General features: G+C 43.4%; 7 protein-coding genes and 1 pseudogene across 9 annotated transcripts; 4 read left to right on the forward strand and 4 right to left on the reverse strand.

The window, feature by feature from the left end:
• Positions 1-20,721: 20,721 nt before the first annotated feature.
• Positions 20,722-20,839, forward strand: LOC136637213 (5S ribosomal RNA; annotated as a pseudogene).
• A 57,220-nt stretch (positions 20,840-78,059) lies between these two features.
• On the reverse strand, positions 78,060-124,805 carry CDC5L (cell division cycle 5 like). The gene is made up of 16 exons (XM_066636712.1): positions 124,660-124,805; positions 120,947-121,050; positions 119,736-119,897; positions 119,442-119,569; positions 117,822-117,921; positions 116,364-116,582; positions 111,004-111,148; positions 110,323-110,511; positions 109,045-109,193; positions 107,857-108,019; positions 104,930-105,094; positions 101,409-101,489; positions 98,061-98,306; positions 97,031-97,228; positions 84,979-85,191; positions 78,060-83,755 (listed from the first exon to the last, which is right to left on the reverse strand). The coding sequence occupies exons 1-16, from the start codon at positions 124,702-124,704 to the stop codon at positions 83,651-83,653; spliced, it is 2,412 nt and encodes an 803-aa protein (XP_066492809.1). The 5' UTR covers positions 124,705-124,805; the 3' UTR covers positions 78,060-83,650.
• A 3,473-nt stretch (positions 124,806-128,278) lies between these two features.
• On the reverse strand, positions 128,279-141,789 carry LOC136660662 (zinc finger protein 493-like). Its single transcript, XM_066637973.1, has 3 exons — positions 141,712-141,789; positions 137,889-138,488; positions 128,279-132,224 (listed from the first exon to the last, which is right to left on the reverse strand). The coding sequence occupies exons 1-3, from the start codon at positions 141,752-141,754 to the stop codon at positions 129,571-129,573; spliced, it is 3,297 nt and encodes a 1,098-aa protein (XP_066494070.1). The 5' UTR covers positions 141,755-141,789; the 3' UTR covers positions 128,279-129,570.
• Positions 141,790-154,081: 12,292 nt separating this feature from the next.
• Positions 154,082-158,737, forward strand: LOC136645848 (opsin-5-like). The gene is made up of 4 exons (XM_066622276.1): positions 154,082-154,154; positions 155,878-156,171; positions 157,285-157,616; positions 158,294-158,737. Exons 1-4 carry the CDS (start codon positions 154,082-154,084, stop codon positions 158,735-158,737), a joined length of 1,143 nt encoding a protein of 380 aa, XP_066478373.1.
• Positions 158,738-159,930: 1,193 nt separating this feature from the next.
• On the reverse strand, positions 159,931-178,540 carry MMUT (methylmalonyl-CoA mutase). 2 transcript variants are annotated; one of them, XM_066636734.1, is made up of 13 exons: positions 178,452-178,540; positions 176,293-176,701; positions 174,746-175,113; positions 174,479-174,636; positions 172,748-172,919; positions 171,958-172,206; positions 171,365-171,476; positions 169,517-169,632; positions 169,122-169,237; positions 166,107-166,238; positions 163,369-163,516; positions 161,709-161,876; positions 159,931-160,746 (listed from the first exon to the last, which is right to left on the reverse strand). In XM_066636734.1, exons 2-13 carry the CDS (start codon positions 176,669-176,671, stop codon positions 160,618-160,620), a joined length of 2,247 nt encoding a protein of 748 aa, XP_066492831.1. In that variant the 5' UTR covers positions 176,672-176,701; positions 178,452-178,540; the 3' UTR covers positions 159,931-160,617. The 2 variants fall into 2 exon arrangements, with proteins under 2 accessions (XP_066492831.1, XP_066492821.1); XM_066636724.1 differs by having other exon boundaries at positions 178,241-178,518.
• A 32-nt stretch (positions 178,541-178,572) lies between these two features.
• On the forward strand, positions 178,573-189,891 carry CENPQ (centromere protein Q). Of its 2 annotated transcripts, none has more exons than XM_066636949.1 (9): positions 178,573-178,654; positions 179,418-179,569; positions 182,165-182,216; positions 182,526-182,643; positions 184,191-184,259; positions 184,903-185,032; positions 187,050-187,169; positions 187,408-187,485; positions 189,355-189,891. In XM_066636949.1, exons 2-9 carry the CDS (start codon positions 179,468-179,470, stop codon positions 189,415-189,417), a joined length of 732 nt encoding a protein of 243 aa, XP_066493046.1. In that variant the 5' UTR covers positions 178,573-178,654; positions 179,418-179,467; the 3' UTR covers positions 189,418-189,891. The 2 variants fall into 2 exon arrangements, with proteins under 2 accessions (XP_066493046.1, XP_066492961.1); XM_066636864.1 differs by having other exon boundaries at positions 178,587-178,670.
• A 2,205-nt stretch (positions 189,892-192,096) lies between these two features.
• Positions 192,097-203,959, forward strand: GLYATL3 (glycine-N-acyltransferase like 3). The gene is made up of 6 exons (XM_066622288.1): positions 192,097-192,123; positions 192,907-193,001; positions 199,538-199,645; positions 201,524-201,650; positions 203,082-203,208; positions 203,533-203,959. The coding sequence occupies exons 2-6, from the start codon at positions 192,924-192,926 to the stop codon at positions 203,957-203,959; spliced, it is 867 nt and encodes a 288-aa protein (XP_066478385.1). The 5' UTR covers positions 192,097-192,123; positions 192,907-192,923.
• Positions 203,960-216,580: 12,621 nt separating this feature from the next.
• LOC136660673 (cytochrome P450 2K6-like) lies at positions 216,581-236,137 on the reverse strand. Its single transcript, XM_066637984.1, has 9 exons — positions 235,964-236,137; positions 231,163-231,325; positions 226,589-226,738; positions 225,022-225,182; positions 222,377-222,550; positions 219,333-219,477; positions 217,567-217,751; positions 217,146-217,287; positions 216,581-216,768 (listed from the first exon to the last, which is right to left on the reverse strand). Exons 1-9 carry the CDS (start codon positions 236,135-236,137, stop codon positions 216,581-216,583), a joined length of 1,482 nt encoding a protein of 493 aa, XP_066494081.1.
• Between the last annotated feature and the right edge of the window lie 4,669 nt (positions 236,138-240,806).

The raw sequence follows: 240,806 nt of genomic DNA on the forward strand, positions 1-240,806 counted from the left end.
AAAGAGTATACGATTCAAAAATAAATGCAAAAGAAACTTCAGCAATTAGCCCCTAGGGAAGACCCTATGCTGGGATTTAGAGGAATGGTTGCTCTTCCCCTACACAATACAAGAGGAGTTCCACATTAAAAAGGGGCCACTTTGCCCCTGCAAACACCCCTATAGACCTATCCTCCAGAAATTTGTCTAATTGTCGTCGTCCCGCATTCTTTCTACCAGTGTTTATGGTGCTTATAAAGAACAGAATTGTGGTGAAATGTATACATCTGTCTTAGGACTACTGTTGGAACCTGGTGGCTTTTGTCAACATCTATACTTTGGTTGTTGGTAAAACTAACTGGATAAAAGAGACATTTGCACTGGCATCCTTCAGTCTCAGAAGACTATGGTATCACGCTCTGCATGGTGGTTCTGGAACAGAATGTCCTCTCCAGAGCTTGAAGCCTGGGTAAAGTAGATATCGAGGATAGACTGTTTCCCATGCAGCAAATCCCCCCTCACCACATTACTGAAATGTTCCAATGGAAAGGCAGGAGCCAATACGGTTGGTTCCAGCGGTGTCACAGGAGTTGCCAAAACGTGACTGTGTTCAGCCATGAACTGCCTCAGGGACTCCGGCTCCGGATTTTGCCTCGAGGTTGACTCCTGAAGCCTTTTCCATAACTGGATGTAGCCACAAGGCAGTGGAGGTTTGGGATCAGAGTTTTCCTCCTCTCGGATGAGCTGCCTTCCGAGGCTATCGAGTTCCATCTACCTGGTGGTTGTTCAGTCGCCTCTTACGACAAGTACAGCCAAACTGAGGGCCTATTCTTATCCCCCAGCCCCCAGAGGTGACATCTGGGATGTCAAGACTTGCGCATGAATTGGATTAAAGTGAGGGTGAGGTGCGCATAGTCAGCCTCACTCTCTCTTCCCAGATTCCATCTTGCTCCAATGGCAGGACAAAAGTCGAGACGGTTGGAGATGGGCTGGGTGCAGTGGTTGACCAGGGCATCTTTTGTGTCTTGCCGTGCTCTTAGCGTACCATGTCGCTTGCAGAAACCGCCTTCATGACCGTTGGTCCTATTCTAGTAGGTCTCATCCGCTCAATCCTCCGGAGTCTGTCTTTATATGCTCGAGATAGACAAGTCCCAATCTCGCCAAAGGTCAATGACCCAACAGCTACCCTCAACCTGCTTTGGCTAGCCTGTCGAAGTTGTTGCCCGAGGTGTGGCCGCTGCACATGCTACAGCTACTGGGAGCCACAGGTGAGAGCTGAGTGACAGGTGGGGACCAAAGGTGGACAAGCTGTCCTAAAAGGACACGACATGCCCCTACACCAGAGGTACTACCCCTCCCTGAACACCCCTGGAAAAGAAAGGCAAAGGCCTTTCAAAATGACAAAATGACAAAAGTCTTTTGTCAAAATGACAAAATCAAGAAATACTCAGGGATCAAAAGAAGATAGAAAGCAAGGCATTGCATTTATGTGCAGCTGCAAAATTAGAAACAACCAAAAATACCTTGGATCAATCCTGCAGATGATATACTAACTGGGAAAACTGTATACACTGAGGTTCTGTAACAGAAACCTATTTCACCAGAATCGGTTTTTCAACAAACATGTGGACTGGTATTTGGATCATGCTGTGTTGAGGAGATTGAAGTTTGATTGTGGTTTCATATCTAGCATTCCTGAGTAAGCTGGGAACTACAGGCCTTATTCATAATCATTGGGTGCTTGGAATGGGGAGGAGGGATGCTTCCAGTCAAACACGATCTTTAACTGAACTCTAAGGAATATTTTTCCCTCTGGTTGTTAACCACCTTCAGTCTTGCCCAACTTTTGACTGTGACACCATTGAGCCAGACAGTATGAGTGGGGCTACACAGAGGAGTACTGTATAGGGCCATCCATGTAGTTTCAGGGTTCCCACCATTATATTATAAAACTACCCTCCATTTTTAATTATCATTTTGGCAGCCCTTTGAAATTTTTGCTAATTTTTAATCAAGGCATATATACAAAACATTGCTTTACAGGAATTGTTTGGTAGTGTGGGAAGCCCCCAAAAGACCACTTGTAAGCTGTATTGGAGCTGTGTGGATCCTGAGGAAAACACAGAGCCAGATTTGGAGAAAACTCAAGCCTTGGGTATAAAGGAGTAGAGCAAGTTGGACCAGGTCTCTCAAGTCGGACCAGGCTTGGAAATGTCTGAGCAGTTCAATCTGTTTCTGTTTAGAAAGCCTGTTTAATCAAAGTGAGAGGAAACAGGCAGATAGGATAAGTGAACATAGCCAGAGAACGGGAGGACAGAACCCATGAGAAGGGAATGCAGAGGGTCCATTGTACCCAAACCCAGGGCCAAAAAGGGGACCAGTGAGCTAAAGGAGCCAGTGGCGTCACTGGGGGGTACGGGGGGTGCGGGCCGCACCAGGTGATGCGCACGGGGGGTGGGGTGATGCGCACTGGGGGGTGACACACTAAAATCGCGGTGGTTAGGGGTAAGCCCATAATATTATATACTGTTGGATGTGGAATTTTGAGCGGACTGCAATGCAGAAAACCAGAGTGAAATATCTCCTTTCTATCAAAAGTTATGGCCAAAAAACCGGAGAACAAAAAAATGCATGGATCCCTATGGAAAGCGAAAGTGAGCTGTATCGCACGTTTACTTGTGAGTAGGCGAACATGCCTTAGTCTGTCGGAAAGGGCAGGCTGAGAGGAATCCAACAACACCAGAATGGTCCTGATCCAATGAAAGCAGCCCAAAAAAACACCCAAGAAGGAAGTCTCTCCCTCCAAGAAGATGAATGTATTGAGCCCTATGGAAAGTGAAACTAAGCCTCATGGTTACATTTACTTGTGAGTAAGCAAAAGTGCCTTGGGTGGTGTGGAAGATCAGGTGAAGGAGAGTGCAAGGCTACCAGAATGGTCCTGATCCTATGCACCTGCAGCTAAACAAGTGCTCCAGAAGGCAGATTTCCCTCCCCCCCCCCCACTAAAAAGGATCAAAACAGAGGCTGCAGCTGATAAGGTGAACCTTTCTGAGACTTGCAAAGCCAGGTGGATCCTGACAGTGATCTGGTTTAAACAGAAGTTCTTAAATGAACTGGGCACTGGGTAGGGCTGAAAACCTTACTGGTTTTGGAGGGTGGCGTGTTATTGCAGGCAGGCTACAAGGGAAATTCACTTGAAGGAACAGCGTTGGTTTCTGCTTATTTATTTGTTTTACTTTAATTATTTAAACTTATTTATTTTAATTTGCCTGATGATGTCACTTCCACCATTACATCACTTCTAATGGGTCTTGGACAGATTGTCATTCTAAAAAGTGGTTCCCAGTGCTAAAAAGTTTGAGAACTGCTGAGAACTGTTTGAGAACTGTAATAAGGTGTTAGTAAGTTGACACCCAGGAGGGGGGGGAGGTGTGACACCACTAGTGACCCAAATCACTAAAATCATAATTTGGAAGAATAATACCATCATGTTATATATCAATCAATGCATAATTTCATGCAGAATGTGTTCTATCTTTGTTCTATCAAAAGGTACAGCCAAAAAACCAGTGGGGGTGGAGTGATGGTTTTTAAACCATTTTTAAAAAGGGAAAGAGGGGGGACCCGGGAAACTATAGGCCGGTCAGCCTAACATCCATACCAGGTAAGATGGTGGAATGCCTCATCAAAGATAGGATCTCAAAACACATAGACGAACAGGCCTTGCTGAGGGAGAGTCAGCATGGCTTCTGTAAGGGTAAGTCTTGCCTCACGAACCTTATAGAATTCTTTGAAAAGGTCAACAGGCATGTGGATGAGGGAGAACCTGTGGACATTATATATCTGGACTTTCAGAAGGCGTTTGACACGGTCCCTCACCAAAGGCTACTGAAAAAACTCCACAGTCAGGGAATTAGAGGACAGGTCCTCTCCTGGATTGAGAACTGGTTGGAGGCCAGGAAGCAGAGAGTGGGTGTCAATGGGCAATTTTCACAATGGAGAGAGGTGAAAAGCGGTGTGCCCCAAGGATCTGTCCTGGGACCGGTGCTTTTCAACCTCTTCATAAATGACCTGGAGACAGGGGTGAGCAGTGAAGTGGCTAAGTTTGCAGACGACACCAAACTTTTCCGAGTGGTAAAGACCAGAAGTGATTGTGAGGAGCTCCAGAAGGATCTCTCCAGACTGGCAGAATGGGCAGCAAAATGGCAGATGCGCTTCAATGTCAGTAAGTGTAAAGTCATGCACATTGGGGCAAAAAATCAAAACTTTAGATATAGGCTGATGGGTTCTGAGCTGTCTGTGACAGATCAGGAGAGAGATCTTGGGGTGGTGGTGGACAGGTCGATGAAAGTGTCGACCCAATGTGCGGCGGCAGTGAAGAAGGCCAATTCTATGCTTGGGATCATTAGGAAGGGTATTGAGAACAAAACGGCTAGTATTATAATGCCGTTGTACAAATCGATGGTAAGGCCACACCTGGAGTATTGTGTCCAGTTCTGGTCGCCGCATCTCAAAAAAGACATAGTGGAAATGGAAAAGGTGCAAAAGAGAGCGACTAAGATGATTACGGGGCTGGGGCACCTTCCTTATGAGGAAAGGCTACGGCGTTTGGGCCTCTTCAGCCTAGAAAAGAGACGCTTGAGGGGGGACATGATTGAGACATACAAAATTATGCAGGGGATGGACAGAGTGGATAGGGAGATGCTCTTTACACTCTCACATAATACCAGAACCAGGGGACATCCACTAAAATTGAGTGTTGGGCGGGTTAGGACAGACAAAAGAAAATATTTCTTTACTCAGCGCTGTGGTCGGTCTGTGGAACTCCTTGCCACAGGATGTGGTGCTGGCGTCTAGCCTAGACGCCTTTAAAAGGGGATTGGACGAGTTTCTGGAGGAAAAATCCATTATGGGGTACAAGCCATGATGTGTATGCGCAACCTCCTGATTTTAGGAATGGGCTATGTCAGAATGCCAGATGCAAAGGAGGGCACCAGGATGAGGTCTCTTGTGATCTGGTGTGCTCCCTGGGGCATTTGGTGGGCCGCTGTGAGATACAGGAAGCTGGACTAGATGGGCCTATGGCCTGATCCAGTGGGGCTGTTCTTATGTTCTTATGTTCTTATGGTTACATCACCACGCCCACCATCTGGGGTGTTGCCCCGCCCACTGCATGGGGGGTGAGGCGCTGGCATCCCTCACTGGGTGACGCGAACCCTAGTGATGCCACTGAAAGGAGCCTCCCTGGAAATTTCCTGGGATTTCAGCTGACCTTGGGAAAAGCAAAAGATGGAGGTCAGGTCTACAAGGTGGGCTGTAGACCTGGGTTCCAGAGTCTTTTCCAGCTGTCACCACCCTCCACCGGCCCAATTTCACCCTTCCCTGCCCTGTTTCACATGTCCCACCACCGCTCTTCCCCTGCCCTGTTTCACCCCCTCCCCTTTTGGGAAGGGGCCCAAAAGAAACATTGTACCTCCTTATAAAATTCCTCTGGGGGGCCTGGGGGAGGGAGTATGTATTGGGGGGAAATGGGGTATTAAAAAGTGCAACATTAATTTCAGTTATTTTTCAGCTATTTTCTGCTATTAATGTCAGCTATTTTCCTGACAGACTTAAATCAGTTATTGGTTTGCATGAGCTGTATCTAAAACTGATCAAAACCAGTTCAAAGTGTCCATTTAGACACTTTGATTATGTGACACTTTGTGTTCGTTTAGACACTTTGATTAGAAAGATTATGAACCTTTCTTTGTTTTTGTTTTATGAGGATAGGACTGAATTGGAGACTTAAAAAATACCAATGAACCAGAGCCACAACCTAACCAAATTTTAATGATTCAATTTTCTACTTTCTTCCCCCTATATTCTCCTATGTTTAGTTATTCCATCTTGTACACCTTTTCACTTATAGAGAAGACAAATTCAAATCTCCCCTTTCTCCTATAATGGGGTTTAGCATCAAATGTAAGGAAATACACTCAGACCAAATGCTGAGATACCATGTTTCCATTCTTTTTCCTATATAAACCACTTTGTATATTCAACAAAAAGTTTGCATTCTTATCATCATCATCCTATGTAGTGATTCTATTCTTGGAAAAACTAATCAGTAACTGATCAGAAGGGATCATTTTTGGTCCAGCCGTTGCTATTGTGTTAAACAGCAATCTGATAAACAGCAATCTGATAAAAGGATAATAGTATCCTTTTAGATTGTGAGCCCTGTTGGGACAGGGAGCCATTAGTTGTTTGTTTGATTTTCTCTATAAACCGCTTTGTGAACTTTCCGTTGTAAAGCGGTATATAAATACTGTTGTTAATCATAATAATAAATAATTTTTTGTTAATCAAGTTAAAACTGCTAAACAACCCCCTCCCCCACACACTTTGAAGTCTGGCACAATTCTAACCAGGTCTACTCAGAAGTCCTATTTTGTTCAGTGGGGCTTACTCTCAGGAAAGTGTGGTTAGGATTGCAGCCTAAGTTTCCTTTCCTCTTCTACTCAATCTCACAGATTTCATTTTTAATATCCTTTCCTCTACTCTCATGGCTCTTCTTTTCCTTTCTGGAAGCTCCAATAATTGTACAGAAAAACAAAAGAACCTATCCTGTTTAGGATGAATGACAGAATGGCAGCAAAGGGGAAGTGAAGCCAATGAAACACAAGAAGCTTCCAGCAGACTTGGCTCAAGAATCCTGGACATGGAGGCTGACTGGCTGAACAGCAGCCTGTAGGTGGCCAGTCTCTTCTCTACTTGAGTGCAAGGAGCAGTGCCAGCCCTAAGCCATGCCAAACAATAATTCCTCCTCTTCCTCCTCCTCCCAATTGCTCACTGGAAAGTACAGTTTCTCCAAATACTACTGAAGAAGAGAGACACCTTCACCATTTCTCCAAAACTCTGAGTACCCATTTTTTTTTATTCAACTGGGTTTGAACTGGTTGTCACGTTCCGGGTATAGGGGTTCAAGCTCTGGTTCAGGTTCAAGATACTTTAGGTACCAAGATACCAAAATACTTTAGGTTCAGGTTCAGTTAAAGAACAACATTCTCACAAGAACATTCACCTAAACGGCTTTTGAGTTCAGCTCCATGGATGGACAGGTGGATGAATATTTTAGGTTCCAAGATTAGTGAAGGGCTGACTGGATCATCATCAACACAACTAGACAACACAAGCTCAGCAGGGGATCTCTAGTCTAACCTAACTTAGGGCCCAATGCTATTGGCCCATAACACTGGCACTGAGCTCCAGTGCTGGTGCTAGGTCTTGTAAATGGATGTACCATAAAGCATGTTTACGGCATTGCAAGAGGAGGGAGCATTGGTGCTGGGCCCAGCACCGGAAGGACACTGGCTGGTGGTAAGTGGCACTCCTGGCCGTTGCAGCTGTTCAGAGCCATTCTGAGGCGGGGAGAGGGTGAAACAGGGGAGGGGCCGGGTGGGAGGGGATGGCAGAGGCTGAAAAGGCTGAAAAGCTGGACACTGAGGTTCTCAAGTCTGCACCAGCAAAATAGAGCCAACAGAGACTCGAGTAGCCCCATTGCGGCCCTGCACCCTTACTTGGGGGAAGGGAAACAACATCCCCTTCCCCCAAAGAGACCTCCAGTGGCCTCCATGGGGCCACTGGATACAGCGATCGCCATTTTGGCCCTGCTGCACCTGGCAGTACAAGCAGCCATTGGATTGGGCTGTCAGTATTTTATCCACTCTGTTTCACTTCCCTAGCTGTGATATGGCGATATGAATGTATTATAGCCCACAGAGCTACAAGAAGGGTACCTGCACACTGTGCAGCCTAACCATAAAGTTAGGCTAAGACTGATGAAAATAAATTGGGGTGATGTAGAAGGTTTTTTTCCTCTTCCACTTCCTCAGAGTGTGAGTCAAATAATACAAGATACAGCAATGGGTCAAAACCCTACACTACAGTTCAAGATCTGTAGCGAAGGAGAAAGTGGATGGACTCATTAACAAAGTTGTTGGCGAAGTCATCACACTGGAAACCTCTCAAATTTCCTCTCACTCAAATATGTCCACTGTCTCTAATTAGTAGCCCACTTCTCCTCTGAAAAGCTCAGAGCAGCATTTCATGCTGCCTGTGAGGTAAATTAAGCTGAGAGACAACGCCTTGCTCTAAGCCATCCAGCTGAACAGGAATCTGAACCTGGTTTTTCCATTCTTTAAGTCCAACAGACACTTGACCACACTAGCCTCATCAAAAGGAGGTCCTAAAAAGAGATTAGAATTATATTTATTTCCACTGAGATTTAGGACACATCCACCCTACAGACTTAAACCAGAGTAAGAGTCATTCATTTTGCCCACAGTTGTTGGGTGGCCTGGAATCTCTGAGACAGAATTTTCAGCACTGCATCAAACTGCAATTCCTGGGCTGGGCTGGCGGGGGGGGGGGGGCAAAATCTTACCAGTGGTGTTTTCTACTTTTTTTGGGGGGGTGGGTATTATTTCTGAATCATTCCCTCATATCCATGAGCAAGTGATAGAATCTGAACTGCCTGTAATTCATGTCAAGGCAGCACAGCTCCAGTCAACTGTGCCTGCCCACATCGACTGTCACTAGCAATGTACTTTTGGCCAACTTTCCTGAAGTTCCTGTGTACATATATGGACCACAATATGAACTATGGTCTTTGGAATTAAGGTCAAGCCTGCAACTTGAGAATAAGCCCATTGAACTGAATGGGCCTTACAGTTGGCATCCATAGGATTGTGCTGTGGGCCAATTCTTTAAAATTGGGAGTATTTTCTGCTCAGCACTCGTTTTAATGTTCAAATGTTCCTTATCAGACAGCAGTTTTATTATGTCTTAATTATTCTTTCCTTGGAAGGAGCAGTTTCGCCCACCCTGTTATCCTCTCCAGGGAAACATTTATTAAATAATTCCCCATACAGCTCCCTTGGTAATTAGAACAGTGACTGCAATGTAAAACCAATGTACTGTAGATTTGTAGTGTAGACGGACAGGACCGTTGGCTGCAATTCCAAGCATACTTGCTAGAAAATGTTTGTCCTAAATAAAAGGAATTTAGGACCAGGCTGTTCAGATCCAGTGCAGCCTTTGATCACTTTGTCCTAATTCCTATTCTGTTCTGAAATGGACAATTCTTTGCATATGCTTTGGGTAAACAGAAGTGTACAGGTTAAGTCTACATATCTGCGAATTTTGTATCCACAGATCTGGCTCAACATGAGTTCCCTGGACCCTTGTTGAACCACAGCCTGAACCCTCTGGAGGCAACTGGAGCTCCACACCGTTTGCCTCTGGAGGGTTTTCCGAAGCTCACAGAGGCTGCACATGTCCTTCCGCGGCTACTGCAGGGTTGAGAATGCCTCCTAATGCCAACAAAAGGTAACTTCCAGTCATTTTAAACTTGTTGTATTGTTTGTAAGTGGATTCTTTGACTTCAGAAACCACATAAACAGCATCATACATATGCTCATACAGTATAAAGAAAGGGTTAAATACAAAAGGAACAGGAAAAGTTGACCTTTTTTTTTTACAGGTCCATATTGAAATCTGAGTATTTTTCAAGTTTACTTCAGACCTAAAATTGAATAAGGGCCCAATCCTATCCAATTTTCCAGGTTCGGTGCAGCTGTGCTAATGGGACATAAGCTGCATCCTGTGGTGGGGAGGCAGTCACAGAGGGCTCTTCAAGGAAAGGGAACATCTGTTCCCTTAACTCAGGGCTGCATTGTGGCTGAGGTACTGGAAAGTTGGATAGGACTGGGCCCTAAGGCTGCAATTCTATACCTGGGAGGATACACACTAAGCCCCACTGGATAAGTTAGAATTTATTTCTGAGTAAATATGCATAGGATTGGGCAAAAAAAGAGATAAATACAACACTGCAAATCAAACCTTCTTAGCACAATTTGCAGGGTATTTTGGTTTTTTTTTCCATCTAGCAGACTAACTAAAGGCTGTATAGACACGTTGGCCTTATTTTGAATTAGTGGGTACTGAACTTAGAAATATTCCACCTTGTGCTACATAATGTGACCTTTGCATGTATATGTCGCTTTTCCTACAGTTGCCAAAGTGCTTCACATTAAAACAGCCTTGTAAAATAGCTAGTTATTCTAGTGCTGAAGACTAGAAGAGGAAGTATCAGTTTTCAGCACAGATGGAGAGTTCCCAGACACCCCAGCCAAAAGATTCTAGATTCCAGTAGTAAATGTTATTTCTATAACTGAAAGGAGACAAAATAAGCATGCTCATATCATATATAATGCAACCTCATTATCTGCAGGGAATCAGTTTCAGGACTGATATGCAAATCTGTGCCACTTTTGGTTTGAACCATTTAATGAGCAAACCAGAAGTAGCTTCCCCAGGTATCCATGGCATCTTCGGTGAATCAAATCTGTGGTTGCCAGATCTGCAGATACTGGAGATGCACTGTAATTTGATCACAGATTTTCTGTTTCCCTGACATTTATGGTCCCCATATGAGGTGTTTAGGTGTGAGCTACAATTACACCTGTGGTACTCAAATTGGTGGGTTGCAACCCACCAGCTCGTGTAAAGCTTCCCCTGTTCTTTTAAGGGGCGGAGGAAGGGGAGAGGCAGTGAAGTGATCCTTAGGATCGTGTCGCTAAGGGAGGCATGGGGGAGGTGTTTGTACTTACTGAGGACTGGTGCAAGCTGCAGGAGTTGCGGGGAACCCTGTGCAGCCCTCCACAAGAATCCCCTAGTCTTCGAATATTGAAGAAAAAGGAGTGCAAACCACTTTCGATTTGTGATCACAACCAGGAAGTGGTTTGGGCTTGCTTTTTTCAACATTCTAAGACTCAGTGAGCCCTGCGGAGGGCTGCACAGGGTTCCCCGCAACTCCTGCAGCTTGCACCAGTCCTCAGTAAGTACAAACACCCCCCTTAGAGATGCGATTGTGGGGATTGCATGACTGCCCTCACCCTCTGCCCCGCAAAGACATATCTCAGGAGTTTTACTCCCGAGAAGTTTGAGAACCACTGACTTACACAATCAAGAGGCTTCATGGTTTTCCGAATTGCTACAAGCCCAGTAAAAAGTATTTCTGAAATTTTGCAAGGAACGTTGCTAGGAACCTTCCTGTTCTGCCCCCACCCCCATCCCGTTCTGCCCTCCCCCGACAACTCACCTCCACTGTCACTGTCTGTGTATTGTTCTGGAGGACACAGGAAGGCTCTTATCTTCCTGCTGGCACTCCAGGGACATGTGGCACTAGAGCTGACTGTGCACCAACTTTGCCTGGCCCAGATCGGATTTGGTTGTAAAATGAATTAAAGTTTTCAGAGCTATATGAGCTGCATCCTAGGGTGCTCAAAGGACTGATAGAAATCATGGCTGTCAATTAGGCTGCATGCATGAGGAGGGTGTGGGCTAGAGGAGCAGGTGGCAAGCTCGCTGCTGCAGCCAGCATCTCCACTGGGTGTGAAGCTGATGCTTGCAAGGTTGGTGCAGCAAGCGGAGCATCTCTGTTGGCAACAACCCCTTGTGCCCCTGCATCTGATTGGACTGAAATTGCCCCTTTGGAATCAGTTGGCAGTGATGTCATGTCACTGCCAACTACGTCCAGGAGCCGCACTTCATGGTGGATGCCATCAGCCCTGCTTCTTCTGCTGCCCTTCGTCCTGGTAAGTAGAAAAAGGTTTTTGCATTGGGTTCCACAGCTCCTAATGTTGATCCTATAGCTCAAACAAATGAGCCATGCCATATGCTTCTGTCCCTTCCCCTTTTCCTTACAAGGCCAATCTCTTTTGGGGGAAAGTTCCCTTCTGAATACAATAATTAAGCAGCAGAGTCCGTCACTGAGCATTTACAAGAGAGGATGTGTTTGAACCTTTACCACCTACCAGCAGGATGTGGTTTCCCAGTGCTGAGGTGAAACAGTCTCCACTTGCTTGGAGTATGTGTGTGTATGTGTGGTATTCAGACAGGTCTGAGCACTTCTCTTTTTATCAACAGTGTCAACCACCTAATGTAATAGCTTAAACGATCCATACCGCTGTTTACCACAGCAAGAACAAGAACACTTACTGTGGGATCTCTTCCTATGAGCTTTATAGATTAGATTGGAAAAGGAGCTGTCAGTGATGTTTTGAATTCGGAGTTGGGGAACTAGCTGGGTTCCTTCTTTGACTGGTAACAAGTATCTGGGACCTTGTAAGTTAATTCAGAAGCAGTTATAGATCTGCATAACATTTTTATGTTGAAATTGTACTGGCTAAGAATAGCAATTTTTCTTAAGATGCTTGTCTACTGACTCAGATCAGAGACTAACAGGTCTTTACCTATTGTGGCACTCATCCTTCTCATACAAAAATAACTCCACAACAATAATCAGCAAATATCAGGGTGCTCTTACCCACCATATAGAGTAACAGCACCATCTGTTGATGAATACAAACTGTTACCTTAAAGTGCAGCATCCATGATAAACATTTTTCAGCTCCTTGCCAACACCATGGACTTCAAGCACATCAGACATTCCTCTGCATAAATGAGAATGGACAATTACCATATTCTGCAGGTCTTCAGTGAACATCAGAACAACAGCACAGCTTGTAACCTTAGCCCAGATCCTTGGGAGTGTTTCACATAATATTCTTCAGTCATAAAAATTACTTTTACAAATAATGTAACAATGAAAGGGAAACAAATGCAAAAAGGGCCATGGGATTGTGAGCTGGCAACATCAGGTAGTGTCTTAAGAATCTGGTTAAAATTTTTATGGAATATCAAAGTCTGTTTTGTATTAAAGGCAAACAGAATTAAAGAAGGTAGATCTTAGTTACACAAAGCACTAAAACTTTACTGACTTATAATACAAAAAACACATATCAAACATATAAATAGATGAGAAAAAGAAATTGAGCAAAAATTATGCTCTGTTGGCCAAATTGTGGAAATTCTAACAAAGGATGTTACATTTATTAACATAAGTGTATATCAAAGGGTTTGAAAAGCTAGCTGTTGTATGAATAAACTGTCATTCAGGTTACCTATAAAGAGAATTGCAGGAGTTGTGGAATATTGCAATGCCAGGCAGTAAATCTAATTTTTATTTGGAAAGTCATGTTTGCAGATTTTATTTATACACATACATTGCATGCTGATTCCCTAATGCTAATCACGTACCCTCCCAAAGTTAACAGCAGCTGATGGGTGATTTGCATCCAGAATTGGCATGTGCAAAAGGATTTGCTAAGCACCAGGGCCCTGATTCAAGTCATGCCTCCCAGCTGCTTTAGGGCTCAATCCTAACTGTGCCCAGCGCTGGCACTGTGCTCCAGTGCCGGCACTGGATGTCATAAACATGCTGTAAAACATGTTTATGGCATCCTGTGACAAGTCAGTTATGGTGCCAGCTTAACACCAGTTGGCGCTGAGCTCAGCACTGGCTGGAAGCCACCTGGAGCATGGTAAGAGTTCTGTTCAGTGGTGAGGGTATTGGGGGCATGGGGGAGGCTTTCTGGGGTATTCTGGGATGGGGGAGGGCAGGTGGGTGGGAGGAACTGGGGTGGGTGGTGGAGTCCTACTCTGCCATAGCCTATCCTCTGTCGGGCTAGTCATCCCAACACAGAGCTCCTCCAGTTTGCGGCAGCAAAAGAGCCAGCACAGAATGGAAAAGACCCATTGTGGCCCCTGTACCCTTACTTGGGGGAAGGGAACAAAAGTCCCCTTCCCTTGTGGAGGCCTCCAGCAGCTCTGGCATTGCCACTGGTTGCAGCAGTAGCCATTTCGGCACCATACACCCGGCAGAGCCGCTGGGGATAGGATTGGTCTGCCTGAAACCCAGTCATGGCTCTCCCGTTTGTGGGATGTCACTTGAGCTTGAAGCCCTTTATAGGTGATCTTCTGATACAGTACTTTTCACACCTGCTCAAACTGCAACATGGGTTAAACTTATTCTGCCACTGAATGCTCTGGAAAATGGGTTATATGCAGCTCTGTGAACTCATTGCTGCAATGAGCCAGAAGGAAGCTAGTCTAACAGCAACAAACCCCTAGTAGGACAAGGCAGTGAAGAAGGTGGATGTTTTTGCTTTGACGGTGACATAAGAATTTCCAGGATGAATGAGTTCTCTCACCACCTCCCAGCTACCAGGGCTCTGGAATAACATTCACACCATGCTTCCTAGGGTGCCAATCTGGAAGGTCTGAAGGGGGATGCTGATAGATGGAGCTGCTAGTAGTCTGATGCCCTGTGAATCACCAGACTGGTGAGGAAATGAGAAAGGGAACAGCCAGAGCAAAACATCCTGATTCTGTTGCACAACCCGCTTCTCCTCCACAGCGTGTCTCAGAGGCAGAATGATGGAAATGCTATTATTACCCAGACTCTGGCAGGAAAAGACTCCACTACTGTGGATGCTGCCAGCACCTCATGCTGAGGGAGCCAGCTTCAATGACAATAAAATAGAATACCTGGCAGCCTCTGTGTGTGTTCTCCTTTTCATTGCTGACAACACAAAGCACAGCCTGTGCTCTCTGGGATATTTTGTTGTTAATAAGAGAGGGTTTGTCTGAAAGACAGTGTTATCCAGGTTATGACATCCTCTGCAGATTGTAGATGAAGAGGCATGTCTACCATACTCTTTAAATAGTTGCCACAGCACTGAAGAAGCAACAGAAGAAGACTATAGAACTAAAGTACTGTAGTCCGGAGAAGGGCAGTCTATATCCTTTTTGGGAAACCAAGCTGGATGGGGTAAAATATCTGTGTGGAGAATACTGAGAAGAGACTGTGAAGTGACAAAATTTCACTTCCCAGAAAAGAGGTGAGCCAGCCCAGGACCAAATTGGACATGTGGCCACTCCCAACTTTTTTCTGAGGTACTGAAAAGGGCCATTAGCTGAAGATGACAATCTAGGCATGCTAAAGGGGACAAGCATAGGAGACAGGAACCCCTCACATTTATATGTTCAGTAGACTGGTGGAAGAGACCCCCCCAAGCGGATAAGCTCTATGCATATGGACTCTGCCTACACAGAAGGGGGCGTTTGAAAAGCAGGACACTTGAGTGTGCCAACAAGACCTCAGGCATACAAACAGAAGGTGCAGAGCATCTGTTCCAACAGACTGCTGAATGTGCTTCAGTGACAATTGGGGACTGCCATTCCAACCCTCAACCTTTCTCTCCCCACAGTGTTTATTCAGTATCCTTAGATTTGTCCTCTGAAAAGAACTTCTGTTTCACTTCCAGCCAGATTTAGCACTACTGTCAAAAGTATCCTTGTCCTGTGCGTGTTTTCTTAAAAGTACATTTTCCTGATTTAAAATAGACTTACTCTGAAGTAAATGTGCAGAGGACTGCAGACTTAGGGCCCAATCCTATCTAATTTTCCAGTGCTGGTGCACCTGTGCCAATGGGGTGTGCACTGCTTCCTGTGGTGGGGAGGCAGTCACAGAGGCCTCCTCAAAGTATGGGAACATTTGTTCCCTTACCTCAGGGCTGCATTGCGGCTGCACTGATGCTGAAAAGTTGGATAGGATTGGGCCCTTAAGCAGCAATTCTCTGCTCACCTACTTAGGAGGAAGTCCCACTGAAGTCAGCAGGGGTAAACATGCAGGGTTTGAATAAACATGCAGGCCAAGCGTCCCATAAACCCTTGTTTCATGGCATTAACGTCGCAGAGGCCAGCTTTGTTCTAAGTGTCATTGATCCCATCTCTGGAAAAGTAGATATCTTCAAACCAAAGAGAAGTGCAAACAATACTGAAGGACAATGATTTCTATTTTGCTATTGAAGAACTGCTGCCTTGAAAAGAACAAATGACCCCATTTGAAGGGAGTCTTCTTAAAACCCTTCCTTTTCTTCCTGAAAACCTATGAACGCTTTCTCTAGCCAGGCAGTTTTGTATTTTTAGCCTTTCCAGTATAGGCAATTTTAGGGACTGCTGAAGGCTTTTGAAAGAGAGAGAGAGAGAGAGTCACACTGCTGCAAAAGAAAACAAACGCACAATAAAGTGATACCCCCATTGCTTGGATCAGCTCCTAGTCCAAACCACCTATCACATCTCATTAGAACAACGTGGAGCCCTTTGGAATGGAGGTGCTGGGCTGGTGTCTGTTTTCAAAGAAAACTGCTGGGAGTTTTCTTCTGTATGAAGAAAAAAATTACAGTGTTTTATAAAAGCCAGAGAGACACGAATTCTTTGCTGCCGAGCAATTGTTTTATTTTAAATATGATATTAAAGAATCTATTTCCCTCTCTTTCTTTGCGTCACTGGGGATACATTTCAGTGTACATCTTGAACTGGGTTTTATAGCTTTCTGATTTCCAGTGGCATTTGGTTTTGATAAAGTCAAGACTTTTTTTCTTTCTTTTTTTTGCCTTGAAGCAGTTCATTCCTTTGGCAGGCATACAGAGTCTGGCAATTGTGAATTCCCCCTTCATTGTTGCCAGCAGTAAAGGAAGGCTTGAACTCTCTTTCAGCTGTAGCAGTTTTGGAAGTTTGGAATCATAGCAGTGAAGAGAGGTGGGGAAAAGATGAAGAAAAAAAATAATAAAAGCCCCTAAATCTGTTCTCCTCTCTACTGTAAATTACAACCCTGCTTTTTTAATTTCCGTTCCCAGCACAATGTTATTCATTCAGTTCCAAAATAAACAGGGGGCTTAGAGACCGAACAGCTTGGGAGAACAAACTGTCCTCTTTTCACAGTCTTTACCTGTCAAGAGCCTGATTAAACACATATATCTTGATGATGGCAAGTATCAAAACGTATGGTGGCCTACCAGGAGCTTTACTGTCCCAAGGGACGAGTGACACAGTGTCAATCCTTTAGCCAGGTCTTTGGAGAACTGAGAAATTCTTGTTTGACTCAGACTCTAACCGGGTCTAAAAGATATTATTCCTCCTCCCCCTTCAGGGAGCATAGACTATACATATTGGCTAAATGCCCTGATTAGAAGAAGATTGGTATTGACTTCCTAGTGCAATAAAAATTTTGAAGTCTGTGATTTGAGATTACAGTATAGGTATTTCTTTCCCAGAAGGCAGTTCAGACCGTGTATTGTCAACCAGCAATTTGATAGGAACATAAAACTGTTTTTTCCATTCTTTCCTTTAAGTTCATCTGTGACAAAATTTTCCGGATCTGGTATGCTTAGATTAGGAAAGTTTTTTGAAAATGCTGTGTTTTTATTAAAATGTCAGAAGTCCTATTCTGATGACAATTTCATTTATAGTCAACATGGGGGAGGGGATTTGCCTTACTGCACTGCCCAAGTCTTATGAACAGAGGTTATATGCTACAAGGGCATTTTTTCAGGGCACAATTATGTGTACAATATAAAGGGTATGTATATACAGCTTGTACACATGCCAACTTTGTTCAGAAGGCCTGTTATGTGGAGATCAGGTGCAGATTCAGCAAAAACACTACTGCTCTTTCTCCAACACACACCACTTGACTGACACATACATTATATACAATGCTAAGTAGTCTCTTCTCTTTCTTGCTTTTTCTTAATTATCATGGGTCAAACCTATCATAATAATATGGTTGAAGAGCAACGTTGAATTCAGGTTCCATGTGTTACCTTACTTCTGATATTTCTAAACTTTGAGATAATTTCTCTATTTCAGAAGAACTAACTGTCATTTTGAACCATGCATGATAAAAGAATCACTATATCTGAACATATGGACTATTAGAATTCACTAGCCCCTGATCAACGAACTATATGAAAAGAACACTTCTGTTTATGAGTGCAGTACATTGAATTATCTGAGTTGGCAATCTGGAAAGGTGAGAGTTTGCCATTATTTCTTGCCTTTTGTATTTCCATGCCATTAGACCAAGGTTTACCCCGGGGTTCAGCTCATTTCCTTCTTAGAGAAACACTCTAGTTTCCTTAGGTTTCTTCCAATAGTACCACTTGCAAGTTTCATCCTTTGGAATGAGCAAAATATGACACCAGCAAGATGATATCCTACATACAGCTTTTACCCCCATGCAATTGGCTTGAATAGCTCAGGAAATGGTGAAATCAGACCCAGTGAACTGATGTACTGTCTTCTTGTCCCCAAAAAGCCAATACACAAACCAGGAAACAGGACTGACCAACCCAAATCATTCCTTATCTACTTGCTTTGACTCTGAATTACCACATCCTCCTAACTCCCAGCTGACTTCCTTGCTCATGGGGATGTCATTCCAGGATATAAAGATTTCCATTCTTCTGAGGGCATTCTCTGGGCTTGTGTCTTGCTTTATCAGATTTAAAAATCTATGGGTGTAATGTAGATATAATAACAACTTGCATAGCATTTTGCACATGTGTAAAATCACATGGGTGGGAGGGGGGCATACTGTTGATAAACCTCAAAATTAGCCTCAGATGTACTTTCCAGAAAGCCCTGGCATCAATTTCAGTAAATGCAGAATAGGATCATGGGCAAGAGTGTTTCTTTCTCCAACTGAGAAAGGTTCATAATATAGGCTTCTTGGCAAACTCACTTTGATTCTATGAAGAGCAAAAATGTTCTCCATTTGTTGATTACACAGAAAAATGTTGACTTTGTAGGATCTCTACTGATATTTCCTTTGTTTTATATAAGAAATCAGGATCCTGGTTGTCCTTTTAGACAGTCTGTTTATGTAGACATTTTTCTCACATAAGGCTGAGATACACAATAATGACTGGTTTGTAGTTAAACCAGCCAGATGCTCCTTTTTATCCAGTCCCATCAGCCACAAACTAAAGGGGCAAAGCTCAAGTCAATTTGACAGGCAGCAAATTTTAAATGGATGTGAGGAAATACTTCTGTCTGAAGCATATAATCAACCTGAGGAATTCCCTCCCACAGGAAATAATTGAGGCAAAAAATGTAGGAAGTTCAGTGAGATATTTTTAAAGGCTTATATGATTATAGAGACAACTATTATTATGTATCATATGCAACTACAAACCAGTTAAAAAGGACAAAAGTTACATAAAAAAATAATACATAGAAAAAACATAACATAAAAACAATGATGAAGTTACATAGAAAAACATAACAGAGCCATGAAGCTCTAGTGAACAAATGGAGCTCTGTGTATCCTGGGAGCATTCCATGCCAGGCCCTACAATTTGTGACCCACAAATCCAAACACACAATTCTTCTTTCTTTGTTCTATATTTGTAATTAATCTCATTCTTTTCCTTCCTCTTTTAATCAATTTTTGCCCAGCCCACAGGCATACCCATTTGGTACAAGTTGTGTATATGCAACGTTGGGCAGAAATGGCTTCAATTTGTTCTTATTAGACGGCCAGCTCAACCCTAACCCATGCTAGAACAGGGAGGCTGGCTGGCCTGCCCCATATCCAGTGCAGGGTTGGGGCTGCCTGAGGCTCAGCCCGGGGCAAGAGGAATTCATTCCCCTTATCCTGGGTAATGCCACAGCAACCCCAATGGGACTACTCAGATCTGCGCAACCTCAGGAGGTTGCGCAGATCTGAGCAGCCCAGGGCTGCTCCAGGTCTCCCAGGACCAGGGTTAGGATCCAGCACAAGTGGCCCCACCCCTCACTTGGCCACTGCCCAACCACTGGCCCGCCTGCTGCCCACCCACTCCCTATCCTCCCCAAGCCCCCACACTGGCCTGCCTTGGCTGGTGCCACCTTACCCTTTTGCTGGCCAAGCGGGACTTGTGTCAGCCTACAGAGGCCAGCGCACGTTCGTCCCCTTCCTCTGAGGAGGTGCCCCAGGTTGCCCGGCACACATTGGATGCTGTGGTAGGCATTTTGGTGCGTGCTGGGCAGCTCAGGATTGGGCTGTAATCAATGTTAAATTTCTCCATTAGAGCATTTTCTTTTTGTGCCGTATACTGTATTGCTACTTTGAAAGATGAAATTATACTTCAGCTTGCTGATGGAGAGAGTTTCAGCAGTTTAAAATAAACGAATAAAAATATAAAAAGAGAATTAAACAAGTCCAAATATAAAAGTAATATTAGTGTCTAGCCCAGAGGTGTCAAACTCATTTTATACTGAGGGCTGAACAGCATTCATGATGCCTGTGGAGGGCTAGAAGTGATGTCATTAGGCAGAAAGTGATGTCATTATTATGACATATTATAATACACAATAATAGCATTATATCATTATATTGGAGAGCCAATTTTCATGTGGGCTGCCCTTATAGCAGTAACACCTCAGCACTGCTCAGCCACTGAGAGTCTGAGGGCCGGATAAAAAGCTTCCACGGGCCGCATCTGGCCCCCAGGGTTTCACAGACATGAACACACATGTCCCACAGCTCTTGAGAGAAGTTGAACAGTCGCCCTCACACTGAGATCAGTTGTGTCAGGCCAGTATGGGCTCCAGCAAATCTCTGGAGAGCCAGATGCATATTGGAGATCGGGGGTTCCCCGTGGGCTGGATTGGGAGTCCCCAAAGGCCACAAGTGGCCCCTGGGCCTGGGTTTGGGCACCCCTGGTGTAGAGTGACTATTGTTCCACATGGCTTTGCTCAGCATCAGCTTTCCACAAGTGTGGCCAAGTGCAATTGGATGAGCCTTGCAACAAAGCCTGGGTGCTTCTGCAAAACTCTCTCTTATTGCACAGCATCTTTTCGGATCAATGAGTTGTTATAGCTTAATTAATTGATAATTAACTGGGTGGAGGCCCAGTTTTTGGTAGTGACGTCACGAAAACTGACAGGGTAGCTTTTCAAATATATTGACTCAACTGACCAGCTGCAAAACTGGATGTGAACCCTGGGAAAGCTACTGGTGTTCACCCTGCAGCAACTGTTACCCTGCACATGCCCGATCTCATCTGATCTTGGAAGCTAAGCAGGGTCAGGCCTGGTTAGTACTTGGATGGAAGACTGCCTGGGAATACAGGGTGCTGTAGGCTTATACACTTTCCCAACAGTCTGAGGCAAAGAGGCAAAGAAGGAAGGCCCATAGCCAGGGAGACAGACCAGGGACAGACTGCACTTGCTCCCAGTGTGGAAGGGATTGTCACTCCCGGATTGGCCTTTTCAGCCACACTAGACGCTGTGCCAGAACCACCTTTCAGAGCGCGATACCAGAGTCTTTCGAGACTGAAGGTTGCCAACCAGTTGGTGTTCACCCTGGTTCATTGCACATTTTCCTGTCAGCTCATTTTGCTCTTACTTTGCCTTTCTAATATCTGGGATTTTCTAATGACATGTCAGTTTGTTTGTGAATTTTGAGGGGGCAGCAGCAGTAGGTCAAGGATGGGAGATGAACTAATTAGGTAAGGGGAAGAAAACAGAGAGCTACCCCCAATAGATCACAGGCAGGAGAGAGAATGAAATCACTGTAGTCAGAGTCTACCTCTGAAGAGCAGCCCTTTGATATGTGACCCTTCTTCTCCCTCTTCATTAGCATGTAATGTCACAGATAGCCTTTTTCCCCCTCACAGGAGGATTAATCTCCACATCAGAAAAAGCCCTAAATCTGCTCCTTCAACTTGACTCAGTACCAGAACTGAAATCCTCTGATGCTTGGATATGTTCAAAACACACATGACATTTTAAAGTTCACAGGTAAGCACTTCTAAGTTAACTCCTTTCCATGCAATGAAAATATGCACATGATTTATCTTCCTTTTGATCAGGGCTTTTCAAACTGGGGCATTGTGACACCCCAGCCTGTGGGCCCTGGCCTCTGCCCCCTTAAGGGGGCAGCCTGGAGGTAGGGAGGAGGCAGCTGGGAGGGTGCGGCAGGGGCTTGGGTGCACTTACCCAAGCCTCCTGCAGCCTCCTTGGGGTGCAGGGAGCCCTGCGCGACCTTCTGCAGGGCTCCCCACAGCAGTGAAAGTAAAAGCAGAGTGATCACACCCCGTCTCCACTAAAGCAGAAGTGGAGCAGGATCGCTCTGCTTTCACTTTCACTGCTGTGGGGAGCCCTGTAGAAGTTCGCGCAGGGCTCCCCACACCCCCGGGAGGCTGCAGGAGACTTGGGTAAGTGCACCCAAGCACCTGCAGCCCCCTGAACGACGCAATCCTGGGGATCATGCCGCTGCCTCCCCCCCACCCCCCGCAAGCACTTAGTGGCTCTCAAACTCTCCCAGAGAGTTTGAGAACCACTGCCTTTGACAATCTTCAGTGCTATATACAAGTGCTTCACTTTGGCTGGATCTTGTCCATGGGCTACTTGAAAATGAAATTTTTTTCTTCTGTAGACTCTCTGCCAGAGCCAGCCTTCTGGCTTGCTTCATTTCTAACAAAAGCACAGATTATATTATTACCTATTTGGTGTTCAAAGTAATTATGCTTAAATATACTTGCACTCAACTTTAATTTTCTCTCTGAATCTTTGGCTATCATCTGCAATTAACAAACCCATTCCAGAATGCTGCTGATAGCAACTGTAGCTATGTGAGGAGGAGTTGTTTTTTTAACCAAAACTAAAACTAGGAGGGTTATGATGGGTTTTCTATTCTAACCTTACAAATGAGGTTACACTGAGTTCCTGACTAAGTTCCACAAACCACATAAGGAAACATGGGAATTGTACTTTTTGAAGTCTGGCAAACTGAAACCTCAGTGTTTCGTAGGCCAAAGTCCTAGGCAAAGTTACTGCTGAGTAAATCCCTTTTCGTTCAGTTAGACTTACAACTGAGTACATAGCCTAAGCATAGCCCTAAGCTTAGGCCCTAAGCTATACTTTCAAAGCTTTTAAAGGATACATCTTACCCTAGCTTTGTGCTCTAATTTTCCATGATCCTGATAAGTTTTACTACTCTCAAATGTCCACAGCTCTCTTGCTTCCTTAAAATGCATCTTTATATCCCTTTACATGCCTACACCCCTTCCCCCCAAAACTCAAAAGGCTTTCGTCTTCCAAATCCAAAATCTTCCTGTTCTTTGAAGCTGACTGAGGGCCCAATCCTATCCAATTTTCCAGTGCCGGTACAGCCGTGCCAATGGGGCATGCACTGCATCCTGTGATGGGGGAGGCAGTCACAGAGGCCTCCTCAGGGTATGGGAATATTTGTTCCCTTACCTTGGGGATGCATTACGGCTACACCGGTGCTGGAAAATTGTATAGGATTGGGCCATGAAGCTACAATCCTATCCACACTTACCTGAGAGTAAGCTCCATAATGGGACTTACTCTTGAGTAGACACATAAAGGATTGGATTTTTAACCCCTTACTACTCACCCATAACTAAAATGAAGTCTATACTGCTTTCTTAGGTCAGACATCCTATTACCCTTGATTTCCTCCTTCCCTTCCCTATTCTGTGGTCTCTCCCCCCATATTTAAATTGTAAGCTTCGCAGGGCAGGGAGCTTAAAAAATTACACTGAAAAAATTATCATGTACATAATGTTAGGGCGCAATCCTGCCCTTCATTTGGGCCAACGCAAGTCCCTTGTGCCGGCCCAGGAGCGTCACAAACGTGCTGTAAACGTTTGTGCCTCCTTGGGAGTAAGCCGTACTAGAGCATAGAGGTGTACCAGCACACCGAGGCTGAATCCAGCCTCCATGGCGGCTTCTGCAGCGAGTTTTGTGTCAGCCCGGCTGGGCCCATGTAAGGCTCTGGGGTGGGTGGGAAAGAAGCGGGAGGGAGGCATTTTGGGGCAGGGTGGTGGGTGGCCCTGAGGAAGGGTGGGTGGGGAGTGGGAGGCGGGGCTGGGATCCTGCAGTTATGCTGGATCCCAACCCCCGTTCCTGGGGAATTTGGAGCGGCTTCAAGCTGCTCCACTCTCTTCGGACTTGTGCCACCTCAGGATGTGGCACAAGTCCAAGGAGATCCATGGGCCAAGGGCGCCTTACCTGGTGTTAAGGGGAAAAGTTTCCCCTTGCCTCTGGCTGGGCTGCTTTGAGCCCCCGTCCTGGATAAATCCTGGAGGCCTCTTGGCTTGCCTGTTCCAGTACAGGGTAGGATTGCGCCCTTAGTTATTTTATTTAGAAAAAGTTACACACGTATGTGGCACAATCAAAGAATACCCACTGATTCTGCTCTCATTTACATCTCTTCGAACCCAAAGGGGTCCCATTATGTTTCATGAGCAAAATGAAACCAGGACTGAATTTCCTTGTAACTTGTATATTCTCTGAGCAAGAGGTTTATGACATGAAGCTGTAGTCCCCAAATGTCTGTCCCGTGGTGCGCATTATGCATACCATGCTGGATTAACATTGTGGTCTCGTCTTTGAAACAAATCCAAAGGGGATCAACTTTTTTTTTCTTTTACTTGCTACTTCTTTCTTCTGACCAAAAATGCAGTTTTATCAAAATGAAGATGTATACAGAGAAAATGCAATTCCCCTTCTCTGCCCTTTGACAATATTCTCATGTGATTACTGTTGAAATAAAAGATAAATGAGGACCTGAGAGTTCCAGGTTGCCTGCTGCGTAGAGACGAACCAAACTGCAGAACTGACTAGAAGTCTTTTTATTGGCTTAAGGAGGCCACAGAGCAGCGTCTCTGTTACTGAAGCAATAGCCACTTCAGGCCCATGTCCCCCAACACTTCACAAACAAAAACAGGGACATGTTTCTAGTATCCCTACTTTCAGGGCAAAAATACTGCTGAACCCCTACCTCATAACCCATTGCTGAAGGTCCCAGGTTTCTCATGGGTGTAAAAATGGGGTATGAATGCCTTAAATAAATAAATAAATAAATAAATGGCAGCCCAATCCTCTCCACACTTTCCTGGGAGTAAGCCCCATTGACTCTAATGGGGCTTACTTCTGAGTAGATACACATAGGATTGGGCTGTAAATCTCTTTGCTATTTTCTGTATAATTCCCATCTGCCTTAGATTCTATATAGATGAATGAAAATGGTTTTATTTTTTCATGGATTTTGGCATTTCTAAAGTTAGAAGTGCAGAAAGTGGTGTTATGTGTTTTTATTCCAAGAGTGCTTTTTTTTTATAAATTACAATAGCTTTAAAAGTCTACTAGGTAGGTGATATAGTGTCAGCAGATGTGACCCCATGCATGTAAAGGTGTTAGAGAATATGTAGAACTGTTAGGGAATAGTTTTATTTCTTTCTCTGATTTTGCAGATTTTGGTTTTGTGTGTGTGTGTGTGTGTGTGTGTACAAAAATGAGAAGTGCAGAAAGTAGTGTTATGTATTTTTATTTTATTATCATCAAAAAAAAAACCACCTTTATTTGTAGATTAAATCCATCACTTTGAATTGCACCCAGAAATATCTAGGGAGCTAACTGAAGCTGTTTCAGATCTGGAGGGATGTAACTGACTGCATAAACCCCACCAGGCAGCAATTTAACTCCTATGTTTTGAGGCAACCAACATTTCCAAGATATTTCCCATTATAATAGTCAGCACTCAGTGTTCCTCAGGCAGGACTTTTTAACCACTACCCTTTTTTCTTTGACAAGTTTCACTTTTACAAGTACTACTTTTGCACTGAGCTTAACTGCTCTCCAGTTGCTCCAGGGAGCAGTGGCATAGCTAAGGGGGTGCAGGGGGTAGCAGTTTCACCAGGCATCAAGCTTTAGGGGGGCAACAAGCTGAACTTGTCCATAGTGACCAAAATTGTGAAAATCTTGGTATGTATGAATAATACCATCATGTTATATATCACTGGAAAGGTATTTTAATGCAGAGTTCAATGAAATGAACTGCACTGGAATATCCATTTTCTATCAAAAGTTATGGCCAATTAAACAGAAAATGAAAACACAACTACCTTGTAGAACAAAAAGTGGATTTACTTAACTCCAAACCAACCTATGAGACTGATTATTCTGAGTGCCAATGAGATGTTATTATGATACAGCATGGAACCAATAACTTTTTATTTATTTACTTAATTAGATTTGATTTTGTCATGCAGGGAGGGCTACAAAATCTTCTTTGACCCCAGGTAGTAGATAGATGCCTTAGCTACGCCACTGACTGGGGAGAAGCAGCAGAGCAAGTGGGTGGTGAGCTGCTGGGGGGAGGAGGTGGGTTCCCCCCACTTTTCACTTTTTAAAAAGCCTGGGTATGATGTCACTTCCAGTTGTGACGTCACTTCCGGGGCAACATTTTGAACTTGGCACTGGGCTACATGATCATTAGCTACGCCACTGCCAGGGAGAGACTTCTCCAGTTGCTTCTCCTGGTTTATCCTCCACTCTGCCCTCACTTGAAGGGCAGGATGCAGTCAATTATATAGCCACACACCCCTGCTGGTACACCACTGCCCCAGCCACCTTTATTTCCTTTACTTGAGTCAGGCAGAACAGTGCCGCTTGTTTCCCTGTGCCAGCTGTGGCATTTACACACATGTAAGCCTGACCAAGTACCACTTGCTGTACTATGAAGTACAGTACAGGTTGAGGCTAATTATTTGCGTGGGTTCCAAGCACTGTGGATAACAAAAAAAGCACTATAGCAAATCAATTAAAAAAAAAAAAGTTTCTTTGCTCAGGTGATTTAAAAACAGCCTTGCTAACCTTCCTGATGTAAGATAAGAGTCATTAAGCAGACAATCCATCAGCCCTTCACTCAGCCCCTCCCTTCACCAATGCAAAATGATCACCTTTCTTTCACTTGATGGGGGAAGGGAGGGGTCCGAAGGAGAGAGAGGGATTGATGGATTGTTAGCCTGTTGTCCTCTCCCTCCCTCCCTCTCTCTCTAAGGAAGCTATTGTTAAAGGACTGTTCACTTTTTAAAACTGGTTTTAAAGGGATGCATTTTTCCCCTTCTCCAGGGATCAGCACATTCCTTCTCATTTGCAGGGGCCATTCGTGTTGAGTCAAAGCCGTATATAAAAAATCCATGTATAAATAGGCTGAACCTGTACCTCCTCTGGTATTCATACCATTGGTTGGAAAGGACTGGCCTACGGCATGGATAACTGTGGATAACTCTGTCCTGGTCTGCCAAATCCCTTGCACGTCTCGGTGGAAAGCCCTGCCAAAGAGCTGCATATATCTCAGTTAAATGAGCACATTATGTCACCAGCACCAGTGTGGAACAATGACTGATAGTCAACAGATAACACATTTGAAACCCCTTCTTTTGTTAAAATTATGATTCAATATATGCCATCATTTGCCCTCATAAACACTACAGATTACTGCAGATACTCCCCTATAAGTTGAAAAATATATGCCTAAAAATTGAGCCTGAAACCCTGGGTCAACTTCTGCATGGGTCAATGCAGTGAATAAAGCAGAACCCTCTGGGTGCTTCTGAGAAGTTTAGCAGCTATCTGGTGAAGTGGGGGAACTGGACTGAGAAGCAGGACAGGGGTGAAGGGAAAAGGAGAATTTTTACTAGTAATTACGGTATTAGAGGTAGCCATTTTAACTTCTTCTCCAAAGAGAAGTGAAGGCACTTAAGGGAACAGTGGTCTGTATGAGGGTTGCGGCTATGGAAGTGTAGCACTTACTCCTCACAAAGCCTCCTCACAACTCCCACAAGCACCTTCAAGTCCCTTCCAGTTTGGAGAAGAAGGAAAATGCCTCCTTTTTTTTATCTTTTTGCTGCTGGCTTGGAACAGTTCCTAGCAAGTCATTTACAAAGCATTTCACACCTCCCTCAGTTTAGGGGTCTGGTTTTTAAAACACCAGGATGGAATCCTCATTTCCATGTGAAACTAAGTCCCAGGTTACAATTCAGTGCACCATTACTTACGAATAACACCCATAGCCACCTTGAGGGCCCTTAAAGGGGGGGGGGAGACAAGATGTAAATCTCTTAAATAAAATAAAATGGAAAGCAATGGGTCTACTTCTGAGTAAATCAGTTTGCAACTATGTGCCGCTGCACTTGCCCACAGTCACTCCTTGTTGCTTGTCTCTCCACTGTGAATTGAACTGCACACTCCCAGTTATGTGCTATAAGTTGTATGTTATATGTAGAGCTCAACACACCAGGCACCTTAAAGAAGGATTTGATTAATGGTTCTACTGCTATGTTGTTTTCAGTGCACTTATTCTGATAGGGTTTACAGAAAGGTTGTGAAGACCAGAATTTAAAAAGTTAATGAATAAAAATGTATCTTAGGATCTTTTACTCAATTTTCAATAAATCAGAGACTGTACAGTTCTTAGGTAACAATTACTGGTAGGTTATTTTTCAGGATCTGGCCTCGGGTAAAATCAGACAAAATTATAGTCGCACCCTTCTAAGTTTAGCACCCCTCTTAGTTTAAACCCCCCTCCCCTCGACATCTGAGGTTCGTAGAAAATTCCACGATTTTTTTTTTACTCAAAGCCTGCTCTTGACTTCTCTGTGACGTTGACTTATAGGCGAGTGTCTGAGTGGGTTTTTAGTTAGCTAGAGTTATATGAAGAAGTAGAGTTTGCTGCCTTAGAACTGTAATGTACAGAATGTGATTTGATGTGAAAAGTGGCACTGGACCTACAATGTACTATTCTACATTCCACCTCCCCCAAAACTGTGAGCACTCAAGTGTAAACATTCCACAGTCATAAGTAGCTGCTGACATTATTTCATGAGTAAAGACAAATAAGCAACTGACTTGAAAAAATATAAACGGAAGAAAAAGTGTGCTTCTCTCTGGCTTCTGTCAGCTCCACCCCAGCTGAAAAAGCAGCTGCCATCCAGCATATGGGAGCAGAAAAATCTAGTAAACAAGACAAAACATACCTAATTGGAAACAGGTTCCAGACAGTGCTATGAGATGGAAGGTAACTAAAAGAATGGGACAGTCTGAGAGATTTTGAAAACACTAAAAATGTGGGTGGAAAGGAAACCCAAGGGGATTGAATAAAAACATAAGTTTGCTTGCAAAAGTAAATAACAAAAGAAGGGAGAAGGAGGTAAAGGAAAAACAGATGCAAAAACAGACAGTACATAGGTGGGGTGAAGGGAAGGAAGTTCATTATAGCAAGAGGAAAAAAAATGCAATAATGAAGTGTATGCAAAATAAATAGAAAAATGGACATTTGGGCTCAAATGGGGCATCAAACAGTACCGGGGCAATATTGGAATTCCATTTGGAATTCTTATAGGAGCAGGGTGTTGGTCTTCATTTTGGAGGACTATTTACACACACGAAAGATGCAACACCCGCTGACATGCAGTGCACTACAGAACAACTTTTAATCTCTTTTTGCTCTTGCTTTTCCAGTCACCTTCCACTATAATCCTGCTCTGAAAATATGACCTGGGTTTCTTCAATCCAGATCTCTGCAGGATGCCTCATAGTACTCCCCATTTCACTATAGTACACAGTACACACAACACAGTAATGGACAATTGACACAAAATACAAGCCGATGACCCAGGCTGCCCTTTTTAAAAAGAAGTGCTCTCTTGAAGGATGATCAGGGTGGTGCTTACCTCAGTTCCTGCTCACTATTTCTCTGCTCAAATCCCTCCCAAAGTGGGTATTTAACGAATGGAATTCTATTTCCAGATGTCTTCTGTCCTTGGCAAATGTATTACACTATTTGAAGCTCCGCAGGGGAGGAGAAAGGGCTCGGTTTGGATAGGTGTACACACACTTTGCCACATCTCCATTCCCAACTGAATATCTGGAAGTATTTTTTAAAAGGCCATCAGGCTAGCGTTAACTGCATCTGTGCACAGTGCCTAGTCTGGCACAAAGTAGAGGCCTTCAGAGAGATTATCACAGAGAAGGCTATCGATGGCCTACAGCTAATTACTGTGGAAGCTGGAAAAGGGAGCCAGAACTTGGAGAGAAAGCACAGAGTATGGGTTGGCTATCAGACAGCCTGATCCTATGCATGTTTAGTCAAGTAATTCCCACCAGGTTCACAGGAGCATTTTCTCAACAAGTGTTGATAGGACCACAGGCTTCTCTCCAAGCTGGTTTCTCTCTCGCCTCTCTGCAGTTGATGCTACCCAGCCAAGCTACACACCACTGTGCCAGAAGTCAAGCCCAACAAGCACCCCAGAGCTGTTTCAAGTACCCACTAAAGTTGCTTGCTCAACACCATTTCCTACTTGGAATCTCCCTCCCTTTTCTTCCTGTGTGTGCTTTCACACGTTTCGCTGAGAGTGTTGGGCATTCTAGTTTTGCTTCTTGAGGTATCAGCATTTTGACAACTTGGATAACCTTCCTCAGTAGTTAGATCAGTGATCAGAGATCAGTTGGGCTATGTCAGAATGCCAGATGCAAGGGAGGGCACCAGGATGAGGTCTCTTGTTATCTGGTGTGCTCCCTGGGGCATTTGGTGGGCTGCTATGAGATACAGGAAGCTGGACTAGATGGGCCTATGGCCTGATCCAGTGGGGCTGTTCTTATGTTCTTATGTTCGTGATCATGGCCTGCTGTCCTACCTTACATGCAGCCAAATTGGTGGTGTGCTAATGATTCTTTTCCTCTCTCTATGGCAGGGGTATCAAACATAAAGTCAGTGGGTTGGAGATGACCTGCAGAAGCTCTTCCTCCATCCCATGTAATAATTGGGTCTCCCAGCACCACCCTTTCAGCAGTGCTGCTTCTGCTAAGGTTCTGGGAAGGAGACAGGGAAAGAGTCCTCAGAAAGCACAAAATGATATGGTGGGAGGCACAGACTAAGAGGAATGAGATGCTGCCAAGGCCCTGGGAGAGCCCAATGATCACACAGTCCACCCTTTCAGGAGTGCTACTTCTGCTGTTGCATCACTTCACAGAGTGCCTCACAGCTGCTGAGCTACAAAGTGATGTCTCGGTGAAAGTGGTGCTGCTGAAAGCATCCTGCAGGATGACTGAGTTCGCTCAGCATGATACTGGGCTTTTCCATATCTTGAAAATATTGTGAAGACTGGCATATTTTGTCTTCTGTCAATTGTATCTAATGAGTTCTATGAGATAACCAAGTGCTTATTTCTGGCAATCTGTTTAACAATGTCACTTCTTGCTTTTTGCTTCAGCCTGTTGTATGAAACGTGTTTGACACCCTTGCTCTGTAGTGCATGTGTGCATGTGCAAGAGAGAGAGAGAGAGAGAGAGAGCACGCACCTAGAAATTGCTGTTCTCTTTCCCCTTTCTTTCTGAGGCTGCAATCCTATGCACACTTTCCTAGGAGTAAGCCCCATTGAACACAATTGGACTTACTTCTAAGTAGACAAGCAGACAGGCATAGGCTTGTGCTGTATCTTTTCCCCCTCTGACTCAGATCAGAAAACTGCTTCTCCCTTCCTAAACGCCACCCCACCCCCCGGGGTCTGGATAGGCAGACTCTTCTGCATAAGACATTAGCGTCTCTCCTCTCACCTCCCTTAGTCTTTCCCAGTCTCCCTTCTTTAATATATTTCTGTGCCTCCTCAATAGCAGTAGTAATTTTAACCATTTAGAGCATTTTCCTTTTTGCAATTTAATCCTCCCATTATTATACTTTCATTCCCTTAATAATACTGTTTTATAGGGATTGATATTTGATATCTCTATTCTTTCACATTTGATATTTGATATATAAAATAATTGCTATTTGAATCTCTAATCAATACCTATTGGGTGTGCTGTGAGCCAATGACACAAACACCTGAGTGGCAGGCAGTACCTTAGCACGTATGGTGACAGCAAACAGTAAGAGTGGAATTTTCAAAAGTTTGATCCTAGAGTATGTCTGAAGAAAACATGTACATGTTCTTTCGTAGAAGACTCACCGCTCAGATTATGTACACCTGGACACATAATATCTTCTTTTTAAAAAGTTTGTAAGTATTATGTTACCCAGTATGGAGTACTAAATAAATAGGCACACAAGGTAGGTAATTTAGCAGAAAAATATTTTCATATTTTATGTTCATGTTTAGTTCAAGCTGCCTCTCATATATTTAGAAATAGCTGTGCAATGTTAACATTGGGGTGCTGAAATTTCAGCTAAAGAGAGTCCAAGCTGGTTATGAGACAAGGTAGCTGTCCATGAAACAAAATGATGCTGACTTTCTGCTTATAAAACACCCTCAACAGATGTTTGGTGTTTCTAACATGGCCAGACAAAGTTTGCACATATTAAACTCCATCAGAGTTCACACACTGCATTGATCTTTATGGCAGCTACAGCATACAACGAATAGCCACAGCTGCTTCCTCCGCCATCCTGTGTTGGAGGATGTCCACGTGGGCTGCTAAGATGTTGAAAAGGGATTCAGAGTGAAATGGTTCCCACATGGGTGGCTACATGAGAGTTTTCTGTTAGGCAAGATTCAAGAAATATCTCAGTTCTAAGGGCCAAATTAGACAAGATGCAGGAGATCCATTATCAGATCGTTCAATGTTTCCTTCTTTAAAAATAATAATATAAATTAAAAAAAAAAAAAACCACTGGGGAGGGGGGGTTGGCCACTGTGCTGTTTTCCTGAGCTAAATCTCCCCACTCCAGAAGCTGCTATTTGCCCCACTGAGGAAACTTTACAAGTCTCAAAAGGAGAGAGTAGATTTAACACATAAGAGTTCTTGTACTTTTTTTCATATCAGAAGGAACAAAAATATCAGTACATAAGTTCATTAGACTGTCAATAAGGGCTCATTCACACATCCTTTCTTGGATACTTTACACATGAAGGTTCATAGGTGAATTTATGAATGGACTTTAGCCACAATTTAATGGAGATTAAAGAGCATCTTGGCCCAATTGATTTTAGTTTTCTTAAGCATGCTTAATCCTTGACTTCAGTGAGACTGAGCATGTGTAACTAAAAGCCATGTCACGATTATGTTTCTGGTGTTTTTATGTGTACCCCTAAAAATATGAAATGGGAACACAAGTATATGTTTAGAGCACACATTTATCATACAGTGATTCACATCCACCATGTGTTTAGCTGCAGTTTAGCTGCAGTTCCCTCCAAACAGCCCAGTGGCTGTTTCCCATAACTAGATGCAATTCAGCAATAGGTTGCAAGAATTCAATTTGCAATTCTATCACTCATTATACAGGCACGTTCATTTATTCTAACATGCAGAAATTGTACGTAGCTTCATACTAACCATATATCTACTCACTCACCTGGATGGGCAAGTCTGTGCTAGTAGCTAAACACATAACATTAAATGAATGGGAAGTATCCATCCATTATGCGAAACAAAATGAATCAACAAGGAATCAACATGGTGATGAAGTAGATGCCAACTGAACCAATATTGACTTACATTTCTAGAGTGTTTTGTTTACTAAAGAGAGTACCTGCTAACTGGGCATAGAGACAGTTTCTAAGATGATGCTCCTCTTATACTGAATAGCAACTGCCTCTCTTCAGATTGACACACCTTAATCTCCTCCTTTGAACATGGCCTTTCCCAGTTTGAAGAGACACTTGGCCAACAGTCTGAGGCTAAGAGGCAAAGAAGGAAGGCCCATAGCCAGGGAGACAGGCCAGGGACAGACTGCACTTGCTCCCAGTGTGGAAGGGATTGTCACTCCCGAATCGGCCTTTTCAGCCACACTAGACGCTGTTCCAGAACCACCTTTCAGAGCGCGATACCATAGTCTTTCGAGACTGAAGGTTGCCAACTACTAATCTCCTCCTTGCTGGTGTTTCTTCTGCACCATTTTTAGCTTGTGAGCCCTTTTGGGAAAGGGAACCATTTATTCATTTGCTCTCTAAGAGCACAATCCAAGGCATCTCTACTCAGAAGTATTTCTCACTGTGTCCAATGGGGCTTGGTTTAAGGAAAGCGCGTATAGGATTGCAGCCTACTTTATAAACGGTTTGTTAAAGAGCTCAGTATATCAGTATTCTTATTAACACCAACAATATAGAGTACCCAGAGAATTGAAAATGTATTTTTAACTGTATTGATCTCTTTCTCATTCCTTGATCTCGCTCAAGCACGTATATACAATTGTATGGTAAGCATGTTTGCAAACCCACCTCATTCACATGTTAATTTTTAGGTGCGCACTTGCAACATCTTAGTGTTCCATCTGAAAAGTTTTAAGGTGTGAAGTGGCCTTGGTGGGGTTTTGGTTTCTGCAATGTATTTCAGGGTCCACCAAAGTAATGCATATGTGCTTTGATATGCACATCATATGCCTGTATTAACTAGTTGCTTGGAAAGCATCTTTGCAAGCCAGTTGTTTCTCATGGCCTTTTCCGAAGGAAAGGACAGGATGCATATGGCAGAGCTGAAAGAAAAAGACAAGAAAAGTTGCTGGAGCAATTTCCCAACACGAACAACATATGAAGCTCCTCTGGTTTTGTGGTCGGCACTCTGGGACTTGTCTGTGGGAAGCCTGCAGGGGTGTTGCAACCTGCCAGGGCCAATAAACGTCACTTTCAGGAGCAGAGAAGCTCTGAGCCAGCAATATGAAAAGCGGAGGGGAGAAAATGAGCAGCAAAATGTGAAGTTAATAAAAATACTTTATCCAATCAGGCTTCCAAAGCACAGCGAGCCCAGCCCCGGCTTGGAAGCAGCAGCCAGGCACTCTGATTTTTCACTTCGCTTAATGATCTAATGGCTTGCAGAACCTCTTCATTCAGTTTTATGACTTGCACGTTTACTCTTTCCATTTGCAAGTTCAACCTTAGTGCCTGAGCTCTAACACTCCCAGGATAATCTCTGCTGAAGCCTTATGGCTACTGCTGTAATTATAGGGCTAGGTTCTGAACTGAAATTTCTGAATTCTCATTGTCCAGACCTCTGTGTAAATACCATAAAACAAAGATTACTACCATCAACAATCACCAATGGTAAAGTGGTTTCCCTTTCTACATGTTTCAGCCATTATCCCTGGCATCATATCTCCAGTTTTTAGGTTGTGGGTAGTAACCAGGAGCATTTCTTGGTAATTCCATTTGGTGAAAGTCAAGTCCAGATTCCGATCAAGCCTCAATAGCTTCAGCTTCAAGATAAATCCCCTGTCTTTTATCTTGTGTTTCTTTCCTACTTGCAGGTTAGTTGCTTTGTAATGTTGTCCTTTTTACACACTATCATCATCATTTTGCGGCACAACATTATTACCATTATTTATTAGGAATATTTGTACAGTGGGCCCACTCTATCCATGGGAGATTAGTTCCAGGATTCCCTGTGGATACCAAAATCTGCAGATGCTTAAGTCCCATGGCTGAATCGCAGGATTTGTTGCTCTTGACATTTATCTACCTCTGTACTGAAGCCCCATGGTTGAACCACAGTATTTGTCACTCTAGACCAGTGTTTTTCAATCTGTGGGTTGGGACCCACTAGGTGGGTCAGATGCCAATTTCAGGTGAGTCCCCATTCATTTCAGTATTTCATTTTTAATATAGTAGACTTGATACTACCATGGTATGTGACTGCATTTGGGGAGATGTTATAGATCTATATTTTTAATAGGCTGTTGAGTATATGCTTTTAACAATGATAGTAAATGGGATGTACTGGGTAAGTGTGGGTAGGATTTCAACCTAGGATTGTTAAAAAATTTTCTCCTTGATGATGTCACTTCTGGCCATGACATCACTTCTGGTGGATCCAGACAGACTCTAATTCTAAAAGTGGGTCCCAGTGCTAAAAGTTTTGGAACCACTACTGTAGAACTTAAGGGATCCTGAACCTTTAACAACTGTATGGACGTGTAAAGTGTATAGACGTGTAAGTGTAAAGTCATGCACATTGCGGTAAAAAGTCAAAACTTCACATATAGGCTAATGGGTTCTGAGCTGTCTGTGACAGATCAGGAGAGAGATCTTGGGGTGGTGGTGGACAAGTCGATGAAAGTGTCGACCCAATGTGCGGCGGCAGTAAAGAAGGCCAATTCTATGCTTGGGATCATTAGGAAGTGTATTGAGAACAAAACGGCTAATATTATAATGCCGTTGTACAAATCTATGGTAAGGCCACACCTGGAGTATTGTGTCCAGTTCTGGTTGCCACATCTCAAAAAGGATATAGTGGAAATGGAAAAGATGCAAAAGAGGGCAACTAAGATGATTGCTGGGCTGGGGCACCTTCCTTATGAGGAAAGGCTACGGCGTTTGGGCCTCTTCAGCCTAGAAAAGAGACGCCTGATGGGGACATGATTGAGACATACAAAATTATGTATGGGAAGGATAAAGTGTATAGAGAGATGCTCTTTGCACTCTCACATAACACCAGAACCAGGGGACATCCACTAAAATTGAGTGTCGGGAGAGTTAGGACAGACAAAAGAATATATTTCTTTACTCAGCGTGTGGTTGGTCTGTGGAACTCCTTGCCACAGGATGTGCTGACGGCATCTGGCCTGGATGCCTTTAAAGGGGGATTGGACAAGTTTCTGGAGGAAAATTCCATTATGGGTTACAAGCCATGGTGTGTATGTGCAACCTCCTGATTTTAGAAATGGGCTATGTCAGATGCAAGGGAGGGCACCAGGATGCAGGTCTCTTGTTATCAGGTGTGCTCTCTGGGGCATTTGGTGGGGCGCTGTGAGATACAGGAAGCTGGACTAGATGGGCCTATGGCCTGATCCAGTGGGGTTGTTCTTATGTTCTTAAGAGGGAATTTCAGCAGGTGCAGCTTCTATACAATTCTATACCTCTTCTATACAATTGTTAAAGGTCCAGGATCCCTAAAGTTGAAAGTTTGCCCACCCCTGCTCTAAACATTTGTCTCCTCTATGCATATGGCCATAGCTGATGATGTCACAGGCAGGCTGTCTTGGCAGCCTCCAAGGCTTGAGAGAAAGGGGGAGCATGGCTCTGCAATCTGGTTAAGAATAATGAAGCAAGTTTCTTTAAAAGGCCCCCTTGGAAGGCTGGCGCCTCTCCTCTGGCTCTAAAGAAACACAGGCATGTGGCTCGGCTAAAAGACAGCAGTCACAATCAGATGGTGGGATGTTATGGCTACAGTTTTTAAAAAAATATTTTCAATCCACAGTTAGTTGAATCTTCAGGTGCAGGACCTACGGATATGGGGACCTACTGTATACTGTTTTTTTAAAAGAATAATTCACTAAGTGGTTTACACAGCAAAATAAATCAGTAAATTGCTCCCTGTCCCCAAAAGACTCACAGTCATCCCCCTAAAAAAAGATACAGATGAGACACTGGCGGTAACCACTGGAAAAGACACCAACATAGAATCAAGTATCCGTAATGTCTGGAGATCCACTCCATGTATTCTAGCCCAAATATGCCAGAATCTGAAGCATTTCAGCCCTGGTTTTATGCAGGTTTCAAGCTCACTCTACACAAGCTGGGCTTGGCAGCAATAACAAACTCTGGTCCACTGGTGTACTTGGGAGAGTTGGGGGGGGGGGAATGCCAGAGAAGCGGTTGGCCCTCTGGATGGTGAGGGAGGGAAAGGGGAGATAAAAGGAGACTTAGAGATGGCAGAGAAATTAAATGAGTTCTTTGCATCTGTCTTCACGGCAGAAGACCTCGGGCAGATACCGCTGCCCGAACGGCCCCTCCTAACCGAGGAGTTAAGTCAGATAGAGGTTAAAAGAGAAGATGTTTCAGACCTCATTGATAAATTAAAGATCAATAAGTCACCGGGCCCTGATGGCATACACCCAAGGGTTATTAAGGAATTGAAGAATGAAGTTGCAGATCTCTTGACTAAGGTATGCAACTTGTCCCTCAAAACGGCCACGGTACCAGAAGATTGGAGGATAGCAAATGTCACGCCTATTTTTAAAAAGGGAAAGAGGGGGGACCCGGGAAACTATAGGCCGGTCAGCCTAACATCCATACCGGGTAAGATGGTGGAATGCCTCATCAAAGATAGGATCTCAAAACACATAGACGAACAGGCCTTGCTGAGGGAGAGTCAGCATGGCTTCTGTAAGGGTAAGTCTTGCCTCACAAACCTTATAGAATTCTTTGAAAAGGTCAACAGGCATGTGGATTTGGGAGAACCCGTGGACATTATATATCTGGACTTTCAGAAGGCGTTTGACACGGTCCCTCACCAAAGGCTACTGAAAAAACTCCACAGTCAGGGAATTAGAGGACAGGTCCTCTCGTGGATTGAGAACTGGTTGGAGGCCAGGAAGCAGAGAGTGGGTGTCAATGGGCAATTTTCACAATGGAGAGAGGTGAAAAGCGGTGTGCCCCAAGGATCTGTCCTGGGACCGGTGCTTTTCAACCTCTTCATAAATGACCTGGAGACAGGGTTGAGCAGTGAAGTGGCTAAGTTTGCAGATGACACCAAACTTTTCCGAGTGGTAAAGACCAGAAGTGATTGTGAGGAGCTCCAGAAGGATCTCTCCAGACTGGCAGAATGGGCAGCAAAATGGCAGATGCGCTTCAATGTCGGTAAGTGTAAAGTCATGCACATTGGGGCAAAAAAATCAAAACTTTAGATATAGGCTGATGGGTTCTGAGCTGTCTGTGACAGATCAGGAGAGAGATCTTGGGGTGGTGGTGGACAGGTCGATGAAAGTGTCGACCCAATGTGCGGCAGCAGTGAAGAAGGCCAATTCTATGCTTGGGATCATTAGGAAGGGTATTGAGAACAAAACGGTTAGTATTATAATGCCGTTGTACAAATCTATGGTAAGGCCACACCTGGAGTATTGTGTCCAGTTCTGGTCGCCGCATCTCAAAAAAGACATAGTGGAAATGGAAAAGGTGCAAAAGAGAGCGACTAAGATGATTACGGGGCTGGGGCACCTTCCTTATGAGGAAAGGCTACGGCGTTTGGGCCTCTTCAGCCTAGAAAAGAGACGCTTGAGGGGGGACATGATTGAGACATACAAAATTATGCAGGGGATGGACAGAGTGGATAGGGAGATGCTCTTTACACTCTCACATAATACCAGAACCAGGGGACATCCACTAAAATTGAGTGTTGGGCAGGTTAGGACAGACAAAAGAAAATATTTCTTTACTCAGCGCGTGGTCGGTCTGTGGAACTCCTTGCCACAGGATGTGGTGCTGGCGTCTAGCCTAGACGCCTTTAAAAGGGGATTGGACGAGTTTCTGGAGGAAAAATCCATTATGGGGTACAAGCCATGATGTGTATGCGCAACCTCCTGATTTTAGGAATGGGTTAAGTCAGAATGCCAGATGTAGGGGAGAGCACCAGGATGAGGTCTCTTGTTATCTGGTGTGCTCCCTGGGGCATTTGGTGGGCCGCTGTGAGATACAGGAAGCTGGACTAGATGGGCCTATGGCCTGATCCAGTGGGGCTGTTCTTATGTTCTTATGTTCTTATGCCCTAGGGCACCATACAGCAGGAGTATGTGCTCCTCCCGCACATACCCCTCCCGCTGCTCTGAGCTCAACCCCTCCCGCTGCTCTGGAAGTAACCTTTTTAAGCTTTCTGGAGGCCTCAGAAAGGCCTACTGGGGGTCAGGGAGACCACACCTGGCTGTCTCTGGTCCTTAGAGGCCATCAGTCCTCTCTGAAAACCAGAAGTGGTGTTTTCCAGCCTGGGGGGCAGCATTTTGCAGTCCTGGCCCCGAGAAGCACAGGGGCCAGGATCGCAATTGCTCTGGTCATCCTCACTCTAAATACTTGTTGGTTTCCTTAAAATCTGAATATTTATCTGGGTTTTCCTGGATCTTTAACAACCCTACAATACCATTTTTATCATTTTCTGTGAATACAAATCTAGGTGAATCCCAGCAGCACCAGCATGTTCTAGGATTCTATCTGTTTTTGAAACTGCCCCACTCCTTTTCTCTCCCAGGGCATAGGCATTGGTCTGAAGAGTCCCAGAGGCCTATACAGAGGTAAGTAGAAAATATTTTTACTTACCTCAGGCAGGTATCAGATCTCAGACCACCACCACTGAATGCAATGGCCACTCCATCAACACATTGTCATTTATGTTGTGGGGCCAGCTGGAATTTGTTTAATAATAATAATAATAATAATAATAATAATAATAATAATAATAATAATAATAATACAGGTATTATTTATATACCGCCTTTCTTGGTCTTTATTCAAGACTTATTCAAGGCGGTTTACATAGGCAGGCTACGAGTATTTAAATCCCCATAGGGATTTTTACAATTGAAAGAAGGTTCTTTCTTCTTTCAGATGTTTCTTTCTGATCTGGTTTCACATCCTGGCCTCCATCCTCCCACGCTCAGAGCAGATGGAAATAGCTCGGCTCAGCTTGTCAGCTGCTTCAAAGTCTCAGGGTGCTGGTGGCCTCGAACCGGCGACCTGTGGATGTTATCTTCAGGCAAATGGAGGCTCTACCCTCTAGACCAGACCTCCTGTTAAGTGGAATGGAACTTTCACTCACACAACGGCACGTGGGTGGAATTTCTGCTGAGTTGCTGCCTCCATTAGCAGTGCTCTGAACCATATCCCACACTATCGCTGGTCATCTCCAATTCTTACGATCAGTTTTTCAGGGGGTACTGAGAGCTGCAGAATGAAGGGAGGGTGGAAGGGCCCCATTCCTCAAGCACTGTGCCACCTGCAGTTCTCTGGATCCAAGCCAATCTTATTTTTAAAGGATGTATAATGAAGACCACCTTAGATTTCCTATCCTGTTGTTGGTTGTAACTGGTATGGAAAGCAATCTAAGTTCTGTACCTTCCTGCAGAGACCATGCATGTTCATCTTGGTCACAAGATGTCCCATCAAATTCCCCTTTCAATCTGGAGAAACCATATGCCCACTGCAGGCTAATTAGCATCCCACATCCAAAAGATAGCCAACCCTAGTTATGGGTAAAGCACCACTGAACCACACAACCTGTGCAAAGGCAATCAGCAGGTAGTGCCTCTGTTTAGGCTACAAAGTTCTTCCTTTCAATAATCCTCAGTCAGCAGTCTCTCCCACCACAGCTGTGACTCCATAGTTCTCAGCAGCTTCTGTGTCTCCAGCCACACACCAGCCTCCAGCAATCTCCACTAGTCTCTAGCAGTCTCCAGCAATCTCCAACAGTCTCAGTTCCTGAGTTGTGGCAACCAACCATGCATGCCCCCTCCCTCTATCCCCCACCCCTCTCTGGCAATGATTCTATCACTATTCCCAAGGTCCTCATTATCTCTACTTGGTTGCAGCCCTGAACTATAACCATTGCAAGTCAAAGTTCTGGTTTTAACTCTATACCTCCCAGACGTGTCAAAAACAAGGAACCACTGCTGACACCGCACTATCTCCTCAGGGAATCTTCCGCCTTTCCACTACATAAGACAGGTGGGGGCATGTTATTAAAATTGTAACGTGGGAGTGAATTTTTATCATAACTTGTGGAGGTGTCTTTTTATCCTTGCTTTTAAATATGTGTGGTATAGCCCATACATTTCATGATTCAAATTTTGGGGTTCATGCTCTGGGACAAGCATGAAGGTGCAGTGATCTCTACTGAACTTTGAGAACAGAAGACTGTGACTTTTACTCAAGTAAACAAGAAATAAAATGAACGTCTATGTCATGAAACCCCTCCGTATATTTACTACATCAACTGTCTTTCCCTTCTTTTTCCTATTTGTGGTGTGTGAATAATCATGGCATTGGCAGAGTGTATTTTCTGGGGATTAATGAGCAGTTGGAGTTAATGACTCTCAGCTGCACTGTGAGCCATTAACCATCCTCCCAGATGGCATTTAATCCCCAAAGTTTTCCCCTCCATCGTTACAGTTTCAGTGAAAAAGTGAGAAATGCCTTTCAGACTTCCATATATAGATCGGTAGGGAGCAGGCTCTGTTTCCAGTCAAAGCTCTGTTCAGAGAATTTGTAACTGAAAGCCATAGATGCCCCCATGTTCTTGCAGTCCTGTCCTCTCTGTTAGAAAGCAGTTGTCTGAAGAGGCATTGTTCTCTCAGGGAGACCATATCCAGATGGAGTTGTCTTCCTGTGGAGAGCATTTGCCTCTTCAAACAACTCCTCTCTACTGGAAGAGTGGGGCTGGGGCAGGGTTATATGTGTATCAATAGTAGGGGCAGTGCTCTCATTCATGCTGTAGTCATGGATGGTGCCCACGGTTACATGTTTCTGTCTGAACTGGTTACTTATAATGGCAATCCCACCAACAGAACTGGATGACTTTCTTGTCTTCTGAAAAGAAATATCTGGACTGGTATTGACTGAAGATTGACTAAAGACTGAGCATCACTGTCATCTAGAGTGACCCAACTTCTCTGTCTCACTGTACCAGTAGCAATTTGCAGGATCAAATGTTAAGTCCCTCAGACAGCTGAGAGCTGACTCCAGTCCTGTTGATCATAGGAGAGAGGCAGCAGTAACATTATATTCTACAGACTATACTACAACTTCTAACCTGGCCATGGACCAGTTAGGCGGTCCAAGGCATTGGGCGGGCACATCCACAATGCAAATGATTCAAGACAAGTCATGAAGGTTCCCTTCATCCCGAGTCTGCCATTGCCTCGTTTCAGCCTGATGCAGATGCCGCTACATTGATCTGCTTCCCTATCCTACTCACCTCACTCCTTCCTTGCATGGACCCTTTCAGTTCAAGTTTAATTGCGCCACATGAGTAAGAAGTAAGTGAGTGAACTAGATTGCGACTACCAGCACAGTTTTTTGGGCTTGGGCAGTGGACATTCACTTTTCTTTTCACTCACCTCTCTCCTTCCTTGCAGTCCCTTTAAATAAAACAGAATGTGCAGAACACTGGAAGTTTCAAGCACACTTTTTTTTCCAAAGGAGTTAGTCAGGAAGAAGGTGCAAGGTAAGTGGCTGAATTTTTCATTTTTTTCTGAGTTTTTCATTTTTTTGAGTTGTGGAGCATATGGTGACAGCTCAGGGACAGCATCAGATGGTAGAGTAGTTAAGCTGTCCCAGGATTGGCCCATCTTCAGGATAGGAAATGTAGCAACTGGTGATTTATCCTATAAAACACTTACAGCACAATCCTAACCCCCGAGTTAGGCCGGCACAAGTCACTTGTGCCAACCTGTGGGTGTTACAAACATGCCATGAGGCATGTTTGGGCTGACTTTAGAGCTGGGGAGGCCAGCGCAAGTAGTTGCGCTGGCCTCCCCGCACTAGATCCAGGCCCAGTGGGATAAGTTTGCACCGGCTGAACTCGGCTGATGCAGGGGTCAGGATGCATGGGAAGGGGGGGGAAGGCAAGCAGTGGATGTTCTCAGAGGTGGGCAGAGAGCAGGAAATGAGGCCATGACCTAGTGGTTATGCCGGATCCTGACCCTATTCCCAGGTAAGAATAGAGGCTGCTCCGCTGTACTTGGATTTGCACCACCTCCAAGTAGACCCGTTGGTACCAGTGCAACATGACACGGGGTAAGGGGAAAACTTTCCCCTTGCCTCGGATTGCGCCGATTCTGACCCAAAACATGCGTTGGATGCAGTGCACGTTTCCTGGCCTGCCTGCTCCAGGGCAAGTTAGGATTGCGTCCTTGGTGTCTTGGAGCCAGTGTTCCAAAATTGAAAGCAAGAGTTCAGGGGAAGTCAAACAATCTACAGTTATGCCCCAGGAACTGTGGGTGTTCCCTGTGGATACCTGAATCCATGGATACCAGGGACACTCCCTCCCATCCTCAAAGGGTTCCCCTCGCCTCTGGAGGGTCTTCTGAGCCGCACAGATGCCATGCATGTCTGCCCATGACTTCTGTTTAGGCCAACAGAATGGCTGTTTAGGCCAAAAATGTCACTTCTGGCATGGCATGTTTGTAACACCCACAGGTTGGCACAAGTGACTTGTGCCGGCCTAACTCGGGGGTTAGGATTGTGCTGTAAGTGTTTTATAGGATAAATCACCAGTTGCTACATTTCCTATCCTGAAGATGGGCCAATCCTGGGACAGCTTAACTTCTTCATCAAACCGGAAGTGACGTTTTTGTGCCATTAGAAGGCATTATGAGGGCCAGGGAAGCTCTGAAGGAAGCCCTGAAGCCCCATTATTTTAAACAAAAAAAAACCAGAAGTGACTTTTTTTTTTTGCCTAAACGCCCATACTGAGGCCTGCAGAGGCCATGGGAGGATGCTCAGAAGACCCTCCAGAGGTGAGGGGAGCACAGCTTCAGCACAGCACAGCTTATACACTGCCTTTCCCTGTTTTTTAAACAGTATTCAGGGCAGGCTAGTCTAAACCACCATTTTTCGGTGGGGTTTTTACAATATGTTCTGTGAAGATTTACAGACCTCTAGTGACCAGACGTTGCCTTCACACTGTGGTTATCCTTTCTGACTGAGTGCCATCAAGCCTCAGCAGAATTTGTAAATCACCAGCCTGGACAGGTTCTCAAGGTTGTTTCCGTTCTTTGCTGGCTGGTCTTCGCACACTCCCCCCTACCACTCTCACTGTGTAATCAGCTCATTAGCAACTCTGTCCTACTACAACGGGTACAGCAGCTTCTCACAGCCTGGAATTCCTTCTCCCATCCAGAAACATGACCTGCTTAGCTCTTCAGGCAGTACTGGCAACTCAACCGCCAGACCACATCTGCCACAAGTTACATTGTGGCAGGTCGTAGACATTCATAAGATTTAGCCGTACATCTTCCTTCCCTCCATTTAAAACACATTGCCTTGCTTCAAAATTAACCTGAATTCAGAGATTGGATGAAGAAGTTTATTTGGAAGTAAGCTCCACTGAGTTAAATGAAATTTACTTATCTTCTAATGCTTAGGATTGTGGCCTGAGTCTCCCATGAATAAATTTCCTTAGACCTGTGGAAAAAAAATTCATATTATTTATTTTTGCAATGTAGAGATGGATTTCAGGGTTCAGGTCAATAGAAAAGAATGAAGAAAAAAGTCCAGCTTCAGTCACAGACATCTTTGCACAGTTGTCACTCGTTAGCCATGAGTCATTCTGAAACATCAAGATAGATGATCTCAGCATGTGAAAAGCAGCATTACTTTGACTTCAGGTGTTGAGGATAGTGGCTGGAGAACTGGTTCACCTCCACAATGGACTGTGGTATGGCAGATAAATGGATCAAGTAAGGAGCTTGAATATCCTTTACCTCAGAAATCATCCTATGTGAAGTTTTCTCCAGTCATGAAAGATTTGTGAGCTCCAAATGTATTCATGTCAGTAAACAAGGATTGCCCATCTGCCGCTTGGTGTGGACTTATGTATTCTCTCCAGTGCTGGCTGCCAACTCTTAACATACTGATCAAAATGGCATAAAACAAGATTAGTATCCAAAGATCAGATGAAATTCCCTGGGGTCACCCTTTAAGAGTTTCAGGTGGGGGATAAAGAAAAGCTTGTAACCCTATACCTTATGATGTCCAAATTGTTATGTTGCATAGGAAATCTCCTTTCTCTCTTACAGCCCCCAGTGGACTTTCACTGATGAGTGAACGGGCCATCTGTTTAATTTCATGGTTAACGTATGGGGTGTATGGCCACAAACACTTTCCCTTCAGTGGTGTCTGGCTGCTCATATCTAAGTGGAGCTGATTTCCATCCAAGCACAACAGCCAGGCACAATTAATAAGGGGGTAATGTTGTGGTAATGATAAGTTCCACGGTTTCAGTATGTGCAGCTCTCACAAGCCTATTGTGGCTTTGAAGAATGGTTTGTTTCAGACACACATCTTAAAAACATGGATACACAATGTAAGCTATATTAAACTTAGCTGATGATTCTTACAAGTGCCTGACACCCCATTTCTTGATTGGTGGCAGAATTGTATGACAGGATGACCCAACTTTGTGACTGACAATGTGATATGACTTCCTCAAATAGCAATTTTTTTGTGTCATTAAAGGCTCTTTCACTGTGCAATCCTAACCCTAGTTAAAGCCAGCACAAGTCACTTGTGCCAACCTGGGGGTGTTGCAAACATACCATAAGGCATGTTTGCGCCAACTTTAGTCACCTGTGCCGACCCGGGGGTGTTGCAAACGTACTCTAAGGTATGTTTGCACCAACTTTCGAGTCAGGGGACCGGTGCAAGGAGTTATGCTGGGCTCCCCATGCCAGATTCAGGCCTGGCGAGGTAAGTTTGCATGGACCAAGCTCAGCTGATGCAAGGGTCTGGGGGGGCATGGGGGGAGGAGGCGTTTCAGGGTAGGGGGAGAGCAGGTGGTGGGGCAGATGGGCAGGGAGTGGGAGGCAGGACCAGGATCCAGCAGTTATGTGCCACCTCCTGAGGTGGCTCAGATCCGAGTAGACTCATTGGAGCCAGTGTAGCATGACACAGGGTAAGGGGAATGTTTTCCCCTTGCCTTGGGTTGCACCAATTCTGGCCCCAAACCCCAAGCCCGTTGGCCTGCCTGCCTAGTGCAAGTCAGGATTGCTCACTGTCCCGTCCAAATATTCCGTCTCCCTTCTAATGCCTGCTTTTTTGGCTAATTAACACGTCCGTATCTCTAGAAACAACAGCTGTGGAGTACAAAGGAATGAACACAGAACTCCTTATCTATAGTAATTAACCAACTTTATTGCTACAAACACTTATTCCCTGCAAGTCCTCTTGTCCAGAGGCTTTCCTTCCCCAAAACTCCACTTAGTGGGTAAAGGTCCAAAGCCTCCAGTCCAAGTCCACTCCAATCTTCCCAGTAGCAGAGTCCCTCCTCTGTGTCCTCTTCAGCAGAGTCCTGGCAGTCCCCTTCTCCCATAGGTCCTGGTCCATCCATGTCCCATAGATCTGGTGTCCTGTAGGTCTGAGTCAGGGGGTAGCTCTTGGCTCCTTCTGAAGCTGCCTTTTATCCTGCAGCCCCCTTAGGGGTCCAAATTAGGCTTCAGTCCATGTCCATTCAAAGTCTCATCAAGGTCAAATGAAGCTCAGGTGTCCATCAGAGTCTCCATTGATTGATTACAGCTGTGGAGCCAGCCCTGCCCTTCCCAGAGCTGTCAACCAGCTGTCAAAACATGGGAATCGCTGTCAACACCACATCATTCACCTGATGATCTTATAGTCTTCCATTACGCGCCCTCAGATACCCTTAAAGGGTAGCAAGTTATCAGTTATTTACAGACCAATCATAATGGGCTACCCCGCTGAAGGGATGCACATTCCACCAATGCCAGCTGCTGCAAAGCAGCCATAAAGCACACACTTACAGTGCACACCAGGGGGAAGACTGGAGTGATCCCATGTGTGCCATCATATTGACAGAGATCCACTAGTAAGCCCGTGCAGGGGGTGGAACAGGGTGGGGAAGGGCAGGGTTCTGCATGATAGGGGACGGTAGGCAGAACAGGGTAGTGATGGGGAAGACAGAGGATCAGGCCTGGGAGGTGCAAGATTAGAGGCAGTGGTGCACTGCCAATCCCCTTCTTGGGCCTGATCTGCTTCCCAAGTCAACGCAGACTTGCGCCAGTAATTGAGCTGACCGAGTTGACTGAGTTGGTTGCTGGGGCTTTTTTTTTTTTTAAGTCTGATAAACCTTAGTGGGTCCTAATAGAGTGTGATTTTAAAAAGTGGGTCTTAGTGCTAAAAGGTTTGGGAACCACTGCTCTAGGGGACTATAAGAGTCCACAAGTAAGGAAAAATGGGTAAGTGGCAAGGAGGAGGGAATGCTCATTTTCACAGCTGGCAAAGATAAAGCATCCCACACAGGGAAAATGTGATAAAGCACCCCACACAGGGAACTTCTCAAAATATTCTTGTTCTTCTATGAGTGCAAAAGATCCTAACTGCATTTTGCCAGTGTTTTCCTACTGCTGGCACAGTGGGGCCATAGGTTTGCTCTGCCTATACAAACCTGATCACAAGTTATGCCCTGCCCAGACTTTGGTATGTGTGGGGTACCTGTTCCTGACCCAACCCCACCTTGGATGGTGATATGCTAATAACTAACCCCCCCCCCGCGCCCTCCCTGTGTGACTGCAATTTAAATTATAAACAGCAAGCATTTCAGTCCCATCACAGTTGTAACATTCTGTGATTTACCTCCATTAAACCAAACAGCCTCTAGAAAATGGTGAACAGTGGGCTGCAGAATCAAGCCTTTCTGACTTACCAGTAGACTTTTCCATGGAAATGGAAGTGGCAATGAAATTCTTTCAGAGTGTTTCACCAGTCCCTAAGTGCCTCAGCAACAGCACACAATGCATTCAGAATGCTTTCCTTGAGATGGTATTGGTGTTCAATTCATTCTTGCTATGTATTCTGAAGTGCAAAATCCTCAAGGACCTAGGAGGAAGAGTTTAGGCCACAATGAGGAAATGCCCCTCTCGTAAGCACAAAGTAGCAATATCTGTGAGCAGTGGCTGCACAACATTAAGTGCTTGCGAACTGACAGCAACTAATCACTTACAGCAACCTCAAGTTCATCTGAAAAGAGTGTGCCAAGAAAGCTTGCATTTGGGGTTTCACAAACACTTCCACAGTGCCAGAGGATGATCTTTGAACATCTGTTTCAGCTCTGCACATGAAAGAATCATAAATGCATTAGATTGCATATTCGGTCATCCTATCTCTGAAGGGAATGTGCTCCTCAACATCAACTGACAAACATATCAGCAGGATGTAATAATCATCCATGCAGCAGCAGGTACTCGGCCCACAAAGCTGTGATGATGAACTTGGCATCCTAACTGCCTTGCAGAATCTACTGAGGATGAGAAGGAAAGGATAGTGCATGCGACAGTCCTGGGATTGCAGGGGCAGATAATTGTAATTATTTGCTAGTTGTTCTCTCTGTCTGTTAGGGGAGCACACTACATATTTGCAAACCAGTGATGAACAGCCAAGGCATTGCTGGATGAAACATTGCCCTTCAGGCATTAAGGGCACAGAATCCTGCAATATTTTGTTTTCCTCAAGGTCAGAAAATAAGGCATCATTTGTCAAATGAGATGGTCTGAGACCCACACCTGCCTGGAAATAATTTCCATTGACCGTTGTGTGCCACAGTTCTGATTATTCTGTGGTGAGAAAAGATACCCTGCATATTCTCAGAAGTCTTTTCAAATCTGAGGATTGCCTTCCCTTTCCCCCAAAGCATAGTAATAGCATTGCATACAGGGTCTCAGATGAAAGCCCTTGGCTCAAATTAGGCCTTATTTGGAAATCTGAAAGGCTTAGAACTTCCAGGACTGAGACTTGAGTCCTGGCTTTGAGAAGTAACTCACTAAAGTGTGGAGAGCCCTAGTTCAAAACAGGGCTGACAAGAGAAGCTTCAATAGTGACACAAAGATATATTACTGAACGCCATTTGAAACTCTAATTACAGCCCCATTTTCTGTGCTGAGAAGCCAAGGCACAGTACAGTTTTGTCTCAAATTAAATCACAAACATCATCAAAACTGATGATGGTCAGTTCAAATCCATGGTCTGGGGGAACGTCTATTCCTTCCTAACAGCCCCCTTTAGATCTGTAACATATTAATAAACTATCTTTCCTCTGTCCAGGCTTCCTGTAGCCTTCCAGGCTTATCTATGGTTATCTAGGTTAAGGTTATCTATGGTTTGGAGACAATGGTAGATCTATATGTTTGTTTCCTCCTTTTATTTTGTCAGTTTTCCCCATTCCCACATTTATGGCCACTTCTTAAAAAGCATGCATGAACTATGCTATTCTTCCCTCTCATAAACTGCAAGGTGAAACCAAGAGGAAGGGAACCATAGAATTCTCTACTCATACCTGCTGTCAGACACGGCACTCAAATTATGATATTTATTTAAATGACTGAGTATTATAGTTTGAGTGTGGTGTCTGACGCCATGTGGTTTCTCAAATCTGCAGCAACCACACTGAAACATGTCATGCTGTCTAACATGTAAATGCAATGCAGAGCAGTAAGAACATTAAGGGCATGACAGACTCATAGCCCCTGAAGTTCCATTCATAGTAGAAAAGCAACAGCCCAATCCTACCCAGGCAGCTTCCACTGCATCTCGTGGTGAGAATTTTGGCTGCTAGAGGTCTTCGTTGGGTAAAGGGATATTTGTCACCCCAGAGTAAGCCCCAGCAGCAGGAATGGGCCAACACAGACCTACGCCAGCACTGATCCATATCAGCAGATCAGGTCCAGGAAGGGGGAAGAGGACATGGGGTACACTGATGCCACCGATCCCACCCCACTCCACCTGATCCATCCACCTCACCCCATTGCTGCCCTCCCCCACCTGGTCCCCTCCCTTCCCCACCCTGATATGCCCTGTTACATGCCCTCCCTATCCTTTTCCATGTTGATCCACCCCCTATGCTGCACTCACCTGCTCTGGCAGGGGTAACTCTGTGCACTGGTGTTTGCAGGACTGTCCACCAGCAGTGCCTTTAACGCAAAGTGCTTTACAGCACTTTTGTGACACCTTGAGTTGACAGAGCATATATTCCACTGACACTAGTGAAGAATAGATTGGGTCATAAGTTGGTCAGTCATGACAATGGCTGAAGGTCCTGCTGGAGGGCAATGCATTTGGGTTACAATTTAGAGGCAGCAGATTTTGGACAAATATGTTTCAAATTTGGTCACTCAGACTTGATTCACTTTTGTCTCTTATGGGGGAAGGGGGAGTTATCTCATGACTGGGCTTTTGTCAAAGGTGATGCTGTTGCCCCAGAGCACCAACACTAGGATGTCGGCTTGCTACATACATGCCCAATGCTATCATGGTGGCACCTCCCCACTGTGGGACCAAATGCATAAGGAAGGAGATTGAATTCAGGGAGGAGGAGGGGGGAACACAGACAACAATGGCAAGACTATGTGATATCAGTAATAAATAACTGATTAGTTCTCTTTGACTTGCATGACCACTGAACTGACTCCGTTGAAAAGCATTATGGTTGAGGTGATATGACAGTTTTATTCTGTTCTTTGATCTCTGAAGGCTCATTCACATATGCAAGTCATCAAAATGCTGAAGCAATTAAGTGATGACATGCATGTGTGAACAATCCTTAGTAGTCTTGGATCGGCCACACAATTTGCACAGGTCTTTGTACAAAAACGGCACAAATTTGATTAAAAATGTTGATAGAATTCATAAAGTTCAGACAGGTCTTCTTAATTTTCCTCTGCTGTAGAAAAATTGGCCATAAACTGACATTTTCCTCTTTCAAAGATAAAATGTGCTCACACATTTTAAGGACATTTGTATGCCTTCTTGCACCATCTGGTGGCTTGTATGTGTGTCATATCTACTGTATAAGCCGAATCCTCATTCATAAATATCATTTCCTTCCTTTCCCTCAGTCATAATTTCTCCAGTGTGACCTGTACTGTCTCTAAGCCCCCCTCCCCAAATCACTCTTTAGATCAGTGCATCGGAAGAATGGAAGAGCAGACCCATCAGATATATGCCCATAAATAAGCCCAGACATTCTTCCAAGCTCCTTTAGTCTGCAGAACTATGCTGAACATTCCCTTGGAAGAGGTGATGTTTTGAGAGTTTTAGTACGTCCTGATTTCTGCTGAGCCAGAAATGTTGCAATAACAGCTTTCACACAACGTGTTGGCATGTATAGTCCAGAGTTTAGCCAAAAACCCATGGAGTGTACAGACAGCATGAAAATGATATCTCAAGGCTTCCCTTCCCCTTTTAGCTAGCTCATGTCTGAAATAACACAAAGTACACAAGGTGGGGGGTGGGCCATGCAAATTCTTTTAGACAGGCTAGCATTTTAGTCTAGTGCAACACTTCGCTACTTATTACAACAGTAATGCAAATTAATGTGACATTCACAGGCTCCCATATTAGTAGTCCCTGCCAGTGTGCTTTCTTTGCTATTGCTTCCTCCAGATTATGCATTGGAATTTAACAGATCAGTCCAAATCACATCCTTTCTCCTCAATCTTATCCTAATGAGCCTGTCCTACTAAACGTCCATGAATGGATGTAACATTTGGATAGACTATAAAATGCAAACCAATTTGCAATGTGCTTAGTACAGGGGTCGGCAACCCGCGACTCTGGAGCCGCATGCGGCTCTTTCAGCCGTCTGCTGCGGCTCCTCCGGGTGAAAGTGGCAAAGGGGGTGACAGGACACACCCGTGTTGGGAGGGCAGGCTGCTTCCCTGAGCTCACTGCCCTCCTCTCCCTTCACCCCACCTGCCCCACATTGGTTTCCCGTTCAATTTTGCTGCTCTGCAGGCTTAAGCTCCCTGTTTTTCCCTTCCCCAACTCTCCAGCAGGACGCCCTCCTCCTCAGCCATTGCCAGCCCTTGTAGGTCCCCACTCAGTGCAAGGAGAGGCTTTTCCTCCACAGCAGAGGAGACATCAGTAGATGTAAGCAGATGAAGCTTACTCCCAGGAAAGGGTGCCTGGGATTGCAGCCTTGGAGCCTGCTCAAGGCCAAGCGCAAGAACGGGTGAGTGGGAGCCCGAGCCCGGCAGGTCTGTTGGAGAGCAAGCCCCGCTGTAGTTAAGGTTGCCGACCCCTGGCTTAGTAGATAAAATCACTTGCATTGCATTCATCATGACTTGGACTTCACATTGACAGTGCCAGTTGATGTTGCCATGGTTCCTGTTGGTTTGGGATTCTTTGCAGCCTTCATGACCTGATGATGTGGACAGAAGCATGAGGCCATCCACTTGCCGACTGGACCCTTGCCCAGCTTGGCTTGTTAGATCTGCCCAGCAGGAACTGTTTGAGTGGACAAGGAGAATGGTTAATTCTTCTTTGAGAGAGGGCTCTCTCTTATACCAGGCCTGCTTGAGGCATACTTAAAGGTTCTCAAAATACACACTTGCAACAACAAATTGAATCCCAACATCGGGTCTGAGTGAGGAATCATACTTTCCAGTTTTGTCAAATGGAACGATAAACATTTATCTTCATTAGCAGGTAATTGTGCATTTCCTGCATGTTAATTATTGAACAATTTGGTCAAAGCTTGGATTCCAAAGACTCCCATTCACTAACGGTGCACAACTCTCTTTGTACTTATAATAGTTTACATATAATGGCAAGAGGACAGACCAATGGTCATAATGATCCCATCTGGCATTAATAACTGTAAATTAATTCTAAACTATTTTAATTAATAATGTGTGTTTGAGGAAGGGAGCTGACCTTTCAAAAGTTACCCAACTAATGTACAGTAGACATTTTCATTATGCAGTTACATGGAAAGGGTAGATATAACATTTCTATACAGGATGGAGTTGTCTACAAAAGAGAATATAGAATAGTACAGGGGTGAGATTTGAAGCATGCCTTCCCTGGAGCATGCAACATAGATCACTTGCATGCATTCTGATTCACACAAAACTTCTGAGGTAAAAACAACAAAGGCAGCATCCTTCCAGAGCCCTTCCTCTGCCTGTCTACTCAGGCTGCAAGGCTATGACACTTTCCCGGGAGTAAGCCCCATTGAACACAATAGAACTTACTTCTGAGTAGACATGCATAGACTTGGGCTCTCAGGCTGCAAGGCTATGCACCCTTTCCCAGGAGCAAGCCCCACTGAGCACAGTGAGACTTACTTCTGAGTAGACATGCCTAGGCTCGTGCTGCAGATTGGCACGGGGGCTGCACCAGCCAGCTTCCTTCCTCTCCTCCTCCACCAAGCCAGTACCTGGGCGTTCCGTGGGTGCCGCAGCTCGTCTCCCTGGCTGGCTGGCTGGCTGTCCGTCCTCCTCCCCGGCACGTGTCCCCTGCGCCCTCCACCAGCTTGGAAGCTGTGCGGGGAAGCAGAACATGGGGGGTGGGGAGGCAGGCTGGGCTCAGGCGAGAGCTTGGAAATGGGGGCAGGAGGGGTTCGTTGTGTGGTCAGGCAGGGGCCAGGCGCCCGCCCGCCCTGCACCCCCCAGCACCCACCCAGTGAATGCCTCTGTTTTGGTCCCCCCCTCCTGGAATGCCCCCAAAGGGGAGGGGCCCCTGCAGAAAGGTGCCGGAACTCCGTCTCCCTGCGTTCTGGTTTTCTACAGCAGCCATTCTCAACCTTTTTTGGGGTTACAGCCCCTTAGGAGTTCTCCTCTGGTTTCAACACCACCCCCCCAACATCAAACAAAAATATAAGGCAAACAGAAAAACAAAATCATTTATTATTGAATATCAAGAAAACTTGAACATTCTGACAAATATGGCCATATGGCTTCCATTGAGAATGACTTCTTTAGAGGATCCTCTGGGGCAGTGTAAGATGCTGAGTGAAGGGCTGTGCCTTCATTTTGGATGCCCAGAACAGAACCACATTAGAGAACTGCAGAATTAGGGGGAAATTCACAAAAATGTCCCCTCTTGCATGAATGGAAGCAGCTTCTGTTAATGGAAGTGAAACTTAGGATTTCACAAATGAATGAACTAAGTTCTCCTTGGATGAGGGTGGTTGCTGCAGCTGCTTCATCAGAACCTCCCATTTCTTTGCCTGTTCCAAGGGGAGCCTCCACAAGACAAGGAATGGGCAGTGCAAAGAAGCTGCAGTGAGCACCCCTTTTCTGGGGATGTTCAAAGCAGTCAATTCTGGGTTCTCCCCAGAGGAGGAGGTGCTGGCAGCTTTATGCTACCCATTCCTTCTCCTGTGGAGGCTCCCCTTTAAGGAGAAGGAACTGGGGGCAGGAAGCCACTAATGACTCCTCCTTAATTAAGGTGGAGCTTGAGGGACCATCATGCACCCCCTCTTGGTGTACTACCTGGAGCAGGTGCCCCTCAGGCACCTGGCTTAGTTACAGCTCTGAAGACAAGGAAACTGGGAGAAGCAGAAGGGGGGCAGTGCTTCTCTCACCTTCCTTGTTCCACCCCATTAAGTGGCTCTATTTCAAATGTATAGAGTGGTAGAGCAAGGGGGAAGAAGTAAGGGGCCAAATGAAGCCTAGGTGAGGTGGTTGTGGAGGTGGCTGATGGGTAGAAGGTACCACTTGCACCCATCTGCCACAGGGCCAGATTAACACAGTAGCACAAGTAGCATTTGTTACAAGTCCATTTTCGAGGGCCTGGCTCTAAATGCTTGCGAGCTGTCTCTGCTGAAATTCGCATCTCATAGTCTGACAACCCTGTTGTTTATGTGTCGAGTAAGCGGCATGCTGCATGATACATACATCATTAATAATATGATGCGAATAAATAATTTTGTTCAAATTTAACTTCAATCCACTTGTGCCTCAGCATGTGTTCTGTTGTTGCTATCACAAATGTGCTGGAAAGCACATTGCAGCAGATTTCAAGGCACCAGCAGGAAGGCTACTTGTGCCTTTGGAAGACCAGTGCACACTGGAGCAGGTAACCTCTGCTTGAACCCACAGAGGAGCAGAAAGAATATGGAATGGGGTGGTGAAGGGTGGAACGGAGTAGGGGAGGGCAGTGACGCCCCTTTATAGCATATGCTACAGGCCCCGCACTAGATTAAGCCAGCCTGGATCTGCCATCTGAGGCAGCCCACCTCACCTTATCTCATGGCTGGGCCAACCCTGCAAGTGCACACCCCTGTTAATATACCTGATACTCTCTACACAGCAAGATAATCAGTGCATGGTCACCTACTCACCCCTTTCTACCTCCCAATCACCTTCTACCCCTCAACCCTAAGTCTCAACTCTCAATTGTCATTTTCAAAATAATGGGTCATTTTATTTCATTACACTTCATGCAATTGTTATTACACTTCATGCAATTGTTATTACTCTTATATCCCATTTTCCTTCAACTGCAAGACTCAAAATGTTATGCACAAGGTTCCTGGATCATCTTCCATCTAGATCAGGGTGGTCCAACATGAGGCCCACAGGCTGCATGCAACCCACAAGGCCCCTTTTGGGTCCCTCAAAAAGCCCTGCCACACCCACCAGCTCCTCCTGTTTCTGAGGCTTTTCGATCTCCCTGCTACGCAGTTCCAGCTTCTCCTTTGGAGAACGAGAAGCTGCACCCACACCATCTCAGTGACTTCAGCAGCTCAGAACTCAGAAATAATTGGGAGGGGCTAAGTAGGGAACGAAACAGGAGGGTCTCCAGGATCAGCTCTTGGAGATTACCTGTTTTTCACCTGGAAATGCAGGTCTAGAGACCTGGTAATGAGTGCTAGTAGAGGCACTGTTATCCTGCCGGCTTTAAAGTATCTGGAAAGTTTAGAGCTCTGCTGGAGAGCTTTCTTTTCAGGACTTTGCCAGTAAGGCAGCAAGGGAGGCTTTCCAAGTTTTCCTCAACAAGCTGTTGAACCCCTGTGGAGATACCATCTGATTGAAAGAAGATATTTGGAAGAACTAGGTAAGTGCTGTTTATGTTATACAAATTCCGGCTATAAAGGACTGATGTAGCTCAAGGCTTTGGAAGATAAAGAAGAAAGAGGGGGAGGACTCCTCCACTTTACTGCAGAGAAGATCATTGAGCACTTGGTATTATATGGAGCATGATTTCATCGATATACATTTATAAATGTGTAACCCTGTACTGGATATATTTTCCTTTTACTAGACTTTGAATTTTGGACTATTTTGGATCCTTCACGAAATTTTGGATTTCGTGAAATATGAACTGGTGAACAGTCTTTGTTGTGTCTACTAACAGAGACAAAGAAATTCTTCAAATTCCATAGGGAAAAAAACTTTATAGATGTCAAGAGAGTTGACATCTAGTGGATTAAAAGAAAATTGCAAGGAGAAATGATGGAACTCCCAGAAGAGGAATGGCAGATCCTGATCCACAGACAGCTGGAGAATTTGCTTGTGATGAGTAGAAATCAGGTGATTCAAAACTCTACAAATACAAATTAGTGTGGAAACTTTAAACCAACCAGTATCTAAGCTGTGTGAATTGAAAGTAACACTGGAGAAAACTAATGATCAACAATTTGAGCCACTAACTGATGGGGTAAATTGGAAGATAAGAATTCAAAAATTATTGGATTGGAATGAAGTGAGACTACGAAAAATAGATCTTGAAGGGACTGATCAAGAAATTGGTCAAAAGATGGAGGAACTGGAGATCAGGAACTGGAAATGTTGGGAGGAGTAAGAAGAGGATGGCATTTTCAAGAAGTAATTGTTGAGAGATGTTGATACGAAGAAGAAAGAAAAAGAAAAGAGAGAAAAAGGTTTAGAGATGATATGCAAGATTTGAATTGCTATTCAAGATAATGACATCATTTGGTAGTTGTGTAATATTAGATTTGAGAGAAAAGAAAATATATGTAGGTATTTTATAGGTTAATTTTGATGAATTCGATATAAATTTGTCTGATATTGTTTTGGAATTTATAGACGGGGAAATGATATGAAGGTAGAAAGTTAAGTTTAGAAAGTAATGGATATGTAATATATGAGTGGTTTGGTAGATTTGTTTATAATTAGATTTATGATATTTAGAAGTAATTTGTATTAGAATAAGTTGTATTAATAAAAGAGTTTAAGATTTTATTGAAAGAAGGAACATAAAGAATGAAAGGAAAAGAAGGGGAGAGATAACTGATGATGGAAATGATAAAAGTACAGTGATGCCTCGCAAGACGAAATTAATTCGTTCTGTGAGTCGTTCCGTATTGCGAAAATTTCGTCTTGCGAAGCGTGGTTTCCCATAGGAATGCATTGAAATTTAATTAATGTGTTCCTATGGGCAAAAAAAGTCAGAACAAAGTCAAATTTGGTTTACAAAGTGTTTATTAAGTGCTATTTAAAGGCATACATACTGTACAGAGGATTTCAAAAATTTCAAGCACAAAACTTCAACTTTTTAAACATGCACAATGCATCCTGGGTATTAACGGTTGTGCGATTTAAAACAAACAAAACAACAACAAAAAATATGCAAAAAATTCGTCTTGCGAAGCACGGCCATAGAAAAATTTGTCTTGCGAGTCACCAAAAAAATCGCAAAACGCTTTCGTCTTGCGAGTTTTTTGTTGCGCGAGGCATTCGTCTTGCGAGGCATCACTGTATAGAGAATATGAAACAGGGTTTTTAGAGATGTATATGTGTATTTTTTTCCTTTTTATAATTGTTCTTTTTTGATTATATAAAGAGATATAAGAGGTAGAATGAATTATTAATTAATTGGCATATGGTATCCTGCAACCTCAATGCTTGTATGTGTGTGTTTTTGTGTGTGTTTGTTTATGTGTCTATGGAAAAGCAAAAAAAATAAAATATTTTTTTTTAAAAACCCAGAAGTAATTGGTAGTGCTGTCATCACATCACTGCCAATTACTTCCACATCTGCACATTTGGGGGGAGGTGACGCCATGGCTGTGCAACCCCTTGGCTGTTAAAAGTTGGACCACCCTGATCTAGATATTGAGGAGACAGAGAGCGGCTTAGCTTCAGCATGATTGCTGCATGATGAATCTTCAAGTCATGTCCTAGGACCATCTATATATCTCAAACAAATGGCTGTGTGAAATATGTCATCAGTTTTAGTGCCTTGTTTAAAAGTTTGGGTCTTGATTCACTGTCTTGATTCACCATTCATGAAGAATAGCTCTGTAAAACTCTAAAGCTTGCTGAGTCCAGCAACAGCTACTGCCTGGCCTATGTTGGCAATGCTGGGTAATTTCAGGATTGAAAGCTTCAGCCATCAGCCTGTTCATAAAGCCTGTTCATAAAGCCACATCCCTCAATGTCCAACTAAATCCAATAACTCAGCAAAAAAGGTGTGGTAGCTTTTGTTATTGTTTGTTTGTTTTGACTGCATTGTGCAGTTATTGACGGGGTGTCTGCAAAAGTTTTACATCTTTTTTATGGCAGAAAACATCTTTGGAGTAAGGCCATCTGATGTTACAATAACCCATTCTGCTGGCTCCCACGAGGCACAAAGGTGTTGTAAAAACTTTCAAGTCAACTCAAGGCAGCTGGTTGAATCATTTCCCAGTTTTTCATATGACTCATAAAATTTGTAACATGGTGAGGAAATTCCCTGAAAGCTTTTTGGCAGACACTACCAGCCTGACCAGTAGCTAAGAATCACATAACCTTCAAGTTAGTTGGAAAAGAAGTAACATGTACATAGAATTTTAATGTGGGGTCAATTTAACATGTATTCTCATTGTAGAAGTCAGAACAGTTCTGCCAGGGGGTCAAAAGATTCAAGGAACACCTCTGAAGTTCTTGTGAGCAAAACATTTTCTTCTCTGTATTCATACATGAACAAAACTGGCACACACAATAGGCATTCTGTTTACTTAATGCCAGTTTTGGTATCTATGGAAAATGCTTCCTTTTCTATGTCACCCTGACCTACCGCAGATACTCGCCTATAAGTCGATCTCACAGAAAAGTCAAGGGCAGGTTTTGAGCAAAAAAAATCACAGAATTTTCTATGACCCTCAGATAAGTCAGGGGTTAAACTTAGGGGGTGTCTGACTATAGTTTTGTCTGATTTTACCCGAGGCCAGATCCTGAAAAATAACTTACCACTAATTTTTACCTAAGAACTGTACAATCTCTAATTTATTAAAAACATAGTACATTTTTATTCTTTTTAAATAAAGGGGAGGGCTGAGTATGGAGCGGAGGAGGGGGAGGTGATTGAGAACAGCTGCCTTAGTTTCCTTCCATCCCCAAGTGTCAGGCTGCAGTGTATTTGCGTAACTCTATGCAATTTAGCACAACGTGGTTTTTCTTAATCGCGACAGGTCACGGAACGGAACTCACACACATAAATAGGCTCCACTTGTACATACATACATACATAGTCTCCATTCACTAGGGAATATATCTCTATATCTTGAAAATATATGGACTACTTTTATTTTTTTATGCAAATACAAGTCTCCAGGTTGCATGACTGAACAGAATCTTCATTACAACAGATCTCCTAAAAAAGTACACAACAAAGACTGTTCCTCATGCACCACTCTCAATTAGCCTAGTCAAAGATTGACTCCATGCCTTGCCACAGAGTCTAGAGGGCAAGACTAGATGCAGATCAAGTGTAGAACTTTCTCAAAACATTCTGTGCTCCCCCCCCCCCATGGCTGCCTAAGCAGACTGTGGCCCCTGCATATGGAAAAGCTGACTCCTTAAATTACAAAACCCATACTAGAATCTCTATTCAGCCATGAAGCTTGCTGGGTGACCTTGGACAAACTGCTGCCTCTCAGCCTAACTCTTAAAGAATTGTCACAAGGGTGAAGGAAATAAGACTTGTAGAGTACTTTATAGTCTGGAAATGGGCCCTTGTGTACTGGCCCTGCTCCAGCAACCTGACAGGCAGAAAGTGAGCAGGTGAAACTTTTTTCAAAACTTAGCTCCACTGACTAAAAGTCACCTGTTCAATTTCTGTGCATCTTGCCTTTCACTGAATGCACAAGAATGGAGTGAGTAAAAAGGTAATAAGCCTAACTGCGTTGTAGAAATCACAATTTTTTCAAACGGAAGTGTCCCGTCTCCACGGTACAAAGGTTGAACATGAAGTGTTTGGTTTGCTGCACTCTAATCCCCAATGACATTTTCTCAACTACTGCACATGCATTCCAAGCCACATCCATTGTGCAGCTTGAGCTAACCTGATGATGAGGGAATTCCAACCACCAGTGACAACAACAGGACCAGCCACACAGCCAAACAGTGGTGCTGTGAGGGAGTAGGGTCTGCCAATGGAATGGACTTGCAATTCCGGCAACAGGATGTTGAGTCAAGAATGGCCTGTATTTGTGAGGCAGCTTTCTCCCTGCTACTGTTTTAGCTGACTCAGAGTACGATCCAAAGCGCTCTATCAGACGGCGCAAGTCCCTTGCGCCAGCCCAGGAGTTTCACACACATGCTGTAAGGAACATCTTCAATGACTCGGGGAATCAGGGAAGAGTCCATCCCTGTGATGGAGCAAGCCCTGTGACAGGTGAGTTTGCGCCAGCAACAGGTCGGTGGTGCAGGGGTCTGAGAAAAGAGGGGGAAGGAAGAACTGGGGTGTTCCAGGGTGGGTGGACCAGGCCCAGGAGGAGGTGGAACCAGGATTCGGCAGCTCCAGATCCCCTCCTCCCAGGCAGCCTGGTCTAGTGCTGGGCTGCTCAGATCTGCGCCACCTCTTTAGGTAGTGCATATTTGAGCAGTCCCATTCAGACCACTGCCACATTACCTGTGGTAAGGGGAATTGATTCTCTTACCTGGGTTGCACCGCAGCCAGCCCCAACCCCGAACTGGATATGGGGCAGACCAGCATGTGTGGATATGGTATAGGCAGCAATGTTCCAACGCAAGTTAAGATTGGGCTGTTACAGTACAAGTCTATACATGAATTCTCAAAAGCAAGATCTGTTGAGTTTAGTGGGACTCACTGTCAGGTAGAATTGTATAGAATTGCAGCCTTACTGAACCTGCATAAATCTGCACACATATAAACCAATAGTTTTGCAGAAAATAGAAATGTTGCATGTGGCAGTCTGCTTGGAAGTAAGCTGCGCTGCTTTGAAATACCTGGTGTGAATCCTTGCCTTGGTGGTGGTGATTCTCCTCTGAGAAGTGAGAACCTGGTTTGCATGAGAGTTTGAAGCCTCCAAAATTCCTGTGTATAACTCCTTTTGGGGAAAGATTGTAGCTCCATGACAGTGCACATGTTTTTCATGTAGTAAGTTCTAGGTTAAGACTCTGGCATTTCCCAATAGGGCAGGGCAGACTGAAATCCTGGAGAGTCACAATCCACGAGGGTTGGGCAGTTGAACCTAATGCATTACTTGGTATAGGCAACTTCTGTTGATCTGTTGTCAGAGGCGAGAGGGAAGTGCAGGTGGCAATTAAGAAGAAAGGGGGAGTTTATCCCCTAGAACTGCATCTTATGAATTGGGCTTCCTTTTTAAATTATTTATACGACTCATTGCAGTCCACATTTTAAGGATAGCGAAGGTGGCTTGAAAGCACCTTTCCAAACCTGAAACACACATAAATTGTCCTGGTGCAAACTCGGGGCGGGGGAGGGGAAGCAATTCTGCATGAGGAAATTCTGTTTTGTCATGAGGAAAAAATGGCTGTAATTGTGGCTGTTGGCCTATGTCCCTGACAGCACCGAAACACCTAATCCTCAATCTTTAGAGCAGTTTTGAAAAGTTCATGTTAGTATGGTGACTATGGTATAAATAGACAGATGCTACTTTCAAAATATACATTTAAAAGTTGAATGACCAGCCTGAAGCACAAGGGGGACAAGACTAAGAGCTAATCCACCATTCAGGTTGCATGCATGTAGGGAAAGTTTCAAAGTTTCAAAAAAATTTGACATCTGTTAAAAATGTTATGTCTCTCTTCATCCCTAGACTTCTGCTTTCTGCTTTCAAGGCTTATATGGCAACAATCACGTACTAGTCAAACACAAAAAGGGTAGCGTTAAGGTAGCCCAACTGTATCTCAGCTTTTTCTTCCTTTGATGGAATTTATCTTCTTGGCAAAGCACCTTTCTGTGGTGAAAATGTAAACACAGTCCTGCTGGACCTCTCAGCAGCTTTGACCATGGTATCCTTCTGGGCCGATTGGCCGAGTTGGAGGCACTGTTTTGCAGTGGTTCCGCTCCTACTTGGAGGATCGGTCCCAGATGGTGATGCTGGGGGATGCCTGTTCGACACCCTGGCCCTTGAGGTGCGGGGTGCCACAGGGCTCAATTCTGTCCCCCATGCTATTTAACATCTATATGAAACCGCTGGGAGAGGTCATTGGGGGTTTGGAGTGGGGTGCCATCAATATGCTGATGACACCCAGCTCTATCTCTCCTTTCCTCCAGACTCCAGGGTGGCGGTTGAGGGCCTGGAGCGCTTTCTGGAAGGAGTGAGGATCTGGATGGGGGCTAATAAGCTGAAATGAAATCCGGATAAGACAGAGGCTCTCCTGGTTCGGAAATCCTCGATGCAGGTGCTGGACTATCGGCTTGCACTGAATGGAGTTGCACTCCCCCTGAAGGAGCAGGTCCGCAGCTTGGAGGTTCACCTGGACTCACAGCTGCTCCTGGATTCCCAGGTGGCAGTTGTGGCTAGTGGGCCTTCGCTCAGCCTCGGCTGGTGCACCAGCTGCAGCCGTACTTGGATTGTGCAGACCTGGCCACTGTGATCCTTGCCACGGTGACATTGAGGTTAGATTATTGTAACGCGCTCTATGTGGGGCTGCCCTTGAAGATGGTTCGGAAACTGCAACTAGTGCAGAATACGGCGGCCCATGTAGTTACTGGAGGTAGGTGGTTTGACTCTGTTGGACCGCTTCTCCAGCGGCTGCATTGGCTGCCCATTCATTTCCGGGCCCAATTCAAGGTGCTGGTTTTGACCTTTAAAGCCCTATACTGCTCTGGGCCAGGGTATCTTAGAGATCACCTACTCCCGTACAATCTGGCTCGTCCACTTAGGTCATCAGAGAAGGCCTTTTTACAAGTGCCGCTGCCTAGGGAGGTACGTGGGGCGGCAGCAAGAAATAGGGCCTTCTCTGTAGTGGCCCTGAGTGAACACTATGGAATTCCCTTCCCCTTGACTTAAGAATGGCTCCCTCTCTTGAGACTTTTCAGCAAGGCCTGAAGACACTTCTGTTTAAACAAGCCTTCTGAGTTCTTGGCCTTTTTAACATCTTTTCAACACCTTTCAATATTTTTTAATACTTGGTTACAGGCCTGATTCTTTTATGATTTGCTGCTCTATGCTCTTTTTACCAGATTACTTTTTATCTGACTACTGTTTTTACATCCTGAACCTTGACCTGTGTTTTCTTAAGGCTGATTGTCAGTCCAAAATCTTGGCAGGCCTTGCTAAAACGATCCATGAGCTGCTGGAGATCTTTGGCAGAGTGGGTAGTGACAGCTGCATCGTCGGCAAAGAGGAAGTCACGCAGACATTTCAGCTGGACTTTGGACTTTGCTCTCAGTCTGGAGAGGTTGAAGAGCTTTCCATCTGATCTGGTCTGGAGATAGATGCCTTCTGTTGCAGTTCCAAAGGCATGCTTCAGCAGGACAGCGAAGAAAATCCCAAACAAGGTTGGAGCAAGAACACAGCCCTGCTTCACTCCGCTTCGGATGTCAAAGGGGTCTGATGTGGAGCCATCAAAGACAACAGTCCCTTCATGTCCTTGTGGAAAGATCTGATGATGCTGAGGAGCCTGGGTGGACATCCGATCTTGGGGTGAATCTTGAAGAGGCCGTCCCTGCTGACCAGGTCAAAAGCCTTCATGAGATCTATGAAGGCTATAAAGAGTGGCTGTCGTTGTTCCCTGCATTTCTCCTGCAGTTGTCTAAGGGAGAATACCATATCAGTGGTGGATCTGTTGACTCGGAATCCGCACTGCGATTCTGGATAGACGCTCTCTGCAAGTGCCTGGAGCCTCTTTAGTGCAACTCGGGCAAACAGCTTTCTTACAACGCTAAGGAGAGAGATGCCGCAGTAGTTGTTGCAGTCACCCGTCGCCTTTGTTCTTGTACAGCATGATGATGTTTGCATCCCTCATGTCTTGAGGTACTCCACCTTCTTTCCAGCAGAGACAGAGGATTTCATGCAGCTCAGTGATGATGATCTCTTTGCAGCACTTTAGGACTTCAGCAGGGATGCTGTCTTTTCCAGGTGCCTTGCCAAAGGCAAGGGTGTCCAGGGCCACGTGAAGTTCTTCTAGAGTTGGTTCACTGTCAAGCTCCTCCAGCACAGGCAGGCACTCAATGTTGTTCAGTGCTTCTTCAGTGACTACATTTTCTCTGGAATATAGCTCAGAGTAGTGCTGCACCCAGCTTTCCATCTGCTGCACCTGATCCTGGATGACCTCGCCTGTGGCAGACTTCAGAGGGGCAATTTTCTTCTGTTGGACCTAGGGCCTGCTTGATACCATCATACATCCCCTTGATGTTGCCTGTGTCAGCTGCTATCTGTATCTGGGAACAGAGCTGGAGCCAGTAGTCATTAGCACATCTCCTGGCAGTCCGCTGGACTTTGCTGCGAGCAGCTCGGAGGACCTGCAGGTTGCGCTCACTGGGACAGGCCTTGTATGCTGCTTGAGCTCTCCTCTTTTCCTCAATGACTGGTGTCAACTCCTCAGAGTGGGCTTCAAACCAGTCTGCCGCCTTGTTGGTCTTGCCAAATATGGACGAATGTGGTTCAGGATGTGGACTCACCTCCCTACATTACAATCTCTGCGCATGAACTGGAGGTTGTCCATGACTTTGTGTACCTTGGCCCAACAATCTCCAACACTCTTTCTCTCGATACCGAGCTAAACAAACGCATCGGTAAAGCAGCTACCACATTTTCCAGACTCACAAAGAGAGTCTGGTCCAACAAGAAGCTGACGGAACATACCAAGATCCAGGTCTACAGAGCTTGCGTCCTGAGTACACTTCTGTACTGCAGTGAGTCATGGACTCTTCGCTCAAAACAGGAGAGGAAACTGAACGCTTTCCACATGCACTGCCTCCGACGCATTCTCGGCATCACCTGGCAGGACAAAGTTCCTAACAACACAGTCCTGGAACGTGCTGGAATCCCTAGCATGTTTGCACTACTGAAACAGAGACACCTGCGTTGGCTCGGTCATGTCGTGAGAATGGATGATGGCTGGATCCCAAAGGATCTCCTCTATGGAGAACTTGTGCAAGGAAAGCGCCCTACAGGTAGACCACAGCTGTGATACAAGGACATCTGCAAGAGGGATCTGAAGGCCTTAGGAATGGACCTCAACAGGTGGGAAACCCTGGCCTCTGAGCGGCCTGCTTGGAGACAGGCTGTGCAGTATGGCCTTTCCCAGTTTGAAGAGACACTTGGCCAACAGACTGAGGCAAAGAGGCAAAGAAGGAAGGCCCATAGCCAGGGAGACAGACCAGGGAGAGACTGCACTTGCTCCTGGTGTGGAAGGGATTGTCACTCCCGAATCGGCCTTTTCAGCCACACTAGACGCTGTTCCAGAACCACCATTCAGAGCGCGATACCATAGTCTTTCGAGACTGAAGGTTGCCAACTATGTACTGTTTTTATGATATGTGTTATATGCTTTTATCTGTTTTTTAAATTATGTTTTTAATCTGTTTTAACATGTTGTAAGCCGCCTTGAGTCCCTTCGGGGAGAAAGGCGGGGTAAAAATAAAGTTATTACTTTTTATTTTTTATTTTTCTGATGTAAATGACAAGACTTTCATTGACTATACTCATACAGGGGGCATACTGATAATTATGTCAGTACATATGTTATCACTGGGTAATCAGTATGCCTCAGGAACACACAAGAGTGCCCACTTGCAGCATTTAAACCGCCCCCCCCCCATTAGTTACTAGGAGTGAGAGAAACTTGCTCCAAAAGAGGCGTGAATAACATATTGTTTTGTCTTTTTGTGAAAAGTCATGAAAACATTTCAACAGAGAGGACGGATTGTATTTCAATAACTTGCCTTCATTTGGGCCTGCAAAGTTGAAAAGGATTATGACGATTGGAGAACATATGAAAAGAGGCTGCCTGTGTTTTTGCCTGTGCAATGCAGTTCACTTGAAGAGACAGACATCTGACGCCTCCTATAAGCTCATCAATGAGAAGGGAAAGATTTAATGCCTCTGCTGGTATGTATGCAATTAAAGTGGATCCGGCTTTTGAACTGGATAAGAACTAAGTTTTACTAACTGCACACAAGCCCATGGAAAGCTTCCTTCTCACTATCTTACCCCCATCACAGGTTTGGCATCGCATAGTAGTACAAAATTCTGCCCATTCAAAAGGCTGAATGGAAACACCTCTTCATTCCTCACCCCTGCCATCTTGACCATTTGAGAATTTATCAGTCAACATGACTGCATGGCCTTTCCCAATTTGAAGAGACACTTGGCCAACAGTCTGAGGCTAAGAGGCAAAGAAGGAAGGCCCATAGCCAGGGAGACAGACCAGGGACAGAGTGCACTTGCTCCCAGTGTGGAAGGGATTGTCACTCCTGAATCGGCCTTTTCAGCCACACTAGATGCTGTTCCAGAACCACCATTCAGAGCGCGATACCATAGTCTTTTGAGACTGAAGGTTGCCAACATGTATGACTGCATTCTAGGATTGGGGGGTGAGGGAGGCAAGGTAGTAATCTAGTTGAAGAAGGAAAGCCGAATAAGTATCCCATACAGGAACCCTCCCCCATGCTACTTAGAATAACTTCCTCATCTATAGTTAACAGGAGTGGCTTTCACAGCAGTCATATTTTAACTACTTCTTTATTTATTATAATTTTGTAGATTGCCTTTCAAATTAAAACCTCCTAGGGTGGCTTACAAAATTAAAAGCATCCATAGACCACATGAAACATTAACAGTAATAAAAGGACATGTTGCACAGGAATCAAACTAGTCATCTGAAATGCACAAAGAAGAGCATTGCTGCTGCACATTTCCCTAATCTATTGTGCCATTACATAACTGCATGGGGGCCAACCCCCAGCAATGCACAAATTAAATGCTACTTTAAATAGTATTTAAAATACTTTATACTACCATAGTATTAAAATACAAAATAATCCTTTAGTAGCAATATTTAATTTGCATCGTGATTGAATGCATAAAATTCTAAGGTATTGCCATCAGAAATTGAATTCTGATTTGGGGATATTTGAATATAAGCCTCATAAGGCACATAGAACCACATGAGAACGAAGAACTGCTTGCCACACACCTCTTGCGCACTGAAAACATACAGACTAAGCCAAACCAAGCCAGAAACACATGGAGACATAAGTTGTTCAGAGGCAATTGGAGGGGTTTAAAATAATGCCCAGGGAAAAGCAGAAAACGCATGGAGATTATAAAAGGCCTTGCTCTAACTAGGTCTGCAGATCTTGTCTGATGGTCGTGATTGGCAGTCGCAAGCCAGCGCTGGCTCCAACAATCTCTGACAGACCAGAGGCTCATTGGAGACTGGGGACTCGCTGTGGGCCAGATTGGGGGACCTTGAGGGCTGCAAAGGGCCTGCAGGCCAGGGTTTGCCCACCCCTGCTTTATATGGTAAATGGGAAGCCCAATTCTAACCCATGGTGGAACAGACCGGCCGGCCGGCCGGCCCCATATCCAGCATGGGGCTGGGGGTAGCTGCAGTGCAAGTTGGAGTATGGGAGTGAAACCCCATGTCATGCTACAGCCAGTCCTATGAGCCTACTCAGATTTGCACCAGTGAAATCAGATGCAAATACGAGCAGTCTGGATTGGGCCAACCCAACCAGGGACGGAGATTGAGATCCAGCATAGGTGCCATCCGGTCCCATCCCCCTCCCCAAGCTGGCCCCCCCTCTGGCCCGCCCACTGCCCTCTTTCCTCCTGCCCTGGAACACCTTCGTTCCACCCTCCCCCACCCTCCCCTTACCTTCCTGGAGCAGTGCAGATGATAGATGCAGCCTCTGCAGGCCAGCACATGTCCTTGCTGACTCTGGAGGAGGCGCAAGCATGCCTTAGGGCATGTTTGTGGCAGTACTAGACTGGAGCAAAGGACTTGCACTGACCCAGAGAGTGCTTAGGATTGTGCTCTCATGACTGTGAAATTCTATATCACAGTTTACCACCTTCCCTCTTAATTTGCAGATAAGCCAGTAATTTTCAACCATTTTCATCTCATAGCACATTGACGTGGCATGCCATCAGTTTTTTGAAGATTGACAAGACACACCATGCTATTGGTAGGGGGCTCACATCTCCCAATAGCCCTACTAATAAATGACCCTCCCCAAAACACCACAGCACACCTGCAGACCAACTGCAGTGCACCAATGTGCCAAAGCACTGTGGTTGAAAATTGCTGAAATAAACATTAATGCCTTTAAGAAGGGAAATTATTTGTTTTTCCCAATAAATGCTAAGCTCAGGTTAGCACATATAACAGCTAGAAATAAAAGAGCTACTTTGTAATAAGTCCAATAAGAATTAGATTAGCACAACATTTTCAAGTGCTCAAAGCACTTCACATGTCTTACACTGGGTCCCCAAGTTATGAATGTTTGATTTATGGACATCCCATGTTAGCGCTTTTGCACAGGTGCAACCTATCTGTTTTTGTGCTTATAGCATTGTTCCAACTTACAGCTGTTCTGACTTCCGAACAAACCTCCAGCCTGGAACCAGGATACATAGTGTATCATGTTGTAATTCTTACAAGAATTCTCAAGGTGAGTAAGGTAGCAGCAGCAGCAGCAGCTCCAGGTTGAAGATGGTAAGCTGAGGCCGAGAGAAAGAATGACTTACTTATTAAGGCAAATTCCAAATGCGTTCATTGTTAGCAGTAAGCTTTTGATATCCTATCCTCCTTTCCGGCCTGAATCCATCTCCCCAAGTCTTGTTCCAGCAAAATAGCTGGCACATATCCAGGAAGACCCAATGGGGCAGTGGAGGCTTGCCCTGGTGTAAGAGAACACTTGTTCCCTAACCATGAAGGGCCTCTGGGACTACGCCCCTGCCAAATGCAGTGCATGTGTTGGTGCAGCTGCATCAGTGGGGGGAGGGGAAACTTAGGTTGGGTTGGGCCATACCAACTCTCTGGACTTTAGGTGCATCCAGGGACTTGGACATGCCTGGGAAGATTTTGAACTTTTATGTTCAAATGGGCAGCTGTTTGAGAAGAAACCAGTCAAAATTTTCACACTTGGGCATACAGCACTAGTGGCACAGTTCTTTGAATGGAGTTCATAAAACTTAAGAACGCCTAGAAGTTCTTTAAAAGTATTTTGACAGGGTTCTTCTTGGCTAGGAGAAAAATGCTCTTTATAGGGAAAAAAAGACAACAGGATTTTTTTTCTCTATACAATCTATTGCGATTTCAGTTAGAAATTGCCCTGTACTGAGAACATGTCTGTTCTTGTCAGTTTTGTGATACTGTTTAGCAATGCTTATTTTTAGATGGCAATAACTTGCTTATATTGTCCATCTCTCAGATGGGACAAAATAACCCCCACGCCAATGTGCCAAATATAAATGGAGTGCATTATTCCCTTTGATTTAGCCACATCCATCTTCTGCCAATTGTAACATAAAACTTCAGAACTGGGCACTGAAAATTGCTGTCAGAGCACAGATGCTTATCTTGTAAAATAATATTGCTACAAAGTCAGAATATCTAATTTGAAATTCAGTCCAACCTCATTGATTGAAATCATCTCCAGGAGATTGGAATCATTTGGAAAGTCAGTAAAACAAATAAATAGAAATCTTACTTATAGTAGCACAGAAGCCAAGAAACTATACTGGGGAAAACAGTGATTTTATATCATAGATGTTTAGATACTGTGGTGTACCAATGTTCACATAAAAGAAGGCGACAGCATACCTGTGGGTCATTTTAATGTTTTGGTGTACCTCTTGGTGTATACATGAAACCTAGGGTGGGATGTGTATATTTGTATGGATAGAAGAGAAATGGAGAGACGGGTGGAGTGTATGCGTGATAATCTGTGGCTAAATTGGCTGGCTTTTTTTGATGTCTGTCTTACCAGAGTTTTGTGTTTTCAGCAATGGGTTAACTTGCTCTACAATCTGTGTGTTGGCACACTTCCATATTCAAAGTTATTTGTTCTGCATTGAATTGATTGCTCTGTCATGGATTTATAATTACGCAAGAGATTCTCAGCCTTTTTGTTTCCCATCTGTAAAATGGGTCTAGAATGTCGTCCAAATATTTAATTTGCATATATGTGTTTAGCTTTATGTGTAATATGTGACTGGGGTTACCTACTTGAATTATGCACTCTTATTTCTTGTTTTGTGACATTGTTGGAATTTGGATTGTGGGAAGTTGATCCATGTTGGATGGATGGAATGCTGGATTCAGTGGAAGCGGACTTGTTCGTTCATGCAATTGTATATTGAGATGAATGCAACATTTATCGCTTGGCTCAGACCCCTTACTACTGCTCTTTGGGTGCACAAAATTGGCTCCTTTACTAAGGGGTTGTGGTCTTTGCCACCTGGGTCTTACATTTGACAGTCTTGGATACTACCTCAACCCACACTGGGTTCTACCTGTGAACCAGCTGCCCCTTCCCCCAGGCTCTATCAACTCTCAAGAGTTGGCAACCCTAGAGTGAGTGTCCACCATCCAAAATCAGTGGTTTTAGGATAGCCCCTTCCCCTTGGGTTAGTTAATACATCTTCATTGGAGTACTTTTTCTCCTTGAAACCATCACTCAAAGAAGAGGTCTATCATCAGGAACTCTTTCATTCAATTGCTGGTTCTGATGCTGTCATCTTGAATGTTCTTAGAAGGGTGTGTCTATTCCACACTACAAGCAGGTTTATTTCCTCCCAGAACTGGGGCAGGCTAGTGATCACTCAGCACCCTCAGTGCCAAACTACAATTTTGATGGGGGAAGTCTTGACAGTTCGTGTAACACTAATATACATTTGAGCTGAATTACTCTTTCTAGGCTGTACTAATGACTTCTGCTGCTGAAGCTGATAATCTCATGATAATCTGCTGATAATCCCATGATAATCTCATCTCGTACAGTAGTTTCCCTGCAGAGGTAGACCAGGGTAAGCAGAAGAGGGTGCTGAAACCTCTGCCCCTACCCATGTTTTCCTTGAAACAACTTCAGCACAATCTTTTTTTCTGCTGACTGGGCTCCAAGACTGGAAAACAGGAGCTGAGGACAAGAATTTTAGGAGGAGAATGTCCTGCCTGCTTATGCGTCGCCTTATGTTGGCTCCCTGCTTTGTATACTGTAAATGGAGCACAATCTGAGCTGAGTTGTGTTGCCATCGAGTCTAGTTTCCACATAACTGTAAGACTTTGCAACAATAATTAGGATAGCATCATCCAGAGATGTTTACAGCAAGCCTATGATTTTTCCAACTCAGTGTACACACCATGATGAAGGCCAAACTACAAAGAGGTAACGTACCACAGAACATCTCCATGGTTTGTATACAGAAATCCTAAATCAAAACATCTCCCAGTGTTCAGGATTTCAAAGGCTTTTCTTCTGCAGACTCCAGGAAGTCACTCCAATACCACATTGCACATTCTATAGTGCTCCATTTTATTTTCCACAAGAGTGTGTTGAAGGTTCAGCTGTTGTTTTTTGAAAGCACCAACAGGTCGGTTCTGGATTTGATTCAGCATATTCAGTAGATGTGGCAATGGGCTTTCTTGGGGATAGAAGTACAGTAATAGGCCTTAGATGGCATATGAGATAGAAGCCACTCATCAACACATATGTAACTTCCTAGAAAATTTTTTTTAAAACCCTGTAGGTCCTACTTTTCATACCAGATTTGATGCATGTTGAAATGACCAGTATGTTTCTCACTTGGCCTCCCACGAACACTCCACAAATACTGCATTAACCCCACCCTGCCCCCAATAAAACACCAATATTGTGTGAACAAGAGAACTACTCCCCACAATCCCGGTAGAGATTTTTGCTTAACCATATCTAAATCTTGGACCCTTTTCTGAATGTGGTTTTTTGGGGGAAAGTCATCAATCAAAGTCTTAGGCAGAGTGAACGCTGAGCAAATATGTAGATAGACCATTGGCAAGGAAATGGATATTTTAAAATGCAAACTCAAAATGTTTGAAACCGATTCAATCCATGTTATAAAAATAAATCACTGTAGTGCTGTGGTTCAGTCACTTGAAGCATCGAACTGCAGTAAAAGGCCATCTTTTATGAGAGGAGATGAGTTGATCATGAATTAATCATGACCTCCTACATCACAGCTCCACTGTGGACATACCACCTTCCGCTGGGCTCTCTGGGGGATCTTACAGAGCTTGATCTGGCCCAACCAATGCTTTGATGGGAGAACTGAAAGGAAAACCAGATTAGGACCTCATATACAAACTAATTCAGCAGGGGGCACTCTTCTTTCTACACTGAGCTACTGGAGCCCTTTGTGGAGGAGGTGGTCTCAGATATGAGTACAGAAGTGAGTTTCACAGCTACATGGCCTCTAACTTTAGTGTGAGCATTATCCTAAATGCTACTCCCAGACCATTATGTCTTCGTTCTGTTTAGCGATAATTACATACTTTTCTCAGTGAGAAAATCTGGGACCCATCTGGGAAGATTTCAATGAGTGGAATCTGGGACAAATAGCACAGATCGTGAACAAGACTTGTGATTGAGTCTAGAGCTGCAAGATTTCTGCTGCCTGGGATTCTGTTCTGGATGCTGCAGGTCCTGTGTCTGACTGTTCTGGTTCCGTGGTTCTTCGATCTCATACTGGGTGCTGCACAGCCTGTAGAGTGGACCGCTCTTCCCTGCAGCTTCCTTAGAGCTTGTTGGGTGAATTCAGCCTGACATGCCCCTGCAAGTTTGAACATGCTAGTTGGACAGCCAAAGAGAAGATGGTTGCAGAATGGCTACCCACCACTGCCAACTAACTCAACCCTATGATCTGTTCATGGGCAGGAAATCAGCTGCATTGAGTAGACTCACCACAGCCCCAAACAGAACACCAGAAATACACAAGTGCTGGTGATTGGTATCTTAGGCTTGGGGAAAGGGCAGGTACAGTTTACTCCTGCTTCCCCCAGCCTAAACAAGGCCCTGGAGGACCTGTGCCTCTCTGAGGTTTAGAATAAGAAGTCAGAAACTGGCCACTACTGCCCCTAAATTGCCTAACCAGGACCTTGCCAACAGGGCTTCTGGCAGCATCTGGTGCTTCTTTAACTTCTACAAACTAGTACACTGCTACGTATTTCAGGCTTTTTAGTGTTAACTTCATTTTATCTTTATTGAAACAAGATCTGGATGATCTGCGGAAAAGCCTATTTAGAGTTAATTGTGTGGGAGGCAATCACCATGACTCAGGATGCATACCGGGAAGTGGTGGATTGCAACTTCCTTCCTTTTCCTGGGTAGCATCTCTCATGCAAGATCTATTTTTTATGTGCATTCCACATGTGCATTTGTATCTGATTATATTGCTTTGCTTTGTACTCCCTTCTACATCCTCCTCAGTCACTTCTGCTGGGGATGCCAAGATGTGCTTGAAATACATGTGCAAACTGCTTCCAGCTGTGAACAATGACAGGCCTTAAATGGTTGGTAGATTCTGGGCCCAGCATCGTGGAGATTTCAACAGAGACAAAAAGCTGCAGCCAATCATGCTGGGGTTGTTGTTGTTGTTTTTTTAGTTATTGGAGCATCAGTAGATGCCCTGCATAGAATAATGCAGATTGGGTATGTGGCACTTTTAATGTCAGGCTAAATGGGAAGCCACTTTCTTGGCTTTTTTCCTAGCACTCTTCTACACCATGGCCACAGACAATATTATAACTTTGGGACATGGCACTACAACCTCGGCCGCTGGAACCTCAGACAGCTCAGGAACATTTTCTTCTTTTCAGCTGTTCCAGCAGCTGAATCTTTAGTTTTCTCTCTTCTATATCCAGTTTGCTTTCCTTGCCCATGAAGATTTTCAGCTGACAAGTTTCCATTGGCAGTTACTATTAAGCTTAGTTGGCATTTAATCTTTGGTTTGTGCGTGTGTTTTAAGGACATCTGAATTGCTTAACAGATCATTTACATTTTTGCCCAGTACATGTCACCTCTTTCTTGATTCATCCAATCGTCACACAACGACTTAATGGATTTAATATTCTGAACTACAGGTTATGTTGTTATTCGCTAGGGTTCTGTTCCCAGAACGTTCCACGGAACGTGGATGGCAAAAGTCACATTAAAGCAAATCCATTTAAAATACATTGTCCCTTTGCTAGGTGATTTAAAAACAGCCTTGCTGACCTTTGCAATGTAAGACAGTCATTAGGCAGACAATCCATCAATCAGTCTCTCTCCAGGTGCTTAGAAAGGCTTCACTCTAAGCCAGCAACTGCTCCCTACACCTAGAACAGGGGTCTCCAAACTTTTTGGCCAGAGGGCCACATCAAATATCCAGCATGGTGTAGAGGGCCAGAAAAAAATTTAAATATAAAATTTATATAAATAAATTAGAGATGGAACTTAGATGAGTGAATAAATGGGCTCATTCATTCAACCTCTCGGGCCCTTAGAACACCCTCCAGCTACAACCAGAGCACAGCTCCAATCATGTTCGGCCAAGTGGACCAGAGGCTTTCAGGGGACAAGAGGCTGGCCACAGGCCAGATGGAGGCTCCCCACGGGCCACATCTGGCCCCCAGGCCAGGGTTTGGAGACCCCTGACCTAGAATGCAGTGCTGGGAAAGAATGCAAAGTCCTTTCCTTTTATCGCTTAGGGGGTAGGGCGGGGGCGCTTGCCTTGGAGTGAAGCAGTTCTAAGTGCCTGGAGACGGAATGATTGATGGATTGTCAGCTGACTGTCCTCTCTCGCATTAACAAGGCTATTGTTAAATGACTTTTTTCCTTTAAAGTGCTCTTGTCATCATGTTGAGTTAAAACTATGGGTGAAAAATCCATGGATAATTAGGTTATACTTGTATTAGGCCCCCTCTAACAGCACGTAAAGGCATTTTATCTACTAGTAGTGTCCTAAAGACCTCACGTCTGGTATCACATTATACCGTAATCTGTTTTGCATTGTTTCTTCTGCCGTGAAGGTGCTTAAGAATGCTGAGCAGATCATAGAGATATTATGTGATAACGATACAAACAAAATTTCACCCTAATAACCATTCATGGAAAATGTCAGCTTCCAGTGTGTTTTATATCCCCTTTGAAAATACATGCAACAGCTGAGATGGGGCGTGTCCTGGAAATGTAGTACAGCATCCTGAGTGTGTATACCAACTTTCATTTCAACATGTTTTAAAGCCAGATACTGCACTGCAATATACTTTGAATTTTTCTTCCCACTTTGGGCATGTGGGTCAAGCTGGTAATTGGGCATAATATGTAGTTGAACCTATACACTGCATTTCATTCTTATCTGTTATTGCATAACAACCAACTAACTAACTGTTTTACTAAAATCAATGGGAGTTTTGACATTAACATTAAAAGCATATGGATGGAACCACTGCTCCCCCTAAACTGCATGGCTGCCACCCGCACCACCCTTGAGCTGCTTGCAGCAGATGTCAACACTCCTTAAAGCAATGAAGCTGTGGTTTTCAAACTCTCTGGGAGTTTGAAAGCTGAAGTAAGTGCTTGCAGGGGAGGAGAGGGAGGCAGTGGGGGCAGAGGGAAGGCAGCGACATGAGCCCCAGAATTGCGTCACTCAGGGGGCTGCAGGGACTGGGATGTACTCACTAGTCCCCGCAGCAGCATCCTGGTGGTGCGGGGAGCCCTGTGCAAGTGTCTGCAGGGCTCCCCAGCCTGCAGAAAGTGAAAGTGCAGCGATTGTGCTCCACTTCCACAAAACCAGAAGAACCGTAAGATCGCTCCACTTTCACTTTCTGCAGGCTGGGGAGCCCTGCAGATGCTCGCACAGGGCTCCCTGCACCCTGGGAAGACTGCTGCAGGGACTGGTGAGTACATCCCAGTCCCTGCAGCCCTGTTAGCAACACGATCCTGGGGGTTGCGTCGCTGCCTTCCCACCTGCCCCCACCCCTTAAGGGGGCAGAGGCCAGGGCCCTCAGGCTGGGGTGTCGCGACACCCCAGTTTGAATACCACTGCAATGAAGTATTTGAAAAAGACATTTGCACATTTCTGGCAATGTATACATTTGTAGCTCCTGTGCACATTAAGCAACTAAAGTTAGAGTTTGTTGTTGATCAGAAAGCAATTTCAATAAAATGAAATGTTGTATCTTCCCAGTACATTATGCAATCTGGCATGATGAAATCCTGCCGTGGAAAAATCCTAATTCCACAAGGACCTTTTGTGGACAACGAGCAGCAGCATAATAAATGTGATTAAGGGTGCAATCCTAACCAACTTTCCAGCAATTAGGTAAGGACAATGCAGCTTCAAGGTAAAACAACAAACATTCCCTTACTTTGAGAAGGCCTCCAAGAGTACCAACCACAGGATGCAGCACATGCCCCATCGGCACAGCTGCGTCACTGCCGCCAAGTTGGTTAGGATTTCGGCCTCAATGTGTCAAGTGTTGTATATTTTTATTTTTGCTGTAACGGGAAGGGTTGGACAGTAGACAACCTCCCAGGTCCTGTTCAACTTTAACATTCTATGACTCTAAAAGAAAGGCAACTAAGGGTAGATGTGATGGGAGCATAATATAACATAATAATGTTATGCAAGATCTGCAGAAAGTTGATAGATGTGTTCCCCCCACATTAGAATGCAGTGTTACCTAATCAGATTTTTTAGCTCTATGTTCAGAACAAAATAAAGTACTTCCACACAATGCACAATTAACTTACCGCATTCAGTGCTGCAAGTTGAAATGATAGCAATTGATAGACTTATCATCCAGGAATTTGGCTTTTAAAACCAGATTTTAAAGCCTTGTAAAGGCTTACACCTGACTAGTAACGAGAGTTACATGGCATTTCCAGAACCAGTATGTCAATTAATATCAGTTGCTTGATGGCAACAGTCAGGGATATTGTCTTATGCCTGTTTGTAGGCTTACCTGAAGCATCTAGCGGACTACTGTAGGAAACAGGATACCTATCAGTGTAATTCAGCCAGGTTCCTCTTAGTAAGTAGGACTAAGCAGCATTTACTTTAGAATCTGTCAGATACAGTGTTTTGTGTGGTTGAGAACATGCAACACAAGTTTCAGATGGTTTGAATGGCTTCAGAACCTTTTCCCCACCCATGATTTATTATCCCTCACCACCATGTTTTGAAATTGAGTGGGGATGGACACTTGGAGAAGAGAATTTCTTATTGTAATCCTAAACTTGCCTACTTACAAATGAACACAGTGAAATGGATGGGTGACTAAGCATGCTAGTTTTGTACACAGTATACAGATACAAGTGTACAGTAGATAATTTTCAGTGGTGAGACCACACTCATGAAATTCACTTTCTAAGGTTATAGCTTATCCCTTCTTATTTTAAGGAAGGAGGTGAAGACAGACAGAAATTCAGCTGATGAACTGAATTTTAGGTCATAGGATGGAAGGATTACATTAATTGTTGCTAATTTTATTCCATGCATGTGGGTTTCAAATCACAAGTTGCTTGTGCTTCCTATGTGAACGGAAAACTGGAATACTAGATAAAAAGTTGGTTGCAGAGTTATGCGCATTAATTACCACACAGCAGGAGTTATAGTTGGTTACAAGAATCCAAGTCCCTATCTAAAAGAAACTAAGGAACTCCAGGTAGTGTTAGAAAAATGAGAATTATGTGCTTCCTTTCGCAACTACATATGGCAGTGGTTCCCAAATTTTTTCTACCCATGACCTCCTTGACTTACTGGCCATTGGCTATGGTTCCCCATTGTCTTTTTTTTTTTCCCTTGGTGGTGGGATAAGCCCAACTTCGGTAGTATAGGTGGGGCACAGTATCCATGGGGGATCCATTATGGACCCCCCCCCCCCCCGAATACCATGGATAATAGAATTCATGGGTTCTGACCCACAGGGGCTCCAAGTGCAACTGGAATCTTGTTCCAGTCATGGAACGAGTCTGGAGCCGTTCCAAGGCTCACAGAGGCCGTGGCTTCTGTGAGCCTCAGAATGTCACCCAGAGCAGTTTAAAGGCAACTTCTGGATTTTGGCGAGAACCTGAAGTTACCTTTAAACTGCTCTGGGCTTCAGAAAGCCTCCCAAATATGACCTGGAAGGTCTTTGGAAGATCCAGCCATGGATTCAGAACACACGGATATGGACGATCCACTGCACTTCCATTTTTCTCCCTATTGTTTCTCTCTGGCGATGGCAACAGACTTTTGGCAACCACTGATGTCAGCAGTGGTTGGTGTAAAAGCAAAGTTTTGTTTGAAGGTTCCTGCCTTTGCAAATCAGAAAAACCTGTTGCCCACGGTCAGAGGAAGAAGCTGCTTTTGGTGGCTCCCCAGGGAACCGCAGCTCACAGTTTGGGAACCACTGACAGAGAATACAGTAATTGACTTTGTCTATACCATGTTTTGAGATTTTGCTATACTCAAGGAGAGTTTGCATTTCTCATTTTAGTTGAAACCTTATTATAAAAAAACCTTAGTGATATAAATAAATTTATATCAACATTACCAACATTACCTTTTCCAGTGAACATACGGTCTCTGAAAGAGCACATACACAATTGCATAAGTATACAGTATTTTGCAGTGAATGAAGCAGGTGCTGTGCATGTCAGCTATCTGATCTGTGTGCTTGATCACAAAAGACTTGCGTACACATACTTTTCCAACACAGAGATTATACCCGTACAGAAAAAATACATCCCACATGAAGCTGCTTTGAGTGCTATAATTCGTTTGCTTATCTCCCATGACTGTAACAAATCATACCATGAGTTCTGTTTGACAGTGGAACTTTCTTAAACAGGTTACAGTCTCTCATATAATTACTAGGCAGACTCAGCAGATACAGCCATGTATGAAATGATTAAGTGTTACTAGAACAATGAGAATGCAAAATGCACCCCACATGTGCACTGGCTGCAAGGAGAGAAGAGTTCGAATGGAAGGAGATGCAGAGCAAAAAGCAAAAATATACTCTGGGAGATCCCAGGAGGCATTTACCTGAGGCACATATTTGGCAGAGATTCCAAACAACATATGAACTGAATAAATAAGAAATATAGCATCCATTTCCAGGCATCATAATTCATAAATGCTAGTGATGGGCAAAATGATTTTAAAGAAGCATTGCTGCTTCCTTTGAGGAACCTTTAAGTAATTTGAATACATCAGAATCTGAGTTCTAACTTGCAGACATTAAAATGATCTAATGAGGCAGGCACTGTCTAAGCTGATGTACTGAAAACCTTTGACTTTAGCCTGAGATTTCTCCAAGAGCCCAAGCCTGGCAAAGTTATAGGTTTTAAAAAGCAAAGTTTTGGGGCAGGGGAAAGCAGGAAGAAAAAGAGAGAAAAGAGCACCCTTATGCTGCAAAGCAGGGCCTCTGAGACAAATTTTATCAGGGGGTACAAAGTTACTTTTGGGCCCCTTCTCAAAGAGGGAGGGGGTGAAAGAGTGGGGGGTGGTGATGGGGGGGCAGAACAGGCAGGGGGAAAGTGGCAACAGCCAGAATAGTCTTTGGAGCCCAGGTCTATCAGTCTTCCCAATGCAGAGCTCAGGTCTACCTGCCTGTCCGGTGTTGACAGCTAGATACAGTAATACAGAAAACCAAACACACACCTCTCAAAAATCTTTCAAATATAGAAAATCAATGCAGGAGATTAGTATCACTGTACTTAGGCTCACACTAGAATGGAAAGTGTCCTGTGAACACCAAAAATGACTTCTGCAGTAGCTGCAGTCCCACAGCTGTCACTGAGCTCCTATACATTCCTTCATGGTTAGCAGATCCACAAGCCAAAGAGCTTGCAGCAGGTCAGTTTTCTCCCAGATGTGACTTTGTTAAGGAATATATGCATTCCTGGTCCTGACCTATAGCAGTAATGGCGTCCATGTGCCCACAGTAATGCCCCCAGCATCCCATGTGGGCAGTGAGTCTGGGTGAGATTGTAAAATGTAAGATCCCAGGAAATTTCTGGGCTTTCTTTGGCTCCTGGACCCCCTTTCTGACCCTGGGCCCGGGTACAAATTACCCCCTTTCCCCCCTCTCCTAGGCCCTGCTAAAAAGTTTTGTTAAACCAAATACAGGTGATTCTTTTCCATCAACTATTTTTCTTTGTTCAGTTAAGATATGGCTGGTATCTATTATGAACCACCTAAATTTCAGTCATCTGCACATTCAACCCAGGGGAGGGGGGAACAGTACCTTAAAATATGTCCACTCTATAAATTGCTAAAAGCAAAACACAACTTAGGGCCCGATCCTATCCAACTTTTCAGCACGAATGCAGCCGCAATGCAGCCCTGAGGAAAGGGAACATCCACATACCTTGAGGAGGCTTCCGCGGCTGCCCCTCCCCCCACATGATGCAGGGCACTGGAGAGTTGAATACGATTGGGCCTTTAGGTTCACTCAATATTCATCAACAAGGTAGCTTGCAAATAAATATTAACATTAATTTGATATTTATATTGAAGTTAAAATGTTTCATCTGTGCAACCAGTAGCACAAAATAATTCATTTCCCCTTAAATGGAGATGAGAAGCAGATATTGCTGTTAAATTCTCTGCGGCACACAAGTGATGAAATTAAAACACAAAGGCATGCTGTTAGCCATCCCCTGGACACATCCCCTTTTTTGTTTTTGAATGTACTAAAGGAAACATCTGGTAAGCATAATGGGATTGGCTCATTTCTGAGCATGTCGTAAGAAAAAAAAACTGATGCAGGAGCAGACTATTTCTTCAGCACTGAAAGCTTCATCAACAACTTTTATCATCAAATATTCAAAATACTTTGCAACCAAGGTGTTGCAGCAAGTTGAAGGCAGCAAGGACTTTCAATAGTTTAACAAGAATCCATCCATATACTGCAATAAAGGGGATGAGAGAAACTGCCATTTTGCCAACTTAACATTCTTATTGCCTACCTGTCTGCTTTCTTCATTGGTATTTGGTAACAATGAATTTCCTGTTCACCATCTCATTTTCTAATTAGAAGGTTGTTTTCACCACTTCTCAACACTGGTTGTATTTTATGGGCAAGGATCCATGCAAATCAGAACAGTTTACTAGAAAAGCCCTCATCTGCTCTGCAACCCCCCTTCCCATATGCTTTCAGAGACCAATATCTACTTCTCAGGTACAGATTTTCAAACTAGAGGACTGAAGCTTTCTGCCCACATCGTTTAGAAAAACTATATGTTGGTTATTTTCCCTGGTTCATGTTCATGATATATGCAAACTAGCTTTTGAGGAAGCTGGTGTAGCATAATGGCTACGGAGACTGAGCAATGAATCTCACTCAGTGTCCTGAGTTCATTTCTACCCCCTCCCCCTATTGATCTAATAAGATTAATGACTCTCTATTTGCAGATTTTGTATCCACTGAGGTTTCTAGGAACCTAAGCCCAGTGGATAACTAAAATGGATTGTATGAAAGAGGAGTTAGTTGTTTGATTTTCTCTGTAAACTGCTTTGTGAACTTTTCGTTGAAAAGCATTATATACTGTTCAATAATAATAATTTTTTAAAAAAGAGGATCTCTCTCTTCCCAGTGCCAGTATGCTATAAGAAAGTCAATTTCCCCCTCCATCCCAATATCAGTACCCAAATTCATAGAGCGTCCCATGCACAGTCAGCATAAAGTCACACTGTTATGTCCAGCAACCATTTGCCCTTGTGCACAGAATCAATCCTTGCTCCTCATCCCAGGCCTAAGACAAACGGATGCCTTGACTCTTTCAGAAAATCAGCAGTATGGGAGAAATTGCAGGTGGGCATGTCAGAAGTGCTGTTGTATGAGGACAGAAGCACAGAATGAAGGTGGCAGAAAGGGGCTGGGATCAGCACAGCCAACCCATTCTGTTGCTCCAATCTCTTTACAATCTCTGCTAGTCACTGGATCAGATTGAAAAGCCTGCAAGAGAAAGGTTGAACAATTCATTGTAGCAGTGGCTGCTGCTATAGCCATCACTACCAGAAGGTTCAATAAAACTTAAAACTGCATGCAAGACTCTTTCCTCTCCTCGATCCCTCTTTTTTCAATGGCTCTATGTGCGCACTTGCATTCACATAGGCAGAACTAAAAATCACCACCACCACCCTGAGTTCTCCTCACTGACATTTTTAGGGGTTTTTCTAAGCCTCCTTTGCTCTTCATTGAAAAAGAACATTTACCAGAGCTGAAAGAAACAGTTGTCATGGGAACTGCTTTTACGAACTCTTGTTAGTGGTTAGTGGTTAGCAATACTCATCAACTGCTGCAATTTAATTTATCCCTAGTACTCAACATACAGTCAAGTCAAGGTGATCTCATTGATGACCTGCAACAATGCTAATCACAGCACTGCTACTGACATGCACAGGAAAAACATAATGAACATGCTAACCTATTAAAGAAACAACAGTTCTAGACAGCTTCAAGGAACTTTCCCTTCCCACCAACATTTACTCCAACATACCAACCAATGCGAAACACCAGGCAGCTTGTATCAGAAGACAGGTGTTATTAAAGTGACAGAGTTTTGCGAAATGCTGTACACTGATTGAAGTGATTTCTTGGACTTTGCAGAGTTCTCTCTAAGAGTCAAAGCCAACACTTAACTTTCATTTCAGAAAAACCACTATCTGTTTAAAAAAATAATCTGACATTTAAAGCCTATGATATCACCGGCATTTGAATGTTAACTAGGACCCTAATGTTTAATTCTGGCACAACAGGAAACTGAAAACTACCATACTTTTGTGCTGCTCCCTATAATCTTACACGTAGAGGGGCTTTGCAAGGAGAACTTCCCAGTGGAATCTATCCTCCTTTTGCCTTTGAAACTGGCTTTTATAACATCTCATATATATAAAGCTTTGTTACAAGACAAGTTTCTCCAAAGAAGCAGTTTAGATTCCATCCAAGGTATGGGGTACAAAGACACTTTAATACATGTTTTTAACATCCCAAATTCACAGTACTGACACACACAATGTATGTGTATACGTCTTGTAGCTTTTAACAATGGTAAAAGGAGGAGCAAATGGTAAAACAACTAGGAGCACAAGGAAATGATGATGTGACTAAAACAAGGTCCAGGCAGATTCTTCCTTTTAATACCATAACTCTAGGGTCATGTATTGCTGTGTCCATGTGGCTGCACACAAGTTTTGTTCCCTTTGTTCCCACCAATCAAGTCACTAGCTCTGTCAGGTCTCAAAAAGATAGGGTCTGGATTTGGTTCCCCCAACAGACGTTTTTGAGCTGTCAAACCTGACTGCATACAGCACAACTGTGACCCAGAACTAGTCTGTCAAGCTTAAGTTCCTTTGAAACTTAAATAGTTGCAACTGACTTGCTCCATTGGTTCAAATTAGACTAACTTGATTCTTTCTGCACCTGAACCCATTTGGTTAAGAGTGCAGGCACAGACTTGATCCAGCAAGAATCACTACACACACACTCAGATGCTGGAAACTGGTTCACCCTGCACAGCAATTGTATCCTTGCTGGATCATGGCATGTGTAAGCACACATCAATCCTCTGATGCCAAAGAAAAAGGCTGACAACCTGAGCACATGGTACAATGGCAGTTCATTTAAAAATACAAGATGCTTTCAGTAGCAATTTAACCTGTGCTTGATTTTTGAGACAGAGCTAGGGGGGAAAAAAGTTAACTACTGCATTTCAGAAATGTTATGAACAATGGCTTAAGCAAAATATGTGACTCAATATTTGGACTGAAAAGTTTCCTTGTCCAGCATGAATTCTGCAAATCTCTGCTGAAGCTCCTTTTCTCTCTCCTGTTGTCGCTGAACATCTTCCTTTAGACACTAGAATAATGGGGGGAAAATACAGTTAACTCATTAATTCACTAGAGCAGTGGTTCTCACACGTTCAGCACCAGGATCCACTTTTTAGAATGAGAATCTATCAGGACCCACGAGAAGTGATGTCATAACCAGAAGTAACATCATCAGGGCAGGAGGGCAGGAGGTCTGGTCTAGAGGGTAGAGCCTCTATTTGCCTGAAGATTAACATCCACAAGGTCGCCAGTTCGAGGCCACCGGCACCGCACCGTGCGACCTTGAAGCAGCTGACAAGCTGCAGCTGAGCTGTTCCATCTGCTCCGAGCGTGGGAGGATGGAGGCCAGAATGTGTGACCAGATCGGAGTGTAACATCTTGAATGTGGTGGTTCTTGAAAGAGAGAACCTTCTTTCAATTTGTAAAAATCCCTGCGTGGATTTAATAAGCCTGCCTGTGTAAACCGCCTTGAATAAAGTCTTGAATAAAGACCAAGAAAGGCGGTATATAAATACTGTATATTATTATATTATTATTATCAAGCAGGAAAATTTTTTACAATCCAAGGCTGCAATCCTGCCAACACTTATCCAGGAGTAAGTCCCATTGACTATGATTGTTAAAAGCATATACATAATAGCTTGTTAAAAGTACAGGTCTGTTACATTTCCTCAAATGCCGTCACATACCAGTCTAATCTATTAAAAATAAAATATTGAAATGAATGGGGACCCACCTAAAATTGGCTCACTACTCACCTAGTGGGTTTTGACCCACAGTTTGAGAAACAGGGCACTAGAGATATTTGTCTGAAGAACCAGCAGCATGCTAGCCCATTTCTAGTACAACTATAATCACACATTCCAAAATTTAGGGATACTTCAAGAAAAAAAAAAGATCAAAATAAGGAAGAAAACTCCTGGTGGTATGGTAAGGACAGAAAATAATCTAAATAAAATTGACAGGAGATAAAATATCTAGAGTGGCACCTTAACTAGCACTTCCGCTGTCATAGCTTCCTCTGCAAATGAGCGTTTCTTCCATGAATGAAAGGAACTCATGAAAAAAAATCCTTTCTGTTAATTGACAAGGGCCAAGAGTTCTTCATTTGCAGAGGGCACTCCTCTGTGGGTAGAAGTGGCCCACAGTCTTTAAACTATTTGTTTTTAATTACATGGAGGCAGCATCCTGTAATAAGATGACAAACATTTTTACCACTGCCCAATAGACCAAAGAATTCCATAATCTTACCTCCAATCTCCTTGGGATAGCAGCATCTTCATGCTTTTTTAATTCCTCAAATGTACGCAATTCAAGGTGAGCTTGTTCAATTTGGTCCCACAAGTCATTTAATTGCTTTATGAGTCCCATTGCTCTGGACTGATAACCACCAAGCAAGATCTTCAGCTTTTTTTCCATCTTGGCAGCCCTCTTAGCTTCTGTAGTCATGTGACCTCTATTGATCTGTTGGTGAAATCAAAACATGTACATTCTGCACATAGTAACAGCTATGGTTATGCTAACTATTACATTTCTGCAATGCATTTCCAGTCAAGCTGTAATGCAGGCACAGAGGAGATGTTATATGGCAAAACATACTTTATTCTCCAGTGCAGGCAAGTATAAACAAACACTGTTATACAGACAAATTTTACTGTAAAATGCCTCAGAAACTGCTGTATGTAACTCTCAAGTCTTCCTATTTCTGCTATTTAGCATTAAAAGGAGGAGGTCAGTGGGAGTCTGAAGTATTCAAGTATTCAACAGCCGCCTCACCTTTCACTTTGGTTTCAAATGTTCTCACTGAAGATTTTCCCAATTTAACACCCACTGGTATGTTAACACCCACTCACACAGGAGGAATTTTCTGTTCAACAGGAAGAACTGAAGCAAGCCAATTAAGTATTAAACCAGTATTAACCAGCCTTCAGCTTAGGTCAGGCTCTTTTATGGACCAAAGTCAAACAATGTCCTCAATACATTTTTGCCCCCAAATATTTGGAACAGAATCAGGATCAGCTAAATCTCCTATGGCAGGAATAATTTATGACTGATTTCCATTTCAAAGGTCAATCAGGTGATATTTATTTATGGAAAAGGTACACCAGAGAGATATTGATTTCTCAGGTCATAAGCCAATGATGAAATATGAAGATGCCAGAGCAATTATGGACACTCAAAACCCACATTGGTCTGAATACTTGCAGTTGCATAATTATGTTAGGAACGTAACACAGGCCTGGAAAAAACCCCCCAAAAAACATCCTTTTCAGTTGCCAAGGATGTTTGAACAAATTTATGATATTTTTGGAGTGCTGAATCCAAAAATGGCATGGGTTTTGCCCAACTGGCTCTTGTTTGGAGAGTACAGCATAGCCACCATATATGCTAATTCAAGAAGCTTCCTCCTGAGGAAGCAGACACCATCATGAGGAAACTGCTTGAATCAGCATATGAGGTGGCCATGACATACCCCCAAACCTAGAGCCAACTGAGCAAAACCTATGCCATTTTTGGATTCAGCACCCCAATTATATGCAAGAATAACTTTTAAGACAGCAAACTGGGTGTACGCCTGTGTAATCAATCAAAAATTGAGACTGCAATAAATGGCATTATCAAGCATCTAACAGCCAAGATATACAGAACTTCTTTGATTTAGTGCTGCAAAATGGAACAAGTAGAGAAAACAAATGTGATTCTGGGAGTTCAAGGATAAAAATATGCACGTTAAAGTATGGCAATATACATCAGTGGTGTTGCTAGGTGGGTCCGGACCACACCAGGAGGTCAGGAGGACGACACTAGTGGCCAATATTGTGAAAATCTTGGTATTTTCAAATACTACTATCATGTTATATGTCATTCAATGCAAAATTTCATGCATAATGCAATGAAACAGTGTTGAAATATCTGTATTCTATCAAAAGCTATGGTTAAATAAAATAAATAATGTTAATTGGGGTGACATTAACCCTAGTGATGCCATCACATTTAGGATATGCGCATGATAAATGTAATTTATGGTCTGATACAAAAGGAGGCCCACCATGGGGATGATGCAGTGAGCTCCTGCACTGGATAACACAAACCCTAGTGACATCCGATATACATGAAACTATGCACGTTTTTATCTCATAAAAAAATGAAACAGTGGTACATAATTCCCTATAGATTACATAAAATTTCAAACTGTTATGACACCCTCCCTTAATGAAAATGGAAAAAAATACATGTGTATATTATATCTACTACAGATGTGCCCCCGTCTCCGCAGGGGTTCCATTCCGGAACCCCCCACAGTTCAGTGAAACCGCGGATATAGGCGAACGCCTCATCTCTGGAGGGTCCTCTGAGCCCAGTAGAGGTCGCAGACATCCATCCACAGCCTCTGCTGAGCTCAGACTGAGCTCTAGAGCTAAAAAAAAGTCACTTCTGGTTTCTTGGTGAAACCAGAAGTAACGTTTTTAATGCCTTATATGGCACTAGGAGGCCCAGGGAAGCCTCTGTCACAGAGATACCGGAGGTGTATGTTTTTTTGTTAAGCTGAGCCCAGCAGAGGTAACTCCCCTCACCTCTGGAGTGGGTGTGTGAAGGGGGTCCTGTGGATCCGATCCGTGGAAACGGGGGCCCCTTGTACCACAAAAACGTTGGACTGGCATTATGAATACAATTTATAAGAGGTAATCTGCCAATAGGCCTCGTGGTGTCTCTATTAACTTATATTTGACTGAATTTGACCTGAATTATTTGAATCAGACCTGACTTTAGGATTATACTGGAAACCTGTGATACAGGTTTTTTTTAAAACCCATTTTTTTAAAAAACACATGCATCAAAAAAAGACATGAGAGGTCTTGATCTGGACTCTGGCACTAGAGAAAGAAGGTTAACTTTTTGCCCTTTTCTCACTAAAAATATCCCCCTCAACACAAATGATATTGGAGCAAACTAGTTAAGAGCAGGGAATGATTTTCAACAGGCAAATGGAACACCTGAAAAAGTAACCCCCTTGTGACCCTGACTATGGCCCCTCCATGGTTGAGTCTTAAAACAGTCAAACATATGACAGCCGCCCCCCCCTCCCCAATCATGGGATTCCAATGTACTTTTAAACTAAAATCTAGTTTGGACCTTATACAAAAAGCTTATAAAAAAATCTCTTTAATAATACTGAATACATTGTACAGCACAAATTCTAAATGCTAGATATTAGAAGTTAGAAATATTCCAAACCTGAAACAATGGAGAAAGATATTTTATGACTGTCCAGTGCTCATCTTTTGTAAGATTATAATTATGATTATAAATCATATCAAAGAAGGCAAATAATCTTCTGTATCAGTGCTTCGTAAACATTTTAGCACCGGGACCCATTTTTTTAAAATGATAATTTATCATGACCCATGATACCAAAAAAAAAAAAAAAAATCTAGACAAATAATAATTATTAATTAATAATTGGGGTCCTATGCTCCTAAGGCTGCTAGAGATCTTACATATACCATGTGTTTGCAGACATTTACTAGATTATCCCTAGAAACAAAGTACAAAGACTGGTTCCCAAATCTTTAGTCATTCCAGGGTACCCTGAAGGCTGAACTGGAGAGCAAGACATGCAGCTAGGGACTTTCAGGCCAGAAAAACATGGTTCACATATTATCTATGGCACACCAAATACTAGAGGAAAATGTGACATTTTAATTTGGGGGTATGAAGATTACCTCATATTCACAGTTTAGCATTCCAGCTAACTATTTTCTTCTGCAAACCAGGCAATGGTGCTTACAAAGTTTTGTTTTGCTTTTAATCTTTTAAAAACTTCTCACGACCCACCAAAAACTGGCTCAAGACCCACTGGTGGGTCCCAACCCACACTTTAGGAAACACCGTTCCATATCCTTTTTGGTAAACTAGCAAGCTTTTATTTATACAATATTTCCACACTATCCACACTTTCCTGGGAGTAATCCCCATTGACTACAATGGGACTTACTTCTGAGCAGACATGTTTAGGACTGGGCTCTAAAACAAAACAAATCAGATTTTTAAAGGATTTTTTTAAAAAGAAAAACCTGGTTTAAAGTAAAATTTGGATAATACAAATAACCATATTAAAGGGTACACTTAAACCCATGAGTTGTATGGGCCAATTACCTTATGGGCTAGTGTATAGGACTGTAGCCCTAATGGGGACCAGCAGCCAAATTGCCCAGTAGGTCAAGGGAGCTGCCAGTTGAAAAAGTTTGGGAAACACTGATTTAAGGTATTTTTCTCCTGCTTTTGATCCAAAAGACCCACAAAGTTCCTTACAAAAAGCTAAGATGATAAGCCATAAACAATAAAACAGTTATAAAATTTGAAAAAGACAGAAACCCCTTATAATTTTTTATCCCAGAGTGATAGACTAAAAACTTGTTAAAGTAGTATTTTAAAATATTCTTACAGCCAATTATCCTGCTGCAACAGATTTAAATCAATTAAAACTCATAAGATTAATAAACTACCTTTTATTTAATTAGGAGATAATTTTACAAAGAACCCAACCAGAAAGGCTCTATTCAATGGCTGCATACAGGAGCAGACCATATACCGTATTTTTCGCTCCATAAGACGCACCTGACTACAAGACGCACCTAGTTTTTAGAGGAGGAAAACAGGAAAAAAAAATATTCTGAACCAAATAGTGTAATAAAATATTTAATAAACTATAACAGAATAACATTTGAACCATGTAAAGTGAACAGCAGTCAACAGTGGCATTAAGAACCATTATCACTTCCATTAACAAATGGAGAGACTTAACGGTTTGAGTACTCTAGTTTTCTGGAAACCCCAAGAACTCATCATTGCTAGAGTCAGAATTTATGAAGCTCACAAAAGCAGGTGCACACAAATAGGGGATCACATTATCTTTCTGCTACAATGATGTTCTGCCAAATCCCAATCCACTGGGCCTTGTGCCCGCTTAAGGCTGATCAGTCCCCCTTGCGCAATTTACCAGTGCAGCAAGCAAAAGTGAGTCCAGTTCCAGTCCACAGATGCCAAGTAAATCAGTCCCATCAATCAGAGTTGCCAAATCAGAGTCCAGAACCAATAAGCCAAATTACAGTCCAAGGTCAGTCAAATACATCAGGGTAGCCAAGTCCAGCCACAATCCACAGTCAGATTCCAAATTCAATAAACCCAGTCAGTCTCCTCTCCTACCTCCAACCTGCACTCCTTCAAAACCCACAAACCCTTTCTGCCTCAGGTACTCCTTATATCCCTGAGGGCCCTATTGCCTTCCAGCGGCTGCAGCTGTGCAGCACACTCTGCTGGATGCCCAGGCCTTACCCTTAAAGGGGCCACTGCTGACACCACATCTACCTCCTCGCCAGTTCTTCCGTGATTCCAATACAAATGAACAAGTGGAAAGTCCAACCACAACTTGAATTCTCAAGACACAACAAACCTCTGGATTTATGGTGAGAACCGAGCCTTACCTGGGGCTTGTGCAATAAGCAAACACTGGCATTCTGATCAAGGAGACAGTTTTTTCTTTGTGATGGGGGGGGCTTACATTCAGATGCTGGATGAGGTGAGTGAAAGCGCCCCTCCCCTGCTGTGTGAGTGAGTGTGTGTGTGGGGGGGCAGAACATCTGTGTGTGTAAGAGAAGGGGGCAGCCTGTGTGTGTGAGAGAGGGGGGAAAGTGTTTGTGTTGCAGAGAAGTTGTGATGCTCCAGGCTTGGGGTGGGGGGGAAAGAGAGGCTGTGATGCTCCAGGCTTGGGGGGGGAGAGGCTTTCCTGGGAGTAAGTCCCCCTGACTCTAATGCGACTTACTTCAGAGTAGGCATGCACAGGATTGGGCAGTGAGACTGCCACCCCACCCACGCTTTCCTGGGAGTGAGCCCCAGTGACTCTGTGACTTACTTCTGAGTAGACAAGTGGGCTTGGGCAGACTGCCACCCCACCCACGCTTTCCTGGGAGTGAGCCCCAGTGACTCTGAGACTTACTTCTGAGTAGCCTCTGACTGGGAAGCAGAGCAGAGCGAGCGGGCAGGGGGCGGGGCCAGGGCTGGGCGGAGTTTTTTGTTGTTGTTGTTGTTTTCAGTATTCGCTCCATAAGACGCACACACTTTTCCCCCCACTTTTTGGGGGCAAAAAGTGCGTCTTATGGATCGAAAAATACGGTACATGTCACCTGGGGTGTTGAAGAACCACATGTACAGTGCTCTACAATCACAGTCCAACCAGTGACCTGTAATGTGCCCATTAATAGGCTTATGGGAGGATGCTTGAAGCTCCCTGAATAGTTGCAGCCCACAACAATATTGCACTGTTCCACACACTGAGCAGCACCCTGGTTTAAAAAGGAACTCTTTTAGTGCTGGCCAGTGGATTCTTTTTCTTTTAAATCAACAAGATCAAAAACAGCCCAGGAGAGGTGCAGCATTCAACATCTCTATAAAAAGGCACATGAATTTACTTGCTTTTAAAACTATTATTATAGAAAAAGAAGAGAAAAAGGTGGTTGTTTTTTATTGGTTCTTCTGCAAAGAGCACTATGCAAAAGATGCCAAATTAAATAAAGGGTAAATGTTCCCATTTTAAAAATTGGCTTCTTCGTACCACAAGGATATTGCACTTTTCTGGAGATGGGAACACATTTTTTAAAAGCTGAAAGAAATTCTGAAGTGTTAAAACCTTAATTGTTAAGAACTTTAAAGGGTGTTAGGTTAATCCTTCCCATATATTTAGCCTGAACACTCTCTGGAATTAACTTTTTAAAAGGTCAGAATAGTTTGTATTAGGAATTAATGTATGAAGAATGAGGAGTTGCATTCCTTACCTTAAAAGTGGAACTTTTAATCAGCTGCCTCACCTGCTCCTGATGTGGCATTTGTTTTTTAAATTGACCGTACTAAGTTCAACATACAGTTCATTTAGAACCCCCCAAAACCCCAAAGACCGAAAAACAAAGCAGGGTTTATCCATGATGCAAAACACAATTAATACACCTGTAAGTGAACGCATTTCAGCAAAGACAGATGTGCTCACATCCCACAAATGTATGCACACATGACTCTGCTAGACTGTGAGCACAATCCTATCCATGTGTACTTAGAAGTAAGTCCCACTGTGTTCCATGGGGCTTACTTCCAGGAAAGTGTGTACTGGATTGCAGTCTAAGACTAATCTCTCAAAAAGCATTTTTCCAAAAATGTCAAAGGATATTCTGCTTATTCTGATAATGGTGAATACCTGGCTGGAGAAGTGGGAGAACAGTGATGGTAATGAAAGAAAACGTTCTCTTTTGCCTTGCAACCATACAAGGCAGATTAGAGATTAAATTTAAACATTTACTTCTTATTTATAAGGAAACTTTTAGAGAGATGGTAATGACTTAACACATTATTCTTTCCTTTCCGGTCTGCCAAGTGGCAGACTGTCCTTGTTTCCTTTTCTACGTTAACTGGAAAGTCTTTAGAACCCCACAAAAAGGTCAAGGAGCGGTCTCAACACTTTTAACAATCACTATTTGTTAAAAATTGCTGAGTGTGCATTAATTCCAACAACTACATATAACTTTAGCTCAAGCATCATAAAATTTTAAAGCACAGATACCAGGCCAAAATTCCAAGCACTTAAGCAGACGTGTGTTTAAACAGGAGTCTGCATCCTCTACTTAAAATCTAAGAAATGTGTTACAGGCGAGGAAAGTGAGTGCTGTACCTTGGTGAAAATGAGGGGAAAACACAACACAACATTTCCTACAGTTCCTGAGCCTTTGGGGTTATTTAATGCAGAATCCTGACAATCATGGAAAGCACAGGAGAGAGAGGGGGGTAGTAACTACATAGGCATTACTTATAGCAAGCCACTGCCATAGCAGATTTGAATCTTACAAGTCTAAAAAAAAAGGCCAATCATAATAAATTGCTTTCCTCTTGAAAACAAATTCACAAACATCTGGCTAATTTACTCCCTTCAAAGTGAAAGAGACAGGGCATTGTCGGGATGGCTAAATAATATGAATGTTGCAGCCTAGTACACAGGATTAAAATTCACCTAACCAGAAAAGCATCCCAAAATACACATACGAAAGTGTCCCCAAACCATATACAGAATTTAAGGACAAACTTTTCAGAATATTCCACTCCTGGAATATCTTATCTCCTGTATTCAGAGAATGGAATTCCCTGAACATTTGCCCAGACTTATTTCTGATTGTGGTGTCAGAACTTGTATGAGTAAACATAAAAAGTCTTAAATAAAGTATGTAGTACACACACTACAACAGGGGCTCAAGAGTTAAAACACTCTGGGGCAACTCATATTTTTAGGCTGCAGTCCAGGACTGATTTCTAGGGGTGTGGTTTTTTTGGTGATATTTTTTTCCAGCAGTTCTTGATTAAAATAGTAAATTGTGGTGTTGTGTATTTTTATTCCAAGAGCACATTTTAATAAATTATAATTATAAATTACATTCGCTTTGAAAATGTACTAGGTAGGTGATATAGTGTCAGCAGAAAGAGCCACAACACTATCCCTAACTGGAAAAGTAATCTATTTTAATTTCTGGAAAATACCAAACACAAAAATGTGGTGTTTTGGGTTTTTATTTTGATACTTTAACCAAAAAGGCGGTGTTTTGTGTTTCTATGCTTTTTAAACTAAAGAACACACCCTACTCATTTCAGAGTAAACAGGCAAAGGATTGTGCTGTTATGAATTCAAGGTTACTTTACTACGCGAAAAGCAGAAAAGCAATTTCAATGTGCCATAAAGCACGTTTACACCTTCTTTAGAGTCGCCCAGGCTGGTGCAAGGAAGTGCACTGGCACACGGAGGCTGCCTCAAGCCTATGCACCACACTGGAGTGGTGAGTTTGTGCCTGCCTGGGGAGGCCAGTGCAGGGGTTTGGGGAGGGAGGGGAGAAGGCCAGTGAGTGAGTAAATTGGAAAGATTCATATTCCCTTACAGAATCTGAGGGAATTCCCTCTCAGTTTTGAAGGGGTTTAAAAAAAGAAAGAAAAAGTGAAATCCACAGACAGAGGAAGACATTGGTTTCAGACACAGATTGGGATCTGATGACAACTGAAGCTTGTGATATAGCTTGTGGTTCTTTATTGCTATAAGAGACATGATGCCTTAAAGCGTGGACATAAAGCATGGAACATCAGCTAACTTTGGATGCAAACCTGGATGAACTGTCTAAGTTGGTGCTTCGCAAATTATGGTCCATGGACTAGTGCCACTCCAAGAGCCATCAGCTGCTGACCCAGTGTGAATTTCATGCTGTGCTAAATGGTACCTGTCCCCCCACACAAGGCAAGAAACCCTCCACTTCCTCTCTTGCACCCAACACACATGCCAAACTTCACTGAAGCTTTCAACTCCCCATAACATTCCCTTCCAGCCGATAGAGAATTGGCTTGCAACCCACCTAGTGGGTCCTGATGCACAGTTTGAGAAATACCTGGTACCCCTAGTGGCACAGAATGTAACGCCGGGTTGGCAGAGCCAACTTATTTTAAGGCTGTGAGAGTGCAGTGAAACTATTAGGTGATTTATAGAAGTGGGAAGCAGACTTCAGCACCCAATAAATGTACACCTTGCTCCCATACTCTCACAATAGGATCCACCAGTGAATGTCAAAAGACATCTGCTTCCCAAGTAGCTTACTCACAGCCCAATTCTATCCAATTTTCTAGTGCCAGTGCAGCCGTACCAGTGGGGTGTGCACTGCATCCTGTGGTGGGGAGGCAGGCACAGAGGCCTCCTCTAGGCATGAGAACATTTGTTCCCTTACCTCGGGGCTGCATTGCGGCTGCACTGGTGCTGAAAAATTGGATAGGATTGGACCCTAAGTTCAGGCTGATCACATGCAGCAAAAGCTTTATACTACTGAAGCAGTTCTGGATTCCATGCACAGGCAAAGCTCTAGGATTTTAGGGTTGTATAATGATGTGGACTAGCACTTGTGGCTCTGCTGACTTGCCCTGCTTAGATGGCACAGTAGTTCATTCAAATTGGTCTCCCAAGGAGAAATGATAGTCAGCATTGTAATAAATTACTCAGTTTTTCACACAAGCATCACTCCCGGATTGGCCTTTTCAGCCACACTAGACGCTGTGCCAGAACCACCTTTCAGAGCGCGATACCATAGTCTTTCGAGACTGAAGGTTGCCAATATATATCACACAAGCAAAAAACACTGATTTCAAAGAAAGAAAGAAAGAAAGAAAGAAAGAAAGAAAGAAAGAAAGAAAGAAAGAAAGAAAGAAAGAAATACTGGGATAATATCTTTTGAAATTAACTGCACAATTTAGAGGCGCGGGATATGAAGAATAATAACGACTTCGGTGAATTGAATTCTTTTGAACTCAGAACAGAATTACGGATGGAAAGAAATAATGATAATGATGCCCCCCCCATTATGTGCTCTGTTCCATTCTTTTTGTTTTGAATTTTGTAATTGATTAAATCTAATATTAATAAAATGACATAATAAAAATATTACAATTGTAATCAGCCTTTTAATCTATGGGTTTCATGACACAGTGAATATCTTCTAAGATACCATTAAGAATGTTTTGAAGAGCTTATTAATAGCTCATATTTCATATCACATGGGCATATTTTATCATATTCTGCAGAGTAACAGCACACTCTGCTGGCCAACACCGAATACAAACCCATTCTCACTGAATACAGAGCTCCGAAGTAGAGAAATAAGGGCCATATCTCCTTCTGTGTGTGGCTATTGTTTGTTTCAGTTATGGCCATGGCACATAATGAATTCTTCAATAAAACATTTGTAAACAAGCTGTGGTCACAAACTGGATAGTCATGGACAATCAGATCTCCCTTTAGATTTGCGCTCCACTTTTCACATTATTGATGGAATACATTCATACAATATCAGCATAGACAATTTGCCTTATAAAATGTGTAACAAATTTGAGATGCATCTACTATAGATGACGAACTTGTATGCTACAGCAGTAATACTTGTATGCTTCTAGGAATCCCCTTCTTATTCTGAAGGGTTTTGATACGATAAAAAATCAATTCTGCAAAGCTTAGACCAATATAGCGTAATGGCTGTGGCTGCAACCTAGAAGATCCAGATTCAAATCCCTGCTGAGATATGAAACTTCCTGGGTAACCTTACACTAGTCACTATCTCAGCCTCACCTAAATCACAGGGTTGTTGTGAGGACAAAAGGAGGGGAGGAACCATGTACACCACAATAGAAGGAGGGGGGGTTATAAAAATCTGAACTATAAATAACTAAACAAACCTGAAATTGATAGAAGTATATTTGGATGATCTTTTAAGGGTCTCAAAATCTATATTCAATACCTAATGCCCCAATACATGTACACAGGTGAAATTAACTTCATCTGCCCAGCTATCAACAGATGAAATACACCAGCAAACACCAAGAAGAGAGTGAAAAATGTGAAAGAATACTGCAATTCCCAAAAATTGCAACTTCCCAATTTTACGGTGGTACTATTTTTCCAATTTAATCGAACAGACAACAATAATTCAGAGGAAAATGCATTACTAGTTCTTTGAAAATCAAATCAGTGAGTAACTATACTATCATAGTAACACTTCTTCAACAATGGAGATAAAGTGCAAGAGAAATGGTAGATTAAGGACACAATCCTATCCTATGCTGGAACAGGCAAGCCAGGAAGCTTGTGCTGTATCCAGCGCAGGATAGGGACCAAAAGCGGCTCAGCCAGAGGCTAGTTTAAAACTTCCCCTTACCTCTGGAAAAGGCGCCCTTTCCCCTATGGGTCTCCGCAGACTTGCGCCACCTCTTGAGGTGGCACAAGTCAGAAGAGAGTGGAGCAGCTTCAAGCCACTTCGATCTCCCCGCAAACGCGGGTTGGGATCCGGCATAACTGCGGGATCCCAGCCCCACCTCCAGCTCCCCACCCGCCCGCCCCTGGGGCCGCCCACCACCCACCCTCCACCCACCCAGGAATGCCTCACCCTGCCTCTTCCCTGCCCACCTCAGAGCCTTGTGTCGGCCCTAGCCAACTCTCGAGGAGGCGCAAACATGCTTTACGGCACGTTTGTGACCCTCCTAGGTCGGCGCAAGGGACTTGCACCGGCCCAAGCCCAGGTCGGAATTGCGTCCTAAGTCTGTTTTCTTCTAATACTTCTGAAGCAAAATGTTAGTTTGTAGACAAAGACATCTTTCATTTCAACTCTCCCATTAATTATTCCTGTAATTTTACACAAGGATAACTAATAGCTGCAACAGAATCAGGAGTGAAAAACACAGTTATACTAACCTCTAGTCTCTTCTCCAGTGACTCAATTCGGTCTTTTTTACTGGCCAAGTTAGCTCGTGTGTAGCGATTCTGCCCAGGGAGGAATAATACCTGGCTGTAACATTCTTCCCATACTTGGCTGTAAGCTTCACTGGACAGTTCTCCATGCCCCATTCCTTGCTTCACCACTTCCATTTCTTGGGCCAAGAGTTCTTCAGACTGTTTGAAACAAGGGTTTAATTGCAACTTAATTTTTTTTTGCACTTGAACTATCAAACTATGGACATATAATTAGTATGGAAAAGTAAAAAAAATCCCATACTCCTTGTGGTGATTCTTTCCCAGAATTCACGCATACTTTTGTTGTGCCTAATACACATAAGAACATAAGAACAGCCCCACTGGATCAGGCCCCAGGCCCATCTAGTCCAGCTTCCTGTATCTCACAGCGGCCCACCAAATGCCCCAGGGAGCACACCAGATAACAAGAGACAACAAGAGATAACAAGATACCTCATCCTGGTGCCCTCCCCTGCGACACAAAGCGACTTCATTAGCTTCCTGTCTCCCCAACTGCCGCTTTTTAAAAGCAGTCTTTAGTATCTATTCATATAGACATTTCCCTTGGGGAGACAATTTTTCAATTGTCTCCATTTTACATGTGTATTCTGGTCTAATTCAACACGTTATGGAATTGTAGACAAATATGAGGGGATAAGCAAACTTCAACATATTTGTTCAGTAGAACGTTGGTTCGCCCATAATTGGGAACCATGTAGATCAACATCACAAGACAATTATATTTGTTCCTCTCAAGTTATAGTTTATTGGACTCTATGCAGCCTTTGGCATTCATATTTACCCCATCTCCAGTATGCTCCCCCTCTCCCTGCCTGAGAGTCCATATCAAGGGATTAGCTCCTCAACCTTGGATCAGAAGTTTCTAGTATTAGCAGTAAATATGTTCCATCCCTTGGGAGCTGAAGAGGTCACCTTGCAAATGCTATATAGTAGTAAAAGACAGATGCCAGTATGCAAATATAACATATACCTTTCTGAGATCTTCTTTATTGAACTTCTCATAAGGACTGTGTTCAAGATAAGCAATGTGCTCCGCGTTACTGGTTCCAAAACCTGGGACTTTCCCCTTTTTGCCTCCTGGGAGCTCGCCATAAGGGTGATGCACAAGGTCAAAGTGTAGCATGGTAATCATTTCTTTCTTAATCAGCTCTTCACTCTTCTGTAAATCTGTTAGAGGAGGCTCTACATTTAAAGGTCTCAGAATTGTTTCGTTTACCTAAGCCAAAAAGTTTAAAGAAAAAAAAAAAGCAACACATCAATTTAAGACAGGGGTGTCCAATCTTTTTGGCAAGAGGGCCACAGCATCTGTCTAACACTTGGTCAGGGGCCAGGAAAAAAAAATTGATTTACATTTCAAATTTGAATAAATTTACATAATTTAACATAAATGAATATATTAGAGATGGAACATATAAATGAATGACGGTCTTGCAATAGTTTAAGTCCTATAAAGGCCTTGTACAAAGCAAGGCTGGACTTTCCTTCACTGCCGCTGCTGCATCACAGACATGAAACAGCAAGCAATATAAAAAACACCTGAATTAGAAAGAAACAATCTATTATATTATGCTTCAAATAAATGAAAAATAATAAGTATGGACATCTGTCATCTTGGAACATGAACCTATTTCTAAATCAGTTTAGAAATCCTTTCAAATAAATAATGAGACTCAAAATGGATCTGGGAAATTTATATCCTGCAATTAGTTCAATAATAAAGACTTTCAGAATTTTACAGCTTTCACAGGACCAAAAAATGTATAAATAGCCAGCACATAGCCCTCCAAAACATGAGTAGCCCAATCCTAACATGCCCTGGAGCAAGCAGGCCACCTGGCCTGCGCTGCATCTAAAGCAGGGCTGGGTCAGGTTGCAGCGCAACTTGGAGTGAAGGGAATGTATTACCCTTACTTTGAGTCTCGCAGTAGTAGCCCTATGGGGCTACTCAGTTCTGTGCCACCTAAAGAGGAGAGATGGTGCAGATCCAAGTGGCCCAGTATAAGGATGGGCCACCCAGGAGGGAGGATTCAGCATAATTGCCGATCCTGGCTCCACCCATGACCTGGGTCCGGTCCTCCCACTGACCCACCCTCCCTCCCCCTGCACTGGAATGCCCTCAGAACACTCTCCTCCTACTCTCCCCAGACCCCAGTGCCAGCCTGTCTTGGCACTTTTACGACATTTCCAGGCCAGTGCAAGGGACTTGCACCGGCCCAAAAGTGCATCTGGATTGTGCTCTAAGAGTTCATGACAGGTCAATCTATTGATCAAATTTATAAAGCATTAAATACCAAAGATGCAGAATTTTTAAAAACTTCTCTAGGCTAACTGCTATTAAACTCTTTCTAATACCATCCACAAGCTGTAATCAAGTACCATCAGGAATTATCATCCTCAAATTTTCTTTCAATTTCCCCTACAGGCAACTGATATTTCAGACTGTCTGAAAGATAAATACAGGCGTGCCCCCTTATTCATGGGGGTTCAATTTCAGAACCCCCTACAGATAGCTGAAACCGTGGATACAGGCAAACTCCTGCCCCAAGGTCCGGGAGGCCGACCCCCCAGAGATGAGGGAAGCTCTGCTCCCCTTGTCTCCAGAGTCTGAGCTCAGCAAATGCTGGGATGTCCGTCGCCAGTCTCTGCAGTGCTCAGACCGAATTCTACAACTGGAAAAACACAACTTACGGTTTCTCTGTGAAACCAGAAGTGACGTTTTTAATGCTGTTAGGAGGCTTGGGGAAGTCCTGGATGGGGGAGCTTGGGCGCGCACCCACGCGGGAGAGCCAAGACCCAATCTGTGGATAACTGAGAGCCCGATCCTGTGGTCTGTGCCGCGCCTCCGTGGAACGGGCTACAGTTGCAAATGTGCCATAAGGTACGTTTGCAGGAATTACCACTGGGCTCCTGCCGTAGCTGGGTTAGCTCTGGCCGGCGCTGAGCCAGTGCGCGGCGGGTGCCTGGGTTCCGCAGCCTGGTGGTCTCTGTGACTGCCGGGCTGCGGAATGGGAGATGGGGGCGTGGCCGGGGGCGTGGGGGAGGTGTGTTGGGGCGGGGGAGAGGCGGATCCGCAGAGCTGAGCTCTGCAGGATCCAGGGCACTCAGGCAGGGTTGCTCGCTCTACACGAGCGCCTTCACTTTAGCAGCGACCAGTTGTCACTAAAGTGAGTAATCCCATTGTGGGACTGCTTCCTTTACTCGGGGGAAGGGCACGAATGTCCCCTTCTCCAGAAAAGCCTCCTGCTGTAGCGCGGGAGGCACTGGATCCGGCGGGAGCCCTCCGTGAAGCCGCCGGGTCCCGCAGCTCCAGGCAGCTCAGGACTGGGCTGCCCATCCACAGATACAGGATCTACATATTTGGATCCCCCCGTATAAAGCTTATTCACTAGCCCTTTATTAACTGGGAAAACCAATTTCTCTACTTTTGACAGAGATCTGCTTTCCATTTTTTTTTTAAAATCAAGACCATGCCTAATCTAGAAAAAATGAAAAAGCTAAGAGTGCAGTATATGGACTCCTCTAAAATGGAGAATTACAGAATGTTAAGAGTCAAAAGGAACCTTGAAAGTCCTCTAGTCCAACCCTCTGCTCAGTGAAGGAAAGTGTTACAGCACCCTGACAGGTAGACATCCAGCTTCTGCTAGAAAACCTCTAGTGAGGGAGAACTTGTTACTGACTACAAAACTTGTTCAAACATAATTGTTACTCACTCATCACCATTTATATTTGTATTTTGTGTTTTGAGTGTTGCATTCTATCAATGTGCACTCAAGAGTTCAAATACTCACTTTTCGGACACAATCCTAACCAACTTTCCAGCACTGACATAAGGGCAATGCAACTCTGAGCTAAGGGAATGAACATTGCCTTGCCTTGAGGAGGCTTCCATGACTGCCCCCCAACTGCAGGATGCAGCACATGCCTCACTGTCACAGCTATGCTAGTGCTGGTTGGTTAGCATTGTGCCCTTAGTAGTTCTCATAATTTGACAGAATATAAGAAATAAATGAGTTTATTTTAACTTACTGTTTTTACTAAGGTGAACAAGATCAGGTGACCAACTAGATTTCCAGGAGGTGGAAAGCTTCTGAGTGGGGAGCAAGGAATAGGGAGCCAGGGTCTCAACCTACCTGCTAACAAATTCTAGTAGCACACATGCCAGTTTCTTCACACCTCAGATGGCTATATTAGACCTTCAGTTGCTGAATCCTGTCCTACAGCTTATGATAATATATGATTTTAAATATTTACTAACGGACAACAAGCATTCTTTCATTTTAAACATATTTTATCTTTTCGTAATTAGAAAAAGCCTTACTTCAGAGGGTCTTGGCAGATCTTTCTGAACCGCTTTGTGCATCCGCTTTAGTGCCTTGACACGCTCCATTTCTCGAATGGCCTAGAAAGACATTGAAAATGTTGGTTCAAATGCTACAAAATAGTTTTATGTCCCTCATCAACAACTAAGACAATTCTAAGGTCACAGGGCTTCTGCAGCAGAAAAGATTGTATTGACAGAAAGCAAATGACTAAAAAGAGATTAATTTGAGGGACCAAACAGATAATTAACACAGCATTTCTCAAAGTGTGTTCCTAGGAGTCCTGGGGCTCCCTGAGACCCCTTTAGAGGCTCCATGAGCCCACCACAAGTGGCAGCCATTTGCTTGACACTGCGCCACTCTGTGCATGCACAGATAATCTGGGGCTCATGGAGAGTCTGCATACACACCGGTGAAGCTCCCTGAGATACTGTTTACAACTGTAAAAGGACTCCTGTTCCATATACTATCCAATGCCAAATTGTGAACTGTGGCTCCCTGAGGAGCTGCAGAAACCAGCCAGAGCAGCCACAGAATTCTCATGAAAAACCTGCCATCCTCTACAACGTATAGGATTGTAGTCCTAATGGGGAACTGGGGCCAATTGCCCAGCAGGTCAAGGGAGCCACCAGTTGAAAGAGTTTGGGAACCACTGTCCAATGCCAGGCAGAACACTTTGCCTAAAACAGTGGTTTCCAACAATTAGGAGGTGGTGGACCCCTGAGATAAAAATGGAAATGGTGCAGACCACATGCAATCAGGGCCTCCAAGAGGAAATTTATCAAGGGGTTCAATGTTTCTTTTGGGCCCCTTCTTAAAGGGGGAGGGGGTGAAACAGGGTGTGGGAGGGTGCTAAGTACATCAGCAGCTAGGTACAGTAATACAGAAAACCAAACCCCTAAGTCTCTAAAAAAATTTTAAATACAGAAAATAATTACAGAAAATTAGATCATATTTAGTCTCACCCTAGAATGGAAAGTGTCCTGTGTGCACCAAAACATACTTCTGCAGCAGCTGCAGTTCCACAGCTGTGTCACTGATATGCTCCTTCAGGGTAACCAGATCACAAGCCAAAGAGCTACTGTAGCAGCTCAGTTTCTTCTCAGATTTGACAGTGTTCAGGAGTGTCATGTATGCATTCGTTGGTACAGCACATATGGCTTGCGGCAGCTGCCATATACCCAGTATCCCAAGTGGGCAGCAAATCCAGGTAAGATTAGAAAATATAAGAACCAAGGAAATTTCTGGTCCTCCTTTAGTTCCTTGGCCCCCTTTTTGATCCTAGGCCAAGGTACAAATTAATCCCGTGCCCCCTCTCATGTGTCCTGCATGCAACCCTCACCCCGTCACACAATAAATACAATTAAATTTGTAATAATTACAGATTTATCAGATGTATTTTTTATAGTGTAAATCTGTGGGTTGCTGCTTTAGCTGCTGGCAGCAGGCAGTTCATTTTCTGCCCTCACTGGGGTCCACTGGGGAGCACACTGAAAGTGATCAAAAGCAGTATTTCCCCCCCCCCCCAAGACTTTGCAGACCACTTCTCAGGGTCTCGAGGACCACCTGTGGTCCCAGGACCAGATTGGGAACCAATGGCCTAAAAAAGGGGTGCCCAAACCCCAGCCCTGGGGCCACATGTGGCCCTCAAGGCCTCTCAATGTGGCCCTCGGGGAGCCCACAGTCTCCAATGAGCCTCTGGCCCTCCGGAGATTTGTTAGAGCCCACACTGGCCCAATGCAACTGCTATCAGCGTGAGAACAACTGTTTGACCTCTAGCGTGAGCTGTGGGATGAGGGCTCCCTCCACTGCTTGCTGTTTCATGTCTGTGATGCCGTAGCAGCAGCAAAGGAAAGGCCAGCCTTGCTTTGTGCAAGGCCTTTTATATGTCTTGAGCTATTGCAAGACCTTCATTCATTCATATAAGTTAATCTTTAATATATTCATTTATGTATATTTATGTAAATGTATTCAAATTTTAAATGTAAATTCGTTTTTTTTTTCCGCAGCTCCTGACACAGTGTCAGAGAGATGATGTGGCCCTCCTGCCAAAAACTTTGGACACCCCTGGCCTAAAAGAAGAGATCAGTTACATTGCAGGGATGTACATGCAGAGCAAGTCAAGCCATCCACTACAAGAAAGAGACAAAAAATATTCTCAGTTCTCTTATAAGGTACCTGCCAGACTATGAGCAGGAACACACACACTCTCCCCCAAGTTGTTACAACTTGTTACATCAAGGATACAGACCTTAATAAGCAAGCAACTTCTCCATCTCAAGAACCACAGTTTAATGATACGCATTTTATCCTGTTTATCCCTCCTAACTGGATAAGGAGACATCTTTGAAATGCTGGCTCTCTTAAAAATTAACAGGGGGACAGCAATTGTTCCTGTTTCTCCCAAGATAGTCTTTTTCAGGGGCTGCCTGCTGGTTTATCTCTTATACCTTTTAAAAAAAATTTTTTAACAGATTGAGCTCTTCTAGCAAAAAATTCAATTTTTTTCTGATATGGGCAGCCAATCTATGAATTACGTTTTGTTGAAAAAGGGCATAAGTATAATATTTTCCTTTACTCTTCTCCTTGTCTCATGTTCTACCTATTCCTGAAAGCTTCACAATTTTAAACTTTTCAGTCAGTCTCACTTCTCTTAATGCTGTTGGCTTAACCACTCTGACGCTCCAGAGGACATGGGTAGCCTCAGACCCAATACATATATGTAGAAGAGGAACTTGGGAAGACCTTAGAATTACAATTTGTGTTCAACTAAAACTGTAAGAGGAGTCTTTAGATGTTAGATGGTATAGGATAGGGGTCTCCAAACTTTTCAGCCAGAGGGCCACATCAAATATCTGGCACTGTGTCGAGAGCTAGAAAAAATATAGAATTTAAATATAAAATTTAAATAAATACATTGGAGATGGAACTTAGTTGAATGAATAAATGAATGAAAGGGCTCAAATTTCCAGGATTTCTCCAAGAACCAACTCACAAGTCAGAAATAAAGCAAACATTTAAATGGATCCCCCCATCTCTTCCCAAGCAGCTTAGGTAAATATATAGGAATAAGTATCTCAGAACCAGCACATCACAAGAAACACCCAGAGCGTGTTCTGAGGGCTGGGGAGGTCTTTAAAAGGCATTTTGAGAGCTGAAGAAGCTGTGTGCAGTCTCCCTGACTCTCAGAACACACTACAGGTGTGCCCAGAGCACTTCTCTGGTCATTTTTAGTTGAATGGGCCAGCAATCAGGGGACCAGAGATGGGCTGCAGGCCGCATCTGGCTCCTAGGCCGAGGTTTGGAGACCCCTGGTATAGGACAGTAGGTTGTTGGTGCATATCAGTGGAGCAATTTCAGACCCTTTAAATGGAGAAACTGGCTACTTGTGGTTTGTGATGTATCCTTTTCATTTCTGTTACTCCATGAGCATTTCTCACTTTAGTTATATTTACCCATCACGACAGCATGAAATTCAAATGCAATAGAGCATCATATTCTTTCACAAACACACGTTTACCTGCTTGCGAGCATCCACTTCAGCTGCGTCTTCTATGTATGCATCATCAGCGCTGTGATCTTCTAGCTCCTTCTCTGCATTTTCTGGTAGGACAATTTCAAAGTCATTCTTTGGAGCAGGAAGGCCCATTAGCCCAAGTCGCAAATTTTCACGAGATTCTCTTTCCTGTGAAATGTTAAAATAGTTTAATAAATGAAATACCAAGTAGATATTCATTTTCCAAATCATCAGTACAAAAAAATAATTTTAGCTTCCAGTCAGCCTCATGATTTCAACTGTCTGTGGACCAATTTTCACAATCGCAACCATAAACCATTGCATCTGTCATTTTCCTTTTTAGTGTCAGGCCTTCACCCACCTCTGAATCAGATCACAAGAAGAGGGGGCCCAACTGTAGAGCAAGCAGATGAGGGTCCAAAAGACCAGAAACAGTAAAGGTGGACACAACAGCTAGAGCTAAGTGCCAAACTGGTTAGAGAACAAGCAGAAGGGTCACAGGCAGAAGGCAGGTGAAAAAAGATGGGTAGTCAACAAGTTTATGTAGTCAACAAGTTATTCCACTGATTGATATTCCTCATACCAAGGAAACAAGCCAAGAGCAACTGCTATATGTGGGGTGGCTAAATCGCAGCTCATAAGTGTCATGTGGCTCTTTAACATATAATATGTGGCTTGTGGAAATAGGTTGGATGAGCTCTTCTTCTCATCACAATTAATATAAAAAGGTAAATACAAATTTTTCAAGCTTTATAATTATTTACTGCATATAAACTTAAAACCCATTGAATTAAAACACAAGGTTAACGTTCATGATGAGTAAATATATTTAATAATTAGAATGTGATTTTTTTGGTAATAATAAAATAAAAACATACAACACCACTATCTATACTTCTCGTTTCTGTAAAAAAAACTCAAAATAAAATAAAATAAAACCATTTTCTAACATCTAACTGACTGCATAATAGCAGAGAATGCATCTGCTGACACTATACCACCTATACACCTATCTGGCAGACTTTTAAAGCTATTATAATTTATAACTGTAATTTATAAAAATGCAACCTTAAAACACACCACCACTTTTGACACTTTTTCCTAGGGGAAAAAACAAAATCTGTGAAAAAAATAAAAAGGTTTAAGAACACCTCTATTAATAACTTAAGTGCTTCTTACATATTGAGGCTCTCAAACACCACTCTTTTGGCTCTCAAATATTGGAAGTTTATCATATGTGGCTCTTACATTGAACAAGTTTGGTCATGCCCGTTAAATGTGGTCACACAATCTCCACTGGTTTCTAAAGTTATCTGTGCTAAAGAACTGCACTACTAGTTCCAGGCCGTACGCAGGTGGGGCTACAGCATAGAACAGGTCCCTTACTCCATCTGCCTGGGAACCGCTGTGATAGTTCAGGAGTAAAATATCTGGGCCCTGCTTTCAGAAACACCTGGAGCCTTTTATACACAGACTGAGAATCAATCATGAGACGACTCAACCAACAAACTAACCCCAATCTACGTACACACACACAAAACAGAGAGCTCTTGAGGAGCATTTTTCAATGCTCATGCTGGAATTTGGGCAAGGTGCCACAGACGTTGCTGCTGACTGCTTCTTTGCTTACTAAGGTCACACATGATGGTGACTACCTAACTGTGTACAAGGAAAAGACCAGGACTGCTTGAATGAAAAAGTAATAATCTCCAGACATGTATATTGGGGAAGGGGCACCACTTTGTGATCCTGACCCCAGGCGGCACAGGGGCCGGGATTGCCATTGCTCCAAGGCCTGTTAAATTCTTCTTTGTAAAGAGAAAATGTTCTTAGAAGATACTGAATGTACAAAATGAGAATACTGAGAAAGACTGCAGGGGAGACTCTCTCCCCTTGGACTGAAAGTTTCCTATTCAGTGGGGACTAGTTACATTCAGAAATACTTCAGGTGGTTTTAAAATCAGCTTTCTTACAAAATTAAACATACTTTGAAGGAAAGATTGCTTTCCTTCTCTTGCAGTTTGTGTATGATGGACTTGATTTAAAACTGGATATATTATAAACACAGATATACTACCTGTAGTACCATGCTGTACTACTGGATCATGAACATGTTCCTATGACCTGTATCTCAGACAGTGAATTTGACCTCTGTAAACAGTGTGGAAAATGGCCAGAAGAGGTACAAATCATTTCTCATTCCAAGTTCTTGCCTGCATTTCTACCGAACCAGAAGTAAAAACATTAACCTACTCTTTCATAATATCAACATATTTTATACTCCCTATCTCTTATGACAGCTGATAACTGTAACAGCAGAAGAGAACAGGATAGTTACATAGCCTGCTAGCTGTCTTATGTTCCAGCCTATGCGGACTTTAAGCTATATCCCAAATCCTCCTTTTCCCACAGACCTCCTTGTCACTACCTCAACCCCCTTTTCTTTTCCCAACCACAGACAGAAGTAGAATCATCTTTCTCATGAAAAAATAGATATGACTTGAGAGGTCTATGACTGGATCTCCCAAAATGGTTTTTTTCAAAGCAAAATTTTATAGCAGTGGCAGAGGCTTCTAACATTGATCAGAGTAGTAGTGCTGTTTTGCCTCTTTTCCAAATCTAAATCACTCCTGAAGGGATCCATATTTTTACACAGCAGGGCTAACAGCCCATCCCCAGCACCACCACTCTGATGAAAATCAGTGCCCCTGCCAACCCACAGCTGCTTTAATGCTTAACAAAAGTGGTGGGGGGGGAGGGGAATACAATTACTAACTGTCTGCTTCACATCTATTTAGGGCTACAGTTATACTTTCACAAAGGTTCAAACTATTTTCTGCTTAACTTGTTAAGAAACTTCATCCTTTTTTGAAAATCCAGGTTTACACTATAAACCAAAGTTAGAGAAGTTAAGATCATTTGTCACTGACCATGTGTTTTGTATACGATGGGTCACTATAATCTGCCATGCCCTCTTCAGGATTAATGTTCAGTTTATCACGCAGTGGAGTTCTACCTGGTGTCACTCCTACTACTGGCTTTGGGGTCATTCCCCCATGAGGAGTCAGTCCTTCAGCTCCATGAGAGGGAGTCCTAGAAAAAAATTGCATTTGCTGAACCATACAACCATACAATTGCATACAACCAAATAAGGCAGCACAAATCTTATGTACATCTTTAAAGATAATTTATGTAGCTGGCAGAATCTCTACCCAAATCTACCTGTATTCAGTTTTGAGTCAGCATCTCATCCAATTTTGAATTTCAGCAACTACAAAATATATGGGAATGCAGAAGAGAAAACTCAGCTACAGAGAATTACGATCAAGTGTCTACTAAATAAGCAAGCATTGTATTTGGGGAAAAAACCACCTGATAAAAATAAGAGTTGGCAATGATAAATGCCAAGGGCATTTACGGCAATGGTACAGATCTCAACCACTACCACAGAACAGCAGCAGAAAAAGCAGAGGGAAGCTTTGCGCTATCTTCCATCTTACCTGCCAACACAGAAGGCAGCATACTGGGAAATGTGGGATAACAGTAAGGACTGAACAAAGAACCCAATTCATCACAGGAAAATAAATGAAAACCCAAAGTGAGCAGTGTTGCATAGTAAGCTGTAGACTAATTCACTCTGTGAATAAGAAATAACTGCTACAAATGGGAACAGGGCAGTAATTTCACCAGACATTTTACTCATCACTTAACTACATGGTTCGAAGAAGTGCCCCAGTTCAGACATTTCACTTTATGTTTCATCTTTCCACAAAACGCGACAACTTTCAGTAACCTCATTGTAACTATTAATTGTTACAATCAGAAGGACAGTGGGAGCTGTGGAGATGACAATCTGCAGGGCCTCAAGTTTCCAAACAGAACATCCAAGCACCTTCATATGAATGGAGGCAGTCTTTAAGATATCCTTTAAAAATAGCCTGTTTAAAGAAGAATCTATTTCACATTCTACTACCAACTTGGTGGTGGTGTAAGAATTATACTGACAGTCTTGTTATTGTTGGAGAACCAAAGTAACTCTTAGGAAATCTTTTTAAGTAAAGAAAAGCTGAAGTGCATTTTTGCCCTTACTGACTGTACACCCAACTAGTTTGACTTACCTGAACGGGGTGGAAAGCACAGTATTTGGAGTCTGAACAACTTGTCTCTGAGGTGTCACACCAGAGAAGTCACTTTCATGGAGGGGAGTATTCAGACCACCTTTCAAGGGAGTGTCAACGTTTGTAAGAGCCATCAAATTCTGAGCTTCCTGTATAACAAACAAGACACACACAGCATAACCATTATTTTCAAAGTAACTCTAGCAGAGTTTTAAGAAATCTGATGTCATGATTAAAAACATTCAGCATTTTCTGACATTTCACATTTATTTCTTTCACAAAGTAAGGCAATCCCTGGGGCAACCTGGGATGTGGGCTGCCCTAACCATAAGACAAACAACATGAACATGGCTCATCTTGGTCAAAAAGAAAACATATGAAGCTGTCATATATAGACCACTAGTCAATCTAGCTCAGCATTATTTACACTGACTGACAGATTTCTCGGGTTTCTGGCAAGGGTCTTCCCTATCCTTCTGGGAAATGCCAGGGAGTGAACCTGGGACATCCTGTATGCAAAACAGGGCACTACCATTGAAGAATAACTGTCTCCCTCTCTCCTCCCATCCCAGAGTTACACTAGCCATCTACCCTTTCTCTCCCATCCTCTCTGTGCTTCAATCAGAGCAGAGTAACTGCTGCTATTACGGTCCATGCAATGCTCCAAGCAGTGTGTGGGTGGCCATTCCTACTAGAGTTACAATCCTATAGTGCTTTCCTGGGAGTAAGTCCCATTCAATCCAATGAAACTTACTTCTGAGTAGACATGCCTCGAATTGCACTGTAAGTCACAACAACCTGTCCAGGCAAATGTTTATTCAGCCTTCACTTAATACCAGGCTGAACACATCAAAAACAATGTGTGGATGGAGGCATAAAGATCCATAGCAGGGGTCTCTAAACTTTATGGCTGAAGGGTCGCATCAAATATTTGGAACAGTGACGAGGGCCAGGAAAAAAAAATTAAATATAAAATTTAAGTAAATACAGAGATGGAACTTAGAAATGAATGGGCTCAAATGTCAAGGATTTCTCCAAGCACCAACACAGCCCAATAAATAAAGCACACGCTTAAATGGACCCCATTCCCCCACCCCACAAGCACAACTCTGGTTGTGTTTGGTCAACTGGGCCAGAGGTTCTAAGGAGATCAGAGGCTGGCCGCGGGCCGGACAGAGGCTTACCTCGGGCCGCATCTGGCCCCCGGGCCTGGCTTTGGAGACCCCTGATCTATAGGATAAGGATAAAATACAACTTTATTTTATAGTTAAACTTTACCTGTAGGATCCTGTCCTGTGCTGCTGGGGTTTTGGGCGTTCGAAGGGCAATGCTGTTGTTGGTTACATTATATTCTGACAAGAGCGTGCTGGAAGCTGAGTTTGTGATGCCAGATTCTTCCGCTGTCTGACGTGCAATCTCACTTGCTTGGCCAACTTTCACTACCTCTTCAAGCTCTGTATCTGAAATCTTAAAACAGGAGAGAATTTCATTAACTGCATTGTGCATTACAGGTTCCTAAGGAATGAAGGACCACCCAATAATGAAAAGTCCAACTCTGACATCATAAACACTGAAAGGTTCAGAACCTAAGTAGGCCTAGCTTCATGGCACAAAATACAACGATCAAGCCAAACTAGCTTAGCCAAATGGTAAGTCTGCCGCTGCTTTGCAGTACAATGTCTGTTTCCAGCAGTCCCCTGGACTGGCAGAGCAATAAACTTCTAAGAAATGCTACAATGAAGGACTCTGAAACTGCAGTGAAAAAGAGGTGGCAAGGCATTATGCATCAGGAAAAACGTAAGGAGAAAGATGCTTGAATAAACATCTGAAGCTTCATTCCAAAGCTGCCTTATGAAAGCACATCACATGTACTCTCTGCAGTGATATAAACACAGGAGAAGCCAGATTTGCACCAACCAACCCTCAACTATCAAGTTGTGTCTTCAACAAGCAACTCACCTGAGGAGCAGGAAGCACCAGCTTACTTCTTTTTTTAGTGAACTCTGACACACCACTAGTCTGGAGAATGGCTGAAGGCAAATCAGATTCCTTTTTCCGTTTCAGTTGTTGTTTGTCTTTCTTTCGCTCTCTTCCTTCCTTTTCTCTGTTAAAACACAAAATCTCAATTACACAACAATTAACAGAGCTCAATAATTAGTTTGGAAAGAGATGGAAGATCTTGCTTACTGCAATCTAGAAAGCATTTTTGGACCCAAACAGATACAGAAACCCTGTGCAAGTCTCCGCAATTCAGATGGGTGTTACAGCAATGGCCAGTGACACTATCAGCAGTAACCTGCTCTCAGCTGTCAGCCAAAAAGCCACAAGTGGAGAAGCAGGGTCAGGGCTGGTTTCAGCTCTTCAAAAGCCCCCTACGAAGGGAAAGGGGGTAGAGTGAACTGGAGTTGAAAAATTGAGTAAATGAGGCAGAAAGAAGACACAGATATAAGAAATTAGAGGAGGAAAACAGAAGGAATGAGACAAGAGAAGAGTGAGCCCAAGAAAGAAGGGTAAGGAAGACTAGCTAGAGTCCAGGGGAAGTGAATGGAAATGGGAAGAGAAACCCACTATGGCAAACTAAGGTTTGGAACACTGGCATTCCTGGGGGGAGGGATGTCAGGAAGGGAAATGCCCTGGCACTGCAACTCATGCCACCTCCCACTGCCACATTATTGCCCACCCCCCAGAGCCCTTCTGAGGGCCAGGGAAGCCTCGCAGGGCGTCCTCTAGCCCTCCGAAAGCCTTGAGGCTTCCAGAGGGTTGTTAAATATCACTTCCGACAGAAACTAGAAGTAATGTTTAAAGACCCTCCGGAGGCTTCAGAAGGTTTTCAGAGGGCTAGAGGACGCCACATAAGGCTGTAGATATGACTAATAAGTGAGGGACAGCAGTTCGGGGGGGGGTGGCATTCTGTGATCCTGGTCCAGATGGCACATGGGCCAGGACTGCAACTGGCTTGGAAAGAGGCAGACAGTTCTGGCCCAGCTTTACTCTGGCTTCCCCTTGCACAGAGGGACCTACAACCCATTCCTGGGCAGGATTTATCGACCATAACAAGAAAGTTACATTAATCAAGGAATTCATCAAGGCATTAATCACCTCTACTGCTCATATATTTAGTTTTGACCTTGGTGTTCTAGCTAGCCAAGAAGGACAAGGATCAAGTGCACAAGTAGCTAGCCAAATACTAGTGTTCCAAGAACCCTGCCCATGTCAAGTTTAACAAGCTGAAACATATCCAACAAAATCTGGCAAGCAGATGCTCCAAGAATGATAAAGGTGTGCATTAAGGAGTCCAAGTTGGAATGGACATAAGAAAGTTTGTCACATGCATTTCTTGGACTATTAGACACAAATTCCTGCTACAGGAAGTGTATTTTATCAGGACTGTTTTTTTCTTTTCCTCCATTTACAAAATCCAAGTGCTCCTTCAGCCATTGCTCTATTTTGATTACATCATTTACTTTCCAGTGTTCTGTAATTATGTGCAAGTACATAATTACAGGTGTTGTCCACTCCATGCAGAGTTTATTCTTATCAGTTTATTTATTTTTCATTATTTTTACACCATGCTTCCTCCAAGGAGCTCAGGGTGGAGTACAGTCCCACTGGATCAGGCCATAGGCCCATCTAGTCCAGCTTCCTGTATCTCACAGCGGCCCCACCAAATGCCCCAGGGAGCACACCAGATTACAAGAGACCTGCATCCTGGTGCCCTCCCTTGCATCTGGCATTCTGACATAGCCCATTTCTAAAATCAGGAGGTTGCACATACACATCATGACTTGTAACCCACAATGGATTTTTCCTCCAGAAACTTGTCCAAACCCCTTTTAAAGGCATCCAGGCCAGATGCCATCACCACATCCTGTGGCAAGGAGTTCCACAGACCAACCACACGCTGAGTAAAAAAATATTTTCTTTTGTCTGTCCTAACTCTCCCAACACTCAGTTTTAGTGGATGTTCCCTGGTTCTGGTGTTATGTGAGATTGTGTTATGTGAGAGTGTAAAGAGCATCTCTCTATCCACTTTATCCTTCCCATACATAATTTTGTATGTCTCAATCATGTCCCCCCTCAAGTGTCTCTTTTGTAGGCTGAACAGGCCCAAACGCCGTAGACCTTCCTCATAAGGAAGGTGCCCCAGCCCAGTAATCATCTTAGTCACTCTCTTTTGCACCTTTTCCATTTCCAGTATGTCCTTTTTGAGATGTGGCGACCAGAACTGGACACAATACTCCAGGTGTGGCCTTACCATCGATTTGTACAACAGCATTATAATATTAGCCGTTTTGTTCTCAATACCTTTTCTAACGATCCCAAGCATAGAATTAGATTTCTTCACTGCCAATGCACATTGGGTCGACACTTTCATTGACCTGTCCACCACCACCCCAAGATCTCTCTCCTGATCTGCCACAGACAGCTCAGAACCCATCAGCCTATACGTGAAGTTTTGATTTTTTGCCCCAATGTGCATGACTTTACACTTACTGACATTGAAACGCATCTGCCAGTTCGTTGCCCATTCTGCCAGTTTGGAGAGCTCCTTCTGGAGCTCCTCAAAATCACTTCTGGTCTTCACCACTCAGAAAGGTTTGGTGTCGTCTGCAAATGTAGCCACCTCACTGCTCACCCCTGTCTCCAAGTCATTTATGAAGAGGTTGAAAAGCACCGGTCCCAGGACAGATCCTTGGGGCACACCGCTTTTCACTTCTCTCCATTGTGAAAATTGCCCATTGACACTCTCTGTTTTCTGGTCTTCAACCAGTTCTCAATCCACAAGAGGACCTGCCCTCTAAATCCCTGACTATGGAGTTTTTTCAGCAGCCTTTAGTTACGGACCGTGTCAAACGCCTTCTGAAAGTCCAGATATATAATGTCCATGCCTGCTGACCTTTTCAAAGAATTCTGTAAGGTTTCTGAGGCAAGACTTACCCTTACAGAAGCCATGCTGATCCTCCCTCAGCAAGTCTTGTTCGTCTATGTGTTTTGAGATTCTATCTTTGATGAGGCATTCCACCATCTTACTCGGTATAACTTCATTCTTCAATTCCTTAATAACTCTTGGGTGGATGCCATCAGGGCCCGGTGACTTATTGATCTTTAATTTATCAATGAGGTCTGAAACATCTCTTTTAACCTCTATCTGACTTAATTCCTTGGTCAGGAGGGGCTGTTCGGGCAGTGGTATCTGCCCGAGGTCTTCTGCCGTGAAGACAGATGCAAAGAACTCATTTAATTTATCTGCCATCTCTAAGTCTCCTTTTATTTACCCTTTCCCTCCCTCATCATCCAGAGGGCCAACTGCTTCTCTGGCGGGTTTCCTGCTTCTAACATATTTGATGAACCTTTTATTATTCCCCTTAATGCTACTGGCCATGTGTTCCTCATAGTCTCTCTTGGTCTCCCGTAGCACCGTCTTACATTTCTTTTGCCACTTTTTATTCTCCTCATTAGGGCAAGACTTCCATTTACGAAAGGAAGCTTTCTTGCCCTTTACGGCCTCTTTAACTTGGCTCGTTAGCCATGCGGGCACCCTCCTAGACTTAGTGGAGCCCTACTTCCTCTGTGGCATACACTTCCGCTGGGCCTCTATTACTGTTGTTTTAAGCAGCCTCCAAGCACTCTGGAGAGATTGGACTCTTTTTACCTTCCCTTTCAACCTAACCAGCCTCCTCATTTGAGGGAAGTCCACTCGTCGGAAGTCAAGGGTTTTTGTGAGAGATTTGCCTGGTATTCTTTCCCCGACCTGCATGTCAAAACGGATCGCAGCATGATCACTGTTCCCCAACGGCTCCGTAACACTGACATTTCTAACCAGGTCCTGAGTACTATTAAATCCAGAGTCACCTGTCCTCTGGTGGGCTCCATGACTAGCTGCTCTAAGGCACAGTCATTTAGCATGTCAAGGAATCCGGTCTCCTTTTTGTGACCAGAACACAAATTGACCCAGTCAATATGAGGATAATTGAAAACATGAAGATTCCCCTCCTTTTTTCTTCACAATAACCCTGTGAGCTAGGTGAAGCTGACAGATGGTGACTGCCCTAAGGTAACCCAGGAAGCTTCATGACTGAGCAGGGATTTGAACCTGGATCTTCCAGGTCTAAGTCCAACTCCCAAACCACTACTATCTGAATGTCTTGGTTATTTTCTTTAGAAAGTCCACGCACGATAGTGATACCTGCCAGTATGAAACAACTGAGACAGTATGTATTACGTTTGCCGTGGGCAAAAACCACACTGATAAAAAATTTCCACATCTCTTAAGAAGTACACAGAATAGCTCTGAAACATACATGCAAGTTAGGTCATTACATTTACATCAACTATCTTCAAACATTATAAAAACTATTTTATTTGGGAACTAAGGGGTTCTTTTACGTTTTATCAGACTTATAGGCATTCTGTAAAGCAACATGGTTTTTTGCATGTCTAAGAAGTAAGAAATTAGACTGCATACATTTTATTTGAAAATCCATGCTCAGGACAAGAAAGTCAAATAAATTAATAAAATAGATTCATTGCAAGATTTTAATTTTTTTTTCTCCCTATAAGAACTGGGAAAGTGGAGGTGGTGGTGGTGGAAGGGAGTTATGAAAAGAGTAAAGAGGAGAAAAACTAGCAAACAGATGCAGAGGTGCCCAGGACACCAAGGCTACCACCTTGACCAGTCCATCCTTTGACTTCTGCATATTCATTAGATACTGTCTATATATTTTAATGATTTTTCCTCCAATAAATGACAAATAGAAACAGGTTGTATACTTAGGGAAAATTCATAGAACATATTTACAGGTCCAGCCTATTTATACACGGATTTTTTATACCTGGATTTGACTCAACAGGAATGGCCACTGCAAATGAGAAGGAATGAGCTGATCCCTGGAGAAGGGGAAAAATGCACTCCTTTAAAATCAGTTTAAAAAACTGAACAGTCCTTTAACAACAGCCTCCTTAACGAGAAGGCGAGAAGGCAGCTGGCTGACCATCAATCCTTCTCTCTCCAGCAGCCCCTCCCTTCTCCCTGAGCACGTGAAAGAAAACTTTGCATTGGTGAAGAGAGGGGTCGGAGGGAGCGGGGGGTCGAACCCATGCGAATAATGAGGCTCAACCTGTATTTATTTGGGGCATTTCGGTGCACTTCTTCCGCCCACATAGAGTCATCAAAGCAGTTTACAAAAAAATAATTCATTGAGCTTAACATACCACAACAAAAACACAGCTGGCAATATTACACAAACTTTTGCTTTGCACTTCTTTTGCAAAAAATACTAAGCATTCGAACAGAATCTTTAAATCAAGATCCAACTTACGATCTCAGTTCCCCATCTAAGTCTTGTTGCCTTAGCTTCCTAAAAGCTGCATCCAGTGCCTGGTAATTTTCTTCTGATGTGTCATAAAAACCAGGAGCCGGCTTCTTCTCAAATGGGATTTCAGCATTGTAGTCTACTCCTCTTTTCTTTTTCCGCTTCTTCTGAATCTCAATTCCTGCAGCTCGGAGTTCCCTCCTCTTTTGAAGAGCAGCAAGACGTCTAAGAAAGTGCAATAAATTATAAATTCAAATCTGAAAAATCCAATTATAAATCCAAATCTAAAATGAATGTTACTGCCCACAAAATAGACACAACTTTTGAAGGAGATGGCAATTGTGGTTTTCTGTATAAAACATTAGCACTATTCACTGTAAAAATGTCACTTCTACACAAGCATTCCAGGACCAGAACAAGACATCGATTTTGAGACAGACCCATATGAATTCAAAAGGTTCTAATACAATATTTCAAGTTTGTGCTTAGTTTTACTACCAAATGCCACTACAAGTACAAAGGTTGGGTGGGATAGGCTTCCAGCCAATAAAACTGTTTTGTGAAACTCATTAAATGAATTTGTCTTCTTATCCAGAGTGTGACTGATTTCAGAGGAATTACTCCTACTCTCCAAACATGTCAATTTGACTAGTCAAACTGGAAATTTCTTCTTGTGATAAAACAAACATAGAAGAATCCCTGAAAACTTCAGAAATTATTATGACTGGCCTATGTTTTGGAAATAAGATGAACTCTTCCTTATTTATTATACTTGACTTTCAACCTTCCAGTGCACTGAAGCATTTTATCCTCAAAAAACTGTGAGAGAACCTGGTTGGGCTGATACTCTCTCACCCCAGGCCATCCCATAAGCTTGACTGCGAATACAGATTTAAACTTGGGTTTCCAATACCTAAACTCAACATCAGCTTCAGTGACTTGGATCTGGCACTTTTTTTAACAAATGAAGAAAACAAAGGGAATGGAAAATAAAGAAGGAAACACTGCATTGTTCTGTTAAGATTCCCTTCGGGGAGAAAGGCGGGGTAAAAATAAAGTTATTATTATTATTATTATTATTATTATTATTATTAAGATTCATGAGCTTTTCCCCCAAATGTTACTACAGTTTTTAAATTTTTGCCCCAATTGGTTATGCTTTGAATATGAACAACTACCAACAAGCAAATCAACTGTAAACATTATTATTATTGTTACTACTATTAAGAATATTTATATACCGCTTTTCAAACAAAAGTATTTTCCAAAACAATGTCATAGCTGTATCGGGTGAGGGAGCAGTGCGTGGCTATATTCAAATCAATTTGGGATTGCAAGGAATGAAACTCACCACTATCTTATCACACCGTTGTAACATTTTTCTACAATAAAATTGGATCTGGGAAACCTTGGCAATGAATGACAAGAATGATAAAAAAATACCAAGAGATAAGCTATGCCTACCTAGCTTCTTCTAACTGCTTCTCTCTTGCTTTCCTTTTGGCTTTCTTCCCCTGAGTGTTAGCCAAACGAGCACGAGCTTCAGAAAGCATCTCAAGTTCATCTGTAGAGAGAATGTAAATGCACAACATTTAAAGCTGGTAGCATGAAACAGGTAAGACCAAAAATTTTATTTCACCAACATGTAAAAAAAACCACACTACTGCAGTAGCAGAACTTTTTAAGACAAAGTCTTAACACAAACGTCTTACTAGAGACAAAGAGACAAAGTCTTAACACAAAATCACAAACGTCACTCACTAGAGACAAGAAAGCAGCGGAAGGCAACGCAGACACTCGTCTATAAGCCAATCTCACAGATAAGTCGAGGGCAGGTCTTGAGCCCCAAATCATGGAATTTTCTATGACCCCGGATAAGTCGGGGGTTAAACTTGAGGGGGGGGGGGTGGTCTGACTATAATTTTGTCTGATTTTACCTGAAGCCAGATCCTGAAAAATAACCTTCCAGTAATTGTTACCTAAAAACTGTACAGTTTCTAATTAATTGAAAATACAATAAAAGATCATAAGATGCATCTTTGTTCATTAATTTTTAAAATTCTGATCTTCACAACAGTTGTTGTGTCAGAGTAAGCGCCTGTAAACAACATACCAGTAGAACCATTAGTCAAATCCTTCTTTAAGGTGCCCGGTGTGTTAAGCCACAGGCTCTACATAGAACATGCAACATAAAACATGTAATTGGGAGTGTGCAATTCAGTTCACAGCAGGGAGACAAGCAACAAGGACTGAGCATGAGCAAGCACAGCTGCACACAGTTGCAACCCTATTGAGTCAGAAGCAGACCCACTGCTTTCCATGGGTGTTTCTTAAGTAACGGTGCATTGCAGCCTGGGACTTCGTTTTAGAGGGAAATGAGGATCACATCCTGGAGTGTTAAAAACCAGACCCCTAAACTTGGGGGGCGGGGTGGAATTCTTTGCAAATGACTTCCCAGGAATGTTCTGAGGCAGCAGCAAAAGAAAAGGAGGCATTTCCCTTCTTCTCCAAACTGGACGGGAGACAAAGGGGCTTCTGAGAATTGTGGGGAGGCTTTGCGGGAGTATGTGCTGCACTTCAATAGCAGCAGCCCTTACAGACTACAATTCCCAGAAGCGCTTTCACTTCTCTTCCTGTCTGGAGAAGAGGCTAAAATGGCTGCCTCTGAATACCGTAATTACTGGTAAAAATTCTCCTTTTTTCCACCTGCTTCTCAGCCCATTTCCATGCCTTCCTTCACCAGACAGCTGCTGAGCCTCCATAAGCTTCCCAGAAGATTCTACTTGATTTACTGCATTGACTTGGGTATAAGTCGACCCAGGATCTCAGGCTCTATTTTTAGGCATAAATTTTTCAACCTATAGGCAAGTATATACGGTGAGTTATGACCTGGGAAAAAAGAAGCATTCAGCACCACTGAGGGGGATAAGACTAACATTCATTTATGAAAAAAATGAACTGCATACCAACTGGTTAGGAATTAAAAGCAAGGCACAACAGAATAGGTAACCTGATTATAATCAATCAATTAATCAATTGATTAAGGAAAAGAGTGTCACATCATAACAAGTGTTTTGAGCATACCCTCATCCATATCAATAGGATCTGGCCTGGCTGGCTTGGTTTCTGGATTTGGGTCAATTTCTCCAGGTTTAAGCTTTCGAGGATCATCAGCAGTTTCTTCCTCATTGTCTCTCTGAGCAGCCTTATCACTGAAATGAATTATAGCAAAAGATAACAGTGACGCCTATGCAAAATATTGAAACAAAAGTAACAGATACACATCTCCTAATGCTGACCAGAAGCGCCAGTTGTTTTCAGTATGTCAGAGCTTTGTAAAAAGAAGTTGTGCTTTCATTACAGAACACAATTACTTACAGCAGAAATTCATAATGCTCCAAGCACTGTGCAGCTGTTCTTCCAATGATTGGTGCAATAGTCCTCCACTGTGTTGGCATAAGCTTGGCCAAATGCAATAATTTCTCTTCCTCTTCCCGTGACCATTCTGTTTTCTTGATGCTCGGATCTAGCCACTCGTACCTTATATAAAGTGAGGAAGACAAGGTAAGTTTTTTTCACCCCAAAATATTCTTAACATTAAACCACCAATAACTCTACAGCATTATACAGATTTCACAGCAGCATTTGTAGATCCTCCTGTCTATATTCCCACTAATACAGGGTCACAACACCATCTCTGGACGCTAGGTGATGACATCACTACCAAACCACTAGGTTGCCAAGCTTCACAGCTGGGCACCATACCACTGACACCTGAAATAAAATATCTGAAAGGGAACCTGTGCACAAACAAGTGACAACACCTGAGGCAAAAAAGGCAAAAGTTCTGATGTGGGACATCAGAAACTGTGCAACTGCATATATGAAACAGGGCACTAAGAGGCTACTTGCCAAACTCAAACTGTAACCAAATTCAAACTACAATGTGATTTGCTCTAAGCTTCCCTTCTCAACTTGAAACAAATGACTTAGGTACTCTTGAGGGCCAATTCATGGTGCCTCCAGCCATTTGTTTCCTTTCCTGCAAATTACTACAAGAAATAAAGATCCACTTTGAAGCTTGTCTGATGACTGAAGTTGCTACAGCTGAACTTTATGAATTCCTAACCCACAAAATACACAGCCTGTATGACAAACCATGCTTGTGAAAGGAAGAAAATATAAGTGAGAATCAGCACAGAGGCTCATCTGCAAGAGGTTCATCTTTCACTTGGATTTGTTACTACATTCGTGTAATTTTTTCTGCAAAGAGATACAATATTATACACAAATTTACTTATTTTACTCTGAGTTCAGAATGTAAAGTGGTATGTAGGGATTTCTGCACAGAGAATACACAATAATAGACACAATCATCCTGCCAGCTTCTGTCAGAGAAACCATTACGACATGACCCAGTAATAATAGGCCCAATTTCCATCAAAGATAATGTCCCTATTCAACTATTATTCTAGGATTTTATTTTGCACAGATATTTTACCTTTGTCATGGCTTACTACTTAATTTACTAATAAACACTTACTATCAGTATTACAATATCCCCCAGATATTTATATTCTATTACATACCATCTGGCTTTGCATTGCTTTGCAGATTTTCTGTGCAACAAAGAGGCAATACGAGACCACTGGTTTTTACCATATTTCATCACAGCAGCTTTAAGAATTTCATCCTTTAAAAAAAAGAAGTTTTATTGTTTACCATTACAACAGTTCCCCCAAACTGCCTGACAGCTTTCTTCATCCCAACAAAACAGTAAGTAAAGACAATATACACCAGCAAAAAAAAAAAATCAATTTAACTTATAATTTCACTATGATATCATTTCTTGGCAAAGTTAAGAATGAGGGCCTCTTGCCCTAAATTGCAGCACTTTGGGTCAAACCTAGTGGCATTGCAGAACCACCTGCTAGAACAGCAAACCTTTCAATGGTAATGGAACACAAACAGCCATTAGTGACACAGATAACGGCATGCCATCATCTTGCCTGCTACCAAAACAAAGAAATTCACTTTCCATGTGATCTGATTTTCTGATCTGTAAAGTTCTTTGAGGGACTGAACCTGGAGCTAGGAACTTAAAAACATTTCATTATTTCACAACAACAAATAACTAATTTCTTTTTGTAATTAGCATAACTTTCAAAACTTGTTGATGACTAAAGCTTTATCCAAGTCTGAATGGCACACAAGAGCTGCACTGCTGAGTTAAAATAAAAGTCAACCCAGAATTTCTGGTAATTGACAACAGTCAACTTTAGATGCTTCAAAGCTCAGAGGCATAGCAAAATATGGTGAATCAAATTATTTGTTAATTAACACCCCTTTGCCTAATGTTGCCTATACAGTGTTTCTCCAATTCTGTCAATTCTTCCAACTCAGGCATGCAACATAGGCTAATATCCTAAGTGGCTGCCTTAATTTTATATTCAGTCTGGTTTCCAAAACAATTTTATTAGCAAGCAAGATGAACTATCCATGGGCTTGTTTGTGGGAGCAAAGGAAAATGCAGTGCAGCTTATCTACTGCAAATCTTACAATTCAACCAAACATTAAGATGCCTTTGAAAAATTTGAGCTGCTAGATGGCTCAACAGCAATTATGCTGACTTTCGATTCCATCTAAAGGGCAGGAGGTCTGGTCTAGAGGATAGAGCCTCCGTTAGCCTGAAGATAACATCAGAAGGTCGCCAGTTTGAGGACACAGGCAGCTCCCTGAACGGCTGAGAATGGTGAGATCTTGAAGCAGCTGACAAGCCTAGCTGAGTGATTCCACTTGCTCTTGGTGTGAGCAAGAAGCGCCTTGGCTGCCCTCCATGTGAGAGATGGAGCTGCTTGCCAGCCTGCGTGGGAGAACTAGAGGCCAGAAGTGAGACCAAACCAGGAAGATCCATTCTGAAATGTTGTTGGTTCTTGAAAGAGAGAACCTCTATGTTTGTAAAAATCCCCTTGAGGAATTTAAAAATGCCTGCCTATGTAAACTGTCAGAGGAGTAATTCGATGACCAGAAAGGTGGTATATAAATACCAAGTTATTAATTATTAATTATTATTATCTATCCAGTTAGTCAAACTGTTTTTAAATGCAATCCTAAGCACATCTGTTCAGTTCATTCAAGCTCTTGTTCCCAACTTTAGAATAGGTTTAGAATTGAAACATTAACTATCTCTAATTACTTCTTTGTCTTGAAATTAAACACTAGGTTAAGGAGCAGAGCTAAGAAGTTTTAAAAGAGAAAAAGCCTTCCATCAGGAAACAGAAGCCATGTCCAAGTGAGACAAGCAGGTGAAGCTCTGATAAAACAGGCTCTTCTTACAATGAAGGGAAATAAGAAGTGGGGTCACCTAAGGATTTGTACTGGGACTAGTTAACTTGTTCCTCAACATTCTGGAGTGAAGACTGAGAAGCAAGGTAGCCAAATTTGCACACATTAACAAATTATTTGGGATGCTGAAAAACCACATTAACCGCAAAGAGTTCTAAACTGATCTCTCTCTTAATGGGGCAAGTGAGCAACTAACTGACAAATCAAACCAAATAAGTTGGTTTAAAGTGATGCACATGAGGGCAAAATATGCTCGCTTCAAACATACCGTATGCTGATGTGGTCTGCAATGGCAATTGCCAATGGCAAACCAGGAAACAGATCTTTGGATTGTAGTGGAACAGTCCAATAGAAACATCAAGCCAGTGTGTGGTGGCTACGTGGAAGGCACCCTGAGAGCCAGGGTGGTGTAGTGGTTTGGGAGGTGGACTCAGACCTGGAAGATCCTGGTTCAAATTCCCCCTCAGCCATGAAGCTTCCTGGGTGACCTTGGACCAGTCACTTTTTCTCAACCTCACTGACCTCACAGGGTTGTTGTGAGGGGAAAAAAGGAGGGGAGCAGCTGTGTACACTACCCTGAGCTCTTGGGAGGAAGGGCGGTATAAAAATGTAGTAAAATAAAATAAATAGGAAGGGGACAAAAAATAGTATGTCTCACATCCGTGCACCCTTACAATAAGACTACATTTGGAAGGCTATACAATGCTAGTCGTTCTGTCTCAAGGAGGACACCTGAGCACTGGAAAAGGTCCAAAAGAAACAGCCTGAAGGAATGCTTCCCAAACTTTTTCAACTGGCAGCTCCCTGGACCTCCAGGGGCCCTCATTAGGGCTATATCCTATATACCAGGGGTGTCAAACTCATTTCATATGCAGGGCCACATAGCAATCATGATGCCTGCTGAGGACTGGAAGTGAGGTCATTAGGCAAAAAGTGATGTCATTAAACAGGTCATAACCAAAAATAAACACTTTTTTCCTCATTTAGGTACTCATTAGCTGCAAATAACAAAAGAGAAAATATATGAATCTTGATCATATTTCAAGATATGGGGAGAGCCCAATTTTCATGTGGGCTGCTGTTTCAGCGGTAACACCTCAGCACTGCTCAGCAGCTGAAAGCCTGAGGGCCATATAAAAAGCTTCCATGGGCCGCATTCGGCCCCCGGACCTTATGTTTGACACCCCTGCTATACACTGTATAGGGTGGCAGGTTATTTGCAAAGATTCCGCGGCTCCCCTGGCCAGTTTCTGTTGCTTCCTGGGGGTGCCACTGCTCAGTTTGGGAACAACTGACCTAAGAGACCAAGAGGCTGGAGGCTCTTCCTACACGGAACAGATAAGGCATTTGAAGCTTCTGGTTTAGAAAAAAAGACGGGGAGGGGGGAAACGGGAGTGTGATGGAGGTTTATTAGGCACAGGGATGTGCAGCGGGTAGGGAGACAGGTGAGGCAGAACCTCCTCACCGGAGTCCTTCGAGAAGCAAGCAACCCAAGCAGAGCGCGTGGGTTGTGTGTGCTTGGGCACCTCACACGCCGGCGGCAGTGCTTCTTGGAGGACTCCGGTGGGGAGGCTCTGCCTCACCTGCCTCCCCACCCACCGCATGTTCCTGCTTAGGCATGATGTGGAGCGCGTGGGATTTACTGTGACAGATCAATAACAGGCTTCCTCCACAGTCAGGTCTACTCGCGAGTAAAGTGCACAAGCCTGGGTTGCAGGCAGCAACAGCACGTGCTCCCCTGTGTCCCACAACCACGTGCAGCTCCATCAGTGCCCTGCGCGCGCTCAGCCCAGCCCTGGCTGCAGAACAGGGAGATTCCTGTGCGCGCGGGCCCCTTAAGAGCCCCCAGTGTTCTGCGCATGCGCACTCCCGCCGGTACGGCAGCGGAGGGAGAGGCCTCCGGGGAAGCCAACCGACGGGGAGGGGGGCTACCGATGGGCCGGGAGGCGCCACCTACCTCGGTGTTCCGCCACACACCCCCTTTGATCATGATTCGCGGCATCCTGGCGACGGGGAAGGGCAGGCCTCACACACGGCTACGAGGGGAAACAGCAACGACCAACGCTCCGCGCCACAGACGGTGTCGAAGCGCTGCGCATGCGCTCTGTGGAAAGGGGCGAGGCGTACTACTCCGCGCACGCGCATTCGAGACTAGAGGTGGAAGTTTTTCCTGTTACCGGAAGAGTCGCAGTAGACCTTCTATCTCCGTTTGCTCTATGGTCCGCTCCACGGAAACCAAGCTCGTGGTGTAGAGGCGGAGGGAAAGGGGCTGTTTAGTCACAGCGCCATCTGCAGGTGGGCGTCTGTGCAAGCACCAAGAATCTGTCCAGGGAAAAACTGGGATAGGCTCCCTCTGTGCTTGTTAGAACAGCAGGAAGAGGCTCCAGAAGGGCTTCTAAGATGGGAGAGGAAATCAAGGCAGCAGGGTTCCAGGATGTTGGGGTTCTTCCAGCTCTGGCTCAGTGGACCAAGGCTGCCCTCCTAGCCACACTTTCCTGGGAGGAAGCCTCATTTACTAGAATGGGACTTACTTCTGAGTAGACATGAATAGGCTTGGGCTCCAAGGCTGCAATCCTCTCCACACTTTCCTGATAGTAAGCCCCATTGACTAGAATAGGACTTACTTCTGAGTAGACATGCATAGGATTGGGCTCCAAGGCTGCAATCCTCTCCACACTTTCCTGAGTAAGCCCCACTGACTAGAAAGGGACTTACTTCTGAGTAGGCATGCATAGGCTTGGGCTCCAAGGCTGCAATCCTCTCCAAACTTTCCTGATAGTAAGCCCCATTGACTAGAATAGGACTTACTTCTGAGTAGACATGCATAGGCGGGCTCCAAGGCTGCAATCCTCTCCACACTTTCCTGAGAGTAAGCCCCACTGACTAGAATGGAACTTACTTCTGAGTAAACATGGATATGTCGGGTTCCAAGATAGTAGCAAACTTGTTTTTATTTTTTTGAGAATGAAATGCCCTCCAACCACTAGGCAATACTACCAATTTCACTTCTGTTGACTTTTTGCCTGGTGAAATGACTAAATTAATCTTCAGCTTAAATAAACACATTGCTATGTTTCTCCCCCTTACAAGGGTCTGTGTGTTTCAACGAATGCTGGAGACAGAATGGACATCATAATTTTGCTAAAAACAGAGTACATGTATTGCTGACTTCTTGTCAGCTCATAAGTCCTGCATACAGCCTGAAAGCATGTCTAGTACCTGAGAATGGTTTTCAGCCCTGTTTCTCAACTAGTGGTACTCCTACTTGAGATGGTGCCACAGGACTCCCAGACCCCCACTGCCTGGCAGCAAGACCAGCAATGCAATGTGACAAGCAGCATTAGGAGGTCCCTGTCTGCCCTAAGCTTCATACCAGTGTTGTCACATTGCCAGGGTGACCAGATGTCATAACTGCAAAAGAGGAGCAGACACCCCAAAATGTAAGACAGCCAAGAAAAATGTAGGACACGACAAAAGAAAAGCTAAAAACACTGTGATTTCCTGTGGTTAATTTAAACATTAATTACTTATTATTAAATTTAAAATTATCTTACATATACTCGTAATTTTCTTACATATAATTTAACTCCAAGAAGGCACTGTGCTGCCTGCAGGGGCTGATCACAGGGAAAAGGACATTTAAGTTCTTTTCCAGGACATGAGGCTAAGAGAGAACCTGTCCTGGAAAAAGAAGACACCTGGTCACCCTGCATGTTGCATCTGGTCTCCCAATTTGGAAGTAACTGGCTATGGGCCCAATCCTATCCAATTTTCCAGCACCCGTGCAGCCACAATGTAGCCCCAGTGTAAAGGAATAAATGCTCCCATACCTTAAGGAGGCCTCTGTGACTGCCTCCCTACCACAGGATGCAGTGCATGCCCCTTTGGCACAGCTACACTGGCATTGGAAAATTGGATAGGATTGGGCCTTATGACATCATCACCAGTTACATCCAGTGGTACTTCCAAAAGGTAGACAATGTGAAATGGTACAGTGGGGGGCAAAAGTTGAGAAATGCTGGTTTACAGTACACAATTCCCCCTGCATAAAGGCTGCTTCCTCCCTTTTAAGGCTGCAATCCAGTACACACTTCCCTGCAAGTAAGGCCCACTGAAATCCATGGAGCTTGCTATTGAGTAGATATGTCTAGGACTGCCAGTTCTTATGATGTATCTACCATTAGCACCTAGTCCTCTCACTATGCTTTACCAAGATGGATAATTCCAGCACCAGCTTGCTAGCCCTCTAAGCACCACTCTGATCAAATTTTTAAAGCCTAGAAATGGCTATACTGAGTCAACTGCTACTGAGCAGGTACCCTGCTAACTGGGCAAAGAGGCACTTAGTGCTCCTCTTATATTTTGCAGGGGGAGAGTAACTCTTTTCTAGAGGCTGTTTGCTTGTAGTGCTCTGCATTTATTTTTTTTAAATTAGAATGTGAGCCCTTTTGGGACAGGGAACCATTTAGGGTTAGTGATTTTTCTCCTGTAAACCACTTCGTGAACTTTTTTTGTTGAAAAGCAGTATATAAACATTCTTAATAATAATATACTTCCAAGAGTGCACTATACAGTTCTGTGCCATGCTAGAAATTCCAAACTCTAAATATTGAATTACTAGGTGAAACTCTAAAATTGAGTTTGAAACCTGTGTATCAGGGAAAGTTAATTCAGGAAAGTCTTGGGAGAGGGTAGGAAGGTGCTCACAGTGGGAGGGGCTGTAGCTCAAGGGTAGAGCAAATTTTGCAGGTAGACAATATTGGACTTTGCAAGTAGGGCAGTAAAAAATTGCTACCTGAAGCCCTGAAATGTCACTGCTAGTCAGTGCCGACAATAGTAAGCTAGGTCAACTGATGGTTTGACTTGGTATGGCAGCTTCCAGGTTTTGAAAATTTGATCAGGGTGGTGTGCATGGGCTAGCAAGCAAGTGCTGGAATTATCCACCTTGGGAGGGCAGATTAATGGGTCTAGATACAAATAGTAGGTACCATAAGAACTGGGTTAGCAGGAGGTAAGTAAAGATTTTTTTTACTTTACCCCCCCCCCCAGGCAATTGAGCAGCCAATGGGTCACCTTTACTTTGCACAGCCATTTCGTTGGCTGTGCAACAAAAGGGGCAGGATGGCTTGGGAAAGAGGATATAGGATCCTGGTGCACACTAGAGCTGGTGTGATGCATCCCTCCCTCGCCCCACCACCAACTTACTGGTAGAAGCTGCTGGTGCAAATGTTGCATCCGCTGTGCTGCTGCCAATTTGCAGCAGCAGCCCAGTAGCATGCAACAGCAGCCTGGCTTTTGCCCTGGTGGAAAGGGCCTTGCACTGCTGGAACTCCTGTTTAGGCCACTTTGGGGGCCTAAACCATGGACACTGCACTTGAAATCTCACTTGTGCTATGAGTTTGCCATCATATTTCCTCAACCCTTATGGGGATAATATCATCCTTCTAGATGTGTGTAAAACAGCAGAGAGGAAGAGACTTTGAAGATAAACACACTATGAAAATAACTGATACTCTTTCAGAATGTTGATTCAATAGACAGCGATGCAAGTATAGCTGATGTACACTGACTTACACGATACTCCATGCTTTGGCAATTAATTTTAAAAGATCAAGAACATAACAATCATTTTATTTTTAAACATGCTTTTCTTCACCATCTGAAAAGTTAATAACTTGGTCAATTTCTATCAAATATCTTCAGAAACAGAATACAACTACTTCAGCATGTGATGGAACAATATTAAGCTTGTTTACCTAAGGGAACACACAACAGTCTCAGGAAGAGCAGAATATGGACATACCAAATTTACAGTTCAAACTGTCATTAGTATTCACTATCATGTAACTTGATGGTATCTTGCTACTAGAGCAATCATAAATGTATGCAAGACACAGGTAGGGGTTCTTAGCCTGGGGTACATGGATGGTCTTGAGGGGACTGTGAACAGGGCACAAAAAATTGTGTGCATATGTGCATTTGTCTGGGTAGCAGCTTATTATTTTTGATGCATAAAGCAACCACTGTCTGTAGTAATATTTTAAAAAATTACATTTGTAATGTTTGCAATCATGATCACTGAAAACCACGCACTCACCTCCTAGGAATGGGCTAGCATAACCAGCTTTCCTGCTCCTCCAGTACATACACATCAGTAGGTTCTTTACATTATCAGACACAATGATCAAACTTTAAAAGATCCAAATGCCTGGTCTGAAGTATATATTGTATAAAACATATTTTGCTGAGAATTTTCTCCATCACTTTTTTTCTGAATTTTTTCTTTCTTCAAAGTAAGTTTCTGGCACCTTTAGTAGCCAAGCTATTGCCTAAGATGAATCTTGGATTTAGTCATGCTGATTTTGGTTTAGCAGAAGACTTTTTTCAGTTAAGACTAAGTCACAAAAGAACTGAAAACCAAAACAGATCAAAACCTTCCAGTTCCAAGGCTAGCTTGCTGTAGAATTCAAATAGCGCCGTAGGGATTGTACTGTAATAAGTCAAACTTCAACCTCAACTACAAAACTGTGTATGCTGCACACTTTCTCCTCACTTGTGTAGGAAACTGCCATAGTCATAAAAATATTGACATAATACAGTGGTGAGTTTAGCTGTAAGCAAAAAGCTTGTTCCACCTAGTAACAGTAGAAGCAATAATTCATGCATCACCCTTGATTGAATTACTACTCATTCTGACATTTTCCAAGATTTGGCTTACTAAAGAAATCTTGGAAACAAGATTTTTAATGCTAGTTAAGGCACATGCCATTAGATTAGTTTTGGAGCAAAGCAACAGAATGCATGTCTTGGGGGAGGAGGAACTTCAGCTTTGGGACAAATTTCAGGATCCACCTGATAAACCTCCATTTTATTTTTTTGTTGCTTTCTTATGCTTTTTCTGGTGTACCTTCAAAAAATGTGGAGTTGAGAATGTGAGCTTACACTTAGTGCATTTATAAACTGTCTTAGCCTTCCGTCTCTTCTTCTCCTTGTGAGTTTTTGCATGCTTCTGCAGAGCACGCTTGCTGGTGGCAGAAAATCGACATTTGTTGCACTTTACTTTTAAATGTGTGGCTAAGTGTCGGTTTAAGTGGCTAGATGTCCGGAAGGCAAGGCTACATTGAGAGCATTTATATGGCTTCTCGCCTGTGTGTATCCGCAAGTGCGTCTTCAAGTTTCCATTTCGGATAGTTGTGTAGCCACACTCATCACACACAAATAGTTTGACAGATGAGGAGGCCTGCTTCTGAAGCTGGCCATGAAGTGAAGGTTTTCCATCTGTATGCGAAGCTACATGTCGTTTAAAGGACTGCCAGTTGGTGGCTGCGTAGTCACAGCTGTCACACTTGAGGAACTCCAGGTTTTGATGCACAAATTTGTGCCGCTTTAGGTGACTTGCCGTTCGAAATTTCTTTTGACAAGTATCACAACTGTATGGTCTGTCACCTGTGTGTATTCTTGTGTGACTCCTTAGGTTTCCCAGTATGTAGGTGGCATAATCACAGTGTTCACATCTATAAATTTGCCCATAGCTTCCTGGCAATACAAGAGTGTTTTTGTTTTCTTTTCTCTCAGCCACACCAATTTGTTTCTCTGAATTCTTGCATCTTACTGGACCCTCACCTTTGCAGGTTTTCTGGTGCAACTTAAGCTCTTTTACTGTCCCACCTATGAAAAAGCACAAGTTGCATTTATTTAGGTTCCTCAAGTGCAACAAACTATGCCGCTTTAAGTGGCTGGAGGTTCGAAAGGACTTCTCACACTCTTGACACTTGAAGGGTTTTTCACCAGTATGGATGCTGAAATGTATCCGCAAGTTGCTAAATGAGTTCGTGGTATAAGCACACTGCTGGCATTTGAACAGTTTAAGGGCCAATGCCTGAGAGGACTGTACCACAGGCAACCTGTCATCTTCCCCTGATGCCTGGTTGTTGCAGGTTGTATTCTCACGTGGTTGAACTGGTGTATGGGTGGCTTTGTGGTATAGCAAATGTTCTTCTTTGCGAAAAACTAAGCCACACTGATCACAAATGTGAGTGCCTGGAAAAATCTCTGATTTTTTCCAACCAAGACTGCTTAGCCAATGGTTCTTCTGAGCATGTGCATCCAACTCCTCCTGTGAGCCATCTTCCTGGTCCTGGTTTGCTACCGGAGTCAACTGTTTTCTGAACTGAGAGAAGTTTGCTGCTTTCTCACTGCTGGAAGAATGCAGAGCCTGAGTTTTTTGACAAACCCTGCCCTTTTCACTCTGTTTGAATTCTTTAACCCAATCGCTTGGAAATGCTTTATCACAGTCCTGCACTTGTGAGTGGTATTTCTTATGAAATTCGAGATGTTTACGAGTGTAAAAAACTATACTGCACTTATCACACACATATTTCTTCAGAATGCTCAGACCTTCTTCTTTCCGAGCAACAGGCAAATTACTGCCTTTCTGTACTTCGCAGTGTGTAGTTGTGTGTCTTGACAAGCCACTTGAACTTGTGAACCCCAACTGACAGACAGCACACAGATAAGGCTTTGCACCTGTATGGAGGTAGCTGTGTTTGACCATGCTATTAAAATACAGAGAAAAAAATGCACAGAACGTACATTTGTATAGCTCATAGCCAGCATGCCAGTATAAGTGGTTGAGCATATATGACTCATTACCAGTGAAATATTCACACTGAGGACACTGATACAGTCGTCTGTCATTATGCTCCTTCATATGGTGTACAAAATGTTTTGGATTTTGGGACTCAAATGGACACGTTCTGCAAAAGAAGTTCTTTGAAGAATGCTGTTCCCCTTTAACTTTGCTGAAGAATTTCCCATATTTGCTTTCTTTTCTCTTACAATCCTTCTTTTTCACACTATTTTTATCCTTTTTCCCCCTTTTTCCTCTTGTTTTACTTATACCTGCCCTTCTTTTTTTTGCTCTAATTCTTACATGAAATTTACAGTGGTGCTTAAGGTTAGCAGAAAATAAGAGTGCTCTCTGGCACAAGTTACACTTGCAGATTTTTTTATCTTTATGCCTGGTATAAAGGTGTTTTCTTAGACAAACAGAGGATGTTGTTTTCATATTACAAAATAAACATTTCCAAGTTCCTATAAATTTTAAGTGCTTTTTCACGGATATTATTGGTGGAGTGTTGTTCTTGGGCTCATTATTTTGTAGTGATGCTACCTTTGGATGCTCCACCTGCAGAGAATGGCTATGTTCCTTAGTCTCACTTGAACAATTAAGGTTCTCTTGCATATCCCGCCTTTCAGGATGATCAGCTATTGGAGTTTGAAACAAGTGTCCAGCAACATCTAGATTAGTACTGGCATCCTTCACCAAGCCCCAAGCACATCCTACAGAATCTCCCAGAACACAAGCTCCACTAACAACAGGTGAGGCACGTTGCTTGTTCTCCTCTATGGTACCTCCATCCTCTTCTGATTTGATATCTGGGAATGTGTCACCCTGAAGCCCACCACTCTTTTTTGTTCCACTGTCAGCTTCATTAAATCCAGAGACCAAAGGGATAGTACCTAGTAACAACAAAAGAAGCAATGCTTAAAACTCAGACAATAATTGTTTATCAGGTTCCCCTCACGTCATCCCCAATCCCTCCCTCAAGCAGAATACTTGCAAAGTTCTTTTTCTGCATAGTCCCTCAGTTTGTTTTAATTTGGATTTGCCTAGTGGCCTAAAGTGAATACATGGTAATTGGTGGAGATGGGGAACTTGAATATAAAGTGGGGGGGTGGGGAATGCACAGTCAGAATTGCTCTGGTGTGCTCAAGGAGGGTAAACTTTATCTTAGTTAATTTCTAACCCACCTCTCCAAATGCACAAAGGAGATTATGTTTCATAGAAACAAAACAAAAAAGTAACACTTTAAGCAACAAAATACAATCCCCCAAAACTAGTCATAATCTAATACAATGCCTAAAATTTAGCATCCACAATAAAACTACTGCCACAGCTTAACCTCACCTCAGATGCCCTCAGCTTCAGAAAGTGAACAAAACCAGTCAATACCTGTTAATCTTCAAATGCAACATTTGTACACTCCAGCCTCCTATGTGGAGTAGCACAAGACAAGGGCACAAGAGAAGATGGACTTGCAGTTCCTGGTTCTCTAGCATGCTCAGCCACTTGGGCCCCTCTTCCCACTTAGGGCTGATTTGGTTTGCTCTCTGTGCAGAAATTGAGGGGGGGGGGCAGGTGGAAAGTCATTTCTAAGTTCATGAAAGTGACTTCCAGTTGCTTCCCGAGGCCTGTGGAGGCCCAGCGCCGGAGAAGGCGGTAGGTTGTGGTGCCCTCTGCTGCAGAACAGTTGGGTTATAGTGGGAGGAAGTTTGAGAACCTCTGCTCTAAAGAAAGCTCTTCAAGATGTCATCTTAAGGACAGAAGGAGCAAGTGTTTGTTCACCTTTGACATTGGTTTCAAATGAATCAAACCAACAGAGGTCCAAATATGTGCATTTTTCAAAGTTTATGTTGCTCAGAGTAAAAAATCAAACACACAGCAATTGCTCCTCTCCCACCCATTTTGGTAGAGTTTGGATATGTTGATCATATGACTTTGATCATATGTTGATCATATGACTTTGGATATGTTGATCAAGACTTTGGATCTGTCTTGCTGGGTATTTTTTTAAAAGATACTTTTTTGTGATTAAAGTTTAAGTGTTTTTAAAATGATTGGCTTCCAGTGTAGGCCCTGTAGATCCAATGTAATTACCTCAAAATGTATAAGTAAAACAGAAAAAAATTACAAAGCAGAAGCAAGATTACCAGCATATGTCTTGATTTAAAGGAGCAGGGTTTTGAAACAGATTTATGTAAATAAGCCCAAATTTCCATCATAAGGCAGAAAACCAGTAACAAAGCCACAATCTTTCTGAATATTGGTGAAATCTAAATACAGCCATAGCAACAGGGATGTGGACGGACACCTCCATTTGCTTGACATTATGCGAAGCACACCCCCTTGCCTCTGGAGGCTTTTCTGAGCCTTTCAAAGGCAGCCCACAGAGGCAGCGCACTAAGTTGCCTCTGCAAGGCTCAGAATGCCCATTTTGGGCAAAAACATGCGACTTCTGGTTTCCCAGGAAAACCAGAAGTCACCTGTTTTCGCTCGAAATGGTTGGTCTGAGCCTCACAGAGGCAGCATATGGATGCACACTGCCTCTGCAAGGTTCAGAAAAGCCTCCAGAGGCAAGGGGAGCATGGATCCCCTTGGCTTCATAGGCTGGGGGGGGGGTGAACAGGGACCAGTGGTGGCCGTCGCCTATATGGGCTGTCTCTGGTTGGAAGATCGCTAAACGACACTCACCTGTATAGATGAATGCAATTTGCTAATGCTAAGTGACTTTGCAAAAACTGCTTATTAAAGACTCAAATTACTGACCCAAAACGTTAGTGTTTTGATATATACAGGACGCCCCTCATTATCTGCAGGTTTGGTAGCCGTGGATTCGAATACCTGCTGGTTCTGAATCCACTGGGTGGATGACCTGTAGCCCTCTGAACCTGACCAGAGCTAGTCTTCAAAGCTGTGCTCCAGTTGGGTCCAGAGGCTCCCCCCCCCCCCAAAAAGTACACAGATTCCAACATCCACAGATTTTGGTATCTGCAGGGATTACAGTAACAGAACCTGTGGATAAATGAAGGCGGTTCTGTAATCTATACAGGTATAACCTAATTATCCGCAGATTTTTTCACCCGAGATTTTATCTCAACGTGATGAGAAGGGTCCTTTAAATTAAAGGGAAAAAGTCGTTTAACAATATGATCCTTATTGCGAGAGAGGGCAGCTGGCTGACAATCCATCAATCATTCTCTCTCAAGGCACTAAGAACAGCTTCACTTCAAGGCAAGCGCCCCTCTTGAGCATATGAAAGAATGCTAAATGGCAGTGACTATAACCTCCTGCATTCTTTCCCCTTTGCCATGGCTCCTGGTGAAGGGAGGGATTGCTGCATTGGAGTGAAGCCTTTCTAAGCGCCTGAAGAGACTGATTGTCTGCTTGATGCATTACAAAGGTCAGAAAGGCTGTTTTTAAATCACTGAGCAAAGGGGCATTGTTTTTAATTGGATTTGCTTTAATGCAATTTTTGCCATCCAAAAATTGTTCTGGGAATGTTCTGGGAATTGTTCTGAGTTCTGGGAATGGAACCCTCGAGAATACCGAGACTCAACCTGTATATATAAAAATGTATGTCCTGACTGACTCATCAAGGCCCAGCCCAAACCCCTGGATCTAGAAACATGAAATTAGGGGAGCATATTCTTCCATAAGGACCCACTAAGAAGGGATTTTTAGAAATTCAACCCCTAAGGGAGTGAAAAGGGGTACTGAGGAATTAGAAACCAACTTGGTTTTTGCTTACAAAGGTTACCCACACAAAAGCTTAAAAACATAATTCAGGATTTTGCCCTAATCAATCCCTAAAGGGGCAAATCTAAATTCAGGAGTGAATTATAGAATGTTTCCTATTACTTAGCCCTGGCTGGTTTTTTCCCATGTACTACTCCCTGAGAGAGGCCTGTGGCCTTCATGGCAATTGAGGCCAGGCTGGCCCTTTTAACTTAACCCTTTTTAAGTTGGTATGGCAAGGTGTAGTTAACAGTAAAGTAACAGAAAGATAACAGTCATTTTAGTATTTACTCTGAACAGTAAATTGAAGTATATTTATGGCTCAATGCAAGTTCTGCCACCCCAAGATTTTGACAAGCCTTTCTCCTGAGAACTTGTGCTATTGCCAGCCCTTGCCCTGCTTATCCCCATGTTGAAGTGATAGGTGAGTTAGGGAGGGGCACAGTCTAGTTTCCCCTCACAGGAGGCATTTTCTCTTTACTGTAGTTGCTGAAAATAACAGCTGAGGGTCCCTCAATTTAAGTTGACATGGCAATTGTTTAAATATGAATGGGGAGATGGTGCCTCACGCTATTATCCCCATCACAGGAGATGGAGCCTCTCTGTTCCAGTCCCTCTCCTATCTTATGTATGACTCTCAGCTAATGGCTAGGGAGGTATGTGAGTTCATCATGAGGCATGTGATACACAACTGAGAGGAGATCTCCATCATGTCCCACAACAGTGAGGGGACAACTACACCAGCTCCAATGAGTACCTCACTCACATATCCTGACCCTTATGGTGATTTATGTGAGCTGGTGGTGGCTCCCTGTTCTGCTGGCTGGAGACTCTGCCAGTAGTGCCAAGGGGAACGCAAGCTGATGAGGTTAAGGTGTGGGTCAAGGCACTGTATCTATGGCCCGTCATCTGTAAGTTCTTTTTCAGGAAGAACATGAGGGTCCACTTGAGAGGCAATGTCTCTGCTGGGCAGTTCTCCAAACTCCTACTCAAAATAGGGGGCAGAGAGTATACCGAGTTCGAGGGAAAAGGCCATCCCTGCAGGCCTGGGCTCAGTAGTGATGACCCTACCAGGCCTCACAACCAGGATATACCCCAATATCGACAATATCAAAGAGAAGTCCATGGAATGGCTGTGCGACCATGCCATTCCTTTTCAGTGATCACACTCTACTTAAGTCATTCAAAGGGGAAGAAATGGAGTACAGATATGTGGACTCAGTGGTGCAAACTAATGATCGAGTCCACTAGCCTGTGAAGTTCCTCAACACCTTCAACCCTTCTGGTTTCTCAAGCCCACAAGGATCTCCTCAAAGTGGGGGCTCCAGTAATGTTGCTTTGGAACCTAAACCCACCCAAACTATGCAATGACACCAGGCTGTGAGTGAAGGCTCTCCACAGGAACATCATCAAGGCCACAGTGTTTAATGGCTGTGTTTGGGGGGGGGGGAGTGTTCGTACCATGCATACCACTCATACTATCAGAGTACCCCTTCAGGTTCAAGAAGCTGCAGTTCTCCTTCAAAGTCTGCTTTGGTATAACCATCAACAAGGCCCAGAGGCAGTCACTGAAGGTGGCAGGAATTGACTTGAGGAAGGACTGCTTCTCACTTGGGCAGTTCTACATGGCCTGCTGCTGAGTAAGCTCACCCAGCAGCCTGGTGATTCTAGCACCTGAGGGAAGACTCACCAATGTGGTCTACAAAGAGATCCTTAGGTATTTTTTGCAATTTTTTTTTACTACAATCTTCTCTTTGTTATTTCTTCATCAAATGTTCTATTTCAAATTTCACTTCATTTTTTGGTATGAACGCGCTTAATTTTATTCAAACTACATATACTTTTTAAAAATTCGTTTTCCTTTACTTATGTAAATACCTTTGCGAAGCACATATACTATGCTATTATAGCACAAAGCCAATTCAAAATACAAAAATAACAATCTCTTAAACAAAAAAATTTGATGGAACCATGACTTTCAGTAAGTACAGGGTATTGCCTGACATGGGATAGTTGTGCTAAATTTCAATTGTTCCTTGCAATCAAAGGAAAGTTTATTGGAATCAAAATGGGTTTAAAGTAGTTAAATACCATAGCAAAGCATGGGAATCACATAGTTTATGGATAAAATTTGGGGGCAGAAAGGAAAATTGCATCTGTTTCTGCCTTTTAAGTATACACTTTCTTTCTCAGAAGGCTTTCCAAAAGTTGTTATACCGAAACACCAAGAGTTGTGTCTGGCTCACAAGGAGCCAATTAGAGCATTCCTAACTGTACAGTCATTTCCAGATGTGATTCTGAAATTCCCCGTGTGCTCTGATTAATTTTAACATGCATCCACCTTTGCTCTTCTTAAGTACAATAAGATTCGAGCAGCTGAATCGAGTGGGGAAGGTATGGGGAAGTTCCACAAGCCCCCTAACCAGCCTGGAGCTGCTCAAGTTTCTGTCACTTGAAGAACTGGGGTCACTTGTGTTCTTTTTTTAGACCAGGGGTGGCCAACCATTCAACTTTAGGGGTCCCAGACCTTTAACAATTGTGTAGGGGTGCAATTTCAGCTCCCCTGTGAGACGACAGGCTGCAACTGCTGAAATTCCTTCTTACTCAATTGTTAAAGGCTTGGGAGACCTAAAGTTGAAAGATGGCCACCCCTAGTTCAGACAATGGATAACATACATTGGGAGATAAAAGTTAAACAATGATTATGTCTATGTTTACAGGTCAGATGCTTAGTATTTCTAGGCAGCATTATTGTGCATGAGGGCAAGTCTCAACCATGAACAAAGTCCAATTAGCATCACATCTCCGTTTACTTCCGAAGGAGTTACCTTCAAGATCAACACTTCCCTCCAGCTTTACACATGGATGCTTCAGCAGGCTGTCTTGAATAGGTTCGTTTACAGTAGGCTCTGTTGCCTGTGCAACTGTCGAAACTATCTGTATGGCTCCATCTGTCAGATGATTCCCTCCCTTATCTTGAGTTCTTTCAAGAGGTGCCACTGTCCTTTGGTAATCACTATGATCGTTTTTCAACTGACTTGTCACTTGTTCATTTTCTATTCCATTATGCTTCTTATTTAAATGGCCCATCACACAGTTTTCAGTAGGCTCAGAATTACATTGTATATTCTGAAACAAAGTCGTTTGGATGGAATTTAGGTTCTCATACAAATCAGGTATTTCTTCATCACTTTCATTTACTTTCACAACTTCAATTGGTGGAGCAAGTTGTTCTCCAGAGTTCCTTCCCAGGACATCACTCAAATGATTTTCATCGTCACTTTCTCCCCTTTCATCTTCTTTTGCCTGACTTTTTAGATAGCCATCATTACCCAGAGGTCCCCAATCTTCATCTTCACTTTTCCAAAAGTCATCATCACTCACTTCAATGACAGTGATGGGGAGAGCAATTTCAAAGACTGCAGGGCCTGCAGATAAGATATAAAAGTCAGTGGCATTTTCTCTTGTAAACCTTGAGTATAAATTGAATTAATTTGTAGGATCCATGTTTTTCTTCCATCATAGCAGCAACTTCAAGATCTCAACAGCCTGGGCTGTTGCAATCAGCAGAAGCCCAAGGCCAATACTGACATCCATTTATGGACCCAGCCTGAAGTACTCCTTGGTTTGTTCACTGCTTCAACAGTGAACCAGTGTTAACATACCAGTGTTAGGAGTGTTTAAAAGGCAAAAAAGGCAATACTATGCTTTTCCAAAGGAACCAGTGCCAAAGCAAAATATGGTACTCATGTACCTTGCTGAAGGTGCTGCTTAAACGGACTCAGACCTGGCCTCAGGGTTTCACCTCCCTTCCGCTTTTGCCTGATTAGTTCAAATTAACTAGTGAAACTCCTAATCACTTTGGATTTTCTCCCTAAATTTCATATTTTTTGCTTTTCTCTCTGGCTTTATGACAGATAAAGAAAGCGTGGTTCAGCAAGGATGCAAAGCAACAGTGACAGTTCACAAAAACCATCTTTGCTGACCAATGCTTTGTCCTATTACCCTATCTCATAAACACCTTTACTTCCGAGTAGGTTTTCAGATTCTGAATATCCATCATATAATAACCAATGGAAGAATAGAAACTTTACACCCCCATCTAAAGACTTCAAGATGCTTCCTGTACTATCCCATCACCTCTTAAAAGCCTCATGGTTGTTAAAAGAGAATTACAAATTATCAGCAATATAAACCTTGAACTTCATATATGCATTTGATAAAACAAAGTAAGACACAAAGGATGCTTATGACATCAGGTGGAGGAAAAAATGGCAATGCAGTATTAATTTGGACAATAGGACATCAATTTCAGTGTTTGTACCTCAGTGACTTACAACGGTCATCAATGACAAAAAACATAACAGAAGATATCGCAGTATACTGTACCGGAATGCATTTCTAGATACAAACCCTCAGGTTGTTGATCTGTCATTTGAATGAGTCACTTAGGGCACAATCCTAACCAACTTTTCATCACTGACCTAGCTGCAATGCAGACCTAAGGTAAGGCAACAAACATGCCCTTACCTTGAGGAGGTCTCCTTGACTGCCTCCCCACTGCAGGATGCAGTGCACACCGCATTGGCACAGCTATGTCAGTTCTGGAAAATTGATTAGGATTGTGCCCTTAAACTGCAACCTTATGCACACTTATGGAGTTCAGTGGGATTCAGTTCCAAGTATATATGGATAGGATTGTGCTGTAACTAAATTTTGGAATCTTTTGAACACTATGCCTGAGATTATCACTCAACTCTTCTTCAGTGTCACTTTCAAGTTCTTGTGACAATATTCTTAAGCCAGAAAATTGTCCAGTATTTACAAATATTTAATAAGGCCTGTAAACAGGAAGCATTGGAACAGAAATCTTCTTTCTTGGGTGTTCCCTCCCCTTGCCTTGAAGGAAGCACTATTCTAGTGCTATATTGTTTTCAGCTTGGCAACTGCAAGATAGGCATCTCTGGATTGTCCTGGATAAAAATTGCAAGGAACATTTCTAGGATAGCACAACTGCATGAATACATAGGGACTTCCAGAGAGGCAGCCATCTTAATCCGTAGCAGCAGAAACAATAAGGAGTCTACAGGCAATTTAAAGACTAACACATTTATTATAGCATAAATTTTTGAGGACTGCAATCCATTTCATCAGATGCCTGCAATGAAATCCTTAGCAGAGGCAGGTGCTGAGAATTCTTCAGCTTCATAAAGGGAGATCCGACAGACACAGGCCAACACACATTTTGCTTCTGTTACACCAACTCCTGGGTATATTTGGGGTGCCAATTCAAAAAAATGGCATCCGTTTTGCCCTATCACGTCTAATTTTGGAGACAAGGCATAGCCTCTTTAATGAATGGTTCAAGCAGCTTCCTCATGAGGAAGCCTACACTATGGCTTCCTCATGAGGAAGCTGCTTGAACCATTCACTAATGAGGCTATACTATATCTCCAAAACTAGATGTGATAGGGCAAAATGGATGCCATTTTTGGAATCAGCACCCCAAATTCATATCAAACCACCATAAAGTTTGGGAAAAACTTTTCTCACCCTCAATTTTGTGGGCCTGTGAAATCATACAAATTAGTGTGTTTAACTGGACCAGTACCATTTCCACAGGCCTCAACTGAGTCAGTGGATTTTCATGCCTTCACACACCTAACGTAATCAGGTTATCATCTGATCTGTCAGTATAGTTATCTTTTATACAATTAAGGCTGCCAGCCTAACCACACTTTTCTGAGTGCAAATCCCACTGAACAAAATAGGACTTGCATCTGAGTAGACCTGTTTAGGATTGTGCTGTAAGCTTATTAAGAGAGCAGGCTGGTTGCAATTACTGCACTGCAGTATATTAAGAACCCAGAGTGGGAGCAGCCTCATTCAAACAACTGCTCTTCCACATGTTCACTTGGTGGCCTTGGGCAAGCTTCCCTATGCTTCCAGAATGCAAGCTGTAACTCTGTGTGTGTGTGTACATACATATATGTGTGTGTGTTTGTGTACATACATATATATGTGTGTGTGTGTGTACATACCCACACACACTATATAAAACACTACAATTATTTATATACATGTGCAATTATTGTTACATACACTGCAATTATTATGTATTACACACGGAATGTTAACGCCTTCCTGGGAGCACAACCTTCCACCAGGGACCCATAAAAGCAAGGACCCAAACCTGGTGGTAGAGCTGCGTAGAATGCACCCCTTGCTCTCCCCCCAAAAGGAATGCACAGGTTAAGAGATTACCATTTCGGCGGGGGGGGGGGGATTCCTGATCCTTTGGGATCAACCTGTGCAGTGGAACTGAGCATGGGCCAGGTGAGGCAGCTGCAGTCAGGGCCTCACCTCTCCTGCTGAGGGTGGCGGTGGCAGAGGACAGGCTTCTTGCAGCGCCCAGCAAAGGCGTACGTGCAGGGGGAGCTTGAGGGGGGAGCTCCAGGAAGGCCTCTGACACAGCAGCCCCCCTGCAGCGAGAGCACCCCCAAGGCGCTGCCTCCTGCACGGGCTCCCTGCTCTGCCGGCACGCGGCTCTCCCCCTCTGCGCCTGAATGTTCTAAGCCGGGCGGGGGCCAGGCACCCCTTCGTGCCTCCCCCGCCAGCGCCCAGCAGCCCCTCCCACCGCTCTGCGCTCACCTTCGAGGCTCGGCGACCAGCGCTCCTCGTCCGCCACCGCCATGACTCGCTCGCCCCCGTCCCCCAAGGCCCGTTGAAACTAGCATGACCCAACCGCGCATGCGCCGCTTCGCCCAGTTGCAGGGCCGCGATGAATTCGAAGCGGGAGGGAGCAACAGGGGCGAATGCGGAGAGAATCGCACATGCGCAGTAGCGTAGCTGTGCTCCTCTGCCCCCTTGCGGTGCAGGTCGGAAGAGCCGCGTTCCATAGAACGTTGCAACAAGGTGCCGTTCCGTAGAACAGCAGCTCGTTGCAAGCCACGAGGCTGGCGTGTGGGCGAGGTAGTCGGTTCTCTTCTGTGGCCCTTTAATTAACTGGCTCCACATAGGGACTTATCAACCCATTTCTGCCCAGTTCACAAAAATGTGTACACATTTGATCCCTGTTGCGTATATGCAATGTTGGGAGAAATGCAACTAGCTTTTCACAGCGGAATCCTGAAGTAGCTACTGGATAAGGCTGCAATCCTATACACACTTACCAGAGAGTAAGCCCCATTGAAGCTAATGAGGCTTACTTCTGAGTAGACATGCCTCAGATTGCACTCTGAGGCTGCAATTCTATACGCACTAACCAGGAAGTCCCATTGAACTCCATGGGGCTTACTTCTGAGTAGACAAGTATAGGATTGCACTGTCATAAAGGCTACAATGCCATGCTCACACTTGCTTGGGAGTAAGTCCCGTTGAAAGCAATGGGGCTTACCCCTGAGTAGACATGCATAGGGTTGCGCTGAAAATTTGCCAGGTTCTAAACCGGAGCAGAGCCAAATGAGACCTCGATTTGTACCATCCGGTGCTGGAAAGTTGGATAGATTTGGACCCTGAGGGCACAATCCTAACCCCTTATGTCCGTGCTTTCCAGCACGGACATAAGGGCAATGCAGCTCTGAGGGAAGGGAACAAACATTCCCTTAGTTTGAGGAGGCCTCCGTGAGCGACACCCAACTGCAGGATGCAGCACATGTCCCATTGGCGCTGCTATACCAGTGCTGGAAAACACTGACATAAGAGGTTAGGATTGCGTCTTTAGTGTCCAACTGTATTTTTACTTCTATGCTATGTGTTCTCTTCCAGTTTAACCAGTTACTAATCAGTAAGATGGTCCTCTTATCCTATGACTGCTAACTTTACTGAGGAGTGGGCAATTCTTTTATTTCACCTTGGTTTATCCAATCCTTGAATAAACTAAACTCCTTTTTGTTCTTCTTGATTAGTTGCCTGGTGTCCATTCATAGTGAGAGATTTGGCCTTCATAGTGAGAGATTTGGCCATGAATCCCCAGATCAGATCAGTCACTTCTCACTACTGTTTATTTTGGCTTTATGTAAGTAGCATTCTTCAGATTTGAGAAACACATTTTCAGATCAGGGAGATAGGTTTTTCAAAGTGGACTCTGTCTGGCTTCCCAGCCTTGGTGGTAGCAGTGGAGACCTACCAAATCCCCAAATATCCCCCAGGGGGAAAGGGAAGGGGGAGAGAAAGAGGTAGGATGGCTGTTGCTAACCATTAGGTCACATGCCCATTTCACCTTCTGCCTGCACTTCCCACAAATGCCTTCTTCCACCACAGGTCATCACATACCTTAACTGAGTACTGGTCAACACAGTGGGGCACAGTGCATATGGCCATAAATGAAGACACTGAAGTGAGCGGGCGGTGCTAAATCTATATGGAGCAAGATTGCCTGTGAAGCAGTCCTTATGAAAAACTGTTGGCATGCAAATGTCTAGATTTTTCTAGATAGGTTGAAAATACTACACAATGTGCCTGCCTCCTTTGTGTAGAAAAATTTTGTGCATTGAGTTTGTGGTCTAATATCATGCATCCCAACCTGGGGTATCGGCACCCCAGGGATACTTGCCAGAACCTTTAGGTGTACTTGAAAACGAATAATGGTGGGAAAAGGCAGGTCTGTATTAGAATGCCTTGCAAGACTAATACAGTTTATGGAAATGGGATGCCAAAGGGTATGCAAGTCAAAAAATGTTGGGAACTGCTGGTCTAAAACATTGTTTCTCATCTGTAATCCACAATGAGTATTTCTTCACTGAGAAGAAAAACAATGGAATTTTACTTGAGACAGGAATTCGAGAAACCTAAACCAAGTTCTGTCAGTTACTTGATAGAAATAAAATTTTGTTCACATTTGTTTTGAGTAGAATTATGACATGCCCCAAAGAATGGAAAGGATCAACATTTATTCCCAACTTTGTGCTGAGATACACAACTTTGTGCTGAGAACTCCTAATATTCCATAACAAATCTCCTGATACTTTCAGCTTTGGATGTTACAGTAAGTGACTTTGCACCATATGCCTCTGTTTTGACACTGGTGGTGTTTCATTTGCTTTGCAGCATGACCCTTCTCCTTCTTTCATCTCCCCAGATACAACGCAAGAGCAGCCATGAGAAGTTAGTGGTCTCAAAGGATGTGAACAACACCTTCTGCTTAGGTGAGATACTTCTTGCCTTTTCAAGGAGGATTCTTAGTGCTACAGAAAGCATTAGCAACTAGAGTAAATTATCTTGTTCCATTTTGAACTACTCACAGTGCATTACCAGTGAGAAAACGTAGGTTGGTGATGGAAGCTGTCTGATCTTGGAGTCAGGACATTTGGTTTCTCTCCCGATTATGCAGGCCTGGCTTCCAAACTAGCAGTAGCCTTAGGGTCCAATTCTGTCCACCTTTCTAGGTCCTATGCAGCCCAGAGGTAAGGGAATAAATCTTCCCTTACCTTTAGGAGGCCTCTGTGACTGCTCCCCCCCCCCCCCGCAGGATGGAGCACACACCCCATTGGCATAGCTGCATCAGTGCTGAAAAGTTGGATAGGATTGAACCCTTAATAAGGTCTTGATTGAATGGAACATTGTTCTAACAATCACAGGAGGCACACAGCCACACACCTGGCCTTCTTTTGTACCTTTGGGTGTCTTCTGACAGCAAAGCTATCTGCAAAAAGGGTAAATACTGCTATGGGTAAAGGAAAAGGCAGAAAAGGGGATGTTTTCCTCATCTTTCCATCTGGGGTGAAAGCAATTGTAGGAATTTTATTTATTCATTTATTTATTTATTGAGCTTATACCCTACCTTGACTTGATTTTAATATGTACTATGTTCAGGGCTTATGACAGACAGATGCTCAGAAAACACTGCAACTTTCAAATGCCTTTATTGTGCCCCCCACCTTTATCCAATAGCCCCAGTCCTGCCCGCAAGCTAGGGTTGCTTACCCTCCAAGATTGGCCTGGAGTCTTTAGGAATCAGCAACAGTCTCCAAATGATTCCTGAAAGTAACCCTAGAGACCCCCCTGGACCTTAGCAGGACCTAAATGACATTATATCATGTTGTGAAAGAAAAATATCTCTAGGAATAGTTAGAGATGTTTTGAGGGGGTCTCTCAAAATCATGAGCAGCTATAGTAGTGAATATGCACTCATATGGTAGGAGTCTTGATTTTAATTGTACTGTAGTTTGAACTTGTATGTGTGATTTGAGATTTGAGATAACAACAAATATGCCCTCCCAATACTTGGAACTTCTTACAGGTTGGCAACCTTCAGTCTCAAAAGACTATGGTATCGCGCTCTGAATGGTTGTTCTGGCACAGCATCTAGAGTGGCTGAAAAGGCCGATTCAGGAGTGACAATCCCTTCCACACTGGGAGCAAGTGCAGTCTGTCCCTGGTCTGTCTCCCTGGCTACGGGCCTTCCTTCTTTGCCTCTTTGCCTCAGTCTGTTGGCAAAGTGTCTCTTCAAACTGGGAAAGCCCATGCTGCCTCCAAGCAGAACATTCAGAGGCCAAGGTTTCCCATCTGTTGAGGTTCATTCCTAAGGCTTTCAGATCCCTCTTGCAGATATCCTTGTAGCGCAGCAGTGTTCTACCCGTAGGGCGCTTTCCCTGCACAAGTTCTCCATAGAGGAGCTCCTTTGGGATCCAACCATCACCCATTCTCACGACACGACCAAGCCAATGCAGGTGTCTCTGCTTCAGCAGTGTAGTTGCTCACTAACTGAACAGTTTCAAAGCCATGTACTGCTGAAGCAACAGAGCCAGAGACGGGAGGACACAGCAGCTGGCTGCTTCGCTCCCCCAAATGCCTTCTGTTCTCTGAGAATAATGCACAAGCAAATCCTGTCAAGAGCAAATGGTCAAGTCAAAACGTGCCTTCTTGAATCCTTCTTCACCATTTGGAGGTAGTTGCAAGAGGACAAAGGACACAAAGCAACTAGATAATGCAACCTTTAAGTTGCTTGATTTTCATAATTCACCCCAGCACTATAATATGCAATTTAGGTCATCCAAACTAAGGAACTGGAATATTGCAATCCTAATTGAGAAACACTTCTACATGCTTAACATGCTGCCTGGGCCGTCCACCATCAGAGCACCTCTTCTGCAGTCAAAAAACGTGATCTAGCAGTGCACATGTCACATGCTGCTGGATGGTCAGTGGGAAAACTGTAGCCTTCCTGTGCACTCCAAAGCAGTGCAAAGATGCCGCTGGCAGAGGTAAGCTGGTGGGGGAGGTGGGAGTGGGTGGGGATGTGGAATGGGGGGTGGGGGAAGCAGAGATGGTGGGGCAGGGAGGGTGGAATGGTATGGTGATGGTGGCAGGGGTTGGGCGGATTGGAAGGGATAGTTTGGTGCAATGGAGGCCACCGTATCCTAACCCCCTTCCTGGACTCACCCGTGCCAGCTATTTAGCTAGCACAGATCCAGATAGACTCTTTTACACCGTGAAGGCTTACCCAGGTAAGGAAATGATTATTCCCTTAACCTATAAGAGACCTCTGCAACTCACTGCATCAGGGGTGGGGTGGGGAGAGTAGGGCTCTGAGTGGTAAGTTGCTTTTGCATGTAGATGTCCTGCTACATTTATGTCTCTGGTCAACTTTTGACATCTGCTGAATGTCTCAATCCTCTTAATCTCTCATCCAGGAGACATGATAGCACATGTGTTTCCTTTGACTGGTTTGACATGCTCCCCAAAGAAAACATGATTTTCTACTGAAAAAAGTACAGAATAATGGGTTACCTTGGGTCAACTTTGATTGGGTCAACTTTGATTTTGTTCTTCCAAAGCAAAAAATATACTAAATACATTTTTAAAGTTCACAGGGCTACTTTGATTTGAAAATGAATGTAGTAGAACTAATCTTTGCAATGTACTTTATGAAGCACAACCAGTTTTTGCATTTTACAAAATGCAAATAATAATAATAATAATAATAAAACTTTATTTTTATCCCGCCCTTCTCCCTAACGGGACCCAGGGCGGCTAACAACATATTTAAAAAAAACAGATTTTAAAACATTAATACAAGCAGATAAAAACATTTAAAAACACACTACAGAGGCCATAAAAACAGTAGTCAGATTAAAAGAGTAAAAGAGCAGATCACCGAGGAATCAAGCCTGTAAAACTAAAAGATGTATAAAAAAGTTAAGAAGGCCAGAAATCAGAAGGCTTGTTTAAACAACAGTGTTTTTAGGCCTCGCCGAAAACTCTCAAGAGAGGGAGCCATTCTCAAGTCAAGGGGAAGGGAGTTCCATAATGTTGGTGCCACTACCGAGAAGGCCCTATTTCTTGCAGCCGCCCCCCGGACCTCCTTGGATGGCGGCACTTGCAAAAAGGCCTTCTCTGATGACCTGAGAGGACGAGCCGGATTGTACGGGAGTAGGCGGTCTCTAAGATATCCTGGCCCAGAGCAGTATAGGGCTTTAAAGGTCAAAACCAACACCTTGAATTGGGCCTGGAAATGAATGGGCAAAACTGTATAAGGTTTCTTTTTATACATTTTTCCAAAATGTATCAGGTTTCTTTTTTCTTATACTGTGCTGCGTGTTATGTTTTGGAGAATGCACAGGAGAGGGATACACAAGACTGAAGCCTTCCCACCTGCACCAATGGCTGTCGGGATGTCCATTGCACCAGGTAAGTCCAGCACAGGGGTGGAATGGGGAGGAGATGGACAGATGGGTGGGCGGTGAGATTGGCAGCACCAGCACATGCCTTATCCTAATTCCCTTCCTGGGCCTGATCTGCCTACTCAGATTGGTGCAGGTCCAAGTTGACCTACAGCCCAAGGAGATATCTGCCTGAGGAGACCTCCAGCAGCCAAAAATTCTCTGTGGGATGCAGAATGGCCTGTATCAGTGCACTGCATCACCATGTGGCAATTTAGTTAGGATTGGGCTGTAAGACAATTTATTCCGGTGTTTGGTAACTGAGGTGCAAGGCTGTGCAACCTGAATCAACTATATATTGCCTGCCTGCCTGATGGATTACTTCAAACATTAATTACCACTCTGTTGTGTTGAAAACAGCAGCACCATTGAAGCATTTCCACAACATTATTGTTGGGTAATCAGTGGGACCTTAATGGAGCAAATTCAAAATGAGATAATGTTGGAAGATGTGTGGGTTTTTAAGTTAGTTTATAATTGAACCCAATTCACAACTCTAATTTAAGAGGGCACACAAATCTCTAATGTCTGCTCCCTCTGGGTTTTGTAACGAATCTTCAATGGATTTGGATATCTGAAGGAACTATAGGGCATTAATTTTCCCTTTTATTATTATTTTGTAAAAATAAAACTTTGGTACTCATTTTCTCACTTTGTTCTCCCTGGAGCGGTATAAAAGGAAAGTTGGCACCACTGCTTCAGAGCAGCCTTCCATTAGAGCAAACACTGACAAAAAATTCCTTAGGGAAGCACCCCACTTTTCCCACTACATTGTGTGATGTGGACGCTGAGGAAACACTCCCTGCGAGACATCTCTTAGCAAGACGCAGCCCTGTCTGCAATCATTAGGATAATCTGAAGCCCATGCAATCTCTCTCTAGTAGTTAAGTCCATAGTTCTTCATTCAACACAGAAGAGGTGAATCTAGGGCAGTGATTGGAACTGCTGTGCATTGGCCGTGGAATTTGTGCACGTTACTGACGTTGAAGTATCGGAATGTGCAGTATCATTTATGCAGGGCTCTAACCTAGCCTGTTGGGCCTGGCTGGTTCTCCTCAGGACCTGAGAGCACATTCTATGGTGCACCCAACTCTTTGTTGTGGCGAAGAATTGCTATAATGGTGGACAAGCTGGTTTTGTTGTCAGCTTGTGAAATTTCCTGTACCTAATATTCTGGCAGGCCTTGTCACTGTCAGTTTCTTGGAAGTGGGTGAGACAACCCACATTTTCTGGTGCACTGTTGGTGACCAATTTTCATGCTATGCTTTGGTTTGCGTTTCTTGCTGCTGTCTCTCCCTCTCTCATTGTGTAATTCATCTTTGAGATGTGGCACTTTCTTTTTTTGATGATCTCAGGTTTTGTTTTTAGTTTTGTGATATTTTAATCATTTTTGCTAAATAGTGTGTTTAACTTGTATGCTGCCCTGCATAATAATGATGGGGTAGAATTTTATTTTAAAATAAATGATCTTCTGCCTGAGGAATCCCAAATACTCTTCCAAATTGCCCTAGGAAGAAAGCTTGAAAACCATTGGCTGAGCACAGTTGTTCCTTCTCTTAGACAGTGTCTTCACTATGTGGAACCAGAGCTTGCAATGCAAACAGTAGGATGACTAGTAGAGAAACAAATTAAACCTTTGAAGTCAAGGACATTGCAATGCTAACACCACCCCAAGAAACTTGCAGTTATTGGAGCACAAAGCATACTAGAAAGTGCAACCATTTGTTGTGTGACTATGAGCCCAAGCCAATGTGTGTCTACTCAGAAGTAACTCCCATTATATAGTCAGTGGGGCTTAGTCCCAGGTAAGTGTGGATAAAATTGCAGCCTAATAATAATAATAATAATAATAATAATAATAATAATAATGAATAACTCGGTATGTATATACTGGCTTTCTGGTCATTGGATTACTCCTCCGACTTTATTCAAGGTGGTTTACATAGGCAGGCATTTCTAAATCCCTCAAGGGGATTTTTACAAACATAGAGGTTCTCTCTTTCAAGAACCAACCACATTTCAGAATGGATCTTCCTGGCTTGGTCTCACTTCTGGCCTCCAGTTCTCCCATGCAGGCTGACAAGCAGCCCCATCTCTCACATGGAGGGCAGCCAAGACGCTTCTTGCTCACACCCAGAGCAGGTGGAATCACTCTGCTGGGCTTGTCAGCTGCTTCAAGGTCTTGCCATTCTCAGCTGTTCAGGGAGCTGCCGGTGTCCTCGAACTGGCAACCTTCTGATGTTATCTTCGGGCTAACGGAGGCTGTACCCTCTAGACCAGACCTCCTGCCCTCCTGCCTATGCCTTATTTTCAGAACAACCTCAGTTTATTCCCATGTTAACTGTGACAGCATATTATATAACTGTGTCAGTGTTTCTCAATCAGTGATACAGGTACCACCAGTAGTACTTGGGGTGGTGTCTGGTGGTATTTGGGGGACCCATGGACACCTGCTGCCTGGCAGCGAGACCATGAATGCAACACAACAAACAGCAGTAGGAGGCTCAGCTCCACAGGCAGAGCTCCAAAGCATGCTTTTCTGCACTTGGAAAACCCCTCCCATCCACCCTGAGCCTCTTACTGGTGTTGTGTCACATCTGGTTTCCTAACCCAGAAGTAACAGGCGATGATGGCAATACTTTGAATAGGTGGACCATGTGAAGTGGTACAGCGGAGGACAAACGCTGAGAAACACTGAACTTGGTTATGTTTTGTACTATCACATTTTTAAGTCGTTGGCTGCTATTCCGATCATTTCTGAGCCAGGCATTGAAATGGAATGTATGGTACAGCATTCTGCTAATTCAGTTCGCCATCCTTCTAAAATTCATTTTGCTTGAATATTGGTCTGAATGAGACTGTTTGTTTGATAAACAACAATGGTTCTCATACATAAAAATCTTGTGAACATTCATGTGAATGTGTTTGTGCAACTTTGGCAGCAAACCTACTTTCATTATATACCCATATTTCCCCTCTCCCACTTATTAAAAGTATTTTGTTTTGCAATTTGCTAGTGATTATAGCTGATTGTGTAGGTAAGCTAATACATAAACAAAAAAGCAGAGCTTGCCTCTATACCATAAGAACTGCTGCATCATTAGTACAGCAGAGTTTGGCTGCCATGAATGAATTTTGCTTGAATTGTGTGCTGAACGGAATACGTGTGAAATTCAACCATGAGTATTCAGGTCCATCTGTCACAAACAAAGATTGCAAAGGTACCTGGGCTTTATTTATTTGATTTATACTCTGCCTTTTTCCCTGAAGGGCACCGAAGGTGGCTAAAAATCAGAACATTACAATACTAGATAAAATAGAGATAAAAACATTATAAAAACAATAAAAAAACAAACAATATAATATTGGGTTTTTTTCTTTTTTTGTATGAAAAGTCAGTTAGAATTCAAAATTCAGGTTTCCCTCCAAAACCATTTAAATTTTAAAAAAGCAGGAAGGGCACTTTTGTTTACAATGCTTTTCAAAAGGAGCAACAGAAAGGGCGAGGAGTTGAGTATCCCTATGGTTATATAAGAGCCAGGCCCTTATGTATATAAGACCCCCAGTCTATATAAGAGGCTCCTGGGGAAAAACAACTGAAGCCAATTTGAGCAGGGGTGGAGCTCCCATGAATCACCTTGACCTCTCAAATGAGGGAAAAACACAGTATCAAAGACATGGCCAGCACTGTCAGCTTTAACAAATTGATCACCAATCTGAAACTGGCTCATAGGGTTGACTGTAGCTGACACGGAGTTTCATTTCCCGCACTCCAACTTGTGTGCTGCAGCCACCCCCAGCCCCATGCTGGATATGGGGGAGGTCAGCCTGCCTGTTCCAGTATGGGTTAGGATTTACTATATAAAGCAGGGGTGGGCAAACCCCGGCCTGCAGGCCATTTGCAGCCCTTGAGGTCCCCCAATCTGGTCTTCAGGGACCCCCAGTCTCCAATGAGCCTCTGGCCCTCCAGAGACTTACTGGAGCCTGGCCTGACGCAACCGCTCTCAGCATAAGAGTGACTGTTCGACCTCTTGCATGAACTGTGGGATGAAGGCTCCCTCCACTGCTTGCTGTTTTATGTCTATGATGCAGCAGCGGCAGTGAAGGAAAGGCTGGCCTTGCTTTGTGCAAGGCCTTTTATAGGCCTTGACCTATTGCAAGATCTTCATTCATTCATATAAGTTCCTTCTCTAATATATTCATTTACATAAATTTATTCAAATTTGAAATGTTAATTAATTCTTTTTTTTTTTTCCTGGCCCCCAACACAGAATCAGAGAGATGATGTGGCCCTCCTGCCAGCAAGTTTGAACACCCCTGCCCTAGAACTACAGATAATGCCCACTCTTCTGTATTTCTGGACTGGGTCCGGGAATACTTTATCTATAAAAGAGAGATGCATTCTACAACTAGGTGTTCTATGATTAAAGTCACAGATGGCTGACTGTCTAAATGAAATGATGCAGGTAAGGAAAGACAAATGGAAGGAATATATGTTCTGAATAAGACTACCTGGAGTCACATCATCTTAACATTCATGCTGTAAATATGATGCTTAAAGTTCAATTGAACTCAGAACTGCACTCTGTCTCTCAGTATTCTGTCTCTCACTACTAAGATATTGTGGGGACTGCAGCAGAGACTTAGAGAGTCCTGGAATCTACACAGAGGAAGAACTCAGTATATTTATTTTGCAGGAGGTGGTCTGCACTCCCTGTGTTTCAAGTAACAATGCCTGCTTTCAATCACCAAGCTTAAAACAAACTTAGGGTCCAATCCTATCCAACTTTCTAGTGCCAAGGCAGCCACAAAGCAGCCCCAAGGTAAGGGAAGATTTGTTCCCTTACCTTGAGGAGGCCTCCATGATTGCCCCATTGGCACGGCTGCACCGGTGCTGGAAAGTACTGGGCCCTAAATAATTTTATTCAAGGTCAGCGTATACCCAGGAGCTTTCATTCAGGCTTCTGGCTCTGCAGTAACTGACAAAATGATGAAGGTGTGTCCTGAACTAGTCTCCACAGAATCTCAGATAAACCAGCTCTTAAAACCATCAGATGCATTTGCTTTTTTGGTAATCAAGTAAGGGATTTTCCCATAAATGTTCCTTGGTTGGGAAAGCGATCTAAGGGCCCAATCCTATCTAATTTTCCAGTGCTGGTGCACTACATCCTATAGTGGGGAGGCAGTCACAGAGGCCTCCTCAAGGTATGGGAACATTTGTTCCCTTAACTCGGGGCTGCATTGCAGTTGCACCAGTGCTGCAAAGTTGGATAGGATGGGGCCCTAAGGCATTTCTCTCCCTCTCTGTGCTGCAACTGAGAGCCCAATCCTGAACTGCCCGGGGCACATGGCTGCTGCCGCATCCTGCACACCCAAGGCAGACTTTCATTCTCTTCCCCCAGGTAAGGTGAGTAGCCCTACAATGGGGCTACTAGATTCATGGAGGTAAAAGCCACCATGTCAGGTGGCGAGCCCAACATGGAGGCTTTGGATCAGGTGGAGCAAAACTCCACCAGTCCTGCCTCCCTTCCTCCCCACTCCCTCCCTCCCGGCATGCCTCCCCCTGCCCTCTCCCTGCCTCCCACCCCGTCACACCTCCTCCCTGCCTCCCTCCATGCCCCCGCTTACCTCTCTGCTGCTTGGCAGTTCGTGTGACTGCTGAGCAGTGGAGTCTGGGCACCTGCCCAGTGCTAGCCCAGCGCCAGCCAGCGCTGGGCTAGCACTGGCACTTGCCCGGCATTAGGCTCACAAAGGTGCCTTACGGCATGTTTGCGACAGTGCGCACTGGCAGTAAGCCGCAGCGCAGAGCTCAAGATTGGGCTCTGAGGCTCCTGAAGGCCAATATGACTCTTTAACATTTGTAAGCTGTATTATTTTTTGAATCTACAATATATAAACAAAATGAAAAAAAAAACACCAGAAAATGTTTAAAGGCTGCTCCTCACGTGCCTCATGCAATGGGGATGGCAGAGTGGCTGCTTAACAGCATTGTTCAAACACTGAGCAAAACCTTCAATTCCAAAATAGCCTCCTGTACAGCAAAGCCATGGAAAGGGAGGAGAGGAAGGGGTGGAGGAAGCAAATCAGGCTGCAACTCCGAAGCAGTGTCCGTATCTGATTGTAGTTGCTTGCCTCCCAGAAGAAAGAAGAGTACACTGCCCAGACGTCATATCTTTCACTCTCACAGAGCATGTGGGAGATAAGAAGGAAGTTTTCAGGCTTAGAATTTAGATGCAGTCTGTCCTTAGACTCCCTGCGTGACCCTAAGGAAGACTTGCAGCCAAGCTACAGAGTAGCCTTTCCTCTTCTACACAGTTTTTGTCTTTGTTTCAGAACCTTTGCCTCTTCAAGAAGAGGACATGGAGGAACACTACCTCTCCAAACTTCATCCAATAGTGGACTATGGAGCAGGTGTGTTTCTGCTGATAATAGGTAAGTTCTGCTTCTAACCTGCATGGTGACAAAACTTACAGTTTAGCTGCTGTAAGGCAAGGTCTGCAACTCTTAAGCTGTTTTGTGTTTGAGATGAACTTTCCAGATTCCTGTATTGTGGTCTTTAGTTGTAATGCCACTTTATCTTTGGGGAAGTGGGTTAAGTATTTTGGATGTTTTGTATTCCTTAGTTGATTTTTCATTATCAAAAGCATCTAGAAACTGGGGAATTGCATAGTTGACAGTTTCATGCTTTACAGAAAATAACAGCCACAGTCATTGCTAAGTGACTTAGCAGATGGACTCAATGTACTGTACTTTTATATCAAAACTAAGCGTTGATAGGTATCATTAGATGTGTCTGGATCATGTTTCCAAACTGCAAGAAAGCATGCTTCAGTAGCCGCTGACAAAGACCCCCCCCCCCATCCTTTTTAAGCTCAGTCTCTCTCAGTAACTTTCTTGAAACACACACATACCCCTCCCTTCCCAATAAATTAGAAAAAACTTCCCACTTCTCCCCTCCCCCCCCATTCAGAGCTAGGGAAGCTCAATGACGTGCCCCCTGAGGCAACCCAAGAGCTGTGTCTCCTGATGCTGTAGTCAGCTGGTCCATTGCACAGGGTCCCTGCTTTTTTTATGGCTATTTTTAACAGAATGGAGGCAGCTCTTCCTGCTGCCTTCCCAGAGCTTGCTGATGCAGGTGTCCTGCTTTTTTAAAAATTGAATGTCAGTCACCCTGCTTTTTCCCCCTATGAATTGTAATGGGTGTGTGGTTTCTGCTTAACTCAGTGGCTGTGCTGGCAAAGAAAGGAGCAGCACAGAAAGGCAAGGAACTTTTTGAGGTTTCTATCAGGCTCTTGACAACAAGACTAACTGACATAGAAAGGCAAGAGATTTTGGCTGCAGCACAAAAAAAATGTTCGCCCCTAAATTTCCATCTTAACAATACTTTTGGTAAACAACCAAAGTACCTGACCTTCTTAGAGTGCCCCTTTGCAAGGAGGGCTTTTACATTAGCCGGATGCAACGTGTTGCCTTCTAATGACCTACTTGGTAGGTTTAGAAATGCCCCGAAAGAAGAACCAGTTTGCAGTTGTGGCCTCAGAGAGGTAGACTCTCTTCCACACATTGTTATGCGCTGTGCTTTTAATCAAGTGCTCAGAGACCAGCATCTCCCCTCCTTGTCAGGAAACAAAAAAGGTCTCTCTGAGATCACCTCTTTACAACTTTTGCTAGCAGGTGAATTCGAATTCGTGACCCTTCCAGTTGCTAAATTTTTACATTTGAGCAACATGAAACGGGCTAAGCTGCTGGTTCTAAGCAACTAGGAGTAACTGTGTAAGCAAATTATTGTGTTTTAACCCTTATTTCTTATCTCTCTTTTAACATATACCTTCATACATGACTGTTTGGAGATATTAGTTGTAAAACTATATGCCTAATAAAGGTTTGTTGTATGTTGGCAAGGAACTTTTTCTTTTTACTTGTTGGGTCCTTGTGCTTTGTTTTCGTACTTGTTGGGTCTGGTGAGGCTCTGTCTCTCCTGACTGCATGTCACTGTTGGATTGTGACCATTGCCTGGGTTTATGAGACTCCTTATGGTCTTCTCCATCAGACTGTACCTTCGTCGTGTAGACTGTGTCTCATAGGATGGTACACAACACTGATTTATTGGCAGATTATTTACTTCTAAACCAAACTGTTATACTTGCTCTTTCAGCAATTTTGACTATTCTGGGGAATTCAGCTGTCCTGGCTGTAGCTGTGAAGCGCTCTTCCCATCTCAGGTCACCAGAACTCCTTACAGTAAACTTAGCAGCAACAGATCTTGGAATGGCTGTCAGCATGTACCCCCTGGCCATTGCTTCAGCCTGGAACCATGCTTGGCTGGGTGGAGATGCAACTTGTGTGTATTATGGTCTGATGGGTTTCCTCTTTGGTGTCGCCAGTATGATGACCTTGTGTGTGATGGCGGTAATCCGTTTTCTTGTAAACCATTCATCAAAGCCTTCTGGTAAGTAACTAAAAATAAAGCAGTGAGTGCAGCAATTGCCCAGCTCTAGACTTTGCATAAAGGATCTAATTTGTTAGATGGAAATTTTCAGACAGAAAACATCAATGTGGAAATAATCAAGATGTTAAGTGTTATTATAGTAAGAAAAGCTATACTGTCCAGCAGTAAATGATGTTAGCAGTACTGTGAAAAACACAACTCATTCATAGCAGAATTGAGTTACACAAAGAGCTTTATATGTATTGCATAATAAAACAAGAGAAGCAGCCGATCATAGCTTCTTTGGCAGGGAGACATAACAAAACACAGTATATAAATACTGTTAATAATAATAATAATAATAATAATAATAACTCACAAGCCATTAAACTGGGAATAGTTAACAGCTCCCCCTAATGGTGGCATTATACCCACACCCACTGCTCCTCTTCTTGCTCACGTGCTGTTGCTGTTCCAAGAAACCCAAACTCTATCTGTTTGGATCAGGTGAACTCTAAACTGAAATTCAACCAAAGTTATATTTGGTAGAATACAGTGTTTGAAATATAGCATACACTTTAGAGGAGTTAGCACTATGATGTTGCTGTGAAATGAGAATGACAGCCTAGATTGCGTTTGCTATCTGCCATCAGTGGCTATTCACCTCTGCATACAGATGGAAATACTTGGACGTTTTTGCAATAAGTAATCAATAAGTGATCTACAAGTTGCACGGAGTGCCGTTTCTGTATAGGTATCTCTACAACAAGTCCCCTGATGGTTTCTTTTTTTTTTTTTTTTGGTGGAAAATGAGATTAGGAAATTAGGTGATTAGAAGAATATGAGGAAAATCCTTCCAATTTTGCATAGACATACAATAGATCAAGTTATCTAATGATGTTGCACAACTTTCTTGCTAAGAATACAGTTTAGGCAGAACAAAACCCAACACCAAGCTTAATATATCTTATAAAATGCACTCAATGCTGTAACATTTCTTTACACTGAATCATGAAATGGTTTTTGAAAAACGTGTTAAAATATCTGCTTTTGACAAAAGATTGTCTCTGGAAAAGTTATAGATTTAATGTGATTGAAATAAGGTTGTTATACATCTTTAGGTATATTTTTCAGGCATTAAAGTCAACAGGAACATTGTAGGTGTTTCTATTGCACTGATCTGGCTATATGCAGCATTTTGGGCCATTCTGCCTTTGCTGGGATGGGAACATTACGGCCCAGAACCATTTGGCACCTCCTGCACCATAGCATGGAACCAGTTCCACAACTCGCTCAACGGGTTTTCCTTCATCTTGAGTATGTTCATTCTGTGCACTCTTCTACCAGCAATGACCATCATCACCTGCTACTTGGCTATAGCTTGGAAGGTTCATAAAACCTATAGACAGATGCAGAACATCAAGCAGATTTCAAATGCTGCAAAACTGGAGAAAAAGTTGACACTGGTGGGTAACTTGCTGTGTATAGATGATATATTTTTACAAGGGATTGGAGTATTTCTTTCCTTAGTGTTTCTGTAGTTCTGACACTGATCTTGTATGCAGAAAATGCCCATTGTTCATTCAAAAGGGTGATAGAGTTTGAATGTAGATAGGAGTGATTGTATGCAATTGCCTTCATATATGGTTTGGGTAACAACTGATCTATGTCACATCTTTCAAATACGGAAGAACAACTGAAATATTATTTGGTACTTGTTTGCATAAACAAGTTGTTCATTCTGCTAGCTTAGATTCATGATGAAGCCATGTATTGCAAGAAAAATATGGGTTCCTAGATGAAGCACACTGATTGTATGTTTCCGTTTTATAAAACACTAAAGACCTGATGTGGAAGAGTCATTACGTAATAAAAGAAGCAGCATTGGCACCTGATAAGATATGCTGTTCTTAATTTCTGTTCTTAAATTATCTTGCACTGCTTATGGCATGTCTTACTTCAGAGGAGTCTGCTTGCTGCTTTTTAGGGTGCAGAAATGATACAACTACAGATTACTTATACTAAGGGAATAATTTGTTCTTGTTGCTTATTGCTCAGGAAGGACATTCTGCCTTCCTGAGCAAGAAGAGCTAAAGACAGTCAAGAAGAACTAAAGACTGACTATGATGGTTCATTTTTTCAGATGGCTGTACTTGTCAGTATGGGATTTCTTGGCGCATGGGCACCATATGCTGTGGTCAGTTTCTGGTCAATATTTCACTCCAGTGACTCAATACCACTCTTTGTTACATTACTACCATGTCTCTTTGCGAAATCATCAACAGCCTACAACCCTTTCATTTACTACACCTTCAGTAAAACTTTCCAGCGTGAAGTTAAGCAGCTCCTGTGTTGTCACGGCCGGCAGCTTCATTTCTTTAACACAAGGGACTCCACTGAAAAACGGGTATCTGTAATGTGGTCGGGCAGGAGCAATGTACATATGGGTGTTTTTTCTATCAAAAGGACAAATAATGAAGTTCCAGATCAACAAGCAGCAGCAACTACCTTTGAAAATGTGGCACTGAAGGCAACTGCACAGGAAAACTCTATGGAGGAGAGCCAGTCCATTGGTATTGCACAATAAACTGCTTTGAGGATTTTAATGAAGGATTTCAAAGATTATTTTTTCAAACCTTACCAGCAAGAAGCAGAGGACATTTAAGGACTTTCAGCCTATGGACCAATCAGTGCATGCAACAGTCATTACTCTGGCATGGGAAGCAAAAATGCAGTAAGGAAAACTTTGGTCTACTTTGCATATTTTTATGTTACTGCTGACTATACCAGATCTCAGCTGTGCCTGAAAAGAAACTGCCCAATTCTATGCTTCCTGGAGCCCCAAATGGCCACTGCTGTATCCTGCAACTGCCAGGAAGCTGCCAAAGGAAAGTCCCAGGCCCTGCAGTGGGGTATATTAAATCTGCACCAGCTCCTTTGCCAGCACAGACTTGAGAAGCTCCGTGTTGGGCTTTGAAGCCTGACATGGAGGATAGGATCTGGCAGAGGAGGCCAAATTGTTCCTACTGTCGAGGAGGAAGGCTTGTCGATCCAGGCACCTTGAAAGCGTGGGCAGTCCCTTGACGGGCTCCCCTCCTGTTGTCCTTACAGCCAGCTAGACTCGATGGACAGCAGCAGCATGCTCTCACTGGCCCAGCCTGCACCAAGCATGGTAAGATTGTGCGTGTGTCCGAATGCCCTGACAAAGTCCTTCCAGTATTGTTACAGAACAGAGTTGATCTACCACTTGCAAAGCAAGGAAGATCTAGCCCAAAGAAGAGTCATGACAAACTTGAAAGTCTACTTTGAACTTCAAGAGGCTTCAGCTGAGCTGGTCCAAATAAGAGTATTACACTACTGTTAACCTTCCTACTGTATGTGGTCACCAGATTTCTAGTCTTGTGAGCAGTCACTGTGCTTAACTTGAATAGATTTGAGGGCTACACAGAAAGGTCGCACACACTGTACCTTTTCTCTTTTATAGTCTTGACTCCACTGTTACAGGTCTTCTCTTGGTCTCGGTATATATAAGCTACACAAGATATTGCTTCACATATTTCTAGTTCACAAAAAGCTTATGCTTAGAGGTGTTTGAAAACTTTTTTTTAACTCAGAAGTTAACCCATTGTGTTCAGTTAGGTAAGATTAGGCTGTAATCCTATCTTACCAGAAACAAACACCTCCACTTATGCCATAATAAATCAGTTAGCTTTTAACAAGACACAGAGTACTCTTGTTCTTTTTGCTAGAACAGACTAACAGAGACATCCTTACCAGAAGTTGTGAAAATGGAAAGCTTTTATTTTGAACCACAGTTGTATTTGATAAGAATGCAATATTAATATTGTATATATTTCACGCAAGCCCTAAAGTTTAAGGGGCTTATTTTTAAGCCATAGTACAACAGTGATGTTTTTGTTCTCTGTCTTTGCTGAGGAAGTGATGATTCAACAGATTCTTCAGCTTAAAGGAGCCTATGTATCATCAATTCATTTCAGTCTTTTAAAGACAGGAGGACTTGCACCCCAAGGACCTTCTGTTCTGCAGTACATAAATTCAGTAACAAAAGCTCCTTTGCTTGAACCACTTGTAGTCAAGTGCAGCAATTCACAGTACCGGATGTCATCATCTATCTGTTCAGTATTAGCAAGTTTATTTAAATGTTGAGTTCCAATTACCTTTTTAAAAGATACAAATTATATTTGAAAGCAGCCTGTCATATGTAAAACCTATTAAAAACACTTTACTGACTTTCACATTTGTCTTTATTGACAGATTTTATGCACACAATCACATAAAATATTCTTCACATGTAATGCTGCAGGCAGTTTTCCACTTTCTTAGAAAGCACAAAGTAGTATCAGGTATTATAGCTGATTGAATATGGATTACCTTCTTCATAGCAGATGATCACTCTGTATTAGCACAAATTACAAAGTTTACCATGAGCCATTAAATGTCAGCGGTTTACATAGACTGTTGCCTCTTATCCAGGCATTTCTCAATATCATCAAGAACCTGGACAGCTGCCTTTGGGATTCGGGTTCCTGGGCCAAATATATTAGATACCCCAGAGTCATACAGGAAGTCATAATCCTATTCAGAAAAAAAGGAAAAGACAATAAGTCATACAATATACAATCAAACTTTCTCAATTACAGTTCTACAGAACACATTGTACAAGAACATGATTTAGTGGAAAAAGAGCATGATGAGCAAGCACTGGGCTACAAAAGCAATTCCCCCCTCCCCACCCCAATCCAAACTCCAGCTTGTGTGCATAGACCTAGTCACTGTGGATTGTTTAAAATCTGTTGTGAATCTGCCATCCTGCTAATGAGACATAGCAGGAAAGCACTTGAAGTGGCAGGTTAGCAGGAGTGTCCCATACATCCTGCATTGGTCCCTGAGTGTCCCATTGGCCCTGCATTACTTCACCAAGCCTCTACCCCAGCATCCCCCTTATCTAGTAGTACACCAGCTGCCTCACTGCTGTGCCAGTTGCCCTCACTACTTCTCCTGTTCCCCACGTTTTCAAAACAGAAGGAAATAGGGTGGAAGGAAATGTCAATAAGGGCAGTGGAGATTCTCTAGGCCACCATTCTTTCTCTTCCATGCTTCCTACTACTTTATTTTTTGCCTTCTGCCTTGAAAATTCAGTAAGTTCAAATGTACCCAGCTGTGGCACCAGATTAGGGAAGGGAAAGTGGACTGTGGGTGAGGAAAAGTGTGGCAAGTAGTGTGACCTGTGTACTTTGGAATGAGGTGAAAAGAAAGGTGCCCTGCTGCACTGCTTCAGGCAATGGGAGAGGCCTGGACTAGCCCTGACTGAATAGCAAAGCATTTTCTTGAACAGGGTTTTTTCTTGTACTTTGTGCTTTGCAGTTAGGTTGTGCTTTGAAATTCAGTAAGTAGTTAAAGCTACTTTTCTACATAGCTTTCTAGAACCAACTACTACTCTCACATTGTTAAAGAATTCACAGACTTCAGTACATAGATGCACTGTCCTACACTAGTCATTGTACAACCACCCAGGATGCTTAGATTGGCGATAGTACCTGAGGAGGAATGACACCTCCACACATGACAAGAATGTCTGGGCGGCCAAGAGCATTCAGCTCCTTGATGAGTTCAGGAACAAGTGTTTTGTGACCAGCAGCTAGCGTGCTCACGCCTACACAATGCACATCAGCATCAACAGCCTGTTGGGCCACTTCACGAGGTGTCTAAGCAGAGAAAGCAAATGAAGTTGTGAGGAATATTCTGAGCACGAATATGTAAAACTTAGTATGAAACACTTTATTTTTCACAAAGAGAATAACTGACAAAACATTTCACATTTCCCCAATATTTATGACTTAAGTCCAATTTTCATATTTGTTATAGAAGATGTGGGTATCCAGGCCCACATCTTACATGCCAAGAAAGTGTAATATCTACTGGGTCTTTTCCAATGCAAGGTTCTGTGAAGACATCTCAGTAGAATATATTGTGATTGCTACATCTGGTGCTACTGCTAGCAGAGAATACCTACCAGATGAAAACTAAAAAAAGCACAGTACTTCACCATGTACACCACCCTGAGCTCTTCGGAGGAAAGGCAGTATAGAAATGTGATTAAATAAATAAAATGTGTAATTCTTTGACTAGAGTACTCACATCTTTTCCTTTTTCAAAATGAAGCTACCAGGGCAGAGGGAGAAGACTTCGATTGAGGCTGAGGTGCATGCCCTCACTGACTCTTTACCCTCATTGACTTTTTGATACAAATCCCAAAGTGTGGAGGAGTAACGCAAATGTAATTATACGTATCTTAATATTTTCACCTGCAGACTAACTTCATCATTAAGACACAAAATCACAGTAAGCCTAACATTTCACTGGGAAATTACCTTCCCTTACAAAAGTATTTGATTATCCTAACCACAAGGTAAAGAACTTACACTTTAAAGTTAGTGCAATGAAAACATGCGGCTACGTAATAAACCTGCTGTCAGCATTTATAAAGGAGGTAAAATTTATTACACAGGCCTACAAAATTGAAGGTCAGAAAAGTTTTTCCCAAACTTTATGGTGGTTTGATATGAATTTGGGGTGCTGATTCCAACAATGGCATCCGTTTTGCCCTATTGCGTCTAGTTTTGCAGATATAGTATAGCCTCATCAGTGAATGGTTCAAGCAGCTTCCTCATGAAGAAGCCATGGTGTAGGCTTCCTCATGAGGAAGCTGCTTGAACCATTCACTAAAGAGGCTATGCCATGTCTCCAAAACTAGACATGATAGAGCAAAACGGATGCCATTGTTGGAATCGGCACCCCAAATATACCCAGGAATTGGTGTAACGTTTAAGGAAGCAAAATATGTGTTGGCCTGTGTTATGCTATGGGACATTATTATTTATCAAAACGTTTGTTAACAAAGCTTGCACAAGGAATTTTCTCCCCGCGCCACTGTTGTCCCATAACCTCCGAAAAGCTTTTCCTGAGTGTTGGGAGGCCCTCAGGAATGATGTGGGATGCAATGCAGGGAGCCAAAGTGGGAGGGAAGGATCATCAGAAGCTAGATGGAGACATTTCAACTCTTAAACCTCAAAAATGGATTGGTTGGGGGGGGGGGGTTTGAGCTGGAGAAGAAAAATCCCTAGCATAATCTTTGTTCCATTTGTGCATGTTTGCTTCCAACCCTATGTGGCCACCAAAACTGAAAAGGCTAAATACCTGGAAAAGTGGGCCTATGTCCACATCAAATCCAAGATCAGCAAATCCTGTTGCAATCACTTTGGCTCCTCTGTCATGGCCATCCTGGCCCATTTTAGCAACCAGAAGACGTGGTCTACGACCTTCACGCTCCATGAATTTGTTAACTCTGATATTAAAAAATATTTTTTCATAAATAGCAGATATGTGTACTGTTAGTATAAAAGGTCCTTGCTAGCTCTGACTATAACAAAAAAAATGTCATTCACCTTTTTAGAATTGATCTATACACTTGAATTTTGTAAGCACTACAACATTTTAGTACGTTAACTAGTATGTATATGTGATAATTTATCATCTCTCATATTCTTTTGAGACTTAACTGAAATGGTATCACACTGAATGAGGAAGTAAAGGGCAAACAGAGCCTACACTGAAATATGTGGAGTTCAGGTAACCTTGCTACATCCTAAGGGAGCCACTTTCAACCTTTTTCAGCTCACAGCACACTGTCAAGGCACTAAAATTGTCAAGGCACACTCCCAGTTTTTTACTTACATTAAATTACTACATTACAATTAATTTTTAGTTAATAAAATTAAATCATTACATGACAAAGGGCACAATCCTAACCAGGTCTACTCAGAAGTAAGTCCTATTTTGTTCAATGGGGCTTACTCTCAGGAAAGTGTGGTTAGGACTGCAGCCAAAGACCGGGACACTGTGGGGGGAATGTGCCTGTGGGACTTACTTCTGAGTAGACATGCCTAGGATTGGGCTTTTGGTCACACTTTTTTCTGAAATACACGAGCAGGCAATTGGCACTTCTCTCTCCTTCTCCCCTCCCCCCCAATTGCCTGCTCCTGTATTTCAGAAAAGTGTGACCAAAAGCCCAATCCTAGGCATGACTACTCAGTAGTAAGTTCCATTATAGTCAATGGGGCTTACTCCCAGAAAAGTGGGGCTAGGAGAGGAACTTGAGAACCCAGCTCAGGCATGTCTAACTCAGAAGTAAGTCCCATTATAGTCAATGGGGCTTACTCCCAGGGAAGTGTGAATAGGATTGTGGCCCAACACCCCTCCTCTGAAAGGCAAAGGCAAGGCAGGGAGGGTTGCTTTGGGGAGCTGCAGGCAACTGTGGCAAGGAAAAGGGACTTAGAAGGACCCTCAGCCAGCCCCTTCTTAGGCTGATGGCCTCAGCAGACTCACTGGCTTCCTACCTGCCCTACCTTGTTCTCACTCTGCCCAGACCTCCTCCAGGCTTCTCTCGCTGCCCAATCAGCACACAGGACAGACAGTGGACTTGATATCCAATCCTAGGCGTGTCTACTCAGAAGTAAGCCCCATAATTGTCAGCGGGACTTACTCCCAGGTAAATGAGGATCGGGTTGCAGCCCTCCTCTTGCTCAGCAGTAGGAGATGCAAAGCAGGTACGGCTGCTTGCTGCCGCATGAGGGTCAAAGCAGCCATTTCTGTCACTGCACACACAGTGGTTGAAAACCGCTGTCCTAAGATATCAGATTCAAAATTATTCTTGAGATGATTTTATCATATTTAAAATAAATGGGTTCTCAGAGTTTATTTAGCTACATTTCAGTTTAAAAATATTTTCAAGTACACTACTTAATAAGTGCAGAATACAGAATGAATAAAATAAATTGGATTGACTAAGGGTCAAATTACACGACACTTTCAGTAAGTGTTGATTCTGAAGTTCTGTGTACAAGAAACAGGAAAAACTGCTAAATCAAGCCATCCATTAAAAGTAATGTGCAGTTTGACCCTAACACATTTTACTGAAGACACACATTTTAAAAGCCTATATAAACAAAAAAAAAACATGTTTAGGCTGCAGTCCTGTATCTGAGCGCAAGTCCCACTGAACACAGTGGGAGTTAGAGCCTGATCCAAACCAGGCCTTGGGCTGGCACATGTCCCTTGTGCTGGCACAAGGCTGTCGCGAAAGTGCCATAAAGCACTTTCGCGACAACATAAGTGGGGATACGCCGGTACACGGACATGTGCCAGACTCCCCACACCAACATTGGCCCTGGGAGCCAGGTAGGTTGTGTTGGCAGTGGTCAGGGGGCGCATAGGGAGGGGGCGGGGATGAGGCGCTTTGGGGTGGGGGAGGCAGGGAGCGGGAGGCAGGGCCAGGATCTGGCAGTTATGATAGATCCTAACCCCGTTCCCAGGCAACCCGGGGCAGTCCCGGACTGCTCAGATTTCCGCTACCCCTTGAGGTGGCATAGATTCGAGTAGTTTCACTGGGGCTGCTATGGCTTTACCCGGGATAGGGGGAAGCAATTCCCCTTGCTCCAGGCTGAGCTGCTTGCAGCCCCAATCCTGCCTTGGATGCAGCACAGGCCCATCAGGCTGCCTGCTCCAGGGCAGGTTTGGATTGCACCCTTACATGCATAGGATTGCACTGAAGAAATGTACAATGACATAACGTGTCTAAGAGTGCTATTTGATCAAGAATGTTCACAAAGAAGAAGAATACTGATGAAACTAATGGGGTTGGCTTATAAATAGGAGGGGGAAAAAGAAGAAAGTAACCATCAATTAAAACCTGAGAGAATACTAGAAATGCAGAAATTACAGAATCTGAGAATCAGAAGAAATTGGTTAGTTTTTTAATCTAAAGATTCCAAAATGTCTAAAGATGAGACATACGAGGATATCCTTAGGCAGCATGCAGAATTGTTAAAGCGTATCTCTAACATATTTACATATTTAAATATAACAGTATGTCTTACCTATTGAGAGCATGAGCAATTTCATCACTCTCCCCAAACTCCTGACGGTAAGCTCCACTCACCATACGATCGCTGGCTTTGTGCTCGCCAAACACCTTTTTCATTGCATCTGTTATTTCACCAACGGTACATCTGAAGAACATGTACAGACAACAGATTCAATCTGCCAGACCCACCATAGAACAACAAATCAAAATACAGCAGAGATTTCAGTGATAGCTAATTGTTTTCTGGCAATAAGTAGGGACAAGGGCAGATTATATTTTCATGGTAATCCATGGAACATTGAATAGACCATTATCAGACTCTCACCTATCAAATTTAATGCCTTAAACCAGGGGTTCTCAAACTCCTTGGCAGTAGAGGAAGGAAATGCAGTGAAGGGGAAGGGGGAAGTTAGCGATGCAATCCCCAGAATTGCACAATTGCACAAGGGCCGGGGCTGTTGTTTACTCACTCAATGGAGCAGCAGTATCCTGGTTTCGAGATCACAAACCGCAAGTGGGTCACAATGTTTTTTTTTCATTCTCTGCAAGTTGGGGAGCCCTGCGGAGGCATTCTACAGGGCTTCTCTCACCCATAAAATGCTGCTGCTTCATTGTGTGAGTAAAGAACCACCACTGGCTCCCCTTGACAGCAATGCAATCCTGGAGATCACACCGCTAACTTCCCCCCTTCCACCTTAAAGGGGTATGGCTGGTAGAAAGGGGGAAGGGGGGGGTCGCTTGCCTGGGAGTGAGAATGATTGATAGATTGTCTACCAGCTGCCTTCTCCCCCATTAACGAGGCTATTGTTAAACTCTTTTCCCTTTGATTTAAAGGCCCTTGTCATTGAGTTGAGATAAAACTGCAGATGAAAAATCTGGATAAGGTTGTACCTATACAGTTTTATAAAGAAATGTTCTGTTCTATTTGTATTGGTTACTGTTCCAGAATGCATTCTCTAAGTTCAGGCATTTTTTTAAAGAAAGTTAACACAACCAGAAATCACATTCAATTCTGAAAATTGGTATTTTACAAACAGGCACTTTGGTATCTGTTCCTCCCACTACATTGTAATCATCTGTAAATTATTGATGCAGGTTTCGTTATATGACAATGGTAGCATGCCTCCCACCACAGTGGCTTCAAATCTGGTGGAAACTCCAATATATGTTATGAAATATGTATTAAATTCCCGTGTAACCTCCCAATCACATGGCACGTCTCCATGCCAACAGCCAAGGTATTTCTAGCATGTGTGTAGAGATTTACACTGAGATCGGAAAGATTCACTACTCAATTGATCTAGCTAGAGATTTGTATGCTGCCTTTCTACTTCTTAAAAGACCCTCACGCTGGCTCACATCTCATTTTAAATACAATTCCTTCTCCTCCTCTTCCACCCTAGAAAGGCTACTAGTATCTCTCTGTGAGGGGCACAATTCACCTGCAAAAATCACAGCAGCTGATGGAGATCCCTGCCCTGCCTGCCTTCCTTTCTCTTCCCTTGTTCCTCACCACCTGCTTAGTACAGGAAATCTGCCTGTATATCATTGTTGAACTTGGCAGTCTCATTCAGGCCTAGACTTTGCTGGAAGGAATTTTCAAAGCTGGGAGTCACACCACACATTTTGCTATTAACACTTAATAGAGAAACTATCTAGATCTCTCTCAGATAAGAACATAAGAACAGCCCCGCTGGATCAGGCCATAGGCCCATCTAGTCCAGCTTCCTGTATCTCACAGCAGCCCACCAAATGCCCCAGGGAGCACACCAGATAACAAGAGACCTCATCCTGGTGCCCTCCCTTGCATCTGGCATTCTGACATAGCCCATTTCTAAAATCAGGAGGTTGCGCATACGCATCATGGCTTGTACCCCATAATGGATTTTTCCTCCAGAAACGTGTCCAATCCCCTTTTAAAGGCATCCAGGCCAGTCGCCATCACCACATCCTGCGGCAAGGAGTTCCACAGACCAACCATAGACCAAGATAAACATTTGACAGATTTAAAAGTCTTTCTGGAGATAGAAGCTGCGTTGCAACTTCCCCCTCCTCTTTCTGATTTCCAAGAAAGGAAGGGGGATCAAATAACTTTTTAACACCAGTTTGCTCTACCAAAAGAGGGAAGCATAACTTTAGATCCAAAGCTTCCTGCAGATATATTACTCATCCAGAGGATCCCTGGGAGAGATAGCTACAAGCTGGTGCAGGTCTTGAAAAGGCTCCCCCACCCAAACCAATCCAGCATCCAAAACAGCACCAGAGTTCATGATCTACCATGGACTCACTCATCTCATCCCATTCCCATTGCTATATGCATCTTATCTCCTCTTCTGCTTCCTTTGTACTAGTTGGGTGGGAGAATCCTTGGAGTGGAACCAGGCCCGCAGCCAGGATTCTAGAGGTGGGGGGGCAACATTTTTTCGGGGGGGGGGGAATAAGGTATCTGTCCTGGTGTGCAAAATGAAGGATAAGTATGGAGAAACATTAAAGACAAGTGTGGAAAAAATGCCAGGGGGGGCAAATTGCTGGCTCGGGGGGGGGCAAAACCCCCCTGGCCCCCCCAGCTACGGCCCTGAGTGGAACCTCTCTGCTCCCAGCATCCTCCTTCCCACTCTGCCGGTTCAAAGCAGCTGTTTCAGTTAGTCTTATGAATGAGTAGCCCCAGAACTTTATAGTACAAACTAGGTCTTGCTTTTGTCCTTAAACCAGTCCAGCTGACCTAGGCATAGAAAGGAACCCTAGTGAGAGGAGATCTCAGTATGAGGAGGCAAGGTGATCCTAAGGTTCTTTCCACACTTTTTCTCATCAGACATTTGCAATTAGGCAATTAAATAATTAAATAAATAACTAAATAAAAATTGTGACTTCCCAGGCCACCCAGTTAAAAAACTGGAATTTTAATCTAAGCTACCCCACACCCAAACCCAACATTCTAGTCACTCTCTCACATCAATTATATGTGAACCAACAAAGCAGGTCTCCAGAGAACTAGACCCTTGGTAGATGCACAATAGCTTTCACATACCTTGCACGAGCTGCTTCCACTGCCATGGCTAGCAGGTTTCCTTGGCCAGAGGCAGCACATTCTGTTAGGGCAGTGAGACAACTCTGGGCTACAATTTCATCTCTGCAAGCTTTCACCTTTAAGAAGGATCACAAAATAAAACATGATAAACAGGAATTACAAGATAATATGGCAGTTGGTTCCAAATAATCATGAAATGGCATGAGATGGTATAGAGAAAAAAGTAACAGGGTTGTGCTGAGACAATGGGGGGGGGGAATCTTCCACGTGTAAATGCTGTGCCATTATGAATGGAAGGATCATGTGCCAGGAATTTAAATTCTTTCTGATATACAAAGGCAAGGCAAGATCTTGTCTTGAACGTGTCAGTGTTCCCTTGCAAAGCTAACACTTACCTTTTTAAGTTTTTCAATCTGTTTATTACGGACAGAAGTGTTATCGATTGCCAAAACTTCAACAGTCTCTTCTTTTTCTAACTGATACTTATTTACTCCAACAATGACTTCGGAACCTGTTCATTTCCCAAACATTAAGAAATTACAGTTACTCAGATATAAACCATATCCGTAAAATAGTAGGACTGCACCATTGCTGATTAATTGAACCACTCAGTTGATCAACCTTCTGTGGATGAATTAAAAATGGAGCCATGAGTAGTCAAGCACTTTTTCTAAGTCAACCAAATCTGTATTTAAATCTGTTCAATTTTTTTTTTAAGTTATGCTTTTAAAAAAAGCTAAGCCATGCTATGTTCACAGCTGTCTGATAGCTTCTCATCTCAGCCAGCCTGGCAGGAAGAAAGCAAAGCCAGGCCAAATATGACAAAGTGGTGCTGCAGAATGTTATTTAGCAGTCAGTAAGCATGTTGTTCAACTAAGCAAGGTGAAGTTGCCAATCATTCAGGTTGGGGGTGAGGACCAATACATACAAGTTTCCACTGTTTTGGTCTCCGCTCTCATACAGGGGAGGCTGGTGCCTTCTGGAAAGAGTGGTAAGTGAGCTTTGGCTGCACTCAACAGGGGTTCTCTGGACACTTCCTGCTAAGTGCAGCCAATCCCTCTCCTGTCCAGGGGAAAGGAGGTTATCACTACATGCACCTGTGATGCCTTTGCTGACAACTGAGCTCAAAAGAAGCCCTTAAGTTTGGAGAGGCAACTGTACTTTTTTTACAGTACAACTGTGGAATGCTGATTATGTATAAAGCAGATGTGGCTTCCAGAACAATCTCTACAAATGTTTCTCACAGTTTTTATCTTTGCTCATATGAGTACAGCCTTTTTTAAAACCACTATTTCAGATTTTCTTCTGTGAGAAGAGAGCTTCAGAGTGAACTTTAGTAGGGCACTTGTAAGTTTTTATTTATGAACATAAATGGAATCAGAATAGTGGAATTCTTACGTAATTGGGATGACAAAACTAATTTGTAGGATGGAAATTGTCTGGATGACAGGCTAAATTCATTTCAAACATATTCATCTCTTCTACAACTATTATGTTTAGCCCCCAAACTATACCCCGTATGTTGCTAGCAAAGAATTCACGGCAAATCATTGCTAAGGACTGTGGATTTGTCTTTTGGACAATGGCAGGGATCCAAAGAGCTTCTTTACAAATACCAAAGCTTGAGGATGCACAGTAGGATAGTTGACCTTTTTCCTTTGAACTGTGGATTTATATATCAAATCACAAACCAGAGGCGTAGCTTGGTCATTTGACACCCGGGGCCCATAAATTTTTGTCACCCCATATGACTTAATTAATTATTAACTAATTATTAATTATATTGTTTAATTAATTCACTTTTTATACCACCCTTCCTCTAAGCAGCTGAGGGTGGTGTACATGGTTCCTCCCCTTATTTTGTCCTCAAACTGTGAGGTAGATGAGACACAGATAGTAATAGTCATGACATGAAATGAATAATAATAATAGCCCAAAAAATAAATGCAGTGAATATTTCCCCACAAGCAATGGATGAAATTCTGAATCAAATGGTATATAACATGATGGTATTATTCCTAAAAGCCACAATTTCCAGAATTAATTCAATTGCCATTTTTTATTTTCAATTTGTAGCACACTAATCTTGGAATAAGACTGATGGCTGAAATTGTCGATATAATTACAGATATTTAAGTCTCAGTTTTCTCAATGCCAGATGATTGCAGGTCTGCAGCCATGGTGTATTAATCTAGAATACATTGTATTTACACTAGGATGTATACCTCTTTCACTCTCCTTACCAGAATCAATCCTGGCTTGTCTTCGAGCAGCACACTCTTCAATTCGAAGTTTTGGTATTCCTTCAGCAACAGCTTTGGCCATCCCACCCATTTCCTCAATCTCATTAATGAGCTAAAACAAATAACACAGTTTGTGTATAGTTATGTAATAGTTTTTTAAACTCCATATGAACAAAAACAAAACTTAAAACATCTTTATCTTGTACATTTGGGTCTTAGGTCAAAGTTGGACAATCAATAATAGAACTCTAACTTGATATTTACACTAATCCTTTATTAAATCTCTATACTACAAGAATGTACCTCAAGATTGACCAGCTCTCCAAAATAATTTATAAACGACGTTTCTTAAAATCAGTCTTGTTGACAGTGATTCATCTATGGATAGCAAAATTTACTTTAAAAGTGAAAACTTTTGCAAATTGGAAAGCATATGGTTTTTTCCTTTTCTTTCAGGTAGGCATTTTGCCATAGTTCATTAAACAGAGTTATGTGAGTGGAAATGCTGATAATTTTGCAGATTTCTCTGCAAAGACCAAAAATTATCAACATCCTTGGTTCCTGTCCCCCACTCCACCAGCTGAACAACCAACCTTTAAAGCAGCTTCATACACATCATTGGTGAGAGACTCCATTAGAAATGAACCACCCCATGGATCTGCAACTCTAGGAATGCCGGACTCTTCTTGTATTATAATCTGTGTGTTCCTGGCAATTCGAGCACTTTTCACAGTTGGCAAGCCCAAAGCTTCATCAAATGAATTTGTATGCAAGGACTGAGTACCTCCAAACACAGCAGCCATCGCCTCAACTGTCGTGCGGATGATATTATTATAAGGATCCTAACAAAAGGATGAAATGTCTTTTAGCAATGAAGATGTTGCTATGCAATCCCACACAGTGTAGGAGCCACTGGAGGTCTCCTTGGGGTAAGGGGATATTTTTTCCTTTTACTCTGAGTAATGCACCAGCCTACTATGGGGCTACTTGGATCTGCACCTGCTAAATAGTGACCGGCCTGGTGTGAAACCAGCAGGCTGGGAGAGGGGGGGGGGAAGATACAGCGGAGGCCTGCTCTGCCACCCCCTCCCAGGCCTGATCCACCCCCACCCCGTTTAGCCCCCTCTGCACCTCTGAACCATTGCCTGGCATTACCTGCCTGGCACAAGAGAAAATCCACACACCTGTGGATTAGCTATTCTATTATTCCTCCATCTGCTCCAACAACTTGCTTATCTATGAAATAAATGGGCTTATTAGCAAAGTCCAGAACTCATGGGCTGCCACTTTATTATCTCTGTCATTAGACTAGAGAGCACAGATCTGTTCACTATTCTTATTTGCTTCTTTAATAGTTGATTTGTGATAAATTCAGTTTCCAACCTGCTCAGTCAATGACCATCCAGAAGTCTGACAATGAGCTCTAAGAAGAAGAGATTTAGCATCTTGGGGCTGAAACATTTTCTCTATTAAATGTGCCCAAAGTCGCCTCCCAGCTCTTAGTTTAGCGATTTCCATGTAGAAGTTCATACCAATTCCCCAGAAGAAAGACAGCCTGTAATAAGAGCACATGGAGTCATGACAGGTTAAAATAGAATTAATAATATTGTGGATCACATCATGCATTAAACAACAATGATCCTGAACTCAAAACAGTAATTTATTCCTTGATTGTCTTTAGACTAGAAAAGAGATGGGACACTTTTCACTAATATAGTCACAAAATGGTCTAATCATGGGTGACATAGCAGTCATTGCTAATACACCACTCTTTTTCTGAGATGTCTTGGGAACCCACCAGAACCACCATGGCTTAGAAATTATGTGTCCCCAGTTTTGTGAGTAGAGATCGGATGAAGTTCTCAGTTGAGAGCAGAGGTGTTTTTTGTTTTTTTTGGGTGGGTGTCCACTTACCTCACAATATGCACCACAAATGTACCATGCCATGGAAGAAATGGGAGGGAAACCAGAAATATATTCAGCTATTGTTGCTACTACAATACATTTACAAAAGTTAAGCGCACTGGGTAACCCACATTTAAAAATACATTTACAAATAGAGCACTGGGTATCCACAAAGGTTAAATGAGCCAACTTTCCACTCTTTCAGAAGGAGAACTGACTCTTTCTGATTCCAGTCATTGAGGCAATACCATCATCATCTGTTAGATTATTTTCCCACATGAACATCACAAAAATACTCCCGCTGGATCAAAATCCATCAAGACCAGCATCTTGGTTTCCAGTGGCCAGCCAGATAACTTCAGGAAGATGTCAAGCAAGTTAACCAGATTTGAACCAAGGAAGTGCTAATTCATAGATCAATCTCTTAGGCACTACATTATAACTACATTATAACACAAGCTTACAAAACAGGAAAAGAACACATTTGTTGCAGAAGTGAAGGCAGGAAACCTTTCTCAACTCCACTTTCTGTTGCTTTCCCCCCCCCCCCATCAAAAGGAGTGTGTGCATACCAATGTTGGAGTGAGGCTGCACATAATAAATATTTTATATTTCGATTAGACAAAAGTGGAAGTCTCACAACTTCCTGCATTATTTTTGCAATTCTACTACTGTTTCCAGTCTCCTCTTTCTATGGAAAGCAGTGTTTCTCAAACTGTGGGTAGGTCGTGAACCAATTTCAGGTGGGTCCCCATTCATGTCAATATTTTATTTTTAATATATTGATGCTACCATGATATGTGGAAAAATGTTATAGATCTGTACTGTGAACAGGCTACTACGTATATGCTTTTAACAATGAGAATCAATGGGACTTACTCCTGGGTAAGCATGGGTAGGATTGCAGCCTAGGATTGTTAAAAATTTTCCTGCTTGATGATGTCACTCCTGGTCATGACATCACTTCCGGTGGGTCCCAGTAGATTCTCATTCTAAAAAGTGGGTCCTGGTGCAAAAATTTTGAGAACCACTGATGTAAAGTACTGTGGTGGAAGCACATTATTTATTAATTTGTTTATCTGAACCACGAAAAGATAGTACTTTCATCACAGCCATAAAGTCAAACTATTACTATAGTATAGTTTGAAATATGTGCCCCTTATCTTCAGATTAAAATATAGAGTTGTTTTCCCCCCAGAATTAACCTACCTTGGTGCAAATTCATCAATGCTAAGTCCAGCCTGAAGTCCAGTTCTGCAGTACTCCAAACCATCAGCTATTGTATAAGCTAATTCCAAAATGGCATCAGCTCCAGCCTCCTGCATATGATACCCACTGATGGAAATAGAATTAAATTTGGGCATGTGCTGAAAGAAAAAAAAGCAAATTACTTTGTTCTATAAGAAGTCGACACTTTTGAGCATCAGAAATTGTAATACTAATCAAGGGGTATTAGTATTATAAATAAAAAAATACCTTAGATGTGTATTGAAAGATGTCAGCAATTATCCGCATTGAGGGTTCTGGGGGGAAAATGTATGTATTTCGAACCATGAATTCCTTCAGAATATCATTCTGAATTGTCCCTGTCAGCTTGGACTGGGGCACTCCTTGTTCTTCCCCAGTTACAATGAATGTAGCCAGGACAGGAATTACTGCCCCATTCATAGTCATAGAAACAGACATTTTCTCCAAAGGAATTCCATCAAAAAGAATCTTGGTATCTTCTACTGTATCAATGGCAACACCAGCCATTCCAACATCACCACGAACTCGGGGATTGTCTGAATCATATCCACGGTGAGTTGCTAGATCAAAAGCAACTGATAAACCCTGCTGGCCAGCTAGATCCGTAAGGAAAAAAAGATGAATAATAAAACGATTGTCCATAATATAAAGTCACATGTTTAAAATAGTAAATACAGATTAGATTGAGTCACAAATTGCATCTCATACTTTTCTGATAACTTATAAATTTTTTACAGCATTATTGCCCTGATTAAAAAACTGGTAATCCTCACAAAGATTTTAAGAGTGTACTGTACATAGCAAGGGGTACACTTAAAGAGAATGAAATAAAAAACTGCCACAAGAATCAAGACTGGCAGGCTAAAAGAAGTATAAATTGTTCAAAAACACGTTCCTAATCCCTGATCAGATTGCACGTTTTCCACAGCATGAAAGAAGGCACAAACATCATTTTGCAGGTACCTTCTCACTTCAGTTTCAAAAGAGGCAGTGGTTTAGGACAGGGATCTCCAAACTTTTTAGCCAGAGGGCTGCATCAAATGTCTGGCACGGTTTTGAGGGTCAAAAAAAATTTAAATATAAAATTTATATAAATTAGAGATGGAACTTAGATATGTGAATAAATGAATGAATGGGATCATTCATTCAACCTATCTGGCCCTCCAGATGCAACAGTTCCAATCATGTTTAGCAAAGTGGGCCAGGGACTTTCAGGGGACAAGAGGCTAGCCGCGGGCCGGACAGAGGCTCGCCGCGGGCCGCATCTGGCCCCCAGGCCGGGGTTTGGAGACCCCTGGTTTAGGAGAACCAAAATACAAGAAAAGCTGATACTAAGCCAGGAACCACTTTCTACCCATGGACAGAAAGCTAGAGAGACTAGATACAAGCTGCAGGCTTAGTATCAACATATCAAAGTGCTTTATATTAGCCATTATGCAGCCAAATCCCATGCAGAATTAAGCATACCAAAGACCATTGATTTAAATGAACAAAGAGCCCAGTCCTATCCAATTTTCCAGGGCCAGTGCAGCTATATCAATGGGGCATGTACTGCATCCTGTGGTGGGAAGACAGTCACATAGGCCTTCTCAAGGTATGGAAGCATTTGCTCCCTTATCTCGGGGCTGCACTGGAGCTGGAAAGTTGGATAGGACTGGGCCCTAAGACATGCCAAACTCAGCACAGAATTAAATAAAAATAGTATAGAAATCATAATGTCACATGAACTAGATATTACTCTCTCTCACTCTCATTCCCTTAAAGCCACATCTCACCCCTGATGTTGTCCTTGTAGAACTTGTTGCTTTCTTCTACCGTACTGAAGCCAGCATACTGACGGATTGTCCAAGGCCTATAGGTGTACATAGTTGGGTAAGGACCTCGAGTGAAAGGTTTTACCCCAGGAAGTTCCTCAGGAAAATCCTTTGTGTCCCGTGTAGAGTACAGTGGTTTGATGGCAATTCCCTCTGGTGTGTGCCATATTAACTCCTCTGGATTCTTGCCTTTTAGTTGCTTTTTGGCCATTGCAGCCCACTCTGGGTGGATAGGTTGCTGATGCAGTGAGCGCTGAACATGTTCATGGAAGCGTGACCCTACTTCTTTCCTGTAATAGCAGGGCCAGAAGCACATCAGTCTATTCTTGGCCCTTAACATTTTGTCGGGTTATGGTGGTGAAGATTTTGTCTGTGGATAAAGATTAGAATGTCGTAGTATGTTTCAGTGAGATTTTTGCCTAAAGTCCAGGAGGCAGATTCTATCTTTGATACCAACACAAACCCCTGTAGATAACTAGCCACACCCCAGTTTATGGTACTGGAAAGAAGCACGAGTTAGGTTTATGGAAGTTTTCTAAAAGTTCCAATCCTATACACACTTTCCCTGAATTTAGTAGGGATTACTTCTGAGTAAACATGCCTAGGTTTGCACTGTAAGTTCTGTAGTCCCGTGGGCATCTCTGAATCAAGATTTAAAGGGTTTAGGGTCCAATCCTATCCAACTTTCCAGCTTTGGTGTAGCCACAATGCAGCCCTGAAGTAAGGGAACAAATGTTCCCATACCTTGAGGATTCCTCTGTGACTGCCTCCCCATCACAGGATGCAGTGCACACCCCGTTGGCACAGCTGCTCCAGCACTGGAAAATTGGATAGGATTGGACCCTGTATCACAGAATTGTTTTCTTAAGCCATTCTGCCTAATGTTGCATATACGCAACAGGGATCAAATGTGTACACCTGTGGGCTGGGCAAAAAATGAGTTAAAATAATCCCCGTTTGTGCAAGTTTTATTTTTTTCTGAACTGAGCATGCATGCACACACATCTCCTTCAACCATTGGTGGTACAGCAGAGAGCATTCGTGAATGTTGTAACTGCTCAGAAGCAGAACCGTTTGTGTAAAAGACCCAGGAACAGAAAGAGATGGGAGCAGTTTGTTTGGCACTAGGGTGAAGGTCTGGCCTGTCAGATAATCAACTCTTTGTGGGGAAATGCACTGATTTCTAATTGCTCTCCTAATAGTGAGGTGACCTCACGAGCACTGCAGTCAGGTGCCACTGGGGAAGAGAGGGGCAGCTATAGCATCCCAAGTTAAACAATTTCTGCCTGATGTTGCATATATGCAACAGGCCCAGATGTGTACACCTGTGAAGGGCAACTAGATACAATAAAGGACAGTGTGCCTATACCTTTAACCACTGTATAGAAGAGGGAATTTTGACAGGTGCAGCTCAACATGGAAGGATTTAAAAAACTGCACCTGCCAAAATTTCCTCTTCTATACTGTGGCTAAAGGTATAGGGACACTGTCGTCCATTGTATCTGGTCACTCTGCCTGTGGCACAAATTTCCATTCTCCTTTGAGAACCTTTGTGACTCTCTCTTTGTGCCAGTTATTTTCCAAAAGTAAACATAAAAATAGGAAGAAAATGAAAAAAGGCTGCCGTGGTGTTAAACATGGGACCCCTGAGGCTGAGCCCCACTTCAGTACATGGGAGCCAAGGGGCAGAGAGTGACCACTGCACCACCCATCTGAAGCTGGGCTCCTAAGCCTGAAACTTGGGATAAAAACCTACCCACATTTTCCTAGGAGTAAGCCCCATTGACTATAATGGGACTTACTTCCGAGTAGACATGCATAGCCTTGGGCTCTAAGGCACAAGTTTTATGCACAACATCTTATGCACAGTTTCCTAGGAGTAAGCCCCACTGACCATAATGGGACTTACTTCTGAGTAGACATGCACAGGATTGGGCTGTCGCACCGTCAAGGGCTTGGAAGCAGCACGCCTTCAGTGCTTGTGGCAGTGAGCGCCAGGCACTCTGCACATGCCCAGAGACAGTCTTTCTGGGGAGGCAGCAGGTGTCCCAGACCGGCACCAGAGAACGCAGCCCTAGTCACCTGCCGCAGGGCCCGCTGTGGGCACAGACAAAATCTACCTGGCGAAGTCAGCGCACCAGACCCCCTTGCCCAGCCTGTCGCCGCCGCCTCGCACCGCCCCCAAAGGCCGTTCGCAGGATGGAACGGGTTTGCGCATGCGCCGTTGCTCCTTCTCCTGCGCAGGCGCAGTCGGGCTCCTGACTTCGAAAGGCTGGCGCTGCTCAGTTCGCGCCAACGGGACAAGGAGTGCGAGCTCGGTTCGGTACGTGGGGTTTGCGGTGAGTCTCTGAGCAGGAGGTCACCGGCTCCCTGGGGGCGGGGCGAGCATTGCGGCCTCAGTACAACTGTCGTGAGTTGGGAGGGGGGGAGAAAGAAGCGGCAACGGTTGGAGGGCACTGTGACTACAACTCCCAGGCTGCAAAGCGGCAGCATTGGGTTGAAGGCTGGAGAGTTGAATGCCCGTTGGCATGCTGGGAGTTGTAGTTTTCGTTGACCCTCCTGTGATTTTAGCTTAGAAGCTGGGTGGGTCAGGACCCACTGGGTGGGTCGCAAGCTAATTTCAGGTGGGTCCCCATTCATTTCAGTATTTCTTTTTTAAGACTTGATGCTACCATGAGATGTGACTGCATTTGGGGAGATGTTACAAACCTGTACTTTTAATAGGCTGTTGAGTATGTGCCTTTAGCAATGATAGTAAATGGAACTTTCTTCTGGGTAAGCCTGGGAAGGATTGCCAAAAACTTTTCCTGCTTGATGATGTCACTCCCAGCCATGACCACTTCCGGTGGTGGGTCCTAGCAGATTCTCATTCTAGAAAGTGGGTCCTGGTGCTAAAAGTTTGAGAACCACTAGCTAGGGGTGTCTGTTGTTTATCTATCTGCCCCCCCCCCCCAAGAATGGAACCCCTGCAGGTATGGGGACCTGCCTGTATTCAGTTAGACTAGCATAGATCTTTTTTCAAATTTAGTTCCACTGAAATATTTGGAGTTTTATCTCTTTATTTTTAATGCTTCTTGTTCTAACAGTTCACAAAGTGCCATCTTTCGTCTCTTAATTCTGATAAGCAAGAGGAGCCATGAAAGGGAGAACCTCTCAAGATCACCAAGAATCTTCTAGCAGAAAACAAGGAAAGGATGGTAGCGGCAGAAAGAAAAGGAGTAAGCCACTAGGGAAAGAGGTAAGCCACATGAACAGGGAAGCATGGGCAGGTGAATGGTTTTACTGAGAGCGATTCTCAGGCTGTTCTAAGTGACGTTCAAATTTTCATTTCCTTCATGGTAAACGCATACAGTTGATAAATATTGTACATGGTCTAGTTTGCACAGATCGAACGAGATGTTAAAACTCTGTTGCAGACTTCAGGCAGGCATTATTGCGCTCCTGCATTGGATGAAGTGGACTGAATTCCTCAAAGTTTGTACTGAAATGAAATGGTTTGTGTTTCCTTGTGTAAGGTTCTACAGGACAGTTCCCTCCATATAGAAAGCTAGTTTCCAGGGGAATCGTTCTTGTCTAGTCTTTCACCTCATTTGCTAATAGTACAGTCAGCCCATATCTTATATGAGATTTAGGTTTTAAAGTCGGTGTGTCAAGGGAAATTTGCATTTAGTTGAAACTACATTAAATCTGAAAAATACGTAGTGTAAGAACTAAAATTATGCTATCAGACACATTTGGGAACTGAGGGAGCAGCAGCAGCTTCGTTCTTCCATCTCATGCTCACTCTGGGTCATGTACTTAGTAAGTAGAATGGGAGACAAAATCGCCCACATTATTTAAACAATTGTTTATTTCCTTCTCTCTCTATTTTTCACTTACCAAACATGTATACTTCAATCCACACACATAAAATAAGTGCAAGATGCAGAGGAAAATATATCATCCTGTCTGCAGTATGAAATGGTGCAATCCCATAACAGCTGGTAGAGCATAGTAGCCAAGAGACTGAGCTATGAATCCATGAGCTGCTGCTATGAATTCAGTAGGTAAAAGTGACTCTCTTTCAGCCACTTAATCTGCGTCTGGAAATACAAATACTGACCTTTTCAAGGCTGTTGTAAAGATCACAACAAGATAATATCTATTGTTGCTTGTGTAGCACTTTAGAGTGTTCAAAAATATTCACAATTGCTTTATAGCACTTTAGCATCTTTTGTGTTAATTAGACTTTTAGTAGTTCGGAAAATAATTATGTGAAGATGGGTTGGATTGGGCACTAGAGGGTGTAGTTGAATCTGTAATCATTTCTGTTATCCCTGCAAAGTTAAGGTAGTCATACTCACCTTTGCCACAATCCCAGGCTGTTGCTTAAAAGTGATTATGGAGAGGGATTTATAAGTTGCATTATACATCTTTCTGATGTGTAGGTATTAAATAGATCTGACTACTTTGACCTGGAGTCTGAGTCCAGAGCTGCAGAGACTTTTAGCCTGCAGAACACATATAAGAATTTTTGTTGTTAAAGAAGACTCCCTAGAAAACAATAATAAAAATGGTTTTTATGTACTGTCTGGTTATTGGATTGCTGCTTTGAATTTATTCAAATGTTGTGGCAGTGTGTATTGAGAGAAGATACAACCTTGTGTTTTATAATTACAACATTGTGTAAACTGATAACTATGGCTCCTAAGGGGCACTGTATGCACCTTTTAAAGAACTGTTTAGAGAGAGAAATAGTTTAGTTCTGTGGTAGAAACATCAACAGAACGAATTAATGTGCACAAAAAAAGGCGTTATTAGATTCACTTTACAATATTTTCATAATACAGTGGTTTTTCCAGAACAGATTAACATTGTAAAGTGGGGGTCCACTATATTCCTTTTGTTACTATTTGTTTCTCCTGTTCTACAGTATGAAGCATGTTTTTATGTATGAAGCAGAGACCCAACACCAACTGATGCTAGTCTCTCAGTCAGGGCTGTTTGTCTCCCAGCTGCTGAGAGTTTCACATCACAAACAGGAAGTGGCTTCCAATAACTTATTTTAGTATTCTAAGACTTGGGAAGCGGAAGGCTTCACAGGGTTCCCCGCTCCTCCTTGAGACTGTTGCATCCATCTGTGAGTTTAAAAAAAGCCCCTTGGCGCCCCCTGACAGTGGCGCAATCCTGAGGATTGCGTGGCTGCCTTCCCCCTCACCTGCCAAGACTTACCCGAGCGTTTTACTCCTGAGACGTTTGAGCACCACTAGCATAAGAGACTGGAGGCTTAACACATTTTTGCCTGGCTCACAGGTGTACACATTTGGTCCCTATTGTGTATATGCAACATTAGGCAGAAATGGCTTAATGAGAAAATTAAAATAAATGAAGGAACCAAGAAAGAAAAAAAGTGATAGCAAAAAAAGTAATTGCATCTAATATAGAGAAGACCACGAAAAGAAGACCTTTATTAACTTAAATGTTAAAAGAAAAAAATTTAAATTTAATGTGAAACTATACAAGAAACTATTGAATACTTTGGCACCAGTGTGGTGAAGTGGTTAGAGCACTGTTGTTAGTCTAGGAAAAGAGAGGTTCAGTCCCCACTCAGCCATGAAACTTACTGGGTGACTGTGGGCCAGTCACCATCTCTCAGTCTTGCCTATCTCATAGAGTTGATGTAAGGGAAAAATGAGGGGGAGAAGCTTTGTTCACTACCCTGAACTCCTTGGTGAAAGGATGGTATATGGATGTGAAAAATAAATGTATGTTGTGAGTATATTGGATAAATATAGCGCAGCTGTTGCAGCTAAGACACTTTGAAATCTATCTGTTTCTGTATGTTTCTCTATAGGCACGGGCAGTAAGGAAGAAGAAGATGCAGCAGAGAGCAGAGTCCCCTAAAGGTATTAAGTGGTTTACATTCTTTTTATGTCTGCATACTTGATTAGGGGTTTCCCTTGGGTGGCCAGTTTTTGCTGACACCAAACAGTTCAGGGTGGTAAAAACCAAAACAAGTTATGAAAAGCTCCAACAGGATCTCTCCTGATGAAGTGAAGAGGCAAGCAAATTGCAAATGCAGTGTCAGTAAACATAAGGTGATACACATTGGGATGAAAATTCCAATTTCACATGAACACTAACAGCGTCTCAGTCATTGGCAACGAACTAGGGAAGTTATCAAAGTAATGAAAACTTCTCTTGCTCTCTACCAGAAACAACCTCTCTTGACACAAAAGTAGTGAAGGTGTCCCGGAACCAAAGAGCAAAATGGCAACTGCTATCGAAGAGTACTAGAATGCATCTGGAATCCATGATGAACTGGTTAATAGTGTAAGTACCAAAGGTCACTCCATCAACATTTCATTAATTTCCCTTGAGATACTTTACTTATGCTGGGAAACCAGTTGTGTCCCTAATCAGTAACTACAACTCTTGATGTAGCACTAACTACCATTGTTTCATTTCCAAGGATGTTTTTGAAGTTTGGTATATAAGCCACTTTGATGACATACTGAAAGCAAGTTATAAATAACCCCAAATAAATGTTTCTAAAAAGCATCTAAACCTTTTCTCAAACTCTGATGGTTTGAGAAACTGTGGTTCTCAAACTGTGGGTCACAACTTGATTTTAGGTGGGTCTCTAAAAGCTGGGTGGTGCCATCTTGGATACTGGCAAAGTGAGCTGGGTGGCACCATCTTGGATACTGGCAAAGTGAGCTGGGTGGCCCATTTTGGAATCTGGCAGTGGGCGCTGCCATTTTCCAAAGCCTGCATCAGTTCTGTATGAGAAAAGCTCTTTCTAAAAGGGTCTAAAAGTGGCATGCGCAGGCACAAAAGAGTGAGGCAGCACCTGTTTCATTTCTCCAGTGAGTGTGGCTATATTGGCAGAGCAGAGGAGAGCGTATCTCTTGAATTTCAAGTGGGAGTTTGAAGCTGCCCCTTCCCCCTCCTTGTCTCAAATAGACCCCTTTGAAAAGAGTCTTGCAACAAAGTTTGGGAAGAGAGAATTCAGGGCTGAGAAAAGGCTCTTCCTTCCCATAATGAAGGATTCGCTTGGTGAAAGTTTTGATGTGCAGCAAAATGTAGAAAAGTACATTTCTTTCTATATAGAAACTAAAGCACTGAGCACACCTGGGAGGGGGAGGGAGAGAGATTTCTCATATAGCCTATCCCTGACATGCCTGTTTTCCATCAGGGAGGGAGGGAAGGGAGGTAGCCATCCTTATTTCCAGGGCTCAATCCTGCCTATGGAATGTGTGGTCAATAATGTGGAGGATTGATATCTAGGGGTGTTAGTCTGAGCATGCATGAAGTGCCTTTCCCTCACTGTTTAGCTAAGTAAGGGCAATCAGCTCTGTAGTTAGAACTGGAACAACACTTCCAAGTCTGGGCACATATGTAAACAGGTTTTCTGTGGGGCTGAAGGATCCTTGTAAGAAATGTGACAGTGGATTTACTGACTGGAATAAAATACTGATTTGGGTGTTGGTGATCTGCAGGGGTATGAGAGATGTTCTGCACTGTCTGCTTTTTCTAAAGGGCCTTCTTTGAGGAAGGTGAGGGAGATGGGGCCAAATTACTTCTGGGAACACTCTCAGCATCCCCTGCATTTCTTTTGTTTACAAAGTGTCACGTGGGGGAAGGAGCATGTGGGTTTTGAGGTGGTGTGGTTTGGAGGCATGGTTGGATTGCCTAGGGCAGTGCAGTAGCTGAAGCTTCTATGATATCTTGTGCAGTGTATGACATTTACTGTTTAGCAAAATAACTTTCTAACATCCTTTCATAAGACATTTCTGACAATAACAGCAAATTCAAGGACTTTGAATTTCAAGGACATTGGAGAAAAAAGGCCAATATGCTATCCTTTTGTCTTCCAGATCTCTTCTGTATGAAAATGCGCAGAGCCACAGGGAAACAGAAAGGCACCTCAACCTCCTTAAGGAAAGGTAATGGAATACAGGGGTAGCAAAAGCAATAAAAGACATGTAAGTGTTAATGCAACATGATCCTAAGATACAGCGTGTACAAAGTTAATAGGATTTACTACCTGGTAAATTTTCTTAGAATTGCAACTTAATTGCTTTTGTAATACTAGAATGACTAACTTCATCTTGGAGGCTGTATTAGCCCCCTCCCCCCCAACATCGTTTTATATGGTCTTCAGCAACCTTTTCAATGCTTAATCAAGAGCATGCTAAAAATATTGGCCTGTGGTTTCACTTCCAGGAAATATGTTTTAAAGTTGTAATTGAATTTTTCATGTCAATTTCCACTTGGAATTTTGTATGTAGTGTCTCAGCTCTGCCTAAGTACCTATGCTTAACCTGAAGCCATTATTGCTAGATAATACTAAGCTAATTCTGCGAACAGGCCATTCAGAAGGGGGCAAAGTCATGTGACAAAATACACTATGAAACAATATATTTATGTAACAAATTGCAGCACCCAGACTGCTTTTTGGAGAACATGCAAACTGCTCAAAAAGGCACCTTTTAGTGTGATGATTATATTCACACTTATATTTAATGAGGGGAGAGCAACTTTCTGTATTACAACAAAGTAGTAATCTAGTTTATCCCTCTAATCAAGGATTCTGAAACGTTTTGAGACTCTGAAAGTTCCAGTCCAGAAAATGAGCTGTCTGCAGAATGTTTGCAAGGTTCTAGCAAAGGAAAAGAAACATTGTGAATCCTTGGAAGAAGGTTTGGCACTGCTCCAGGTGAGTGAGAAAGGAAGGGGTGATAAATCTTGAATATTTGAATGGCACATTACCTGTGAGTAAATGATGATATTGATGAATCAGTAATCAGTTTCATGAGCAAGAAGGAACTTCTGAGCTCCATATGATTTGAAGCTTGTTTGTTCTCTTCCCCCCAACATCTTCTCTTTCCCTCTCTTTTTTGCTTGTTTAACTTATCCAACCTAAAGGTTGAATAAAGAGAGAAAGAGAAGAGAGAAATTTTGGAGAACTCAATAACTTGTTCACTACCTTGTGGCATCTTGTTTGATCCTCATAGAAATGTTATGCTACTATTGCAAATGAATTCTTGCCATACTACTTGCTGTGGGACTCCATTGTTGCATTCTCCTCTTTTTCTGTGGCGGGGGCAATGTCTGATATTTATACTTTTTAAAATCTCTTTTACTGGACACCATACAAGATCTTTCTCCCATTGATGGTATTGGTGGGCCTCTTGTTTTTTTTTTAATTCCTCAAAGCAGCCAAGGTGAAAGTAAGAGGCCAGATAGTCTTCAACATAATAGCAAACAAGATGCCACAAATGACCAGTATGAGGGCCCAATCCTATCCAACTTTCCAGCACTGATGCAGCTGTGCCAATGGGGCATGCATTGCATCTTGTGGTTGGGGGACAATCATGGAAGCCTCCTCAAGGTAGGGGAACATTTGTTTCCTTACCTGGGGTCTGCATGGTAGCTATATCAGCGGTGGGAAGTTGAATAGGATTGGGCTCTGAGTCAGTATCTGGAATCATGATATTGCTCCTTTCCTTCCCCAATTTCACATTGTATGACGATAATACAGAATGACTTACAAGTGTTCCTTCTGGTCAAATAGATGGGACATCTTTGCAGTCTATAGTATAGAACTCATTCCTCCCCCCTATTCTGAAATCTCATCATTGCACTTAATATCTTCCTCCTTGTCTCTCCCCTCACTCATCCCCACTTTGCAAAGGTCATAATCCTTTGCCTTGCATTCTCTCTCCCAGGAATTATAGAGTTCCTCAGAGTAACTTTATGAGGAAGAGCTATTCAAGTTCAGAGAAGTTTGATCTCAACTTATTGTGAATTTCTTTAATTGTCTTATAATTTATTTAAATTATTAAGATTAAATTTATTTTATTTATTAACTGCAATGAAATTACATTACTGCAGTGGGATTGCTGCAAACTGGTTCTGGTGCTTCTTGCCTTTCAGAGATTTTTTAAAAATTAATTTCTTTTGTTTGGGGAGAAACTTTTCTGTTGGAAGAAATCATGAAAACAAGTCTGTGAGCTCCTGGCCTTTGACAGATTTTTTCCTAATTAATGGGTATTGAAATTTATTCAGATTTATTTAAATTTATTTTTTCTGGCCCTCAACATCATTCCTGATATTTGACGTGACCCTCCTGCTGAAAAGTTTGGAGACCCTGGTCTATACAGATAATATAAAGTGTAACATCCATTCATCCAGATGAATGGAAGACTGGGGAATACTTGAGCTTCATCAGCTTTCAGCCCAATCCTATTCTTTTCACAGCAATAGTGTGTAGACATGCTAAAGCCTGCACTGCATGCAGTGGTGGTGGTGGGGGGAGCAACTGGGAAGCTTGAGAGAAACAATTGAAAATATTTTCCCTTGGTCCTCTGTAAGCCTCTGGATCACTAGTGGGTCTCCGTGGACTTGTGCCAGCTCTGTAGACAAAGGGGGCATGCTGGGAGGGGATAGAATCTTGGCGCAAGTCACTGTCCCTGATCTGCCCTGTTTCTCCCATCCTGCCAATGTGCTGACATTGGTTCGCTTCTGGCCACTGTGTACGGGGTGCCTCTCAGAATCTGCAGCAGTGGCACATAATGGTGTTTATGACACCATAAAGCATTAGTTCCGGCAGAAGAGCCTGAGTATAAAATTGGGCTATTTATGACCTATATATGTATCTAGTGGGAGCAAATCTGAACCTGGCAGAAGTGGTTTCCTAATTTAAATGTATCCCCTTATCCTTTTCAATCCAGGAAGAAATAGATGAAGCTGCACAAGCGGCAACACTTAGAGATGACAATATCCAAAGCCTCCAGGTCAAAGTAGAAGAATTAAAATGTGAACTGGCAGCAGAAGAAAAAACAGCAAGCAAGGTAAATGGAGACATTTGGAAAGACAAATCTGATTTGCTTATTGATTTTTGTGTGGATTCAGAAAGAGAAAAATATGATTTCTCAAGATCTTCTCCTTCTGGTTTGTCAAGACAGAACAGTGTGCTTTTGAAAATGCTAATCAGGTTTATTTCCAGACTAAAGATAAAAGGGCAGGAATTGAGGCAGAATGTTGTTTCTTTTGTCTGGGATCAAATGACATTTTTTCCTCTTTCTCTAGTTATTCCAGAGAGATGGCAATAATGATCTTGCTCTTCCTGAGCTCTCAAAGCACAGTTTAGAAGCACCCCTTATTCAGGTGAGTACAGGGAAGGAAGTATGTTTTGGGAACCTCCTAGTAGTGAAATTGATCTTAAACATCTTTTTTTTGTTTGTTTGCAAGAATGTTTTTCATCTTAGTCCACAGTAGGAGCAAATCATTTTACTAGGTTACTCCTAAAGAATGTCATTTTGACACCTTCTGGATCGCACTGATTAAGACCCAGACCATATGTGCAGAAACTCATGTGGAAATGAGCATTTCCCATGGAATAAGCGCGTAATTGGGTAGAAAACCCATATGGATTTCCTTTTCTGTGGGCCTTCTGTGGGTTTTTTAAATTACAGAATAGCCAATTGCTTTTTTAGTCATTCACTTCTTAACCCATGAGTTTGGACCTTTCCAGTTGATTTTTTGAATGTATGGCTGCAGAACCCATGTGGTTCTTGATATCTGTGAGTATTTAATCCTTAGAGGACAAGAAATGACACCTTAGACTGGAGCCTGGCCCAGCTCTCCTTTTGTGACAGCTTGCTCTCCTATTGTTCTTATCCTTAAAAGCAACTGTGTCTCCCCCTTGCTGTGGCAAGTAAGAGAGAGGGCAGCTAAAGTCACTTTGATTTTTTTTTTGTGCGCTATCTGCGAATGAGGGCAGTCAGCAGAACCCACCTTTGCCTGCACTTTGATTCTTCCTTCTGGAGAAGAAAGGGCAGAGGGGCTGCTGTTTATATTGCTCTATACATGACTCAGATTTGTGTGCTAGTGTGTCATTGGGGCTTACTCTCAGGAAGGCGTGTATCAAATTACAACCCAAGTTGCAGGGAAGGAAGCTTGCTGTTCGTCTCACAAACTACTGCTTCCTCATTTGTGTGGGTCTCTTTACTGAAAAGTATTTGCCTTAAACATGTGCCTTCCATTGAGCAGTTTTTTCCCATCTTCAAAAGCATGGCTCAGGACGTGTGTGTGCACACCCGTGCACATGCATGCACATGTGTAAACCTACAACACTTTGATCCTTTCCCCACTTGAAGAGGGTGTGCTATCTGTTCATATTCTAGGTATGCCAACTCAGAAGTAAGCTTTGTGTTCAGTGGGGCATACTCCTGGGAAAGTGTGTATAGGCTGGCATGTCCAGATCATGTAGCAGTGGGACGTGGATGAGACTGAAGTAGGGGATGAAATAGAAATTTCTTTGTCTACTTGTCTGAAGATGGGTGTGGGGGGATGAGAAGACATCTGCTTTGGGACACAATCCTATGTATGTTTGCTCTGAAGCTCCAAGTATTGGCCAACAGCTTGGTCCTGTGTGAGAGGGTCAGCCTTGTGCATGCTAGTGCAGAAAACAAACTGCATGTGAATCCTGCTGTCACTGGCAAGAGCAGGGCATTAACTGTACTTGGAAGAGCAAACCTCCAAGGGAAAGTTTCCACTTTCAGCTGGCAAGTGCTGCTGGGACACATTTGACATAGGAAGTCTGTTGGATGATTGGCAGCACCAGATGTGGCTCTAGAACAGCTTTGCCTTGAAGAAAGCCCTGGATTGTAGTGAATGTGTGAATGCAAATCCCATGCAAGTTGAAATTCACAGTTGTGACTCACACATGTATGTTTCATTATTCCCAGAATAACTGCATGTTTGTCTGAGCCCAAGTGATACCTCCTGAAGTATTTCTACATGAGTATGAAGGTTTATACTGCCTTTATATGCATGTACTTCCCTTGCTCTCTTTAAAATTGTCAGGGTTTTGTAAATTTCTGCAAGCAAACCTCCCCCCCCCCCCTCCACTGAGCTCCTGAAAGATACTTGTGCCTAGTTTGGGGAAGTTTCACCCTGCACCTCTCCAAGTCAGTTGGGAAGTTCAGATACAAGGATTATTTTCTTTAAATTGTCTGCCTTTTCCACCTGTAGAAAAGGTTTTTGAAGATTCAAAACCAAGAAAGGATCCTTAACTACTTGAACAGCATCCAGTGAGCAGATGAGAACGGTGGGACAGTTGGGAAAGGTGAAAATGAAGTTGAGTTAGAACATGGACATTGCTTCTTCGAGAACAGACATCAGCCATATCTCAAGTTGTTTTCGTCTTTTCTGAACATACATGTGGAAGACTCCAGAAGAACTAGTTTGCTTTCAGAATGTACTGATGATGCTCCTTATGCAATTAGCTGTCCTTATGCATTGCATTTCTGCATTTTTTTTTTGGGGGGGTAGTTACTCTCTCCTGTTAAATGATTGGAGACAGGTTGTTTGAAACTAGTATCTCTTGCTTGTCACTGTAACATTTGAATTCACAAAAATCTGTGTTTTCCTTTATTGCAGTAGGCTTGATTTCTTTGTACAGATTTTATATGCCCCATGGTCCACCTTCCCAAAAGGGACTGTATTTATATTGCGAGTTGAAATTTCCTACTCTTTCACAGATTGTATCTTTCAGATAACTGAATAAAACAGCTTAAATATGATATTTTGTGGATAGCTATGCGTTGCTTTTTCAGATTAGTACACAAGTCATTAATCTAGCAGGTTTGTGCTTGAACCATATTATGGCCCAGTCATAAGCATATTGCAGTAGCAGCCATTAGGATCTGGTGTGGAAGTGCTGCTGCTGATCTGATAACCAAAGTGGTGCCCTTGCATCAGAATTACGTCGCTTCCTTTTTTGGTGACTTGTATCTGTTTGTTATACAGCTACGACAGTAGTGGTGACAAAGTTGTTTTTGATTCTCTCATGTAGTGTTTTATGGCATTTTCTGAAATAGAATGGCTGTGGAGATGGAGGCTCTTGGCAACCTATGGATTTGTCCATGCTTTAAATAGAATTGGCTTTCATTCACTCAAGTAAGAAATTGTACCACCGCAGGTAAACCAGTATGCCAATTTGGGTTATTTTCTTCACAAGGTGATATAAATGCATGCATTTCTGCCTCTTGCAAACCATCAAGTTATTAAGCTTTTCATCCATATCTAATGGCAAGAACTGTGAATTATGTCATTTGCTTCCCTCCCCCTTTTACAAGAGAGAAACAAAATACTTCTTTGTTTTTGGATTGCACACAATACTTTATCTGGTTGCAATTTCCTATCTTTTTCACCAAAATATCCTACAGTCAGATCTCACGGGTATTGATTTTGATACCTGAAAGTAGGAGAACGTGACATTAAAGGATTACCTCTTTCATTGTAGGAGTTGGTATGATTCTTTTGCTTCTCAAACTACATTTCAATAATAGAAATTTCACCTAGCTTAACAACCACAAGATTAAGGTATACATTTCCTTTTTCAGAGTTATGTATTCATGTTCCATGAATTGTCAAGTGCCATTCAGTTTTGGAATAGGCAACAACATGAATTTAACAAGTCTCTGGCTTGAACATATCCGCATTGGTTTCCTCCTATTTGTTAGCAAAGATATGACAAAAACACATTGTTTTCACAGCAACTCCAGGAGATGCTACTTTGATACTGGCTTGCTGGTGAGCTTTCTTGTCCATTTGTTTACATGTTACTGGTCTCTTTTTTAATGAGGAAAATCGACTGTTCTCTGATCCACAGAGAACTGAAACCATCTGTGTGGTTGCTATGGATGGGACTTTGGAAGCTAGAGACTTCTTGTAAGATGTACTCTTTTCTACCTAAGGCTTCACCTTTGTTTCAAAATATGTGTTCATCTGTATAAATGATCGCTGCTTGAAACATTCTAGATTAGTATATTTAGTTGGTTTGTAAATCAGCCATTCTTTCTCCATATATAATGTGAAACCGAAAAGTTATTGGTTGATCTGAGTTATGAATTTTTTTGGTAATGGTGATTTAAAATATGTGGTAGAGATTTGGAATACTGAAGAAGAAATGTGGAATTGTAAGGGTGCCCCTTTGCTTACAGATTGCCAAAGAAAACAAAACACAGAATAAAATAAACTGATGTGTGATCCCTTTAGGAAGTAATGGAAGGGACAAGCATTTCTTGCACACCACTTGAGAGGATTATTCTGAATGCTATGATAATTTTAGTTTTGGCTTATGAACATTTACAAGGCCAAGCCAAATAGAAACCTTTGAAAACTTTCCAAGCCTACTTTCCAAGTACTGTAAGTAATATTCGATTAATTTGCTGTATACAGCAGTTAGATTCTAATAAGAGGGCAAGGAAAACTTTGATCTGCATTGAGAAGAATGTAGCCATTGGTGAAAGATAGTGATTAAAAAAGTCAACTATCAGAATAATTGAGAAGTTTTAAGGGCATATTGTTCTTGAGTTTTTCCTTCGGTTTCGCAGTTTCTCCCCATGTGTGTGGTTTTCTACTATGTATATTTTTCTACTATGGTGCTTAGAGGTTCTAAGTATGAATAGTCCATTGAATTGTTTCAGATAATTCTTTATTAACTGTTCTAATTCATACTATGGGGATATGCCTTTTACAGACATTGATGTGGCAGTATCAAATGTCTCATGGGCAGCAAGGAAAACCTACAGTACTTATCCTGAATTTCTCCTACAGTGATTTTTTTTTTAAACTTGCATTGAAAGACCTTCCTTCTCAAAGGTGTGGCTATTTTCACTCCATATCCTCCTTCATCCCAGCAGATTTGACTGCTGTCTAATCAGTGTGTTGCCGGTCAACCTCCTTATATTGCTTGGCTATATCCTGCAACTGAAGAAGCTGTAAAATCAATACCAGGTATGTGGCTATCTTTGAAGATTATATTTATGTTGGGATGCCTGTATGTTCCGGTTCACTGGAAGTGTGCTCCGATCTGCAGATTGGAGCAATAAGACTCTTGGGAAGACCCACAGAGGGGGCTATGGTCCTCCCAGACTCTCGCTGAGGCTTGCTGACTCCCTCAGGTAGGGAGACAAGCCTCTTAGTACCTGTGGTACCACTGTTCCTGGGTCACTCTCCTTAAGGCGAAATGGCCTATTTTTAGTTCCTATGGTGAGTCATGACCCACCACTATGAGCACTAGTGCTCTAGACCAGGGGTGCCCAAACCCCGGCCCTGGGGCCACACGCGGCCCTCGAGGTCTCTTAATGCGGCCCTCAGGGAGCCCCCAGTATCCAATGATCCTCTGGCCCTCCGGAGATTTGTTGGAGCCCGCACTCGCCTGACACAACTGCTGTCAGTGTGAGGACAACTGTGTGACCTCTCATGTAAACTGTGGGACAAGGGCTCCCTCCACAGCTTGCTGTTTCACATCTTTGATGCAGTAGTGGCAGCAAAGGAAAGGCCAGCCTTGCTTTGTGCAAGGCCTTTTATAGGCCTTGAGCTATTTCATGACTTTCATTCATTCATATAAGTTCATCTTTAATATATTCATTTATGTAAACTGATGTAAATTTATTCAAATTTTAAATGTAAATTCTTTTTTTCCCCGGCCTCTGACACAGTGTCAGAGAGATGATGTGGCCCTCCTGCCAAAAATTTTGGACACACCTGCTCTAGACCGTCTTTGTTTGTACCTAGGTTGCCCTACTGGAAGGATGTTGGTGCTTAACTGTTCCACAAAACTGCAGATACTGGAGTATATGTTAATGAAGAACTTTCCTGAATCTCTCAAGGTGATGCAGATAATTGGTGCTACTGTGTTAGATTAGTTGACTAAAAGAGAATGAAGCAATGGATGCTGGTGTGCTTTATCCTGACTGTTTGGACTCTTACTATGATGTTGAAAGCCCATTTACTCTCAAGGATTATGTTGAGAAGGGGAATGAGTGTCAATTTTTGTTGTTGGATATGAATTGGCTGACTTGTTCAATAGATAAGTGCATGTAAATGCACATAAATTTCATGTTATTTTTTGAAGAGGTGAGCATATTCTGCAGAGTCAAAACCAGGTCAAAAATTATTTAATACATTAATATCTCATCTTTCACTGGTGTTGCCAAAGTAGTTTTTGTTGCAGTGACCCTTGGGGGAGCAACCAAGCCCCCAGGCTAGGTTGCTGAATAAGTGCAGGAAAGAATCAAGGAGCCAAGGAAGAGACGAGAGACAGACTTTTAGATTCAAAGCAGAGAGCGAGAAAAGCTGATTCTACTAGCCTCCTCCTGCGTTTTTATTGTACTTGCAACATTGACGGCTACATTCAGTTCTCAGATAAAGCCACATTAGAATCTCATACAGGGGTGAGAACAATGGGTGCTTCTTCACAGAGTGCTGTATCAGCTATTGTCACACTTCAGCCTGGAAACTAGCATTCCTTGTCGGTTTGCCAATAACAAGGGGGGTTTGCCCGCAATTGCCATACCAAGGCTTTCTGTGTGCTTCTGCTTAAGCACTTGAAAATACCACATTGTCCCCCTTTTTATTTTTATTTTTAATTTTGAGATAGCATTTGGCATTGTGGGGTCATTTGACACCATGCAAAATGGACATTGGGATTTCACCATGAATTACATTTACATTATAAGACATTGGATCATGAGCTATGCAAACATTGGGAAAATTTAAAAACTTGGTTACATACTATGCACTCCCTTAAGGGGGGTGCTAAATGACTATCTTTTAACACAATTATAAAAAGCAAAAACAAACATAAGAACAACAACATTGAACTTTTTATTAGGGGTTCTTGGTTCACTGGATGTCTTCAGGAAACTTTAGTGCCACGCATCTTCACGCACTGTGCTGACACTTAAAACATTTCTGTGAAAATAAACAGAATAGCAGAATCTTGCTGCTAAGTTATTAATGAAGCTTGCCCTTTTACTCTGGGTCCGGCAATTATCTGTAAAAGCACATGGGGGGTAAAAGCACATTATATTTAAGCATTGAGAGAGTGTTAGAGTTAGAAGTGAGAGTGAGTGAAGTTACATCAACATCTTAAGGGATTTATGTCTAAGCATTGAGTATGTGTGTGAGATTCAGAAGTGAGAAGAAGAGAAAAGCTTGTATGTGTGTTATTACAATGTGGGGTTCTCTCTTTGAAACACATACATTTTTTACTGGAAACAATTCTGTTTCATCTTACACATATAATTCACATACTCTCTGCAGTCAGCAAATGGCATTGCACTTTTAATCACAATGACTTCATTTTTCATAACCATTGTATGACTTACTCTGGCCTTTGAAATGCAACATAACTGTTGCTAAACTGCTATCTTTTGCACTCTCTGTGAGAATCTGAACTTTGAACTGGAAATAACCTTGTGTAAACCTTTCTGATATAATTAAACCACTACAACTAATTTAAAATATTACTATCTGCTAGTCACTTATATATGAAAACAAAAAGGCCTTAAGGGCTTGATTAAAACTATAGGATTCTGATGGAACAGGATAGAATCAGTCAAAGCTATGGGAACAGGGAGACTTTTTAAAAGCCTGAATAGCTTTGTTATTACCTTTACATAAACATCTTAATAAAAAGAGGTGTAGCTCTGACTAATGACAGAATAAGGTTTAGTTTGACTTTAAAGCTGTAATAACTGCTGCTGGTGGACAAAATGGCTGATGGTTGCCGTTCTGAAAGGTTTGTGGAATGAGAGACACTGAAAAGTTAGGGAACTACTACAAACTAAACTGAAAGGGAGGGGTGAGTTTAGCTTGTTAGTAGCAGTTTGAGGATCAGAACTGGAGCCAAGGTGTTTAAAGCTCTCTTGTACAATTTGCTCTTGTTATAAAGTGTGGTTTTTTTTTTTTCTGACCTTCCCTTTGGTATGTAACTACCCCCCTGGTTGGAAACCCATCAGTGAACACTGTGATTGCTTTAGGGATGGGAGTTGGGCGTCTGACTGCTGTAAGGCTGCTGCAAGGAGACTAGCTTTGTGACTGTGGGTGCCTATATTCTGGCAAGTTCTAATCATGTCTGCCAGAGTTAAGTTCCGGACTGCTGATAAGGGTTGAAGTGCCTTTCTGCAGTCCTCATTGGCATTGTCTATAGCAAGTTTCATTAACAGCTCTTCTGCTGCTTCATTATTGTCCACTTGCTTGCCAATGGCTTCCTGGAGGCAGTTCACAAAATCCACGTAGGATTCTGCCGCCCCCTGCCTAATTGTTGCAAAAGACTTTCCAGGCATCCCTGTTACAGGGACTTTATGTAAAGCCCGCAGTGCACAATTGGCTGTTTCACTTAAGTACTGGTCCCCTAGTTGTACCTGCATGTCTGTAGTGCTGAATTGGCCTTCTCCTGCTAGCTGTTCCCAAATTACATTGTTTTGTGGATTTTGTGTGCGCAGGCGTGCAGCGTGGATTTCACAAGTTTGGCGAAACTCATTAAGCCACACTGCATTTTGTGCAGGAGTTAAAACCATGCGCATGAGAGATTTCCAATCATAAGGAACTAGACGGTATGCATTGGCAATTCCTTCTAGCAACCCTCTGGAATAGGTGCTTGTGATGCCAAAATCCTTGAGTGCAACCCTTACCTCTTTCAGTGCTGAATAAGGAAGAGTTTGCCACACTCTAGTAACCTGTCCTTGTGCATCGTGACCCTGCACCACAGGACAGAGCAAGGATAGCTCGAGGGATTCTTCTGCTGTTAAATTCTCTGACTTCATGGCCTGGCGAGCCATGGCTTCCATGAAGGAGGGTTGTCTAATGTTTGGTGGTTCTTTTTGCTCTAACAGAGCTGGGGCAGAAGGGGGAGGAGGAGAAATACAAGGGCTTTTAGAAGGAGCATTGTTACTCTCCTGCCCTGGTGGCTCTGGCTTTGGAGTGCAGCTTTTGACAGCATTTAAACAAAGATGCCATAAATGAAGAACTTGAATAGAAGCCCGGGGTTCTTTATGTAAAGTTTCTCCTATACGTTCCCAATCGTGTACCCTAAAAGTGCCTGCCTCCGGATACCATGGGCATTGTTCTCCAATTATGCGCACTAAGTCTGTGACCTCCTGCGAGGAAACAGAATGCTGTGCTTTTCGGAGGAGGAACCGTAAGTCATTGCGATGATGCTCTTGCTCAGCCGAAAGGCTGGAACCCATACTCACCTGGGATCCCGAAGGATGATTGACGCGTCTGTAACCTGTGCAAGGCGAGGTGAGAGGGCTGTAGTCTGCGTGGCCCCTGTTTCAGGGTCAGATGAAGCAATGACTGGGAAGCAACCTGAAACAGGCTACTTGATATAGAAAAGAGCAAAGAAGCTTGTTTCCTATACTTAGCTGGCCCCACGTCTGGGCGCCTGGTATAGCTACAATAGCGTTGAGAAGCAACTTGACTTCAGAGACAGGATGCTTATAAGAACAGATGCAGTGAAAAGTCAGAGAGGCAGAATAAACCCGAATGTAGCAACGCAAGGCTGCCTGGGACACACACAAGACTGTATCTTGTTGCCTGAGGGAGAGTGCTAAAGCAGAAGCACTCTGAGGGTTTGAAAACTGGAGCAACAGAAAGTCAAAGCAATGAATGGGAGGTAGCCAGAGGACAAGCAGCCTGTCTACTGTACCTGATTGTTGCAGAGGGTCCCTGTTCTAGGATTAGAGGTTCCTGTTCTGAGACTAGAAGTCCCTGTTCTAGGATTAGATGTCCCTGTTCGGGCGCCAGATGTTGCAGTGACCCTTGGGGGAGCAACCAAGCCCCCAGGCTAGGTTGCTGAATAAGTGCAGGAAAGAATCAAGGAGCCAAGGAAGAGACGAGAGACAGACTTTTAGATTCAAAGCAGAGAGCGAGAAAAGCTGATTCTACTAGCCTCCTCCTGCGTTTTTATTGTACTTGCAACATTGACGGCTACATTCAGTTCTCAGATAAAGCCACATTGGAATCTCATACAGGGGTGAGAACAATGGGTGCTTCTTCACAGAGTGCTGTATCAGCTATTGTCACACTTCAGCCTGGAAACTAGCATTCCTTGTCGGTTTGCCAATAACAAGGGGGGTTTGCCCGCAATTGCCATACCAAGGCTTTCTGTGTGCTTCTGCTTAAGCACTTGAAAATACCACAAGTTTTGGAAAATTAAACTTATGCAAAGCAATCTATATAATAAAAGAATTTTATTGTGACAACCGTCCTAAGAAATTATAGGGCTAATTTTTGCCATACTTTCAAATACCAGCATTAAGGAGAAAATGAAGTCTCTTGAAAGTACATAAGAATAACTACTGCATACACTCGCATATAAGTCAGTCTCATAAGTTGAGCCAAAAATCATGGATTTTTCTATGACGCTTTGATAAATTGAGGGGGATTTAAATTGGGGGAGGTGTAGAATTCTTTGAAAACGACTTACCAGGAATTGTTCTGAAGCAACAGAACAAAGCCAAAAAGAAAAAAAAATTTTAAAGGGGTCATTTTACCTACTTTCCTAAAGCAGGAAGGGAGATGAAGATACTTCTGGGAGTAGGAAAAAGGCTTTGTGAAGAGTACAGTGCTGCACTTCCAAAGCAGCAACTCTCATACAGACTATAATTCCCATAAGTGCCTTCACTTCACTTCTTTTCCTATTTGGAAAAGAAGATACAGTGGCTACCTTTTTTTGTTGCTGCCTCTGAATAATTGCTGGTAAGTAAAATTACAAACTTTTCCCCACCCCCTTGTGTCCTGCTTCTCAGCCCAGTCCCACCCCCACCTCACCAGGCAGCTGCTCTTAGATGCTTTATTTACTGTATTGACCACTGTATAAGTTGACCCAGGTTTTCAAGGTTAATTTTTAGGCAGAAATTTTTCAACTTATACACAAGTATATATGGTAATACACAATATATCTATCTGTTTATGAAATGGGGCCTATGAATGCACTCTCAGGAAGACCTTGAAATAATGGAATACTAGGCTGAAATGAGTAACAGTGCAATCCTATGCAGGTGTACTCAGAAGTAAGTCTCCTTGTATCCAATGGGGCTCACTCCCAGGTACGTGGGCATAGGATTGCACTGTTAGATGAAGGACGCAATCCTAACCAACTTTCCAGCTCTGACCTAGCTGTAATGCAGACCCAAGGTAAGGTAACAAACATGCCCTTACCTTCAGGAGGTCTCCTTGACTGCCTCCCCACTGCAGGATGCAGTGCATGTCACATCGGCACAGCTATGTTAGTGCTGGAAAGTTGGTTAGGTTAGGTTAATTTTTAGGCAGAAATTTTTCAACTTATACACAAGTATATATGGTAATACACAATATATCTATCTGTTTATGAAATGGGGCCTATGAATGCACTCTCAGGAAGACCTTGAAATAATGGAATACTAGGCTGAAATGAGTAACAGTGCAATCCTATGCAGGTGTACTCAGAAGTAAGTCTCCTTGTATCCAATGGGGCTCACTCCCAGGTACGTGGGCATAGGATTGCACTGTTAGATGAAGGACGCAATCCTAACCAACTTTCCAGCTCTGACCTAGCTGTAATGCAGACCCAAGGTAAGGTAACAAACATGCCCTTACCTTCAGGAGGTCTCCTTGACTGCCTCCCCACTGCAGGATGCAGTGCATGTCACATCGGCACAGCTATGTTAGTGCTGGAAAGTTGGTTAGGATTTCGCCTGAAGGTCAACAGGGAAAAATGCAAGGTTCTGCGCTTAGGCAAAAAGAACCAATGATGAAGGGAAAGAATGGGAGATATCTGGCTTGCCAGCACATAACAAGCATCTAACCCAGTGTTTCTCAAACTGGATCGGGACCCACTAGGTAGATCAGGAGTTAATTTCAGGTGGTTCCCCATTCATTTCAATATTTTATTTTTAATATATTAGACTTTATGCTACCAAGGTATGTGACTGCATTTGGGGAAATGTTTCAGGTTTTTAACAAGCTACTGTGTATATTCTTTTAACGATAATTGTGAATGGGACGTACTCCTGGGTAGTGTGGGTAGGATTGCAACCTAGGATTGTTAAAAATCTTCCTGCTTGATGATGTCACTTGCAGTCATGACATTTCCAGTGGGTCCCAACAGATTTTCATTCTAAAAAGTGGGTCCCAGTGCTAAATGTGTGAAAACCACTGACCTAACCTTTTAGTTGCCCTGAATACAAATGTAATCAGATGTAATCAAATGTAAATCAATTCACAAACTTGATGACAAATGTAGTACAAATGTAATAAGTAATCTTTGTCACATGAACTTAAATATGTACGTCAACTAGATGAAACAAGGTCACTCTAATTGGGAAACAAATGTGTGTTTCCTCAATCTCTATAAATAACTCATATTTCTTTCTGGAAGGTTTATGGAGCAGTGCTGAATATAAACAGAGGCAACCCTTTCAAGAAGGAAGTAGTGGTGGATTCATGGCCAGAATTTAAAGTTGTCATATCTCGCCGGCAGAAAGAGGTATGGCAATGACAGGGACCATGCATGCACATATCCATAGTGTTGTTGAGGGCTAAAAAGTAACTTTAAGAAAAGTTGTGTTGAAATGCACAAATTTTTCCCATCATCTTGAATGTATTCAATATTTGTTCTGATACCTATTGTGAATCTTATTCTCCGTACTGAAACTTCCCCCCTGAGATGGACTTCTTGAGGAGGAAAGGTACTACAGTGCTGTTACACTTTCCTTTGTAAGAGATGCAACTTTGCTTTCCTTTCTTATCTGAGTGGAACATGCACTGTGTCCAGTTCATTATTGCAATAATGGGGTGGGAGGGGGGGTGGAAGCAAAATATTGCATCTTGTTCTAGATAGAATTATACTAATCCTTTACAGGCAAAATTATGAAGCGTATTTATTAAGAGAACTGGAACAATGCTCAAGCCCAAGGATAGGCAAGGTAGGAACTGGTGTTACCAAAAAGGGCTGTTTTGTTTAGGGGAATTAGTATATTAGCCTTTTGGAAACTTTTAGGATCGCAGGCTGGATAGCAAGACAGCATAAAGCAAAGAAATCCCTTCTTTAGCTTAAAGAGGAGACTGGGAGAAAGGTAACTTTCAATCAAAGGATTATATTTTTATTGCAAAAACACACAAAGGTAAACATAATAAACATGGAGGATTGATAAGTATAGATTTCTAATACTTGTGTCTAGTGTACCTAGCTTATGGTGGCTGCATGTGCTATGTATTTTGTGCATCCGAAAAGGAATTCAGAAAGGATAGGTTGTAGGGAAGGATTTTAGGGGTCCCTGATCTGCCTAACCCCGTTTGCTAACTAAAGATGGGGGAAGAAGGGGAGAAATAGGTAGGATGGAAGGGAAAGAGTTTTAGACGCAAGATATATTTACCTGTCCCGGGGAGCAGTTGGATGGGAAAGAGTCCTAGGAAGGACCACTCCCTTGGGAGGGCAGCCAGAGAGAGAGAGAGAGAGACATGTGCTCGAGCTTTCTCTTAAAGGGTTGTGGCTGACCTAGAATGACCCGGAAGTATCCCAGAGCTGTGCACATGCTCAGTATACACACAATGGTACATGTGGAGTATGTAAAAAAAGGTGGAAGGGTCCAGAAATCAGCTATCAGCAAAGCCTGACTCTGGGGGAGGGGGGAGTAGCTTGCTTCCTGTTGCTACTGGATTTTGGAGCCTGGATGTAGCTTAATTTAGTTAACAATAGGTGATAGACTTTGCTGCCAAAGTCCTCCTCCTTTAAGGTGTTTGCATATGCGTGATTGGATCAGGAGGCACAGTGATTAGGTTAAAACAATACATTGACCTGCAAGGAAAGTGGGGTTGTGTAATTCATGTGCTTGTAGCTTGACCAGGGCCTTTGGAAACATGTGCTGGGGGGGAAGTGGCCTGCTTGCTTGGTCTGTATGATCCAAAATAACATAACCAGATATAAAAATTACAACTTGGAAGGGAAAGGGGGATTTTCATGTAACACTGGGAGGCAGCAGATGGGCAGAAGCCTGTTAGGGCTGCAGGCAGGCTGAAGGCTGGTAGTCCAGCAGCAAAGGTAGACACATTGTTGGCTTCCATAACCAATAGATTTCTCAGCAGATCTGGCAGCTTCATATGAAACAGTGGCATTAGGTTGGTCTTCTAGTATCCATCTCTCTTCTCCCCAATGCGCCCCCGCCCCAGTTCAAGAGGATTTTGGATGGCTCCAACTGGTAGGCTCTTGGTTCCCTTACTTAATTGGCACAGGGGGCCATTGTATAATTCATCAGGGCTCTGATTTGAGCCTTGTGGCAGTTCTAATTACAGTGGGCGCACGCGTTCTCTCTCTCTCTCTCTGTAATATTATGAATTAAGTTAAGTTTTATTGTTTTTAACTTAGGCTGAAAATGATGATCTGGATTATTTCACCAATGCCTATGCTGTTTTCTACAAGGACCTTCAAGCATACCGTGAACTGCTGGAGAACCCAGAAACCATAAACTGGGAGCAAGTTTTTCAGATACAGGGTAAAACGTATTATATGCTGGAAAATGGAATTAAGACTGCACTAATGCTCTCATCACCAAGTCTTGCTATAATATGGTGATATGAAAAAAAACAACTGGATGAGCAAACTTGAGAATTCCAGTTATGTAATCCCATGCTTTGTCATAGACTTGATTTTGGCTGGGATATGGTATGTACTCAGTTTCTCTTTTAAAATTCACAGTTTCTTTAAAATCTTCAAACGTAAGACAATGGTCAAGAGACCTTGTAAGTTATATTACTAGGCTTTGGATTAGTTCAAATGTGTACAATGGTATTGAATGAAACCATCTGGGAACTTCAGATGAAACTTACTGCAGGAATTTATAGTGCAAAAAAAATGCCAAAATTAAATGGATTGGTCCCACAGTTGTTTAAGTGACTAGCATGGGGCTCACTGGCCATCCATGGGGGTTGATGGGGCGGCAGCCACTCCCAGGGAGCTTGTGAGCACAAGGTTTGGGAAGCTCCCAGACACATGAATGTTGCTGAAATTTCTTATATAAATGTGCTACTACCTCTATTGATTTCTCTGTATTTTCTACAGTGAATGCTACATCATCAGCATAAAGAATTTGAATATAGCCCCAAAAAGCCTTTGATGGATTTGTTGCTTCTTATGACTTCAAAAAATGTTTCTGCATATAGCATGAATTAGTAGAGAAGATCAATGACATACCTGATCCACTTTTAAAGGAATATTCATTGAAATGGTTCAATTGGTTGCTACTCTGGCATGGGGCTCAATGGCTGTACATGGGGAGTGGCAGATTCTTCCTTGGAACCTGGTGGGCACAAGGACAGTAAGTGGCACTGCACTCCTGGACCACTGACACTGCTCTAGGGATTTAAAAACATGATTATGGGCTATTCAGCTTTCCAGCATTTGATGTAGCCTTGCAAATGGGGGTGCACGGAGGCCTCCTCAAGGTAGGGAAACCTTTTGTTCCCTACCTCGGGGCTGTATTGCAACTGCATCAGCACTGGAATGTTAGATAGGATTGGGCCCTATGTTTACTAATGAAAGTACATAGTACATTATAAGTTTTCTCAAACCAATTTAATTCTTTCAGCCACTTTTTGGAGCACTTAACAAACATCTTCTTTTACATGCAAAATCAGAATTTAATTTTGAATCATTCAGTGATAGTCAAAAATTTGGTTGCTATCAGGGTTGCTGTAAAAAGATTATCTTATACAAGATTCAGAGCAGAAAAACCGAGGAATTTCCAAAGAAGCTCAAAGTATTCTGAAAAGACTAGTGAAACTTTTTCAAGATAGCTTTATGTAGCCTTAGTAATGACCAGTCAGGTGGGCTAGACTTTCACCAACTTAATTCTTTCCTCCTCTAATTATTCCCTTTCCTCTAATCTATAATTTAAAAGACAAAATATTTAATTTTATACACACAGGGTTGCAGGATGGATTGCTTGAAACTTCCAAAGCTGTTGCAAGTTCCAAGTGTGTGGATGTGAAGCAGTCATCTTTCCAAATGGTTTTCTATCCAAACCCTGACACACTCCCAGATGTTAAACTTCTGTAAGTCCACTCGTAACATTGCTATTCCCCATAGTAGTGCTGGTCTTGAAGAGATGTCAAAATAAGACATTAATGGGGTATAGAAATGTAGTATAGAAGCTACATGTTCAAGATTTGCACTGCATGCCAATCTGCTGCTTTCTGTCTTATCACCATTTCTGAAATTCCCAGGAGAATTTTTAAAAGTTTTGTGAAGTATCTCATGGAAAAAAAAAATTTCTCCTCACTGCTTGAACTCGTCCAGTTAATGGTCCTGCTTTGGACTGGCAGCTTTTCTGTCCCAATATGTGTTACAGTAGGCTTAAGCTGAAAATTATCTTTCAGGCAAGATCCTGCACCAAAACTGGCTTCTCTTGATGTGTCCCATGCCAGCCTGCTGAATGAGACATGGTCCCGAGGGGGCAGTGAACAGTGTCGGAGATACCTCGCCAACCTTATTTGCAGTTTCCCTAGTGCCTGCATCCTGGATGAAGGTGGCCATCCCATCTCCTGGGGTCTCACGGACCAGTTTGCTACTATGATTCACAATTATACCTTGCCTGAACACCGTAGGAAAGGGTACAGCCGTCTCATTACAACAGTCTTAGCAAAGAAGTTGCATAGCAGGGGCTTCCCAGCTCAGGGAAATGTTCTGCAGGACAATCTGCCATCAATAAGCATGCTGAAAAGTATGAATGCCCAGTTCTTACCCTGTCACTTCATTAGACTTATCCACACACCTTTGTGGTTTTTAACTACCGCTTCTTTATAGTTTAGTGAACATTTAGCAATCTTAATGGTGTATCTTAATGATAGACGGAAGACCTTGTACTGTACCAATTTCTGGAATGAACTTCTATACCTGGTATTATGCAGAAAATCCAAAAATGTTATGTTACTGTTGCATCTTGCCTTAGGATGAATTGCCCTTGCTGAAATCAGTGACCACACTCTCAGTGACTTCAGTAAGGTCCAGATTATCTTATCCAGATTTGTTCAGATTCTGAAGTTTATTGGCTACTAGCCAAAATCTAGCAAGACAGAATTTTGTTCATAAACAGCCTTCCATAGGGGTGGAGAGGGCAGTAGGAATCACTCCACCACTGCCAAGGATCAATGCAGGTGCTAAGGGGGTGTAGAGGTTTGCTAAGCGGACTCCTCAGCTGATACTGTTGCTGCATTCTGCAAGTTAATCCCTCCATCTTTGGCTTTTGTTTAGACCTTCATCAGAGGTTTGATTAAACCTGGCTCCTTTATTGGTTCAAAGTGTGAATAGAAGAAACCAGCAGACACAAGTTTCTCTGTGTATCAAATGACACAAGAATTGTCCTTAATGAAGCATCTCTCTGTTGAAATGAACTGTAAGCATCTTTTATTCAGTTGCATTTGATACATCCTAGAAAGGGTCTCTAGTGAATAATTTCAACCACTCAGTCTTGATTTGCCCCACTTTCCCCTCCCCATTTTTTTTGTATTCTCTCCAACTATTTAAACCTCCTCTTATTGATTTGCCCTTCACTCCAGTGCTTGGCTGGGTAGTGTCAACTTTCTCAAATGAAAACATTGCAAAACAGGTTTAAACTCTGTCAGCTCCTCCCTGAAAGTTCAACCCTCAGGATTAGCTGCAAGACTGATTTTGTTTAATCATTCAGCATTGCAAAATCCCCCATAGATGAACTGTGGCTAAATGAGAGTTTTGGAAAGGACATCAGAATGTCCTGAGCTCTTCTCCAATGCAGCCCCCTAGATAGACTTTGGGCACAATCCTAACCCCTTATGTCAGTACTTTCCAGCACTGACACAGCGGTGCCAATGGGACATGTGCTGTGTCTTGCAGTTGGGTGTCACTCACGGAGGCCTCCTTAAAGTAAGGGAAGGTTTGTTCTCTTATCTCAGAGCTGCAATACGCTTATGTCAGTGCTGGAAAGCACTGACGAGGGGTTAGGATTGCCCCCTCTGTGTCTAATGTGAATAATTTTCCTCACATCTGTCAATCTGGGATTGGAATGGAAGGTGGTCTGCATTTTTAAGTACCCTGGCTCTCTTGCTGGAGCCATTTGCTCTGCAGAATCCTTGTTCTAGTGTTTTGCTCCTTAATGCAGCACATTCTTGTTGACTTGTAGATCTGAATGGAAATGGCATTGCATACTTTGCATTAATATGTAGGTTGATCTGTCAGCACTGTGTGAGGGCTACAGTTGCCCATTCTGTCTGAAGCCATTTCTGGAGATTTTTTTTTTTTTAACCAAATATAGCATAATATTGGAAATTGCTAGAGGCCCAGTTTTAAATCTCCAGGACAGTTCTCAGTAATCACCTGAAGTTTGATGCTTGTTCCTGGATGCTCTAGGCCAGTCTATTTGGGGGGCAGGGCTCTAAGTCAGTGTATTTGGGGGACCACTCTGTCAGTGGTCTTTAACCTCTTTTATGCAACAACCCACATAGTTCGGTTTGCACCTTGCAGCAGTTGGACCTACCCCTTCCAGCCCTGCCAGCGCATCACTTCCAGCATGTCCTCTTGTGAAGGTCCTTGAGCCTCCCATTTGGTTCCACAAACCAGCCACCCTACAATCCCTGACAGTGGGCAGTGCAGAAGGCAACATGCTGAAGGGGTGGCTCAGGGGCTGTTTGGGCCTGACATACCTGACGGGGCACCACACCATTAGGGACACCATTCCCTATGGTGGGAAAAGAGGTTGACCTAGGTTGACCCCCCCCCCACATACTAGTTTGTTTGTTCTTTCGCTCACCCATCCACCCACCTGCCCTTCCCTTTCATCCACAGGTGTGTGGGTGCAAGAGGCACAGGGATGATTCAGGCAGCACTGGGGCATGGCTGTCACTGATAAGAATGTATTTCCCATTAATCCTCCCATCTTAAATGTGACAGAGCCCATAGGGGAGCTTCTGTTCATATACGTTTGCACTTTTTAGGTAAATTGATTGACGATAAAGAAAAGTCATCTGAGTGCCGTATGTGAGAAAATGCTTTATCTTTGCGCTGCCACAAAGTTCCCACAATTGTTGGGGTTGGTGACAGAAGGGTAGGCTATTTGTTGGGGGGGGGGCACTTCTGCTCTTCTCATTTAACATGACCTAAGGGGAAGAGTAGGATAAAGCACCCTTCACTAGTATGCTTATTTTTCTCTTCAGCCCACCCCATCCTTCTTCTGCTTTATATATGTTTGGGGTAATCACATATTTAAATAGATGAGTGAATTGTCCTCCATAATGGCCGTAAGTCCTGGTACAACCCCCGTATTTAAGCTGTATGCAACGTGGACCTTTGAACTGCAAACCCTACTCCCATCTTTCTCCTAAAATGAGGGCACTAAAAGCCGATTCAACCCCTCCCCCCTGAACATGCTTGAATTCCTTGCTTGCACGGATTTGCTAGAGTCACAGTGCCAAGTCACAAATTGAGTCCTGAGTCTCTACCCCCTCGACTTGACTTGCTCACGAGTCTTAACGAGCGGCCATCACAACTTGTCCTGAGCCTTTTTTAGAGTCATTTTGAATTGAGCCAGAACATTTTTGAAAAGTGAGTTGCGGTGCAAGTCAGGAGCACCTCCACGGAAAAAACAGGTGCTGGTGTGTGTGTTTGTGTGTGTATGCTGGAGTTCTCATTTAACACTGCCCTGATGTTTGCCGTCAGTGATGTGCTGAAGTCCTTCAAGCACCATTTTCATTTCATTGATGTCAACCAAAGCTCTGCTGTTATTTGAGTGATTGGTTCCTTATGAGCCCCAGCAATGACCTTCCCCCGTTCATATCATGATTCCCAATCCTGTCTTCAGAAGGAGTGCAGAGCCGCATGCCATGGACGGATCAAATGGGAAGCTTGGCAAGGCAGGCTCGCAGAAGGCGGGAGGCTTACAACCCAATCCTTTGCAGATATGCCTGGAAGTCTCACTGTGGTCAGTGGGGCTTCCTCCCAGGTAGTGGACTGCACATTCAATAACTGCAGCCTACGGCACACGGGCACAGGCAAGGGTGAAGAACTGGCATGGGACAGAGGCACACAGGCAGTCTGGGAGAGGGCAGTTGGGGCTAACCTCATCAGAGTGAAAATGGGTGGACTCCATCTTAACAAGGTGGTAGAGAGTTGACTGAGTGGCAGCAACAGCAGCATCAAGAGACACCCAGTCCCACCTCACATAACAATTCTTCCTTCATCCACACCACCTGCTCCTACCAAATCTGCTGCTTGCAGTGTATTTGAATGCTAGCTTCCAGATCACCCACTAGCTCTTTCGGGGCCTAGCAGATGCAGAAGCAGCGAAGAAAATAATAAGCAGGCATGCACACATGAAGTTGAGTCGCAGAGTCAGGGGCCCAAAATCAAGTCTATATGACTCATGATTCTTTTCCAGTCAGAGCCCTGAGTCATAAGTTGGTGCTCAAGTCAGTGACGTACATTACTTGAGTTCATAAAAATTGCAGAAAACGGATGCTTTTGTGACTCGGTTCAAGCCTTCAAGACTTGAGTGCCCATCCCTACTTGTTTGCAAGTACTGCATTTTCAAATTTGTTTATTGTTCTTCAGATTTTCTTGCCAATCAAAATGACTCCTTTGTCAGGAAAAATGAGTTTCTCTAAGCTGAAACTGATCATAATGTGCTTGAGGTGAACAATTCAGCAAGAGTGTCTGAACAGTTTGGCAATTATACCCATTGAATAGGAAATAAGCAGGAGTTTAAATTGAGACAAAATCATCAAAAACTTTGCAGAGAAAAAAGTCACAAAGATAACTTTTTCATAATAAAAGGCAACAATTTGACAACAATACTGTTCAGTACAGTACAATTTTTTCTGATTTGTTGTTTTCTGTTAAACAAAAATAAAATAAACAAGTGGTTTTGTTACTAATACCCATCCTGGTTAATAGGGTGGGTCTTCCAGATATGGTAGAAATTAAGCTGCTATTACGCGTAAATGATTGCTCACCTTCAGAGTTGAAAAAGGTTTCAAAATTTTTGATGGTGGTAATAAGCCATAACTACTGAATGATGTTTTCAGTCCTATAACTGAGAGGATAGTCGTCTATCTGTAACTGATGGTGGCAAGTAGACCCAGGAGAGGTTATCCAGTATATTTTATTTGTTAGGCCAGTATGTTCTATATGGGACAAATATACCTGATTTATTGAGTTGTTATGTATCCTTATACATGAGGGTGATCTAACAGATCTAACAGCTAACAAGGGGGTAAAGCAAGGTTGTGTCCTTGCCCCCTCTTTATTTAATCTATTCGTTAATGACCTTGCCCTTTTTGTCAGAAACAGACTCCCACTGTCCAAGAGTCATTTTCCTTTTACTTTATGCTGATGATATGGCGTTACTCTTGCGTAACTACGCAAATATTTCTCAGACAATGCTCTACAGCTAAACTACTCAAAATCTAAAATTTTAGTCTTTGAAAAGCGATGGAAACAGCGCTCTTGGGTCTTCAACGGCAAGGCTATTCAACAGGTCAAAACCTTTAAATGTTTGGGCCTGACCTTCCATCATAGTCTATCCTGGGTTCCACAGCACATAGCCGCTCTCACATCTGCCAGATTATCCCTACAGGGTATCTTACTTTTTTTTACGCAAGGGGAAATTCCTATATTCCTGCAGCCCTGCATATCTTCAAAGCCAAATTCGTGACCCAATTATTTCATGGGATACCACTCTGGATTGCCGCTTTCAATAAGGAAATGGAAAGAGTACTCTCAATTTTTCTTTATAAGATTTTTGGTTTATCCCATTGTGTCCCTTACACCGCACTTTGCTTAGAAGCAGGACTACAAAGACTTGAATGTATAGCCTGGTGCAGATTTATTAGTTTTTGGTTAAGTATCTGTTTTAACAGGGGGAATAACTCACTGATTCAGGACTTGCTTTCTGATTCTTGGACTTACTCAGGCTATATTCCTCTTTTTAGCAAGCTACGATCGGTTGGTACACCAGTGGAGCTGGTGGGTAATGATTTCTTGATGCAGGCTAGAAAGATCATTATTTCTAGATTGAGAGTTATTGAATACCAGAGACTCCTTGCTGAGGCAAACAAAACCCTTTGTTTTTTCAGATTTTTCCTGGCCAGTGTTCTAGATTTTTATATATTTTAGATAATCCTTTACTTTGCCGTGCTTTCACGCTCGCCAGATGTAATGTGTTTCCTTCTCGGAAACTGGATCTGAAATTTAATAAAACTATGCAACTGCGATTGACATGTCCCTGTGAGTTGGGATACAGGGAGTCTCTGACCCACACCGTACTCCATTGCCCGCTTTACAAGAAGTCTAGATCTATGCATTTGGACCTGTTTTTTGCCAATCATTCCAACTGTCATGATGAATTGAAACTACAGATATTACTTACAAATGAAAAAATGGTAAAACCAATGGCGGATTTTAATGAGATTTTAACCAAACGTAAAATGGAGGGAAATCTTATTTAATCTACATTTATTTCTGTTTTGATGACCTGCTTGAATGCAACTTCTTGTGTAAGCTGCTCAGGCAACTGTCAAGTTCTGTGCCTAATAATGTTCGATTTATCCTTATATATCATAGGCTTGTACTCACTGCTGTTGTTCTCTTTGCTGTGTCTGTGTTTGTTATGTATGCCAATAAAGGTCTTTATCTATCTATCTAATCTATCTAACAAACAGCACCTCAGACTTATCATCTCAGCTCTGACAGAACAGGTCCACACAGAGAGCAACTCTCATTTTGGCCCTGCCTACTTGATGACCGATTATCTCATCCCCTCATAACTGACATAACTGACAGTTTAGGGCAGGGGTGTCAAACTCATTTCATACAGAGGGCCGAAGTTAGCATTCAGGGCTCCAGCTGAGGGCCGGAAGTGATGTCATTAAGTAGAAAGTGACATCATTAAGCAGCTGATGGCCAGAAATCAGACCCTGTTCTCATGTAGAAACTCATTAACTGCAAATAACTGAAGTATTTCTCATATTTCAAGATTTGGGAAAGCCCAATTTTCATGTGGGCTGCCATTTCAGCTGGCAGCTGAGAACCTGAGGGCTGGATAAAAAGCTTTTGGGGGGCGCCTCTGGCCCCTGGGCCTTATGTTTCACACCTGTGGTTTAGGGGTTTGCATGCCCTTGCTCCATTCAGGTCACAAATTTCAAGGTCTTCTGTCTAGATACCCTGACAATTACATATAATTTATTAATCACAAGAAGGCTATGTGCTGCCTGCTCACAGGGAAAAGGAGGACATTTAAGTTCTTTTCCGGGATATGAGGCTAAATAAGAGGCCATGTCCTGGAAAAAGAAGGCATCTGGTCATCCTGGTCCACAGCTCCTAAGGCTGGCCCTGTGTTCACTCATAATTGACCCAGTCTGTAGCTGGGAATTTTATGAACCCTTGGAATCTGTATATACTGTAGAAATACAACCATGATAATTTGCAGCCCCAATCCCAAACAGCAGACAAAGGCATTTGATGTTGTCCTAACCAATTCACTTATGCTTTGTGGCAATCAATTCAACATACTAATTATGTCATGTGTGAATAGGTTCCTTCTTTTGACCCTCATAATCTCCCATCAGTCAGTTTCATTGGATGAACTTTGATTCTAGTGTTGTGAGAGAGGGAGAAAAACTTGGGTTTGCTAAAGATGATAATACATGACTTCGTCCTCTTGATCTGATTAACCAGCAGATTACTGGTCAATCAGATCAAGGTCAGGTTTTGACATCACTGATGACTCACATGTTGCATACCAACCAATGAGACTGTTCAGAATTGAAGGACTTTGCTGTCAGACTACTGATACAATAGAAGCACCCACATTAAGGTGGTTGCTTATTGTGTACCCTAAAGCAGGGGTCTCTAAACTTTTTGGCCAAAGGGCCACATCAAATACAGTGTCGAGGGCCACAAAAAAATAATAAAATTTAAATAAAGAGATGGAACTTGGATGAATGAATAAATGAATAGGCTCAAATGCCCAGGATTTCTCCAAGCACCAACACAGCCCATGAAATAAAGCACATACTTAGATGGCCCCCATTCCCCCACCCCATAAGCACAACTCCAGTTGCGTTTGGTTCTGATAGATAGAGGCTGGCTGCGGGCTGCATCTGGCCCCCCAAGCAGGGGTTTGGAGACCCCTGCTCTAAAGGGATTCAGTATATGTCTAATGTTCAGAATACAGAATATTTCATCAGAAATTGAAAGCTACATTGGGAAAATAACTAATGGAGAAAGTTCCTTCTATGCTGCAACTGCGAACCTTCAGTTGTTGTCCTGGAAAGGAAAACTGTCTATTTGTGGCACCACTTCACAGGGCTACTGAGAGCTGACATTGGGTCCTGGGCAGGATGCCTGATTGCCCCCCCCCCCTTCTAAATTTTCCTACAATCCAGATGCTTTACGGCACGTTTGCGACAGTGTGCGCCAGCGGTGAGCTGATGCACCAAGCTCAGGACTGGGCTCTTAGAAGAAAACCAGGCAAGTGGTTTATTTGAGTATATGACATTTCACCTACTTCTGCCCCACATTATCTATTTGTGTAGTAACACAGAATTATTTGTCTCTTGGGTAATGAAGTTAGTCAGTAACAGAACAAATGCTGCCTGGAGTATCAGCATTTCTGTGTTTGTATTTGCTAGCTGCATACACTCAACTCTTATACTCAAGGCACATATTGTTACATGGTCAATATTTTATAACTGTATTTTAATTCAAGGTGTGTAGGAGACAGGCATCCAAAAGGTGTATAGGTGAGCATTGGTTTGGCAATGTTCTGACCGATGACAGACCACATATATGACAGTCCGTCATTGGATTACTGTAAAGAAAAAAACAAAAACAAAACCCTTACCCTTGTGTTGGTGGTGCTAGAATGCCTCATTAGGGACTCCCAAGAGGCCTGGTCACACAGGACTTGCGGCCCACTCTACTGGCCTTCACAGGATTCAGAATATAGCCTACAGAAGCTTCCAGAAGCTACTTCCAGATTTTGGAAGCAACCAGAGGCTTCTGCGGACCATCCTGAGGCACACAGAGGCCAAAAGAGTGGGTCACTGGCCCAGTGCGACCCAGGAGAGGCCTCTGGGACCTCCCAATGAGGCATTCCAACACCACAAACACAAAAGTAAGAAATTAGGTTTGCATAATGATGATATCACTTAATTGCTTTTGAACAAGATATCCCTGTCATTAGGTGGCATATTCCTACACTTTGAGCTGGGTGCCTGCCTGGAGAGCAAAGGGCCAGAGCAGTAATATGTCTATTTACAGGGCTGATGGCAAGAGGCCACAGATCCACAGGCAAGGCAGCCACACCTTTCATTTAAACCATATCATCACTCGCCCTCATTTAATTGATCTCTGGAGTTCAGCTCTCAAAACATGAACACAGCCTGGTTTACTAATTAGGGGCACAATCCTAACCAACTTTCCAGCATTGACGTAGCTGTGCCAATGTGGCATGCACTGCATCCTGCAGTGGGGAGGCAGTCAAGGAGGCCTCCTCAAGGTAAGGGCATGTTTGCTACCTTACCTTGGGGCTGCATTGTGGCTAGGTCAGTGCTGAAAAGTTGGTTAGGCTTGTGCCCTATATGCAAGGAGAGTTCCTGCTTCAAAAATGCAGATGAAACCTTCAGTAGCATCGCTAGGAGGTTCAGGGGGTGTGGGTGATGCACTTGGGGGAATATCACCACTACTGGCCAAAACTGTGAAATCTTGATATTTTCGAATAGTACCATCGTGTTACAAATCATTCAGTGTGTAATGTCATGCAGAATGCAAAGAAACAACCCATGTTGAGATATTTGAATTCTAACAAAAGTTATGGACAAAAAACAGAAAAGGAAAACATAACTGCCTTATGTAACACAAAGTGGATTTTCTTAACACAAAACTGACCAGTGAGACTGATTGTTCTGAGAGCCAATGAGGTATTATTATGACACAGCAGGGAACCAATAAGGTGTTAATATGAGCCAACTCTTATTTCAGGGATGTCCAACTTGTTTCGCATGGCAGGCTATATAGCATTCATGATATTTGCTGAGGGCTGGGAGTGATGTCATTAAGCAGGAAGTAATGTCATTAAACAGATCACGACTAGAAAAGACTACTTTTTCCTTGCTTTGGAACTCATTAGCAACAAATAGCAGAAGAAAAACTGCAAATCTTGATAATATTTTCAAGATATGGGAGAGCCAAATTATTATGCTGGCTGCCCTTTCAACAGCAACACCTCAGCATAGCTCAGCAGCTGAGAGCAGCTGATGGTGGTGCTGGGAGAGTTTGAGAGCCAGATAAAGAGCTTCTGTGGGCTGCATCCATCCCCCCCCCATTCTTATGTTTGACACCCCTATCTTATTTCCCTGCATCAGAGCTAATACTAGATCTCTTGTTAAGTTGTGTGAGTGCCATCAAGTTGGCCATTGGTTTTTGGTTGGTTACGGATTTCTTGAGTGACCTATACTGTTCTATATTAAAATAAATAAAGTTATTGGGAGTTACACCAACCCTAGTGATGCCACTGCATTTAGGCTGTGCATATGATATTGTAATTTATTCTGTCTGGTCTGGTACAGGAGGAGGTCCATCACACAATGAGCCTTTGCACTAGTGATGCCTTTGGAAACCTTTCAGCAAAAAATTCTTGTTTGGCACCTTGTGACAATAGCCATCTCCTGGGACTCCTGATTTTGGGAAACTTGTAAAACAAAGGAAAAGCATCACACCTCCATTTCTTTTCACCAGTCTTTTGACTGTGTTTTATGGAAGTAGAAAGGACTTAGTGGTCCTCCAACAAATTAGCACACTCTCTTGCTGGATGGGAAAACAAAGGCAGAACTCAGTAGGATCCCTTGACTAGCAATAGAAGACACCCCACATACACTGAATTGAGTCACCCCACTTTGTTTTCTTAATTTCATTGATCATCTTTGTCCTCTCTCTGGCCTTGCTATCCTTGTGGATCATTAACCTGCTGGTGCTGCATCAATCACTCCCAATCCAATCTCCCTCCAAGCCCTATGATACCAACCAGCAGCAGAGACAGTAACACCTCACAACCCCTTCATGCCTTCTCTCTCTCTCTACCTCCCCAGTAGCTGCTGAGGCCAGCATGGGCTGCTTGGCTAGCCTGTTGGAGTGCTTCTCCCTATCAACATTTCTTCCTTCCCTGAAAGAAAGGCAGCTCTGTTTCTTTCAAGGCTACTGCCTCAAGTGCCAACTAAGGGCGCGCTTCAGAGTCCTCATTCTGTCTGCCTCGCTCTTTGCCCAGTCACTTGGTTGGCCCTTGGCTGCCATGATCACTGCAACTCAATGTTCTCAAACTTTGCAACAGTACAATATAGGTACTACTAGTCTGCAATGCAGCCTCCCAAAGACCCACTTTTTAAATTGCCTTTGAAGTCAATTTGCCTGCACACTTAGTCATTCTCTCCCCTCTCTCTGTGTGTGTGTGTGTGTGTGTGTGTGTGAGAGAGAGAGAGAGAGAGAGAGAGAGCGAGCCCCAGAGCATTCTGGGACTGGTAGTCCAGCTCTCTGCTCACCCTCACCTGCCTCTCCAAGACAAACACTCCTGGGGTTTTTTAAAGCAATCCCCTCTGTTGCTACTGCACCTGCCTCTGTGTGTGCGCGTGTGAGAGAGCGAGCGAGCGCACGCACGCGCTCCACCTTGCTGCACGTGTTCTGGCTACAGAGGTTTTTGGTCCCCCCTTCCCCTCTTCAGTCTCAGCTGGCTCAGGGGCTCCAGGAATGTTACTGTTCCTTGCAAGGGGAACCTCTTACAGGGCTCCAGGGCTATTTCCCTGCCTGGGCGAGGCGGAGCCTTTTTGCAGTGTTTTGGGCTGCCTGGAAATGAGATGCCAGCTCAGGGCAAAGGTGTGTGTGACTTTCAGTACCCCCACTCCATTCGCGTTGAGACAAATCAGCAGATAAAAAATCCGTGGATAAATAGGCTGCACCTGTACTTCCGGTTTTGTCAGGAAACCAGAACTGTTAAAACTGAGCAAGAAGCCTCAGAAGGCTTTTTGATTTGTACAGAGTGTTGCATGAAGCTCCATGAGCCTCAGTGAGTATCTGAAGGGCAGCGTGATGGAAGGGGGACGGCATGTCCTGCAGACCTGCATCCCAAGTTGCACCGGGGACAGGTTCCTTAGTTTTGCAACCCAACCCTTCCCCTTTCTTTCCCCAGGTTGCTCAGAGAAGTTCAGTTAGTCCCCATTTCCCTTCTCCCCTAACATTTCTCCCTTGCTTTTGCTCTGCCCTTTCTTCTTCTCTCTCTTCCCCACTCCTCCTTTGAACACTTTCTCCTCCTTCAACCCATTTTCTAGGACTTCAGTTAATGTAAGCTGTTGATTCCCCCTGTCTAGAATAAGTGTGATATTCATGGCCTAATCCTAACTGGGAACTCATGCTCCCACAGTGCCATTTGCTGTGACGTGAAACATGGGATGCTATTGTTTACTTCCAGGCCGCTGGTGAAAATGGCCATAGGTGGTACACACACCAGCAAATACCAGAAGCTGAGGCAGTATTGGTAAGGTGGTGGCAGGTTCAGGGAAGGAGAGGTTCAGGAGCATTCTGGGGTGGGGAGGGCAGGAAGCAGGCTGCAGGGAATTAAAGTTGGCAGCAAAGGCTCATGCCAGATCTTATTGATGATTTTCAAGTCCATCCCACCTCTTTCCTCAGACTTCAGCAAAATAGCTGACATTGGTCTGAGTTGACACACTGACAGCCAAAAGTGAATAAAAAACTTAATAATAATATATGAATGAAAGCAACGGACATAGGGGCATAAAACAAACTCCATTATTGATTTATTTTATTATGTAAACCGCTTTGTAAACCACTCCTGTTCAAAAACGGTACATAAATATTCTTAGTAATTAATTTCAGATATGTGTCATCTCAGGGTCTCTGCCGAAGCCCATGTGGGGTGGGGTGGGCAGGAGAAGGAATCACTCCACCACTGCCCATGCATCAATACAGGTACTGGGAAGCCTCAGGGGTTTGCTAGGTGGGCCTCTCAACTGGTACTGTTGCTGATTCTGCAAGTTAATCTCTCTATCCTTGGTTTTCATCTGCACATCATCAGAGATTTAATTAAACCTGGCTCCTTTATTGGTTCGAAGACATCTTGAAGTTGTAAATAGAAGAAACCAGCAGACACAAGTTTGGTTTGCTTTCTCTGTGCATCAAATGACCCAAAAACCGAGATCCAATTTTGAAGCAAAGATTTAAGTCTCTGTTGTAGTTTTATAGGGAAAACTACATAGAGGGTCATATTGTGGAACATGAAGGTTTGTAATGAAGCATGGTCCAGTTTCACCAAGAGGGTACTGCATCAGAGTGCAGTTCTTGGCAGACATGGTGGTAAAGAAAAGGTGCTACACAACTCAGAAAGGTTGTGATTTAGGAGCGTGGCAGGGCGCAGAACTTGTAGGGTTTCGGAGGAGTTGTGAACCCGATAGCAGCAGTAAGTTCCAGGTCTTCCCTAGACATTCCAGGGGCTGGCTGGAAGGTGAATCTCTGCAGGAGACTTGTAAAAAACAGGAACAGCTCCATTTTGGCAAGAGTCTCACCTGCGCATATTCTTCGACCTGTAACAATGCACAATGAACAGAAAGACTGTATTTCTTTCTTTCCTGTCTGCTTTTTCATAATGTTCTTCCAAGAAATGCGGTCTAAATGTTTTCTAATTTTCCATAACAAGTAAAAATTGGAAATGTGAACATGGAGTAAAATCTAGAATAAAATAATAGAAACACAATTGAGAATGTCCCTAGAATGCTGAAAAGCAATTACTCCAAGTATCCAGAGAGTCAACTTGCAGAAAGCCTACTTTCTCTCTGAAAGGCAGACACCCTGCAGTTCTTTAGCAAGGGCAGCATGCATTCAAGCACTGGGGTGATGTTCTTCAAAGTAAGCATGCACATGGTGTCCAGTGATTTCAGCCTGCATAGGATATGTAACTTACCTGCAGAGAAAGGCATGAATGCATCCCTCTTTACAAACTTCCCTTCAGAGTTGAGGAAATGCTCTGGGTAGAACTTATGTGGTTTCTCCCACTGAGATTCATCATGGAGCACAGAGGACAGTAGCGGAACGATGTGAGTTCCCTGCAAAGTTAAAGCAACCAGCTTTTGAAAATGTACATTGTCCATTAACTATCCTTCTGATAAAACAAATAGCAGCTTGAATATGGACATGTACTTTGTCTCCTCCTCCTATATCACAGCTTAAGTGCTGGTGCAGGAGACCTACTGGCGATCAGGAGGCTTATGAGGAATAAAGGGAAAATAAAGGCCTATATAAGTATCAAATTATAGCAATTACACAGCTCTACCAGAGTGGACTGAAGTGGTAAAGGAAACACTGCAATTAATCAAGCTGATCACCTTAGGAATGAAGTAGCCTTTCAGAGTAACGTCTGTGGTGGTTGCATGCGGCAGGTTTGTTGGGATAATATTGGAAAACCGCTGAACTTCATGGATCACTGCATCCGTATACGGCATTTTTGTTCGGTGTTCCATCCATGGCTGAGCTGTCCCAACAACTGCTGCGATTTCTTCTTGGACCTTTCCTGAGAAGATGCAACATCCCATTTAATTCACAAAGCCCCCACGGTTTATGTTCTGTATCAGTTCCTGAGAATATGAAGCATATCATGGTCTTACAAACCCAGACTCCTTGACTTGCAGTCCAATCCTATGGGGCTTTTACAGCAATGTAAAAGAGGCTCATAGGATTAGGCAGTGATGGCATGAATACTGCATCATTGTGAGGCCATATGGAGCCATGGTTGCAAATCACCAGCTCCACATCCCTGCCACAGCTCTGTTCCACACTGACCCAGGTAAGTTGGTGGAAGAGGCATGTCATGGGTTGGGAGATGGAGGACAGGGAGCAGCTCAGGGGAGAGAGGAGGTGGACCCTCCTCATCAACTTGCATCAGTATCTTATCTCCCCTTTCCTAATCCATCCCGCCCCATTCCTCTTCTTGGACTTACACCAGCTAGATAGCTAGCATTGTTCTGAGAAGGACCCATAGTCAGCCAGGAGGCCTCAGGGACAAGTAAAAAACCTTCTTTTTGGCCTTCTGGTCACCTCCCTTGATCACAGCAGGCAGCATGCTCGCCGTTGGTGTAGCTGTGTGCTATAACATGGTGGAGGGTAGGATTTCGCTGTCAGTGGTTTTGGGTGTATGAGCACTTGTCTCAAGATTAACATCAATTACTTCAGAGCGGCCTGCACTGTATCCAGCGCAGGTTAGGTGCCAGCTAGACGCCTCCTCAAGGTAAGGGGAGGTAAGGCAAGGAGATATTTTTCCTCTTATCCTGTGTCAAGCCCGAGCCATCCCTATGGGGCTACTTGGATCTGCGCCAGCTATTTTGTTGGCGCAAATCTGAGCATTCCATGTAAGGCTTCTCAGGCCACAGATGAGGGTTAGGATGCGGCGTGTGCTGCTGCAGCTGATTCCGTTCCCCGGGCCTGATCTGCCCCCCATTTTGCTCTTCCCTACCCAGAAACACCTCCTCCGCATTCCCAGAATGCCCTCCCACCCCCCTCTCTCACCTTCTGAGGTTCCTGAACTGCAGTTGCCTGTGCGAGTCTCCATGGGGCTCTAAGCTTGCACCGGCAGGCCAGCACATGTCATTGTGCCAGCACAGCTGACTGTAGAGTAGGTGTAAATGTGACTTATGGTACTTTGTGACACACACCGTATGGTCTAGATCAAGCTGCCCATTGGTTGGTATACAAATGACAGATATGGAAACTGTTTACACCACTCCCTGCCAGCCCCTTCTTAGTTCTTCAGAGGCAGCTGAGCAGAAACAATGTTTTCTTACTCATGCTTCTTGTCCTTGCTCATTCAAATAGTATCCAAAGCACTCCTAAGTTTGCTGTCAATTTTTTTTACTTGCTCACATAATAGATGTAAAGCACTTGCATCCTCAGAACATGATGTTTTCTGAGCCTTTTGGAACTGGGATCCATTTAGTTATTTGATTTTCCCTGTTTCCCTCTCTGTACACTTTATGGTTGAAAAGTGGTTCATAAATATACTTCTTATTAATTAATATATAAATAAATGTCATTGTTACTACAACAATAACAGCAACATACTGGAATAATGCAAACCAACTCACTGAACAGCACTCACTCTGAATGTCCGGGTACTTAATCATTAGTAGCAGACCCCAGCGAAGTGTTGTCGAAGTGGTCTCCATGCCAGCAGCAAATAGGTTGGCCACAAGAGCTTTCAGGTTATCATTATGGAAATATCCATTTATATTGCTGTTCTTTTCCTAATAGGTTAAATAAAAGACTTAAGATGAATAATCTCAATAAAAGATTGAGACCAACAGCCCAATCCTAACTAAGGAGAACAAAACGGCTAATATTATAATGCCGTTGTACAAATCACTTGCTCCCAGTGTGGAAGGGACTGTCACTCCCAAATCGGCCTTTTCAGCCACACTAGACACTGTTCCAAAACCACCATTCAGAGCACGATAGCATAGTCTTTCGAGACTGAAGGTTGCCAACAACAATATACAAATAGATGGTAAGGCTGCACCTGGAGTATTGTGTCCAGTTCTGGTCGCCGCATCTCAAAAAAGACATAGTGGGAATGGAAAAGGTGCAAAAGAGAGCGACTAAGATGATTACTGGGCTGGGCACCTTCCGTATGAGGAAAGGCTACGGCATTTGGGCCTCTTCAGCCTAGAAAAGAGACGCCTGAGGGGGGACATGACTGAGACATACAAAATTATGCAGGGGATGGACAGAGTGGATAGAGAGATGCTCTTTTCCCTCTCACATAACACCAGAACCAGGGGACATCCACTAAAACTGAGTGTTGGGAGAGTTAGGACAGACAAAAGAAAATATTTCTTTACTCAGCGTGTGGTTGGTCTTTGGAACTCCTTGCCACAGGATGTGGTGATGGTGTCTGGCCTGGACACCTTTAAAAGGGGATTGGACAAGTTTCTGGAGGAAAAATCCATTACGGGTTACAAGCCATGATGAGTATGTGCAGCCTCCTGATTTTAGAAATGGGCTATGTCAGAATGCCAGATGCAAGGGAGGGCACCAGGATGAGGTTTCTTGTTATCTGGTGTGCTCCCTGGGGCATTTGGTGGGCCGCTGTGAGATACAGGAAGCTGGACTAGATGGGCCTATGGCCTGATCCAGTGGGGCTGTTCTTATGTTCTTATGACACGTCAGTGCCAGGCCACTATCAGTTGGTGCTAGGCCTCAGCACCAAGTGGAGACATTACAGGAGCGGCTGGAGATAAGTTATACCTCTGGGTGGCTGTGTAGGTTTTCAGGGCGAAGGAGGAGGCATTCTAGGGCAGGGCGGGGTAAGTGACAGGCTCAGGAGGGGGATTGGTGGAGTCCTGATCCGTTGGATCCTATTTTCTGTGTTGGTTTGCAAAGCCCAACACAGAGGTTCTCCGGTCTGCATCAGCAAAGCAACCAGCGCACTCAAGCAGCCCTATTGCAGAGCCTACACTCTTACTCCGGACAAGGGGGTGAGCTTCCCCTTCCCCCAAGGAGACCTCTGGTGGCATCCACATGGTCATAGGATACAGTGGTCGCCATTCTGGCACTACTGCAACTGGAGGCCCTGCCAGGGATAGGATTGGGCTATAAATCCCCACACAGAGATGCAGCAGTGCTGGCACAGGCTATGCTATATCCCATGGGGGATTTTTTTTTGCTGCTGGATGTCTCCTCAGGGTAAGGGGACATTTGTCCATTTGCCTCTGGGTAAGTCGCAGCAGCTGTAGTGGGTCAACTTGGACCTGTGCCAGCTCTATAGCTTTCTGATCTGAAATATCCAGCACTGGATTGTAAAATTTGTTTTCAGAAATCAAGGAAAACCATTAATCTCTCTACACCAGAACTTATGAGGGAATCTATACTTAAAGCTCTACTTACATAGCTGAAGCATCTATCCAGAAATGTAAAACAAAAAATATAGAGTTCCCTGCAAAGCTCCTCTTCACGTTACATGAGGAATTCTCCCCATAGACAAAACTCCCACTGAGTTAGCAATAGAATGCTAGCATATCCAATAGGCTGGTCCCTTCTTCTAGCTTTCCATGTGGCAGGCAATTTTTCCATGCACCTGGTGCAATAAAAGCCTGCAATTCCCCACTGTTGACATTACATCAAAGAACTGTTACCCTGCACATGCCTGATCTTGTCTGATCTTGGAAGCTAAGCAGGGTCAGGCCTAGTTAGTACTTGGATGGGAGACCGCCTGGGAATACTGGGGGCTGTAGGCTTATACCATAGTCTTTCGAGACTGAAGGTTGCCAACCACCACCCCCTCTTACATTAGGATTGCTTTAAATGACTGTTCAGGGCTCTAGCTGCAAGGAAACTGGCCACATCTCTCTCAGCCTCACCTACCTCATAGGGCTGTTCTGAGGATAAAAAGAGGGAGGGAACCATGTACACTGCCCTGAGCACCTTGGAGGAATTGTAGAATAAAAAAATGAAATCTGTGGACATGTGCAGGTAAGCCCTGCTTCTGTACCCTATGCCCTGTCCCCCACATGCACAGTGTTTATCTTCATTGATAAATGCTGTACGCGGACAGAGAGATGTTCTCCTGATGACTGGGATTGCTGATCGAAGAGGGAAAAAGCAGAACTAGGAGAGGCGTAGAGTAATTCCTGCCCCAACATCTCCTGTCTCCCAAATTGATACTGCCTTATAAATTGGTATAACATTGACAATGTAATCTTAGCTATGAAGTGCTAGGCCAAATAGAAAACTTTTACAAGGTGTCCAAAAGAAGCTTGAGATTAGGCTATGGTGAGTCCCTAGTGCAAGGAAAGGATTCCTATTCAACTGAATTCCAGGAACACCATACTGATTGAGAACCCTGAATACAGCATTCCCTTTTCACTCCATGCTATACAGAAGTGCATCTATGAAAGGAAATGTGACAGATGGATCAAACTGAACAAAGTTTGCACACTGTGTGACACTTGCATTTTTGCTTGTTTATGATACCCTTGCAGAATGTAGTTGCTGACATGTGCACAACCTTTAGCCAACATTCTGCAATACATTAATGATTGCTGAATATGTGGAAAGCCCTGCCAGTTGATTAGGCTGCTCATTGCAAAGCTTGATCTGTTGAAAACATGCTTGAAATCCAGTGGCATATCAAAAAGAGCCCATCACCTCCTGCTGTCGGACAAGAAATGAGTCAATTAAGCTTCGCTGGTCATTTTCATCCAAGACTTTGAGGTGTTCTATGAAGGTGGTGGTTATGAATTCATGCATTTCCTGACGGTTCTGATTGATAATTTTGCGACCACCAGAAAGGAAGCCCAGTGCAGGAAACATGTTATACAACTGGAAAGAATAAAATACAAGAAGGAATAGAGATATTAAAAGACAGAACAACTGTTCTGATACTTGTGATGCAGGTGGACATCTGAAAGCACTTTTACTAAATTATCTTGCTTATGTTCTATACAAGCAAACAAAGACACAAAGGATGCAGCAAAAAGTTGTAGTTCTGTTTCAGAAATTACAATTGAAGACTAAGGCTTTGCTCTTGCTTCATTCAGTGGCATAACTAAGGGGGCAGGGGGTACATTACCCCAGATAACACACCTTGAGGGAGTAAACCCCCAATGACGTATCCTGAGGCAGGCCTTCTGGTTTTCAGCAAAAACTGAAGTGCCTTTCTAAGGCCTCCTGGAGGCCTTTTGACACCTGAGGGGGTGTGTGGGGGTGCCAAATATTTATGTGCCACTAGGTGCATGAGGCTCTATCTATGCCACTGGTTTCATTTATTTGCACATGCAGTTGGGTGTTCTTGGCAGCTGTTGAAATGAACGTGATCATTCAGTCCCAATGGCAACAAATGGAAATGTTCAACTTAAAACTGAATTTGGCTTTTGGTCACTTTTCCTTTGAAGCACAGTGATTCAAAACCAAGTGAAGGGGCACTGGAGCAACCAGTAAAGGGTTGCTGTTCTGAACCCCTGTCATATTTAGCACCTGCCTTGTCTATGCAAAGCTTTCTTCCTGGAAGGCTCTTTGCCGGTGCAACAGCAGTTCTATGCGACTCCAACTGGGAAGTTCACAAAGCCTGCTTACTGAAAAATGTGACATTTGCTTGAATCCCATCATGTTCCCACTGGGCAGAGTTCATTTACTGTGGATGAGCTCTAAGGATGCAGTCTTAAGTGCACCCTGGGCTGGCGCAAGTCCCTTGTGCTGACCCAGGTGGGTCGCAAACATGCCATAAAGCATGTTTGTGCCTCCTTGTGTATCGGCTGGGCCGGTGCAGGGACATGCACTGGCCCACAGAGGCTGCATCCAACCTCTGCACCAACACGGGGAGGGAAGGTTGCATCGGTCGAGATATGCCGGATCCCAACCCTGTTCCCCAAGCAGCGCAGAGAGGCTTGAAGTTGCTCCGTTCTCCTCAGACTTGTGCCACCTCTTGAGATGGCGCAGGTCCAAGGAGACCCATTGGGGCTGTGGTGGCTTACCTGGGGGCAAGGGAAAGAGTTTCCCCTTGCCTCCAGCTGAGCCGATTCTGGCCCCAATCTTGTGCTTGATACAGTGCAGGCCTCCTGGCCTGCCAGTTCCAGAGCAAGATAGGATTGCACTGCACATTGCTCAGAACAACGAGGTTTTCAGCAGTGATGAAGCTGCTTCAAACCAGGTCAGACCAGACTGAGGCCAGAATAGCCTGCTTTGACAGTCCTCAGTTCTCTTGCTTGTCCTCAGGTGTCCTCCCCAAGGAACAGAGTTGGAATCTTTTCACTGAAGAGCCAAGAGATTGAAGTGTAACTTCGTGCAATCTATGCTATGCCCTACACTTGGGAAACAGATGTGGAACACATATATGTATTTCCTGAAATGCACAAACCAGTTCTGCACAGAATGGATGGGGTAGAACTATGAATAATTAGGCCCCAATCTTATCCCCCACCAGCAACAGCCAAAAAGGCACGTACTGCATGCTGTTGTGATGGGGGGTGCTCGGACAGCCTGTAGGGGATAAGTAAAAATATTTCGTACCTGCCTACTGGTAGGCTGTCTGCGCAGCAGTGGGTTTCATAGAATCATAGAGTTAGAAGGCACCTACAAAGTCATCTAGTTCAACCCCCTGCCTGTAGCAGGAATTCCTCCTAGAGCATCTCCAGCAGGTTGAGCCTCTGCTTGAAGATGTCCAGTAAGGAAGAGTCCACCACCTCCCTTGGCAATCTATACCACTTTTGAACCGCCATCAAGAATTTCTTCCTGATCTCCAGTCAGAACCTGTCTTGCAGTTTGTATCCACTGGATCTTGTTCTACTCAGGGGCAGATGAGAACAAATTTGACCTTCCATATGACAGCCCGTCAGGTATTTAAGTGTTATCATATCACCTCTGATTTCCCCAGACACATGCTACCTATTTTGGTGGTGTGTTTCTTAGGAGAGGAGAAGAAAGGGGCAGGGAGGTGTGAAACAGAGAGGATATGATCCAGCATGCTACCTTAGTCCTCAGGTTCAACCTTTCCCTCTCCTCCCTGCTCCTGGTTCCTCCCCTCTCCTCCCCACACCCCTGATTCTTCCATCCCCTCCACCATCTCCCCTTCCGCCTTCCCCCACTGCTGACTCACTGATGACCCACATGCATGGCCATCAGCGACTGCGCTGGTGGCCTCATTGCACTCACCAGCTGAGTCACAACATGCAACAGTGTTGCATAACTTTCTCCTACATCCTGCCAGGTCTGCTCATGTAATGCATGTTCTGCTAGTGGAGCCTAATGGATAGGAATGGGCTGTTATCTTTACACAATTAAAATAGTTGTGTTACCTGGACTGAGGGGCTTCCTGCAAGCCGGATATTTGCATTGACTATCTTCAATAGTCTTAGAAATGTGGCATCGTCATACTCATATCGCTTGGCAAGTAACATGGACACTATAACATTGGCAACAGCAGCATTCATAATAACAGTTGTCTCAAATGGTTTCCCTGTACAAACAATGTAATAAAATGGAACAAAATCAGATGAATTGCAGGTTGTGGATAGAGCATCACTGTTAACATTGCTCTAAGACCCAATGCCAGCCTCCACAAGTTCATCATACAGGGTGTCCCCATGATCATTTGACAGGCTAGGGACCAGAGCTGTGGTGAAAAGCGGAAATGGTTGAAAAGTGAAACCTTGTCTTTTTTTTTAGTTTACAAATGTTACTTCCAATGCCTTTTTAGCTAGCAAATTGCAAATACCTTTTTTATCTTGCAAATTCCTGCTGTCACACAAAGATTTCTGCAAAAGGACTCTCACTGATACCTTCAGGAATGGGAATTGACCCAGAGCTAAAGTTGGTGTGTGATCTCTCTCTCTCTCTCTCTCTCTCTCTCTCTCACTCACACACACACACACACACACACACACACACACACCAGTTTGAATCACTATGTCATATGCAAATCAACATGGGAGAAGGCAATTTTAGTCTTTAGAACAGCAGAGAGAGGTTGAAAGAGTGTACATTGAATGAATGACTTCCAGGTACAATTGAAATGAGTTGAAATAGCAGATCATTGAAAAACAAACCATCAGAAAGCATGGGATACCTGTATTAGCCATTCAATTGATGGATAATATGTGTAAATTTAACTCATCATTGTTGATTCCACATGCATTCAACATCTGAATTGTGCTGCACATTTTTCAGGATTCAATCCCATGTTGCCTTTTTTTTTTTTTTAAGTGTGTATAGTTATTCACATAAAGATGTGAACAGATATCTGCATGCGTGTACAACATCTGGTAGCCTTTTTGATGCTACATGCTTATGTATTTGGAGTTGTTTGGGCTAAGAAACTAAACATTGTTCAGCTGTCTCAGAGCCCTAGCTTGAGCTCTGCACACTGGCTTACTGCTAGCTCGCACTGTCGCAAATGTGCCATAAAGCAGGTTTACGGGGCTTAGCACTGGCCCTGCACTGGAGTTAGCCCAGCATGTGTGTGCGCTGGGCTTGAGCCAGCAGGAGGTCGGCAGTTGACTGCTCAGCGGTCACCCAGACCACCGGGTCGCAGAGAAGTGAGCAGGGACATGGGGGAGGTGGGGAGGAGACGTTCCGGGGTGGGGCAAGTGGGGGGAGGAGGGCAGGAATGGTGGGGGAGGGAGTGGGAGGGAGGAGGCAGGGCTGGTGGAGCTTAGCTCCACCAGATCCAGAGCCCTATATTGGGCCACACAGCCCAACACAGAGCGATTCTGCAGCAGCTCCAGAGCTGCTGTAGAATTGAGTAGCCCCATTGTGGGGCTACTTCCTTTCCTCAGGGGAAGGGACATATGTTCCCTTCTCCCAAGGAAGCAGTACAGTTGTACAGGTGTGCTCCTAAAGCACCAGAAGAAAGCTTCAACTTACCCTCATAAGATTCAATTGTCTTTATCAGGAATCCACACTCTTCAACAATTCTGTCCTCTATGGACCTCTTGCCCATTCCATAGTCTCGTAATGTGGTTAGGGTAAAACGCCGCATCACTTTCCAGTTTTCACCGTGTGAAAAAATAACACCTGATGTGAAGAAGGAAGCAACATTTTAAGTCAGCAAGACCATTACAATTGTTATTATGTTTGCATCCTAATGTTCTCTCATGGACCTCTAGGTAGTCTAGGAACCAAACAGATTAAGGCCAAAAGCACATATGCAGAAATCCATGTGGTAATGGGCATTTCCCACAGAATATGAGCTCATTAGGATGCAAATGAACATGCAAATAGGATGCAAATGGGTTCTGTGTCATGGAATATTGAAGTATTTCATCACCATCCTAATCTGGGTGTTTGAATTTTCCAACATGGGTTTCTGAACCTTGCAAAACCCATCTTGTTCTTGATATCTGTGAGTTCAGTAGATGAGATGGTATCTTAGACTGGCTCCTGGCAGCCACAGCTCATCCTCTCCTTGTCTTTGGCTTTAAAGGGCATCCATCTCTCCCCCTTACTTGTGTCAAATAGGAGAGACAGCAGCAAATGTGGCTTTTGCTTTGCCTTTTGCTCTATTTGTTTGGAACTGGTGGGGGAAGCAGAGAAGGGAGGGCACCTGGATGCAGGTCTCTTCTTATCCGATGTGCTCCCTGGGGCATTTGGTGGGTCGCTGTGAGATACAGGAAGCTGGACTAGATGGGCCTATGGCCTGATCCAGTGGGGCTGTTCTTATGTTCTTATGGGATGCTATCAGCACCTTGATCCTTTTCTCACGGCAGAGAGGAGTGGAACATGCCATCATGCTAAAATGCCCATCTGTTCAATGGGAAAGTGTGGGAAAGTGGGAAAAGTGTGTATAGAATGGCAGCCCGGGCAAATAGAGCAAGGAGGAGGCAACAGCACCTTTCCTCCCCCCCCCCTTCATTTGCTCTCAGTTGCTTCCTGCTACCTCGTCTCTTCCCTCATTTCACCCAGGGAGTAAGGCAGTCATCAGTGAAATGATCCTATTATGATCACCCAATGCATGCCTTTCCAGAAGTAACAGCACAATCCTACGCTGGTGTACTCAGAAGCCCCATTGTGTTAAGTTGGGCTTACTCCCTGGAAAATGTGTATAGGATTGCAGCTGTCCCACAGTTTTAAATGGGCCTAATTCCCAGTTAAACCCATTTCTGCCTGGCCAACAGGTGTACACATTTGGTCTATGTGGCGTATATGCAACATTGGGCAGAAATGGCTTAAGTGTGTATAGGATTGCAGCAGTGGGGCACACACAAGAGTGAGGCAGAGAAGGAGGATGAAATAGAAATATCTTTGCTCTACGGAGTACAGTATAGGTGTAAATGAGTGTGGGGAAGGAAGGGTGCCTGCTTTGAGGCCCAATCTTATGTTCACTTGCTTGGAAGCCCCTAGGAGCAGGTCAGCTCTGGGCATGCTGGCACATATAAAAAGCTGTGTGAATTCTGCTGTCACCGGCAAGAGCAGGGCAAACTCTCAGGGTGAAGCTCCTACCTGTTTTGGCTGAAAAGTGCTGCAAGAAAGCCGTGGATTGCAGTGAGTGTGTGTGGTCACAAATCCCACATGTATTTATTCCGATGGGATTTACAGCTGCTAGTTTCCCCCTCCCCTTTGTACAGAATAGCTGCATGTTTGGTTTGGGCCTAAAACATGCTTTTGTAGCAGCATATAGCTTCAAACTAATTTTTGGGATTGAAAATCCTCTGTTACGATGTGTCCAACATGCGTGGAGCTGATCTTATACATAACAGGGACCCAGGAGGACAAAATGCACCTCTGTGCAAAGGACGCAGGAGCATGTTGCGCCTCCTTCACGGTTCTACTCACAATAACCATGTTGGAAATGGTACAGTTTTGCCTCAGTGCAACATTCATCTTAATTACACATTACATTCAACACGTGCACAGTCTGTGCACATTCTACACAATATTGCTGGCACAGATCCAATGGGCAGGCTGGAGCTTGACATAGGCTAAGTGGACAAACCCTTACAAATGTCCCCTTACCCTGAGGAGAGCTCCAGCAGCCAAAAATCCCTCAAAGGATTCAGCAGAAGATGCACTGGGATTTAAATAGGATTTAGTTGAGAGTCACTGAACATTTTGAGGAATTAGAGTTAACAGTTCTCTCCAGTCTTCCAATAGCCAACAGGCATATCTTTGTTCACCCTTGATCTCTTAAGAAGAGTTTACACATTCTTCTTTCTCTTTGCCCAATCCTCCAAGCTCTTAAAAAGTTATTATTTATTACAGTATTGTCAGTGTTGGCACTGTTGTTGTTTTGTTGCCATTAATTGGATAAACAGGGAGAGTATGACTGTGTTTTAATATATGCCTTAGGCATCCCCACTGAGAATGGGAGGAAAGATGGAATAGAATTGTATTAAATAACTAAACAACCCTATCCCCTTCACTCAGCTCTCTTCTTCAGCACTATGGACCTTGGCCACAACCACTGCTTTTGATGTCTTCAGAAAAGGAATGCAGACGACGTTCCTCTTTTCCACAATGTCCAGCACTGCTGCCAACTCCATTGGTCAGAGGATGAAATGTTGGGAGCCATTAGAGGGAGTGGTGGTGGTGTAGTGGTTTGGGAGGTGGACTTAGACCTGGAAGATCCAGGTTCAAATCCCCCCTTAGCCACAAAGCTTCCTGGGTGACCTTGGGCCAGTCACTTTCCCTCAGCCTCACCTACCTCACAGGGCTGTTGTGAGGATAAAAGGAGGGGAGCAGCTGTGTGCACCGCCCTGAGCTCTTTGGAGAAAGGGCAGTATAAAAATGTGAAAAATACATAAAAATAAACAGCAACAGCAGTGACAGTGAAGAGGGAGTTAAGTGAAATGGGGGATGGGGGTCCAGTGAACTTACCACTCTCCTGCAGTGGTGGACCTCCCATTATGTTTGATGGGGCAAATGCATCAGGCTTGAGCCTCTAGGACTCTGTGGAAGCTTTTCTGAGGCTCCCGACAGGGTCAGAAACTGTGCTTCCAGTTTTTTGGAAGCACAGTTTATAGCATCAGGGAAGCCTCAGGAAGCGTCCCTGATGCAGGCTTGGGTTGTGCGAGGCTCCATCAGCCTCAGGTGAGTGGGGAAGCAGATTTCAGCATTGGGGGTGGCGACAGCCTGTAGGGGGTGCCATTGTAGACCTTTGCCCCTGGGCATGGGAAGTCCGCCACTGCTCTCCTGTGGCATTCAGCACCACCACAACTAGCATTTCCTGTACTAGACATTAAAGAAGGAAGAGGCAGTAGGAGCAGTGCTGGGTGATGACAGAATGAAGTAAGCACCCCCAGGCCTGCCTCTAACCCCTAGCCCTTGAGCTCTCCTTTCTTCTTTCATACATTTCAGCACAAGAAGAGGATGGAGCTGGTCTATTCTTCATGGTGGTCGCAGACTGAGGGGAGGAATGTGGATGGGCATGTGGCACTTCCTGCTAACTTGCCACCTCTCCCAATTCATGGGCTGATACAAAGTTCTTAACTCACAGGCTAAACTTGCAGGTGACTCAGGCTGCAATCCTATGCTCACTTTCCTGAGAGTAAGCCCCACTGAAGACCATGGGACTTACTTCTGAGTAGACAAGCATAGGTTTGTGCTCTCACTGGTTTATATGACTCCAGGACTGCATGCCAGTTTCTCCAGTCCCTATCTCTATATTATTCCATTATGATTTTTTGTGCAAAATAACCCTTGCCCTACATGAGAACCACAAGTTCTTCTCAAGCAGATTTGCTTACCTGTCAGAAAAAATTATCTGACCTACTATTGCACCTCTAACCATAATTTCAACCATGGACAGCCTTTTAACCATGATCTGTTGCAATCAACAGATGAATATGTTCCTGGCATTGAGGCAAACATTGCTATCTGTTATTTCCTGATTATCAAGACACTGTAAAAGATGCACTTACACAGTGTTTTGCCAAATCCCAATCCACTGGGCCTTGTAAACCAGTCCAGTCAATCAGAGTTGCCAATAAACCAAGATACAGTTCAAAGTCAGGTTCCAGGTAGGTCAGTCCAATCTGTCAGGGTATCCAAATCAAAGTCCAAAGCCACAGTCCAGTCACAATCCACAGTATGATTCCCAATTCCATAAACCAAGTCAGTCAGTCTCCTCTCCAACCTGCACTCCTTCAAAACCCACCAAACCCTTTCTGCCTCAGATGCTCCCTATATACCTGAGGGATCTCCTTATGCTCTAATGGCTGCAGCAGTGCAGCACACCTCCAGCTACCACCTGGGCTTTAATCCTGCATTTACTCAGAGCAAGGGGCACTGTGGACACCACACCCTATCTCCTCGGTAATATCTTCTGCAATTCCAGTACACACAGGCAGGTTACTCTTAAGCTTTGGTTTCAGCAACCCCAGTTCTACAGATTGGGCAGGGGGGCTGCATATCTTCCATGATCACTTTTGGCACAGACTCCCCACTGCTATCATGCAGATTTTCTAGCAAGCAAGGCTACTGAGCTGAAAGAAGGATCTCACCATAGCCTCTGGCAAGCTCTTCAAACATTGGAACGTTGGGTCTCTCTGCAAATGCATCTGCCTGGTTCACCAAAGCCTCCTTGACAGTCTCATATCCTGTCAGCACAACCATTTTCTGAAATCCCATTTGGATGCTGAAGACTGGGCCATACTGTTTGGACAACTGGAATTCAATGGAAAAAAAACATGAAAAACATAGCTCTGGTCATCAAGTCCAGCCTTTCCTCTGAGGAAGGAGATGGTAGCAATTCCATGATCCCTTGCAGAACAAAAGTGCAATTACGTGTACTTACCTAAGAGTAAAGGCCAGTTTATACATTCCAAAGAATCAAGTTGTACAGTTTCTCTGCTTGGTTCAGTAACTACCACTGAGTTCAAAGGCAATGAAGACTTCCCTCTGGTCTATCAGCAGCTTCCAGGGCATGTTTTCCATATGGACGGTGGTGCAGCAAAAAGGGTGAAATGCCACTTTCCCAAATGCTGTGGTCCTGATCCTGATACTACCTATAATCTCATCTATTCCAGTAAGTTTGGCTGCTTGTTAATTTAACAAAAAAAACCAAGCCAGCAGGTCCAAAATACTCATTTAAAGTGATCTGTAATAACCGTTTGATAGGAGGACGTGGAAGACTGGAATAAAACAGTGAGAATCAAATTCTTCTTTTCAGGTCTTCAGTAGGGCAGACAATCTCCTCAGGTTGATTTCCGTCTTATTACAAACAGGACACTCTATTTTCTGTACTCAGGTGTATGCTTTCATTGTGCCACATATTTTTTAATAAACCTCAGTAAACTGTGGTTCTTTCTCAGTCACTGGTGTTCTTCCTCAGTTGGTGTTCTACCTTAGAGTAGTAATTTTGTAATTATGTCCTCCAGTATTCCAAATTTTCTTAGCTAAGAAAATTATGTACAAATGGAAATGAAAGAGTGATATCTTACTATCTTGTGAGGGAGCAGGGGGAACTTCGTTTTTGCCTAATAAAGGTTTTTGAAATTAAAATTGAAAATTAATTTCAACAATTGCTGCCATATGAGAGTAAAAATCTTGGGGGCTAGTGGAATTGTTCCTCTTTAAAACAATATACAGTACTGACACTGGATATATTTTTAGTTTCTTTTTGTAAACTGTGAATACAGAAGATTTTCCTTGAGGCAAATCTGAGGAAAAAGGATGTTTATGGGTTAGTTCAAATGATACTCTATGTTCAAATGATACTCTGGCCCCACAGAACTAGGTGTGCACTCATACTCTGAGTATGTCTTGACCACTTTCCTCACTTCCTTGTTAATTTTGGTAATTGCCCCTGGGTGGTTTGACTATATGTACATTGCTAAATCTTCTTTAAAGTAGGTTTAACAGCATGTGTACAGGAGTGATTTGAAGGAACTGTCCCATACAATTAATGGCCCATTCCTATCAGGCCATTTGTGATGGTAGTTGTGATGTCGTAAAGGCCTTATGGCAGTGGTTCTCAAACTTTTAGCACCAGGACCCACTAATTAGAATGACAATCTATCTCGAAAATCAGTTATATTTTCAGCCCTACTCAATGCCCAGTTCAATTTAAGTTCTTATATTTAAACCATTTCACTATCAGAACCATCCTAGCTTTACAAGTCTAATAAAGAAAGAAAATTCAGCTCACCAGCTCAGGCCTCTGTTTTATTCTTTGTATGGTGTGTGTGTGGGGGGGATGGGTGTGGTAGCCTGCTTCAGATTGTGGCTCCAGAAAGGAGTGTAGGTAAGCTGTGAGAGGGATGGGCATAATGCGGCAGAGAACGGGGAGGGTAGGAGTTGTGTTGAGAGCAGTGCTTTTTTTTGTAAAAAAATAGGTGCAGGAACTCACAACTTTTTATTTATTTATTTATTTTCAAACCAATTTTTATACATGCGCGCGCGCACACACACACACACACACACACATCCATCCTGTGTGAGCTCCCTGATAGCAAAAGCACTCCTGCCACAGCTGGAGTGAAACACCCCATTTTTTTTAGGTGGGGAGGTGCTCCATTGGGCTATAGGAAACTCTCTCCATTGGGCTATAGGAAAGCCTATACAGTAGTTAAAGTGTTCAGAACAAATATATAAGGTCTTGAGCCCAGCTGGTGGCCATCAGTGCCTCAAGTGTTAGTTCCAAACACTTTGAGCCTAAGAGCTCTGGTGCCTCAGTGGTTAAACTGTAGGTCTGTGGCTAGGGGTTCAAATCCCACTGAGGAATAATTTTTTTTTTTTAAGGTGGGAAGGTGCTCCATGGCTGCAAAATATAAAGGTTGGTTGCTAGTTGCCAAAAGGGGGGCCAGTTGAGGCTGCAAAACTCCTCAAAGTTCAGTCCCAGGCAGGCTCTTTTTTGAACTTTTTTTTTTTTAAAGTCCCAGGTAGGACTTAACCCACAGCCTCCAGCAGGGGGCTCACTCCAGGAGCTTAACTGTGGGTTAAGTCCTAACTGGAACTTAAAAAAAGTTCCATTAAAAATGGTGTGTGTGTGCGCACGCGCATGTATAAAAAATGGTTTAAAAATCTCAAAACACATAGACAAACAGGCCTTGCTGAGGGAGAATCAGCATGGCTTCTGTAAGGGTAAGTCTTGCCTCATGAACCTTATAGAATTCTTTGCAAAGGTCAACAGGCATGTGGATGCAGGAGAGCCCATGGACATTATATATCTGGACTTTCAGAAGGCGTTCGAAACGGTCCTTCAGCAAAGGCTACTGAAAAAACTCCACAGTCAGGGAATTAGAGGGCAGGTCCTCTCCTGGATGGAGACCTGGTTGAAGACCAGGAAACAGAGAGTGGGTGTCAATGGGCAATTTTCACAATGGAGAGAGGTGAAAAGCAGTGTGCCCCAAGGATCTGTCCTGGGACCGGTGCTCTTCAACCTCTTCATAAATGACCTGGAGACAGGGTTGAGCAGTGAGGTGGCTAAGTTTGCAGATGACACCAAACTTTTCCGAGTGGTGAAGACCAGAAGTGATTGTGAGAAGCTCCAGAAGGATCTCTCCAGATTGGCAGAATGGGCAGCAAAATGGCAGATGCTTTTCAATGTAAGCTAGTGTAAAGTCATGCACACTGGGCAAAAAATCAAAACTTCACATATAGGCTAATGGGTTCTGAGCTGTCTATGACAGATCAGGAGAGAGATCTTGGGGTGGTGGTGGATAGCTCGATGAAAGTGTTGACCCAATGTGTGGCAGCAGTGAAGAAGGCCAATTCTATGCTTGGGATCATTAGAAAAGGTATTGAGAACAAAACGGCTAATATTATAATGCCGTTGTACAAATCTATGGTAAGGCCACACCTGGCATACTGCGTCCAGTTCTGGTCGCCACATCTCAAAAAGGACATAGTGGAAATGGAAAAGGTGCAAAAGAGAGCAACTAAAATGATTACGGGGCTGGGGCACCTTCCTTATGAGGAAAGGCTACAGCGTTTGGGCCTCTTCAGCCTAGAAAAGAGACGCCTGAGGGGGGACATGATTGAGACATACAAAATTATGCATGGGAAGGATAAAGTGGATAGAGAGATGCTCTTTACACTCTCACATAACACCAGAACCAGGGGGCATCCACTAAAATTGAGTGTTGGGAGAGTTAGGACAGACAAAAAAAATATTTCTTTACTCAGCGTGTGGTTGGTCTGTGGAACTCCTTGCCGCAGAATGTGGTGATGGCATCAGGCTTAGATGCCTTTAAAAGGGGATTGGACAAATTTCTGGAGGAAAAGCCAGAAATTATGGGTTACATTATGGGTTACAAGCCATGATACGTATGTGCCACCTCCTGATTTTAGAAATGAGCTATGTCAGATGCAAGGGAGGGCACCAGGATGCAGGTCTCTTGTTATCAGGTGTGCTCCCTGGGGCATGTGGTGGGCCACTGTGAGATACAGGAAGCTGGATTAGATTGGCCTATGGCCTGATCCAGTGCAGCTGTTCTTATATTCTTACATTCTTAAATGTTACAGACAGTACACAATATACAGACACAGGAAGCCAACCATCAAAACCTCCACCTAAATGCTTGCATCACCCAAATGCTTACAAAACTAAAAATGTTTTTAGTTCTCTACAAAAAGCTGTATGGTAAGGGATAGTTTGTAAATTCCCTGATAGGAAGTTCTATAACTATGGCGCCACTACAGAGAAGGCTCACCCTTGATTGCAAAAATGCCTTTGTAATTACAATAATTACAAAAATGCATTTGCAAATATCTGTCATTACTTGGTATTTTTACTACTACTACTACTACTACTACTTGGTATAGTAATACATTACTACGGTATTTTTGCAAGAATGCTGAAATTTCTCTTTGAAGATATATGTCCATAGCAAACCTAATTTTTACAGTTGTTTTCAGTACCAACATTTTCCAAAGTCAAGAGTATGCTAGGCCTTTTTCAGTCCGCGCAGCTATAAAAAAAGCGTAGACAGAGAACTCTTGGCTAAAACTCTGTGGTAAACCAGAGGACATCTGGAGAGGAAAAATGCCACCCAGCTGAGCAACGCTACAGCACTCAACAGCAATTTCATGGTGTTTCTTTATAGGATTCCATGGCTTTCCTTGCCTTTCTTTATAGGGGAAACAGGAAAGTCAAACCAATTTAATCAGAATGCTTTTAGTGTTGGGATGAGGAAACTAGAGAGAAGCAGAACGTTATCCTATGGGTAAAAATTATTCTATAGGCAGTACATCAGTTCTCCCTGTTTTGTGTGTGTTTCAGCTTAAGGAAACACTGGCATCTCTCTGACACTTATGACACTGGGATATTTCTGCTGCCATAAAAAGAACAAAAGTCTTTACCTTCAACATTGTTCTAAAAGGCCTCTGCAGGTCAATGATGTGGAGATTCCCAATCAGTGGCAAGGGTCTTGGTCCTGGTGGAAGATTTTGGGAGCTCCTATTCCAGAAAGTGCTCATTTTCAAGAAGAACATTATTGTAAGGGCAAACAGGATGAATATGGAAATTGAATCCATTTTCTTTCAGTAAGGAGTAGCCGTAGTCCGTAGGAAGGAACAGGGAAGTTGCAATCGGCCTTGATGCAGGACAGCGTCACTCTGCTGAAAACAGGCATTCAGTTACATTAGACACCACCTAGGAATTAGTATTTAGCAAACAATTTCAACAGTCCAGTCTACTTTGCCCCACTTCCCTGCCTCCCTTTTTGTATTCTCTCCAACTATTCAAACCTACTCTTATTGATTTACCCTTCACTCCAGTGCTTGGCTGGTGTCAATTTTCTCAAATGAAAACATTGCAAAACAGGTTTAAACTCTCTCAGCTCCTCCCCGAAAGTTCAACCCTCAGGATTAGCTGCAAGATTAATTTTGCATAATCATTCTGGGTAGACCAGCATTGCAAAATCCCCCATAGATGAACTGCGGCAAGAAACACACTATAGCAAAGCAATTTAAAGAACAAAGTTTCTTTGCTCAGGTGATTTAAAAACAGCCTTACTGACCTTTGAGATGTTAAGATACAGTCATTAAGACGACAATCCAACAATCAGTCTCTCTCAAGGTGCTAAGAAAGACTTCATTCTCCCTTCACCAATGCAAAGTATCTTTCTTTCACCTGCTCAGGGCAAGGGAGGGGTCTTGGGCTGAAGCTGCCTGAAGAGAGAATCATTAATGAATTGTCAGCCTACTGCTACCTCTCTCTCTCTCTCTCTCTCTCTCTTTGTTAAACAACTGTTTTCCTTTATCCCCTGGGGGCTGGGGATAAGAACAGGCCCTCAGTTTGGCCCTACTTGTCCTAAGTGGCGACCAAACAGCCGGTTAGCCTAGGAAGGCAGCTCATCTAAGAGAAGGAAACTCTGACCTCAAACCTCCACTGCCTTGTAGCTATATCCAGTTGTGGAAAAGGCTTCAGGAGTCAACCTCGAGGCAAAATCAGGAGCCGGAGTCCCTGAGGCAGTTCATGGCTATACACAGTCACGCTCTGGCAACTCCTGCGACGCCGCTGGAACCAACCGTATTGGCTTCCGCCTTTCCATTGGACCATTCCAGCGACGTGGAGAGGGGGGATTTACTGCATGGGTAACAGCCTATCCATCATACCTTCTTTACCCAGGCTTTGCGCACTGGAGAGGACCATTCAGAGTCCATAGTCTTTCGAGACTGAAGGTTGCCAACATGAGAACTGCGGCTAATGAGAGTTTGGGAAAGTACATCAGAATGTCCTGAGCTCTTCTCCAATGCAGTCCCCTAGATAGACTTTGCATCTAATGTAATTTTCCTCATAGTAGTTCTTGGATTGGGATGGAAGGCAGGCTGCATTTTTATGTAACCTGGCTCTCTGCTGGAGCCATTTGCTCTACCATAGTCCTAGAGCAGGGGTGTCCAAAGTTTTTGGCAGGAGGGCCACATCATCTCTCTGACACTGTGTCGGGGGCCAAATTAATTTACATTTCAAATTTGAATAAATTTACATAAATGAATATATTAAAGATGAATTTATATGAAAGAATGAAGGTCTTGCAATAGCTCAAGGCCCATAAAAGGTCTTGCACAAAGCAAGGCTGGCCTTTCCTTTGCTGCTGCTACTGCATCACAGACGTGAAACAACAAGCAGTGGAGGAAGCCCTCATCCCACAGCTCACTCAAGAGGCCAAACAGTTGCCCTCACACTGAGAGCAGTTGCGTTGGGCCAGTGTGGTCTCCAACAAATCTCTGGAGGGCCAGAGGCTCATTGGAGACTAGGGGCTCCCTGAAGGCCACATAGAGAGGCCTTGAGGGCCGCAAGTGGCCCCAGGGCCAGGATTTGGGCACCCCTGTCCTAGAGGGTTGGTAGCTCTGGAGTGGAGAGGTATTTGGGGGCAGGACTTATAGGCCTCACAAATAGTATGTTCAAGGAGTGACTGTGATGCCACACATATTTATTTTTCATTTCTTTCCCTTTAACTGCACCACATGTATCACTGCAGCCAAGTGGTTCTTGCCCTCCACAGGAACATATAGCACGTTTAATGTTGCAGAGAAGGGCCAGGATCCCCATGAAGTCATCAGGTCCCAGAGAGCTGAGCTTGCTGCTGCTGGTAGAGAAAGTGAGGCATCAGCTAGTCTCTTTCTGCAGAGCAGTCATGCTGCTGTCAGAATGTCTGCTTGTCTTTGTCGATGTGTGTGTTGACTGGGTGAGTAAGCAGAGAAAAAGCAGATCTTTTGCAACTGGGGCTTACTTGCAAGTAGACAAGCCTAGTATTTGGTTGTACAATAACGGGCTAACTTCAGCCTGAACTCCTGACTCCTGAACTCCTGACTTTTTCAAAAAGACTTTTTCAAAAATCAGTGGAAAGGGAACACCACTTTCAATCAATTTTGAAGTATAGGCTAGTGGAGATCCCCTGTGCTAAACTGTACCCATAATTTTCCTCTTCCATGTATAGAATCAGTTTCAGTAAAAGGTGATTTGAGTCTGTACCATGGCAGGTTGAAAGGTTATAGCCCCCCTTCCCTCCACACCACCAATCCAGATTGCTCCTCACTCAAATGTGTTTTCTGAATAAGAAAGATTCTGAGAGTTGCAATCACATCATAGCTGGGATGCTAGTTAAGAAGGTTGCTGTTTCCTTCTGGAACAGGATATTCCATCCTCCCGACACATACACAGATTTTCTTCTCTCCGAGTCAAGCTCCTGTGAGGTATGACACATGAACACGCAATCCCATAGATGTTATCCCAAATTCTTGCATGCATGAAGGTGGGAAGGATTTCTTACAGGGTCAGTTGCCTTCCTCCCACATTCCCCCACTCCAAATCCCTGCCCCCCATATGTTCCCGTCACCAGGTTTAGAGGTGGGTAGGGGAAAGACGAAGTTCTTGCAGAAAGACTATTCACAAATAGCCCTTCCACACTAGCTCTTTTCACTGAAATTGTCCTCTCTTATTCACTGAAAAATCAGAGAGCATCCAGCCGATGCTATCATTGCAGTCCACTATTTTTGGCATTCATCTTCCACCTTTTTAAAAACCCAATTTGTGTGATTTTCTGACTTTATACAGAATTGAAGACCTATGGCCCAATTCTATGCCACCCCCCCCCTCCCAGCATAACTAGTGTTGCGTCTGCAGAGGCTACTTTATGTTTTTGTTTACAAAGCAGCCTCTACCAGTGTGTGCTGCAAGCTTGCTGGGGGAGAAGCTGGAGAGGCCTCCCATGAGCTGGGGGACCCCTGGAGACCACCTGGAGCAGGCAAGCCTGTGCAAGGGTTTAGAGCAGTGATTTTCAACCTTTTTCATCTCGCAGCACACTGGCAAGGCATGAAAATGGTCAAGGCACACCATCAGCTTTTTGACAACTGATAAGGCACACTGTGCTGTCAATGGGGGCTCACATCCCCCAATGGTCCTATTGATAAATGACCCTCTTCTAAATTCCCGTGGCACACCTGGGAACCATTCGCAGCACACCAGTGTGCCATGGCACAGTGGTTGAAAATGGCTGGTTTAGAGGGAGGTGGAAAGGTGGTTGAACGGATAAGGGGTGGGGAGAACAGGGGAGGCGATGGGCAGAATGGGGTGGTGACAGGACGGAGAGGAGGGCAGATCAGATGCTACAGGGAGTAGAATTAGCGGCAGCAGTGGATACCAAATCTAAACCCCTGACCTGCCTTCATAGGTCAACATGAACTTTCACAAGCAATTGAGCTGACACAGGCTCAAGTTGACCCACAGCAGCTGCTGCTGTTTACCCTGGGGCAAGGGGACAAATGTCCCATTTTTCCTTCATTCCCTCTCCATTACTTACCTTGGACTTAAGCTAGCAAAGTAGCTAGCGCAGATCCAATGTGACTCATTGAGCTAACGGAGACTAACCCCCTGGTAAGGAAATGAGGGCCCAATCCTATCCAACTCTCCATCATTGATACGACTGCTATGCAGCCCTGAGATAAGGGAACAAATATTCCCTTACCTTGCAAAGGTCTCAGTGCCTGCCCCCACTGCAGGATGCAGTGCACGCTGTTAGTATGGCTATCTCAGCACTGGAAAGTTGGATAGGATTGGACCTGAACATTAACACACACACAGGATACCATTATGACTGCCCCCCTCCCCCGGCAGGATGTAGTGCCCACTCTGGTGACTCAGCTGCATTGACTGGGGGTTATTTAGTTAGGATTGGGCCATAATTCTATTAATTAAACGAATTCTCAGAAATGCTGAGATTATAAGATACATCTTTCCTACCTTAGCTTGACTAATAACGTTGTGCTGGAGAGAAATGAATTAAATCTGTTACAAACATAAGAACAACCTTGCTGGATCAGGCCAAAGGCCTATCTCACAGCCCAATCATATACATATCTACTCAGAAGTAAGTCCAATTAGTGTCAATGGGGCTTACTCCCAGGAAAGTGTGGATAGGATTTGGCTGTTAATCTAGCATTCTGTTTCCCTTGGTGGCCTCGCATCTACCTCTGGGTGAATTCGCTAGCAGGAGACACAACATACTTCTTTACCACTACTGCTTTCCTGCAACAGGTATTCAGAGACATAATGCTTCTGAACTGGAGATAGCACATGGTCATCATGGCCAGAAGTTATTGATACACCTCAACTCCATTAATTTGACTAATTCTCTTTTAAAGCAATCCAAACTATTGGCAGACTTGGTGGCAACAAATTCCAAAGCCTGATCATGCGCTG

This window comes from Tiliqua scincoides, chromosome 1, assembly GCF_035046505.1.
Source record: "Tiliqua scincoides isolate rTilSci1 chromosome 1, rTilSci1.hap2, whole genome shotgun sequence".
Lineage (NCBI taxonomy): Eukaryota > Metazoa > Chordata > Lepidosauria > Squamata > Scincidae > Tiliqua > Tiliqua scincoides.

Excerpts from the sequence above, each read along its gene's own strand:
- CDC5L (XM_066636712.1), bottom strand. The coding sequence starts at position 124,704 with ATGCCGCGAATCATGATCAAAGGGGGTGTGTGGCGGAACACCGAG. Across the intron at positions 117,922-119,441 it reads TCCTATTGATATGGATGAGG|ATGAACTTGAGATGCTTTCT; the intron begins GTATGCTCAAAA and ends TTCTCTCTACAG. Across the intron at positions 116,583-117,821 it reads AAGCAGTTAGAAGAAGCTAG|ACGTCTTGCTGCTCTTCAAA; the intron begins GTAGGCATAGCT and ends GCACTTTCTTAG.
- LOC136660662 (XM_066637973.1), bottom strand. The coding sequence starts at position 141,754 with ATGGCGGTGGCGGACGAGGAGCGCTGGTCGCCGAGCCTCGAAG. Across the intron at positions 138,489-141,711 it reads CTGGTCGCCGAGCCTCGAAG|GCCCTGCAGTCTTTGAAATT; the intron begins GTGAGCGCAGAG and ends TCTTATCTGCAG. Across the intron at positions 132,225-137,888 it reads GGGAAGTGTTGATCTTGAAG|GTACTATCCCTTTGGTCTCT; the intron begins GTAACTCCTTCG and ends TGTTGTTACTAG.
- LOC136645848 (XM_066622276.1), top strand. The coding sequence starts at position 154,082 with ATGGAGGAACACTACCTCTCCAAACTTCATCCAATAGTGGACTATGGA. Across the intron at positions 154,155-155,877 it reads TGTGTTTCTGCTGATAATAG|CAATTTTGACTATTCTGGGG; the intron begins GTAAGTTCTGCT and ends TTGCTCTTTCAG. Across the intron at positions 157,617-158,293 it reads TGGAGAAAAAGTTGACACTG|ATGGCTGTACTTGTCAGTAT; the intron begins GTGGGTAACTTG and ends TCATTTTTTCAG.
- MMUT (XM_066636734.1), bottom strand. The coding sequence starts at position 176,671 with ATGTTAAGGGCCAAGAATAGACTGATGTGCTTCTGGCCCTGCTATTAC. Across the intron at positions 166,239-169,121 it reads GTGGAAGCAGCTCGTGCAAG|ATGTACCGTTGGTGAAATAA; the intron begins GTATGTGAAAGC and ends CATGTTCTTCAG. Across the intron at positions 163,517-166,106 it reads ATTGCTCATGCTCTCAATAG|AGTTAACAAATTCATGGAGC; the intron begins GTAAGACATACT and ends TTTTAATATCAG.
- CENPQ (XM_066636949.1), top strand. The coding sequence starts at position 179,468 with ATGAAAGGGAGAACCTCTCAAGATCACCAAGAATCTTCTAGCAGAAAA. Across the intron at positions 185,033-187,049 it reads AAGGTTTGGCACTGCTCCAG|GAAGAAATAGATGAAGCTGC; the intron begins GTGAGTGAGAAA and ends TTTTCAATCCAG. Across the intron at positions 187,170-187,407 it reads AAGAAAAAACAGCAAGCAAG|TTATTCCAGAGAGATGGCAA; the intron begins GTAAATGGAGAC and ends CTCTTTCTCTAG.
- GLYATL3 (XM_066622288.1), top strand. The coding sequence starts at position 192,924 with ATGTTGGTGCTTAACTGTTCCACAAAACTGCAGATACTGGAGTATATG. Across the intron at positions 199,646-201,523 it reads TATCTCGCCGGCAGAAAGAG|GCTGAAAATGATGATCTGGA; the intron begins GTATGGCAATGA and ends TTTTTAACTTAG. Across the intron at positions 203,209-203,532 it reads CTCCCAGATGTTAAACTTCT|GCAAGATCCTGCACCAAAAC; the intron begins GTAAGTCCACTC and ends ATTATCTTTCAG.
- LOC136660673 (XM_066637984.1), bottom strand. The coding sequence starts at position 236,137 with ATGGATTCAATTTCCATATTCATCCTGTTTGCCCTTACAATAATGTTC. Across the intron at positions 225,183-226,588 it reads GACAATTGAATCTTATGAGG|GGAAACCATTTGAGACAACT; the intron begins GTAAGTTGAAGC and ends TTGTTTGTACAG. Across the intron at positions 216,769-217,145 it reads ATTCATGCCTTTCTCTGCAG|GTCGAAGAATATGCGCAGGT; the intron begins GTAAGTTACATA and ends GCATTGTTACAG.